The sequence below is a fragment of the Enhydra lutris genome, unplaced genomic scaffold, assembly GCF_002288905.1.
Source record: "Enhydra lutris kenyoni isolate GAN:26980312 unplaced genomic scaffold, ASM228890v2 scaffoldscaffold21, whole genome shotgun sequence".
NCBI classification, from domain to species: domain Eukaryota; kingdom Metazoa; phylum Chordata; class Mammalia; order Carnivora; family Mustelidae; genus Enhydra; species Enhydra lutris.
Window position 1 is genome coordinate 64,643,077 of NW_019154105.1, and position 286,090 is coordinate 64,929,166.

At 51.7% G+C, this 286,090-nt stretch overlaps 3 protein-coding genes across 6 annotated transcripts in view; 1 reads left to right on the plus strand and 2 right to left on the minus strand.

Annotated features, from left to right (window-relative positions):
- Positions 1 to 17,196: 17,196 nt before the first annotated feature.
- Positions 17,197 to 61,792, minus strand: LOC111148880 (chromosome unknown C4orf50 homolog). Its single transcript, XM_022505668.1, has 10 exons — positions 61,506 to 61,792; positions 58,092 to 58,230; positions 54,274 to 54,846; positions 42,599 to 44,188; positions 36,440 to 36,613; positions 31,899 to 31,955; positions 29,493 to 29,675; positions 23,621 to 23,669; positions 21,973 to 22,097; positions 17,197 to 17,337 (listed from the first exon to the last, which is right to left on the minus strand). Exons 1-10 carry the CDS (start codon positions 61,790 to 61,792, stop codon positions 17,197 to 17,199), a joined length of 3,318 nt encoding a protein of 1,105 aa, XP_022361376.1.
- Positions 61,793 to 68,622: 6,830 nt separating this feature from the next.
- On the minus strand, positions 68,623 to 134,531 carry LOC111149100 (janus kinase and microtubule interacting protein 1). Of its 4 annotated transcripts, none has more exons than XM_022506021.1 (20): positions 134,403 to 134,531; positions 128,796 to 129,290; positions 116,155 to 116,343; positions 114,925 to 115,044; positions 111,679 to 111,825; positions 110,639 to 110,779; positions 108,835 to 108,894; positions 99,870 to 99,998; positions 98,548 to 98,676; positions 98,140 to 98,223; positions 95,082 to 95,144; positions 93,335 to 93,433; positions 90,536 to 90,637; positions 89,789 to 89,842; positions 89,113 to 89,178; positions 83,013 to 83,081; positions 81,365 to 81,442; positions 78,154 to 78,357; positions 71,783 to 71,848; positions 68,623 to 68,673 (listed from the first exon to the last, which is right to left on the minus strand). In XM_022506021.1, the coding sequence occupies exons 1-20, from the start codon at positions 134,529 to 134,531 to the stop codon at positions 68,623 to 68,625; spliced, it is 2,475 nt and encodes an 824-aa protein (XP_022361729.1). The 4 variants fall into 4 exon arrangements, with proteins under 4 accessions (XP_022361729.1, XP_022361728.1, XP_022361730.1 ...); XM_022506020.1 differs by having other exon boundaries at positions 116,134 to 116,343; XM_022506022.1 differs by lacking the exon at positions 95,082 to 95,144.
- Positions 134,532 to 264,351: 129,820 nt separating this feature from the next.
- The window catches only part of LOC111149055 (wolframin ER transmembrane glycoprotein), a 22,761-nt gene continuing 1,022 nt past the window's right edge, over positions 264,352 to 286,090 (plus strand). Inside the window, exons 1-7 of the mRNA XM_022505960.1 lie at positions 264,352 to 264,583; positions 273,116 to 273,198; positions 273,776 to 273,920; positions 275,763 to 275,933; positions 277,414 to 277,494; positions 280,030 to 280,175; positions 284,707 to 286,090. The exon at positions 284,707 to 286,090 is cut by the window's right edge and continues 1,022 nt beyond it. Of these exons, the coding sequence (XP_022361668.1) occupies positions 264,352 to 264,583; positions 273,116 to 273,198; positions 273,776 to 273,920; positions 275,763 to 275,933; positions 277,414 to 277,494; positions 280,030 to 280,175; positions 284,707 to 286,090 (2,242 nt within the window). The remainder of the gene's footprint in view (positions 264,584 to 273,115; positions 273,199 to 273,775; positions 273,921 to 275,762; positions 275,934 to 277,413; positions 277,495 to 280,029; positions 280,176 to 284,706) is intronic.

Below are 286,090 nucleotides of genomic sequence, written 5' to 3' on the forward strand. Positions count from 1 at the left end.
ACGTTCACTCACATGGTTCTCCTTGGGGCAGCCTGTGGTGTAGGGAGCATTGGGCGCATCTTAGACATGGGGCCAAGGAAAATAAGGATGCTTGCTCAAGGTCACTCAGGGATAGAACCCACGATGACCTGACCCCAGACCTAAACCTTCCCCAATTGACCACTGGACGACCCCCCCTTACCTCACAACTCCTTGGGTATGGATGTCCCAAGTCTTCTCCAAACTAAAGGCTCCATTTCCTTTCTTGGCCCTTTTTAGGTCTTCAGTCCCAAGAACTTTTTGCTTGTCAGTGTTTATGTTGAAAGAGTGTTTTCAGCTGAATTGTGCACAGAGTGCTTCGCATCTGCCAGGCCCTGGGGAAAGGGCTGGCTCTCGGGGAATCCCACTCTCAGCTGGCTAAGAAAAGTACAAATGGAGGTGGCAGCTGGCTTGAAATCACAGGGGCGAGGGGTGGGTGACAAAAGGAATGAAAAGGCCTCCCTTGGTGCGCACACTGCACCCAGGAGCCGTAATAATCAATGCTGGACAAATCAACAGATTCTACAGCATGAATCTGGTTTGCTCAGATGGACAGCAGGGTGGTCTGCGAGCAGACCAGGGACCTGGGTATCAGACAGCACCCACCACTCCATCACATGCCAAGTGACTTCCCTGCTCCAAGTCTAAATGTCAACAGCTGTGAAAGGGAGACAATGACGATTTCCTGGCAACATTACAGAAATTAAGTGCGGCAACATGACCTACAAAACGGAAGGGAGCCTATGGAACGGGAGAAGATTTTTGCAGATGACGTATCTGATAAAGGGTTAGTATCCAAAATCTATAAAGAACTTATAAAATTCAGCACCCTAAAAACAAATAATCCAGTTAAAAAATGGGCAGAAGACATTGAACAGACATTTTTCCAAAGAAGACATCCAGATGGTCAACAGACATATGAAAATATGCTGAGCATCACTCGGCAAGAGGGAAATACAAGTCAAGTCCACAATGAAAGGTCACCTCAGAATGACTAAAATGTCGAATGGCTAACATGTACCACACAAGAAACAGCAGGTGTTGGTGAGAATATGGAGAAAGGGGAACCCTCTTGCCCTGCTGGTGGGAATCCAAGCTGGTGTATCCACTCTGGAAAACAGTGTGGAGGTTCCTCAAAAAGTTAAAAATAGAAGTACCCTATGACCCAGCAATTGTACTACTAGATATTTACCCAAAGTGTACATATACCATGATGTTTATAGCAGCATTATCAACAATAACCAAATTATGGAAGCAACCCGAGTCCATCAGCTGGGGAATGGATAAAGAAGATGTGGTACATATATACAATGGACTATTATTATTCAGCCATCAACAAGAATGGAATCTTGCCATTTGCAGTAATGTGGAGAGAACTAGAGAGCATAAAGCTAAGTGAAATCAGTTACTCAGAGAAGGACAAATACCACAGGATCTCACTCGTATGTGGAATTTAAGGGGAAAAAAAAAAAAAAAACAAGCAAAGGGGGAGAAAAAGAGAGAGAGAGGCAAACCAAGGAACAGATTCTGAACTCTAGAGAACACACTGATGTTACCAGAGGCAGGGCAGCGGGGGGGGGGGGGGGGGGGGGGGGGGCGATAGGGGAAATAGGTGATGGGGATGAAGGAGCACACCTGTCGTCAGGAGCACCAGCCCATGTACAGACATGCTGAATCACTAAATTCTACACCCTAGACTAATATTACACTAACTAGAATTTAAGTAAAGACCTGGAAGGAAAAACTAAAGAACGATATGCAGCCCCATGTGTGAGAAGGCCCTGGAAGACACCAGCATGGGTGCAGCAGCACAGAGAACATGCTCAGAGTGGGGGCGTGTGCTGGACACCTGTGTGGACCCTTAGGAACACAGGTCTCATGGGCTGCATCCTAGGCACAGGCATCCTTCATCTCTAGAAGAGTACTGGGCACACAGCAGGTGTGAGGAGATGTCATTGCATAAATGAATAAAGTAAGTAGCTGAGGTGTCCTAACTAATTTTACCAAGAATAAGAACACCATCAAATGCTTAGAACTTGCTATAGGCCAGGCCTGTTCTAAGCACATTCAGCTCACTGCTCCCAGGAGCAGGTGAGATAGGTACTCTGCTCATCTCTGCTTTATTTGAGGAAATGAAGGCCCAGGGGACTTAAGTGAACTTGTCCACAGCTGGCAAATGGCTTTGACTTGCTCCAGAACCCATTACTTTAACCAGCAGGCCCTCCTGCCTCTACAAAATTGTACAACAGGGACAGATGGTTGAATGGGACCACTGCTAAATAGCACTGTACCCAGTATGATCGCAAGTGGTAGAAAGTCCGACTGAAGAAGGATAAACGTCAAAATGTTGAAAGCAAACATTTCTTAAAGGTGGGATTCCATGGGCATTATTTATTTTTTTGTATTTTCCAAATGTACTCAAATAAATATATATCAATTTTTATAAGCAGGAAAGATGGTTATTTAAAATATATTTCTTAGGACACTGGGATGGTTCTGTTGGTTAGGCATCTGACTCTTGATTTTGGCTCAGGTCACCATCTCAGGGTCGTGAGATCGAGCCCCACGTTGGGATATGCACTGAGCATGGAGCCTGCTCTCTCTCTCCCTCTCCCTCTTGTCCCCCCAAAAATAATAAAATAAGGTGAGATAAAATAAGACAAAATATGTTTCGTAATATCTGCTCTGCTGGCCAGAGGTAAGCTCCAGATTTATTTTAAAGGCTATGATATTATCTGGGTTTTTCAGGCCGAGTCTGGAAGGCTTCTAGTCTGACCCAGAACAGATGCTCAATAATGCTTAGCATCTTTCTCCACAGCAGAGAAGCTATTCTGTGCTCGCCTTACCCACGAGTCCCCCATGGTAGGCTTCTTCTTAAAGTGGACACATCCTCCCTAAAAACATTCTGAACACAGCCTAACAACAGCTCAATAATTTTGTTTCTTTACATTTGCTCTGAAGATAAGTTTCCCCCGGGGTTCTCATTTCTGGGTTCCCCCAGTTAAATTTTTTGAATTTTACTGGGCTTGCCCCTTTGGGTTGCTGTCCAAGCACCAGCAGGTGGGTCTGGAAGAACATGGAGGCCCATGGCGTCCTTTCCAGATCTCTAGTGGGGAGTCAGAGTAAAGCGGACCACACCTCTCACCTGTGCTGTGTGGTCTTCGGTTTCTGGCTCTGCACAGTCAGTGAATATTGCTGGGAAACTCAACGAGGAGCACGCGCAGGGGCACTTTACAAACTGTAAAGTCCCATCCAGAAACTAGAGGCAGGAAATACTTTCGAGGATCTCAGGCATGCAACTGCTAAGACGCCTACTATTTGTCTGAATGTTTGTGGCCTCCCTAATGCCCAATGTGGTGGTATTCGGAGGCAGGACCTCCATGAGGTGCTTGGGTCATGATGGGGGAGCCCCAGGATGGGATTCATACCCTAGAAAAGGACGGCACAGAGCCCCCTCACCCCTTCCACTGTGGGCAGACAGAGCCAGACGTCAGCAACCACCCGCGCAAAGCCCAACCGTGTTGGCACCCTGAGCTCAGACTTCCAGAATGGGGAGAAGTGCACCCCTGCTTTCATAAGCCCCCGATCCATGGGCTTCTGTTACAGTAGCCCCGGTGGGTTGAGACAACACAGGGGTTGGAAAAATGGGCAGGAAATTGAGAACCCAGCCTTAATTATTTTCAAGTCAGGAAAGTACATTCTATTAGGAATTACTTCCTTAAATCATATACTCATCTGAAGTTCATTTTATTTCTCCAATAGCAACTTCCTTTTAAGAGAAGGTCAGCTCCCTCTAGCTGGCTGGATGTGAGGATGGGTTCTAGGATGGTGCGGTCAGATGGTGGGGGTCAAAGCTCCCTGCCCCCCAACCCCGGCAGCCCTGGAAGCTGTCTCTTCAGGAGACCCCTCAAACAACCCCAGAACTCCCCTACTATCCCTCCTGCAGGAACCTCTGGCTCCTGTGTCCCTTGCTGATGGGACAGCCTTGGACAGGAAATCACAAAGCCCCTGCTGGAGTCACCACATGCCTCTGGCTTCTAGGTCCCTCGTCTGCCCCTGGACAATCACAGTGGGCAGCCTCTATGTTCCTGGGTCCTCAGACTGTCCAGGGCTGCCCCAGTTGTCCCCACAGCCCATGGTGGGGCCTCCACCCTCCTAAGGCATGCGGGGGTGGAGGATGAAGAGATGAGCAGGGTGGGTTCGCGCCCTTGAAGAGCACACGGCCTGGCAGGGAAACAGACTGGTGATACGCAGCAGAGCAAGGTGGCTGGGCCAAGGCTCTTCAGCACAGTGGGAAGCAGAGGCTGGGGACCCAAGTGCATGGGGGAGCAGGGTCTTCCCTAGTTCACTTACTTTTTATGAAAACCTACTTTCCCAGGAGGGAAACTGAGACACCTGCTCAAGGCCCCACGGCTGGTAAATGGTGTGGCTGGAATTCACACTCAGGCACATCTGGCCCCATCACTTGTTCTCAGATTTAGAAAATAAATCTTGATAAAAGATGGGTGACTCCATCACCCGAGTCTGTTCAAGGAGGTGCTCGGGGCTGAGAATTTTGAAGCCCTTGTGGTGAAGCAGCAGGATCTTCCTAGGTCATTGAAGTCCCCAGCCCCCACTGTGTAAGGGAGCCAAAGCAGAGAGCAGAAGGTTCCCTTAGTAAGCCATGTCCTGATGGGACAGCCTGGCCATGGTATGACATCCTAATCTTCCTTCCAATGCCATTTGTGATTCAGCTGGTCACACGGATTCCCCAGGGGCTGAGCCAGCTGCTGGTCCCCAGGTCCCAGCTAAGGCCAAACCCTGAAGACGCACATCACTTTCTCCACGTCCTCTTCCCCAGCATTTGAGGAGCCTCCAGACAGAGTTCCGGGGAAGGGAAAACCCCACAGTGCATTCACACATGTGCTTCACGGCTACAAGTGGCGAGCCTCTGAACACTCAGTGACTCACAGAGTGGCTTGATAAGCAAGGCCAGTCCCAGAGTGTTCCGGGGTAGCCTGCCCAAGGAGGCCCAGCCCAGCTTTGCCCAGGCCTCCTGAATCCTTATCCTTACCAGCCTCTTCCTGCTCCAATGAGAGATACAAGCAGGAGTCTGGAGAGAGGGAAGAAAGAAGATTCTGGAATTTATTCTTCTTCCCATCAAAAGGTTGGGCAGATGCAGGGCAGGCTCCTCTACCCAGTTCTCACCAACTCCTGGAGTAGCAGCAACCTCTCCTTGCTCTGCAGCCCTTGGGTGGTCATGGCCTCCTGCTCTTGCCCTCCTCTGTCCCCTCACCTAGCACCCCAGCAGCAAATACACCCCTTCAATCACCCACTCAGGGATATCACCTCTTTCCTGCCAGAACCGGGGGTGAGATGAAGAAGCTGAACCATGTAACCTCCAAGACTTGGCCTTCTTTTCCTGTCAACCCAAAACAGCCAAACAGTTTTGGGGTCAAGCCCCCTTTAGGTGTGTGGAGATGAGGGGAGGAACTCAATGCCCATCACCTTCCACTCCCAGGAATGTGTGAGTGCAACCAGGGAAGATACATGGATGGAACAAGCAGTTCTCTGGAGCAAAAGACTTGGGGAGCCATGTGACTGCAGAGAAGCAGGGCAGATGGGTCTATGGAGGCCAGGCCCCCTGGCACCCCAGCCCTGGAGCCCTCTCACGTGACAACTACTGGCTCCTGCTGCAAAGCAGGTTCTTCCTGTGTCCTCTGAGGTTCTGGTCACTCCCACTGAAGCCCTTGCATGCAGCAGTGTCCAGACTCTAACTTAATAGTTTTCTGGTTCCAGGGGCTGGGAAACACCCTGGGGAATGTCAGCTGGACCTGTCCCTCTGGGAGCCAAATAGTGTCAGGACTGGTCTATGGGCATCCCAACTTTAAAAACCCAAACTTGGAGAGTCTGGAAGTGTCAGCTGTCAGCCAGGCCAGCAAGGACCCACACCCCAGAAGCTGACCTTCACCATCTGCTAGTCTCTGCACAAGAGAGCCAGGTTGCCATTAAATTACTTCTTCCAGGCTCCCTCACCTCTGTGCACCCATGGGACCTTAACACTTCTATTATCCTGGTCACCCATCTCTCCTCCAGGTGTGTGACCTCCCAGTGGTTCACCTTTCTCACCTCAGTGAGCATTCAGAACAGGCAGTCAGTAGAAGTCGGGAAGTAAGTGAATGAATGAGTGAGTGAGGAGGTGAGTGAGTGAGTGAATGAGTGAATGGGTGTGTAAATGAGTGAGTGAGTAAATGAGTGAGTGAGTGAATGAGAATAAGTGAGTTAATGAATGTCTGACTGAGTAAGTGAAAGAAGGAGTGAAGTAATGAATGTGCGAGTAAGTGCGTGAGTGAATGAGGGAGAAAGTGAGTTAAAGAATGAGTGAATGAATGAATGAATGAATGAATGAGTGGATGAATGAGTGAATGAATGAATGAATGAATGAGTGTGTGAGTGGATGAATGAATGAGTGAGTGGATAAGTGAGTGAATGAGTGAATGAATGAGTGACTGAGTGAGTGACTGAGTGGATGAATGTATGAGTGAGTAAGTGGGTGAGTGAGTGAATGAATGAATAAGTGAATGAATGAATGAGTGAGTAGATGAATGAGTGAATGAATAAGTGAGTGAGTGGATGAATGAGTGAATGGGTGAGTGAATGAATGAATGAGTGAGTGAGTGAATGAATGAGAGAATGAATGAGCGAATGAGTGGGTGCTCCTCCAGCATGCAAACCTTGGAGGCAGATAAAAAGCCAATAAACAGAATAGCTAGATAGCGGGTGAGGGAATTTCTTCATTGTAGAAAGGCCCCAGCTCACACCTAAAGAATGATGTAACCTGTCAATTTGTACCCAGTAATGAATCCGTGAATCTGGGTCCTGGGCAGGAGCAGATGCCAACATCACAAAAGAAGAGTCAGCCAGACTCACATCTCCTGAGGGAAGGGCATGACACTACCCTGCAGAGTCCAGGAGAAACCCCAGCTGATCCTGGGTTGTACCAAAGCTCTAGGTCCAATGGTGATTCATGGACACACAAAAGACAGAGCAACGTGGACAACAGCACCGTGGGGATACAACCAGTAAGAGCCTGCATGGGACACTGTAGGGCAAGCCATCTGCTTCCACCAACAGAATATTCCAAGACAAGAAAGATGAGTAGAGTCAACAAAACATGCCTCAAGTACCCACTGATGGATGGATGGACAAACAAAATACACCCATATCGTAGATTGTGATTCAGCCTCAAACAGGAAGGGTGCTCAGCCAAATGCTACCACAGGGATGAAGCTTGCGGATACAGTCACAGAAGCAAAAACGCTGTATGATTCCATTCAGATGAGGTCCCTGGAGTAGCCAGATTCATGGACAGAAAGCAGATGGTGGATGCCAGGGGCTGGATTGAGGGGGCATAGGGAGTGAGTGTTTACCGGGGGGACAGCGCTTCAGTTCGGGATGATGAGAAAGTTCTGGAGATGGAGTGGGGATGGTTGGACAACAGCATGAATGTTTATTGGCTAAGATGCTAAATTACCACAAAGAGAGACATACTGGTCAACCAGAGCGTAAAGACCTTATTTAGATCCTACAAAACAAACTACCAAAAAAGAGTAGCTATTAATTCATAAGACAACTAGAAACTTGAAGACTGGATGTTTGATGAAGTCAAGGGATTGGTTTTTTGAGGTATGATAGCTTTTTAAAATATTTACAACTTCAGTGATAAACTGTCTGGTCTTACTTCAAAAGAACATGTATGGGGAGAGTGGGCGACGTATAGACAAAATGAGATTGTTCCTGAATGAACCAGGGCTGAAGCTGAGTGACAGCTACATGGGGGCTCCTTTTAAGATCCTGTCTACTTTTGTAAGTGTTTGCGTTTTCTCATAAAAAAACATTTCCCAAAATGATGCCAATGAATTTCTCTCTGCAGATGAGGACCTTCTTCACAAAATACAAATGTCCCTGAAACTATCAGCTGTTCACCACATAGTGTGAGAGAGTTACAGCAGAGGACTGCCCTAGTCACAGTACAGTAGAGCCCCCTGCCCTGAGGGAATGACCGCTCTGATGAGAGGGGAGGGTGAAGGAAGCAGGGAAGGCAAACAGGAACGGGAAACTGAGGCTCCGAGAGGTCCCATCTCCTGGGATCCCACACCACGTGAGCACAGATCTAGAACAAGCATCCAGTCCGTCCCATTCCAAGTCACTGTCCGTGGCTCCGCAAACCAACACTTGCAGAGTAATCGTCATGACACCCAGAAATACCAACATGAAGCCAAGAAAAGATGTCCCTGTATCTAGACGGGCAAGTGTAGGGTCCTTATGAGAACGACACAGATAAGGTATCTGTGCTAAAAAAAAAAATAAAATAAAATAACAATGACATACCACTAGGAAAAAAAAATCACCAAGGCAGACTATGTGTAACAAATAATCAGCCCTTCTAAAGGAAAAGTTCCAAGACGAAGAACAGGTGGGAGGTTCCCCTGCCCCACTATTCTCCCCACCTCTGCCCCCTCCACCCGCCTTCCCTGTAACTCTCTCGTGCTGCTCCTCCTACTCCAGGCCCTTGTAACCTTGGGCCCTTTATTCCTTCTGCCGCTAAGGGCAGAGTGTCTGGGTGTGGGAGGCGTGGGCTTGGGGAGGGGACACTGGTGAGACTCCAGCTCCTCCTCCTGCTCTTCTCTGAGTCCTTTCCTTCCTATCCCTCCCACCCCTGAAGCAAAAATGAACACAAAACTAATACCTTCTCCTCCAACAGAATTTGCCCTACGGATCACCAGATGGAGTGAAATACACGCTTGGGAGCGCCATCCAGAGAAAATTGAGCAACTGGGTCATGCATTCATTCAACAAACACGGAGCGCCTAGTGTGTACCAGTCACAGTTCTAGGTGCTAGGTATATGTCTGCGGGACAACCAGGGTTAAGTTAGTTCTCAGAAGTATTCTGCATATCTGGGGATCCATGCACACGTGCACACAAATGTAAACACATGCAGGAGTGAAAAGGAGGGGAGAGAAAGGGAATAGAAGTTTAGCTTTTCAGCTTTCTTTGCTCTCCTGAATTCCTGCAGAAAGCCACAGGAAGTCAGCGAACTCACATCTCAGAACCCTGGCAAAGCTGGCGATGGCCGGGGCCACCGGATTACCCTCCAACAGCCAGAGGCAGAGGGGGACACAGGCCGGCTGACACCTGTCCAGGGCGCAGCAGGGCCTGGGGTCCCGTCTTCCAGGCTGTTCAACCAGGTGACCCCACCCCTGCTGCCAGGAGGCCCCAGACCCGGAACATCAGGATGGGCAGCCCTTCCCACCTCACCTCCCATCCTGGAGGAGACCGTGGGGAAAATATTCCGAGCCTCCTGGAAGATCAAGCCCTCAAGACAAAACCGCCTGGCCCCTCTGTGGAGTGGAATCAGTTACTCCCTTCTAGATGTCTCAGATCAGATCCATCTGGAAAAGCTAGAAGGAAAGCCAAGTGTTGTCAGGAGGTGGAATGGGGAGGAGGGACACTGTCAGAGGGGACAAAAAAGGAGCAGGACCCTGGAGCAGAGTGCTCTTGTCCATAAGGATGACCCTCCCCACCCCTCGGTCCACTTGGGGTACGTGGATTTTCTCTGGTGAGTTTTGGATTTCCTCGAAATATTTTATGTTAATGTAAAGATCTTCAAAGAACAGCAAAGGAGAGTGGCAGGGGGACACAAAGCCACCGCTGTCCTCTGCGATGGACACTCTGCATATGCGGTCACTTCCCGCCCTGACTGCTGTCCTGCACTGGACAAGTCCCGCTGGGAGGGTGTGGGAGGTCAGGTTGACCTGACCAATTCCTCCTCCTGAGCATCAGCTTGTGACTCGAGAATTTTTCCTCGCGCTCTCCATGTTCAGTCTGTTTCCAAGACTGATTTTGACTATTATGAGCAGAGCAACATTCAGAGGCGCTGCACTCTCTTCACCCTCCTGCGTCCACAGAAGACCAGACCCGGGGGCCAGGAAGGAATCCCAAGAATTCCAAGGAGAACATGGGGACAGGTGGGGCTGGCCTGAAACCGGCCCCAGGCCCAGACCCAGCCTGGTTGGTAGAACCCTAGTCAGCCGACAGCCCTGAGTGCATGAGGATAGATGGTTGGGGTGGCTGGCTTTGGAGTGGTTTATCACGCAGTCATATCGAAGCTACAGCCAATTAACACAGAGAGGTTAAGCGACTCACCTAGGGCCACACAGGTATTAAGCAGCATCCTTAAGAGTAGGGTCCTGGTCCAGTGCTCCTCTTCTCCCCTCAGCTTGGGACTGGAGTGGAGTAGCAGTAATTTCCTGGCACAGGACCAAGGATGGGAAGGAATGGGGGCTTCGGTGGGCCACAAAATCCTAATTATGCCTGTGGGCAGAGACCACCATCTGGTCTCAGGCCTCCCAGCTCCTAAGCCAGACCCAAAGGTGCATGGGGGCAGAACACAGCCCCCTAGCGCTTCACAAGCTGGAGGGCTGCCCCGGGTAGGCATCATGTGTCCTTCAGCACCCATTGGCCTCTGCTTGCTGACTTGGTGCCTCAGGCCTGGGTCAGGAACACATGGCACAGAGGCCCCATTGACCCTTTGTGAGAATCACAAAAAGACAACCCTCCCAGGGGGTCGCAGCCTGCAGGCCTCCGTGTGAACTTGTAAAGGGAACCTGCCCCTCCAGGCAGGCACAGCCTTTTGGCAAGGAGAGGAGGGCTTGATGTTATCCCCTTTTGCCCCTGGGCCAGATGCTTTGCTCAGTATACAACCTGAACAACCAGACACAGCATCCCTGGTAGAGTGGGGATGGTGGCTGGCTGGCTGGTTCCTGCTACCTGACAGTGAACTCCATTCCCCACCCCCCCACCCCAGTAGGTATTCTCTGACCCAGCTCTGCCTACCTCGAATCCAGGAGAGCACCAAGACAACAGACCCACAGTAATGGCCTCTACCCAATAGTGAATCATGGTTAACAACGGGGAGTTGGTTACTTAAGGCTGTTGGGATGTAACCCATCGGCTTCTGTCTGTCAGCTTCCCCTTGTGTGTGTGGTAGAGGAGATTGATTTTTGGGTCTGGTCCAGTGTGATGCAAACCACAAGACACCCCATTCCTGGGGTTGGGGATAAGGGAAGCAGCTGGAGTCAGTGTGAGTCCAGCTCACTCCTCCACACACCACTTTCCCCACCCCACCCACCCAGCCTCGCACCTGCGTCCCAGCCCCACAGACAGAGCTGCTAGTCCTGGAGCTGAGCCCCCAAGGGCTTGGGAGCCCAGGGGAGTACTTAGCTGAGATTTATAGCTGAGGGAGAGTAGCTGTGTGTGTGTGTGTGTGTGTGTGTGTGTGTGTGTGTGTGTGTAGGGGAGAGGGAGGAGGGGAAGGAAGAGACTAGGAGGAGGAGGGGAGGTGGGGTCCGCTCCTGGCAGGAAATCCACCACGGAGGCCCCTGAGCTGAGCACAGTATTGGGGAGGCTGTATGCCACAAGCAGATAGACTTGGGACAGAGCCAAGGCTTCTCCACGGGTCTCATCCTTAAAGGGCAAGTAATACTGCTCAGCCCAAGGAGCCATGAGAAGCCCACGAAGCCCAGTGTGGGCCCCTGGCAAACGGAGAGGCGAACTGCAGCTTCAAACCGACATGCCTTCCCCCTCCCACGGATGTGGAATTGGTGGAGTTGGTTAGCCGGGACACGAGTCACCATTTGTCCTGTTCACGGTATACAAACCCTCAGGACGACTTCCCTCAGAGCTTAGAGCTGGAAGAAACGTTCTTCAGACCTGTTTCCTTTCATTGGAAAGTCAGCACCAAGGAACCCATGCTTTTCCCCTTTTTACCTTGACGACCGGGAAGCTCAGGACTGGCTTTTCCATACACTTGTCACAGGCGCCTGTGGCCTCAGTGCCCAGTGTGGTTATTCTCTCTGACTCCCTCTTCAACTATTATTTGGCTCTAAGTCTTCACTCTTCTGCAATACAGATTCTTTTTATTGTATCTCTGTCTTTAATTTTAGGTCTCTCGAGCTCCTTCCTGGAAGCGGATGGGAACATACATGCATGCACGGGGGCAGGGGGCTGTGGATCACAGGGTACAGACAGGAGCACCTGCGTGCCAGGTGCAAGGAAAACTGATTTCAGGGTCAGAGCCCTACAGACTGGGACTCACATCCTGGCTCTAGCAATTTGGGCCTCTGGGAGCCTCAGTTTTCTCAGCCACAAAGTGGGCGTAAAACCCCTCCTCCCTCTCAGGCTGGACAGTGATGAAGTTCAGAGACACAGCGTCGGCCTGGAGTCGCAGAGGCTGCTCTATGTTCTGTTTGACTACTGGCAACAGGAAGGTTGATGCTCTCCCCTGACTTTCGCAGGTGAAGAATTTAACAGCAGAAATAATCAGTTTACCCATCGAGGGGCTCTGCGCTTTATGCCTCACTAAATTGTCTCCTTTATGTGTTCCCATTTTACAGATAAGAACGCTGAGGCCCAGAGGGGCTAAACTTGCCCAAGGTCATACAGAGAGCAAAGAGCAGACTGCCGGAGCCGTCCCCAATCTGCCATGTAGCTGTTCCCAAGGACAGCTGGCAGACACAGTGGACCAGAGGGTAAAGGCTGGGAGGCAGGACCCCTGGGTGTCTCGGAGACCCTGGGGCTGCAGCAGGGGGGGCAAGCTAGAGGGGTCCTGGCTTGGATCCCTGAGGGGCTACAGGCCAGCTCCTGAGGTTGGGCTGCCTCCCCCAGGCTTGGGTTCAGGGAGGAACGAGCAGTGTGACTCTATTCCAGGCTCTCTTGCTACCTGCCCTCCTCCATCAGCTTCCCCTCCCGGGCACCAGCTGAGCCACGTCTGCAGGCGGCCCTTTCTCCTGCTGCCTCCCCATCACCCCGCCCAAAGGGACTCTGTTTTCAAAGATCATGCACACAGAAATAAAACAGTGGCCGCATTTCCGCAGCCCCCACAGTGTTCCAGGGCCTGTTTCCAGCGGTCCTGGTAAATGAACCACTTGCCTCTCAGACCCTCCCTGGGAGGCAGGCATCCCCATTGAACAGGTCAGAAAACTTTGGCTCAGAGAGGTGAGCTGGGGCAGGGCATGCACCGGGCTCCTGGGCTTCCTGTCTACCAGCATTAGGAGGAGGGAAAGACGGACACGTAGGGGCTGGGAGCAACATGGGCTGGGCGCTCATCACAGACCCCAGACCCCTGGCGAGACTCCAGCCAGGTGATCTGATGTTAGGTGATATTACTTCCTTTTTACAGGAGGAAACCAAGCCTTCAGGGGCTGGGAGCGGTGGAGCTGGGCGGTGAATGCAGTGTCTTCAGCAGAAGCCGTCTCTGGAATCTTGGGCCCCAGCCGGGGTCTTTTGCCCTGGGAGCTGGGGGTGTGAGCCACCAAGTGCGGTGCCCAGCACAGAGCATAGCTCTGAAGCCTTAGATCCCTTCTTGCTGGGCCCACCTGAGCCTCCACCTCTGCCCTTGGGACTATATCCCCCTTCGAGGCTCAGCCCAAATGCCACCTTCTTCTCTGCTCCTCCTCAGCCTCCGACTCCCCAGAGCCCTGTCGCCATCTGTCCCTGGCAGCCCCATCCCTCCCCCTCACCAAGGGCACTCACACCACCCATCACATCCCGCCCAGGCTGTGAGATGGAAATCTGGACCATCCCTCACTGGGGTTGGAAGCAAACACCTGCTTATGGACCCCCATCTCCCCACTTCGGAGTTCCCCAGTGAGGGCAGTGTCCCCCTCTGTCTAGTTCACCATCTCCAACCACAACGGGCACACCAAAGGGGCTCAGAGGTAGAAAGAACACAGAGTGAGCGAAGGGCTGTGGGCAACCAGGACCCTCCCCACCACCCACCCCTCCCACCAGTGCAAGTGGGACCTCTGGGTCAAGTGGGGAGCGGGGCTGACCAGGGCTCTCAAAACGACCACAGCTTCTCTGCTTCGAGGCATCAATTCCTCCTCCGGGAATTTACCTTCAGAGAGACTCACACACGTGCAAAGAGGTGCATGTATGCGCATTTTCACGACCATACCAGTTTTAATAGCAAATGATCAGAAACAAGGCAAATGTCCACCAAGAGGACTGGTAGGAACCGCGCGATGGGAAACAACACAACCATTTAAAACAATGAATGAGAGATGTATGTTGTGATTCAGAATGATCACCAAGACATACGAAATGGCACCTACGTCTCTGCCTGAGGGCTCCTGCTGACAGTCTGTCAGCATCTCTGGAAGGGTTCCTAAAACACTGGGAGATGTTTGCCTCCGTAGATGGGAACTGGGGACAAGGAAGAAATCTGCACTGTGCACACTTCCGCCCCTTCCAAATTTTTAAGGACAACAATGTCTTACTCATACTAACATGCCTAAGTAAACGAGACAGTCATGGTAGGATTGCAAAAAGGCAGCACCTTCTTTCTGGCACCTTCCATCCCAGGATTAGAGAAAGGCAAGTATGTCCATTCCATTTCCTACCCCTGAGCCCACCCCAGGCCTTGGCACATGTGGCTGCCCGGGTCTGCAATCCCTCCTCCTTGGCGGACCCCTGTTCATCCCCCAGGACCCATTGCAATTGCTACCTCCTCTAGGGACTCCTCACTGAGCCTTTGCTGGTCAGCCACAGCTCTGTGCCCCACGACACTGTGTTCTCCCTACTGCACCCTTCACCCGGCCTGTGCCATGCAGTCTCGGGCAATCTGCATGTCTGTCCACTGGGGGCCTGGAGGATGGGAACCTGGAATGCGACCCCTGTGACCCAGCTCCCAGCCCTTCACCTGCCTCAGCAGCTGCCCAGGGAAGTTATCTGTTGAGCAGAACCTCTGCGACTCGAGTAAAATGCCTCCCAAGAGAGAAGGGCAATGAATCAGGCAGCAGGCAGACACACTGCACTTAACATTTTCTGCTGCTTGGCTACAGGCCGGGCCAACCTTCTCATCTGATTTACTTAAAAGCCCAGGTGGGGCCCTTTCACAGTAGTGGGGGCGGGGAGGAGGGGATGTGCATTACCTCGCCTGGGTCGGGGCTTCCGCGCTGCAGAGCCTGGCCAGACAATCCCATAGAAGGCCACTGTTGTCGTTCACTGACAGCCCGTCTGACAAATTGTTTTCTTCGGCAGCAGCCGGTGCCGGCCCTTCTGGCTGCTCTCCAGAGGCATCAGGTCCCTCACGGTGGCATTCTGGTGTGGGGGGTTGAGAGTGGCTGACACCAGCTCCAGGCACACCCAGTTCCTGCCCGATCCTGCTCAGCCTCCCGAGCAGGTCAAGTCTCCATGCCCAGGGGCATCAGACCAGACTGCGGAGGTGTCCCTGTCCCAGGGCTGGGGTCTGTGGCTGAGGCCAAGAAAATGCCTGAATCATCCATCTGCCATTGCAAAAGTGCCCCCAGGGGATCACAGCACGAAGCCCTGACCCAGCTTGAGGGGACCCGAAGTGCCAGCCCCAGGCAGGAACTCTTCACTGGGTGAGTAAGTGGTTTCTGGCTTCGGAAAATGATTTATGATGGAATCACCATGTTAGGCTGCAAAGATCACCCTGGCTTCCAGTCCTGGAAGTCACCCCCAGCCGCCTCTCTGCTGAGGCCCTGAATATGAGTCGAAGTGAGGGGGTGGGCAGGGAGCATTCCAGTGACAGGACACAACACACCTGACCCTGGAGACGGTTCACCCCTGGAGAGGGCAGCTTAGCAGGGCGGTGGAGCCGGCTGGGCCCCAGCTTCACCGGTTGGATCCTCTCCTCATCACATTCCTGATGCTCAAAGCTGATGGCATTGTCCCCAGATAAAGGTGGGAAAGGCACCATCGGAGGAGGTCTCACACCGTTAGTGACCACTGGAGATCCCCGGGGTGGTGGTGGTGGTTGACCCAGCAGGATGACAACAGTGTTTTCCCACATTGGGGTTCCTCGAGCGCTGGTGTTGGGGCCGCAGGGCTGCCCGGAGGTCCTGGAGGACAGAGATGGACTGAATCTTCTTTGTTTCTGCTTCCCAGTGTCCCCAAGGACCCTTGCAGGGCCGTTCCCACTGAATGCTCACTGAACAAATGGTTGGGTAGGTCTGCTGGCAAATCAGTCCAAGGGCAGGGGTATGGCTGTGATCACCTATTTCCAACCCATTGGGCTAATCAAGAGGGTAGCAGCTCAGCATGCTGACAATGGCTTGATCGCCCTGGTTTTCATACGTATCAATGGCTTCCCCAGTTTCCCTCCAAATAAATCATTTGTTTCTGTCCCTGTGGTGTGGTTACGTATAAAAGATGTTGACATTACAGGAAGCCAGCTGAAGGGTATGTGGGAACTCTGTACTTTTCAATGTAAAAGTTAAACTACATTAAAATACAATCCTCATGCTTTGACTGCTACCCCGGGCGTCTTAGGTCTCCTTCCTCATCCCTCAGTGACCACAGCTTCCGGAAGGGAACAGCACTGGGAAGATAACCCTGACCTTTTAGACATCGACAAGTGTCTGTTGAATGATTGGGCTTATTAGAAAGTTCTGGTTGGTTTTTATGTTCTAAAATGTCAAATATATAATTACTTAAGTCAAGAGTTTCTGTTAGTAGACAAAAATCTTTTAAAACAATGGGGGTAGGGCATGAGGGCTGTTCTCTATGGCTGGCAATGTTAGGAGCTATGGGACCAGTCCGGGGCTTCCCAACCCCGGCACTATTGACACTGGGTGGGACAATCTCTGTTGTAGGATACTGTCTTGTGTATCGTGGGACTTGTGACACCATCCCTGGCCTCTGTCCACTAGAAACCAGGAGCACCTCTCCATTAGGACAACAAAAAATGTCTCTGGACGTTGCCAAATTTTTCCCTCTTTGGGGAAAATCATGCCCAGTGGAGAACCATCGGACCCATCATTCAATAGGTTTGGGTACAGTAAATATTCTCTTTTGTTGCCTTGACATTAGCCCAAGCCAGAGCCCTCAGAATGTGCGAGCACAGTCCAGTATTTCTCCAAGCTCTGACAACCAACAGACCCCCCGAGCCAAAGGCAAAACCACTTGCCACTGAATGAGGGTTTTGATTGCTACCAATTTCTTAAAGCAGTGTCTGAAGGTTCGGCTTCAAATATTTATGGAGTCTATGAAAAGGCCCCAGAGCGTGAGTAGTTCTATTAAATTTATAACTCCAGAGGTGATTTATGGACCTGGGAATTGCTGCAAATGCTTTGCCGAAGCTCTTTGTGGAAAGCCAGGATCCTCGCAGGACTCAGGAGCTCAGAGGGTGGTGGGAGTCCATCATTTTGGGGGACAAGACAGGACGGTCCACCTTCTTCCTGCAGGCACTGTGAGGGGAGCGCTGGCTCGGCAGGGTCTGCAGCCAGGCACACTCCAGGAGCAGGCGTCCACCCTGAGGGCAGGGGCAGCTGGAGGCAAGAGCAGAATGAAATGGTCTCTACGTGTTCATAAAAGCCCCCGATCCCACATTCATCCAGGGAAGAGAGGGCAATGATAGGAACATTATAGGTCACTTTCTGTGCCTCCCACTAGGGCTCCTCCTGCATCTCTCACTTCTTTCCATGACAGTTCAACGAGGCACACCACATCTTCATGGTGCCACGGGGGAGGAGCCCAGGGCTGGGGGGCGGCTCCCACTATGTCATCCAGCAGGCGTCTGCCAAGACAATCGCTTATGGCTGTCCCCATAGAGCAGGTGTCTGTTCTACGGTTTCTGGTTCGCAGGATCGAGAGAGGGTGACCATCCCATCAGAAGGAAATTAGCATCAACGAGATGCCGACCTCATCTACGTAGCTTTGGCATGACTGGCTCAATGCCCAAACCCAAGCCACCCGACCTCAAAACCTCATACTTCCTGGAGCTCCCCCAGCAGCTTCTCAGCCCTTCATGCCCAGCATCATCTTTATCACATGCCATCCTTGCAAATGACAGGAAGGAAGGACCCCCGTGCTCAGCAGTACAAGTCCTACTTCCATCCTTGCTCAGTCCTCCAGCAGACAGACTCGTGGGTCTGTGCCTCACTGGTCAGACAGGCAGAATGGAGCAAACTTCTCCAGTGACCCCAAGGCGGGGAGCAGTGACCAGTGGGCCATGGTGCATGCTCAGCGCCCTCTCAGCATCACCCACGGAAGCTGGCTGAGAGAAAGGCAAAGCAAGAAAGGAGAGGGGGTGAGGGTCACTGAGCACCGCTCTGTGGGCCCTGCCTGAACCAGCCCTTCCCCCACAGCGCTCCCCACCTGGAGGGGCAAGCAGAGAGACTTCCAGGCAGGTCCTCTGTAGAGACAGACCCGGAAGAGCAGCCCACACGGCTGCCAGGGGAGCTTCCCCCAGGAGACAGGCACCCACTGCACACTGAGAAGTAGGAAGCCTTCCTGGAGGAGGTGGTATCTGAGCCAGACTTTGAGGGAAGGAGCAGGATTCTGAAGTGTTAAAAACCGAGGGTCATTCCATGTGGAGTAATGCACACATGGAATGCAAACAGAGACTTAAGGAATCTGGACTTGTCATCATAATAAGAATAGTTTAGACCTTATGAAAACGCAGATTTTGTAGGAAAGGGGCATATAATATTTCATACGGCTCAATCTACAATGGTGAACATTTACCAAGCTCCCGCGATGAGCCAGGTATCATGCTGAGCAACATATATGTATTGATTCATTCAGTCTTGAACCCAGAGAAGTAACTAATATTATTATCCCATTACACAGATGAAGAAACAGAGGCCCAGAGAGGTTAAGTGACTTGCTAGGGCCACACAGTCAATAGGAGACAAAAATCAGTACTGGAGCCCAAGCCACAGGGTGTCTCCCAAGCCCACACTGTTCACAGCCCACACTGTTCACCACTACAGTCTGCTGCTAAACACAGGATGGCTGAAGGGTCTTCAGTGGCCAAGTGACAGGATCACGGTGATGTGACATAGGGACAAATATTTCTTCAATCGCCAAAGGTTTACCAGCCTTCTCGGGATATTTTTGTGTAATTTTAGGTTCCTCGCTGCTTTTTTTTTCTTGGATTTGAGCTCAACCATAAAATAATAGAATCTTGACATGTGATAAATTTAGTTAGTGTCCTTCAAAAATGACCTCATTTTGCTGACAGGTCACTGATCCCCCAGTTTAATTACCTAACAAATGCATTTCCCCCCACAGGAAGCTCTTACCCGGAGCCAGCCCATATCCACGGCTTGCAATCTGCTTCTCTGCAAGGCAGAGGGCTCCGTTCCTCGATGTCCTTTACAACTGAGCAGAACCACGCCTGAACTGGGGGTGTGGGAGGTGACAATGTAGTGCTGGGGGTGAGGGCGAGGGGCCTGTGTGACCCTCCAGAGAAAGAGCCACCCAGCCCCTTTCTCCAATTATTCATGAAGGCTCACCATGGTCAGGTGCTGGGTAAAGCATGGGAACAGAAATGTCACCATCGACATTCTGTCAACTCAAAGCAAAGGCATAAAAATGTCCTGTGGGCTTGAAATTCTGTCCAACCAAGGAAGGGTTTTCATCCAGTGGCATCCCAAGTGTGTGGTGATGACTTTGAAGAAAGTCAAAGAACAATGGAGACTCCTGGAACCATGCGAGTGTTGAGGCATGATTTTCGCCCATTCATTCACCCCATTTCTGCTCTGACTACTTCCTTAAGAGGACCGCTGTCGGTCTCCGGCCAGCACCACCTAGAGCACACCTTGGAGGGGTTTCTCCTCACACTGAACTCCAGACTGGGCTGCACTGGGGGCAGGAGGGACTGCTCCCATCTTCCCAGGGAAGACCCCACTCGATCTGGTCCCACCAGCTCCAGAACCAGCTGCCTGGATAGGACCTCAGATCTGCCACTTGCTAACTGTGTGTCCTGGGGTGAGCTGTTTACCCCCTCTGCTCCTCACCTTTTCTCAAAGGTAAAGGGGGCTAATGCGGATTCCTATTTTGTATGCCCCTTATGAGGACTGGCAAAGCCAGTGCATTCATAGTACATAGTAAGCAAGCATTAAAGAGACAAGAGTGGGGGTTTTCTTTCCCATCGTTGTTCTCATCCACATCATCACTGGGTTCTCCTAGACTCCTCTCTATGCCTTACTTTGTGCTGCAGCCACATTTAATGGCTCACAGTTCCCCCAACCTCTCTATCTTGGTGGGCACTGTTCCCTTTGTCTAGAATGTCTCCCACCTGCTTGGGACAAGCCAGGCCAAAGATCAAAAGTCAGAGTAATTTTCCGAGAAAAAGACCAGAGCTGGAAGAAAGTTTTCATCCTAGGTAATAAACCTGTAGATGAGGAATTTAAAATGAAAGTCACCAGTCAGAAAAAAGAAAAAAGAAAGAAAAGGTTTAAGAAGAAGGTCAGTAACAGTAGCTAGCATTTATTGAATGCTCTTCTTACACCCAGCAGAACAGCGAGCAGAACAGTGTGCACGATTTCGCTGAACTGTCTCAACAATTCCGAGAGAAATACTGTCTCCAGGTTTTATTTTTATTTTTTTAAAGGTTTTATTTATTGGGATGCCTGGGTGGCACAGTCAGTTAAGCATCTGCTTTCGGCTCAGGTCATGATCCCAGGGTCTTGGGATTGAGTCCGGCATTGAGCTCCTTGCTCAGTTGGGAGCCTGCTTCTCCCTCTGTCTGCCTCTATCTCTCTCTGACAAATAAATAAATAAAATCTTTTTTTAAAAAAAGGTTTTACTTACTTGAGAGAGAGAAAGCACAAGTTTGGGGAAGGGGCAGAGGGAGAGTGAGAAGCAGACTCCCCACTGAGCAGAGAGCGGGGCTCCATCCCAGGACCCTGAGATCAAGACCTGAGTCAAAGGCAGATGCTTCACTGACTGAACCACCCAGGTGTCCTTCTCTCCAGGTTTTAGACAAAAAAATTAATAATATCATGGAGGCAGGAGAAAAGCCATAGGAAGGGCCGGTAGAAGGAAACCAATAATAGGCTGAGATAAAATGCTAAGAATAAGATTGGTTGCCTCCTGAGTCATGGCTGGTGTTTTTTTCTTTCCTTTTGAGCATCTCTCTTGTTCAGACACATATTCCGCTCTGCTTCCCTGATTTTGTGCTCATACTAGCAGTAGGCGTATTACCCTCATGTTACAGACGAGGAGGCGGCAACACAGACTCGTTAAGTAATCCGCCCACCATCACACCAAACAACAGCTGGGATTTGAACTCAGGCCTGTCAGACTCCACACCTCACAACTAAAATACGTTTTCTCTGGGAAGAGAGGGCTCCTCTGGCTAGAACTGGTTAAGACATTTTGGACTGAAATTCCAGTAAGTACTGGAAAAGCAGGATGGACTATAACTCAGCATCTATTTAAACCATTCAAGAGCTACCAAGATGGTCAGGACCTGGGGGACTAAAATGGAAAACAAGGAGACAAGCCAGGAGTAGGGGGCATAGCCGTGGAGGCTGTATTTCCCTCCAGGTGAGGGCAGAGCTGGTAGCTGAGAGGCAGAAGGCTAAGTGGAGCTTTTGAGAGCCTCATGGGACTGACAAGGGCCAAGGATGAAAGATGCTGATAAACACTACAGGCTTCTGGTCGGGACCCCCAAAAGGCTATGCTCAAGGAGTAAGAGTGAACAGGAAGGAAAGCAGACCTCGCAAATTCTGAAACTCATCTCTGAACCAGTTGTGACATGAGGAATGGTCTCTGTCCTGGCATCACACCTGTCACAAACAAAAGGAAATCTTTTCTGGAGGAAGACAGTATCAAGCAGAACCTCAAATGATGTCTTTAATTTTTCATACATGATGTCCAGCACTCGATGAAAAATAACCAGGCACAGAACACAGGAGTTGACCAAACCCACAAATTAAAAAAGAAACAATAGACAGAGACTGGGAGGGGAGACCAAGGGGTCTCTCTCTGTGGAGCTGCGCATTTTCCAGCTTTCAACCACATGATGGCTTTTTGGGTATTACTCCATGATAGTTCATTGATCTGTATACTTACAAGTTGAGTCCTTTTCCATATGTGTGTTATATTTTTAATAAAAAAGCTGATCTAAGAAATTGGATGACTGATGTGCTCTCACCTTCAGAGAATGCAGTCGAGCTGTCTGTGCTGGCCACTCAGCCTTGGGAACAGGCCAGGACTCTGAATGCAGAGGTCTTTGGATGAGGACACTGTCCATTTTGGGATTCAGGTGGTATTTCTGAGCTAGAAGAGAGTATTCTCAATTAAGCCTCAATCCAGAAATCTATTCTAAAAGTCAACAAGTCCCTGAGCCTTGGAATAACCTTTCCCAGTCTCTGTCATTCCCAGGTCCCCAAATCCCATGGCAGAGGCCCTCTCGCGTTTCCTCAAACCCTCACATGCTTCATCAATACCCCTCTGATGGTCCCACCATGGTCATGGGTATCCTAGAAAATTGACTGCCTGTCTCAGCTTTCCCTCCCAGCTGTCAGCTCATCCAACACAGGGACCACCACCTCTGCAAGCCGACCCACCTTTGTGAACCCTGCAACACCTAGTGGGGGTCTGGTACATGGCAGCCTTCCAGAAATGCTGAATGCACAGGTAACCCAATCAATCTATCAAATCTCCTTCTTTTAAAGGTGAGGAAGCTGAGCCCAGAAAAGGAAGGACACTGGTGTAAAATAGTGGCAGATACAGGACCAAATGGAATTTATGTCCTTCCAGCTGTGAAAAGAGATGTCCACTCAGACTGCAAGGATAGGAAGGGAAGGTACAGGAGGACAGGCCCAGCCTGACCAGACAAAGACAGAGAAAAGATCTCTCTTTTTGGATCAGGCCCTAGACAGTCCTGAGAAAGGCCCTATCATCCTTCTTTAGAAGATAAGACTCTGGGGCTCAGAGAGCTTAATTAACTCATCCAAGATTACACAGCTGTAAGTACAGTAAGGGAATTGCTAGGTGAGCAGCTGCCTAAAGTCAACACCATCCAGACTTTCTCCTAGTTTCTATTGAGCCCCTGATATGAACATAAACTTAAATCCTTTGACGGCCTCCCTTCCCCCACACTGAGAGCACACTGCACTTAACCAGGGAAATTCTGCCTTCCCCAGGTAGCATCTTAATTTCCCTTTTCATAATAAAAATAACAGAACACAAGCAATCACCCTGTTACCATCTTTCTAAGTAACCACCATTAGAATTTATCTGCTAATGTAAGTTGCCAATCATCCACTCATAAGCCTGTAAGATGTGCTTATCCAGCTTTATCCATGTAACCATCCCAAACATTCCACTCCCTACCTTTTAAAAATATGGAGAATATCATCATTTCTATGGTATCACACGGTGCTTAGTGGCATGATTTTAGTGATCAATATTTTGCAGAGTCTACGGGCTAATTAACAATGCTGGAGAACCCCTCCCCTGACCACCACCAGTTTTTCATTATTAGAAACGCGCCGGCATGAATACACCTGTCCACTGAGCTTTTCCACACAGAGAATTATTCACTTAGGATGAATTTCCAGGAGTGAAACTACAGGGCTGAGGAACTGGGCCACTTCTGCAGAGGTGGTATTTTTCCTCCTGTGTTCCGCTTATATCATGAAGTGAGAACGCAGGGCCAAGTGGGGAAGGAGAGGGGGGAGAAAGCGGGCTCCCATTCTTCAGGGTCCATACTGGACCCTGGCCCACCTGTCAGATCGTCCTGCTGACTTGGACCGTGTCAGAGCACACAGATATTCCTAACTGAATATCGCACTGACCTCTTACAGCAGCTGCCTTCTCGGGCTCAACATCCGGTTGGTGGCTGGACTGGAAGAAAAGACATCTCAGCAGTTATTCTGAACGGCTCAGGAGAAAAAGCCTCACGCAGGTGGCCGTGACTGGAATGAAGCAGGCCACTCACCCCTCCCTGCAGAAAACACATTGTCTGGCCAGATCCACCCGTCCCTCCTCTCCCTGTGACCCACAAAGGAGGAGGATTCGCGCTAAAGGAATACAGGTGCAGGAAAACGATTGCATTTCCTATACCCGAATTAATTCTCCAAACAGAGACTGTGATTAATGTGTTTTAGAAACTGCTGTTGAAAATGGAAAAATGGAGGGCAGCTGGATGGCAGAGTTTCCAAGAAAAATGCTCTTTCTCCAAGAGGTCCCGCCAACACCTTGCACAAACTGATTGCTGAGCTACCCCTTGGGATCCCAGGCTCAGGCGCCCAGAAATTCAGGTCAGGCTTGAACCTGAGTCCCTGCACCACCCCATCGACTGAGTGGTGACCCTCCTGGATCCCATGACCACACGGGGCTGATAAGAGGTGAGGTGGCAATAGCAGCTTGCCTGGTTGGCCTGGCAACCCGACTGGTTCAACAAGATCAGTGCTGGCCTTCAAGGTGGGTCAGATTTCAGACCAGCAGCCCAGAGCGTGCCTCCTTCTGGCTGTTTCTGGTGAACCAGGGGCCCTGCATGCTGTGTCATTGGGATACCTTCTTTCCCCCAATACTGTGTCCACCAAGCAGTCACATAGGCTGGGCCCCGGCCTGAGGACCCCAGCGCTTGCTCTCTCTCTCCCTCTCTTTCTTTGGTGACCTTCTATGTGAGTGTCACGACCTCATTCTAATGTCCCCTGCTTTATGAAGGCTTCCCTGACTCCAGCTGGCAGAGTTCAGCCACTGGCCCCTCCATGTGCTGTGCTGTGACAACTGGGCCATTTGTCCCCTCTAAGGGGGATTGATGAGTCCAGCGACTAATGCCCAAGGGCAGAGACTATGGCTGGACCATAACCCACACCACACTTACTGGAGTCTTCTGTACTGTGCACGCTCGCTGTCTCCTCTTAGCGCTTGGCACTTACACCCCTGGAAACACTGTGTCTTCCAGCACCTTCACTGTTCACACCTCTGTGCCCTCCTGCATGCAGGTCTCCAGGCCTCAAGTGCTTTCACTCTGTCCTTCCAACTATCCCAAACCCTCTATATCCTTCCAAGCCTGACGTGTGTGTCTCCTCCTCCAGGAAGCCTCTTCTCCATCAAGTGTCTCTCCTCTGCTCACTGCCAGTGCTCCAAATGTATGCTTCTCCTTGCTCCCAGTTTTAGAGTGTGTCTCGTTTGATGTAAACTCCTTCAACATGAGAATGAGGTTTCCTTGACCTTCATATCCAGAGCAGCCTCAGACCTGTCCCACTGGCTTCCAGGTGGCACTGTATTCAGCATGTGATCAGGGTTCTAAAGACCCTCCCCTGCTCCCCACTCCTCGTGTTTCCCACCAGCCCGGGGAGGCTGAGAGCCAGGCACTCTCAGGCTGAATCCTGGTTCTGCCTCTTACCAAGCCCATGGTCTTGGCCAAGTTAGTGGAACTCCAGAGCCTTGCTGTGTCCATCTGTAGAATGGACACACTACTATGCCCTGTGTGGGGTTTTGTCAGAATACAGTGAGAATGGATGGCTACTGAATCTTCCACTCACCCGCCCCACTCAGGGTACAAAGATTCACCCTACATGCTCCATTCCCCCTGCCTCTCTCTCCATGAAAACTTTTGGGGGAATGTTCTAAACTTCATAAAAAGCAAAAGCTAAAGAGAAAATAATTGCCTGGATCCTTGGAGGCCCAGGCCTGGGGTCATTGATTTAATGAATTAGGGGAGTTTAGGACTCCAAGTCTCACTGCTTCTTTTTAAGGCGACATCCATTTCTGAAGGCCCATATATAGAGCTCGTTGACAATACCCAGAGGAAAGCAAGCTTCTTCCAGAAGATGGAGGGAAGAGGAATGAGCAGGACAAGAGGAAGGGAAACGAGCAGCTCCCTTGCGCCGGTGACCTCCATCTTCCTGAGGCTGCAGTCCAGATGACGCCCCCCACCCCCCGACTAGCCCCTGTCCACGCCTGCACTTTCAGCTCCGAATTCCAGGCTCCAAAACTGCGAGAGCCCCCACCTATCAGATTCTGTTATAGCTGCCCGAGTTGACTGCGACTTACACACAGCCCCGAGGAAAAGGCACAGGTGCTCAGAGGGCCAAGGCTTCCCATCCATCACCGCCCCACCAGGGTGAAGAAATCAACTCGACAGGTGGTACATACTGACCTGAGGGACCTGCTGCAGGTGTGAGCCCCTCCTCCAAGAGCAGGAGAGTAGACAGACATAGCAATGAACCCCAGCCTGCTGGCCCCACGTGTGACCCTGCCCAGCTCTTTGACTGCCTTGGGCCTTGGTTCCTCACTGATAAAGCAGGCTTTGAGAGGATGAAGTGAGCTAATCCATAGAACATGCTAGTGCCAGGGAGGACTGAGTCTCGGCTCTCATCACCATGCCCAGTGAATAAAGCAGCCCAACCTCCCTTGGACATCTGGGGTCAGGGTGGGTCTCCTTCCCCGGGCAGGGGCCAGACAACCTGAGTCTCCAGGGTCCAGCCCCTCCCAGGGATGTTTCCACAAGGCCACCCCTGGCACATCAGACAGCCCCGCTGCCCAGCCTCAGTGCTCCCTCTGCTCTGGTAAATCCCCCTGAGCCCACCCATGACTCCCCAGCCAGCTGGGCAGGGCTCCCAGGCTGCAAGGCAGGGTCCACAACCAACATCGGGAATTCCACCTGTGTTCTCTGAAATGAGAGTTGGTGTCTGCAAAGCCCACCTCCTGCCCAGCTGCCCAGCAGGAGGAACGGCTACCACCCCCTCAAGGGCCTCGGTGCCCCCCCCGACACAAGGCTCTGCTCAGCTGCCTGGCCCTCAGTTCTCACGGCCCAAGTCACCGGCTGTTGAACTAAATGAGCTGCCACGTGCACAGCCTGCGTGGCACCCACAGCTCAGCCCAGCCCACGTGCCTGTAGCATCTGCCGTCCAGAAGCACAGGGACCTTGCTCCGACACCAACGCTGGCTCCGCGCTCACTCAGAAATGAAGTGCAGGTGACCTCCCACCCACTCCAGTCTCCCACTCCTGCTCCCCTCAGCGCCCAGCACCCACAGCCAGCCTGGAGCACCACCCTTGGGTTCTTAGACACGTCACTGCCTAGAGGCTGCACCCTGGGGGTTGGCCATCCAGCAACACGAGGGACTAATTCCTTGAGGACATGGGATGAGCCCAACCCCAAGCTGTGGCCCAGACCCCCAATAGCGCTTCTGCACCCACTACCCTGCCCTTCCCACAGGCTCGTCACTGCAGTGGTTGGGCCCAGAAGCCCCCTGCTGGGGTCAAATGCCAGCTCAGCTCAGCCAAGCTGCTTCACACCGAGAAGCCCAAGCTAGAAAACTACCCAGAGATGTGTGTCTTTGAGCCAGACTTAGAACCTCTGAGCCTCAGTTTTCCTAACTGGGGAAGGGACAATGAGCCTCCTTCCCTGCAGGAGGACCTCCTGAGTGAGCTCCATAAAGCACGGGGGAAAGTGCCCACGCACCGTAAGGGGTACACGTAAGCGTTCCCCCACCAAGGCCATACAGCTAGGCAGTGGTGGAGCTCCCTGACTCCAGGGCGTGCCCTCTTGACAGCTGCCCACACAAGGACCAGGTTCCTACCCAGTGGGATCCCCTGCATGGGGTGTTTAACAGATTATCTGTCTTCAGGTCAACTCTGGCACATAGGCTGTACTGTTCCCATTTTACAGAAGGCAAAACTGAGGCTCAGAGCATGTAATGGTCTGCCTGCTTCACCATTTCTGCCCAGCACTTGGCACCAGGCCTGAGGCATGGCAGCGGGTGCTAGGTATCTGTGGATTTTGTGGTCTGCACACGAAACAGTGAGGCACCCCACTACCCCACCCAATCATGAAAATGAGGTGTGTTCTTGGAGAGCGGAATTGTAAAGTAACGCAAAATGAATCAGGGCAGATTCAAAGCCACCTCAGAACAGTAGAATCTTCTAACTAGCCATGGCTTTCAACAGGTCTCGGGGAGACACCCTGGCCCAGCGGGAGGCATGTCCAGGCCCTAGGAGCACATCCTTACAGGAAATGAATGACACAGGCTGATGGTACCATTAATTCTCCTTGTTCTCATCCCAGTCTCCAGAAGGAGATTCTGATTGTAAACATTTAATAACTAACAAATGAACAGAGGAATGAATGAATGAAATTCCAGACAACTCCACCATTTCAGGGAAGAAATACATGCTGACATTTTTTTTCATCCATCCATCCATCCAGTACATCAGCCTGCATATGGTTCTAGTTCTCACAGGAAACTGATAAATTAGTGGTCAGGTTTATACATCAGTCTCTATGAATTTGGTCATTGTAAGTCAGCCTATCCGATCCCAGAGAACATTTCAGTTCTAAGTTTCAAAGCAGCCCTTGGAGGGTGGGGCTCCCACCACTATGAGGTCCCTCAGCACATAGCCAGCTGGCCCTCGCATATGACACCTACTACATCCCACACCCTGGAACTCTGCTTTTCCTCCTGCTTTGGTCAACACAGAGACTGTGCCAAGCATCTCAACAAGCCGCTGACTTCTTTCCTCAGCCCTATGCTGGCTCTGAAGAGACTTGAGCATCTGTGCAAAGAGATGAGCACTGGACTGGGAGTCTGGGACTCTGGACTCAAATTCTGGCTCTGAACCAAGTCACCATGTGGCCCTGAGTCTCCAGGACTTTACTTCCTGGGCTGTACGGTGGCTGGCTGGGACGAGGGGGCCTCTGACGGCTGCGGGGCGAACGGAAGGGACAGAGAAGGTGGGACTTGCAGAGCTGGGCTGGGAAGGGCCAAGAAGTGGAGGAACAGAGTTGGTTAAGTTGCCTAGGGGGAGCGTGGAAATCAGGGCCGACTATGTCTACAGCAGGAGCTGCGTTTGTTGGGGGTGTTGCTCGCTGGCCCCCAGGAATGAGGTTGTGTGCCTGCCTGTATATGAGGGGGATGGGGGACAGCCTCAGCTGAGCACCCACTGTACCAGGCACAGAGACCCCAGGTGCTGCTGTTCAGGGCCAGACCTGGGTGAGAACTGGCATCAATGACCATCCACACTGCCTGGGGGCAGCATGACCTTGAGCGAGCCTTCCAACCTTTCTGAACCTCAATTTCCTCTTCAGATGGCGATTAGGAAAGGAGATCCTCATTCAGTTAGCTCCTGATTTCATTCATGTAACAAGTATTCCCTGAGCAGCTTCTCTGGGCCAGACACTACGGAGCCAGAGATGGTTATGAAGTTGCTGACGAAGAGCTGGCAAAGCTCCTACAACAGCAGAGGAAACTCCCTCTGACGTGCCACGGAGGGAAGAGGATGTGGCAACCTCTGTGTTCAGCGGGACCCAGGGAAGGCTCCCTGGACAAGGTCACGCTTGAGCTGTGTCTTGAAGGCTGCGGGACAGACCAGAATCCTGCCGGGGTAAGTGGTGAGTGCTAAGGCCCTGGGGCACACATGAAAGCACCACCTGGTGGAAGAAACAGCCCAGTGCATGCAGGACCCTGAACTGACGCTGTTTGTGTGTCTGTCCCCCCGCCAGGGGCTGTGAGGCCTTTAAGGGTAAGGACACCCAGATCAGCCTCCTGCACCCACTGGGAGCACGGGTGCCATCACGGAGCAGGAGTCTTGGGTGCGTTCTGGGTGGGGTCAGTGGGCAGAGGGAAGGAGGAACAGTTCAGCTCAGGCAGGTGGGCAGGAAGCTCATGGCCCCACAGCTCCCACCAGAAGAGGGACAGCGGTGTCTGTGGAACTACCTCTGGGAGCCCCGAAGCCGGGAAGGTGGCTGCATACTCGGCCAGTGCCACGTCGTCCACCATGCTCTGTGCCATCTCAGAAAGCAGCTGGTCCTCCAGCCCGTGTCTGCGCAGCTCCCGAAGCAGGTGTGTGATCAGGCAGTTCCTCTCCCGGCACTTCTGGACCAGGGAAGCCAGCTTGGCCTGGGAGGGTGGGAGTGGAGACGTAGCCAGGTAGGTCCACCAATGCAGGACACCATCCGGGTCTGAGCCGCTGGGCTGGGCTGGGCTTGGGGCATCACATTCCTGCTCTGCATTCCCCAGCACAGCCTGGGCTCAACCCCCTCCCTGCAATTCCTCCTGTGCCCACAAGCCAGAACCTGCTTTGAAAAAAGTCACCACACTGCTGCGCCCCCTGGGGCTCCCCACTGCTCTCTGGATATGGAGTTCAGGATCAGGGGGTCAAGAGTGTGGACTCTGCCACTAACTGACCAGCTGTGACCAAGCTTCTCTCTAGACCTTGACTTGCTCATCTGTACGATGGGCATCATTTAGGGCACCAGGATAGAAGCGGCTGGTGTCCCTCTCTGCCTGGCTCCCTGCTCCTTCTATCCCAACAGTTGATATTATACTTGTGGGTCTGTCTCCTACGTAGCTTGGGAGCTCCTCGAGGTCAGGGGTCACACTGCCCTGGATCCCTGGGCCATCACTGGGGACAGCATGGCCCTTGGGAAGGATTTATTACATGGATGGTATGAGTGAGTGACCCTCCCACCATGAAATGACCTCCCACATCTGTGCATGTCTGGAGGGGGTGACAGCCTCTTGTCATTCAAGGCTGGCCCCAGGTGAGTCTCTGTCCCTTCTGGTGTGCGCTCTGCTCCATCAGAAGAGGAGGTGATGATGCTTTCCTGCCAGGACTTCCTGCCCTGAGGCTTGGGCACATCCCCCAGGCAGCGGTCTTTAGGCACCCCATACTGGCAAGAAGGCAGGGCAGGAGGGGGCCTGACTTGGAGGCTGGGGTTCTCAGCACCCTTGGGTGGGGCTCCCCAGGTCCCCTGGATCACACCACCCCAAAACATCAGGGTCTCATGCATTTGGCCTGCATCAGCTGAACATAGTAACTGCAGCTCCCCCTACAAGGCCTTGTTCGTGGTGACAGTGACTTTACTGGGCTCTTTTGGGAGGGACCATGTGGCTGAGGGGAGCCTTTGGCATCAGACAGAACTGCATGGGAGGGACCATGTGGCTGAGGGGAGCCTTTGGCATCAGACAGAACTGCATGCAAATCATGGCTCTGCTACCAAGTAGCTCTGTGTGACTATGGGCAGGTCACTTCCCTTGTGAGCCTCAGTTTTCCCCATCTGTAAAGTGGGCTCATGTGCCCCTTTCCTATCATGTTGCTCATAGACCTTAAAATAAACTGTGTGGAGTCCCTGGCATATGGCAGCCTTTGTAGTTTACAAGGGATTATGGTCTTTTTTTAAGTAAAAGGTATAAGGAAATGATTAAAAAAAAAAAAAGAGGGCGGAGCGTGGAAGCTTCACATTTTCATAGGGCGTTAGGGTTGGCGTTTCCACTGCTGACATCCACAGGGTGTCAGAACAAGCTTTGAGTGGGAATGACCGTCACGCCACATCACAACCATAGACCCGAGCCTCTGACAGATGTGGGAGCGCTGGGAGGGAGAAGGGCTTGAAGGATGGCGTGGCTCACATTTCTGCGTTAACATCTAAGGAAACCAAGGACCCAGCATGGGTGGGGCTGGTGAGTCAGTGGGGGCCCGGACCCCCTCTGTACCCGACCCAGAGACTGGACAGAAAAGGGCAGGCCCTCCAGGTCCACTTCCCAAATTCGGGTGCCATATCGAAGGTTTCCAGCAAATGACACATCCGAATGGCAAAGAACATTTGGGCCATGAGGGCTACTTCTGGGAATCTGTCCTAAAGACATGTCTGGCTCTGTGGGGAAAACCCTTCTAAAAAAATGTGTGCATCACGATATTTATATACAAGAATGCAAAAGCGGGTGGGAGAGGGGAGGACGGACAGACGGACCTGACCATGGAGCAAGGGCTCCGGCAGCTTTATGAACTGCAGATCTGGTGTTTCGTTCTCCAGCACGAACAGCTGATTCAGGGCTTGGGGCAGACAAGGACAGCCCTCCTGGATTATTCTCCGGCAGCAAAAGCAGGACACAGACACCACAGATGTGGTGGGATCTCAGACACATGTAAAGTGTACCGGAAGAAAATACACGAAAACTCTAGACTTGAATGGGAATTTGGGGGTGATATTTCTCTTCTTTCCAGTGTGTGTATGTGCTTTTTTTAAAATAATAAAGATGGACTGAAGATCTAGAATGGGGAAAATATGAGCTCTGTTTGTTTAGAAGAGACATTTCATACTGATCTCACAGACATAGTACCTTTAAAGGAGCCACAGCAAAATTGGCCTCGTGTTGCTTTTTCTGAAGCTCATCAAGCTGAAAGAGAACCAACATGTGTGAGAAGGCTGTGCCCCACCCCACCACCGTTTACACCGCCAGCATCTCCCCAGGTGAGCTGGGCTCAGAGAGGTTGACTCTAGTCCCCTCTTTTCCCACATGGGCTTGTCAGTGAGGCACAGGGACCTTTCCCATCCCCGGCTCTGCAAGACCAGAGGAGGAAGGATGCTCTGAGCTCTGCCAGACGGTGGCTGTGGGACCACCTCTGTTGCCTCTTCATTTAGGCAGGAAGCGTTCCCAGATATCCCCTGCAGAAATGCCAGAGTTTTCTTGTACCGTGTTTTTAAACCTCCTGGTATCCGAGCCCAACACCCTGGGTCCCAATCCTGGCTCAGCCCCTCGCTAGAACTGTGACCTTGTACAAATCACTTCTCTATCTGCCTCGGTCTTCTCATCTGTAAAGTGGGGGTAATATTAGCACCTACCCAATGAGTGAGGATTATAGCAAGGACGCTGTGAATCGTTTCCTGTAAAGTGCTTAGAACGCCCACTTAATGCTCACGGAATGTGAACCGTTATTACTGTCTGGCGTGCGCATGTCAGTGAAGCAGCTCTGGACCTTCCAGCCGGGCCCCGCGCCCCGCTGAATGCCAGCGAGTCATCCCCACGGATGCTCGGTGGAGCACAACTGCCCTGCCAAGTCCTGTCTGAATTGCTGACCCACCAAATCCTAAGAGAGAATAAGACAGCTGGTCTCGAAGTCCTTCTCCTTCCGCCTCTTGTTCCCTTCGTAGTCAGAACAAGAAAGCGACACAAATAAAAATCCTTCCTCCTCTTGCCAACCTCTTCTGATCTCTCACGCAGGTCTCAACCCTGCCTATTCACGACCAGAATGCCGACATATGTATACATACATATGAAATGACACTATTCAAATGTTTTATGTCTCAGTTTTGTCACTGAATTTACAGTCCAGGTGTTATTTCTATGCCAACACATACAAACTGATCACGTCCACTTAAAATCTGGCACATTATTTCAGCGTGAGGCTGAAAGGTGACCTATTGAACCCATGTTTTATGAAAGTGTATATTGTTTCTTTGCTTTCCAAACAAGGCTCCATGAACATTCCTATACGGCTCTTTTGGCGTACCTTTTGGAATGTATTCAAAGTGCAAAATGCCAGCTCCAAACAGACAGTTTTCTAGTCAAAAGGCACTCAGTAACATTGGCAGGCTTGCAGTCAACCTCCCGCCTGCGTCGTTTTAGGCAACAGCGTGAATGTTGCTGCGCCCTGTGTGCTGGGGCGTTTGCAATGAAAAAGTGAATGAGAAGAAAATGAAAAAGACAACAGATGTGAGGAAATATTTGCCAGCCACGTATCTAATACGGGACTCGTATCTAGAACATATACAGACTCTTCATCTCAACAACAAAGAAATAAACCATCCAGTTGCAAAATGGACAAAAGAACTGAATGGTCGTTTGTCCAGTGGAAGATAGATGCATGACCAGGAAGCCCGTGAAAAGATGCTCAACACCATCGGCCACTGGAGAAAGGCAAAGCAAAGCACACAGAGCTAGCACCTCATGCCTGCTGAGATGGCCAATACCACACAGAAGGGCGTGAAGGTCCCTGCACTCGTGGAGAATCTGGGGCATCTGTCCATGCTGATGGGCCTGGAGAACAGAGCTATCGAAGACTGACCTCAAGGTTGAAGTGCCCCATTGTCCTATGACAAGAATTTCATCAGAGAATGGAAAGCTAGCAAAAAAGAACCCAATGGCCAGGGTCTAGGGGGAGTGCCTGGGTGGCCCTGTGAGTTAAGTGTCTGACTCTTGATTTTGGCTCAGGTCCTGATCTCAGATCTCAGGGACTGAGCCCCGTGTCAGGCTCTGTGCTCAACAAAGAGTCTGATTCTCCCTTTCCTTCTCCCTATGCCTCACCCCTCCTCCTGCTTGTGCTCTCTCTCTCTTTCAAAAACAAAACAAAACAGGAAAACAGCTAAAATAAAATAAAAATTAGAAAGACCCAAATGGAGGGGCTTCTGGGTGGATCAGTCGGTTAAGCGTCTGCCTTTGGCTCAGGTCATGAACTCGGGGTCCTGGGATCAAGCCCCACATCATGTTCCCTGCTTGGGGGGAGTCGGCTTCTCCCTTTCCCTCTGCTGCTACCCGCCGCCCCCCGCCCCCGCTTGCGCTTTCTCTCTCTCACTCCCTTTCTCAAATAAATAAATACAATCTTTAAAAAAATAGAACCAAATGGAAATTCTAGGACTGTAAAACACAATACCTAAAATTAAGAACAAAAATAATGAGTTTATGAGTAAATCTGACTTCCTGAAGAGTATTCACTGGAAGATGGGTTAGAAAAAAACACCCAAACTGAAGAGCAGAAAGAAAAAAACATTGAAAACTATGAAAAACAGACTACAAAAGATACTAGATATGGTAAAAAGTTCCTGCATATGCAAATGGACGTATATGCTTCACAGATCAGTGACAGGAGAAAAAAGTCCTACTAGCTTCCTTGCTACACAAGGAGGGAACAGCAGGGAACATTCCCTGTTCACTGCCTGGGCTTTGGAAGTGGTATCAGCACTGGGAAGGCTTTCTGTAATATGGATTAAGAACCATCTCGACCCCACTCTGGGCCAGTAATCCCAGTTCTCTGAGCTCTTGCATATAAACAGGAATATATATATATTAATGGTAATAACCACAGATCCAACAACAGGTGAATGAAAGTCACTTCCACCCAATAGATCACTGCACAGGCAAAAAAAAAAAAAAAAAATACTGGGCCCAAGGTTTAGGAGGCAACAGACATGAAACTCTAAGTATAGTGTATCTGATTATACAAAGAACGCATGGGAAAGGAGCCAGAGATGACGTCACAATGTTGATGGTGTGTTTTTCATCCATCAGCTTGTCAAAAACATGGAAGTGATAACATTCTGGGTAACAAGTGTGGGTGAACACATACACTCATTTATTCCTGGCAGAAGCATAAATGAGCACTGACTTTGGAGGGTTACTTGCCCTTCTGTATCAAAGTTAATTGCATACCTCTCCTTTGACCCAGTAATTACTTTGCTAGAATTTTACCCTTCGAATATGTAGCAGAAACATATCCCAAGTCAAGAGATAGAGAAACGTTCACTAAGCTTTGTTTGTAAAGCAAAGAAACAGAAACAATGTGGATTTCCATAAACAAAGAATTGATTAAGTTATGGTTTGGCCTTACGAAAAAATAATAATGGATTTTTTTTAAATGAGGTCCTTTGTATATGTTAATATGGAAATAGCACCAAGATTTTCTATTAAATAAGGAAACCAACAGGGTGCCTGGGTGGCTCACTCAGGCATCTGCTTTTGGCTCAGGTCATGATCTCAGGGTCCTGAGATGGGGCTCCATGTCATGCTCCCTGCTCAGCAGAGAGCCTGCTTCTCCCTCTCTTCCCCACTCATGCTCTCTTATTATCTCTTTCTCTCTCTTTCTGTCAAATAAACAAACAAATAAAATCTTTTTAAACTTTTTTAAAAAAAATTTAAATGAAAAAATCAAGACGCGGATTATTTTTTGTGGTATAATTTCATGTATGTCTACACATTCACACATTCACCGAGTGTGAATACATAGGGTTGAAAAAAAATGCTGGTGCTCAGAAGGGGTTGGGGTCAAAGTGAGGAAGGACTTTTTTTGTTGTTGTTTTGCATTTAAAAAAAAATGAGATAATTATAGATCTACATGCAGTCATAAGAAATAAGACAAAGAAATCCCTTGTATCCTTTGCCCTGTTTCCCCTAAGGGGAACATTTTATAAAATTATAATATATTACAACCTTATAGTGTCAATTATATTGGAACAATCTACCAACCCTACTCAGATTTCTCAGTTCTGCTTGTCCTGTGTGTGTGTGTGTGTGTGTGTGTGTGTGTGCTTAGTTCTGAGTAATTTTATCAACCATGAAAGTTTCTATCTCCATCATCACAGATAAGGTAATGAACCTTTCACATCGTCAAGGATCTCTCTGCCCTTATAAAATCACTCTCACTTCACTACTACAGAGGAAGGGCTTTTATTATGTAAGATGTGAAAACCAGTTAGACTTTCTAGAAAAACCCATGTATATTAGTTTCAGATGGAGCAGACGTTAGCTTGTGGAGGGATTACAGGTCTCACTTCCTTCCCATACTGGTCTTTACTTTGGAAATCTCACAAATAATACCAAACTGCTGGGAATGGAGAGATCTGGCCTGATTCAAGTCCTCAAAACTTCCCAGAGGGATGCCCGGGTCAGCTGAGGTCACGATCTTAGGGACCTGAGATCGAGCCCCACATCCCACTCCCTCCTCAGCGAGGAGTCTGCTTCTCCCTCTCACTCCCGCCGCTCATGCTCACTCACTCTCTCAAATAAATTTTAAAAATCTTAAAAGACAAAACAAAACAAAACACAACTTCCTAGAGTGTGGGCCCATTTCATTTACAGGCGGGAAAGGAAGCAGGGCTCCAGCCTACCTCGCCCTGGAGCTGGTCCCGGAGGCGGGCGGCTTCCCCAAGTGCCTCCTGCAGCTGGCGGTGGGCAGACGTCTGGTCTCTGAGTTGGCACTGTAGGGTCAGCACCCGGTGCTGGAGCTGCCCCACGCAAACCCTCAGGTCCTCTGTCGGGGGGTCTGCCTCTGGGTCCCGCAGCTGTGGAAATCACCCATCTGATGGAAATGCTTAGCTTAGCTTCTAAGTAATTTGCCTTAGCAAATAAAAGGACCTGTTTTCCTTCTTAATTTTTTTTTTTCTGGCTTGCATTTTTTTCTCAAGTCAAAAATTTTAGAAAATAAAGGAACAGAAGTCACCCCAAGCCCTATTAGCCAGAATAATCATTGTTATTATCCACATATTTTTTCCCAGTCTTTTTGCTATGCCTGTATGCATGAGCACATGTGAGCGTGTGGCCCATCCCGGGTTTTTTTTTTTGCGGGGAGGCGGGTGTTGGGGAGGGTCTGGGGAATCACAGAATAACATTCTAGAATGTGATTTTCAGATATATATATATATATATATATATATATATATATATATATATTCCGATATATATATATCTTTTGCACATCTTTTCAAAAATATGCAAAATGGCAGGGCGTTCCAGAATCTGTCTCCATCGATTTCGGTCACCACTCTACTAAAAAAAGGTATAATGAATGGAATTTAAGGTTCAAATCCAATTACGAGATGCTTATTACATTAAAGCATCCTCCACTTATATAAAGCAGAGGATAGTACATTTTCCCCCAAATGCTTTTTCTTAAATCAGTACAAAATGGTCTCTCACTCTTTTGGGGGTCAGACACGAGCGGGTTTCATACGATGTCATGGTGAATTTCCAGGAAGGCAGAAAGATGTGAAGGAGAGGTGGTGTAGTATTCGGCAGGGGTGTTGAATAGTAGCAATGCCCCTATCCCCAGTGGTTCTGGGTTCTAAAGTCTTATTTTTTAATAATGTCCATACACACAGACACACAGGCAAGCACATATAAACACATACAGACACACACATAGATTTTCTCTATATAACAATGAACAGACCATCTACATCTTTGGCATTCTGCTTTTCTTCCTCAATGCCATGTCAGGAGCATTTTTCCGTATTATGCAATAATGTTGAAAACATCATGGTGAGCATACGTTCTGTGGCATGCTGAATGCTCAGGGCATTCTAAATTTGGCTGCTGTAATTGGGGCGATCACAAACACCCTTACACGTAACAACTGGATGGACCTCTGAGTCCTTCCCTGAGATCATCAGAGGGGGATTTTCTGGACCCAGGGCCTGGGCATCATTAAGGAACCAGTTCACATGCTACAGTGGCTGGTGAAGGTGCGGATCTACTAAACACCAGGCTCATTTTTGCAGGAGCCCAGAGCTCAGAGGCTTCTCACACTCCCTTCCTTGGGCATGGCAGTGCACCCTTCATCGAAAGCGGTCACCCTGGGAATCTGATGACCTGCAAAGTTCATCTCTTCCTTGTGCTCTCAGCCTGGGGGTGAGCAGGGAGGAGGGGCCTGAGCCACTCTGCTGGGAGAGGACAGAGAGGCCAGTGCAAGGGCAGAATCAATGTGCCTCGCAGTTGATGAGGCCTCCCCCTCGTTAGGAAAGAAATCTGAGAGCAGAATGTGGTTTTCTTCTAATTAATAGAAATTCACAGAGCGTGGGCCTAAGATGCACAGGCTGGGCCCTGTCAGGAACAGATGGGTGCTCCCGATGGTTTCATGAAATCCAGCTCTAAGACTTGCAAAACAACTTGGCCTTTCTGGGAAGTTTGGTGCCTTTGCTGTGTCCCCTCCCTGATGACTGGGACAAGGGGTTCATCCCAGGGACCCTTAGATCACGTTCTACTGGCTCTCCCAGTATGTTCTAAAGAGAATGGACGTGTGGGGTAGGGGCCAGCCCTGCCTGCCACATGGGATGGCACCACTCAGCAGTCTTGTGAATGGCTCATGACCCACTTGCTCCCAAACGGGCATGATCGGCATGGGCTCCAGCCACACGCTGTCCTGAGGGTTATGGTGCCCTCGGGGAGCTCTGGTGGGGAGACCAATACAGAAATAGGCCAATCAGCACTACACGGTGAGGGGAAGCTGGGAGGCACTAAGCCAGAGACACCCACTGCCATCCAGCACTGGGGGATGGAAATATGACCACTGCTCTCTGGGCTGGTCAAGGGGCATGTGAAGCCGTAGTACCTGTTGATTCCCATGGTAGAGGTGTTCCCACCAGGACCAATGACACGCTGTGAAAGGGCCATCACACCTCCACACAGAGCCCATCTGCGGCCCTGGGAGACACTGCCCCCCCACCAAAGGAGACCCCAAGGATGAGTGGCAGTTCCCAGGAGAAGACTGGGGAGTAGGAGGGGCCAAGCAAGGATGCCGGAGGGTGGGGGGTGGGACGCAAACAGCTAAGGCTCCCTAGGCCTGGATTAGAATTCACCAGAAGGAGTTGGGATTTCACACCAAGTACAAGAGGAAGAGACAGAAGGATTTTAAGCAAAATAGCAACATGATCAAGTCTGTGACTTGGGATGATGAAATGGGGACACTTTCTTGTCCCTGCCTCCTGTACATCAACAAACCTCATTTCCTTCAATTCTGGTTTTTGTCTGGAATCCTCCCTTCTTTTAGTTCCAAATTCCTCAACTCTGGCATCATCTCTTGGCATCATTTCTTGACTGCAAAGTTGTCTTGACTGTTTCCCTGCATCCCCCTGGCCCTTTTCCTCCCAGCAGACAGTGATCTTTTTACAAATGAATTGAACAACATTTTTCTCCCGCTTAAAAGCCCCTAGTGGCTTCCCATTGCATTTAGAAAGTGTCGTAACTGGGGTCTGCAGGCCATCTGAGCTCTGCCCCATCTCACACCACTGTTGCCCACGTGATCCTGCTGCACTGCCTACTTTCTCTTTCTATTAACCAGGTTCATTCCTACCTTGGGTCCTGGTCACTTGCTTCTCCCTCAACATGAAAAACTCTTCATCTGCCACCCCTTTCCCACCTTGAAATGCTCAACTTTATATTCCTCTCCTCAGGGTCCAGTTTCTACCAGGTCTGACCAGCTGATTGGACAACTACAAAATCTGGGTAAAGGCACAGAACAGTTCTTTGCAAGCACTGAGTGGCAGTCAATGCAGGCTATAATCCTTGAGGAAAAGGATGCACAACAAGGCGAGCTCCATATTCTCCCTGGCTTTCTCACTGCAGCATTTTCCAAACTGTAGGTCAGAAGTGGGAGCCCTAGCTGAGAGGGGTGGTCCTGTTCAATGGGGGACTCAGAGGCTGGAGTTCAGAGGTGCTCTGATAGATGGGTCTGTGGAGCAAAGGAAAAGAAAGGAGAGAGCCAGGCACTTTCTGCCAGTGATGAATTCTCTTGCATGTCTTTTTTAGGAAACAAGAGTCAACTTCTCAAATAATATATAATAACCCAAAATTCTCCAAATATGATAAAAGACTTGACTCTACAACTTGAAGAAGCTCAGAAAAATCCAAACAGGATAAATACAAATAAAATCACACCAGGCCCATCACAGTCAAATTGTCAAAACCCCAAAATAAGAAGGAAATCTTAAAAGCAGTCAGAGATAAAGTAACACACTTAATTCAGTAAAACAAAACCAAACACAAAAACCATGACAAAACAACCCATTTTTGAACAGAAACCATGGGAGCCGGAGGCAATGTAATGAGATCTTCAAAGTCCCCGAAGCAGGGGAAATCTCTGCCTACCTAAAATTCTGAATCCAGCAAGGGGGAAAAAAATCTCTTAAAAGTGGAAGTTGATGTAAATGTAGAAGATTATCACTTGTCTGGAATAATAATAATAACAATGTCTTATGCAATATCATCAATGGGCATAATACATATGACAAAAATGAGGAAAAGAAGAAAGAGTAAATGGAGATAAACTACTAAAAATTTTGCAGTATTTATTACTAATTATTAATTTATTTGGGATTTCTGTATTACATGGTAAAAGAACTAATTTAGGGTACATTTAAATAATTAATAGATATATTCTGAAATCTCTAGGGTAAACACTGAAGGAGTGATACTAAATTATAAAGTGGAATGAGCTAATGGAGAAGAAAAAGGAATAAGAGAAAGTACTTATATTAGTACCAAAGACAAAGGGAAGAAAGGAGAAATAGAACAGAGCAGAACAAAGAAAACACATGGTAAGAGGGGAGCAAACACCCAATGCTCGCATCACAGGTATGAAATGTATGTGGACCAAACGCCCTAACCAAAACGCAGAGGTTGCAAAACTGAGCCAAGCAAAAACAAACCAACCACATGCTGTTTCCAAAAAAAAAAAAACACACTTTAAATAGAAAGATGCCCACAGGTTGAACGCAAAAGGGTGGGTGGTCTAAAAGAAGTTGGATTCCATGAAAACACTAAGGGAAAGAAACTGGTGTGACTACTTCCATATGAGACCGAGTGCAATTTGGGCAAGGAGCGTGGGAGGTAATGAGGGACATTTCATCATGATCAAAGAGTCAAGTCAGCAGGAGAACATAATTGCAAGTCTGTATGTATCTCATAAATAATTTCCAGATATACAAATCAAAACTAACATACCAGATGAAGAAATACACAAATGCACACTCAGAGATTGCAAACATATCTGGGTAAAAAACAAAGCAAATAGCCCGTCAGTAAAGATACAGAAGATCTGATCAGCAGAATTAACCAGCGTGGCCCCATCACAATACACAACAACGGCGGATCATTCAGTACTTTACAAAGAGTCCTGGGTTATTTGCCACAATAGAATTTAATCTGGTCAATAGAACAAATCTCAAATTAAAAAAAAAATAAAAATAATATAGCTATGTTTTCTGACAACAGTGAAATAAAATTACAAGGTTGGGAACAAAAATGTAACTAAAAAATTCAGCAGGTGCTTGGAAATTCAGGAACTCTATTCTAAATCATCCGTGGGTAAAGAGAGACGTCACAAATGGAAACTGCAAAGTACTTTGAAGTGAACGGACATAAAAGCACAACATATCAAAATGTGTGGGACGTAGCTGAAACAGTGCTCAGAGAGACACGCAGAGATAGAAGTGCATAGATCACAAAAGAAGAAGAGCTGAAAATCAATGATCTGAGCTTTCAACACAAGAAGCAAGGGGGAGAAAAAGGAACATCCAACTAAATCAAAGGGAAGTGAAAGAAAGGGAAGAATGAAGGTAAAACAGAATTCAGGGAAATAAAATACATATGATGAAGAAAATTGACAAAACCCGAAGGAATCCTCTGATTCCTTCTGATTGATAAAATTGCCATGGTGGGGGGAGGGGAATGGGAAGAAAGTGGAAAAAGAGCGGGAGAGAGAGAGGGAGGGAGAGAATGAATGAGTGGCTACAAAGGGGTCAATACTGAACGTCTTATAGACAGGCAAGACCACGGTGAGGCTATCATGAGCATCTCCTCCTGGGATTCCTGAACAGCGCGCACCCTCCACATATGTGGATAATGACTCAAGGAAGCCCGTGTCTTGGCCAAATCATAGATGTGGTAAGTGCAGAGCTGGGTTTAACCTCCGATCAAGTCCTAAAGTCCCTGCTCTTTCCATCATCCCTTTCAAGACCCAACGTGGAGCATGATGGGGTCGTTGGCCAACCAAGGGCGGTAATCATATTGAAATACATGAATGTATCAAGTCAACACACTGTGCAACTTAAGCTTCTACAATGTTGTATGTCAGTTAAATCTTTTAAAAAGGGAGAGAGAGAGGGACCCACTGTGCAGAATTAGGACTTGGACTGCTTGATAAACTCTTGGATCTGAAAACATGAGCTCTGATCTTGAAATGTCAACACCACCGCCTCCAGTGTCCCACCTGATGCCCATGGGAAGAGCCTAAGCAGAGGGGCCGGCTCAGTCTCAGACTGTGTGCAGCAGGGGACCACCCACATGGCAGTCCCAGCCCTACTCCTCCTGCCACATGATTGCCCATTACTTCACTTCCCTGTGCCCTCATTCTCCCATCTGCTAAGTGGGGGTGATGAGGTGGGTACCTCCTCCAAGGGCTGCCTGGGGAACCTCACCTGAGGACAGGGGGTGGTCAGCCCCCTAGACAGCTAGCAAGATGCTAAGGAAGCAGTTGTGAGAAATCAGTCTACCTGGGGGCCATTGTCCAGGGCCGTCAGAGCTTGCGCTGGGTTCGCACAACACCATGGTCTTTCCTTCTCCTCTTCCAAATGTGCTTCTTTTACTCCTGCTCCATGGATGTGTCCTTGTGGGACACTGGACACCTCGGCACTTCCCCAGACCAAGGATGGAGCGGCAGAATTGGCACTGTATCTGGAATTCTCCATGCCTAAGGAAGGCCCCATACACCTGCCAGCTGCACCCGATTTCTCCTCCATGGGTGGCCCATGGGCTCCTGCGGTCAGTTGCCCTGAGAGCTGAGTCACCTGCACCCCCTTTTCCACAGCGGTCCCCTTGTCCCCCCACATCTTACTTTCCCCCCACGGACCCTCATCTGCTCTCACTACGTGCCGCACTGCTGTGCTCTCCCCCAAGGCGACTTCCGTCTCCAGGACACGGATTCTGTGTAGAAGGTGAGCATTCTCCCCGCTGAAAGCCCGGACCGTGTCTTCTATTCCCAGCACTATGCTCTTCATCAGCTCTTTGTAACCAACCCCGAGCTCTGAGATCAGTGCCTTGAGCTCCTGGTTTCCCAGAGTGACGCGCTCCATCACACCTTTGGATTTTCTGAGGCTCTCCCACACGGCTTTCTGCAGCTGGGCCGTGTGCCTTTTCAGCTTCTCGTTCTCCTCTTCAAGCTCAGAAATTTTGCAGTAACTTTTCCCATTGCAGTCCTCAAGGTCAGAAATGACCTGCCAACATTGGTCCAGTTCCCCCTTTAAGTGCGAGATGTCCCCTAACAGCATGCTGTTTTCCCGTTCAAGTGTGGCGATCTTTGTCCCATTTCTGTCCATCTCTTTTTCCAGAACACTCACTTTTCTACGGAATCTCTCTCGGTCACCCCAAAGCTCAGCATTGTCATGTAAAACCTGGCTTCTCTCTCTTTTCAGTCCAGCAATGAGCTGCTGGAACCTTCTCTTCTGCCTTTCAAGGGCTCTTGGAGGCCAGTTCCAACCTCGCTCAGAGGGCCATTCTGGGCCCAGCCTCACATCATCCAAATCAGGCACCATCTCAGGAAGAACCGCGCTGGTTCCCAAGGCCTCAGTCTCCTCTGGTCTAACCTTTTCACTAGCCTCCCCGGGTTTGACTTCCCTGGCCAAACAAACATCCAAGCCCTGGTTTCCCAAAGCCCGCTGGGAGGAAGGCTTCCCCTGGCAGCTGGGCCATTTCCAAGCAGAGTTTGTGCTCTCTCCCACCAGCATGGAGGCCTGTGGCCACCGCCCGTCTCCTCCAAGCTCCAGGATGGAGAGTTGCTGGAAACAAGCCTCCATCTCCTTTTCAAATTTGTCTAGTCTGAGCTCAGAACTGCCAGGTCCTTCGCTTAGAGCCCATGAGTTACTGGTGTGTTCGGTCCCCTTGGGTGGAAAGACTGGGTCTCCCAATCTGGGAGACAGTCCTTCCTCTGCCACTGAGAAGAGGGTACCCTGGCCTGCACATTCCATGGGGCCAGGTTCCTCTGGGATGTCCTTGTAGCCCAGACTGGACACTTCTAGAGGCGCTGCCTCCTCCTCCTTCTCTTCTTGCCCTTCGTATCCAGGGCTTTCCTCTCGCAGACACAGAGCCTTTCCAGACGGCACAAGAGTTTCCTCCTTGCCCTGCCCTGCAAGGACCTGAGTACCTGCTGGAGATGGCTTCTGGGCACCCCGGACCCTGGCTGTGGGGTGCTCTTCCTCCACATCTGATAAAGGCCCTCCCTCCCTCCCCCTCCTGTCCCAAGCCCTCCTCGCCCCCTCCTCCTCTGTTCTCCACTCTGGTCCTCCTCCCTCCTTCCAAGTGTCTTTCAGATCTCTGGGCCCTTTCCTGGGAAACCAGTGACTTGAAGTCTGTGGGGACTCCTGGCAAAGGGAGGCTTCAGGGCTCTTTGCCCGGTGATGATTCCAATATGGCTGTCCAATGGCCCCGGGAGCAGGCAATGACCAAGCATCCAGCACCTGTTGCATTTGGGAGTCTTGTGGAGAAGCCTCCTGGAGCAGCAGTGGCGGCAGCAGGGAAGAGGGGTCCCTGGCTGGCCCCCAGGGAGGGAGTGGGGGCGTCTGCACCAGGAGAAAGGACCCCTGGGCCTGGGTGGCTGCTAGTCTTCGCTCTGAAATCCAGGCCAGCTCCACAGGGAGGAGTGAGCCGTCCCTGCACTGCCCGGGGGGGCAGCCACAGATGAGAAGGAGAGTCTGTTCATCCAAGCTGGGCTCAGCTGGAGTTGGCTAGGAATGGGAAGAGAAGAGAAGGTATGAAGCAGCCTCTTCCTCCATTTAGCCCCCCACCCACTTCTCTGACCTCATCTCCTGATGTTTTTGGTGCCCCTTCACCCAGCCATATCAGCCTCCCTTACTTGCCGAGCCCGATACCCGTGCCCCAGGGCCTTTGCACCTGCTCTTCCCTCTGCCCAGAATATCGTTTCCTGGATCCCTTCGTGGCTCGCTCTCGATCCATTCACATCTCTGCTCACATGTTACTTTCTCTAGCAGCCGCCTGGCCATTTTACCACACTGTGTGCGTTCCCCTTTACTGTGCCCCCACCCTCTCACAGCTTGCTATTTATCGACGCACACACTGTCTACCCCCTTAATCGCTATATGTCCAACATGGTAGCCACAGGCCACCAGCCATGGTTTAAGAGCTGGGAAGCTGGGGGTTCATGGCTCTCCTACTGGACCACACAGGCATAATGCATTTCCATTGTCATGGAAGGCTTTCGTGGATGGCTGTGTAGACCACCTGCTCCAAGGGCCAGGTCCCTGGGCCTAGACCGGTGCCAGGCCCACAAGATGCATTTCACAGATATTTTAAACTATATTTTTATATACACTTCTTCAACGTATGTATCCATTCCGAGTCTTCAAACCTCCCTCTCAGTTATTTCCAGAACGTTCTTCCAAACCCTTCTTTAGCCCCTTCTCCCACCTCCCACACGCAGTTGGTACCCCAGGCACGCAGGAAGCCTCTGGCCTCACCAGTCCACAGTCAGATCCTGTGACGTCTTCCAGGGTCTCATCCGTGGTCTCCAAAACAGAGGGGCCTGGTCCAACCCTGAGGCAACCCCAGGAGCAGAGGCCTTCAGAGGGCGGGCCTAGAAGGCAAGAGGATCCCGGGAGTTAAGGAGACCCTCTTAGGAGTTTTTTCACAACTGCCACTAGTGACTGAACCTCCTGCTCTAGACATGACCTGCCACTTGCCACTGACTCCAGGCCCCTGAGCCCCAGAGGTGGCCTGATGATCACCAGCACCAGCATCAGAGTTGGGGAACGACCGTCTGGTGATGTGTCATGGACTGGGTGTGGAAGCCGCCTTTGCTGACTAGGACGTTCACACAGGTGACAGATCCCACGACACCTCCCTCAACCCGGGCACCCTCATGGTCCCACAGGGTCGTAATCCCCTGCCTCCAGCCCTGGCCACACGCCTGGCATGCAGATGAAGGAGCTCGTCCCCGGCTTCGCCGCCAGACAGGCCCTGCCTCCTTCTCCTCCCAGGACAAGTTTGACCATTTGACTTGCCAGTTCTGCTCCCTGGAAATAGGCTAGAGGGGGAACGGCAGCTGTATGGGTCAGCAGCACTGGGGGCTATAAATTCCCCCTCATCTCTAGCCACGTTTGGCCTTGGAAGACTGTAAGCAAACCACAGACTCCCCCAGTGGGACATCGTGGTTTTGGGGCTCCCTCAGTACCTGGCTTTTGCAACAGGGAATCCAGAAGCCACGCCCGAGACCGTGATCAGAGGCATTGGTTCCCATTAAGGACAAGTTAGGGACAAGGGGCTCCTCAGCCCCAGTAGCTCCCAGACCTCGCACCTGTCTCACCCCTGAGTTGGCAAGGGGTGGGGCAGGGATAGGATAGTCATCCCATAGCCTTCTGCAAAGACCCCTCCTCCTGAGACACCAGCTGTCCCACACTGGCCAGCACCTCCTGAGGCTGAAGGAGTGAGCCTGAATGTCTAGTTGAGTCCAAGTCAGGGACCTTGTCATGGACATGGCCGACTCTAATCCCCCCTTCTCCAGCTGTGTGACATCAAGCAAGCAACACTACCTCTCTGGGCCTCAGCTCCCTGTCTGTAGAGTGGGGCAGTCACCCCCACCACACACACATTGGCAGGTCCTAGATGAAGGTCAGCCCGTCAGCAGATGTCTGTGCAGGCGCCCCCCACACACACCTGTGGAACCTCCCAGTCCAGGGCCACCGGCAGAGCAGACGGTGGCTTGCGGCCCTTGTCTTCTACCGGCATCCTGTGTTTCCTCCCTGGGCAGGGATGGGGGTTCATCCCGAATCCAGCTGAGAGTGTCCTTGAGGAAGACACAGGAGGAGAGCCATGAGTGTCCTCACAGCAGAAGGCTTCTCCCCAGGCCCATCCCAGCCCTAGGGACTCCAGGATGTTCTCCAGGTGGACCTGTCCCTCCACTGTCAACAAGTCCCCAGTGCCGCACCCGGTATCTCCAAGTGGCACCCCCTCCCCTTGGCCTCTCCCAAAAGGTGAGCCAGGTGTGCAGAGAGGAACTTCCCTGAGTCGGGTCTCTCCCTGTGGAGAGTTAAAGATGGTTCGGCTCTGACCCACCATCCACGAGGACTCCTCTAGCTTCCCACAGCCCCCTGCTACTTCTAGCCAGATTCTAGTGGGTGCTGTTCGCTTCCTCCATTGCTCCCCCCACTAGACCATGAGTCCTTCAGGCCTTCAACGTGGCTTCACCTGGTCTGCACCCTCGCCTTACAGTAGGTGCTTAATAAATGTTTGGTAGTTAGATGGATCGGCAGAACCGGCAGAAGACCTGCTCTTATTCAGCAAGCACTTATTAGGCTCCAACTGTGTGTTAGGTGCTATTCTAGGTAAGGGATAAACAGAAATGTATATGTAACACCCGTCCCCTTCTCACCTGTCCCCCAGGTCCTCACCTGCTCTCGGCAGAGCCCTGCATCGATTCCAGCTAGACCTCTCCTGCCCCCCCAGTCCTGCTCACAGTGCCAGGGAGGCCCCCCCACAGCATGCACTCTCCCACCTACACGGCCTCCCCTAGCTCCCCCTAGTGTGGGAGGAGTTCAGTGCTGCCGTGGGCACTGGAGGCCTTCTAAGGGATGCTCCTCACTTGGGTTTCTGCTCATGGTGGCCTCCCTGCCCCCCCAACCATGGTTCTGGCCTGCTTCTGCACCTCCGCATATGCTGTTCCTCCTGCCAGGCTGGCACATCTTCCTCGGAAGGAGGTGGGTTGCCTGCGCCCTGCTCTCTGCCCCTCCCTTCCACACCCCACTTAGCATCAGAGCAATCCCACTGAAATAGAAACAGGATCAGGGGGTTCTCATGTTTCCAACCTTCAATGCTTCCCACTGCCCCATCCTCATTCTGCTCCTTAAAGGGACCCTGTGCCCCCTGCATCATAGCCATGCGCTCCTAGTGCCCGCTGCCTGCCTCTCTTTCCGCCCCTCTGCCCAGCTAACCTGCTTCCCTCTGAGCTCACCTTGAAGGTCAAATCCTCAACAAGGCCTTCCCTGGTCCTCCCCCAAATGAACCCCACCCCTTCCCTCAAGGATCTCCCCTAATGCTCTGAATTTGGGACCTTCCCGTCATCTGTGTCACGTCTGTCATCCACAGACCAGGAATCTCAACTCTGGTCGCACCTTAGAATCACCCAGAAGCTTTTAACAGTCGCAAAGCAGGACCTCAGCCCAAAGCAGCTGAAGCCAGAGGGGCCTGGGCACCAGCATTCTGCTGGGGGCGTCAGGCCCACTGACCCACTGCCGGACACCACTCTCGCCAGTCGATCCACCTGCTTCCCACGTGATCAGAATGAAGCCCTTCGGCTGGCAGCTCACGGGCACCACTGAGAAGAGGTGAAGGGGACATCGGGGAGGGAGAAGGCAGAAGAAAAAGGGAGTGAGACAAAGGAGTGAGAAGAAAAGGAAGGAACCGGCTAGAGAATGGGAGAGACAGAAACTCCACGTGGGAACCGGCAGGAGAAAGACAGTAAGGAGGAGAAAGGAGTGGGCCAAGGACAGCTGGGAGGGCGGCTTCGAATGCCAGCACCGCTGCACCATTCAGTTCTGTTCGGATTTCCTTCCCATACCCCAGCTCGGTTCCACAAATACTTCCTGAGCTCAGCTATAAGGGACAGGCCCTGGGCTGGAGCTGGGGACGCCACCGTGGATAAAACTCACAGAACCCTGCCTCAGGAGGTGACTTGACGGGGAGGAAGGGGCATCCTAGAATACGATGCTACCCACCCCTCCTTCATGTCACAAGTGACAAAATGATGGCTCAGAGAGGAGAATGACTTGTCTGAGAACACACGGCACACAGGCGGGAGAACAGAACCAGAGCTCAGGTCTTGAACTGGATCCGGGCTTTCTCTCCCCCGCTCCCTGCCCCTCTCTACTCAGTCCAGTAAACCCTTCCTGCCTTCCTTTACTCACAGGAGCAGTGACCCCCCAATTTCACAGGAATTTAGCTTTCATGTGCAATTATTTTGAAAGATAACCAAAAAGAAGGACATGAAGAATATGGAGTGATCCAGACACAAACACGATCCATGTGTTAGAATATATCCTTCTGGGCTTTCTTCTATGTAGAGACATTTAAATTCTTCCAAAAGTCTGTTTCTACAGAAAGTCCATTTTTGCTCTGTGCATTTCTCATTTGATGACCTCGGAGGATCATGTCCCACAAGATCTTCTATAATGTGCTGCTTTGTAGCCACCGAACACCCTCTGACAGAAGGAACACCTTCACTTACCAAGGCAGTTCCTTCTTATTGGACATTTAGGTTGTTTCCAACGTTCACCAACTATAAACAGCGCTGAGGTGCTTTCAATATCTGATAATTATTCAGAATAGAATGCAATCTCGAGCTTTCGAGTATTTCTATTAATTTTGTAACTAAGGAACTTGATATCTTTGCCTAAGACCACTAACCATCCGTATTTCCCTTTACATTACTTGTATCATCGTGGCTTTGCTACAGCTTGTTTTTCTGACATTACGGACCTGTGTTTGAAAGCCCTTGAGAACCAAATGTGCAATAGACACTTCCCCACAGATGCAAACTGTGCAAGGACGGGGCCGCCTGGGATGCGCAGAACAAGGAAACCATTCTCATAACCACCACCAGGGGTCACTCTGCCTGCACTGCCAGGACAGAGAGGCTCGAAGAGGAGCGTCAGCATTCCCAATGCTACTGTCACCAGGAGCAGGATCTCTGATCTGGGACAGCATGACACTGACATTTCTAAGTGTGTGACTTTCCATCTCCCTGCACAAGCCTCCGCAACCCCCGGGCTGTCCCCTGCTACAGATCAAGTCTCCAGTGTCTGCACCTGTGTCTGTCTCCCCTATAAGCTTTCAAAGAGCAGGGTCAGCTTTCCAGCCCCGGTGCCGGCACAGTGCCTGGGACATGGCCGGTACTCAGGATGCACTCACTAAAAAGCAGACACATTTGCAGGCAGGCCTTTCTTGTCTTGCAAACCACAGTCCTTTTAAATTTCCTTTCACCCACGCTCTGAGCAGAAACCCCCTCCCCAAACACCTCCCCAGGTCAGGGTTTGTCCTTGCTATGGTCTGTTCCTTCAGGGACCTGGGTCCCAAGTGATGTGTTCTGGAAGTGTGAGATCCCAGGCAACTCATGTGTCTCCTCTGGACTGTGGGGTCAGGCAAGTGTGAGATCCCAGGCAACTCATGTGTCTCCTCTGGACTGTGGGGTCAGGTACAAGGACGCAGATACTATCTGGCTACCTCCCAGAGCTGATGAGATCCTGTTTGGAGAAGTGTTTGTAAACATAAAGCGAGTAAAACCTCTTCCCATGAAGACTAGCACCAGCCTAATGCATACCTCCTTGCCCAGAGCACATCAAACGTAACCAGTGGGCTGCCGGGGGCGGGGGGGGGGGGTGCTCCCTGATGATCTGTAATGGTTTTCTATCTGATACACATTTCCCTGGGGCTAGACACTGCTCCAGGTTTCCCAGTTTCTATGCCTCCCTCTAGCACTGCCACTGTGAAGCAGTCCCTTTGCTGGAAGTTTCCATTTGCCATAGGCAGTGGAGCGAATATCTTCCCAGGTCACTTACCCCCTGAGCCACTAGTTCACCAAGACCCTCCCAGTTGTGACCAAAACCTGGGGTTCAAGGCTATCTTAAACAAGGAGGAAAACACTTGCCAGGCCCCACACAGTGAGAATGAGGACTTCCAGCGGTGGGTCATGCCACTACAAGGACACAAGGAAGGAACGAACTGGGAAGATTGGGAAAGTCTTAGAGGAAGCAGCATTCCCATTGAATGGAGAGAGAGCAGCAGAGTTTACTGAGCAGCCGAGAGGAGCAGGTTGAAGCTTCTAGACACAGGGAAGGCTGCAAGACCGAAGAGCCTGGATTCATCAGGGTCCTGAGGAAGCTCAGTGTGGCCAAGGCAGGGTGGTGGGAAGGAGCAGGCCATGAGCGTGAAGGAGGAGGCCAGCCTAGAGCACCAGGGGCCTTGAATGCCACAGGGAGGGGGTTGAACTTGATCGCAGAGTGACAGCGGCCAGGAGGATTACAAAAGGAGATCACCAGGGGTCACCACAGCTATCTAGAGAAAGGCACTGAACCCCTGCTTATAGCTCTTGACCTCTCTGTGTCCCTTCGGAAATGTACCGTGGGCTTTAGGAAATCACACACCCGTGCAATGTTCTCAGAACTCTGCCTACAGTTTCATAAGTGTTCAATTCTACACCAAGACCCTTAAGGGCACCAGCAGTTTTGTTATCAATAGGCTCTATCATTTAAATTTTTTTTTTAGATTTTATTTATTTATTTGACAGTGAGAGAAAGATAGAGCGAGCAAAAGCAGGGGAACCACAGAGGGAGAAGGAGAAGTAGGCTCCCCTCTGAGCAGAGAGCCGGATGCAGGGCTCTATCTCAGGATCCTGGGACCATGACCTGAGCTGAAGGCAGACACCCAGTGACTGAGCCACCCAGGTGCCCCTCTCACATTTAAATTTTAAATCTCAGTTACACTTCCCTTCGAGCTGCTAACTGGCTGGAACTTTGCATCTTCCAGTGGCCCTCTTGGGAGGACTTCTTGCTCTCAAGATGGCCCTTCTGACTCCAAAATGCCCCAAGTCCAGCTGTCACTGACCTCTGAGAGTAAGACAGAGCCTGGCAGACTGTCATACCCCATCACCCTGGGTCCAGCCCCCATTCTAAATGCCAGGACCCCCAGCAGCAACCCATGGACTGTCAGGCCCCTTCCTCAGCCCCACGCTCTGCACTCAGATGGTTTTGTCATCCTGTGCAGACAGGGGACTGTCTTGGGCACTCTCCAGTCCCTGGACCCAGCCAAAGCCCAAGCCAAGGAGAGGCAGCAAGGGGGCACCTGTGAGAACCTAAATTACTAAGCCACGAGCCAGGATGAGCTGGAGGGGCAGAGTGTGGAGTTCACAAACCCTGGGAGCCTGGGGGGACAACTTCCACCTCACCACTTCGTATCTCTGTGATCCTGGGCAGGTCACAAGCCTCTCTGTACCTTCACGTCCTCCTCTGTAAAATGAGGATAACACACTGCCTCCCTCCAAAGATTGTGGATGGACTAAACGAGTGGCAGATACAGAGCCCAGAAAACAGCATCTGGTACAAAGATGCTCTCTTGAGTGTCGGGGACCATCGACATCTCCCCACGCAAAGCTGGTAAGGGAGCACATGTCCCTACCATCAAGGAACTGGAACCCACAGTTTTACCACCTCACAGGTCTTCATAACTGTTCATCCACAGGGACACTTGTCACGGGTTGAATGGTGTCCCCCAGAATTCCCAAGTTAAAGTCTTAACCTCTAGAATCTCAGAATGTGACCTGATTTGGAAATGGGGTCTTTATGGATTCAATTAGTTACGATGAGGCCCATTTGTGTGACCAGTGTCCTTATGAAAAGGGGACACTGGGCACAGAGATAGACGTGCAGACAGGGAAGACGCTGGGAAGACACAGAGAGAGGACGGCATCCACCAGCCCAGGAGAGGGGCTGGAACAGACCCTCCCTCACAGCCTCAGAGAGAACCAACCCTCCAGACACCTTGACTTTGGACTTCAGGTTCTAGCACTGCTGTTCAAACTACTCGGTTCCTGGTCCTCCATCACGGCAGCCCCAATAAATGACAATTTCCATCTATACACCATTTATTTTCCGGAATTACAATAAGGTACCAATATGAAATGGACACTGGTCTCCTTTTATCTGATGGGTGGAATGGAGGAAGAGTGAACAGATCACACAGGAGAGAGACAACAAGAGCATAAAGTAATAATTTTTTTTAAATGGCCACAGGGAAACTCATTATTAAAATGATCTACGCAGAGAGACACCATAGAACATTTAAAATTCTAGTTAATTTGAAATAGATTTATCTTATCCAAAAAAAATTTGATTTTTGTTGTTGTTGTTGTTAGTTTGTTTAATGAGTAGTCTTCTTTCGGTAAGGTTGTTTACTGATTTTTTTCCTTAAACGTAAATCGACCTGGTAGAGATAAGCACAATCTTGATCTCTTGGGAGTGATCTCTTGGGAGGGGGCTGAGTTAACTCTCTCTTCTCAGGGAGGCAGGCTGGTGCAGGAGAAACAAAGTACTTTGAACCCCCATCAAATCTGGATCAAGTTCTAGTTCTGCTCCCTACTAGCTGTGTGACAACAGATCGATGCACTACCTCTCTGGGCTTCCATTTCCTTATATGTGGGGTGGGATACCAATAGGGCCCAATTAAAGAAATAATGCCTTCGAGAACTCCCAGGACGGTGCTGAGCACAGGGCAGGAATATCTTAAACATAAGTTTTTACTCTTCTGTCAGTCAAATGAATAAATAAATGTCCAGTCTGCCCTTCTTTGTGGATCTTAAGAAACTTGCCCAAAGTCACACAGCTAGTAAATAAGAGAACCAGAAGAGCACCCAACCCTGTGCGTTTTTCTGCTGCTAGCCCTGGGGACCTTTTGTGTACTGGTGTAGGACCAGGGCTACTACAACCCATCCTACCCAGACCCTGCCCTCAAGGAGCTCACAGTCTAATACAGGAGAAATGAAGATTCACGTATAGCACTGCAGGCAAGGAACCATCCCCACCTTTGGAGCTGTGTGGGAGACAGAAGAGGGTCATCACCTCTGGAAGGAAGGGAAGGATCAGGAAAGCTTTCCAGGCAGTTACATAATAGTGCACACCCAAAGCGGCTCATCCGGCTCAGGGCCTGGCACACAGCAGGGACTCATTAACTGCTGGATGGATGGAGAGACAGAAGGGAGCACATGATGAAGGGTAAAGGGTAGCTGACTGGCTCCCTGCAGAGCGGCTGCATGGAGAGATGGATGGGCAGGTGGTAGGGTGAATGAGATGGTGGAAGGTGGGAAGACAAGCGGATGGACACAAGTGGGTGGTCCGTGGGTGGACAGGTGGTTGGGTGGACGAGAAGGTAGACAGATGGCTGGAGGGGTGAGTGCGTTGGAGGATGGGTAGATGAGGTGTATGACTGACTAGCTCTGCCCTTAGGTGGGTAGGTAACTGATGGAACCAGGATGGATGGATAAGGTTGCTGGGGTTGGATGAGTGGATGGAGAGGAAGACTGGAAATGAAGGAGCTGGTGACTTAACACGTGGCTGTAGAATAAAGTTAGAGAAAAATCAAAAAATCACGCATGCCCCGGGTTGCGGCCACTTACCGGGCTGCAGTGGCCAGCAGCGGCGTCGCTGCGTGCGCTCTCCCCTGGGGCCTGGGCCCCCAGGGCCTCTCGCAGGCTCTGGTTTTGCTGCGCGAGGTCCTCCACCTGGCCCTGCAGGCCGATCTCCGACAGCTTGAGCTCATAGATGTAACAGCGCAGATCCTCCAGCTGCATGCGGAGCCGGCGCTCGGTGGCACGCTGCTCCCGAATCCGGCGCGCCGCCTCTTCCTGCTCGCGCTCCCTGCGCTCCGCCCGCGCCTGCAGAGCGCGCAGCTCCGCGGCTTTGCCGGGGTCATCCCGGGGGCCGGCCGGGCCGAGTCTGCCGGGGCTGCCTGGGGCCGGGACATCCAGCTCGGCCAGCAAGAGGCCAGACGCGCGACACAGGCGCCGCACATCCCGCTCCAGCCGCTGCACCTGCTCCCGCAGGCCGCGCTCCTGCTCGCGCACCAGGCCCAGCTGGAGCCGCTGGGTCCGCCGGCAGCGCTCCAGAGCCGCCGCCTGCCGCCCTAGCGCCTCGTCCTTGCGCCGCAGCCGCTCCCGCAGCCGCCGAGCTGCACGCTCCTTTTCCAGAACCTACAAGTTGGCGGTGGATGAGGGCGTCAGGAAGCCAGCCCAGGGGACACACTGTTTTTATTTTAAACTTCCATATTTTTGTGCATGGGGGTTTTTTTCGTGCATTAATTTCGCATTAAAATATTGCATCAAATATTTATTTCATTACTGAGATTTTACAGGGGAGGAGTATCTCCCTTACCTTACCCTCCTAGGAGCCCCCCACATCCGGAGTTCCCTGGGCTCTTGCAAGGAAATTGTGTGCTGGGCTGCCTGGGCATCAGCTGGGGCACACGGAGAAGGCTGCCCCCGTGGTTTCAGTACTGAACACATCCACACCACTTTGTAAAGAGCTGCCGCCTAGACCTGCCTGAGTTTCCCCACGTCCACCCAGGACCTCCCAGATCTCTCCATTTCCCTAACCCTAAACGGTTAATGCCTGGCCCTGCAAAGGTCAGCAGCCCTGGTTTCTGGCTGGTGAGATACAGCACACAGCTGTTCCTTATTGTGCATAGCCCCAAGCACCGGGCACTATTACTGTCCCCTCGGGGTGCTCAGAAGCAGCTAGCACAATCCCACTGTGCTACAAGTCACCATGGCTGGAATTTGAACTTCTGTGTATCTGACTCAAGGCTTTTTCCTCAAAGTCTGGACAATATATCTCTCTGTTCTTGGACCCAGCCCTCTCCCGGCTCTGGAGCTGTGAGCTGGACTGGAGTGACCCGGCCACGGTGAAAATGGGAGTCCTTGCCCATTTCTATGCAGGTGGTGCCGTGTCCTTTTTAAGCTCTGTCTCAGCCCCGAGTGCCTGCTGACCGCCGGCCACTGCTGTGGCCCAGGAGAGCTTGCAGAAGACACAGCACAGAGTGCAGTGGAAGAGGTAAGCCCAGGGATGGCCCGGCAGGCTCTGACAGCTGTTCTTGGGGGCCATGGGACAGATGAAGCTGGAGTCCCAATTCCCTGGCGGGAAAACTGCTCCCAGTTATCCTAGAATCAGCTCCATCACCCGACGGGTCTGCCTTTATTGGCTTTCAGAAGGTTGACAGGTCACTACAGAAACAAGGTCACTTTGCATATGCAAATGATTTCCTGGGACCACGACAACAAGAGGGCAAAACTGCCATTTGGCAAATATCTGGTACACAAAGCAGAAAAATCTCATCCGTGCGCTCCTGCAAAACTTTCTCTGAAATGCAGATACCATGGAGGAGCTGTAGCTGGGCCAAGCGGTCTCGAAGGGATGCTGAACAGGCACCCTGCCCCTCAGACCTTGTGCCCCTCATCTGGAACTGGGGTTGCCTGACAGGTCTTCCCAGGATAGTATTCATCACATGACACAGTAATAAGGACATGGATGCAGAAGAGACCACAATGTCGCACAGACCTGCGGGTCCCGGGGTGCCCCCGAGTCCCTCAACAGCACTGTCCCTGTTCGCACCCTCCTCCTCTGTCTCCCTGCCACACTGGGAGCACCCTGTGCCTCTGGGGCTGTGGCTGAGACCCCCTGGAAATCCTACATGGATTTAGGGCATGGCCCAACACATCTTTATTGAGGTATTTTCCACGGGGAGATGACATTCTTCACAGTGGGGTCTCTTACGACGCCACGACATTGCACTGGACGGCTCCTCTCAGGACACCAGTGAGGGCATGCTGGGGGAGCAGAGGACAAGTAACTATAATTTTCTGTACCCAGAGTTCAATGCAGAGGGGGAAATGCCATCCGCATGTCTCCCTGGCATCTGGAAGACGAATTTCAGTTTCAGTGAGTTCCTCATCTCTCCACCCTCCATGTCTGATTCCATTCACGCCCAAATCAGGGCTTCTCTGGCTGTTTGGACTGCCCCCACTCTGGGAAACACACTTTCAGCCCATGTCCCGTGACATGCACACGTGTGCCACAGAAACAGAAATTTCACAGAACAGCATTCCTTATACGCTAATGCCCTTTCTTATTTCCTAGTTGATCTCGTTTTTAAAATGCTCGTTGCAACAGGGAACTGGTCTGATGACCCACAAGCAGGCTTCCACCTGCAGCTGGACGGTCACTGCTGGGCTCTCCGGGATCGGGGGGTGGCGGCGGGGAGGCTTTGAGAGCCGCACACATCCGTCCTGGGAGCCTGTCATTTCTGCCTTTGCAGTGTTTCCCAAGTGTCCCCTACCTCCAGCCTTCATCACCCCTGGAATCTTGCAATAAAGGCTACTATTTATGAAAGCAGCTGGTGTTATTCACTTCAACTATTGTGTTTTACATGTACTAACTCACTCAGCCCACACAATAGCCCCAGACAGTTGGGACTATATCATTCCCATTTCACAGAGGAGGAAACTAAGACCCAGAGAGGTTAAATCACTCGCCGCAGGTCACACAGCCAGGGAGTGGCAGAGTCATGGTTTGGCACCAGTCACTGCTTGTCCAAAACACTAACTTGTCCCCGTGCCTCCATCTCTCTCTCTCTCCCATGCAATTAGAATAATTGCCCCAAAACCCTATCCTGAGCCTCTCCTGTCAAAGTCCCCTAAAGCCTGCTCCTCTTGCAATTAATATTTGGTCCACACCATGGCCCTTGCAACTTGGCCCTTCTGGATCCCTCCACTCTTGCCAGCGCCCTCTCTGTGCCCAGACCCTATGCTCTGGCTCCAGTATGTTCTCCCACGCTCCTGTGCCCTTGCACAGGCTGTCACCCACACCTCACACGCCCTTCCCACGAGGGCCAACTCAGTTGGCTCAGTTCTCTGTAGCTCCCCTCTACCCTCGACTCCATGCACACACCATGTGCCTGCACCTTTCCCCTGACACCTGGCATCCAATTTGGGAGGTCCTTGTCTCCTATCCATGTCCCCACCTGCATGCCAGCTCCCGAGAGCAGGGACCCTACATTAGTCATCAGCTTGCCCCTAGGCCAGAGCTGGCTTCCCTGGGACATGGAAATAAACTTCTGTGAGCACACGGCCCCTACAGGTCAACCAATGCTCTCACCAACCCACTCCCCCTGGCGGATCCCAGCCGGGACCCTGGGGAGGCAGACAAGGTGGGATGTGGATCCCATTGTACAGGTGGGGCAGCTGAGGCCCAGAGAGGCCCTGGGAACTTGCCCCTGCCTGCATTGTTGGAATGAGGTCCCCTCTAAACCCCCTGGCTAGGCTCTCACAGCATCCCACCCCACCCACCCCCACCCCAACGGCAGCCGCTGCCTCCTCTGAGCACATGGGGCCACCCTGCAGGGTCAAGAAACAAGTTCTGGAAAGAAGAGGGGACACGGTACCTGGCTGGCCACCTCCCGCCGCAGGGCTTGCAGCGTCTCCTGGGCTCGCACAGTGGCGCTCCTTTCCTGTGTCACACGGGCACCCAGCAGCTCCACCGTCCGGAGAAGGTGTCTTTCGGAGAGCTCCAGCTCCTGGATCCTGCAGCATTGAGGCAAGAAGATGCTTAATCAGGAGGCAGTAAACATGGCCCAATATTCTCACCAACACTGAGGCCAACCATCTTTTTTTTTTTCTGGTCATTGGCCAATTTGAAATTCTGACAAAATCACATTTCGTGAAACATTCATACACATGTAAGATGATCTAGACTACGTCAGAAGTATCTACGGAATAGTAATGCACCCTGCCTCAGGAATCTTAAGACTCTTCTTCCTAAGCCAGTAATCCCGAGTTCAGGCGATACCAACAAAGAACAGAGCCAGGGACCCGTGGCCTGAGAGCTTTGTTTGTGTTGTTTCAATCAACCCTCACATTACCAGCCTGCAGGTGAGTTCCCCTACCGCTCCTTCACACGCCAGAAAACTCGGGATCCGAGAGGCCAGGCAACTCGCCCGAGGTCACACAGCATCCTAGAGGCCAGACTGACTCCCAAACTCCTACTTCTAACCCTACGCTCTACTGCCCGTGTGTTGCTTTAAGCCACCGAGTTTCAGTATTGTATTTTCGAAGCCCTTGGGCACCGATATGCTCAGAATAGGAAATGGACGATGGAGTACCATTTTTCAGATTAAGGACCAGTTAAATATTTCTACTCAGTGCTGCATAGAACAAGGAAGCAGGGAGACCTCCCCAAGGCAGGAGAAGAAATGGTGTGGCTGCCGTTACACCCTGGGCAGGCCGCCTGGGTTCAAGTCCCAGTCCCCCGCCATGTGACTGGACATGTGGGTGACCATGGAGAGGTCACTGGACTGTCCTACGCCTTCATTTCCCCACCTGTAAGTTGAGGATAATACTATCACCCAATCTGGGGTATTGCTTTAAGGATTAAATACGTGAATATGTAAACACCATAAAATACATCACTAGTTTTTGATGCCGTGTTCCAAGATTCATTGTTTATGCACCACACCCAGTGCTCCACGCAATACATGCCCTCCTTAATACCCACCACCAGGCTCACTCATCCCCCCACCCCTTGTCTCTAAAACATGTGAACAAACATGTAAACTGTGCCTGGAACCGAGTGAACACTCAAGGAGGGCAGAGATACTGATAGTCTTGCGGCATTTACAGCATGTATGTTGGAGAGGAATACGCATGATTGACAAGGTAGTTAAGACAGGACTGGGTTTTCTTTCTCAAATTTCTAACTACTTTCTTTGTTCTTTTTATCACAAATACTTAAAGAATTTTCTTTCCTTATTTCAGCGGGGGAGGAGCATAGGGAGAGAGAAATTCAAGCAGACCCTGTGCTTAGCATAGAGCCCCGTGTGGGGCTCGATCTCACAACCCCGAGATCACAACCCGAGCTGACACCGAGAGTCAGGTGCTTAACTGACTGAGCCACCCAGGAACCCCATAATAAATAGTTTAGAATTTTAACTCTTTCATCAGAATGAAGCCCAGTGTACACTACCAACCTTTACTGTACCCTGGCAAGATGATACCCACGGTCAAATTAACCCACTGTGCATTCAGATCCTGGCTTCCGCTCTTAGTGACCCTGGATAATGTAGTCTGTCCTCCCTGCCCCAGCTCCACTCATGCAGGATGGGGTGGCCCACCTTCTGAGAACAGAGGACACAGCCCACATTTCCCCACAGGTAGGTCCAAGATGACCCCTCCCAAGTGGCCTCACCCCGGGCCCCAGTCCCAGAGGCCCCCTCCCCTCCATCACCTTCTCTCCCACCACTCTCCTTGAATGGAGGGGTCTCCTTTGGTAGGGGTTTCCCATCATTTTCCCTGGGCCTGACGACTTTCTGGTTTTCACTGCTATCTTTCTGGAGAAAGATTTGAATCCACAACCATGTGGGGTTACACCGCAGCTCTTTCTGGGGCTGGGAGGGCCCTACCTTCCCTGGGTCTCAACCCCAGGGCTGACGTGTGTCCCCTCAAATTCATATGCTGAAATCTTGCCCTCCAGCCCCTCAGAACATGACTGTATTTGGAGACAGAGACTTTACAAAGGTAGCAGAGTTGCCATGATGTCATCTGGGTGGACCCTGATCCAATCCGACTAGAGTCCTTACAAGAAGAGGGGATTAGAACATGGACACGCATAGAGGGATGGACACGTGAGGACACAGGGAGAAGGCGACCATCTACACACCAAGGAGAGAGGCCTCAGAAGGAACCTGCCTGCTCCGTGAACTTGTGACTTCTAGCCTCCAGGACTGTGAGACAGTACAGTTCCGTGAAGTCTCCCAGTCTGTGGTTCTCCGTTAGAGCAGCCTCAGCAAACTAACATAACTCAGCATGTAATTCTGGGGTGGGCCGGTGCAGGCGGCAGAATGATTGAGTGATCAATGAATGAATGAAGGAATGGAGGGATGGCTGGACAACCTCATCAAGTAACAAAACTACTTTCTTGCTATGTGAATTCCTACCTGTAAAAAGTCTTACGAAGAGGAAAAAAGATAAAAAGCACATGTAAATATACATTTAACAGCTTGCCTTTATTAAAATGAAGGAAAATACAAGAAAATGGTGAAGTCCCAGATAAATCCAAGATGCTTGGCTGCTGGGATCATGGTAAGCCTGTCAGGGTGGATCCCAGGTGTGACCATCCTGCATCTCCGTGTGGGATTTCCCCCGACATGCACACAGGACCCCACCTCACTCTGCCAGGCTCTGTACCGGATAACGGTCAGGAAACAGCACAGGCTAAGAGGAGGACCTGGGCTCGCATCCCAACTTCTGGACCCTGTCACTTCCACCAGGAGAACAGAACCGAGGCCAGGAAAGTCAACAGTGAGAAACAAGCGCAGAGAGTCTGTCATAAAGATGACGGAATTGCTAAAAGGCCAGACATAGAGGACTGGCGACCCAGAGATGAGCCCCTGCCAGGTGCCCCTTTGCCCCTGCAGATTCTGGGCTTAGGAGCTGATACTGGGTCTAGGAGCCAGCCACCAAGCAGGGGAGGACCAGAGAGGATACCCAAAGCATGGCTGGGACACTGAGGACTGTCACTCCGAGCAGGAGAGGGCAAAGTACCCTGGCCTCTCCCTTCCTCCTCCACTCCTCCCTCCCATTGGCTGGGCCCCCATGGAAGCCAGAGTGCGGAAGGCTGGGACATGGTGCAGGCTCAGTCCCTGACGTGCAGAGCAGAGGACGGAACAGAGGAGGAAACAGAGGGGAGGCTGCCCCAGGCATCACATCCTCAGCTGCAGACACAAGTCAACATACCATCTAACCCCATTAAGATGCCCAGGAGTCGATCGTTCAATACACCAAGATCCAAACGTCTTATTTACCTGCTCCTTAGCTCGGACTCAGACATCATGTACTGGTCCACAGCGGCCAACAGCTTCTCCTCAGAGGATTCCAGCTGCTTCCTGAGTGTGCCTGGGTCCACATCGGGGCTTCCAGCAGCTTCGTCCGCAGGACAGCCCCGCTCTTCACCACTGTCCTCCGCATCCTGAAATACCCAGCATGTGTCGATCTTCACATCCACATTCATTACATCAAAACCATCGCTGCTGGGTGCCCTGACCACATAGCTGAAACTCTTCTCCGTCCGTCCTGTAGCTGTGGGCTCCATCCCGGACAAAGGTCACGGGTCACGGCTTCGTAACAGTGAGTAGATTTGCAGCACTGACTTTCTGGAGATTTCCAGATGCCTGCAGGGCCTTCAGATTGCGCAGAATACCCTTTGAGGAGGGCAAGAACAGGTGAATTATTCACGAGTGGGCCTTGGGTTTCACTCACACGCATCATACGATATGAATGAAGTCCTCTCGGTTTACAAGCTGGCAGGCCGGAACGCACCCAAAGCAAGAAAACATCACAGAAAAGTCACTTGGAATTAAGTGTTTAACCATGGGGCGCCTGGGTGGCTCAGTGGGTTAAAGCCTCTGCCTTCGGCTCAGATCATGATCCCAGGGTCCTGGGATCTGGCTCCACATCAGGCTCTCTGCTCAGCGGGGAGCCCGCTTCCCCCTCTCTCTCTGCCTATTTGTGATCTATCTCTCAAATAAATAAATAAAATCTTAAAAAAATAAATGTTTAACCATGCGCACAGAGAGGTAAACTGAAATTTCCAGGCAGGACCATCAGAAATACAAACTCTCAGTGGTGCAGCTCAAGTCCGACCCTCAAGCTCTATGCCTCCTCTCTGAGGACAGGAAACATTGATCAGGGACCTAGAGCTAGTGCTGCACTTCGCGTGTCACCTGAGATCTTGGTCACGTCACCCTAGCTGGTCCGACTGTGCCGCTAACCCTAGGAGGTGGGCATTATCATACCCATTCTGTAGATGGTGAAACAGAGGCTCCAGAAAGTGGAGGGCCTTGTCCAGGCCTCATCTAGGAGAAATGCTAGAGTCAGGATTCAAACCCGGGTCTGAATCCAAAACTTGGGAGGTGAGAAATGAACACGCCACGAGCCCGGCAGGAACAAACATGTCCTGCAGGAGGGAGCTGGGGGCTGGAGGCACTTGGGATGGTGGATCACAACTGGAAGAGGTGGGCACAGGATTCTACCAGGCAGAGGCAGCCTGGGTGTCCCAGCCCCATGGCAGCATCAGGACAGATGAAGGGAGTGGCCAGCCCTGTGGATGCTCAGAGGGGAAATGAGGAAGGACAGAAGGTGGCTTGGGGCCATGTCCATGTGGGCCTTGAGCTCAAGGGCAAAGACTTTGCCGCCTCTCTGGAGGGAGTGGGGGGGTTGGTGTATGGGAGTGTTTAGAGGCTGGGAGGGCCTGCTCAGATGTTGCTTTGAGGATGGAGGTCTCTGGGACATGCAGGAGGTGACAAGAGACTTTTTCCAGCTTTCTGACCCAGGGATTTCTCTCTGAAGGGCCTGGGGACCATCTCTTTGGAAGGCAAACATTCAAGGAAATTAGAACCCCATCTCCCAGGTCCTGTGGGAGGCGAGGGGCTGGACTCCAAGGGTGCCTGCCTCCATACCCTACAGCCACCCTGGCATAAAGATGAGAAAATTTCATTCTCCTTTGTATAAAAAAAAAAAGATGAAAATTGAGAAGAAGATTAAACCTTAAGAGATGCTGTTAACTCTAGGGAACAAACTGAGGGTTGCTGGGGGATGGGGTAACCGGGTGTCGGGCATCAAGGGTGGCACGTGATGTGGTGAGCACTGGGTGAGTATGTGATGCAACTGATGAGTCACTGAACTCTGTCTCTGAAAACAAAAGCAAAAACAAACCAACTCAACAAACACAGAGGGCCACCCCGATGGCAAGGTGGATTTAGGGTGACCAGTGGGTAAAAGATGGCACTGTCAAGTCCTCTTATTGGAGAACTGATCGCTATTATCCTGAGGACACGTGCAGGATGGATTGTAGTGGCTTGGCTAGTAAAGGGGTGAGATTTCTTTCTGTCTTTGCAAATCTCTGAGCAAAGCTCTTGGAATGTGCATCACACTATATTTGCTGTTCCTTTAAGAATAAACGTGCTTTCTTTCTTGTCTACCTCCATGGAGAGGTTTTCTGGGTTGGGAGGAGATTTTGTTTTTAAGTGTACTTCCCCATCAGTGACCAGTGTTCTAGGGTGACCCACAGGGCTTGTGACAGACACAGACTGGCCCAAGGTGATGGGTTGGGGTGTCAGCTGAGAGGGGATATAGTTAGGCATCTGGACCACACTGTCTGGGGCTGAATCTCATCTCCAGTCTCAGATGGGATCCTGGGAAAATTACTTAATTGCTGGGCATAGTCGGGGGGGGGGGGCATAGTATGGGATCTGCAGAAGCCCCGCAAGAGCTCTTAGACAACCTCAGGGAGGAGCACCCCAAACTGGTAGACCTCTAGCAGGTTCTGGCTGAATGTGAGAAAACAGGCAAAAACAAACATGTCATTGTACTGGGACCATCGGGCAAGATTCCACGGGTCACAAACTGGCTATGGAAAGTGCTGGAAAAGCAAGAGACCCAGACTGGGAGACTTTCAGCCTACAGGCTGGAAGGACAGGGAAGAAAGGGGGAAGGTGTGGTCAGTGGGAGGAAAGCTAATGAATTTGCTCAGATACATGTTGAGCTCACGCTAAAGCACTGTGTTCATCTCTCCAAGGCTACCAGGGAACCATAACAAGGTGCCCCATGCACCTATGGGCTCCCCCCCATAGGGCCGCAAACTGTGCTGGGAGCAGTCAGGAAATCCCATGCCTTTTGGATGAGCTAACACCAGAAGCATCAGTGTAGCACACACGCCCCACCTTTTGCATTTCACAGAAGTCCCACTCACGACATGCCAGAGAGGGCAATTATATCCGTGAGCATCGGGTGCCAAGATGAAGGAGGGCCAGCAGCCATGTCCTTGTGCCATATGTGGACCCACTCGTCCCGGCTTGACAGGGACTTACCCCACTTTCAAACTAGAAGTCCCACATCCCAAATGAGGATGGCCTGTCAGCCTGGCTGGTCTCCTGGCCCACAGCACTACCAGAACGGTATGGGGGGAGGGACACAGGGGTGAGCACTGGACTTCCCTGCCTAGCTATGCACGGGTTGCCACTCGTCACAGAGGAGGCGGGAATGAGGGGGATGGGCTGCACCACATACCAGGAACTTGACAAGACTCTCCCTACAGCCTCCCCAGCAGATCTGTGAGGAGGGTGGTGGGAAAGTGTGTACAAGACACTGACCCAGGGTTTGCCTGACCTTGTAGTTCTTCTGTCCCAGGAACCACACCCATGGGGGACTTTGTGCTACGAGACAGCCATGAGAGGTGTACACCACCCTCCCGCCCCAGGAATGGAGGGCTGTGAAGTAGTCCTGGTACAGGTCTGCTGGGCCACCAGAGCTCTGAGGTCCCATGACTACAATGCCTCTTGGAACTGTCCTGTCCCTGACAGGAACTTTGGAAGCAGTGCCCAGGACAGTCACAAGAAACACTGACTCCTATTGGGGACTTGTGGTTTCAAAGCCAGGGCCGCCCTCATACCTGCTTGTGTGTCTCACTCCCTTGCACCTGCGCTGTCTCAGAGAATGGGTCCTGGTCCCCCAGGGACTGGATGGTCTCCTTTGTGGACGAGTCCCATTGAGGGAGCCATGGATACTGCCTGTCACATGTTCTGCCAGGATCCGGGAGTCCTATGGGTCTTCCCAGTTATGCCTCACGGAGACAAGAGGCAAGGCACTGCATGGGAACCATCACCCCCATCCCCATCTTCTGAGAAAAAGTTATGACTCAGAGCAGCAAGTACTTTGCCTGCGTCTGCTGTGGGAAAAGGGCCAGGCTGGGAGTGGACCCAGATGGGTCTGACTTCAAAGCCAACAGCATTCCTGTCCTGTTGTCTGAGGAGGAGAGCTGAGCAGACAGAAAGATGGGGACGGGAGGGCATGAGGACCACACTCCTGGACACTCTTGCAACAGGAAGGAGACAGACACTCGGTGCCACAGAAAATCTTCCGAGACCCGTGTGCAGCTCCTGGACTTCTATCTACTAAGTTAGCAAAGCAAGGGCTCTTGGTGCTGCCTGGAGCCCAGCGGAAGCAGACGGGTGTTCCTTTGCACTCACTGCCTGGGTCCACACTCCCTTTGTTACCCAGGATGCACAGTTATCTGTCTTCAAGCAAAGACATCGGTTCATTCATATTTGGATACCAAATACTGGTAAGTCGTGGGGGCTGGTGTGGCAGGTGCTTTGGGTTTAGATTTCAACAGAGAATGGTCACTTCTCAGCTGTCCTGGTGTGTGTTTGCTTAGAGCCCCTCCCCCCCAACTCTTTGATTTGGTTTGGACATTCTGCCCCATCTGGTGGGGGCACATCTTCTGTGCCCACTGCCACCTCCTTCTCCATCCTTGGTTTGCCCTTCTGAGAACTTCCAGCATCTCTGCTGGGCTCCCATCTCAGCGGGGCTCCTCAGCGGCCTCAATCTCAGTCACTCGGTTTTCTCCAAAGGTTCTTCTTCCTAGAAATCCCGGGGTTGCTCTCGCAGCCGGTCCTTGGGATCAGCCCGTCCCTGCTGGTTCTCCTAGGGCGCTTGTCCTCTCCTTCGCACCTTCTATTTCCCTTCACCCCTCCTAATTTCACATGTCTCCTTCCAGAAGTTTAGGAGAGAACAGCAGCGTGAGCAAGGGTTTCTCTGGGAGATGCTCGCCCACCTAACCCACCCGCCCTAAAATAACAGCAGCAGCAACACCCCCAAGCCACTTCCCTTCCCAGGGGCTCGCTCTGGGGCCAACTCTCGCCAGCTCCTGCCTGTCCTCCCTGCTGCCCCACTCCGTCTCTTAGGAGGTTCCATTCCGAGGCCAGGCTCCTGAGATCAGGGAAGGCTCCCTCCTTCACGACGGTGAGATCGTGGCCCTGGTGTCAGAGGGAGGCTTGTTCCCCACGGATGCTCCATGCTACACTCCATCTTCTAGCATTTTCCCTCGACAGTGCCTTGCAAACTACAACCTAGATGAAAGGCCACCTGAGAACGGTGTGGTCTGTGTCCACCTTCTCATTCCTCATTCCATGTGGCCCCAGGGACAGTCATGCTCTGGGACTGTCACCGTGTCACACCCACAAAGGTGATGGAGCCTGTGGCTTCTTTCTTGGAAATCTGAGGTCCTCGGATCTGCCCTCCACAGTGGGTGACTCTCTAGTCCCTCCTCAGAGTCCTGCTTGTTCTCTCTCTCTCTCTCTCTCTACCTCCCTCCCTGGTCATCATCTAATGGATCTGAAGGGATTTGCTGACCAGGGTTTGAACTTGGGTTCGAATCACATGGACATTTGCAAGTCACTCTGGCTGACAGATTCCAGGGTACACAGAGCACAGTTCATGGAGACATATGTACATAGGTCTATGTCCAGCTGGACATGCCCCCGTGACTGGGGGGCGGGGGGCATGCAGAGCAGGGACAAGGACTCCGGCCCAGCCCCTGACAGTGCAGTGGCCCTTCAGTGACTCAGTTTCTAGTAATTGCACTTAGTTTCCTGGTATTCAGGTCTCTGCCCCTCAGGCTTGGAACGTGCCAGAGTGGGGACTCGGATGAGGCCCCGAGCTTGACAAAAATCCCCATCGTCTTCAGGGCTCCTGCAGCTCGGCCCAGCCGGGACCCAGCCATGGATCCAAAAGGCCTCCTCATCGAGTACTCGTGGATTCTGTGTTCAGTCTCTGGCTTGAAGTAGCTTGTTTTGCTGTTGAATTTTGCTTTGAGTGGGGCTGGGGTTGCCGTGGGGACTCAACATATTCCATAAGCAATTTTTCTATCCTGTAAGATTAAAAAATAATTTGCAGTGTTGTAAGAATTGAGGGTTAAAAAAGGTTGGGGAAGCCCCTGGCTTACCTGCCCCATCGGCCCCCACTGCTGGCCCAATCTCTCCAGCTGAGCCCACTGAGAGACTTTCCCTGACAATGTAGGGTAAGAGGAAACAGGACTCAGATGGCCTGTCCTCCAGTACCTGACCCACCCCCCTCACGGTTACCCTCACTCCCCATCTGATTAGACCCGGGACCCTCCCTTCACTCACTACACAAACACTGCCTGAATGTCCACCACGTGCCAAGCACTGACCTAGGCCATGGGACCCAGAAGATACAAGGCAAAACCCTGTGCTCAGAGGCCAGGCTCAGGGCTCCCATGAGAATATCAGTCAGGAAAGGAACCAGCAGCAGACCTCAGCCTGGGGATCAGGCAGCTAGTGGGCACTGTGGGCCTCCCGAGAGCTCAGAGGGCTCCCAGCCTGGGCTAGATTCAGAGGCAGAACTATAGATCCAGCGGACCTGGAAGAACCCCACCACCCCACCCCTTAGCCCTATCCCCAAGGAGGGCACTCAGAGCAAAGAGAATGGGGGAGGACATGGGTGCCCAAGCAGGAACTTGGGTGAGAGCTGGGTCCTGGGGCCAGGCAGGGCAGAGAAGGACCAACTGCTCTGATGGCTTCTGTCCCAAGTCCCTGAGCAACAGAACCAGGCACAGGGCTAGAGGGCAGGGAGCTGGGGGGCTTGCCACACAGGCTTCCTGGGTATTTTATATTCAGGTCATGGACTTGCCCATCAGTCCACTGCTCCTGAAGACCCCTGACCCCAGAAACCTGCAATGGTCTGGTCCACAGGCAAGAGAGAACAACAGAAATTAAGCCAGAATAGAAAGAAACTTTGGAAAAACCACAACCCCCAGCCCTTTTGGAAGATGAACTACAACAGGGCAGCAACCAGGTCCCCACTGTCCCTTCTTCACAACAAGCTTTCCCAACCTCCCTGGAGAGGTGGGACTCTCCAGCGACCCCTGGTGGCCCCCCTCCCTCATCTCGCCCCAGGGTACTGGGTCCCTGAGGAATCTGCCACAGACCACCTTCCCCAGAGCCTTGTCACTCAGGGAATGTCATGGTCAGAAGTGGGAGAAATTCTCCTTTCCGGAAAATCATCATGTTTATCTGTGAAACTGAAGGGATACCAACCCGAGTTCTTTGCTCACTGAAGTCATCAAGGCCACAGAATGAATGCTAGTGAGAAAAACAAAAAAAGGAACAAAAACTATAAAATAAGACCAAAAGAAAATGAGGGGGGGGGGAAGAAAAGAGAAGAAAAAGATGTAAGATACATAGTATGGGATTCAGTGACACATTTCATAAGAACTACCACCCTGGGGTCGGGTTCAGAAGGAGGCCAGGGAAGTGAGCAGGCCTGGACAGTGACATCATCAGGAAACCCAACCTCCAGAGTCCTCCAGCACTCCCAACTGCTCTCCCCAGACACCCAGCTGACTCAGACAGACCCAGATACTTTCAGTGTTGAGACGTGGCTTTCCTGCAGACGGTGGCAGGACACGTTACAAGTGGAGGAAGGATGCTCCCATGATCACAGCTGGTGGCTCCCACCGAAAGGCCGGGCCTGGCCTGCACCCAAGGACCCAGTGGGCTCCCTCTAGGCCACAGGACCCCCAGACCCATCTGCCCATGAACAGAAGCACACCCCCCGCCCCAACACCATCCCTGCCAGGGCCCGCTCTCCAAAGAGACCATTATTTAAAATCTTTGGTGCCAGGGCACCTGGGTGGCTCAGAGGGTTGAGTCTCTCTGCCTTCGGCTTGGGTCATGATCTCGGGGTCCTGGGATCGAGTCCCGCATCGGGCTCTCTGCTTGGCAGGGAGCCTGCTTCCCCCTCTCTCTCTGCCTGCCTCTCTGCCTACTTGTGATCTCTCTCTCTGTCTGTCAAATAAATAAATAAAATCTTTAAAAAAAAATCTTTGGTGGCATTCAATTCATCTGCTTTAAAAAGAAAAAATTAGTAGGGGGAAAAGTGGCCTTAAAGGAAGGAAAAAGTACACAGATCCAGTTTGAAAGTAGATTTCTCTTTCTGGAAATGAATCCATGACTCGCTTTGCTCCAAAAGGATTGCTGCTCATTGGGTGGAACCTGTCGGAGCGCCATCCAGGGTTTTGAAAGTGGTTCTCCCTCCCACCATGACATAACTCCCTTAAATTATTTATCAAAAAAAATTAAAATCTAAACAGACAGCCACCAACTTTTACACAAGTTTTGGAATCACTGGAGGTTGGAGCTGGACAGGGCCTGTGTGGAGTCACCCAGCTGTCATTTTCCACATGGGGAAACTGAGGCCCTGGGAAGGGGAAGGACTTCCCGGTGAGGTGTGGCAGGGAAGGGTTCCTGGCCGCCGACATGAGCCACGGACAATGGGGCTGCAGCCATTTTCCACTAGCAGCCCCAGGGAAATGTGTGTGGGTGCTTCTCATCCTACCGGCCCAACCAGGAGTCTGCATGCTGTTTGCTCCCCTCGGCAACTCCTTTATGACGAAAGGACACAGACCAACATGCAAACACTTGCTTTGACAAGACCAGAGGACAGAAGGGGGCTTTGCACATCGCCCAGGACCCACCTGCCTCATTTTATGTGTGTGACCAGACAACAGTGGCATGCTTAAAGTCTCTTTGCTGTCCTTTCCTGCTCTGTGACTCATGTTGCTCACCGGAGTCCTAAAGCCCAGCTTGGGTGCTGAGACACACCCCCATGCTCATGCAGTCCTCACAACCACCCACAAGATGAGGAGAGATTTGAGCCCCCAGGCCAGGGCAAAGGGAGAAATCCTCCAGGGTTCCAGGGCTGGCCTGGGGCAGAGCTCAGACATACCTGCCTGCGAAGCCAGGTTATCCCCAGAGATTCTTGGATGGAATTAGACTTGACATTCCCTTGGGACCTCAAAACAGCCCCAGAAGATTGCGGGGTGGGCATCTGGCCGACAGAGACACTAGGCATCTGCTTAAACCAGAATCCCACAGGGGTACCCAGGACTCTAGCACAAGACCCGCCTGAATCCCTGCGCTGAGCCAGCCAGCCATGACCCTCTGCTGCCCCCTACAGGACAGCACCGGCCGTGCAGGCTGGAGGCACTGAGGGTCTCTGTGAAGAGGAGGTACGGGGTACAGGAAGGTGACTCCTGCATCCTCTCAGGAAAGAAAGGGGAGAAGCTTCTGAACTGTCTTAGCATCATCTGAAGAGCTGTCCCGTCTGTTTGGGCTCACGGTGTCTCACTGCTCCAGGACGGGGAGGGGCTGTTTTCCCATCTGTACATATCTGCCCTGAAATTGGCCCTGGGGGGACTTCCATGACCTTGACCCCACTTCAGGGGGTAGGTGGGCTTCCTCTCTCCTAAGACCTGCCTCAGGCAATGGAAACCTGCCAATGCTTTCCCTCCCTCTTCCTCCCCGGGGTGACTGCATATCGGACTTCCAGGTTCAGACCAGGGTCCCTTCCTCGGGCACACTGTCCTTGATGACCCCCGGGGGGGGGGGGGAGCTAGAGCCTTCATGGGGCTCACACACTTGCGCTTACCTCTGTAACAAAGAACGTGCTTTACTGGTCTACGACTCATCTATGACTCATCAGGCAAACAAGTGCGGTGCCCTATTCCATGGGGAGAACTGTCTTGGAAACAGCAACGCTTACAAGCTGGTCCCTGAGCTCAAGGACGGATGGTCACTGGGTGGATGCACAGGAGGTGGGAAGGGCAGGACAGAGATGCCACACATGTGGCTCTGAGTGGCCCTCGTCTGTCTGCCTGGACCAACGGAATATGCCAGAAGGGCTGAGCAGTGGCTGTGGCACCCAGGAGACCAGCTACCTCTTCCCAGCTGCGGGTTCAGGGTCCAGTGTCCCCTCCCACAAAATGATGCTAACGCAGAGAGACACACGGGGCCTGGTGTCAACATGGGGATAGGTCAGCCTTGCTTCCCGCCGGGAGGGGAGAAACTCCCGAGAACACACCGCTGGCACACAGAAGTCCTCTAAGATGAAGGGGTCCGTGGGATGTAACCAAGCCTAGCTTGCCACTCTAGAGAGGATCACACCGTCCCTGAAAGGTCTTTTGTGGGGGGGGGGGGGCATCTCACCCCGGCTCTGCCCAAACACAAAGTTGGTCCCAAACTGCACTTTTCTTCCCTAGAAAAGCATTTGAAGGAGCTACTTATTTCGTGGATGTGACCATCTTGGGGGGACCAGGGCAGAGAAGGGAGCAAGAGGTGAATCCATTCTTGCATTAGAAAGCTGGCAGAGCGGAAGGACAAAGCCCCAGGGTGACCTGTCCCAGCAAGAAGCGGGGGAGGGGCGGGGAGGGCGCCCCACCTACCTTTTCCTCCAACTCCTTCAGATGTCTCTTCTGGGTCTCCAGCTTAGCCTCCAGTTCTCGGATTCTCTGAAACACACGACCTCGTGCATCAGAAAAGGTAAAATTTCTGGGTTCAAAATTTTCTCTTTACTCTTCACCGTGGTGCGTGTGGCACACCATCAGAGAAGTGGGCAAATACAGGTGGGCAGCGTGCCTGGCGTGCAGGCCCGCATCCCCAAGCCCGAGTCCAGATGGAGGGCCCCCAGCAGGAGGCTCCTTGACCCTCGCCCTCCACCATGGAAGGTCGATTTCACCAGTTCTTGAAGCACACGGAAACGGAATCACACGGTGTGGACTCTTAGCACAGGATCTCTTTAAAACAGAAGCCTCCCATCTTGACCGGGACATGGAGGTGCCTGGGGCAGGCTAATAGAGATCATGGATTCGAGGTAGCATCAGACAATGTGCTTATGCAAGGCTGACAAGCTGGGGCAGGGCCAGCGAGGACCAGCCGTGGCCATCTCTCCCACATGCGCCCCAGCCCCTTAGAAGCCCGCTCGGCACAAGTGTGAAGATGGCCAACCATCCTGATCTGCTCAGGACAGTCCTGGTTTTGCCACTGAACGTCTGGGGTCCCCAGCAACCCCTCAGCCCCAGGAACCCAGAATGACTGGTCACCCTGTCTGCTGCTGCACCCACTGAATGCCCCTTGGGGGCACACACCCTAGCTCCAGAATTTACAAGCCCATTCCTTCCAGTTCCACGTGGCATCCCACCCAGGATGTCCCACAAGCACAAACTTTTCCAGAGAGTCACCCTTCAAGTGCTGGGACCAGCCACCCCTGACCACTGCCCAGCTGGCGGCCTCCCTGCCACACCTGAATGTAGGTGGAGAGTTCCCTCCTGCAGTGTCCTTGGGCTGCAGGGCCGGTGACCCAGGCCAGGCCTTATAAACACTTGGCCTCCAGGGACTCTTAACCAGGCCTGGAGAAGCCATCCATGCATTCTGTAGGGCTATGGTTCTCGAATCCAGGTCAGGGTCACCTGGAGGGCTTACAAATCACTGGAGGCTCCCAGCAGTTTCTGACTTGGTTTCAGGGGGTCGAGCCTGAGCACCTGCACTCCAGCGAGTTCCTGAGTGATGCAGATGCTGCTTGTCTGCGGACCCACTTTGAGAATTACCTCTGTGGACACATTCACCCATTTAACAAATACAGGTCAATGTGCCTGGGGTCCTAAGGAGTTTGCAGACAGAAGCATTCATTATTCATGTACCCAGATGGCCCACTGGATGAATGCAAATGTCACAGAGAAAATCCAGCAGAAACAGGGACGGGGGTGGGGTGCTATTCTACGTGGGTGCTCCAGGCAGGGGACTCTGGAGCCCAGAGAGGAGAAAGGTGGGGCACTGAGACTTGGGCTGGGAGAGCCAGCAGAGGAAGAGCCCAGCCCAGCACCCACAGTGTGCCAGACTCAGGAGGGGGCAGGGAATTCCAAGCAGAGGGAACAGGATACACAGGGACATGGGAGCAGGGGGATGGGGGCAGAGCTCAGAGGGTCTGGAACGTCCCAATGAGGAGCTTACAGATTTGGGGTATCGTGGGGAGCCTGTGAAGGGTTTTAAGCAGGGAAATGATGAGAGTTTGATTTTGGAAAGATCACACTGCCAGAAACAGGGAACAGACTGGCATGGAAGACACCAGAAAATTATTTATCCTCAGATATAAGGCCTCAGGCAAGGGATTCGACCTCTCTGGGCCTTGGTTTCCTGATCAATAATTAAAGGTCATTGTGTCGCCCATGTCTGAGGGTCTACCAGCTGAATCTGTGCAAAGGGCTCAGAGCAGAGTTGGCATAGAGTACGCACTCCATAAAAGATTAGGAAACCTGTATGTTTCTGATTCTCTTCCACCCAAAGGAAGGGGTGTATACTTTGGTGTGGCCATGACTGTCCCCAAGGATCCCCTTGCAAAGTGAGGAGGTAGAGAGCACCCAACAATGAGCACAGAACTCAGCTGGGGGGACGCCTGGGTGGCTCAGTCAGTTAAAGCAACTGCTTTCAGCTCAAGTCATGATCCCAGGGTCCTGGGATCGAGTTTTGCATCGGGCTCCTTTGCTCAGCGGGGAGCCTGCTACTATCTCTGCCTGCTTCTCTCTGCTTGTGTTCACTCTCTCTGATTCTCTCTCTGACAAATAAAATCTTAAAAAAAAAAACCACAAAAACTCAGCTTGGCCCTAACCTGGTCTTTCACCCCAAGCTTAGGTGTTGCGGAATCACATAATTTCTAATATCTGAACCCCTCTTCTGTGACCCCATAACCCGAGGTGAAATGGGGGCTCCTGAGACTGGGGGAAGGGCCTTGTATATTACAGGGTCAAGTGTAGGGAGGGTGAAGCTTTACAGCTTTCCAAGAACTTGCAAAAATCCCCCAGGAACAACTTCCAGGCTTTGAGGAAGAGGTCCCTGCCCTCACAGAGCTTACCCTCCAGTGGGGAGGGGGCAGCTAATTCCACAGGGCTGGGGTTGGGGGGGGGGGTCCCCAGGCTATGTCTGAATGGAAGGGGAGGACAGAAGGGACCTGTCCTTTTGTCCCTGGCAAGGGGCCCAGCAAGTGCCAGGCTGGGTCAGGGTGGGGAGGGGACACCGTAATGAGAACATGACCTCACATGGCCTTGGATTCTAGTCCAAAGATGAAGGGACGACTGGGGGCGGGGAGCAGAGTTCAAGTAGGGAATGGTTCCTTCCCATTCTTCAGGGGTTGGGGGCAGGATCCCCTGCCCAGAAGAGCTCACCACGGGACTCCAGCCACCCCCGTCCCATCTCCCTGTTTATCATCACCAGGTGTGCCTGCACAAGGCTGAGACTTTGTCTTGTTCTCCCTTAAACACGGCTTGGCGCCCTACACCTGCCCAGTCACCAGATGGCGAATGAATGACTGGCAGGGATTATTGTGACAACATGACAGAGTACAGAGTGAAGGTCGTGCAGGGTGGGAAAGGTCAAGTGCAGCAGATAGGAACTAACACATGTCCAGGGCTTAGTTTTTGGCAGATGCTCTTCCCAGTACTTTAATTCAATTCTCCACTGACTCTGCTATGACTGTCCCCATTCTACAGGTCTGGAAACTGAGACTCGGGTTACACTATAAGTCAGGGCGTTTTTGAATCCAGACTTGTCTGACCTGAAAGCCTGTGCTCCCAATGCCACCCCATAGCTTTCCGTACATAGGCCGTGAGTTCCACTGGCCACAGTTGGGGGGGCGGGGAGGCCACTGCTACCTGCGTGGCTGGCTCTTACCCAGCTCCTGTGGCCTCTGGTTTTTAAAAATCCTATATTCAGCAGCTGCTGCTTTTGAAAGTTACAGCTTATAGACATTGCATACCTTTTGTCAAGCTCAGTAAACCGTTCCTATCCCAGGACCTTTGGACTTGCTGCTCTCTGCGCAGAGCACAGGGGCTCATCTCCACATCATTTCCCATCTGTCCTCATAGCCTTTCTGATATCCTTGGTGTTTATTTGTGCTGTGAGTTTCCTCACTGGATATAAGAGCATGTTCTCCACGAAAGCAGGGACTTGGCTCCCTGCCCCAGCCCCAGAGGCCAGTCCTGTGCCTGGCACATAAGTACTCTACTGGTACACAGCCACTGAAGGCAAGCAGGAAGCCACAAAACCTCACTTTTGCCGACACCCTGGGGTCTCAGGGCTTGTTGGAAGGAAACCGTCCCCTCTGCTTGGGCATCACACCAGGATGACCAAGTCCAGGAAATTCTGTTACAAGGAACAGGTGTGCTCTCAAGTCTGAGCATCTTTTACAAAGGCACCAAGATGCCGGCTGGGGCCCACATGCCGGCTACTGTCACACATATGGCACTTGGCAGGGACAGGGAGCAAGGAGCAGCGAGCGCCATGGTGTCTCAGATACCCCTGTGCCTGCCACGCCGGGAGAGTCTGGCCAAGCATCTCCCCCTCAAGTCCAAGTCTGGAGGAAGAGCTCTCCAAACTTCCCAGAAGCACAGACGAAGAAGCTGAGGCCCAAGAGGCCTTGCCATTGATTCAGTCAATGAGATGAGCCCTGCCCTCTGAATTCTATGGTCCAATGCCACGGGGTGGGGGGGGGGGGGGGGGGGGGTTCACCTGGCCTAAGTCAGGGTGACAGGGTGAGGGGAGGAGCGCAACAAGAAATGAGAGCTCACGCTCTTCCAGAACCAAAAAAGGAATGAGACCCTGCTATGGACTGAATGGCACCCCAGCCCCAAATTCCTAGGTTGTAGCTGTAACCTCCAGTGTGAATGAATCTGGACGTGTGGCCTCCAGGAGACATTAAGGTTAAGTAAGGTCATAGGGTGGGTCCCTGATCTGGTAGGGTTGGTGGCCTTATAAGAAAAAAAATATCTCTCCCTCCAACCCACCCCCCTCTTTCTGCACTGTTTGTCCCCCTCTGGTCATTTGAGGGCACAGGGAGTAGGAGGCCATCTGTGAGCCAGGAAGAGCCCAGAGGCCTCACTGGCCACCAGATCAGCCAGCCCCTTGCTCCTGGCCCTCCGGCCTCCAGAGCTGGGACCCACAGGAGTCTGTGACATTTGTCACGGTACCCAGAGTGGACAGAGACAGGCCCTTACTCCCTTCTGGAACTCACAGCCATGGATCTTGATTTACGATCCCCCCACACTGTGTAACTTTTATCTGCAGAATACAATTCCAAAGTGTGGCCTGAGAGTCAACATTTCTAACAGCTCCCAGGGAGGCTGCTGCTGCAGCTGGTGGTCCCTCCTCCCCCTCCCTCGCTGCCTCCCTTTCCCTCCACACTCTGAGCTCCAGTGCCCCGCCCAGCAGGGCCTACCGTTGCTCTGACCACTGTCACTGCAAATTTTTGGTCTCCATCCTCAGCGGCCAGCCCTGCGCCAGCAACGTCACCATCCACCTGGGCCACAGGGATTCCAAGTCCTCCCTTGTCCCTTCTGCCCCTCTTCGCTGGGTGCCTGCCTTTCTTCCTCCCTCAGGACAAGAGGAGGCCCAGTGTGCCAGGACAAAGCCACAGCTTCACCATGGTGGCCTTCTTCCCCGCCCCCACCCCCACGCCCTCCCCCTCTGCTCGGAAGTCTGGGCCTCTGCTTCACCGGCAGGTCTGCAACCCAGGCCTCACTCATCGCTTGCGCACGTCAGACCTTCCCAATCAAAGGACTGATGCCTTTCCCTTCTCCTCCCTCCATCTCCAACCTCTCCTTGCCCTTTGTCCCTCTCTGTGCCCACCTGATCAGGAATCTCCCTACTAATGAAACCTCTCTCTCCCTATACACAGGGTGTGAGTGTGTGTGTGTGTGTGAGTGTGTGTGTGAGTGTGCGCATGCCTGTGCACTCCAGCCGCATGCGCATGGCTTCAGAGCTGGGGTGCTAGGGAGCAGACGACCTGATGACACCAGTGCGGTAGGCAGCATGGGGATGGAGGCGACTGCCAGGTCGGGGTCACAAGGGGCCTCCTGCGTGTCCTCTCGACCAAACCAAGTCTTGTATGAAGATACCTCCCAGGCTGACCATTCCCCCTTCCCCTTTGCCACATCTTTCCACTTCTGGCTGGGCTACCCACGCATCCTCCACAGATCCACGGGGACCTGTGCTGTCTTCGGACGTGAACCTCCCCTGCCCCTTCCTGATGGTGGCAAGCTCGCTCTGCCCTCTGTGATGTTGCCTCCCCTGCTCACTCGTGTCCTTTCTCCCTGGTGGGACTCCCTACACACTGTGCGACCTTCAGGCACGTGATTTAACCTTCCTGAGCCCCAGCGCCCTCATCAGGAGAATGGATGTCATCGTCCCCACTCCGCAGGGGGACCACCATCAAAGGTCCCCACCAGTGAGCACCCAGCAAATGTTGGAGTAGATGCTGGGGCCTCTTTGCCCCTGTTACCTCCCTGCAGTCCTTGCAGCCAGGCTCCCCCTGGGCTTGGTAGCACGTGACCGTCACACAGGACTCCAAGCCTTGGAAGACATTTAGGGTTTCAGAGTCCAGTCCTCAAATTAGGCATCATCACAAAATACAGCCCAAAAAAAAAAAAAAAAAAAGTGCACACCGTTCAGCCACGCCTCCTGGTTTTAAAAAGAACCTGACCTTCAAATTGAGTCCACCTGCCTGCCGGGAGGGAGAGCCCCAGGGGACGACTGGCTGGGGTTTGCATGAGGATCCAGCAGGGGGTGCCCTCCCCTTGCAATGCATATCCGAACACTGCTCCCCTTCACTGACAACGCACGACCCGAGAATTCCTGCCTTGCTTCCCGAGGAGACTCGCTTGGCGGCCAGCGGGCCATCAGCCATGCCTGAAACACCAGGTTCCCGTCCGAGGGGCCAGAGGCTGGGAAGAGGGCAAGAGGCACCTGGTGCCAGCCACCTGCCCCTCACCTGCTGGGCCTGCTGCAGCAGCTCCATGCGCTCCCGCAGGACCTGGCTGTCGGACTCGCGGCTCTGTCTCAGGATCTGCCGGCGCACCTTCTCCACGGCGGCCTGCAGGTCCTCCCGCTGGCCCTCGCTCAGCGCCTCGCTGGCCCTCCGCCCCGGCTCCTGCTGCAGCGCGTTGTACAGCGTGGCCTCCAGCTCCTGGATTTTCTGAGTGGCCCAAATCACACAGACAGTGGAAGATCACAGACGAGGGACAGGAGGGGCCGGGGCATTGCAGCCGAGGGAGGCAGCGTGGGCGGTCTCAGGCGGGGAGGGGAGCGTGCTGGGGTCGGGGGGCTTCACAGTGCAACCAGCCAGACAGACAGGCGGGGGGTGGGAGGGGGAGAGCGAGGGAGCCCCTTTCAGCCCCGTGCACACCTTTTTGAGAACCTGTCTTAGTCTATTCAATCAAGAACAGCCCTCCTCCTTCCAGGAGAGGACAAGGGCTGTAAGAAGAGATAACCACAACCGCTCCTTAAAACGTGTGATTCAGAGAGAGGCTTGGTTCAACCAGTTTCCATTTTGTTCTTAGCGCCCCATGTACTGCCCCTCCAAACCTCCCCTTTTCTCCTGGGTGTCGGGGGGGGACATGTCTCAAATTGCACACATGTGGTTTTCAGCCAGCTAGTTTGGAATGCGATTTTAACCTAAAGCAAAGAGTGACAATGCTCTAATCAGGCCTGCCTTGCTACAAAAAAGAGACGCCCTGTGTTAGCAAAGCGGATGAGATTAGTGGCCAATTGGAGGCTCCTTGTGAAAGGCAAGAGTTTTAATCATTAGAGGAAGTTATTTCTTTTCCACTTGACCCCCAAGACACTTAAATATAGTTACCTCATGGGGATATCTAGGGACAAAAGAGAGGATTATCTCCTTTTCTGCTTCCCCAAATCCCCACCCACATTGTCCTCAAAAGCAAACCCCATCCTGGGCCAGGCTGACCACTGCTCTGGTCACCGTCACTGCAAATTCTTGGTCTCCACCCTCCCCAGCCTGTCCCACACCTGCAACTACCCCAACACAGGGCTTCCAACCAAGGGATCTAAGGAACTGCTCCTTGTCTTCCCAACACTGACTAGACCAATCTTCAGGTTGGATGGAAACTGCCAAGAAGAGGGAAGACGTGGCTGGAAGCAGGGGTGTGGAGGGGATGTTTTCCAAGGACAAGCCTCTGCAGGCATCTGGCCCCTGCTCTCCCAGCTGCTCCCGTCAGTGTCCAGTGTTGGTGTGATTGTGCTCACTCCTGGGGGAGTGGGGGGGGGAATGCTGAACCCATCAGGCCAGAGCCAATCTTAACCACCAGGTGTCCCCCATGGGAAACCCCAAGGCAAAGTCTGTCCATAGGCACGGCCCAGGGCCCTCACGTGGGCTCCACGTGGAACCAGAGCTTGCCTGTGCCTGTGTCTGCTGGCTCACCCCCTCCCCATGCAGCAGCTGAGCTCCTAGGGGACCACAAGTCACCAGCCTCCAGCTGGGACCCCACCACCTAATTCCAGCAGCTCCACTGTGGACATGCCTCGTCTCACCCAGCGCAATGACAAAGGAACGCAGGCCCATATGTGGCGCCTGCCGCCCTCCCTCCTTCCCAGGCACGAGGCTCCCTCCTGGAGCTTGTTACTTCCCTCACGTTCAAGTCCATACAGTGCGGCATCAGAACGCAACCCCATTGTGAACCTGAACCCCCCCAAGGCTTTGGAACGGTCTTTGGGAAAGAACGTAATTTCTACGGGGTGGCAGGATCGGCTCACCCAGGGGCCTCCTCTGCAGGACCAGGACTCAGAGGGACTCTGGGGCCTTCCTGCAGACAGTACCTAGACAGCAAAGGGTGGACACCGAGCTTTTCCAAAATGTGATGAAAATCACCAGTCCTGCCAGAGGTCCCTTGAAAAGTCAGCCTGTGATTCTGTGAACTTGCCAAAGTGCTTGCTTATGTTCCTCTCCGAGCCCAGGCCCAACCTTCAACCTTCAACACATTAAGGACCCAAGAAGCCCTAAGAGTTTTCTAGACTTGTTCCGTTGGCTTCAGTGCTCATAAATCTCCTGAAATCAGAGCTTTCTGGGAAATGCTAGGGAGCCAGTGTCCTATGATGTGGGAAACGCATTCTTGAAAGCACCAGGGAGAGGGGAGGCAGAGTCAAGACAAAACCAGCAAGGGAATGGTTAAGTGTGAGCTTCTCTCCCAGAGAAGGAGGAGATATTTCTATTTTAAATTGCCCTCCGCACCGTGATAACATTGTATGTCCAGAAATAAGTGCTAGGAGGGAAAATTGTCCCATCCCAGTGAGGCTCAATCTCATATGGGACCTACGACCTCTCTGGCCCCCCATCCTCTCCATTCAGGCCTCAGAGCCCAGACACCAAGGGCCAAGGGTCTCAGGGAGGTGGGCCAGCCCCTCCTACCCTGGCTACTGTCACTCCGTCCTCCTGGCCATGCTCATGGAAATGAGGGCCTGAAAGTCATTTTCCAGTTGTGGACTATGCATTTCTTAAGTACACACTATTTCATAAGATGATCTTAACTGCAAATGACCAGGGCAAATACTCGCTCAAGACTTTGGGTACCACACTGCTGCTTCTTGCAAGAAGGGACACTGAACTCTCCATTCTCTGTGCCGTGAGGTTCCCTGGTGGGTCCGTATAATCTCCCCATCTCACTTGCTGCCAGAAGAGGCCTCAAAACCCCAGGACACGTGAACCTGGATGGGATCACATTCTAAGCTAACCATCAGGAAGCCTGGGACAAATTCTGTGGCCCAAACGCAACAGGGCGACAAGTAATTTTGCTTTGCTGATCCCCGCCCGCTACTCTCCTGGCTTTACCTCTGTGTTCCTTGGTGACTGCCCCTTGTTCCTGTTCACAGGAAAACTGGCTTTGGGGTTTTACATATAAGTAAGTATTCAAGTAGAACAAACACATAAGAAAGACAGTTGCTTCACGCTCATTTCAAATGATTCCTAGAATTGAAAGCACGCCTGAAGAAACCACCCAGCTAAGTGACTATTTTGGAGAAAAGGGACAATGCTGCTGTACAGTCATTCCCGTCAGAACACAGGGCATTTTGACAGCGCCCACGTGGCCCTGGTGGGGCCCCTAAACATGGTGTCAGCCCCAAAGGAAAACACAGCTTCTGAGGGCGAGTCTAACAAGCCAAAGCAACCAACCCACTTCCGGTCCTACCAGGTACGCCTGGTCGAGGGCTTCCTTCCTGTAGTCCAGCTCCTCCTCCAGGTAGCCCTTCTGCCTGCTGAACAGGTCCTAAAAAACAGGAGGCCCCCCACGATTGAGATCAGCACAAGAACCCACCCTGGTGAGGCTTTTCAGAGGCCCCCTACTCACCACTGCTAGAGAGCGACCCTCCCCCCAAGCTGGGGACCCACCAGGGCTCAGATGAGAAGGGAGGTGATGGTCTGCCCTGCTCGCCCCTCTGCATAAATCTGCAGGAGCCTCACAGGCCCAGGAGCCGTGATCCAGCCTGTCCTGCCTCCTCCTGGCTTCCCCTCCCTGTGGGGGTCTGAAAGCACCAAAGCCATTCTCCTCCAACCCAGTGCCCATGCAGGAATCCTTCTCAGTTCTTCTCATGTCCTGGTGGCCCATGAAGACCATCCCAACAGTTCTCAGATGTGGCTCTTCATCCCCCACCCCTATGACAGCATCTCCCACCTCGTGACTAGTCTCACTGCTCTCTGCCTCCTCCCCATGCCCAGGTCACTCTTTTGGTCCCTGCAAGCATGGTCTCTCCAGAATGCAAATCTCTACTACTGATTCTGCAAATCTCTACTACTGAACCTGGAAGGTTCCAAGGTTAGAGCTCCTCTCCTGCAGGTGCTTGACTTCACAGATGAAGAAACAGGACCAGAGAAGCCCAGTGCCTTGGCCTAGATGTGTCCTGGTGGCCGAGGACAGACTAGACTCCAAGCCAGGGCCCTCTCACACCACACGTGCTCCTAGGCTGTAAGCAATTCCTTCTACCTTCGGGTTCCACCTCTCATTCCTACTTGCAAAACTTGAATTGGTCTTTGAAGGTTCAAGACCCATTTCATCTGGGCAGCCCTCTCGAACATCCCCAAGGCTGGACACAACGGACCCTTATATGCCATTATCCCCTGGTGAATAACCACCACCACCACCTCTCACCAGGGACCCCACCAAGCACTGTGCAACACTGGCTGTGCGCCTCACGTCTCTCTTCCCTACAGCCCAGCGAGGTGGACCTTGGAATCCCTCACTTAGCCATGAGGAAATGAAGACCAGTGCATCTTTCCCAAACTCTCAGGGCCGTTAGGGAGGCCAGCAAGGATGGGAGGCCCCGCTGCGTGTCTTCAGAGCCACTGGGCCAAGGACTTCAGCATCGCCCACGTGTGGCTTCTAATGTCCCCAGGCTGCCCCATGGCTCTTGGCTCATCCTCATTGCGAGCTAGCTCCTCAAGGCAGGGACCCCGCATGTTCCTCACTGAACTGCAAATTCCTCACTGGACTGCTAATCCCGGCAAGGCACCTGGGATAACAGAGGCTCTGAAAATAGGTATTAAGTGAACTACTGAGTGAGTGAAAGAGTAAGCGAATGGATGACAATTACCTGACACAGCCATTAGGGCAAAGGCAAAATTTAGAAATGCACGCAAATCAGTGCTCACCAAAATACATGTGAGGAGCGCCTGTGCGCCACCCCCCCCCCACACACACACACTTGTGTACCCTCTCTCTCTCAAATAAATAAAATCTTAAAAAAAAAAAAAAAAAAAAAGAATACATGGAGGCCTTCCTGGAAAGGAAGCTGTGGGCACCATTTCCACCCTCCTGCCTCCCACAGTGCTGAGTCTTTTACCTTTTCCCTCTCCAGGTCCAGCATCTTCTGGGTCAGGGCCGCCTCAGTTCCCTCTATTTGCTTCAGCCACTGGAAAACAGCAGGGACAAAGGGTCAGCAAATGAGAACCCGTGTGAGTCAGGGATCTTCCACCAAAAACGAGTGTGCAGGGGGCTTCCTCCTCAACGAGGCTCCTGGCCTCCACGGCCCGTCCCAGGGCAGCCCTCAAAACAGAATTTCATTGTCTGTACAGATGTTCAGCTTTGACAGATGTTGGCTCAGGGATCGACTAGGTCATGGATATCTGTGCGTGTGCGTGTGTGTGCGCGCGCGCTTGTGCATGGGTGTAGGTAAGTGTTTCTGATCAAGCCTGCATGTTCAGGAAGGACTTGGCATTTGAGCTGCGGGGGCCTGACTTGGTGCACAGTGGGCCCGTGTGCGTCTGGGGGCTCTGCGGCTGGGTGGCTGAGTGCTACTGGGGTCTCCTGCTGAGTGCTGCAAGGGTGGCTTCATGCTGGGGACCTCCTCCAGACTTTCATGCCCATCATTTGGCAGACACAGCCTCACACGTTTTATAGGTGGAGACATGGATACCTAGTTAAGTCTCCTGTCCAAGGTCATACAGGTGGGCAATGGTGATCTCTAACCCAGCCTGCAAAACCTCACCCCTGCAGCAGCACCCCTGAGTGGTTAGGTGCTGAGTTCCAGGGCAAGAGGGTGCTGAAGTGAGCTGGCGAGCACCTGCTAAGGGCAGGTCACAGGGACAGTCTGTCTCTTCTTGGGTCTGGGCTGGTGGTGAACGGGAGGTGGGCAGCTGTTTCTCAGGATGGAGGTATGCATGTGTGTCTTTATAGGAATCCAACTAAGAGATGGGGTGGTGGGGAGACCTGCGGGGGATTCAGTGGGGGTGTCTGAGGGCAGGGGCTGTTCATATTTGACACTGTGTATCAATGTGTGCATTCAACACAATAGAGAGCCTCCTTGCCTCCAGCTTAGGGACCACGCCCCTTTCCTGGCTTCCTAGCCTTGCTCAGCGGCCACAGCCACACGAGGTTCAGCTGGCTCCTGGCTTTCCTTCTCCTCTCCCACTGAGGCTCCCCCTCCTCTTGGAGCCCTGCCCTTGGCTTCCACCCCCCACCCCCACTCGGGGGATTCTTCCAGTCTCTGTGCTCCCTCTGCTCTCGCAGTATCCCCCTGCAGCCAAGGCCGCCCCACCCATCTCCCTCTGAGGCCTCCCTAGCCTCCCTGGTCCTTCTGCTCGGGACGAGCCCCATTTCCCCCAAACCAGGAAGTGGGGAGCCGCCTTGATTTCTCCTTCCCCTCCCCTGTCCATACATTGGTTCCACCTCCTCCTGTTTCCAACACCCACCCACCTGCCGCACACCACAGCCACCACCCCTCCAGGCTCCTGTCTGGACCCAAAGCCCTTTCTCCTTTCAAGCCCATACATCCTCTCAAAAACCCACTTCTGCTTAAAGCCTTCAGGGACATCCCATCACTCCTGACAAAGGCTGGCCCCCAAGCCCAGCCTGCTCTCCCTGCCTGGAACATCACCACCTCTTCCACCCCTGGCCTCTGCCTCAGGCCTTCACTGAGCTAACACCAACTCAGCCTTCTGGCCAAATTAGCTGTCGCCTCCTCCAGGAAGCCCGCCCCGCTTCCTAAGTCCATGGGGTCAGGTGCCCTCCAGGATTCCTACATCATCCTAGAATGGCTTCCATGGCACTCACCTGACAGATTGCTGTTGTCTGTTTCCCTCCCACAGAAGCCCAAAGGCAGGGACCATATCGGACGTGTTCTGATATACCTCCTTACCCATCACAGGCCCAGAGTGAAGCATGTGCCCAACAAACATGGTTGAACGAGTACAGACGTGAGAGCATGGAGGTCTGGGAGGGGGAGTGCTGGCTCCATGGAGGGAACAAGACTAGATGAAGCTGTAATCACACAGGCTTCCCCCAACATCAGAGTGAGCTTAGCCCCCAGAGTGGACCCCCAGAGCCAGTGGCAGAAGCCAAAATTAGAGCATTTCGTTAGACGTTATTGAAAGGATGTGTGATGTCTCAAAAATAGATAAGCATATTTTTGGTTGGAAATGAAAAACATTTCATTTTTAATATCCTAATGCAGGCAGTCCCAAAATGAATCAAATTTCAATGGAAAAAACAATCAAAATCCAGTTTTGAATCATTACAACAAGCCGCTCTTAGAATAGGTTTTATAGAATATGGTATCCAGTCTCTTCTTACTGTTAAAAAAAATTTGACGTGTATATTACACATAGAAAGAAAAAACTTGAAAAGTACTTCTCAGCAATTGAAGGAGGAAAATGAGGGCAGAAAACACTGGCCACGAGCATCCTGGGTATGAGAGGTCATGAATCTCCCACTGAACAGAATCCATCAGATAGCCACTAGGCCACACTTGGGAGAGCGGATACCTAAATACACGTGGATCTGTACCACCCCCGAGAAAGAAGGGGTATGGGGACACCTGCCCTCCCCCAAACCTGCATGGGAGAAGTGAATCAGTGTACAGGGGTTTGGGCAGGAGGACATTCTGTAGGAAGCCAGGTCTCCGCCTACAGGTACAGGCCCCCTGAGCCCGAGCTGGGGGGAGGGCAGGAGCCCTCTCTCCTCTAACACCCAACTCTCCCTTCAAGAGGGTCCCAAGACCTTGACCCCAGGCCAACTATTGGAAAGCTTGACTGCGGCCACAGGTCTAAGCTGAATCCGCTAAGGTACTGTTACCAGTGAGAAAATGAAATTAAAAAAAAAAAAAAAAAAACTTTCATCTGTCTGATTGGTTTTGACTGTTTCTCAAATTGGTTTTGAACTTAAAGGAGCTTCATCAAGAAGAGATGTGACTTGGGGCTCCTGAGTGGCTCAGTCGGTTAGGTGTCGGACTCCTGATTTCGGCTCAGGTCCTAATCTTGAGGTTGTGGGATGGAGTCCCAAGTGGGGCTCTATGCTGGGGGTGGAGCCCGCTTGGGATTCTCTCTCTCCCTCCCCCTCTGTCCTTCCCATCCCCTCTCTCTCCCTCTCTAAAAATAAATAAATAAAATTTTTAAAAAAATGAAAAAGAAGAGGTATGACTCTGATCACCTGTAAACCTTCAGACATCCTACGTTCAAGCTTCTCTGCTGGGCACATGCTACTTGCAGAGGGCATGGGGTGGGGACAAGACATGGCACCTGACCTTGGACTCTGCTAACCTTCAAGAAGGGGCAGGGCTTCTCCAGTCAAGGAAAGGAGCGTGACAACCCCCTAGAGCAAGATGCCCCGGCAAGGTCATGCAGGAACACCACATGACAGTCCTCAATAGACTTGCACCTCACTTATATGCTTCTACAAAAGCAGCATTGTGCCTCCAAAGAGAAAACTGAAGTTGCCCTCAGCTTGGTCAGATGCTAACACTGAGTGGCAATTTCTAAGACCACATGCATTCGGGTGCCAGCTCGTGAACTCCAGGGTGACCAACTCATGCATGCTTGCTCAGCACTATCTCCGTTCCAGCACTGACATCCCCACGTCCCAGGAACCCCCCCAGTCCCAGGCAAACTGGGCAGTCTGTCTCCCCAGGGGGCCTGTCAGGGCTCTCAGCTGGTCCCGAAGACCCACCTTTCCTCTTGGGGCCACTCCCAACACCAACACGCCCTCTGGGGGAACAGATAGCACCTCCCAAATGTATGAGATCTTTAGCCACAGATCTGTGGCAGGGCTAGGATCTCTAAGACCCAATCTAAGAACAGGGGAAAATACTGTTCTGAGTCCAGTCCCCAAGGACCATCCCAGATGGGGAGGTGGGCCTCTCACCTGTACCCCGTGGGCTAGTGAAAGGTGTGGGGGCACAGGGTCAAAGCAGAGGGTTGCTACAGGCCAGGAAGGGGTCTGAAGGGGGAGCATCGCTAATCTCTCACGGCTGCTGAGAGGAAAAGGCACCCTACAGATCTGAGGTGGGGGGCCCAAGGCTGCAGATCTGGACCCCCACGATTTGCCAGGCTGTGGGGAGGAGTATGTCAGGGAGAAGAGAGCAGCTTGAAAGGGGCTATTCTCAGCAAGGCTGTGAAATCCCTACAAGGTGTGGCCTTCCAAGAGACTCTGGGGGTTGGAGAGAGGGAGCACCCCAGGCCTGCTGCCCAGCCCCCTCCCTAACCAGCCACCCAAGTCATGGAGGGTTCCTGCTTTTGGTTCACAGTCAACCATCACTGGCCAAACCCCTTTGCCCTAAGTGCTCAGTAGCGATGTTTCTGTTTAAAAATGCCATGTCCTAGAGTCCCAATACCAACCCTACCAGGTTTGCAGGTCCCTGGTTCCATGGCTCAGAGTGACCCAGAGGCCGATCTGCAGAACCCCCAGGTGGTGGTGGGGGGGGTCCACCCAGGAGGGGTCTCCCAGTCTCCCAGGGGATGAGGAAGGAACTTCGTAGCCTGACCTCACCAATCCTCCAGGAAGCACTTGCCATGAAACTGAGTCTTGAATGTTTACTAAACACTTTATGTAACACTGCACAGAGCTCTGCATAGGACGTTAGGATACAGTGGTGGGAGGGATGTTTACTGAGTGAATACGGTGTGCCTAACCCTGTATGGTCACCTGCAGCTAAGGGGCCCAGCAGCCAGCCAGGCATTAGTCAGCATCACCCCCTGCCCACCTGGGGACATAGGCTCAGCCAGGTGAAGGGACTTGGGAAGTGACTTGCCTCCTGTGTGACCTCAGGCAAGGCTTTGCCTAAGTCTGTTACCAATACTTCATGCCCTTCACATGGCTAGGGAGGAAGGACAAGAGCCCAGGGCAGAAAACTGTTTCTATTTTCAATGCCCCTCCAAAAATTCTGGGAAGAATCTTAATTAAGATCACTAAGACCTCCTTGTCATTAAAATGGTATTTTTAAGTTAAAGCTCTCTGGATGGGACTGCATAAAAGAAACGTGTACCTTAAATATCCTAAACACATGTAAAAGGTAAACAAACCAGGAACGTATTTTTAACAAATACAGCAAAAAGTTGTTATCTTAATATGCAAAGCACAGGGAGAAGTCAGTAAGAAACACAGTACTTATGACAAACACGTATTGAATAACCGATGAAAGAATGAATGAACGAATAACAAACCCAGTGGAAACAACAGAAATGTTACACTTCACAAAGAAGGAAGGAAATAGATAATACACAGTAACAACCCAGAATCACCACCACTCATCAATGCAAACAGAAACATTAACATCATGAGATTTTAGCCCCTGGAACTGGCAGGGTTCTCTGGCGGGGACATGCCCGTTGAACGTGGAACAAGCAATGTGGTCACACGCAAGTGGAGGGGGAATTGGGACCCCTTTTCTAGAAACCATTTTGACAATATTAAATTTCTGAAAACCCCCCCTACCAGTTAGCCCCGTGATTCCACCCCTAGAGTGTCTCCCGTGGAAGTGCTTTAAAAGATTCGTAGGAATCTACGGGTGAAAATATTCACCGCTGCATAACGATAAATGGGGGACGGAGATAATGGAAAGGCAAAATCCAGCTGCTGAGGCATAATTCGCTTCCGGTTTAACCGCAGGGTCGAAGGCGGCAGGCTGGAAGCCTAAGAAGCAGGGTTAAAAAACTGGAAGTCAAGGGATGCCTGGGTGGCTCAGTTGGTTAAGCAGCTGCCTTCGGCTCAGGTCATGATCTCAGCGTCCTGAGATCGAGTCCCGCATCGGGCTCCTTGCTCAGCGGGGAGCCTGCTTCTCCTCTGCCTCTGCCTGCCATTCTGTCTGCCTGTGCTCGCTCTCTCTCCCTCTCTTTCTGACAAATAAATAAAATCTTTAAAAAAAAAACAAAAACTGGAAGTCAAGTACAAGTTTGACTAAGCTTAAAAAACCGGGATGGCAAAAACCCGATAGGAAAGCCACCCTGGTGTTGCAGATGCTTCCTCGACGGGGTTTTCCTTTGCTTCTGTGCTAAGCTCTCTAGGGGAAGCGGGGTGACTTCAGGCCGGAAAGGAACAGCATGCGCGTGCACATGCAGACGCGGACGCGGGAGCGCATGCCCCAGGGCCACACGAGACAGCAGCACGCAGGTTCTTGTGTGGCGCGGGGGAGCTTGGACACGTGCACGGACAGAAGCGCCGCGGGGCTCTACCTTTTCACACAGGGCAAGCACAGTTCCAGCTTGGATTATTGCAACCTGTTCTTCGTTTCTCAAATTCTAAAACACAAAAACGGGGGGAGGGCATTTTACACTGGACCCCACATCCCCGTGCAGACAGCGCTGACCGGCTTGGATGCCCCTCCAAGAGGGGACCCTGGGGCTTGGCCCCTACTCTCTAAAGGGGCCGGCGTTCAAACGCAGCCGCATCGTGTCATCTCTGGGGCCAAGGCTTCTGGAGTTAGGGCCTGTTTGGGCCAATCTTTTAAGGGGCAAAAACACCGCGCTCTGCTTTTGGAAATCTCGAGGGATCCCGCTCTCCCTCTGGGTGATCCTCTGTGCGCGCCCTCATTCCTCGCAGGAGCGAGGGATGAGCTCAATCCAGAAGCTAAGTCCGGAAGCCCCTACCCCCTTCCCCCAGTGACACCGCGACCCCCCTGTGACAGCGTGATCCACTCCTCACAGCACGATCCCCCCGTGGCAGCGCGATCCCCCCGTGGCAGCGCGGCCCGCCCACCCTCGCGGGGGCACGGCCAGACAGAAGCCTCACACTGCACGTGTCAGATCTCTCCAGTTAGGAAGAAACCGAACCGAAAGGAAAGGAAAGGCACACACAGCACACCCAGGTGGAGACAAGAGCGCGCGAGCAGAAGCCGACCGGCATAGTTACCCCATTATCGCCAAGGATATCTAGCTTCTTCATAAGTTCAGAAACATTCACATCCTGGAAAAGATTTCCAACGTTCATTTTGCGGGAGCCGCCCAGCCCGTGCACCCCGGTCTCTAGCGCAGCGGCCTCGGCCTCGTCCGGGTCCCTCTCTGGGCGCGCGCCGCGGGGCCCAGCGCTCCCGGCGGCTCCTTCGGGGTCCAGGGAGAGAAGGCAGGGCCTGCCACTCGTCCGCGGAGCTTTCCAGAAAGGCTGGAGGAGTGGCGAGGGTCAGCAGGACCCCAGCCTGCAACGTGGCCTCCCGCCCGCTCACTCACTGCGGCAGCCCGCGGGGCTCAGCGCCGCTCTGACGCCACACGCACGACACGTCACGTCACGTCACGTCACATCACGTCACATCGCGTCACGTCCCATCCCGGGGCGGCTGCTGACATGCAGACCTCACTCCCGGGAGGGTGCGGCTCGGAGAGCTCGCAACCCCGAGCTGGGGGGTGGCCAAGCCGGGGTACGCCCTCAAAGCTGTGTCCCACGGCTCTGCTCTTTTGACATGGGTGCAAATGCAGTGACATTTGGTGACCCTCTGAGAAACAAACTCCGACTTTCAACATATGGTGGGGGGGACCGGGCCCTCTGGTTCAACTCGATTCATAGCCAGCACAAAGGCACAGTCCCCGCGTACGGCCGGGCCTGGCCTTCCAGCGGGCCCCTGGCCATCTCGGTTTAGCGGAGGCACCCCCCCAAGCACGCTACCTTAACTCCTTCCTGGTGACAGAACAGCTGGAGGGCGCTGCTGTTGTTCTCGGGGAAGGTGCTGATTTGGAGGTTAAATGCTGGCGACCTCCGCTCTCTTTCCTGGAGAAAAGATTCGGTTTAAAAACAGAACTTTATTGGATTGTCTACCACTTGCCATTTTCCCACGTAACGCCGCAAAAAACCAAGGCATTCCAGTTGGCAAAGGCGTTATAAAAGGCGCCCATTCAGACGACCGTCTCTGGGTCCACGAAGGCGCGCGCCGTGGTCCCGCCTCCGCCACGCACTGGATCGGCTGCGCAAACGAGTCTACTTCTTACCTACTCAGCTAGGAAGAAACGGTTAACAAGGTGTCATGTGTTCACTTGCCGTGAGCTGGAAACCCGGGAAGCCACAGATCATCATTCAGTACTTGGTAAGGACGAGTGTGGGAAATTTCAACAGACAACATAGCCACCAGCCATGGAGTGTCCCCTGTGCCTTGGGGCACGTCGCTCTCCCATTGAATTCTCACAACCCCAGGAGGCAAGCATTATGGCTTTCATTTCACAGACCGGAGGCTGGGGCAGGATAGGGGGCGAGTCGGGTCCTGCGCTACTGAGTGGAGAGACCAGGACACAAACCTCTGATTCACTTTTTTTTTTTTTTTTTTTTTCCCAATATAATCTCCTGACTTCGTTCACAATTTTTTTGAAACACACCAGTGAGCCTTCTATCCCTGCCTTAGATTGATAATCAAATCTCCATAACTAAAGAAGGAAAAGCAAGCATTTTCCCAGGAGAGGTGCTTATTAATCAGACGTAAATTGACATGTTTTTAAAAAGGACAGGAGAAGCCTGATTAATTACAGGGATATATTATGTAGCTCTGCCTTTAAAACTTGAGCAACAGAGAGGCTGGCTTTATGGGAAGGCAAGCAGAGAAGACCTTTCTAAATTATCCCTTCAAATCAAACTGCTTTTATTTTCTCAAAATCACAGTAAGATAAGTAAACATGCTTGGACCATTCCTGTAGCATCTAGTGACAGTGTCCATGGGTCCCTTTAATCATTCAACTAAGAAATGTAACCAAATGAGCACTAGCTTGGAGAGTGAGACCTCTGCAGATGCTCTTGGATAAGGTGAATGGAGAGGGGAAGGGAAGGGAGCCATTCATTCAACTGACTTCCCCAAAGCCCAGCCAACCTGGCTAACCTGGTTTGAAGCAGTTCAGGGGGGAAAGTTTATTTCTCTTATTAGCCAAGAAGACCAAAATTCACAGTGGTTCCATTGTGTGGATGTTTTCTTATCTACAATACTTAAATGGAGTCCCCATAGAAAAGGGGACAGAAAGCTCCTATTTTATACGAACGAAAGTCAGAAAATTGGTTTCTAATGGCTCCGAAGGATGGTGGAGACACTTAAAGAAAATTCTAGTACACTGAGAAATGCTCATGGAAATCCTCTGAAAAGGACATGGACAAAGCCCTGGGAAAGGTTTCCTCGCTGGCCGAACTGTGAACAGTGACCTCGCATGGCTTCCTGCTCCTGCTGTGTGAGTGGAAGACCCTGTTCCCGTTCAAGCAAAAGTTGGGTTGCACAGCAACGCTTGGTTTGGAGGCATTGGGGCCACACAGTCCATGCCAACACTACAAAGGACAAGATGGTAAATTCTGGTGCAAACAACTTTAACAGAAGCCAGGAGGAGGAAACAAAACAGGAGGGACACCAGTGTCGCAAGGGTGCTGGCTTTTCCCGGGGGGGGGGGGGACCGTGCATGCAAAGGCTTCAGTGGAGGGAGAGCAGAGCCACTCAGGTGCTCAGACAAACAGGTGCTCAGACAAATGAATCACAAACTTAGGTGATGTTTAAAATGTGGATGGCTTTTAAATGGCAACAAACAGAAAAAGGAGTATGAAGTAACGGGATTGCAATACAGTGCTAGGCACCCAAGGCCAGGTTTCAGTGGGAAGTAGTATAACCCATCACTACTCTCACACTGGACCCAGCTCTGTATTGGGGATGTTACTGAAGGTTTGGAACGTGACCACTCCCCGTGAACAGCATTCGGTCTCCCTTTGTGCTAACAGTAGCTCTGAGTTGCAGGTTGAGTTACAAACAATTAAGATTTTGGTCCAGAGCAACCCTGTGTGACACCCAGGGCTGCATTTGCTGGACAGGGACTGGGACAACCCCATGGTTTTTCTCAAACTCCTCTGCAAATGCCTCCCTTCCCCCTGCTTACTTACTTACCTGTGTTTACCTTGGCACCTAGAAAATGGGCCAAACTAGCAGTAAACACACTACAGAGTCAGTCGTGGGCCAGGTCAGGCCCTGCTCTTTCAAAAGGAGAGGTTCCCTGCATGCAAGGTCATCTTAAAAAGGTGTGTTATTAATTGCAACAGGTGCTTCTATCCGGGTTTGCAGAACGCATACCAGGTGACTATGCATGCAGGAAAGAAGTAGTTATGGAAATGAAACACAAATAAAAAAGGCAAAATATTGCAAAAACAAATTATTTTATTAAGTGCAAAACAAGCCGTAGGCAATAAATAGATTAGCTCTGGTACATGTCCAAAGACTTCGGTGAGCATTCTCTCCAGAACATATTAAGGCAGTGAAATTATTCTGAACATACAGATTTAAAAAAAAAAAAGAAGAAGAAAGAAAGAAAGAAAAAGGAAAAGAAAAGGAAACAACTCTACCACGTCCCTTTAAACATGCTGGAGGACATCTGGGAGCTTTTACATGAATTTCAGTTTGGGCTCAAAGAGAAGGTCTGTTCCGTTTGAGAGCGCACAACAGATAGAGTCTCTTACTTCGAGCTCCAGCACTCGGAACTCTAGTAGCTCGTTCTGGTCCTTCGCGTCTTGCATTTCGTTCTTCAGCTGACTCTCTTCCATTTCCAGCCTGTAAATCTAGAGCAGACGCACCTGCAGGTTAGCGGGTGGAAGGACCCGCCGTCTCCACGGGAGCCGTGGTGATGGGAGGGGTGGGGTGCCTCCTCCGTCCCTGCGGTCCTGGGCTTGGCCCAGAAGAGGGGTTCCTTATAGACTTGCTGAATAAATGAATGATGGGGAAACTGAGGCATGGAGCCACTAACTAAGTCCCTTTCTGAGGTCAAATGTGAGGGAGGCAGGAGGGCATCATGGGTGCTTCTGATCCCAAAGTCTGTGTGTATTCTTTTCACTGTGTCCCCCACCCACCCACCCCCGATGCAGTCAAGGTAATCTCCCCCACCCCCACTCCCACCCAGACAGAGTGGGACAAACCACAGCAGGAAGGCACACACTGTCACCTGGCCGGAGGACTCAGAAAGCAGCTCTCCTGAAGGCACAAGTCTTTGGGGAAGATGGGTTGCCTGGTCTGACACCCATCAGGATGGAAAGCATCCTAATGGCTCCGTGCCTCATTTTCTGTCCAAGGAGCATGAGGCTGCCCATCCACATTGGCCACAACCAGGATTGACTGACAGAAGGCACACCTCCCTCTCAAGGGCTTCTGTGAGCCCCAGCCACCTTTGCCTCTCCCTCCTCCTGCCTGGAGAACTGGAAGGGGTTCTCCACGGATGGGGTGCTGCACCCCAGGGGACATTTGGAAACAGTGTGTTTTCTCTGTGGCTCCTTGAATTTAGTGAGCAGGACCAGGGACATGGAATCTCTCCCAATACACAGGCTTGACCAGCAGAGTGACAGGTCCTGTCCCAGTGCTCCAAATGTGACGGAGAAACAGAAGACAGTGAGCAGCCACTCAGCTGGTAAGTGACACAGCGGGGGCTGAACTAAGCCCCCTCCCAAGAGGGCAAGGCTGGGTTCCTCTCAGGCAGGCGTTCTAGGATGTTCAAAGACTAAGCCAAACCAAGGTCTGTCTGGTTCCGCTGGTATGGAAAGTCTGGACAGAAAGTACAACTGGTGGTTTCAGGGGGCTGAGGGGTGGGAGAGAGGAAGGGACTACAAATGGCACAAGGGACCTTTATGGAAGACTAAAGTTGTTCTAAAACTACATTGTGGTGATGGCTGCACAACCCAGTAAATTTACTAAAACAAAACACCCCAAATTGTGCACAAATAAGAAAAAAATAAGGTCTTGTCCCAAAGCATTAAATCTACCTCCCAGGCTGAGAGATCTAGAAATTTCCATAACCACAGAAGGAAGGCAACAAGCTTAGTTTTGCCAGCACCATGGCCTCCAGTCCACCAACTGGACTACGATGGCCCGAAGGCCTGTTCGATTGGCACCTTTGGTCCCCCGTGGTGGGAGGGGAAGGGCTCTGGAACCCCAAAGCATTAACAGAGTAGGATAGAAGGAGGACGGTCAACCCTCACTGTGTCTGCAGGGTGGTCTAAACCAGCTCTGCGGGCCTCATTCCAGAGGACAGCACTAGCACCAAGGGCTGGGAAGCCCCAGGAATTGGGCTCTGACTCAAGGTAAGGGACAGGTCCCTCCTCCTTGAGCCCGTCAAGAGGACGCCCTGCTGCGAGGGTGTCTCCGTGGGCCTCTGAGGGCCCTGACTGTCTGGCTCGGTGACCATCTGAGGGGGTGGTGTGCGGATTCATGCCCACATACCTTCTCCAGCAAGTCTTGGTTTGTTCTGATGAGCAGCTGCTTCTCTTCCACCCACTTGGAATCCTAAGAAAAAGCACTAAGTATGTTCACATTCCTTGAAGCAAACAGACAGTTAAAGAGCAAAGGTGGTGTTGGTGACCAAAAGGAAATAGAAAACTCTCCATGGAAAGGTCAGAGACAGGGACAGCTGCTGGAAAGATTCCATGGTCCCTCTAAACCGTTACGCCTGAAGGAGAGAGCTGGCAGCTTTGTGGGACGTCCCTTCCCCATATCTCACGCTCCCTGAAAGCCTGCGGAGTTTGCACTGTGAGTGTCCTTGACTGGAAAGCAGCTGCAGAGGTACCCAACTGGCCTTGCAGACCTGCTCATGCTTGCTCACCAAGCTCATGGGCTGACATCCAGGCTCCACCCTGAGGGTCAGCCCCACACCCACGGACCTGGCTTTGTCACAGGGACGTTGTTTCTGTGCGTTCCAGTCCCACTGCCTATGATGCCTTAACCACATTTCTTTGCCTGGCTAGGTCCCACCCATGGAGGTCCCATGAGCACAGGGCACCAGGCCTCTGTTTCCACCATGGCACCCCCACCCCCAGCGCCTAGCACAGGGCCTGGCATACAGCTGGTGCTCAATAAATAGGGGAGGATGGATACACGGATAAAGGAATAGATAGAAGAACTTCCTTCTTCCCTTCTCTCAGCTCTGGTGGCCTCCTGGGCTTCCTTTACCAATTTCTAATTTATCACGCAGTATTGTCTCTGGGTTGACATGTATAGGCCCCACGAGGCTGTGAGTCTCCATGAGCATAGAGCTGTGTTCCACTCATCTTTTGGTCTAGAGAAGACTGCCTGCAGCCGTCCCCCCATCTGCATGCCCACGACCCTTGGCAACAACTCTGCAGCTTCTCCCAACAGGACGTGATGGATACTTCTCCAACCCTGAAGCTGGGTGTGCTGTGGTGTGGGTTGGCTCCTGGGATATTTGCAAATGGGACTCGAGCAGAGGCTTGGAGCATACTTGTGCACTGAGGTCTGCCCTTTCTCCCTGTCCCCAGACCACTCAGCAAAGGAGAATGAGAGACTAGGAGGAGAGATCTGGCCAAAGGCAGGTGCCTGTGCCCAGACAGGAGAGAGGCCATTTTAGGCCATGTCACCCCAGCTGATGCCTCAACAACGCAGCCTCCAAAATGACCCCAGGGGAGACCAGCGGAAGAGCCACACGGCTGGGCCTAGCACAAACGGCTCACCCAGAGGGCTGTGGGCAAATAAAAGTTTTGTTGTTTTAAACAACTAAGTTTGGAGGTGGTTTGTTACGCAGCGATAGCCAACTGACACCTTATCCCTATACACCAAGCACAAACTTGGTAGAGGGTGAGGGCTCTGGTGGCTGCTCCCTCAACAAATGGCCATTTGTTCTGTCCCAAACTGGTCCTTCCACTTAGAAGAACCAGCCCACAAACATAGGGTCAAGCGCCTTGGGTGGGGATGGAACTTAGTCGAAGTCGATGGTCAGGTGACACGTGAGCTCAGCCAGCAGGAGGGGCCGAGGTCAGTGTCAGAGAGAACAGGAGCTTGAGAGCAGCCTTCTGTCCCACCTGGACTCTTCCTGCTGCTTCCCTCTCCCCACTTCTGCTTCCCCAGCATGTGAAGCACTATCACTACTCAGTTTGAAGATGAGGAAAAGAGACAGCGTGGCTTGCATGGGTCACGTAACACTCAGGCAAGCCATCTCCTGGGTGTGTGCACTTCACCCCTCCCCCACCTCCGTGGAACATTCTGGACCATGGTTACGGAAGCAGGACCCCAGGGTTGGCCACTCGCCGAGCCCCGTCCAGGCCTGGAACAGTGCTGCCGTGAGCATCAGTGTGTGTGTCCCGAGTTCTGCTTCCTGAGTCTGCCTTAATCTGCACCCTGGTCACCACCTGGGCCCTCGTCCTAACTGGACACGAGGCAGCATTCATTCTCAGCCCCCTGTTCTGAAACCTGTATACCACCTTCTCCTGCCCTCTGCAGAGGGGGGCACGCGGTGGGTAGGGTGGGTCCAAGGTGGCAGCGCCGCGGGGTCCCTGAGTAAACCCATGGGGCGGGCGGTCCCCTGCCTCCAGAAGGGACAGGGGATGTACTGAGCAGTAAGTAAACCTCCCTGCGCTGAGCCGCTGAGAATTCCCGGCTATCTCTCACCACCAAGCCAATGGCTGACCTGCACCAACCCCAGTGAGGGCTGCCTTTGGGTGTTGCCCTCTGAGAGGCTGGCACTCCACCCAGAGCCCCCTCCACAGTCTCCTCCAACCCAGGGTCCAGGTCTGTGGGCTTTGCCTCCCTACTGTGTCCTGCTGTCAGCCTGGCCTTGTCATGCTCAGAGAACGTGTGCATGGGGGAGACTCGACGCTGAGAAACTCAAGGGATGGGATTTCCGGTGAACAGAGTCACAAGCAGCGTGGAACCCTGAGGCGCGGGCTGAGGGCCTGGGTCATTTTCACGACTAAACCCTGATGAATGACAGCAGTTTTCCTTCAGAGTCAAGTCAAAGAGGATTCTGGCCACACTCTGCCTTCTGAATTGTCTCCTACTTTTGCGCACTTGGCCAATGATGACAAAGCCAAGTTAGAACCTCATAACAGGTTTTGGTTTGTTTTTTTTTGTTTTCGTTTGGTTTGGGGTTTTTTTTTTTTTAGATTTTATTTATTTATTTGACAGACGGAGATCACAAGTAGGCAGAGAGGCAGGCAGAAAGAGAGGAGGAAGCAGGCTCCCTGCTGAGCAGAGAGCCTGATGCGGGGCTCGATCCCAGGACCCTGAGATCGTGACCTGAGCCAAAGGCAGAGACTTTAACCCACTGAGCCACCCAGGCACCCCGGGTTTTTTTTTTAAAACTCTGCAATTAGGAATCTCAGCTAGGCTATTCTTGCTTGGGTTTGGCCTGGGTGGTTTTTTTTTCTCTAATGTCTCTGGAGCAAACAACTCAGACCCATGGTTTGGGGGGGAGAGCTTGGCACCAAGGCCACAACGACAGACATGAGGGGACAGACATGCGAAGAACCCCACGATTATTCCTGCTCACCTGTCCCTTCTCAACCAGTAACTTCTCCAAGTCTTCGATTTTGGCCTGACACCTCAGCAAGTCAGCTTGGAGCTGTTCCCGAGTCTGGAATGAGAAGGATCCAAAAGTGAGCAGGTCACCATGGATGGGTGACAGAGGAGCAGCAAGGACGGTGCTGTAATCCAGGCCTTGGAAGCACATCCAGGCACGGGTTCGAAGCTGGCCCACCCAGCAGCACATAACAATTTGTAAAAGAGTGGGAAGGTCTTGAGACCTTTGAAGATGGCAAGATAGCCCCTGGGGGTCTGCCAAGGTTTGGTGAGGTGCCCCCCAGCCCTTCTTCTTATCCCCTCCGAGCATCACAGGCAAGGTTTAGAGACCCTGGAGGTCCGCCCAGCCCCTTGTGGCCTGCGGGCCTGCGACACTTACCCGGGCCTCTCTCTCTGCATCCAGCGTCCCCCCGACCTGCTCCTGAAGCAGGGCGTAGGCCCGCTGCAGGGCCTGGTACTCCCTGGTCAGCTGGCAGAACCTCAGATCAGCCTCCTCCCTGGTCGTCGTCTTAGCGTCATGGAGAAGAAAGACAGAAGGAAGCAAGTGATTTGCTGTGGGTCCCACTGCCAGGGTCCCCTGGGAACAGAAGCACACATCCAGCCCTCACAGCCACTGCTGGCAATGACTTAAGGAACCAGTCACTGCCAGGATGTCACTGGGGGCCTGGAGTGACAGGCTGTGGGAGGAGACACCATCCCAATCATCAGCACCCTTCCTGGGAACTCACGGAAGCCTGGGGATCCATGAGTCACACGCAAGGGAGAAAGGGCAAGAGCTCCCCAGAGCCAAGAACCTCCCAGCAGCGCTTCTCACTCTGGCAATTTCTCGGAAGGAGACATCCCCCCTAGGAAGGCACAATACTGGCCGGGCATGGGCGCATCACTGGTAGTCCAGAAAATTGGGAAGCACCCATTATGGGGTCCCATCACATTAAATCCCTGTGTGCATGGGTGTGAGACGTCCCACGTGCTCACGGGAGATGGGGATGTAGAACACGGTGTTTGATGCCCAAAGCTGCCTGTTACGTCCTGGTGGTCACATGTGTCTGGTACGACCACATTTTAGTCGGGTTTCCTAAGAGAATTCAGCGGGGGGTGTGCGGGTGGGCAAGGACCACGCCTCCCTTCCCACCTTTGTGAGCCCAGCTCATTTGGTGCCGCAGTCATGAACCCAGGTGTGAGTGGAGATAGGGAAACGTCAGGGTGGTGACTCGCGGGGAGAGGGCTTCCAGTGGTTTCTACTGCCCTCTGACCTCACCCGCTGCATGTAGTTTCTCTCCTGTGTGGCCTCATCTTCTTAATGAAAAAGCAGTTCATGCTGTTTCCACTAGGTGGTGTGCCTGTGTGTGTGCGTGCATGTGTGTGTGTTCATGTGTGCCTGCACGTGTCTGTGTGTGTGTGCATGTGCTCCGGGGACCAGAGACAGTCCATCACACGACAGGTTTAATTGCAAAGACAACAGCAAGGCCCCACAGATTTCCTCTGTGAGATCAGCACTGGGGAAAGGAAGGGACCATCACATGCTGCCAGCACCCCCCCGTGTCATCATCAGAGCCCCATGCAGTGGGGGGGCCCCTGCCCTCGGGGCTATGGGCTGTGATGACACAGGCCCTCCAGACTTAGATCTTTGTGGGGAGCAGCAGGGGCGGCTGTCAGGGGCCAGAGGCAGCCCCCCAGCACCTCAGAGGTGGGGTCGCTTACATCGTCCAAGTCTTCCTCTGGTGTGGCCGGGGCCCTGTCTGTCCTGTCTGTGTTGCAGGATGTTTCTGACAATGTTTCTGAGTCCACAGACTCCTCATCAAATCCAAAAAACGTCTCCACAACATGCTTCTGTAAATGTAAGACAAGGGGCAAGGACATCAGTGATGGACCCAGAACAGCTAAGTGCCCCTCCCCCGCATCCCAACCCATCGCCCCCAGGCACAGCAGTGACCACACACACGTCTGGACCCCAAAGGCATCCCAAGAGGCAGCCAGTGGGGTTCCTGATGGACTGGGTGGGAAAGGAGGTGACGGAAGGTGGTGGAAGGGGGAGGGGACCGCAGCAGAGCACGCTGACCTGACCCTGGCTCCTTCTGCAGTCACTTAGCACCTCTGAGCACCAGCATCCTTCTCCATCAGACAGACGCAGAACCCCCCACGTCACTCAAGAGCAAGGTCATGCATGCGCAGTATCTGGTGTGCTGACCCTCGGTGGGCAGCATGTGTGTCCTATTAAGAAGGGACCCTCATGCACCAATCAGTCAGAGCCAGAGCCAGTCTGAACACTCCATGCCCTGGCTTCCTGGTTTGCCTACCCAGCACTTCTCCCACCCCAGGTACCATGATATATGGGGTTCCATTCAGCCTTCACACATACATTCCTGCATTCATTCAGCAAACGCCCGACTGAGCACCTTCTTTAAAAAAATTTTTTTTAATTTATTTATTTGACAGACAGAGATCACAAGTAGGCAGAGAAGCAGACAGAGAGAGAGGAGGAAACAGGCTCCCCGCTGAGCAGATAGCCCGATACGGGGCTCGATCCCAGGACCCTGGGATCATGACCCAAGCTGAAGGCAGAGGCTTTAACCCACTGAGCCACCCAGGTGCCCCCCGACTGAGCACCTTCTATGGGTCAGGCATTGGATGGGGCCCAGGGCAACACAACATGATTAAGACCACACATGCTCTCCACCACAAGGGGCTTCAGTCCCTTGGGGGCGGCAGACACGAACCGACAATCACCAGATCAACTCCCCGTGTTTTAGGAGCATTGGCTTTCTTCCCTTCCAAAATAGCCCCTGAGAAAGATTTTTATTTGTGTTTACAATCGACGAATGCTTTTCATGAGCATGAGGACAGAACTGTAACTAAATCCAGAGTCAAGCCCCAGGCTCCCCCTGGTTCATCCAGAACCTGGCTCCTCCCAGCCCCCTCCCCACTCCTCAACCCACAGAAAGATCAGGGCTCACCCTGCACCTTGAGGGCACCCCCCCACTCTGCTTGTTGAAACTGGTATATGTCTGCGCTCTTGGGTGCCCACATGTAAGAGAAATGTGTCTGCAACCATGATTAAAAACGTAATTAAGAAATAATCCAGCCATCAGGAAGGGAGAGGGAGACAGAGGGACTGCTCTGTCCTCTTGCACAGCTAGAGTTTCTGGAGAGGTTTTGCTAGAGACACCCACAAGGACAGCGGTTTGCTCATGAGGGGTGGAGATCTGGGGTCCTGTATTCCCCACGGTGGCCCAGAGCCGGGCATATTCAGTAAACACTGGTTCTCAAATGCGTAATCATGAACGAGGCTTTGTTCATGAACTCGAAGCTGAACGAAGGCAGCCCACAAAGAGTTTTCGGCTTGCACATGACAGCCCTTCCCCTTGTTCACACAGCCAGCACCAGCTGGGCAAACATCTGGTCCCGCACCCCCGGTAAGTTTATCAGGTAGAACCATGGCGACCTATTAGGTTCCATTAGTATCAAATGATTTCTTGTCTCCAAGTAGAGGCTGGGGACAGTCACATGTACCCCAATCTCCTCCTCAGAGGAGAAACCTCCCTTGGATTCAGGTATGGAAAACTCTCCAGATGTTTTCCAGAGAGCAGTGAGTGGCCATGGTGTCCTAATGGTGACGACGGCAACTTCAGGAGTGACAGGTCCGCGACGCTCAGAGCTCTTCTGCACACACGGAGCTCACCTCCCAGAGCTCCAGACTCCTCACTTTTCTGGGCAGCCATTCACCCAACCTCATTTCTTGTAAACACTGCTAATTGCGAGGTGTCTGGGGACAGGACTGCATTTGCTGCGCTATCGGCCGGCAGCCAGCCGTGACGCACACGGACGGGGCTCCAGGAACCCTCTTGCCACGCTGTCTCCAAACCGTCAGGATAAGACACCCCCTGTGAGCTTCCTGGACCATCCAGGTGGCTAATGACTCAGTGTTCAGGACAGTCCGCTTCTAGAAACCTCAGGGATGGTTCACTGGGTCTTCCCTCCCCAAGCCGTAACACAGGCACTCACGACAGATGCTGCAGACGTGCATTAAAGGAGAGCTGCCTTTGCTGACAGCCCATCCCCAGACCCAAGTGGAGCTCCCTGAAGTCCAGTGTGGCCCCAGAGACCAAGGCTCCAGGGAAGTGTGCTGCAGGGCAGAAGGCGGGACACAGCTCTGACAGGGCATCTAGCACAAAAGGACACTCCCGTTCTGTCCCTCACCTAACGGGACCTGAATCCACAGACCCCCGGGCTCAAACAACTCCTCCAGTGGCAGCGAGCAGCTTAAGAAACCCCCCAACCTTGTACAACATGTGGGTTGGGTTAATTTGTTTCCTCGAAGGGTTAATGTTTTCTAAGGGATAGTATTATCTGGGAAGCCAAGATACACCACAGAGATGTAGGCCTTTGTGAATAAAAGCAAGAGAGAAAAAGACATTTTCATGCTTAAAGTGAAAATCTGGGGCTGTCTTCTTCGACCCCATTGCAACCTCTGCCTGATGCCACATTTTCAAAATCCACGTGAAATAGGAAGGACAGAATCACCTAGAAAACACTCGAATGCTCGGCTCTTTCGGAAAGAGTCAAGCCCTGGGGCACCTGTCAGGTTTCCTGAGTTGTCCACTTTTCTCAGATTCCCTGGGCATTTATTTCCCAGGAAAAGCCTCGGCTCCTGGCCACACACATCTGGGGGCTTGCGCCTCCAGATTTCCGTCTTCTTTACCCCCCAGAGTCCTGCCTTGCCCACTCCTTTTTATAAACCAGCCCAAATTTTTGAAAGGCAGCTGGGGCAAAATTGAAAAACAAACATGTCTGCTCCATTTACCCTGTGAACGTACAGAGGTGCTCCTTCTCAGCAGATGGAAAGGCACCGAGGGGAAGACAGGTGCTTCCAAAATAAACCACCCTGCATGGACCACAGCTCCCAAGCCCCCTCACTTCCACCTCCCCATGTCCCTTCCAACAGCTGCTAGCTTGGGTAGAGGCTCCCTGACATGTCCTTTCCCAGAACCTCCAACAGTCGCCTAGAGCTAGTCGCTTACCTTCGTGCTTGTAGGTCATCTCCTGGCAGCCGGAGAAGTACAAGCACACCAGGGTACAGAGACAGAGAAAGAAGGAGAAGTACAGCACAAAGAGGATGTACTCCATCACCGAGCGTGGAAGCAGAGCCCGCTAGTGCATGTGTGCCCGGTGGGCTCAGAGCAGCCTCTCTGGCACCTGCTACCGGGCGTCTCTCCAGTGCTAGGGGGAAGCACCGCTTCTCCCCCAGAACATTCTCCCCGCCCCCGGAGCTCTGGGATCAGCCTCCGAGGGCCATGCTGCCAGCTCGAGATCTGGGGCCTGAGAGCAGCCGGTTTCCAGGGCCCCGGATGGCACTGTCATCATCACCCAGGACAGCTTCCCCACTGGGTCATTCCCTGGGGGCTGCCCTCCTGGTGCTGCCCTTCCACAGGCCTCAGCCCCCTGGGTGATCATAAGGCCCCCGGGAAGAGCACTAGCAACGGTGACTCAGACAGAGTTTTCTTCCGGACCAGAGTCAAAACCCAGGGGGCACATCCCGCCACCGCGTGCACTTGGGCAAGTTCTCTGCTCGTCCCCCAGGCACCCCACATGCACCCCGGACTAGCTGGACTCAGGGGCTTCTCAGCACTCTGTCCTTCAGCTATTTGTACAGACTGACCAAACTGGGATCCCCACCTGGGGCACCCACGGGAGCCTACATTTCTTGGAGAAGCTTTTCTCAGCAAAAGAGCCAAAGTCAAATCCCATGCGTCGGAGAAAAGTGATAGATAATCCTATTAAAAAGGAAAACTGCTGTACTTGGAAAGATAGTATGAAAAGCAGTATGAAAAGGCAAAGGACAATCACAAAAAGAAAAGTGTAGACAATCAGGTTCATATGTATATTTCAATTGTAATGATGCTAGACACTGCTCCTTTCAAAATATCCATGATATGAGCTATGTAACCACATCTTAGCGTCCACTAAGCCTTTCATTCATGTTTCCAAATGAGCTGCCCCCAACACATCCCACCCAGGCAGAATTGGGACTGGTTCAGGGATGAGCCCGTAACCAGACTGAGCCAAGGAGCACAGCCCTGGGACTCTTGCTGGAGCCACCGAAGAGAGATGTCCTCCCACCTCTGAAGTTGCTAGGCAGGTATAACACCGGCTTACAGCTTACAGCTGCTGAAGCTGATTCAGGCACCACATGGGGGAGCCCACCTGAGAAAGAGGCCAGCCCAGGGGAAAACAGAGTAGAAAGGGGGAGAGAGACAGGCTCCAGGCAATATTGGGTAAGCATCTGGATCCAGCTGTGCCTGAAACCAGCTACCTCTAGGCTTCTTAGCTACATAAATTCCTTTCCTTTCTTAAATGACTTTGACATTTTTGACACACACAATAGAAAGAACCTTGGCTAATGGGGGAAGGGGAGAGAAGCCTAGAAACCATGCTATCCGCAAGCTGTTGAGTTTGCGGAGTCTGGCTGGGGACAGAGCTGTGGGAAACGGCAGCCCAGGAACAAAGCTGAGTGTTAACAACCCTACAGGGAAAACAGGATTCCTCTGCTACTTAGAAATGGAAAGTGTGGCCCATGACGACAAGTGCCCAGGAGCCCCAGCCACGGAAGTGGTGCATCCGGGCTTCTGTTCCAACGCAGCTCCCACCACGGAGCAGCAGGCTTCACCTAGAGGGACACAAGGTCAAGTCTGGACAGGCCCCAAGTGTCTGATGAGAATGTATGCAGGGGGACAGTGAGTGATCCTCCAGCTGAGATCCGCCAGAAGGTCTCAGCTCAGGCCTCAGTTGCTTCCTGGTGACACCAGCCCCAGGGGCCATTCAGGGGCAAAGGGCCCACCGTACTGACACTTAGGCTCAGAGAAGGGCGGTTCTGCCCGTGGCGCTCTGATGTTTCTCAGCTATCTTCCAGTCTCCTGCAAAGGATGGCTACCATCCAAAGGGCATGGAGAGTTCACCTCACTGTGACCTGAGATGGTCTCTCTTTTAAGGTGACACAAGTGAGAACCAGGGACATGAAGAGCAGGGCCTGGTTACCTGAAGTCAATGCATCCGCCAAAGGAAAGCTACTGATGTAAGGGGAAGGGAGAAGGAAAAATAATAATTTATGGATCCCTGACCCAGGTGCTCTGATTGGTCTCCCGAATGGGATGATCACAGCTCCCCAAGGTCAATGCCACACGGCCAGGAGCCGGATCGGTCTTCCATGTGGTTGCCAGGCTACAGCGTCTCCGCCTCTCCCCAGATCCCATCCCTGCTCTAACCAGGGCGCGTGAGTCAACCATGCTGACCTTAGCCGTGCTTGCGTGCTTGGCTCTCTACCAAGACATGAATCCATGATGCTGGGCAGCAAGATTTCAGACAGCAAGCTCACCGTCCCCTCCCAGGCAGGATTTCTGTCAGGTTCATCTATGCTCCCAGCCCTCCTGCAGAGAGCCTGGCCTCCCCACATGGGGCCTGGGGAACCCTTTGCTCAGAGTTCACCTGCTACTTCCTGTAAGTGGCTGAACTAGCAGTGTCCTGGGGCAGAGACGCCCGCACCCGTCCTGTCCCCAGGAGCACGGTGAGACGGGGTCAGCGACCCTCTGAGTGTGAAGGTCCCCCTGGGGACATCACATCAGGGCATCACAGCTCTACCATCACCACTGGAGTGTGGGTGTGGAGGTAAATGCGGAGTCCAGGTTCTTCCAGAAAATTCTGGTACAAAAATTTTGACCAAGCAAAGGCTCAGGCCAAGTGTGGTAAAGCCCGCTTTACAAACAGACAGAGTTGATGGAGGTGTTTGAGGGGAAATAGTAACTCCTGAATCCCAGCAGCCTGTGGGAGGGAAGACAGAGAAGCTGTCCAGGCCTGAGAGAGAGCCCTGGGGAGCTCAGGTCCCGATCTGGTCCTGGACGATGCCAGGAGAAAGTAGGAACATGTTGGGGAAACTGCTCTCCCCTGAATCTGGAGAAAAAGAAAAAAGGCTTGTGGATCATAGAAACAATAAGTGGAAATGACTGTGAACTAGCTCAGGAAAATTCCCATGGAGGCTCCCAAACTCCGCCTTCTAGGGGCAGTGATCTATTTCAGTTAGTGACCTAACATCCCCATCCTTAGAGATGACCCAGGGCTGTGCAAACGCACTTGGCCAGTCAAAGCAATGTGTTTATTCAATTAACAGCTATCCGGGGACACCTACTCTGGGCCGAGACAGTGAGGGGGGCACAGCAGGTGGGACACAGCTCTGGCCCCCCTCAACTGTGTCCATGCAAGCCTTGCAAACCCCAAGTCCATTCTAGGCCTTTGTAGAGTTCTCTTCCCACAAACACATTCAGAAATTGGGAAAAGGAGAAACAGAATCCTTACTTACTCCACGAATTCTGATATAGGCTTGAAAAACCAAGTCGGGACTCAATAGTGGGGCTCCCAAAAACCCTACTTAGGAGCTTCATGAGGGGTAAAATGCCACAGCACATCTCGTTCCTCCTCAAACTGGAGGCCTTTAGACTGCTGTTTTTGCAACTTGCCCACAGTGACCATGGCATTCACACACGTTACCAGCAGCTGGGCAAAATGCTGCGTCTCTTCCAGAGAGCATGGCGGGGGGGGGGTCCCACGTGCTCCCCCAAAGCCTTCACACCCTGTGATCCGTAGCCCACCTTCTGGAAATCTACCCCTGGGTGACCATCCAGACCCTGGACACAGCCTCCTGGACCAAGGGAGGCCACTGTGGTGGTATCTGCAGAAGCAGAACGTCCAGTCACTTCATGGAACGGGCAGCACACAGGGATGACAGACCTGGCCCATAAAGCTGTCTACACAGGCATTAACACACTCACTCGCTGCAACAGCCCTTAGAGCCACAAGGGGCTGAAAGCTAATGACGGGCCCAACCCAGAACAGCAAACAAATTTATGGCCCATCTACTCGATGAATTATGTAGTCATAAAAACCTGTATTTATGATGACGGGGTCCTAACACGGGTGCATGCATTGTGGTACAATATTAAGGACAAAAAGCAAAACAAAACAAAACAAAACAAAACAACAACAACAAAAATCCCAGAAAGCAAAGTGGATTCTGCAGTTACAACTACGTTATTAAGAAAAAGAAGGGACACGAGGGCTCGGGGGGTGGGTGTGTTCTGGGGTTTTGCCTTAAAATGCCCTTCGTCCTCCTTGACTTGGTGGTGCAAGCTTGGCTTTTGGAGCCCAGACTTGAGCTTGAACCCGTGCCTTGCCAATTCACTTTGAGCTATTTCTATGCTATATACCCATGTGCTTCCCGTAACCGTCAAATGGGAAATACAGAGCCAAGCTCAGGGGGTTGCTGTGACAATGAACTGAGCTGGAGCGTACGTCACCCCTCAGTCAAATGACCAAGTTCAAGCTCAGCCTGCAGATAGATTTTACTGGGGCCACGGAGTGTTCTATAAACAATTATGCCAACATTTAAAATCCTTCGATTTTATATAACATGAGGTGCTTTGGGGTGAATTGGGTCCCCCCTCCAAGAAAGACCTGTTGAAGCCCTACCCTTAGTACTCCATTAATACGAGGCGGGCAGGGTGCAGGGTGGGCCCCTGATCCCAGACAACTGGTGTCCTTATAAGAAGACAACCATGGGATGCACAGGGATGACGGGTTCTGACCACAAGAGCAGAGGCTGGGGTCAGACAGCTGCAAGACCAGGAGTGCTGAAGAGGGAAGCTAAAAGAGCCGAGGAAGGATTCCCCTGCAGGTTTCAGAGGTGGCACCACCCTGCCCACACCTTGACTTTGTACCTTCAGATCCCAAAACTAGAAGACGACACGGTTGTATTGTTCTCCATCTCCCGGGTTGGGGTATTTTGTACAACTGCCCCACAAAACTAACATGGAAGGGTCCCCACTTCTCTCAAACCCCTGCGATATGTGACACCACCTGGTTCTAGGGGCTCAGTTCGCCACAGGCCCCAGCGCTCCCTACTGCCACCCTCACAGGAAAGCTTTGCATGGAGGGTTGTGGGATAGCACATCGGCACTGCTGTTTCCTTTACACAAGTTTTTCCAGGACCACATCTCGATCAGAAGATAAACCGGGAGGGGCGTCCAGTTCAATAGAAAGGAGAACAGATCCACATTTTGGTGGCAGTGAAAAAATGTTCAAAGGTTTAAATGCAAACTGAGTTGTTTTTTTTTTTTTTTTTTTTTTTTACACCTGCCTCGATTTGCTCTTTTCATTCCAGCCTGTTCCCTGTGGCGTCTGAATGTTCCCAGGCCAGCTGTGTTCTCTCTGCCAGGATGTTTGGGCGCTATCTCTATAAGACCACATTTTCCAAAGAGAACACAGTTCTGCGTTATTCCAACAAAATCCCACAGCTCCTGACTTTGTCAGAACAGGATATAAAACATTACAAACCAAGCCTGAGTGCCCTTTAAATCCTTCAAAAGGTCTAAGTATTTATGCTTTTAATTTGGAGAGAGCCGCCCCAGAGGCCCATGTAGAGAATCCTTTGGTAAGTTTTCCATGAATAAATTACAAGTGCTGGCCCATGGCCATAACCAATGTCGCTTCGAGAGACACCATAACGGCTTTCTCCCCCTCAGACACGCAGAGACAAAGCAATCCCCTATGGATTGCTCGCATTTTCCCAATCCTGTCCCAGGCAGGGCTGCAAAACAGGACACCTGTGCCACTGCGGGCTTACCTTGGGGGGCTTCAGACTTTTCCCACGATGTCTTTTGGAGCGCAAGAGCCGTTCCCTCTCCTAGAAGGAGACACACATGTTGGCATTTGCAGCCAGCTCATGTCACACCAGCCAACCCACTGGCCCTCACCCTGCACCTGCCTGTCCACCTCAGGCGTGGGTCAGTCCAAGTTCTGCACCCCCGCATGATGACCACTTCCCTGAACACAAGCTACAGAACCACCCCACTTACTCGGGTCCCTAACAAGACTGGGACTCTCTTGAGAAAAATCCCCAAGTTTGCCAATCCTGAAAGCCCCAGCCTGTGTGCTTTGGGGGCTGGAAGCTGTAAAGCACTGGGCAGTGTGGACTAGTGAGGTCTGCAGCCCAGAATGAAGTAGCATGTGGTTGCAAGCTCAGACTGAGCTGGGACCAAATCCTCAGGGGGCTCCTCTAGACCAGGTGATGCACTTCATTCCTCTGACCTGAGGTTCTTCCTTTGCTCTGCGAGGCTAGAACCTACCATGCAGAGGGGAGCCTGTGGCTGCCTGGCAGCCGCCATCAGTAAGCATGGCGTTCTCATAGTACTACAAGGTGCGGCAGCCTTCTATCCCAGGCAAAACCAGGACATCTCTCCCTCCAAACCAAGCCCCACTTTTCCCCTGGGCTGCCAGGAATCCCAGAGACAAATCTGTTGTTTGGTTCCAACCCCTATGGTCTACCTATTTGTACCTCCCCATCTCAGTGGATGTGACGGTCTGTATTCCTTCTAGTCTCATTGGTTTATTATTCCTCTTTCAAATCTATCCTCATTTTATTGAAAGTGTGTTTTTATCTTATGCTGTATCAAGTCTTTGTGTAATGAAGAAAGATGACAGGCTAGATGGATGGAAGGAAGGAAGAAGAGATGGAAGAAAGGAGGGGAGGATAGGAAGGTAGGATGGATGGACAGATGGATGGATGGAAGGAAGAAGGGATGGCAGGAGGAGGAAAAGATGGGAGTATGGATGGTTGAGAAGGATGGAGGGATGGGAGGGAGAATGGATTAGTGGGTGTAAGGAAGGAGGGAAGGTGTTAAAAGAGAGGAAGATAAACCAGCAATGTGACCTTGACAATTACGGTCAAAGCTTTTTCTAGAATTTTGATCACTGGTTTGTCTATACTTTGAAGACCCATGAATGGAACCCCCACATTCCCTCTTGGGCAATAACAACACACGTTGCTCCTAAGATCCAACAGAAGCTTACTACAAATTGAAGAATGAATCTTCCAACCTCTACAGAATTCTACAAATTACTACAAATTCTCCCTTATGGTGCCTAAGCTCCTTTCACAGACAGCTGGGGGTAACACTCCACCTACTAAGACATACTCATCTCCCTTGAATCTTACACACACACAGAGTCCTAGCAAGCCCTTCAAATTCTAGCCTGATTAAAAGGTGCAGGCTTTCAAGTTCATGGTCTGTGACAACGGAGCTAAAAAAAAAAAAAAGAAGAAGAAGAAAAAAAAAACAAGACTTGTCAGGGACAAATTGTGCCCACTCTGTAGAGGCTGGAAGATTCATTCTCCAAACTGATGCTGCCTCTTAACGACAGCAAATCAGGGAGAAGTTTGGGAAAAAGAGTAGCCATGGAAACTGTGCCCAGCTTGCACAAAGTTCTAGGCTACTTCCGGGGGGAATAAAGCAGGGAGGGGCGGGGGCGGGGGGTGGGCTCATTGAGGCCCCGCCCACGTTAGTCACCCCGCCCTGAATCTCCTCTCCAATCCTGGCACAGTGTCACTTGGCGCACACCGAGGGCCCCCCCGCGGAGCGCGGACGTACCAGTGAGAGGTCGTCGATGACGTGTTGCTGCTCCAACACCTGCAGCCGCAGGAACTCGATCTCCTGCTCGTCCCTGGTCAGGCTGAGGTCGTTCAAGGAAGTGTGTCGCTTCAGAGACGCCTGGGCGGACAGCTTTTCTTTCTGCAGCCAGAGAGAGAGAGCAGAGGGTGCTCCGTGGACAGCTTTGCCAGCTGGGGGATACGTGGTGTGAGCTCGGGGATATGGGACGCAAGGGGGGATGACGGCCAGCGGGTCCCCAGGCTGGAGGAAGCGATGGATACAGAGCAGAAGCCAACCTGGGCACAGGTGAGAGAAAGGGCTGGCCAGGCACAGGGGTGGGAGGTGGTTGCCCAAAGGGAGCCCTGGAAGCTAGACAAGGACGTTGGTGAGGCAAGCACGCCACCTGTCATCACACACCCTGGCACCTGGACCTCGCACCCCACGGAGCCTCAGTCTTGTTGCTGTAATAGGGGTGACTGACCCTAACTTGGACAATGAGCCTCAGGCTCTTCCACAGACCCTCAAAGGCAAGACACAGCCCTGATCACAAAAACGAACCCCTCTCCTTGGAATGAATGCAAATCCCTTATGCAAAGAAAGGGCTTGGAGCAGAAGTGGCCATGGCTTTCCCCCAGTAAGTGTGCTCAAGAGCCAGGTGGGCTGGGAGGCCTTTCTTTGACACCACTGAATCCTCCAGAAAACCCCCAATGCTGGTATTGCCACCCCACTTTCTGGATGAAGGCGATCAGTTGCAGGGGCAATAAGGGGGTGCCTCCAAGGCCCCGGTGGCAGCAGAGCACAGGCTCAGCCCCAGCTGCCAGGCGCTGCCTGGCGTCTTCCCTCTGGGCACAGAGCCCACAGCACAGCAGGTCCCAGAGAAGCTGGAGCAGTGGGGATGGGCGTGGACTGAGACCCCTCACAAGCTTATGGGGGGAGGCAGGGGCTGCAGGGAGAACATGGACTGTGAGGGTCAGGGGCTAGAGACTCCCAGATGGAGACCAGAACTTGGGGCTGGCGGTCCCAGGTGGCCAATGGCTCACCATTTCCACGTTCTCCCTTGTGAGGTTCTTGATTTTTTCCTCCATTCTCTGTATGCTCTGCAGCAAATCATCATTCTTCTTGTTCATTCGCTTGTTCTTCTCCACTAGGGGCTTCAGCTGGACCTCGGTCTCCCGGGAGCGTTTCAGCTATGGACAGAAAGACGCAGAAGGCCGCTGGCTTTAAGACACATCAAAGTGCTGAGGTCACACCACGGAGGCTAGTAGAGATCCAGGCTGGGCCTTCCTTGGGACCGGAGCTGCCACCCTTAGGACCACATATCTTGGATGGCACAAAACCCTAGAAGACCCCACAGACACCTGGCTTCCAAACACAGTATCCAACCTGAGGCTCGGAGGGCTCTGGGTGAGTCAGGAGAAGGAGGCTACAGCCCAACACGGGGAGGCCCACAGATCTGCACTGGGGCCCCCTGTCCACTAGTCCCCAGAGGTCAGGATCACACACAGGGCAGTCCAGTGACTTAGCTGCTCCTGGCCAGCATTGCTTCCTAAGTACAGACCCAGCAGAGAGCTCTGGCCTTCTTCAGATGAGAGGGAAGGCCTGGGCCCCCCTCATTGCCAGACTCCGTGCTGGAGATACAAAGATTCGTAGGGTGGGATCAGTCCTGGAGGTGCTCCCTGAATCCCGACAACCAGAAGGGTGTCTTTCCAGTCTTTTTTGTCCAACGGGCATGGCGGGAGCCCCTCTTGGGGCTGGGGCTGGGTCAAAGGGATGACACAACAGGGTGGCCTTCCAGTGAATGGAAGAGGAGGGCAAAGACAGTAAAGGAGGTATGAACACTGTGAGACGAGGGCAGACAGATGTTCCGGGAGGGGAAACTGCACACCCAGATGTTCCAAGCAGACAAGAACACAGCTTGCTCAGTGCAGGGGGAACAGAGAAAGTGGGGTGATGCGCGAAGGAAGGGCGGGCATGGTGAGGCATGGTTTAGGGAGCTGGAGAGCTCTGTCATTTAGTTTCTACCCCTGGCCCTCAAGGGCTTCAAAGCAGGAGCACTCTATGGTCAGGTCTGCCTTCTAGAACACACTGTGGTAAGCCTTGCCAGGCTTATTCAACCCTCCCCCCAACCCAAGGAGGGGGCCCCATCTTCATCTCACAGACAGAGAACCTGACCTCAAGGAGCTGGGGTGCTATACTCCTGACCATACAGAACGTGCTGGCTGGTACCAAGAGTCAAGCACAGGCACTTACCCCAGATCCCAGATTTGGGGGACCAGGCTATAAGAAAGATTAAACAGTTGGGGGGCATCCACTCAAATATAAAACGGACTTTGACCCATAGGTTCTACTTCTGGAAATCTACCCCATGCAAAGGAACCTGAACAACCTTGCAATCCCGATGGGCAGGGCTGTAATCCATAAAGCAAGTTGCAGAACAATAATACTGAGGGGAAATATCCCATTTGTAACCGCAAAACAACAGCAGAAAGTCCTGTGGTGGATGTCGATATGTTTACGTGAGCATGAAAACCACATAAGAACCACCTCAGAGAGCTAAGAGTCCTTATTTCGTGATTTTAAGATCAAGGGACTGACTAGCTGGCCAGTTTCTGCTTTACACACTTCAGGGTGCTCCGAATGTTTCAAGGAAGCTCCATCTGTTTCTAATCTTCTTAGTAAACTGTTCTGCAGTGTGCAAAGTTCATGAATGTTTAACTGGAAAGCATACATCTAATACTAGACGTACGGTCTGATTAAACCCATTTTAAAAATATGCCTTTAGTGGTGCCTGAGTGGCTCAGTGGGTTACGTCTCTGCCTTCGGCTCAGGTCATGATCTCAGGATCTTGGGATCGAGCCCCACATCGGGCTCTCTGCTTAGCAGGGAGCCTGCTTCCCTCTTTCTCTCTGCCTACTTGTGATCTCTGTCAAATAAATAAATAAAATCTTTTAAAAATATGCCTTTAAAAATACTTGAAGTAAATGAATTAATCTTGATCCTGTTAAAATTGTGAAAAGGTTGAGCTGTCTGGGTGGCTCAGTTGGTTAAGTGTCTGTCTGCCTTTGGCTCAGACCATGATCTCGGGGTCCTAGGATCAAGCCCCATTGGGGCTCCTTGCTCAGGAGAGAGCCTGCTTCTCCCTCTGCCTGCTGCTCCCCCTGCTTGTGCTCTCTCTCTCTCTCTCTGAAAAATAAATAAATAAAATATTTAAAAATTAAAAAATTTTTTTTATATTTGATTTTTTAGAAATTGCAAAAAGGTGACATTTCTTAACACTGTTCATCTCCCGTGTTTTTCAAATAGGATGACTTACTTTCATAATAAAATTTAGAATCAAGAGGAATATGATGAGGCATCCAGAGGTTTATGTACCAACTCCCATTACATAAAAATTCATTAGCTGTTTATCCAGCAAACTTAACACATATTCAAGAAATCGCTCTTCTTACTAGATTTTTTTAACCTGAAGTCCCCGTTCATTATTTTTAAAATTAGAAATCCATGAACTTTTATGCAAAAGAAAGTAAACAGAGATGCAAAGACTAAAAATGATCTATAATCACACCACCTAAAACAACATCCGACGTCCAGCATGATGACAATGTATCTTTGTTCTATAACCTGCTTGTCGTTTAATTTACTGCGAGCCCATTTCCATGGCCAATAAATAGGATCTCTATCGCCATTCCTAAGGACTCAGTGCACCACAAAAATGGTGCATAATTACGTGGCCCAGTACTTGAGTATTGAACAACTGGATGTTTGTTTCATTTTGGGTCGGTCTCACATAAACAGTGCAGTGAACACTCTCTCCACACCCCTCACATCTCCCACTGACTATTTGCTTGGGATAAATTCCTGTAGAAACAGGGGTGCCTGGGTGGCTCAGTCGTTGGGCATCTGTCTTCGGCTCAGGTCATGATCCCAGGGTCCCGGGATCAAGCCCTGCACCAAGCTCCCTGCTCAGAGGGCGTCTGCTTCTCCCTTTCCCACCACCCCACTTGTGTTCCCTCTCTCACTCTGTCTGTCAAATAAATAAAAAAAATCTTTTAGAAATTCCTGTAGAAACAAAGGGCAAGTTGCAGCTTTCTTTACTGGGTGTGTGTTCGATTTTTTAATCCGAGATTAATGAGAAAGTAAAGAAAACTGAAAGAAAGTAAAGAAAACCAGGAGACGTCTACACTGTGTTCAAGGCGAGTTTTGTGGCCACAGGGTGGTTTCCTCGCGCCCTACAAGGCAGCAATCTGCGTCTCGAGGCAGCATCTGCATCTCGTAAGGCTGATTACCAGTTCGTTCCTTTCGTCTGCCAGGAGGGTATTTCTGTCCTCCAGCTTCCGTATCACCGAGTTCAGCTCAGCAATTTTTAGCTGGAATCGCCGCACGTCTCGCTCGTCCATATGTTGATCCTAAAAAAATTGTCAAGATACAAATGTACCTTGAGGAAGCTTACAGGACTCTAAGCGTTCCCAGAAAACCCACGGGATGTGACAGAGAGTTCCTTGTCGGGAGGCCCAATGTCAGGCGGGGCTCCCTGAAGTCGAGCCACACAGATGGGCACCCCAGGCTCCACCAGGGACTCACAGGAAGACTTCACCTCCGATGACAAGACTGCAAGTTCCTCCAATGGCTCCCAAACAGCCAAATGTGGTCTCTGGGCACCTTCATGTCTGAGCCCCTGTCCACGGTGCCTCTCTTACAAAGACCCATCATGGATGCGCTAGGACATTCCTCAAGACCCACTGGGCCAATCTTGCTGACCACTGAGATGCCGGAACCTCACATGGGATCTGCACAGAGCATGCATGACAGACATTCAACCATGTGGTGATTGAATGAATGAGTGAATGAATGAGTGAGTGAATGAGTGGGTGGATGGATGAGTGAGTGAGTGAGTGAGTGAATAAGTGAGTGATTGAGTGAGTGAAGGAGTGAGTGAGTGAATGAATGAGTGAGTGAATGAGTGAATGAATGTGTGAATGACTGAGGGAATGTGTGCGGGAATGACTGAGGGAATGAGTGCGGGAATGAATGAGTGAATGAATGAATGAATGAATGAGTGAATGAGTGCATGCACACTGCTTCAGCCTCCTCTGGTGCATGTTAAGCACCAAGCTATTGCCCTCAAAGCCCTTTCTGCTGGCTAAGCCCCTACCCATCTTGCAGAACTCCGACTTCAACACTGGGCCCCCTCCTGTACTCCTATGGCACATGTGGCACTGATGTCTTCATTTCCTTCCTGTCCACTGAGCTCAAGACGGCTGGAGGCATGAGCGGCTGGATGCTCACCTCTATATCCCCAGGCCTGGGCCTGGCACATGATGAATGTCAGCCCATTTAGGGAGGGAGGGAGGGCAGGACAGATGGACAGATGTAAGGGAGGGAGGGCGAAGGGAGACAAGCAGGCAAGGTGACCAGAAGAATGACCCACAGAAAGGAGGACAGGTGGTGGTCAGCTATGCGGCCCCACTGCTCGCACCTGCTGCTATCCTCCTCACCTGGACGCCCATGAGCTCTGCCATGTCCCCTATCCCAGGTGGGAGCTCTCTCTTCGGGCTACTGTGGTACCGTTCCGCCTCTTTGACCTGAACCAACTGCTCATCCAAAGCCTCCTTTTGAAGAAGCAGCTTCTGAGTCTGACCCGTCTGAACCCCAAGTTCCTTCTCCAAGGCCAGAATTACACGGTCCTTCCCTCTGATCTCGTCCATCTGCCAAAGAGAAAGAACAAGCCATCATTCTATGGGCCCGTGACCAGGGAAATCTCTCCCTCTTTGGCCTGAGGCCCAGGAAACAGTTAAGCGGGACCACCAACCTGGGTCAGCCGAACGCAGAAAACTCAGGACACAGAGAGACCACAGCCCATGGCCCAGGCCTGCTCCCCTAAGCACAGAGAAGCAAGGAAGTTATGGGTTCGGTGACCTATATGGCCAACTAGACGCTTACCAGTGAAAGATATTTATGTTTATATCTCTCTCGCCTTCATGAAAGAAAATAAAATCCTGATTCTGCCCCCCCAGGCCCCTCCCTCCCCAAGCCTCTCTTGTCTGGTTCTCAGGCCCACCCCTCCACCAAAATAACTCCTGCTAAGCTCTTCAATGCTCCCCTGGCCCCCAAAGCCACAGGACAAATTTCTGTCCTCCATCCTCCTCACCAGCATTGGGCCCATGAACTTCTCCCACCCCTCTAGCCCTCTGCCATGAGAGCTTGGTTTCTATCTTCACAGACTTACCTTGTCTGGCCGCCATCGGTGTCTGGGATTTCCAAGGACTGGCCCTCTCCTCAGTCTGTACCTCTTTCCCAGGCAGCTCTGTCCTCACTTATGACCTTAACTCCCCCATCTGCTGCTGACACCCCGGCGTATTCCCCAGGCCCTGACTTCTTGTGGGGCGCCAGATTCATAGACCCAAATTGATGTGTCTCTTGGGGTCTCTCTAGGATCTCAGCCTCTCACATGCCAACATCCTAGTGAGCCCCAGTTCACCCAGCCTGCTCTTATCCCACATTCCCCAGAGGACACCAAGCAGAAAGAAGCTTACAGAAGAGAAAGTTTAGGCCCCGAGCCATACACTTGCACTGATTCCCTACACAAAACCAACAGCTGGGAAACTGCCCCAGTAAGAGTGCTGTACTGGGATGTCATTCCTCCACACCACCACCCCATGTCCTTCCTAGAACCTGAGAATGTGACATCATTTGGAAAAGTGTTGTTGCAAATATAATCAGTTAGGAGAAGGTCACTCTGGAGCAGGGTGGGTCATTATGACTGTCTTTAGAGGAGAAGAAGAGGCACATGGACACCCAGGGAGAAGGCCGGGTAGAGACAGAGGGCAGAAGCTGCAGGGATGGGCCCAGGAGCCCGGGAATGTCACGGGCCACCTGCAGCCCCAGCAGCTGGAAGCAATGTAACACCCTAGTATTCTGATCACACAACTTACAAGTTACAGCCAGTTCAGATCAACAACTTGGCACACTGGAAAAAGCCCGGTGTCCGGGACAAGAAGTTACGGCCCAGTCACTAAGCTCCCACTGGCAGACTATGTGACCTCAGCCAAAAAACATAACCTCTCTGCACCTCAGCTCCTGCACATAGAGAAGGGGACGTAGGAACATCCACCTAAAAGGGGAGAAGAGACAAGCAGGCTGGTGGGGAACTGGGCCATTGGGCGGCCCTGACCCCACCACTTCCTGGCCCCATTGCCTGGGTCATGTTCCCTGATTTCCTCCTGCACCTCAGTGTTCTCATCTGTGAAATGGGGATGAGAACAGCACAGAACTACTAGGGATGTTTTGAAAATTAAACATGCTAGCACAGGGAAAGCGCCTGGCACTCAACAGGCATCCAGTAGAAGCTAGCTCTGATGAGAGTTAGCCGATGGCACATAGTAGGTCTCCACAAATGGTAGCACCTGTCCTTCCTAGACTTTGTCTCCCTTAGGTATTAGGATATTGAGGAAATAAATGAATACTGTAGATGTTTGAATGGTGGTCACTAAAAAGACATGCCCACAACCTTACTTCAGACTCCCGTGACTGGGACCTCATTTGGGAAGAGGGTCTTTGCAGACATAATTAGGTTAAAGATAGTAAAATGAGGAAATCATCCTGGATGAACTGGGTAGGTCCTGAATTCACCAATGAGCATCCTTGTATGAAGAAGAGAGGCCAGACTCGAGAAAAGAAGCTACAGGGAGGAGGCCAGGTGAGGACAGAGGAGAGAGGGTTGGAGTGCCAGGAGCCCCAGGAGCTGGGAGAGGCAGGAAGGAGTCTCCCCTGGAGCTCCCAGAGCAGCACAGCCCTACCCACCCCTTGCTTTCTGTCTTCTGGCCTCCAGACTTTGCAGGAATTCGCTTCTATAGGTTTAAGCCATGAAGTTTGTGGCCATGTGTTGAGAAAACCACAGGAGAAGAACACAAATGCCCTTGAACCCAGATGCAGACCGCCAGGGCAGACAATGCTGGTTAAGAGCCCCCACCCCCGGGGAACAGGCAAGGCGAGCTCACACACACACACACAGTGTGTGACCTCCTGACACACAGATGGGACCACCTGTGGGACCCAGCTTCAGCCTCTGTCAAGTGGGGACACGGAGACCTTTCTAGAACCTACCTTGTCCACTTGTGGAAATTTAGATTTTCATGCAGAGCCTGGGATATTATAAGCTGTGATCCGTGTTGTCTGCCCCCACTGATCTATGTTAGCTCCCGGTGAACATAAGTCTATCTTATTTAGACAGCAGACCATTAAACACTGATCAAACATGATTGAGATTATAGAAGGGACAAATTGTACTCTCAAAATACTGGGAGGTTTTCAAGCAAAGTTCTACAGTTCTGGAAAACTCTCTGAGTCACCTTTCTTTGAGAGAACAAAGTGTCCTCCACTCCCCGGCCCCACGTGCCCATCTCCGGGCTCCAGCCCAGGGCCTGCCAGGTGCAGCTTCTGTAACAGCAGCAGAACGTGCCCACGGCTCCCCCTGGTGGCGACCCACCAGGAGCTCCCCTCTGCAGGGAGAAGCACCTCCCGGCTAGAGAGAAAAATCCTTAAGGATGCAGAAGACCTTTTGCCACCACTGATGCCAGTCCAGAAGCAGTAAGAAGTATGTGGAAGGAGCTCATTCATGTCAACCACTCCCCTGCTTTCATGAATGCGACAAATACTGAGCCGGGTGCCGTGAATTGGTACTGGGAAATTCTGTGACCAAAACAGAGCAGAGTCCCTGCCCTCAGAGCTTCGATTCTAGAGGGGGAGGAGCCAATAAACATAATAAGCAAATCAACACTGCATAGATCAGAAAGTGATTGGTGCTAACAGAAAAAAATGCAGTGTGGGAACCAATGGTGGGGGGTTGCAAGTTCACACGTAGGGCCCCTACAGCATCCAGGCCACGCACTTCTTTTTTTAAAAAAATATTTTATTTCTTTACTTGAGAGAGAAAGGGAATACACAAGCAGGGGAAGCAACAGGCAGAGGGAGAGGGAGAGGCAGGCTCCCCACTAAGCAGAGAGCTGGACGTGCGGCTCTATTCCAGGACCCTGGGATCCTGACCTGAACCAAAGGCAGCCGCTTAGCTGCCTGAGCCATCCAGGTGCCCCTGAGCCACACACTTCTTGCTTTGCGTTGGAGCCCAGAAATGGAGCCCCCACCATGCATTACACTAGCTGCTCGCACACAAAGCAACAGCATGTCAAGCAGGACACCTCTGGAATCCCAAACTCTGCACCTAGAAAAGTGCCAATTCTCCCCCACTTACTTCAGGACGTGAGCAGGGGGCTTATACCCATCACCTCAGGAAAGGTTCTTAAAAAACAGTCCCCACCATCAGAGATGATGTCCAGGAACAAATGGGCAATGCAGAAGGGCTTCTGGAGTCAACATCCACTGGGCTGTTCTATTTCCCCAGCCAGAGTCCTGAGGGCCCCGAGGGTAGGAGACTTGCCAAGCTCACTCAGCCAATAACAGGCTCTTCATTTTTCAACTTCACATCCAGCCCCCAGGCTGAGTTCTTAGCCACCCTAAGCCTCCAGGACCCTGACGAGGCCACCAATTGCTGCTGTTGGGATTCCCTGACCTGCAGTCCCCCAAGTGTGAAGCCATTCCTTCTCCCAGCTCCTGGTCTCAGTACAGGGCTTTAGGAGAGGGGTGGGGCTGAAGCCATTCCAGTTTCTAGGGCAGGCCCTGATTGGCTCACACCACCCACATGTCCCGCCCCCTGAGAGTAACTAGCTTGGGGACAGATTCGTGACCCAATCAGAGCCAAACAGCCTGGAGACAACACAGCTAGGCCCTCCTGCTCTTCCTTATTAGGGGCCAGAAAGGCCACTTTCTCTGGGCTGTGTAAGGACCGGGGTCTGGCACAGCGCAATGTGAGAGCCCAGAGGCAGAGAATGTTGCAGCAGGAGGCTGAGCAGAGCCTCACAAACCTGGATCCTGGGGGGCATGAGTGCCTCGGGAGATGTGACCGGAGTTCATCCCAATCATTCAGTGGCAAAGGCTGACCGATGACGGTTCAAGCTGGTTCCAGGTGGAATTTCTGTCACTTGCAACTAAAAGAGTTGCAAGTGACACAGAGTTCAGGAAAGCACACCACCTGGGCGAAGACTGTTCCTTCCTTCTCATATGCCCGCATGAGCTCAATACTACGTGCGTTGCCGACGAGACACGCTCTCTCATGGTCTTCAGAGGACCCTCACAGTACACGGCATCCCCCCATCTTACAGCCAGCTGGGGCCCAGAGCGCTGCACATGCCCAGGCTCTCAGCAGCAGCAGAGTCGTGATGCAAACACAGGTCTGCCTCTGCAGGGCCCATGTGGTCCCATCGGTCCCACATCCACCAGGACATTTGTCCCCGCAAAAGCTTCATTTGGCCAGCTCCCAATGTGCCCATCAATGTGCGAGTAACTGTGTTAGCCTCGCTCTGTCCCAAAGTTCAGGGAACAAAGAATAAATGAAGATGTGGTGATGATGTAAGGGACGATGAGGTCACACCAGATTAAGGTGGCCCCTGGGTCCACTCTTGATGTCCCTGCAAGAAGGGGACCAGACACAGACACAAAGGGAGGAGAAGACTACATGGCAGCAGAGACTGGAATGGCATGGCCACAGCCAAGGAACGCCGTGGTTTCCCAGCCACTACCAGAAGTTGGAAGGAGCAAGAAAGGACCCTTCTCAGGAAGCTGCAGGGGGAGCACGGTCCTGCTGACCCCTTGATTTCAGACTTCCAGGATCTACCACCATGAAAGAATACATTCTGGTTTTAAGCTACTGAAGTTGCCATCATTTGTTTCAGCAGCCCTGGAAGACTAACAGAGGGCCTAACTGGAATTTATTAGGGGCTGCTGTGCACTTCAGTAAAAGGACATTTCCCGGTCCCCACTGCAACTAGGTGAAGCTGAGTAAATAGGTGCTGGCCAAAGAGCAGGAAGATGGCATGTATGGAACTTTACAGAAGACCACGCCCTTCTTTACCGGCCCTCCTATTGGCAACCTGGGATGATGATGCGAGGGCTGGCACTCAGCAGGTATGAGGGGCCATGAGAACCTGAGCCACTTCCCAAAGCCCATTCTGAGGGCAAAGCTGGGAGGTACCTGTGTCCCTCACGACCCTGTGGAGCCCTGTGGCAGCCCCCTTCAGACCTCATACATGAGAGAACTAAACTTCCAAATTTTAAGCCCTAGTGGACTGGGGTGGTCGTCCGTTACTGTTCATTGGCAATGAGGCCAAAGCCTAACAGGTCTAGGAGATGAGTCCAGAAACTGGTGTTGCTGCCCCATGTGGACCATAACTGCCTTTTCTTATTTGCCTTTCTTAAGAGGTATGTTAAATATGTAAGCAGGGGCCCAAAGGCCTTCCCTCATTTCTAATCCGACCCAGCTGACAAAGAAATGAAACTCAGGCCAACTTCTGAACACGTTGCCATGAGCAATAGGCCTGCCTGAGGAGTGACATTTTCCAAACTGCGAGATAACAGTGAAACGGACACTTGTTCTTGTCCCTTGATTCTTCAAGTGGCCACTTTAAGGGAAAACCACACACACACACACACCAAGAACACCTGAATTGAGGATATGCCTGTTTAGTGCTAAAACGGAAAAATCCTTCGGTGCATTTTAAATTAAGCTCCAGCAGTCCCTTAAGCAAATATTTGTTCCTTCCCCCATTTTATTTACTTTAAATATAAATTGCTCCTGCAAGAGAGGAGCACAGTTCATGGGTCTCCTGTTACAGGAATGATAAGCTGGAGTTCACTTTATTCTCATCACCCTGGGGCAGGTATGGGATTACTCCCGTATTGTAGATGAGGCTCAAAGATGGTAAGCGACTCGATGGGGTTCACCCAGTGACAAGACTAGATTCCACCCAGAGCAGACCTTCTCCAAAGGCTCCCTTTCCCTTGATGTGACAATGCCCCCCCCAAAAACACACACACACACAAACACGCGCGCGCGCGCACACACACACAAAGAGAAAAGGAGCTGGAGATTACTTCTGAGAACTCAGTATCAGTATGTGCTTAGATCTTCTATAAATTAGATTATTGGGGTGACTGGGTGGCTCCATCGTTAAGAGTCTGCCTTCGGCTCAGGTCATGCATGATCCCAGGGTCCTAGGATTGAGCCCCATATCAAGCTCCCTGTTCAGTGGGAAGCCTGCTTCTCCCTCTCCCACTCTCCTTGCTTATGTTCCCTCTCTCATTCTGTCTCTCTGTCAAATAAATAAATAAATAATCTTTAAAACAATAAAAAAATTTTTTTAAATCAGTGTATCTCCACTTGCCATTCTCAGAGCCGGATTGGTAACATGCAACCTGACACTCTTCCACCAACTGGGTGACTGATCTAGAGCCAGTCCGCTGGACAGGGACCCTGGGTCATTTTGCCTCCAGTCCCTAAGTCTCTTACAGGGTCTCCCTCAGAGCCCCTCCCCCAGCCTCTACTTGTATACTCCCCATACTGGGATACTCACTATCTCCCCAGGAAGCAGACAGCTCTACTCTTTGGAGTCTTCAGAATCTCACAATCTTTTGGGTATTGAGTGTGGGGAATGAATGACCATGTCCTCCAATGACAAAAAAAAAAAAAAAAAAAAGGCTCATGACCCTAGAAAATGTTCTAAGTGCCTGTCATCCAAGGTCCCTGCCCCTTGCCTTCCTAGCCACCTGCACCCTAGAGCTTGTCACAGGCACAGTGGGATCAGGGCCTGGCCAGGACCAGGCACACAGAGGAACTTGGTGCTGTCAGTGAGTGAGTGACGAGCCAGGGCCCAGGGACTCTCTGCTTGTGATGTCACTTTCCCTAGACCAGTTTCCTGTTCCACAAAATGAGACAGCAGGTAAAAACCACTCTCAGCAAACAAGTCTGGGTACAGAAACCTGACAGGGAGAACAGGCCAAGTCCCTGTATCCTAGCAACTGCAGCCACTGCTCAGCCATCCATCCTCCCCACCCCCACAGCCACCGTCCAGGCCCGACTCCCTCTGGGCTCCATGGGATGCTTCAGGGGGTGCACAGAGGACATTTGGTGAAGTGTCTACCCTTGAGAGTCCATTGGGAGAAAAGATAGGCTGCAAGCAAATGTCTTCCATCATTATTCTGCCAGCCAAGCCCTGTGTGCTCACTACGATGAGGTCTGCTAGAGGACGTCCCCCAGGGCATGAAATTCCCCTCCTGCAATGTGACCTTGACCAAGGTCATCCAGAGGCAGTGTACACTATACAGCTACATGTCTGGGAAACAGAATCATGCACTCCCAATTCGGGGATAGGGGCATGGGAGCAGGCAAGGGGTCTCAGTCTTGCTGTGACGTTTCTGTTCATGAACTGTGTGATGGGTGCTTAAGAGTTCATTATCTCATCTATCCTTTTTGCCAGAAATATTTCATAATTTTTTTTTTTTTAGAGAGTGAGAAAAGCAGGAGAGGTGGAGAGAGAATCTCAAGCAGACGCCATACCCAGGATGGAGCCCAACGTGGGGCTTGATCTCACTAACCTGAGATCACAACCAGACCTGAAATCAAGAGTTGGACACGAAACTGACTGAGCCATCCGGGAGCCCCAGAAACATTGCATAATTTTAAAACTTTTGTTGAAGGCAAGAACATCAATTCTCCTGTCCTTGACAATGGCAGTTTCCACTGTATTTTCATTTACTATTTTATAGGGAATCCAAGTATCAAACATTACCATGGCTATTTTAAAGTTATAGGAAAAATGATCACACCGTACTCCTTCTTTCATCCAGGGTTTCCCCCTCTGCACGGAACGGTCTCCCATCACCTGACAAACTCCTATTCACCCTTCAAAACCCAGCTCACTTCCTCTGTGAAATGACTCACGCACCAGAGTCACCCCTTGTTCTTCCTTGCTGCCTTTTGCACTGGCATGGTACTAGCACCGAACTAATCTCCCCACACTGTAATAACCTGTTCATACTCCGTCGCCTGGTGGTCTGTCGGCTATCTGCTATCTAGGCCCACATCTTATTTTTCTCTGCCTCTCTGGTGCTGAAGCTAATATTGGAACTCAGACAAATAAACATTCAATGGAAGGAATAACAACTCTACTTGCACTAGGGCCATCCTGAAAGAGTGGGGTGCTGTTTATACCCTAATAGTCCCCTCCTTCTTACTGCCATTGCGCTCACTTTCATGTCTTTATGTACACGTGTGTCTTCATTGCCCTGGGGTCTCCCCATGGGAGTGGAAGTCCCGGGCAGCATAAATTGTTGTTTTAAGGAACTGCCAAGTCATTTTCCAAAGTGGTCATAGCATTTGATGATTCCAACAGAAGCATCTGAGTATTCCCAGTGTTCCACATCCTCCCTAGTCTCTGTTATTGTCTGGTTTTATTTTATTTGTTTGTTTGTTTTTAATTACAGCCATTCTAGTGGGTATGAATAGCATCTAGTTATGACTTGTGTTTCCCTGATGATCCATGAGCTTGGGCACCTTTTCATTTAAGTACATCTTCTCTTTTTAATGCACCCTTAAAAAACTTTGCCCATTTTAATTATTTTTTTTTATTGCTTCAAAGTTTTTTTACAATTCAGATAAAAGTTGTCTGTGATACATGTCTGGAAAATACCTTCTCCCAATCTGTGCTGTGCCTTGTCTCTCTTCCACTGATGCCTTTGGATGAACAGAATGTGTTTCTTAAATGTTCGGTGTACAATGTTCTCTGAATAGTGCATTTAGTGCATTTAGTGTCTTGTCTGAGAAATATTTACCTAACCCAAGAGCATGAAAATATTGCTCAGCGTTATCCTAACAGCCTCTCTGGTTTGCTTTCTAACATCTCAGGCTATGGTCCACCTTGAATTAACCTTTATGGATAGCATGATGTAAGGATCGCTTTTCCTGTTTTAGGTTGTTTTTCTTATAGATGTCCAACTACTCTAACATGGTTTATTGAAAGGCCATCCCTTCCTTACTGGACTGAGGTGTCATCTATTTTCTAAAGCAGGCAGCCACCTGTGCATACATCTGTTTTGGGACTCTTCTATTTCCCGTAATTTATCCACATATCATTCAGCCTGTCTTGATAATAATCTTGATTATATGGTAGTATGAGTTTTCTTGATTTTGTTTGTCTTCAAGATTGTGAATCCAGGTCCTTTAAATTTTTAAATCAAATTTAGAATCCACTTGCCAATGCTACCAAAAAAAAAAAAAAAAAAGTCTGCTGGAGTTACGATAGGGATTGCCCTGAATCTATGGATCAATTGTGGAGGAACCGATATTGATACCATGAAAATGGCTTCTCCTTTTATTAATTAATAAAGGTCTCCTTTATTTTTTCTCAGTAGTGTTTTCTAGTTTTCAGGGTAGAAACCTTACACAACTTTCATTAGACTGTGCTTCTAAGTCTTGGCGCTCTACTATAAATGGTCTTTTTTAAAGTTCTATTTTCTCATTATTCATTGCTAGTTTATAGAAACACAACTTATTTTTTGCATATTTACTTTCTATTTAGAGACTTTGATAAATTCATTTACTTATTCCGATGATTTGTAGAATCTCTTGGATTTTCTATGTCGTAATCATAGCATCCGCAAATAAATCCCTTCTCTTTTTTTTTTTTTTCAATCTTTGGAACTTTTATTTCTTTTTAATGGCCTTTGTATTTGAGATCCTAGCTGGTGCAATGTTGAACAGAAGTGGTGGCAGTGGACATCTTGTTCTGTCCTTGAATTCAGTGAGAAATGTGCAATATTTTACCACTATATACGTTGGTAGTAAATTTTATTTATAGAACCCTTTACCAGATTCAGGAAATTCTATTCTATTCATAATTTGCTGAGAGCTTATACTGTGAAGTTGAATTTTATGAAATGCTTTTTCTGTACCTTTATTCTATTACTAGTTGAATTATACTCATTGATCTTTTAATATTAAACCAATCTTTGTATTCCTAGAATAAACCCAACTTGGCCATGGCTTATTAGACCTTCTATATATTGCTGGATTTTATTTGTTAATATTTTATTTAGAACTCTTGTGTCTATGTTTATAAAGGATAATTTACATTTTTTTTCTTTTCTTGTAGTATCATTGGTTTGGGGATCAGAGTTATGCCAGCTTCATAAAATGAATTAAAATATGTTCCTAATTCTCTTTTCTGTAAGAGTCTGTGTGTAATTAGTTTTATTTCTTCCTTAAATACTTAGAAGAATTTACCTGTGAAGCCTCTTGGCTTCGGTTTTTCATTGTGGGAAAGCTATTAATTACAGATTGAATTTCTTAAATAGCCATAGGACTACTCACATTTTCTATTTCTTATAGTGTCAGTTTGGTTAAGTTGTACTTGTTCAAGGAATCTACCCACTTTATCCAAATTTCTACTTGGATATGCTGTTCATAAAGTACTCATATTGTCTCTTTAATTTCTGTAGGGGCTGTGGTAGTGCCCCTCTTACAGTCTGTATCCTGGGGACTTGTCCCTTTGTCCCTTCATCAGCGTTTCTCAGGGCTTATCTGCTGACCTATTTCAATTAACGTTTGATGTGTTGATTTTCTTCACTGATTTACTTCAGTGATTCCTGCTCTTGAAGGCCCTTCATTCTGCTTTCTCAGAAATTAATTTGCTGCTCTTTTTCTTTCTTCTCAAGATAGAAACTTAAATGTTTGAATTTCACTGTTTCTTCCTTTTTGTCTAAAAGCTGTTTTACTCAAAAGAGCACCATTTTGAAAGAAAGTGTGTATGTCCCCTTGAAAAGAATTGTATCTGATGCTGCTGAAATACTATATTCTGTCAGTGTAGCTCTGGTCAGTTCACTGTACTGTTTAAATCTTACATATCTTTGTTCATCTATTACCTATGTGTTCTATCACTTGCTGAGACAGAGTGCTATTCTCCAACTATAAGTGTGGATTTGTTTCTCCTTTTAGTTTTGATGTTTTTCTTTTGCATGTTTTGAAATTTTGTTATTAAGTGCCATTAAGAATTGACCTCTTTATTATTAAGAATTATCCCTACTTTTCTTTAGTTTTACTCCTTGCCTGAAGACCTTGGGCATGAATACAGTCAGACCAGCTTTCTTTGGCTTAGCATTTGGATGTTGTACCTATCTCCATCCTCACAACTTTCAGTCTGACCATGTTCTCTTAATCACGATGTGCCTCTTGCAAATATCACAATTGTTGCTGTGGTTGACTCTAGTCTGAGAAGTGTAGCTCACTTGCCTTTTCAACCTTCTGCAGTGCACAGGTGCAAAGTCCACCAGTCATTCTGAGGGTCTGTCCTCGTGGTCTGTTGCAACCCGTCCATCTGGGCAGCTTGTTTCCTAAGTATGGTATGGCTCTGGGAGATTTCAGTCCGCCATTCTGCTTGGCCTCGCTAGCCTCTTGCATCACCCCAGAACTCAGTGAATATTCTAGAGTGCAAACTCACCCATGTGTAGGATCCTCTAGTTTCCTATCTTTCATGCTGACTCTGAGAGATGGCCAAAAAATCCTACTCACCTCTCTCAGCCCTGGTGGAGTCTCCTTACTGGGGGAAGCCCAATCCCCGGCCCACACCCAGGATGAGCAAATGCCCCCCAGGAAAGAAAGTAGCTGGGAACTGTCAGCTCACCTGGGCAGGCTCTCTCTCATCCCTTTGGAATTTTAGCTCTTCTAGACCTCAGAACTTCCACCGTCCTCCAGTCTTTAAAAATACAATTGTTTGCAATTTATGGTTTTCCCCAGTTGTTGCAACAGAATGGCTGGCCTTATCCCTATATATTCATTTTACCTAAAGGTATAAATGTGCTCTGGCTTATTAACTAAATGAATAAATAAATGCCCAGCTCTTCAGTAAGCTTCCACAGCTCTTTCCTCCAATAACACTGCCCCTTATCTATTAACCTCATTTTGCAGGTGAGAAACTTGTGCTTCTGGGCTGTTTCATGAAGAACCAAGGATCCCACACCTAGCAAGGAGAGTTCTAACTGCCCAAAACCTCTCTACCACCACTAGGACGGACAGGGGCTTTGCTGGAATCCCAGTGCCTGGAACCATGTCTGTTGCACAGCATGTCCTGGAAACTCCGCATTTACTTCACTCTATGGGAAGGGAAGGATGCATGCAAGTGGGGGGAGGAAAGAATGCATGAAGGAAAGGATGCACGTGGGCAGGCAGGAAAGGGTGCATGCACGCCCGCTGTGGAGGGGTGCGGGCAGCACGTACCAGCCTGCGGATGTCACGCTCGCATTCCCGTTTAATGCGGTGAACCTCGTCCTGGTGCGCCTGATAGGCAGCGCGCAGGTCCGCCGCCTTGGTCTTGTCCGCCTGCATACAGTTGCTGAGCGCCTCCTCCGCCTGCTTGCGCGCGGCCTTGAGCTCCAGGATTTCCTGCTGCAGCCTCAGGCGCTCGCCGTCAAAGGTCCTGCGCGCCTCCTCTCGCGCCTCGGCCAGCAACGCGGTCTTGACCTTGTCGGCTGCGCCGTCCCGCAGCACATTCAGTGTGGCCTGCAGCCGCTGCAGCTCGCCCTCCTTGATCTTGGCCGTGCGCGCCGCTTCCTGCTCGTGCTGCCGTATGAGCACCTCGCGCAGCGCCTGCAGCTCCTTGGTCTTCTCCTCATGCAGCTTGGCCCTGAGCTCCGAGATGTAGGCCGTGTGCCGCCGCTGCTCCTGCTCGCGCTCCAGCTTGGCCTCCTGCAGCCGCTCGCGCAGTTTGCCCACCTGCGGCCCGAGCCACGGGAGAGGGGGTCAGCATCAGACCCAGCCACCACCTCCCCGTGCCACCTTGTGCACAAGGGCCCCTGTGACCCTCCCCGGCCCCCACACCCCAATTCCCCTCCTGCCACCCTCAGGGCCCTGATCCTCATAGGCCCCACCTATTTTCCTTCCTACTCTATTTCCTGGTATTTTCTTGAGAATTTTCTAGAAGTGGAAAAACGTCTGAAGATGCTGGAGAGGACATACAGGCCTTTGACATCTCTTCCAGTTTGGAGATTCACAAGGGAGGACAATTTATCCATCACAAAACACAGGCAGAAATCTCTCACTAGGAACAAATTTTACTCCAGAAATAAATTTCCAGGCCCTATGCAACGGACTGACTCAGGAAGACTGGAGAAGACAGAGGCAGAGAGTCACAAGCAGGGAGCAACGACCCTCACTGAGCTGCCCCCTCCATAGGCTGGGGGCTCCATGGTTCCTCCACTTTAACTCCTAGGAGCCTCGGGAAGAGGTAACTGTTTTGCTGGAGGGCAGCAACAGCTCAGAGAGGACACACCAGGGTACAGAACCAAGCTCACCCCCAGGCACCTGGCCCCAGAGCCTGGCTCCCCAGATGTCAGGCTGCCAACCCTGCCTAAGTGAATTTATCTAATCAGCAAAATTTAAGACAGTACTTGTAAAATGTGCCAAGGGAATATTTTCTTAAAACACCCTAAAGTGCTTTATTCGACCTTTTCAAGGATCACATAAAACACACTCGGCAGGAACCCTGGCCAATCCATTAGCTTTCTAAATCACGCCAGTCTCCGAAAAACAGAAACCAGTCATATCTCAGAGGATAAGCTGCTTCCGTGGGAGGCAGCCAGTCTCCCCAGACCACTGGTTACGGCATACCAACATGGGGAAGTTAATTTCGGGTGAGGAGTTTGACCATGTGTCTGAGTATTGATCAACCCTTACTTTCAACAGCAGAGAAAGCTGCAAAACTAGGCCAGATAAAAACACGAGATCAGCATCTCCTTGTACTGAATACTCTCGACTACAGAAATAAAATGGGGGACCCATCAGGTCTGGGTCTACCTCTCCCAGGGCTGGAACTGGGAGTCTTTCCTAATGGGTTGAATCACAAGGAGCCAGAACTTTAAATACTTAACATGACTGTCCCAGCAAGGGACTAAATGCTTTCAACATTGTCCTTTTTGGGAAGCCCACTGTCCTGATTTCCCTGCCTATTGCCAACAAGGACCTGAGTCAGAAGGAAGGGACTTGCTGCACTGATGTGGGATACTAAGTCTCAAGACAGCGTCACATATCAACTTGGCAGGGCCATGGGATCAGGTCATTTGACCAAACACCAATGCAGATGTTGCCGTGAAGGTTTTTTTTTTTTTTTTTAAAGACGTGATTCACATTTAGTCCTTGAGTAAAAGAGCTGACCCTTCATCATGTGGGTGGGCCACACCCAATCAGTTGATGGCCTCAAGAGAAAAGGCCAAGCTCCCGGGAGGAGAAAGGAATTCAGACTGCTTCAGACTCATGAGTGCAGCATCATCTCTTCATGAACTCTCCAGCTGCCTGCTCTGCAAAGCTCAGACTTGTCAGCCTCCATAATCATGTGAGCCAACTTCTTAAAAAAAATCTGTCTCCCTCACCTCCCCACCCATACACACACACACACACACACACACACACACACACACACACACACACACACCCTTTCTCCTGGTTCCATGCCTCTCTGAACAACCCTGACTATATACTCTGAAGCAGGATATCATGGGCACATGAGGAAAGCCAAAAGTGGGTGAGTGGATAAAGGGAAGTTTGCTCACAGGTAGATAAGGAGGAAGGAATGTGGAAGAGAGCTGAGGTGTATGCAGGGCTGCCTGGGAGAGGGCAGGCCTGCTGAGACAGGCCAGGCCACCCCGGGTGTGTAGGGCAAGGACACCGACAGAAGGCTGGGTCAAGCAAGAAAACCCCTCTGGGTCCCACCGGTTCTGCCCTGAGGAACCAAGGCCCAAGCCCAGGGGTAACAAGTCTCTTGAACAAGCCCAGGTTAGCCCATTGTGTGCAGAGCATCTGCTCCTTACACCATCGAGCTTAGCAAGTCTAAAAAGTGGCTGGCACTTTACCTGCCAGATGCTTCCGAGCTATCCCCCAAGTTCAGAGGCACAGCAGGAAAGAAGGGCCCGTGCCCACTGCTTCTCCGTGCCTGGCCCCAGATGAGGCAAGAGCAAATTGACTGGAAGGGACCGAACCCGGGTGATGGGGAAGGCAGCTGCCTCGGGGGAAGCCTGGGAGTCAGCGCCACCTGCCATCCAGCGGGAACAGGGAAGTCAGCCTCCCCCTTTCCCCTGCCACCCCGCTCCTCCTGGTGTCTGTCAGTGCTGGCTCCCCATTTCCAGACCTGGCCGCTTCTCCCACTCCCTGCCATCACTCTAGTCCTGCCACCAGACCGTGGCAGACACCTCCCAACCAGTAAGTCCCCAACTCTGCCCCTGCCCACCCCAGACCTGGGCCTCGGCATGTCCGGGACTCATGGGTGTTGCTGGACACTTGGGAACATGAAAGCACTGTTCCCTGGCTCACTAGCCAGCAAAAGCCTTGGGATCCGGCTGCCAAAGTCCTCTGTGAAGTCTTCCGGGGCTCTCTTGCCCCTACGCCGTGTCCGAACACTTCCTATGCAACAGGGAGCGACGGCACAGGGGCTTGCTGAATGAATGAATCAATAGATAAGTTAGCGTTTTCCCTTGTCCTACGGTGTTCAACAGGGATCCTCTGGGAAAACGACCACACTTGAACTGTGGCATCAACAATAATTTTATGGGATCATATGAAAATATCATTTAGGGGTGCCTGGTCGCTCAGTCATTAAGCATCTGCCTTCGGCTCAGGTCATGATCTGGTGTCCTGGGATCCAGCCCCACATCAGGCTCCCTGCTCAGTGGGAAGCCTGCTTCTCCCTCTCCCACTCCCCCTGCTTGTGTTCCCTCTCTTACTGTGTCTCTCTCTGTCAAATAAATAAATAAAATCTTAAAAAGAAGAAGAAGAAGAAGAAAATATCATTTAAATGCAACTGTAAAGTTTCTATTTATGTTTTTCCTACCAGCCCATAAGCACATTGCTGAATTCTGGAACAGAAGCTCCCCCAGCAGCAACCTGGGGAAAGCCATCCCAAGGAGCCATGGGTGTGGCTGGGCTGAGAAATCAGGCAGCTGGGGCGTGTCCAACAGGGAGGCAGCCCGGTGACCCGGGGACACCTTCCCCACAGGCCTGGCTCCCAACCCAGTGCCACCACATACACCTGTGCTGAGACCCGCTGTCACGGGTGGAGGTGTGTCCCCCAAATTCCCAATGGAGGTCCCAACCTGCAGAACCTCAGAATGTGACTGTATTTGGAGATAAAATCTGAAAAGATGTAATTAAGTCAAATGAAGTCATCTGTGTGGGCCCTGGTCCAATACAACTGGTGTCCTTAAAAGAAGAAGTCAGGACACAGACACATGGGGACAGCCATGTGAGGACATAGGGAGAGGACATAGGGAGTACATCCCTCCTCCATACCCAGGAGGGAGGTACCCCAGGAGAAACCAGCCTGCTCACACCTTCATCCACCACTTCCAACCTCCAGAATAACTTCCTTGTTGTTTAAGCCAAAGTCGGTGGTGGTTTGTGATGGTGGCCCCAGTGAGCTAGCTGAGCTGGGCAAGTCCCCTCTCCTCTCTGACCCTCAGTCTGCTCACCTATCAACTGGAGAGCACCGTCAAAGGCACCTAGAGTGACCTGCATAGCAGACACATAATAAATGTCAGCCAAGTGCCACACGGCTGTGTGTGACAGGCGGCACGCATGTGTGACTGTCCCATTCTTCAAATGACTCAGGGAGGCAGGCACATCAGAGGACTCCACGTAACAAAGGGGAAAACTGAGGCATGGGGTGGTCACATGGCTTGCCCCGAGACCTCAAGGTGAGTTAGATGGTGGGGGTGGGAGGACCCTTGGCAGAATGACCTTGGCTGTGTGGTTTCCCAAGGGCCACAGCTGCTGTTGCTACTTCGGCATAGGGCCAGTCCCAAGGGATCCCAGCAGATGAATCCCTCCTGAGATGCACAAAGTGTGGACAAGCTGGTGCCTTGGGCAGCTAAGCTGGCTTGGAGTCCTGGGTGTCCTGATATGGGATGGGACACATCTGTTCCCAAGCTCCAGGAGCCCAGCCTTCATCCCCCCAGGTCCTGGGCTCTGCCTCTGCTCTCCATGGTGCTGTTCTGAGCAGGGGACTGAGTCAGGCCCAAGGCCCCATCCCCCGTCCCCACCTGGAAGCTGGACCACGTCTGGACCCCTGCTGTTGCCCAGTCCCGAGCACGTCAACTAGATGGGACACCTACGACCATCCCCCAGCAGTCCCTCGAGGGCTCCCAGTGCTGCGGACCCAGCTGGAGGGCATGCCACCTTCATGGCTGGGTATAACCTCCCCCACCCTACCCAGAATAGGCCAGACCCTCCCACTCAGGCTGCCCAGGAGCAAGTTCCACGCCCCCCCTTCTCTTTGCCCATGGACACCACAGAACACCGGCCAGCTTGGACTTCAAACCACCCAAGTGACAAGTGTATTTAATCTGTGACCTCGGATCTCTAGGACTTTGCCCTGGCTGGTTATTATTCCTCCACTGTGCCAGGCTGCCCGTCATCGATACACTTGAACTGAATGCCTACCGCCTGCTGGCCACCAACCTGGCTCTGTACCAACCAGCCCCAAAGCTCGTTCTCACCCCACGAGAGCTCAACGGCCCCATCCCAGACCCAGACTCTGCCAGAAGCTCTCTGGTACCCTCCCCTCCTAACTCCCCCTCCTTCACCAACAGGTCCATCAGGGGGCCCCATTATGACCCCATCTTGCAGGGGAGAGGAGTTACAGCACAGACAGTGATGTATCTGGTCCGAGGTCACAGCGAGACGGGAGGTGGCCAGGACTGGAACCCACGTGGTACCACCATTGATGTTGTACCCATTCTCCCAAGGGGCAAGCTGAGGCTCAGAGGTCAAGTGCCCACCCCCAGCCAGGGAACTTGCAGCCCCTCCCCCGTGGAGCCAGGGGGCCCACACCCCTCCCACCTTGCTCTTTTCCTGCTGGAACTCAATCTGAATGCTTGTCAGCTTGGCCCGCAGCTCCTCGTTGGCCATTTGCACGGCATCAGCCTCCATGTCGGGCCTCTCGCCCTTGTTCCGGCTCTTCTTAGACATGCTTCCTGTCTGGTTGAGACTCTGAAAGCCCAAGGTTCACACCCACCAGCCGGCAGGCGCTGCTGCAAACTCCACAGTGCTAAGCAGTCGTGCAGGGCTCAGCTCGTCCTCCGTGTAAACCACCATCACTTGGGACCCTGGGGAGGGGGAAGGCCAGGTTAGCAGAGAGAAAGAGGGAGGGAGGTGGCGTCCTGGTCTGAGCACTGAAGTCCAAGGGCAGCCAGCATTGCCTGCGGCCTCCCTGCCTGGCCAGGCCCGAGCTGCTGCCCAGCTGATGGGGGCGTTGTGATGAGCTAAGGGCCCCACCAGCCCTCACATTCCTCCCAGGGGAACCAAGGCCTAGACCTTCAGTTTGGTAGGACTGTCCTCCCAGCCCACATGGTGGCAAAGCCCAAGCCCTTAAGAGTGACGGCCAGTACCACTGCGTCCCAGGTGAGACCCCCAGCTCACCTTCCGTTAATCTGCACAACTGCCCAGAGAGGTCAGTGACCATGCCCAGTGTCACAGGGGAGGAACTGGGACACACACAGGCTGAGGGCTAGCAAGAGTCACACAGCCAAGATGGGGCAACAGCATTAAGCCGGTCAAGCTCCACAGGCAGACTGGACGTGGTGAGTCTGAACCCAGACTCCCAGCCCCGAGCCTTGAGCTAGCTGGACCCCATGCTGTCCTGCCAGCACATCCTGGTCCCCGGGCCCCTCGCTCTGCCTTCTTGCTCTTTTCCATATGACAAAGCACGTTACACAAGGACAGGAGCTCCAAGCGAGCAGAGTCTGGGTCGGTTTTATTCTTGCTGCAACCTCTGTGCCTAGACTCAGAGCTCAGCATTCAGGACGCCCTCCAGAAGCATTTGTTGAATGAATGAATGAATGAATGAATGAATGAAGCATCTATTATGTGTCAAGGCCTGTGATCGGAGCTGGGGCGTGTATAGTCCTCGCAGCACCAGGAGAGATAGGAACAGTTATTAGGCCCATCTTAGAGAGGAGCAAAAATCCTGGCACAGAGAGGTTCAGTAAGTTACCTAAGGCTACAGAGCGATTCAGTGGGATTAGATCGCCTTGGGCGAGAATGCATTGAGAAGAGAACATTCCAGCACGGAGGAATGCCAGGCTTTGGCTGTGGAACAGAAGACATGAAATCAGCAAGGAAGACCAGACAAGAACAACATAGAAGGAGAACAAGGAGGACCAGGGAGGCTCAGGGAAGAAGGGGTTCTAGAAGGTGGTCAAGATGAGGATGAGGTTAGGAAACTGGCCACCGGACTCAGGAACACGGGGTCAGTGGCCTCAGGCGGAGCTGCTTTGTGCAGTGGGAGGCGGGAGGCAGGCAGACAGACAGGGAGCTGGGGCGGGGTCTCACGGGTGCCTGCACTTCCAGCAAGCGGCAGCCGCTCCGTGTCTGGGAGCTGAGGTCCAGCGTTTCCGGGGAGCCTGGAATGTCTGTGCAAACCAGCCGATCGGGAAGGCAGAGATGCAAGCCCAAGAGACCCCTCTCGGACAGGAGGGCACCTCTCCACATGCCACTTAGGAGCATGTAGGGGCAATCGGCAGCCCACCAATCCAGAAAGGTACACTGTGACCGCAGATACGTATGAACTCCATTTGCTCTGATACGGTTTATAAGCGTAGTGCACAGTGCATCCCTCGCCGCCCTCCCTGGCTGCTTTTACCAGCTCCGCAGCTCTCCAAAGGCATCTGGCCCTGAAGAGGGAGCAGGGAGCACGCGCGGGTCCAGCTCTCGGAACAGGGAAGACTTCCCTCCCCTTGACCCCAACCTGTGGCCCAACAACACGCCCCCCAAGAACGCAGGTAAGGACTCACCAGCGATACGGCCTCTCCATAAGCTCAGGTGTTCTTCCCAGCCACCCATAGCTCACCCAAAGGGACGGTTAAGTAAATGACACCCCAAGTTGTGACACATGGCCACACGGAGGAAGGCGAATGTCACAGAGTCAAAGAACCGAGACAGTCTGTGATCTCAGTTTTCAGAAATACTTATTCACTGTTTCCGTTTGGTCCCAAATATTTCTTGAGCCCCTGCTGGGCACCAGGTCCCGGGGACACAGCGGGAAGCACCAGACAGCCAGGCCTCTCAGATGTTAGCAGTGACTGCCCGAGGGAGAGGTGCTATTTACCTTCTTCTTTATACTCTTCCTGAAAAATCAGATTTTCTATTTCTATTCCTGATTTACAGGGGGAAAAAAATGATGCCATTTTCTCAAAGGAACGCAAGCAAGGTTCCGAAAACCATCTGGGACTAGCTGGGAGGGAGACAAGGAAGAAGCTGAGGGAAAAGCCCGTGGACCCTGTCCCCAGTGCCGCGACAGCCTGGTCTGGAGGCTGACTGACACTCCAGGCACAGCTGGACGCAGCTCCAGTTCCGCCTGGGTCTCTTGGGGCTGCCTGCAAGGGAGAGGTCAGCTGAGAAGAGAGGACACAGGCCACACCCCCCGGGACACAGCTGACCATTCTGTAGGGCAGCCTTGTCTCCCAGCAAAGGGCTGTCCTTCACCAGAAGTGTGTCCTCGTGGCTCACGCTTTGTTGACTGGATGGTCCAGGGAAAGTCACAGAACTTCTCTATGACTCAGTTTTCCCATCTGTCTAATGGGACCGATGGCACTGACCTCACAGGGATGTGTGCGAATGGCTGGGATCATATCCGTGCTCAGCAAGGCACTCAGCCCAGTGAAGACGCTTGCCAAACACAACAAAACTGCATTTCTTAGGAGGAGCAAGGCCAGCCTCCCAGTAACCTCCGTGAAGGTCAGGATAGCAGGTGCTAAGCCTAGGTGCCCTTGTAAGAGGCCACGTCAAGCTGTGGCCCATCTGGTGTCACACTGTCCCAGCTTCTCAGCGGCCTTAGTACAACCTGAAGGCCCATTTCCTTGCCCAGCAGTCCCTCCCAGGGTCCCTAAAGATGCCAGGGAGGAAGGGGTAGCAGAGGATGGGCCTCAGAGAAATCACGTGCCCGCCGAGGTGGCACAGCACGCTAGGTGCAGGCTGTGAAATGTGTCCACTCCTAGTGAGGCCCTGGGACAGCAAGCCCAGGGGAAAGGGGGAAAGGAGACCCAGCCCGTGGGGAGACAGCATGCCAGGAGCGTTTGGGGGACCATGAGAACAGTGGTTGGCCAGTCCCAGACTCCAGTTGCTCTCAGCCCCGCTGGGCAGCTGGACCCCAAGGTCCCCCAGTCTCCCAGCCTGGCTTTTGAGGCCCCAAGAGCAGAAGGGCCAAAAGGCAAAGACAGACGGCAGCAGGATAGGCCAGATACCCAAAAGAGGGGCCATGCCTGGGGATGGACAGCCCAGTTCTTGCCTCGGCCACAGTAGCCCCTGAAAAGGCACGTTTACCCTATCACCTGAGCAGTGACTCGGCACGCATTCTGCCCCTGACCAATGAGAAAATGGAGATTGGCCTCTACAGCCACACAGGAGGGACTCTCCTGTTCTGAAGCCATGGAAGTCTCAGGCTGCCTTTGGGGAAAGCCTCCTGGTGAAGGCGCGCAGGTCCTCCAGGATCTGACTCACACCGACATCCCATCCCGGCCCTGCTGCCTGTCCCCTGCCCCAATGCTCCGTGCTCAGCAAGCTCCCAGGCAGGCCACCCTGCAGGCCATAGTCCTCCCGCCCCCTTTCATGGCCACCTCCTATCTTGCCTCCTCCAGGAAGCCTCCCATAATGAGCCCACGGCCAGGTACCTCCTCTGAGGGAGGGGCCAGCCCATCCCTTGCTTAGGACCCTCCCATGCCAGGGGCCAACACAGCCCAAGACCCCAGCCCCTCCCCACAAAAAGGGCCACACGCTCCCACCAAGTCAGGACTCTAGCCACTGTCGAAGACTCACAGCTGCCCACCCAACCGCCGCCGGGCCCACTTCGTACCACTTCCTCCTCCAGGTCAAGTTGTTCCTTCTGAGCCCAACAAGCCCCCGAGAGCCCCGGTGTGGCGGGCAGGGTGGTGCCATTCAGGCTCCACAGGCACGATGCACCCATATAGCCCACACATGCACACCACGCTCTGAATGTCCACGTCCCCTCAGTTCCTGTGTTGGGACCGTAAGGTCCAATGTGATGGAATGTGGAGGGGGACCTGCAGTGGGTGGGGGTGGTAGATTGGGTCACGTGGTGTCCTCAGGAATGGGATGAGGGCCCTCAGAGAAGAAGATGCCGAGAAATGATCTGCGCTTTGCGAGGCTGGGGCAGCAAGAAGGTGCCTTGCACACGCCAGGAAGCAGCTGTCCCCAGGCTTGCACCCACACCCTGACTCCCAGCCTCCACAGTCAGTGGGAGATAAAGGTCTGTGGCTTCAGGCGGGCAGTCTGCAGAAACCCGTGACAGTGGCCTGAGCTAAGACACACACACACACTACACACACCACACCCACACACGCTTACATCCACCAGCCCAGCAGCTCTGACCAGGATGGGAAAACCCCAGATCGGCAGGAGACCATCTCTGCTGTGAAGCCTGCATGGAGTGTCCAGTGACGGTAGGCCCAGCTGCCTCAGGACTGCCACATTGATACAGGGAGGCACACGGCGGCAGGCGGGGAGCCAGGGGACCGCATGGGACCACCATCCCCATTCTCCCTTGGGGGGTGCCTGGCTCAGAGGGCTCTGGCCCCAGCATGGGCAGGCGAGCCCCTCCGTCCCATCCACTAGCTGCCCACTTCAGCCAACCTCGTCCCAGCTGAGCCGGAGAGTGTTCCGGGGGGAGGCAGGGCTGAAGCTGTTCTCCCGATTTAGAGATGAAGAAATTACGCCTCTGAGACACGTACACGCCAGAATGCCACACAGCTGGGTTTGCTGTGAAGCTGGTTGTTTCTGGAAGGAAGGAAAGGGGGTATGTGGAGGACACAAAGGGGCACAGGCTGTGCCCTGAGAGTGGCAGGTCAGAGACCAGGCTCTGGCCGGCAGGGGAATCAGTGGCCAGCCTCAGTGGCCAGGGCCATGTCAGTGCGGTGCCCTCACCGGCACATCGGTGAGGACCAAACGGGACAGAGGATATGACAATACTTGGAAGGCCACGGAGTGTTCCAGAAACAGGCTCTTGGCTATGAGATGAACAAATCACGCACACATGAAGACCCGATCAGCTGCGGGATGCAGGACTCACAGCACCTGAGATGCCGAGACTCCAAGGCCCCATCTGTCACCTCCTGCCCTCCCAGGCTCCATGGAATCCCCTCCTTGGTCCCTTCTCCACAGTCTTCCCCTTGACAGGAAGCTCCCCCACCCCAACCATGAGGACACCTGCTCCCCCAGGGCAGCCCCGAGGTCCTGGAAATGACCTCCTGTTTCAAGCCTAAAAGAAACAAAAGGACCCCTTGTAACCTCTGCCCGGGGCCCCTTCCAGCACTCAGAAGCTACCAGGAGTCCGAGCTCCCTTCCCCACAGAGGGGCCTTTCAGCGATTTGGAGATTTAGTCATACTCCTAGAAACTTCTCTTCTCCAGGTAACGTGGGATAAGAAGGATGAATGTTTCTGGAGCACAGACTTATACCAGACACTACAACCAGCCCCACAGAGGACAATCTCAAGCAAGCCTCTCGTGACTATGATGCAAATCCTATCATTACCCCCATCTAGTGGATGGAAACGTTGAGGCCCTTACAGTATGTGACCAGAGGGTCACATGGTCAGAAAGAGCCTGGTAGATGTGGATTTAAATCCTAAGAAGGTCCCTCTGATCTGGGGTAAGTCACCTGAGTTCTCTGGACCTCGGTTTCTTCATCTGGGAAGTGGAGATCTTTCCTCCTCCTGGGCGGCAGGTGTTTGCCGTGGAGGTGGGGCACTGTGGCGGTGCGCACAGCGGTGAGCTCAGGACATGCTGGGAGGAGGGAGTGAAGGGGAGCCTTCACTGACACCATGTCCCGAGCGTGGCCTGGGAGTCCATCCCATAATGGGAGATTGGCTGGTGGTGCCCGTGCATCTTCAAATGGGGACAGAAGAATGGCCACCTGCCACCGCTCACCCCCACAGGCGCCACCCAAGCCCCACAGTGCTATCTGCTGGGTCCCTCTAGAGCCCTCCCCGGTCCCTTCAGCCCACCACCTGCAGCCCCGTGGACCTCAAAAATCTCTAACAGTCTCCCTGCCCCTCACCTCCCAGCCACTGCTGCCGCCCAGGGCGCCTTTGGAAGTGGAAGTCCCCACATCCCATCCCCGCATAGAAAATTAACTAAACATTACCAGTGATAATGGCAATAGTAACAACCAAGGTTCCCAGGCCCTAGTGACTAAGGCAGAGAGCACCAACAGGCCCTTGCAGAGGGATGCCTGGCTGGTAAGACCCACCACCAACCCCCCACTGCCTCGCCTACTTATTTGCTCACCCTGGCCCCGTGGAGTCTCAGCTCCTCCGCTTATAAACCACCTGGTTGACTGATTCTCCAATACCAAGCAAAGTGCCAGACCAGAGCAGGTGCCCAAAACCTCAGGACCCCTCCTTGGACGTCCACACCCATCCCCATGGTTCAGTTACAAAGTTCAGGCAGAAGGATATAAGAGATCTTTCAAGCGACACAGGTCTCCTGAGTCCTTGGTAAAAACCACCCCCATTCCAAGAAGTCAAGTATAACCACATAGGGATGAACATGTGTGTGGGCAGAGACAGAGGCACCCGATGGTGGGCTCAGATCACTTGCTAGCTGCCCCCCTCCCTGCCAGCAGGGCTCCCTCCGTGTTTAAACATGGTTGCAGCATAAAGACAGGACATTGAGCATCAAGGACCTTGGGTCTTGCTCTGGGGTAAGCAGAACTGTGAGCAGAGGAGCTTGGCTGGCTGAATGCATCTGGCACGAGTTTATTGCCTGTGTCCTAGCCACAGGCACCTCATGTGGCACGGTGCCATGATACCAAGCAAAACACTCCCTGCCCTGCTCCAACAATGCTCATGGCCTCTCCTGCCCAAAGCCCCCTCCTTACAGACCTCTGCCTCTCTGTTCCTTTCAATATCTCCATACACAGATCAGGAGGAACCTACCTCTGCATCCTAAATAGAGCCACAGAATGGTGCAATGAGACTCTTCCATGGGCTGCCATGCCTCCGTCTCGAGTCAGACACCATTTCCTTTTACTGGCAGCCTCACCAGCCACTGTCACTTGTCATCCCCACCCCAGTCACAGAATAAGCATGGTCATGTCTGAAGCTCAGGGCCAGGTGGAGGGCTGCAGCTGACAGCAACAGCTGGATGCTGTGAGGACACTGCCTTCAGCAGGAATCTTTGGATGACCTTGGTCACCTGGCTCTAGCATGTCCATCTTGATTTGTCCCAAAGGAGTAAACTGCAGCCAAGTTCAGGGAAGGGAGGCCTCTCAAAACACCAGACCTCTGTGTATAGATTCTTAGTCTCTTCGGTTAGGTTTATTCCTAGGTATCTTATAGTTTTGGGTGCAATTGTAAATGGGATTGACTCCTTAATTTCTCTTTCTTCTGTCTTGTTGTTGGTGTAGAGAAATGCAACTGATTTCTGTGCATTGATTTTATATCCTGACACTTTACTGAATTCCTGTACAAGTTCTAGCAGTTTTGGAGTGGAGTCTTTTGGGTTTTCCATATATAGTATCATATCATCTGCAAAGAGTGATAGTTTGACTTCTTCTTTGCCGATTTGGATGCCTTTAATTTCCTTTTGTTGTCTGATTGCTGAGGCTAGGACTTCTAGTACTATGTTGAATAGCAGTGGTGATAACGGACATCCCTGCCGTGTTCCTGACCTTAGCGGAAAAGCTTTCAGTTTTTCTCCATTGAGAATGATATTTGCGGTGGGTTTTTCATAGATGGCTTTGATAATATTGAGGTATGTGCCCTCTATCCCTACACTTTGAAGAGTTTTGATCAGGAAGGGATGCTGTACTTTGTCAAATGCTTTTTCAGCATCTATGGAGAGTATCATATATGGTTCTTGTTCTTTCTTTTATTAATGTGTTGTAGCACATTGATTGATTTGCGGATGTTGAACCAACCTTGCAACCCTGGAATAAATCCCACTTGGTCGTGGTGAATAATCCTTTTAATGTACTGTTGAATCCTATTGGCTAGTATTTTGGCGAGAATTTTTGCATCTGTGTTCATCAAGGATATTGGTCTGTAGTTCTCTTTTTTGATGGGATCCTTGTCTGGTTTTGGGATCAAGGTGATGCTGGCCTCATAAAATGAGTTTGGAAGTTTTCCTTCCATTTCTATTCTATAAAGTACTCATGAAAGAAATTGAGGAAGACACAAAGAAATGGAAAAATGTTCCATGCTCCTGGATTGGAAGAATAAATATTGTGAAAATGTCTATGCTACCTAAAGCAGTCTACACATTTAATGCAATTCTTATCAAAGTACCACCCATTTTTTTCAAAGAAATGGAACAAATAATCCTAAAATTTATATGGAACCAAAAAAGACCTCGAATAGCCAAAGGAATATTGGAAAAGAAAGCCAAAGTTGGTGGCATCACAATTCCGGACTTCAAGCTCTATTACAAAGCTGTCATCATCAAGACAGCATGGTACTGGCACAAAAACAGACACATAGATCAATGGAACAGAATAGAGAGCCCAGAAATAGACCCTCAACTCTTTGGTCAACTAACCTTCGACAAAGCAGAAAAGAATGTCCAATGGAAAAAAGACAGCCTCTTCAATAAATGGTGTTGGGAAAATTGGACAGCCACATGCAGAAAAATGAAATTGGATCATTTCCTTACACCACACACGAAAATAGACTCAAAATGGATAAAGGACCTCAATGTGAGAAAGGAATCCATCCAAATCATTGAGGAGAACACAGGCAGCAACCTCTTCGACCTCAGCCGCAGCAACATCTTCCTAGGAACATCGCCAAAGACAAGGGAAGCAAGGGCAAAAATGAACTATTGGGATTTTATCAAGATCAAAAGCTTTTGCACAGCAAAGGAAACAGTTAACAAAACCAAAAGACAACTGACAGAATGGGAGAAGATATTTGCAAATGACATATCAGATAAAGGGCTAGTGTCCAAAATCTGTAAAGAACTTAGCAAACTCAACACCCAAAGAACAAATAATCTAATCAAGAAATGGGCAGAGGACATGAACAGACATTTCTGCAAAGAAGACATCCAGATGGCCAACAGACACATGAAAAAGTGCTCCATATCACTCGGCATCAGGGAAATACAAATCAAAACCACAATGAGATATCACCTCACACCAGTCAGAATGGCTAAAATGAACAAGTCAGGAAATGACAGATGCTGGCGAGGATGCGGAGAAAGGGGAACCCTCCTACACTGTTGGTGGGAATGCAAGCTGGTGCAACCACTCTGGAAAACAGCATGGAGGTTCCTCAAAATGTTGAAAATAGAACTACCCTATGACCCAGCAATTGCACTGCTGGGTATTTACCCTAAAGCTACAAACGTAGTGATCCGAAGGGGCACGTGCACCCGAATGTTTATAGCAGCAATGTCTACAATAGCCAAACTATGGAAAGAACCTAGATGTCCATCAACAGACGAATGGATAAAGAAGATGTGGTATATATACACAATGGAATACTATGCAGCCATCAAAAGAAATGAAATCTTGCCATTTGCGACGACGTGGATGGAACTAGAGGGTATCATGCATAGCAAAATAAGTCAATCGGAGAAAGACAACTATCATATGATCTCCCTGATATGAGGGAGAGGAGATGCAACATGGTGGGTTAAGGGGGTAGGAGAAGAGTAAATGAAACAAGATGGGATTGGGAGGGAGACAAACCATAAGTGACTCTTAATCTCACAAAACAAACTGAGGGTTGATGGGGGGAGGGGGGTTTGGAGAGGGGGGTGGGGTTATGGACATTGGGGAGGGTATGTGCTATGGTGAGTGCTGTGAAGTGTGTAAACCTGGCGATTCACAGACCTGTACCCCTGGGGATAAAAATATATTATATGTTTATAAAAAATAAAATTTAATTAAAAAAAAAAAACACCAGACCTCACAGCCAACAATATATAGAACTTGGGTCTGAACTCAGGATGCCAAACCACCCCCCCCCACCAAGTAAAACAGAGTAACCTCCAATCAGAGCAACACTGTGCAGTCACCTAAGCTGCGGCTGCTTTAGCAAAGTCTTGCCCTGTGCAAAGGGGGTGGGAACATACACAGGAGGAAGGAACAGAGCAGGGAAGAATTGGAAGAACAGGGGAGGAGAGGGTGGAGGGAAAGAGGAAAGTAGGGAGGGAGAATGTAGAAAGAACTGAATCCAACTTCCAGTTTCTGGTCTGGCATGCAAAGAGCTTGGAAATCATCACTCCCATCCACACCACAAGGAAAAAGCTGAAGAAACTGAAAATCAGTAACTTTTCTTATATCCATCTGAGAACTGAGATCACAAGGCAAAATTTGGAGAGGCAGACAGATGGAGAGTGAGAATAACAACCCTACCAGAGCAGAAACCTCCGTGGGAATCAGTTCAGGTTCCTTTCACCAAATACCTCCTGTCCAGATTTCAACAACAACAGAATTAAAAGGCATACAAAACCCAGTTTGAAGAGACAGAGCGAACATCAGAACCAGGCAAAGATATGGCAGTGATGTTGGAATGATGAGACCAGGACTTTAAAAGAACTATGATTATCATGCTAAGGGCTCTAATGGAAAAAACAGACAATATGCAAGAATAGATAGCTAAAGTAAGCTGACATCGATGTTATAAGAAAGGACTGAAAAGAAATGCTTAAAAAAAATAAAAATAAAAATAAATAAAAATAAAAAAATAAAAACCTATAATAGAAACAAAGAACATCTCTGAGGAACTCATTAGTTGACTGGACCCGGCTGGGGAAAGAATCAGTGAGTCTGAAGATAGGGCCATAAAACCATTCCAAACCAAAGAGCAAGGAAAACTATGACTGAAACAGAACAGAGTATCTCAGAACGGTAGGATGATTACAAAAGTGGTAAAAAATGTGTAATGGGAATACCAGAAATAGAAGAAAGAGAGAAAGGAACAAGAAATATTTGCACCAGTAATGTCAGACACCAAACCAAAGATCCATGAAGCTCACAGAACACCAAATAGGATAAATACCAAAAAATTGACACTTAGGCATATCATATTCAAACTTAGAAAAATCAAATTTAAAAGTCTTGAATGATTACAGGGGTTGGGAAACACCTTACCTATAAAGGAACAAAGGTAAGAATTATATCAGACCTCTCCTCAGAAACCATGCAAGCAAAAAGAGAATGGAATGAAATCAAATGTTAAGAGAAAATCTCACCAACCTAAAATTCTACACCTTGCGAAATTACCTTTCAAAAGGGAAGTAGTAAAGACTTTCTCCAACAAACAAAATTTGAAGAAATTTGTCACATAGGTCTTCCTGGCAAAAAGAAAAAGTTATAAGAAGTTCCAAGAGAAGAAAGTGATGTGGGTCAGAAATACAGATCTAAAAACAAAAAAATTAAAATTAAAAAAATTGTTAAAAAAAGAAATACAGATCCACACAGGAAAATGAAGAGAGCTAGACAAGGAATAAAAGAAGGAAAAATAAAAACTTTCATTTTTCTTATACTCAATTGATCTAACAGATAACAGGGTTCAAAATAATGAGAGCAATGGCATATTAAGCGATGACAGCTTTTGGATGAGTGATATGAATGACAGCAGTGTGACGAGGGATGGGAGGGAGGAAACAGGAAGACTTTGCTAAAGGTGCTTACACTACACATGAAGTCACATGGTGTGCTGCACATGTCTGCTGCAAATTCTAAGGCCACTTTTTTTTTCATTTAAATTCAATTAGCCAACACAGAGTACAACATTAGTTTCAGATGTTGTGTTCAATAATTTATTAGTTCCATATAATACCCAGTACTACCATCTTAAAAAGCTAAAAAAGAAATAGAGGCACACCTTAGAGATATTGCAGGTCTGGTTCCAGACCACAGCAATGAAGTCAACTTCTCAAAAAAGGAAGTCAAATGACTCCCTTTGGTTTTCCTGTATGAAAGTTATGTTCACACTATACTGTAATGTGTTGTATGTGCAATAGCATGATGTCTAAAAAAATGCACATACCTTAATTTAAAAAGACTTTCCACAAGTCATAATCACTGATCATGAACAAATGTAGTAATAATGAAAAAGTTTGGAATATTGTGAGAATTACATAAGTGTGACACAGAGACATGAAGTGGGCAAATGCTGTTGGGAAAATGGTGCCGACAGATTAGCTTGAGGAAGGGTTGCCACAAACCTTCCATTTGGGGGAAAAAAAATGCAGTATCTAAAAAGCAGAATAAAGCACAGCTCAAAAGAGCGAGGTGGGCTTGGACAACCGATATGCTGGAGAAGCAGAGAAAATGGGGATGCAGAGATGGCCAGTTAAAACCACAGAAGGCAGGAAAAGGGTGGAAAACAAAAGTAGGAGAATAGAAAAGTAACAGATATGGTAGATATGACTCCAGCTGTATCAATAATCACTGATCAGTGGTCTAGCCACACCAATGAGAAGACAGGGGCCATCAGAGCAGGTGGGAAAACAAGACACAGCTATGCGTCGTCTACAAGACGGCACTGAACTTCGAGACCCATGCGGCCGCCACAGAGCCAGCCGACCTCTGCATGTTCATGGTCAGCTAAAGGGAATGAAGCTCAAATTAACTCCCAGCCCTCATGGGTCTCTCGGGGCTGACGGTCTCCCACCTACAACCAAGACAGCACACCCCACCCCTTTTGAGTTGAAGAAAGATCTTTGTGATAAATTCAGTAAGATAAAAACTGCATTATACAAACGATACTCAGGAAGCACATTAGGAAGTAATGGGGCCTGAAAGAACACAAAAAACCATAAGGATAAATCTAAATTAAAATCACCAGCAGAGATACAGTCCTTGCCAATAAGAACAGGGACGTGAACTGAGCATGAATTCTCTGCCTGTGCCCCTGGATGTTTCGTGAGCAGACCTCGGCCCCACTTCCCCACCATTGCCAGCCTGTCCCGATGTAACGGGAACGTAACTCTGTGCACAACTTCTCTGAACGCTTCGAAGACTCATCGACATAAAGGGTTCACCTCCATATGAACCATATGAGCCTCCCATACGTAATCCATATTATTTATACCCTCAGAGGGATGGAAGGACAGCAAGAAGGAGATGGGCCCAAGGTTAACCCAACTCCTTAAAAACATAAAAGTCACCAAAGCATGTAATCTTTCCCAACATGTTATAATTGGACTCCCTTTACCCCCTGAGCTCTGCTCCTTCCACAGGCTCTTTTCCAGCCATGACATTTAAGCCCAGTAGTTGTGCGGAGGGGAGGTAGTCAGTGTTTTATGGAGTTCCGGCAGAGCTGCAGGTCCTGGGAATGTAATTTCCATCAAGGCTCCATTTTCCAGGGCCAGAGAACCCATTCTGGAAATGGGTTCCCTGAATGCTCAGCAAACCCCCCACCTGCTTCCCTCTACTTTCCAGATTCCCTTGCGGTGGGTGGGGGTCCCATGACCAGCCCTGGCCAGTGGTGTGCAAGCAGCAGTGACTTGTGTCACTACAGGGCTGAGGCACGGAAGAGCCCCAGTGACTCCTCTTCCCTCTCTCCCTGGCTGCAGGGACCTTAGAAGCCACATGTTGAGATGATGGTGTGACCAGACGGGAATGCACGTGTGACCCAGAACTGATCTTTTGGGGCTCTTTTGTTATGTAGCACTGCCTCATCAAACCTAGCTGATACTCTCTTCCTGGAATGGCCTTACCACTTTCCCACCTATCCGTCTTCTTCAATATTCAGTGTGGGGATTACCTCCTCGGATGACTGGCACTGATACCACTTCCCACCCTCAGGCCAGACGGGGTGTCCTCTGCACACCACAGCATGCTGAGCTTCCCTTCCTCACAGCCCTGATCATGCTGTGTTGGCACATGTGCCCACCCCACCAGACCAGGCACTCTGGCTTGGTGAGTGCCAAACTTGTCCCTCTACCTTTGGAGAGCTGGGCTGGGTAGGCACCCAAGTAAAGGCAGTGGGTACATGCCTGTGAGATGGATGACCACGTGCACACACAAGAAACACCTCAATGCCCTCTTCGATGCACACAGACACTAATGGACACCGCACAGGGCTAGAGAGTTGACCAGATCTAGATTCTGCCCCATCCTCTCCACCAGCTCTTCAAGTCCAGCAGGGCAGGGGTGAGGTGTCCACGAGTGGTTGCAGTCCAAAACAGAAGAGGAGGGATAGCCCACAGTTGATGCCCAGAGGCCAGGGAGTTGCCTTCTAGGAAGGAGGCGACAGATGAGCTGGCCCATCTGGGCTGGTAGGACCCAGGCAAGGACAGAAGCAGACATTCCAACTGTTTGGAGGCTGGAGGGGGCAGGGGCAGGGCTGCTTAGTCTCCCTGAGAATCACTCCTCCTCCCCCATTCTTAAGCTATGGGATGTCACCAGAGCTGACCCGGCCCACTCCAGGGATGGACACTTCTCAGCAGGCCCAGTCTGGCCCTTCCTGAATCAAAATGCCTTCGTGTACATAGCACTTTGCAGTGTGACCTGACCTAGCCCGCACATATCATTGCAACATCACCGCAGCCCACCTGGGGAGGTCCTTATGGCCCCACAGAGGTGTTGAGAGCCATGGCCAGCCTGCACTTGAACCTAAACCCTTGAAAGCCTGTCCACTGGCTCCTCCCGAACCATGGCCCAGGAGCACTTAAAACTCTCAAGGAAGTTCTTACACGCATTTTCAAATCATCACCCAACACTGTGGCGGAATCTGGGGTCATGGAAACTGAGAAACAGTAGAAATGGGAACAACCTCACAGCAAAAGAACAGCTCCTTCAGCATGTACAGAAGAGCTCAGACTCCCGGCAGGCATCTATAAACCCGTATTTTGGTTTGTTTAACCCAAATAACGAGAAGAATATGTAACCACTTTTGGAAATTCTATTTCAGCATCCCAAAGATAACACCTTCTTCCAGAAACAGGAATGAGGGATGCAGCACAGGGACCCATTAGAAATGCTAAGTGTTGACAAGGGTCATCCCTTTAACGCTATCAAGCTCCTGAGAGGGAGGGCTCATTTCCCATGCCTTGTACGAGAAACAACAGAGGCACACAGAGCCCAAGCCCCTGCCTGCACTCACACAGCCGGATGCAGTCCTGCCATCACCCCGGCTCAGTGACCCCCCTAGTTATCCTTTTCCTCCCTGCTTCTCTTACTTTTGAGGGTGATTAGTACTCGTCAAGAGCCAAGCCAAGGTAATGAATTTAGATTTCCAAGGAACAGCTGACTCAGGAAGAGGCCAGCAAGTCAGGTCCTCCTGCCCCTCCACTCCAGCCAGCTGACCGTAACCCTCTGACCGCACCCAGAAGGCTCCGGCAGAGGGCAGGCGGGGATTGAACAAGTGATGGGAGAGGCAGAAGCTCATCTTCCACCAGTCATTTAAACAGAGTTTGGGGGGTGCCCGGGTGGCTCAGTTGGCTAAGCATCTGCATTTGGCTCAGGTCATGATCCTGGGGTCCTAGGATCAGGCCCTGCATCAGGCTCCCTGCTCAGCAGGGAGTCTGCCTCTCCCTCTCCCACTCCTCCTGCTTGTGTTCCCTCTCTTGCTGTCTCTCTCTGTCACGTAAATAAATAAAATCTTTAAAAAACTAAAAATAAAAAAATTAACAGAGTTTCATGCTGAATCTCAACAACAAGCTCACAGAATTCAATCAACTACTCCCATTTTACAAGTGAAGAAAACTGAGGCTCAAGGAGGTGACATGAGGAGCCAAGAGTCCACCTGGCCTGTCCAACTCTGTAGGCTGCCTGGGACAGCCCTCCTCCGCTCCATGATTCAGATTCCCAATGGGTGCCCCCACTGCTTCTCCTCCCACCCCCACCCCCATTTTCAGGCTAAGGGGCCGCCCGCTGTTTGCTTCGGGCACTTCCTACTTCCTGCCCCGGAAGACAGCCACGTGCCACCCTGCCTCCTCCATGACCCTGGACACGTGCTTGCCAGGCCCTGTGCTCCTGGTGCCTCCTAGCCGGGGCTCACCCAGGTCGCGGCTTACCCAGGTGGGCTGCACGGAAGAGGCTGGGAGAAAGCAGGCTATCCGACCGGGGCTGGATCAGATTCAGGCTGCACTTCCTGCATGCATTCCACATGACCCAGCTCCTGAAGTCGCCACACACCTGGAGACAGTACATGTGGCCAGTGTGGAAGGAACCCTGGAACCAGGGAAATGGGAGGAGCTCAAAGATGTGAGCTGGTGGCACTTCTCGGCCTGTCCATACTCTCTCATTCCCCTGACAAAATGACCCCAAAGGGGGACCAAATGTGCCTCCTGAACTGCAGAGGCTAGAAAGCCAGAAACCACATTTCCAGACTCCCTTGGAGCTAGTGTTCTGCATGTGCCTGTAGATCCATCATTCATTCAATTCGTGCTTTCATTCATTCATTCACTCATTCACACAAGATTCAACCGTAGCATAAATAGGGACCCAAGTGGTGCAGCAAGGTGCCCATTTGTTGGTGTGAGCCTGGCAGATGGGGAGTGCCCTGGTGTGTATGGTGTCTCGCCATCATCCTTGCTTACAGCTGTGGCTGGAGTCAGCCTGGACGCAATGGCTTCTGACCCCCCAGATCCCCGGAGGGCAACTCTGGGGTGTTACTCTGGGGTGTCACTCTGGGGCCAAACCTGAGTCCCAGCCAAGACCCTGCTCCTCCACCTTCTGACCATCCCTGCTTCTCTGTATTACATCCCTCTATTTAAAGTAGCCCAACAGACGAATGAAGATGGAGACTGGGTTGTCCCAGGAACCTGAGTTAAAATTAAAAAGAGAGAGGGGCACCTGGGTGGCTCAGTGGGTTAAGCCTCTGCCTTCGGCTCAGGTCATGGTCTCAGGGTCTTGGGATCGAGCCCCACATTGGGCTCTCTGCTCAGCAGGGAGCCTGCTTCCCCCTCTCTCTCTCTGCCTGCCTCTCTGCCTGCTTGTGATCTCTCTCTCTCTCTCTCTCTCTCTCTGTCAAATAAATAAATAAAATCTTTAAAAAAATTAAAAAATTAAATTATATTAAATTAAAAAGAGAGGGGCACCTGGGTGGCTCAGTCAGTTAAGCGTCTGCCTTCGGCTCAGGTCATGATCTTGGGGTCCTGAGATTGAGCCCCACATTGGCTCCCTGCTCAGTGGGGAGTCTGCTTCTCCCTCTCCCTCTACCCTTCCTCTGCGCTCTCTCTCTCTCTCTCTCTCAAATCGATAAATAAATAATTTTTTTTAAATTAAAGAGGGACACACAAAACAACTTTAAATAACAAAGCAGAAGACCTGATACTTTGTTCTTGCTCACTACAAATAGACCCTATCCACACTTATGCTCAACTGACAGAACAGAACTTCACCTTCTAGAACCTCAGAACGGAAGCAGAATAGAGTGTTCTAGAGTGCCAGACTGAGTTAGAATGAAGACCCTACCCCCTTGTTGGCTGTGTGTCTCTGGGCAGGTTACTTATTCTCTCTGAGCTTATTTCCTCACCTGGAAAAATGAGGAAAATGATAATACCTACCTCGTGAGGTTGAGCTGTTGTGAATACAGCATGAGTTGCATTAAGTTGTTAATTAATAATTTAATTAATATTAATGAGTATAATGATTAATTATTGTGTTCATTGAAAAATTTGGAGAAGACAGATAAAGATGAGATTAAAAATCACTTATAATATTAATGAGTATAATGATTAATTATTGTGTTCATTGAAAAATTTGGAGAAGACAGATAAAGATGAGATTAAAAATCACTTATTTCCCCATCCCTCTGGGAATATCAGGGACAACTGATTGTTAACCATTAACCATTTCAATAATGCTAATATTAACAATACGGATTAACACACACCTGCATGTACAGACACACACATGTAAACACAAACAACAGCAATGGCCAGCTCTACTGACCTCTGGACTTGTCTGAAGCCTGGGCACACTGCCCCCCAACGTTAACTTGCTTTGGGTAGGGGGGGTTCCACATGGGCTTCAAGACAAGATTTCGTTTGTTAAAAGGGTTTCCACCCCAGCTAAAAATATATTTGAAAATCAGTATCAGAAGGCAGGTACTGAAAAATGTTCCCGATATATGTTATGGGTTAAAAATTCATATATTGAAGTCTTAATCCCATAATCTCACAATGTGGCCTTCTTTGGAGATAAGGTCTTTATACACAGTCAGGTTAAAGTGAGGTCATTAGGGTGACCCTAATCCAAAATAACTGATGTCCTTGTAAAAAGGAAAAATCTGGAAACAGATACCATGTGAAAATGAAGACAGAGATTAGGGTGATGTATCTAACAAGCCAAAACACAAAATACTGGAGAACCAAATCCAGCAACATATAAAAAGAACCATACACCACGGCTAGGTGGGATTGATCCCAGGAGGCAAAGCTGGTTTAACCCAAACCTAATCCATGTAAAATACCATAATAATAAGATGAAGGACAAAGCATCAGGATCATCTCAATAGATGTGAAAAGTCAGGGGATGAAGTCTATCATCTTATCAAGATAAAAACACTCAACAAACTAGGAACAGAAGGAAACTTCCTCACCCAATAAAGGGCATCTACAGAATGCCCACAGCCAATAACTTACTCAGTGGTGAAAGCCTGAAAGCTTTCCTTCTATGAACAAGACCTGGTGAGGATATCTATTCTCACCACTTCTATTCAATATTGAACTACAAGTTTATCCAGAGAAATTAGGCAAGAAAAAAAAGATAAAGGCATCCAGATGAGAAAGGAAGAAGTCAAACTAGCTCTATTTGCAAATGATAGGATTTTGTGTATAGAAAATCTTAGGGAATCTATAAAAAAGAGAAAAAGGAAAACACACAACTAGTAGAGCTAATAGATGAATTCCGCAAGGTGGCAGGATACAGGATTAGGATACAAAAATTAGTTGTATTTCTACAGTGTGCAATCAACGATCAAAAACACAATTAAGAAAACGCCCAGATATTGTCCAGATGACACTGATCTGGGGTGTGACATAGACATTGGTATATTTCCAAAGCAGCCAAGGGGATTCCAACAGGCAGCCTGGGTACCAAGGTCAAGAATATCTGCTCTAAAAAGTCAGCAGAAGCAGAAGGTTCTTCAGCATCTTCTCCCACTTTACTCTGCCTGAAAGACACAGGCTGTCCCAGGCTGTGCTTCCTTCCAGATACAACTCTGCAATTCACTTAGGGAAGCCAGCCAAGCTGAACTCATCCTCAACTATGACACACCTTCACTTTGAAGACTTAGCAAAAAAAGATGTGCACTAACTGCTGTTCCTCATTTGTTTGGCAGTAGAGTTTATGTTTATTTTTTTATTATGTTCAGCTGTGTTTAAGCATCACCCTACATAGAAGGCTTAAAAGGACACATAAGGCATTATCTCAAAAACACAACTTCAGAAAAATTAGATTGAAGTTACAAAAGTAGGAATTAGAAAGCCCTGGTTCAAGTTTTAGCTTTGGACTTCTCTTAACTGTCTCAACACCCAGTGAGAGGGGAATTATTACGGTCCCCATTTCAAAGGCCAAGAAACTAAAATCTGAGGCTCAGAGAGGTTAAGTGACTTGAGCAAGGTCACACAGCTCACTCCATTAACTCAGATGCCCCCTGTGCTCATGAAAGCCCAATGAGCATAAAGGAAACGAGCTTCAATTGCTAGGTACCCTTCTCCCTGGAGCCAACTTTAATTAGCAAGTTCAGTCAATGAAGACAACCCGGGGCACTGTAATGCCCAGGTCAGATGCCACCATGTCTGACAGGTAGGAAATTATATCACGCTGGGCATGCTGTAGGCATTGTCTCCTACCTACCTCCCTCCTCTACCTCCCACCTCCCTGATGACCAGCTGGGGACATGGCCCCAGGTCACAGAGCCAGTATGTAATGAAGCAGAACGGGAACACAGGTCTGGGTGTTGGTCTGAAAGGGCTAACTGTTAATCCTCAGTCACTTAAGGGGCCTTCAGTCATTCAAGGGGGCTCCCAAGAAGTTGTCCGTTTTAAAAAGCACACCGCAGTAGGTAACTGGCTGTCCACAGAGAATATGTTCGGGCAGCACCTGGTGAATGAAGAGCCGAGGAAAGCTGGTACATGGAAGGACTGCCTGCTCTGAGTCCCAGGCTCTGCTGTTCCCGTCATCCATGGGGGTCTCCTAGGGTACCCCATCATGTCAGTCCTCCACCTAGATAGCTTCAGGTGGTCCCCCCAGCTTGGGGTCCAGTCCAAGCCCACCAGCCAGGCCAACAGTGTTCTATCTACCTGCACTGGCTTCCTCCAAAGCCCCCTCACGCCACCACCTACTCAGCCCTCCGAATGCTCACTCCCCCTACTCCCGGGTATGGGCTCTGTCCCTATGCATCCCTCTACCAGAGGGCCAGAGCGCCCCATGGATACTCTCCTCCTCTGCTCACAAGCCTCTCCCGGAAACTTCTGTAATCTGCGTCAGGGCACCCACGACTCCCATGCTCCCCTCTGACCTGGCCACCCCATGCTGGCATCACCTTGCAACTTGTTCCATCCCATCACTCATTCATTTCACCCAATCATTCATGCATTCAAGGATGCGTCTTGCCTCTGCTTTTTTTTCCAAGGATGCTGTTCTCCGCCCTGGGAACACTGAGCAGGCAGAAGTTCCCACCCGCCCAGAGCTCACCTCTAAACAGTCACTCCTTCGGAGCAAGGATATCTAGTCAACTCCATGCTCCTGGATTGACCCCAGAGCCTCGTACTGAGTAGCTGCTTTCCTTGCAGGTCAGCTTTCTGGAAAAGCTGTGGGTTGGGTTGGGTTAGTTGGGTTAGTATGCTACTAAGTAAACCCAAGGGGGTCCCAAGTTGAAGACCAGCGAGCGTGCAATGATTTGATGGCTGTGGTGCATTTATTATCTATTTTAGACCAAGAGCAGGAAACTGCCTTTCCTGGTGACAGACTCCATGCAGACATTGACCGCCTGTCCCAAGTACCGGCTCGCACCCAGCAGATTTTCCCTGAACAGAGGAGTGCTGCCGTTTTGCATTTGTTTCTTCCTAAGCAAATGAGGATTTCAAGCCTCAGCTTCTGCACTCCAGGAAATGCATGTGAACATCCCCCTTCCCCACGGCTCTTTGCAATAAGCCAGACACCGCTCGGACTCCAAATGCTTACTATGGGCTCAGACTCCACGAAGGGCAAGTCTACCTTTTCATAATGGCAGAGCCCATTTCTTCCCTTCTTCCGCCTTGTTCCATTCCCCAGCATTTCCTGGGGGACACTGGAGCTGAGAGACTGAGCTCACAGCTTGACCCCCAGGAGCTGTAGCACATGCCGACATGCATTTCTCATTTATTCTCTGTGCGTGCATAGCTGCTCTCCTACGCCGACCCACGCGGCCGTATCACAGACTCCAAATAAAAAACCCAGGATGCTGGGACTTTACCTGCAGAGCTCCCAGAGCTTCCATCCCCAGGCAGGGAGGAGGCACTGTGTCCCAGATCAGCTCTGGGTGGATGATCATACTTGGCCCTCGAGTCTTACCAATGAAGAGCAACTCTCACATGTTACAGACGGGGAGACAGTGTTTCCGTGAGATCAGGTGTCACAGCCCAAGGCCACCATGGTAAGAAGTTGGGAGTCCAGAACCCGACACCAGACCCGACTCTAAATCACAGCGTGTCCCACATGTGCCCAAGACAGAATGGAGATCTGTTTCATCTATCTTCCAAAGACCAGGCAAAAAAAAAAAAAAAAAAAAAAAGTTACCTAATTTAAATCCAATATTTATATCTGCTCACCAGGTCCAAGTCCTATTATTCTACCTGTGGGGTCGTTTTTCTCCCAATCAGGCTGTAAACTCTGGGAGAATGAGGCCACAGCCCACACTTCTCGTCTCCCCACCAGCACAGAGCAGGCCCTCATCCACCACCAGGCTAGAGAAGACGAAGCCAAACCCTTCTTACCTGGGCTCAGAAGCTAGCCCCAGGACCTTAGCAGCTAGGATGCCCAGCAGAGCCCCAGCTGAGTCTCTCCGCCTGCACCTGGCCCTCCCCACAGAATTCCATTCCCCTCACTCCCTGCCAGGGCCTCCAGCCTGCCCTCCTCTGCACCTCTGCTCCTTCCCTCTCCCTGCCTACCTGCAGCACCGCCCTTCTTCCCAAGTCTCTACCTGGCCTAAACCCCAAATCCTCCAAGGCCAATGTCACATTCATTCTTTCCACAAACATGCTCAACGTTTGTGTGCACCTGCTGTATGCCTAGCTGTGGGAGGAAAGGGAAGGAGACAGGTCTTGCCCCTGCACCCCTGCTTCCCTCCAGCAAAGAAATTCTAGCAAGTCAGAGAGACTGAGGAATGGGCAGCTGCTGGTGCAGGCCCTGGGCTCTGAGGTCTGTACGTTTTAGCTCGGGGGCCTTCATAAGGCTTTGAAATAGATGCTGTCATTCTCCCCATCCCGCCTCAATTTCAGAGAAGGAAATGAGGGAACACCCCCCCACAAAACTAAGTGACCCACCCAAGATCATGGACTGGGGGGTGGCACCCACACCTCAGAGTTCCATCCACCCGAACCCTGCCTATTGTGCTGTGAACTTCAAGGTCAGTGTCTACAGCTCATCCACATCTGCGTCCCCAGGGCCCTACAGAGGGCCCTGACCCAGCAGGGACACAGCCCTGCCCTCCTCTTCTGCCTCCAGGAATAGACACATGCTTCTGCTCCCAGCATTGACATAGCGTTCCCGCCCGAGCGGCCTCCCAATCTTGATGAAAAGCCCGAGGAGCCAGCAGCGCCTGCATCAGCGTCTGTCTGGCTTCCTCCCCCAAACCCAACAGCCTCCATCTGGGCCCCAGAAAACTGCCTCCATGCTGCTGGTAGGAAGCAAAATCTTGAAAATCACCTTTGCAAGTACGGGCCTCTAAAACCCGCTTTCTAGACCAGGACAGAGAACAGGCAGGACACGTCTACGCCTGGGCCTTAGGTCCCTCCTCCCCAGCAAGACCCTCACGGGGTCTCCAGACCAAAGTCTCCGTTCTGTCCCGAAGGGGGTCAGCCCTTAGGGACCTCGATCGAGGGGACGTCCATCCTTAACATGGGATCCTAAACAAGATGCCTGACTCCCAGTGTTATCCTGAGAAGTCAGAGAGAGATGACAGAAGTAAGAACAGTTTGCCCACATTTGGTGGGCCCAGGATACCCGCTCACCAAGCATTAGCACGGGTCAGTAGGATTACTTTACTTGGTAACCACTGTGGTTCACACCACTGGGCCCGATGCCCTGTAACCACTGACGGAGAGAGGGAGGGGGAGAGGGAGGGAGGAAAGGGCCACGAATCACCTAGGAATACAACAACCTAGCCAACAGACGTCCCTAAGTGGGAGCCCGAAAGCCGAAGGTGTTTGACGCCTGGCCACAGCGCCTCTCAGTGGCGGAACTTGTGAACTGCAGCCCGGATCCAGGTTCGGCGGGCGGGCGGGGGGGGGGGGGGGGGGGGAGGGGAGGGCACCACCGCCCACCTGCTGAGGAACCAAGGCAAGACCTGGTCCTCACAATCCTGGCAGTCTCTAAAAGAGAAAATGGGACATTTGAAGCTGATGCCTGGGGAGTGCGTGGATGACTCACTCCTAAACGTAAGCTCTGGTTCTCTGATCTTGAAACTTAGAAGAGCCCCTCCTTCAGAACGTCCTCACAGAAGCGGGCATTCCTTAGCAATCCCTTAGTTATATTTCCTCTAATACATACTGAGATAAATATTATTATTATTATTATTTTATATAATACATAATATAATATATTATGATTTATCAATATATTATGATTTATTATAATAAACACAATAAAATGAAACTGAGATAAATATAATAATTATATATAATATTTTTGACATATAATATATTATGATTTATTAATATATTATTATTTATTATAATAAATGTAATAAAATGAAACTGAGATAAATACAATAAAAGGAAATGTGTCTGAGGGCAATCTGCCTTCTGTCGCGAGCCACACCCGTGCACGGCCCCCACGGCCACCTCCCTTGACAACCGAGCTGCCAGGCTTTTTCTTTACAATTACCGACTTTTAAAAAATGTATATACACATTCAGCTTTATTCTAAGCAATAACATCCCCCAAAAAACCAGGTTTCAGGTTATATTTTTATATATTTATATATTTTTCAGATTATATTTTTAGTTATATTTCCTCTAATGCACACCAAGATAAATACAATACAATAAAATGCGTCTGTCCACGTGCCACCTAAGACCTTCTCCTGTACCCACATATCCACACAGCCCATGGAGAAATGACCCCTCCCTGGGGCCCCTTCCAGATCAGGGAGTCTGGATTCCTTGCCTGACCAGAGTCTAGCCTGGTGCCTGCATACAGCAGGGGCTTACTGTCTGTTGAGAAACAGTGATGATTCAAGGCTCAGTCTTCCATCTCTCACTGCCCAGGACCCACTGCCCCTGGCGGGAGGCAGCCAGCTTCCATTGTGTTGGGCTGATAAATACCGGGCTTGGACAGGGCTCTGGATGCAGAGGGGGAGGCAGAGCGAACAGGACACCAGGCGGATGCAGAAGAGAAGCAGAGGGATGAATTCACAGAGACTATATTCTGGGGAGCCGCAGCTTAGCCCACTAAGTTATTTTAATAACTTGGTCGCTTTCACATCAAACTTTTTGCAAGAGAAGCCTTCTGAGATGTCGCATCTGCTTTCCCAGAAGGGATTTACCACAAAGCGTGTAAAGAAAGACTGGTCGCCTTCCAAGTCCCAGTTTCAAGACAAGCTAAATAATTGAAGGGGAAGCCTTCTGTGCCCTTAGCAATTAAGCAAGGAATTTGTCAGATGGCTATGGTCCTTTAAAAAGATAGGGAATGAGTGAAGGTGCATTTCAGCCTAGAAAGAGGCACAACTGAAGATGGAGCCACGAAGAAATTTAGGGAGACTTTCAAGAGCCTTGCAATGCTGGGCCCACCTCTGCAGCCCACAGCCATCCTCCTTGCAGTATACCCCACCCCAATCCCCCATGCCCAGCCATGACCTTCTGACATCACCCCAAACACACTGCCACACCTGTGCATGTGGCAGCTCATCAGCCAGGACAGCCTTTCCTTTCCACCTGGAAAACTCCTATTCATCCCTTAAAACCCAAGGGATGATGGCCAAATTCCACCATCACCTCCCATGAGGAGAGCACATGGGGGTGGAGATGGGGGGGTAGGGTATTAGAAAAGGCTGAAACCAAGTTCTAAAGAGCTCTCCTTCCTAGTCGAGTGTGTAAAGGAGGTTATATTTCGTGCCCGAGCAGCGGGATGTCAGTGAGATGATGTGAACGGAGAAATGCGTCCAGACCTGAGCAGTGGGAAGATGCTTCCAGCGGCAGTGTGGGAATCAGGTGGAGATCAAATTCATGACACGAGGTCTGTTTTCCAGTGTCAAGTCATATATGCTTGGCTACGCATATCCAGAGCTTCTGTCCCCAGAGAGCTGCTGCACCCAGGTTGTGAACGCAGGTGTCGTGCACATCAAACAGTTCTCCCCCTCCCCTCCCAATGCAATTCTCCGCCTACCCTCCCCCTGCCGTGCAATAGCAGCACTCACCATCCCCACGGCCACTCCCTAGCTGTGCTAGGGGCACAACTCTGCCCACCAGTGCTGGTCATTTACTCCTTACAATAGCCCTAAAAAGTAGGTGCTATTATTGTCCCATTTCAGGGATGAGAAAATGGTGTGACAAGGCAAGGCACTTGCTCAAAAATGCCCACCTAGTAAGTGGGATGTGAACCCAGGCAGTCAGGCTCTGGGGCCAGATACAGTGGTTGGGAGAACCACAGTGAACGCTAACCTTGCCCTTAAAAACTCAACCCAAGGATGCCTGTCCAATTTACCCTAAAGAAACCAAGGAGGAGGGAGGCAACTATTTAGCTGCTGGGATATTCATGGGTATGTTGTTTACAATAGGAAGATATAAAACCAGCTACCTATTTGATAAATACCCAACAACTAAGTATATTCTAGAACATTCGTACAACGGGATACTACAAAGTCATTAACACCGAAGCTCTATTTGTTACATTCTCGTTTGAAGTCCTCCTGCCCTGGGACTTCCTTGTGTGCTCGTGAAAATGAGAATTCCTGAGTCTCACCCTAGAGTCAATGAGTGGCAAAGCCTGGAAGGAGGGCCTGGCAGTCAGAAGGTAAATTTCTTGCCCATGACTGTTTCTGCATGGAAGAGTACGAGAATGGCTGCTGGGGAGGCACATTTATTGCCACGGAGGGGAGGGAGCTCCATGAGTTTTGTTCACTGCGGGGTCCTCAGTGCCTAGAACAGTGCCTGGCACATAGTAGGTGCTCAAGAAATCGTCTGTGACTGAATGAACCCATCAATCAGCAAACTTCTGAAATGAGTCTGTTTAGCGTGTCTGCATTTCTGAGCCGTCCATGTGCTTTGGGGGAGCTGTGATGGTGAGCGTCTCTTCATCCCCCTGTGCCCACGCAAAGCCAGCCCTAGGATGTTGTCTGCTAGCAAGTTCACAAGGAAGCAGTACACACTTATGCCCCTTTTAACATTTCTGAAATTAACAATGTGTCTTACAGCCTAACTCTGTCAGTGTTGCTCTTTGTCCCTTTCTTTAGCGGCACAAAAATAACCACGCATCTCTCAATGGATGGCGTCTTAGATTTAATAAAAGACAGTAACTAATGGAGTCCATGATTCTGATTTAAAAAATTAAAATCAGATGCCGACACAGCTAACAGATTGCTGTGCGCTCCTTTTCTTACGATTTGCAAAAATTAGTCCAATGCCATCTGTCCTAAACTTTTGGCTTCCGCCCCCAGTAGTTCTGGCCCTCCAGTTCTCGGCTCCTGAGAGGTAAATTCAAGATCGAATGCCAATGGCAGATGCACCTGTCTTCACCTGGGTGCTCCTGGCAGCATCGGCTGGAGGGTCTTACGACAACATTTTCCTTGGTAACACAGGATATAGGTTATTCTGCTGGCCTTGGGGGTTTAATCAGGCACATGGTCTGTCCCCAACAGCTGTCAGCTGGTCCTGCTGGGACTTCCTGGCCCTCAGAGAACATGGACCTACCTTCCTGCTGACCCTCGGCAGGCCCCCATTTCCTGTAACCAATCCCATGGCTAGTAAGAGAGTTGAGTGCCCGGCACAAGTCATTCTCTCCAGCAAAAGGGGATCTGGGGATGGGAATCTAGCCCATTACCCAGGGTGCTCTGAGAACTGCGTGAGATTCATTTGAAAATTCCCCAAAAAGCAGCAAGTTCTGTACAAGGTAACTAGTGACATTTACGAAGCAACAATGTATAGACACAGAAATCTTCAGACTTTCAGCTAGAACTTCAGCACAGGCTTTCCATCACAACACTTACCTTTTGGACTAAAACCCACCCCTGTCCTAACCTTTCCATGAGCCAGTGGCACAGGCTGTCACAGCAGTGAAGAGACAGGATTTCAAGCCAGAATCCATGGTCACTGTCCCCGCACCCCCACTGTGCTACCTTGGACACACCACCCAAGCTCTCTGAGCCTCAGCCTCCTTGTGTGTATGCCAGATCTCACTGGGTATGTCTTCACATTCGCTGTGCAGGAGACCCCGCTCTCTGCACAGGAGCAGGTCAGAGCCTTGTGTGGTGGGGAGGGGAGCTATTCCCAGTGAAATCTTCAACAGTGCTGGGCTGGCTCAGCCTGGTTCCACAGATCATTTTATTCCCCCCAGGCAACAAAGCGAACCAAGCTTGTACAACTCCAGAAGAGTTCTCCGGGCACACTCCCCAGGCTAGCCATAGAGAACAGTGCAACGAGGTGGGGCCCCAGCTGTAGGCTGGCTCCATGAACCTTGGCCAGGCCACTCCTGCCCTCTCTGTCTCTTTCCCCTGCCTGGAAAGCAAGGACAGTAAGAACGGGCTACCTCACAGGGACGCTCGCAGGACTTCAGATAGACAGTGTCCCATGCACAGTGTGTGCTCTGGGCATCCCAGTGGCCCCCTGCACATTCCAGCTTCCCACCTGTGCTCACAAGTTCAAGCACAAAGCACCTGAAGGCCAAGAACCTTCCAGTGTAGGGACAGCATTTGGGGGGGGGGAGTGGTATCTGCCTGCCCACCTGTCCCCAGGACCAAATGGAAAGTAGGAGTGAGAACATTCTAGAAAGCCTGGGGTGGAGGAGCGATCACCCCCACAAGGTCTTCCAGGCCCCTTGCTCCCAGACAGTAGCGGTCATCCTCTGACCAGAAGTCCATCTTTTCAGCTTGAAATGAAATCTGGTTTGAAAACTTAAGGCTGGAAGTGTGTGCCTCTCTCCATAGGGAAAAGAACAACAAAGCTGCTCAACAGATCAATGAGACAGAAGAGAAAGTCCAAAACCAGATCTAAGGGTGGACAGAACTTTAACACACATCAACGGGGACAGACACCAGCTGGTCCACAACCACTGGGTGAAGGACTAGCTGTCTGGGAGCCACGAGAACTGGATATCCACTTAGATTCCTGCAGCAAAAAAACTTACAGGTGGATTGCTAACTAAAATAAACACAAAGAAACCACAAAACAATCTCCAAAACACAAATGGCAAAGGAGGCAGAAAGTCTAAGCAGCTACAGAAGGCTCAGATGTTGAAGTTCTGCGGAGGGAAAACATCATGGCAAGAACATCAGACCACAGGCAGGGAGAAAGTATTTGTCCCATCTCACAGATCATGGGCTAATATCCTTAATGGACTAAACAGCTTTACAAGTTAAAGTTGTTTTAAGCAACACGCCAATAGAAAAATTGTTATGAATAATGAGAATGTAATTCCCCAAGGAAGAGAAAGCACGGGGCCAGGGCTCCCAGGAGAAGACACTCCGCCTCGTCGGTAACCAACGGAATGAGGACCAGAAGGAGAATTCTCACTTATCCCATTAGCAGAGATGTTCCATATTCATTGTTGGCAAGATTCTGGGAATCTGCTATTCTCATTCACTCTCAGTGGGTACAAATTGGCACAACTTTTTCTGGAGTGCTGTTTGACAATTTCTGTGAAAAATTTAAATATGGATTGCTTTTGCTCCTTAGCTTCACTTTTAGAATCTACCCTAAGGAAATGATCAGACAAGGGCGTGGTCCGGAATGAAAGGAAGAGCACAAAACTGATTAAATCAAGCATGGGATGCCCAAACTGTGGAGGCCGTGGGAAGATCCTGGCGACACCTGCTGCATGGGAAAAGCCAGTGACAAGCAGTGAGATCCTCTTTCTCAGGGAAAAACCCACAAGGATACAGACTCCTGTTGACATCACAGCCCTCACGAACAGGGTGAACCAAGAAAGCTATTTCCATGTGGAGGCAGGGGGAAGAGGCTTGGAATTCTTGGAAAGAGAAGGTGGCCTGCTCCTACCAAGGGCAGGAGAGACGGGAGAGGGTGGGTTTGGGACCAAGAAAACAGGGGAAGAAAAGAAGATGAGGAGAGGTATAAGTCACACATTTGTTCTGAAACACACTGATGGGATCTTCAGGGTCTCCTAAAGCAATGGATAGTGGTTAGATGCTAAAAAGAAACAAACAAACAAAAATACAATTGCTTTCTTTCCTACATACCAGCAGTAAGCAATCCATGCATAAAACTGGAAGGTGAGTCCATTTATAATCAAATTAAAAGAAGCCGATAAAAATTGCACAGAATGTTCAGGAGAGAAAAATGGTATTTCTTTATTAAGGACACAGAAGAAAACTGAATGGAGGGGTGCCTGGGTGGCTCAGTCAGGTAAGCACAGAGCTGGCTAAATAAAGCATGGTGTGCCCAAATCCAGGGTCATGATCCCAGGGTCCTGGAATCAAGCCCCACATGGGGCTCCCTGCTCAGCAAGGAGCCTGTTTCTCCCTCTCCCTCTGCCTGCTGCTCCCCCTGCTTGTGCTCTCTCTCCCTCTCTCTTTCTCTCTCTCTCTGTCAAATAAATAAAATCTTTTTTTAAAGGTTTTATTTATTTATTTATTTATTTGTTGGAGAGAGCACAAGCAGGCAAAGTGGCAGGCAGAGGCAGAGAGAGAAGCAGGCTCCCCACTGAGCAAGGAGCCCGATGCAGGACTCGATCCCAGGACCCTGGGATCATGACCTGAGCCAAAGGCAGCGGCTGAACCGAATGAGCCACCCAGGCATCCCAAATAAAAATTTTTTTAAAAAACTGAACCGAGCCCAAATTCCCAAATCAACACCTCTTCTTCTCCCTGGCTGTGGACCCCCCCTCCTTCCCACCTTTCCCCAAACTTCCCCACTCTGTCCTCTCTCCAGGAGTGCCTCACTATCAGCTTATCAGTCCCATTAAAACAAAACAGAGCCCTCCTGACCCAATCTCTGTGTCCACTTCCCCCAAACCTCTGCCTCTCTCTGCTTCTTCACAGTCATTCGAGGCTGTCTCCATCTGTTGTCTGCATGGCCTCCTTGCCTCCCTGCTGTACGGCTTCAGCTCCTGCAGCTGTGTTGGCCTCCACTCACCTCCCCTGGCCTCCACTTATCCACTCTGACCTCCACTTACCTACTCTGGCCTCTACTCACCTCCCTTGACCTCCATGTTGCCAGATTAAGCCCGCCTTCTGTAATCTAATTTATTTACCATTAAGTTGACTTGGACCCCACTGAGTCCAGCCTTCCTGCCCAGACACTCTCTTCCCTGATGATTATTGTCATAGTCCGTCCATGACGTGATGACCCTAGTTGCTCAGGGTCCCTGAACCCATGTGTAGGTATCATGCTGGAGCATCACAGCCCCATTGTCTTAGTCAGTCCAACCCTCTGAGGGGACCCTGATACTGCTGTCACCTTACAAACAAGGAACCCAAGGTACTAAGGGGTCAAGGAACATAACCTCCCCAGGCTTGTCCAACCCTGTCCCATTCTCTTCCCATGATCAATGCTACCGCATGGAGGGTGGAAGGGCTCTATGGAAATGGAAGTCATCACAGACAAGGGAAGCCCCTACTGGAGGCAGATGCAGCCTCCCCAAGGCTAGGAGTCATCAGGGCATTGTACTCTTTCCAAAGACTGGACACAGCTCTGTTATTTCTGAATGCACAAAGTCAAGGGCTTTCAGCAACAGAACACAAAGTTTCCATTAAAAAGTTCCCTCTGGCTCCTTAGTGGAGTAGCTTTGAGGGGTACAAGTGGAAGCAGAGAGGCTTGTGAGGGTGTTGGCATGCCAGCCAGGCTAGAGGATGCAGCCCCAGACTGGCTGGGTTGGTGATGCAAGGTCCTGGGAAGGAAGAGCGTGGGCTCTGGTAAGACAGCAGCATCATTGCCATCAAACACTGCTGAGGTCCGCCATCATGGATAACCCCCAACACCCCGAGACCTCACATCCTGGCTTCCTTGGGCACTGCTCCCAGTCACGCTGGCCTCCTGCTGCCCCTCAACCCACTAAGCATGCTCCCACCACAGGTCCTTTGCACTTACTACTTTTATCTCTGAACCATCCTTCCCCCAAATGCCCACATGATTTCCTCCCTCACTCCCTTCAGGCCTCTCCAGGCCTCCCCTCACATAGCTCTAGATCTCAGCACACCTTCCATGTCTGTCTTTGTGGTGCCGCTCCCCACTCCCGCCCCTGCAGATGAGCTCTAGGAAGGCAGGGGCGTGGTCTGTTGTGCTCAGTGCCTAGCATGGCTCATGGCACATAGTAGGTCCCCAGGTCATGATTAGCACCTACTGGGTCCGACTCGTTCACATCCTACATGCCCAGGGAGCATCTGCTCTCAATGCCCCATGTGTGAGTGGGGGGTGGGTCCCTCCCAGCCTCCGTGAAGACATCAGTCCAGTGGGGAAGATCACTAGAGAGAGAGAGGACATCAGAGTTCTGACAGGGAATCCCACAGTCCTGTGGGGGCCCAAGCTTCAGGGAAGGTCCGGAGAAAGTGGCCCTGAGCTACCTGAGAGTCAGCACTCATGAGAGCCAGCCAGGATGGGGATCAGGACATGGGTGGGGGAGGGGCTTCAATCAGAGCACAGGGTTAAGGCCCATAGGAGTAAAGAAGGCGGTTCCTTGGAGGAACTCTGTCTATTTCTCTGGATTTCTCCAGTCATTCAGTGGGAGGACACTCACTGACCGCCCCCCCCACTTCCCCTGTGTACGGCCCCACAGGTACTGGGAAGCTAGTGTCCATACCAGCACATGCCACCCTCAAGTGGCTGGAGCAGACATTAGTCAAACATACCTACGACAGGGCAGATGGTGGACCCCAGACAGGGGCTCTGAAAGAAAGGAAACTGGCCCATGAGAAGGTCAAACTGTCCCAGACACAGAGGTCCCCAGACTTTTTTTTTAAGATTTACTTATTTGTTTTAGAGAAAGAGAGTACATGTCAGGGGGAGGAGCAGAAAGAGAAAGAATCCTTAAGCAGGCTCTCCCTGCTGAGCACAGAGATATGGGGCTGGGCCCCAGGACACTGAGCTGAAATCAACAGTCTGCTGCTCAACCAACTGAGGCAGCCAAACGCCCCTCCCCAAAGACTTTGAGCAAGAAGGGATGCCAAGGGGACTTCTGAAGAAGAAAGGGCTGACCCAATGAAAAGGAATGGAACATTCCAGGTAGGAGAGCTGGTGTACCAGGGGGAAGCAAGGTGCCCAGGTGGTCAGGGGACGGTCAAGAAGAATCACTGGGAAGACTTGGAGATGCACGGGACACAGGCGCCCAAGGGACAGACAAGAAGCCGTACCCCAGGGCCTACATCTGGTGGCCGAGGGAGCTGTGAAGGGCCAGCTCTCGGTTCAAGAAACATCAAGAGAATTTATTCTTCGTGCCACTGCCTGGCTCCCCGCAGGCCACCAAACCAGAACTCTCAAAGGGGCACCTAGGCACCCAAGGTACAGAGAACAGCTCTGAAGCAGCAGGTCTCAACCTGGGCTGCATGAGAGAATCATCTGGAAACTGAGAATTCCCAATGCAGAGGCTCTCCTCAGTCCCACCGACTCAGGATTCCAATGTGCAGTCCAGGTCTTGGTGATTTCTAAGTCAATTCCAGCATACAGCCAAAGCAGAAGGCTCTGGGTCAGGGCCCTGTGGGCTCCACTGTGATGCCATGTTGCTGGCAGGCCACTGAGTAACAAGACCAGAGTCCCGTGAGCTTAGGTCCACAGTGATCTGGCCACTGAGGACAGGAGTGGTGGCAGCTTAGGGCAGCAGTTCTCAACCTTAATGTGCCTGACAACAACTCTACAGGTGCCTCGAATTTCCCTAAAATGGCCCCTCCCCAGCAATGTGGGTCAAAAGGGCTGGGGGCCCTGAACGTGCATTTCCAACAGGTGCCCGGGTGACAGAATGCTCAGTGCCAGGATCACCCTTGGGTAACCCTGGTTGAGTGTTCAAAAGCTAGTCTATAAGGCTTTGAGTCCTCCTCTAGCAGGTACTGGGTGGCCCTGTGACTCAGGTGTCTCACCTGCAAAATGGGCCATGGTGGTTCAAAACCATAGGTTGTTGTGAGGGAACAAAAGATGTGGAAAGCTAAAGTGGTAAGAGAAAAGAATGCCTACTACATGCCTGGAATTTCCAGGTTCAGTGCTGTTGCCACTCTCACCACCATCCCTGTGTCCACAGTCATCGCCACCACCACCACCACCACCATCACCTTCACCATCATCACCACCACTATCTCCATCATTGCCACGATCACGACCATCACTGTTGGCACCATTGCCACCACCATCATCACCATCCTAATCACCACCATCACCACTACCTCCATCACCAACATGACCATCACCATCACAATCAACACCACCATCACCACCATCATCACCATCACCACTACCATTGCCACCATCATCACCACCATCACCAACACCATCACCACCATCATCACTATCACTATCACCATCACCACCACTACTACTACCTTCACCAATACCATCATATCATCATACCATCACCACCAGCACCATCACTAGATATTCACAATACAGTTCCAGCAGCAAAGAATGCCTGTTTAGGTGCAAAGGCAGATAAGAAATGGAGAGAGAAGGTCAGGGAGCTGGCTGTCACATAACTTGCTTCAATTTGCTTCAGCATTTGTTCAGACCCTAATGCCAATGGCATAAGTACAAAATAGTGACCAGTGTGGGAAGATGGAAGAGGAATCTTCACGTGTCCTGGATACCTGTGATTCAACCTCAAAAATCACCTAGGCCAGGTGTGCCCTGAAGGCTTGACTATGCACCTCCCATCTCCAAACTCCACCACCCTCCCCAGGGCCTGGCACAGAATCAGGGGAGCCAAAAAAGCCACCTTCCCACTCCATTTATGCCTCCACTCCACGGGGAAAGTGCTGGATTTGAAACTGGTGAAGTGCATATTTTTGCAAAGCTATACAGACATGTAATAGCTAAGCATTATTGATATTTACATTAATAACATCTAACACAAAAGCAGAACTTCTCTCACTTCTCCACAGTTTCCCCAATGATACTGACCATTCTCCCAGAAGGCAGGCCACAGGGCACCATGTGGTAATTCCCAGCCCTGCTCACACCCTGGGATGTAAGCCTTTGAAACCACGGTCCCGTGCTCTAAAGTCTACAATCCTACCATCAGACCAGTGGGCCCCTCCAGCCTGAAATGGGTGGTGAGCCCGGGACAGCTACTCAGAGCGAGGGACCTTTTCTCGACACTGCCTGAGCATGCTGGCTGAGAATCTCGCCACGCAGTTCTCCATGCCCTCTCAAATTCCCACTTCCTCAACCTGGCCATGACCCGGTCGTTGGCATCTGTCAGATGAGCTGCAGATAACATTAATAGATCCCAGCTGCAGAAAACATTGCCTCCAGTGAAGAAGGAGTCAGGATCACAGAAGATAAAAAGAACCAGGCCAGGCTCATGTCTGAATCCTGAGCTGCTCCAGCCCTGGCCTGGGCCTCTTCCTATCACCACCAAGACCCCCCAGCAAATCAGGCTGTACTAAGCCATGGGGAGAAGAAAGAACCCAGCCCTGGCCCAGCCCTTGGAGAGCTCATGGCCACCCCATCAGCCCAACTCACATAGGGTATTAGTGTCAGGAAAGAATCAACCAGGGCATGGGAGCCCCAGGGAGAGAGTGTCCACATTCCCTAAAGTGACATTCTGTCACCAGACACCCAGGGCCCTGGCACTCTCTTCCCCTGGGTCCAGGAGGAGCATTCGGAATGAGAAAGTTCCTCCTACCTGCAAGGCTCTGCGCACAAGGCTTCCTCACTCAGGATACCTCCTGTGCCCATTTGTTCCCTCCACTAACACTGACTGTGCATCTCCTGCGCTCCCAGCTCAAGTACAGACCGTGAAACAGTAACAGCTGGCCTTGTGTTACCCAAGACCTGGCAGGGAAGGCGGCTTGGATTTGGATGACTACAAAGGATGAGGTCAGCATAGAGAGCCTGAGGGACTTCCTGGAGGAGATGACCCCCAAGCTGCATCTTCAAGGAGAAGTCGGAAGTTGGCTAACCAGGTTAACAAAGGATAAAAATGATAAGACGTCAAACCTTACTGGATGACCGTGCATGTTTGTATGTGCTCTAGAGGGTTCCACATACCACTGGCTACCCCCACAGGGAATGGAGAAAATGAGGGTCTCCTATTTCCCATATTCTCTTCTCTGTTTGAGTAATTACAACAACAAATACTGACTCGGCCATTTTAGAAGGCAATAAAATTTTGAGAAAAACTTAAAAGAAGGTAGGAATGAAAATTTGAAGGAAAATTAATCCCAAAGCAAAGATTCTAAAAATCTAACGGTTTCCCTATAGAGAGGGGAATACATTTTGTCAAAAGGCTCTGCCACGATTTCAAAACTGGACCCCAAGGGGCCGCTCAGAATTGAACTCTGGGGCAAGCAGTTCTCCCTGCATCAAATGGACAGAGACAAGGATGGGGCAGGGAGCACGGGGCCAACAGGTGGACCCCAAGATCCTCAAGTCACCTCCCCAGTCAGCAGCACTTTTTTCAAAAGTTTTATTTTTGGACAGTTGCAAAACTATAGAAAAAGTCCTAGAATAGTACAATGAATGCTTTACACCATCATCTAGACTCAACTGATTTTTCACATTTTTACATATCTGCTTTATCTACCGATAAAGAAGAACACGTTTCTATTTTTGTCAACAATTTGAAAGTAAACTGCAGACGTCACAGCATCTCACCCTAAATGCTGTGGCTTTTATCTCTTTAGACCAAGGATGTTATGAAATCACAACACCATTAGCAAACCCAGGAAATTTTACGATTGATACGTTTCATATTCAAATGTCAGTTGTCACAATAACGTCTCTGTAGCAAAATGACGATTTTTCTTGACCCAAGCCTCAGAGCACTTGTTACAAGAAACTATTTACAGGACGCAGCCATGTCTCTTGTCAGAGAAACCCTGGACCACCAGCAAACTTCTCCAAATTAATCAGGTAGAAAAGTAAAATATAATGATAAATCAGGAAATAAGCATCATCAGGTAAAGAAGCATCTTTGACATGAGGGCAGAGCATCTGGGAGGGACTCTGGGCCCAGAAAGAGAGGATTACAAATCTTCAGCTCATGCCAGCCCTGGTCCTTGGCTCCTGGTCTAAGAAAACACAAGCCACACGCCCTCAAGCCTGACTGAGGAGTTCCCTCTATCCTTGGGAGCTGGCAGTGTGGACCAGTCAGGCCATGATGCAGAAAAGCAGGGGCACCTAGGCTCACATCCCTCAACCTACTGAGTCACTCTGGAGAAGCCACACAGCTGCTGTGGGCCTCAGTTTCCCCTCCCTGAGGGCCCTTGTAGCAGTTACAGTGGGTGCCCGAGCCTACCCACAGGCTCACTTGAGAAAGGGCTCCTGGGAATGGGAACGTAAAGCCCTAGCCCTTTCTGGCCCAAATCCTTGTCTCCATTCTGACCCCTTGGCACTCCCAACTGGACCAGGACACCCATCTCCCTGCTGAGAACTGGTTTCTTCTGCCTCCCTCCACAATGTGCTCCCCACTGGCCACCCCTTCACCCTTTCCCACCCCATGAGGTTCCCCCACCCACCCCCTCACCCATGGTCACCTTGAGCCATGCAGAGTTCTCATTCAGGGTCCCTTGATCCTGGGCCTGAATGGGGCCCTTCCTCATCTGTTCCCCACTTCCCCTTACCACCGATCCACTCCAACTCTCCTCGCCCATCCAACCAACCATCAGAGAGCAACAACCGTGGCAGGCAGATGAATTCTCTAGGGGACCACTGAGGCCATGGAGGTTTGGAGAGGTTGAAGAACTTGCCCAAGGCCACTCAGCTCAGGAGTGGCAGAAGCAGGGCACAAATGAGTGAGCTCCCTTCCTTCTACATAAAAAGCAAAACATTTTATTCGTGCTACCTCTGGACAAGGCTGGAAAGAACACTGACAGTGGTTGGAAGGGCGGCGGGAATACAAGTGAGTGCCGTTTTCTTGTTCTTTTTGCAAGACGTTCATCACTTTCATAGTTTTATGCTCAGAGTGGGAAACTATTAATGACTAGAAATCAGCAGATATCAGTGATGAAGAGTCCCACAAGCATTTCACATTGCAGATACGTCACGTACAGATGATAAAGATAAAACTGGTGGTCCGATTTCAGCTGAGGACTCAGCCGATGGGGCTGCCACCGGGTGGGATTTCCCACACGGCTCAGTCCAGGCAGATGCACACCACCCTACACTGCACCTGCCCACCCCTGCCCTGTGTCAGCCAACCCTTGGCTGTCTCTGAACCTGGAAAAGACTTTGGGTTCAGGGCTCAGACGTCTTGTCTCCAATTAAAGCAAGAGATGCTCCACAACTCCCTTTAGAGAGGTTAAAAGGATAAGCATGTATTTACTTAATGCTCATTTTGAATCCCGCCAAGATCCCTGTCTTCTTCATCCATGTAAGAGATAGTAATACTGACATCCACGGGGTCACAACCGACATTCCTAACAGTGGTGAGGTACCCTGCTCCACAAACAATAAACAGCATCCTTACCATTTCTTGAGAACCTATTAAGCGCCAGATACTTTCCCAAGCACTAAAGATACAGAGATGAACAAGGCAGTTCTGCCTTCAGGTGAATGGAGGTCTAGTGGAAGGAAGGAATGAATATAAATCCCTAAAGGGCTTGAACTTGACCTTAAGCACACCAGGGAGCCATGGAGAGGTTTCTGCCGGGGGACACCTGTGCATTTCAGACCAGTTGCTCAGGGTCCACACAGAGGGCTTTCTGGAGGGTGCCCCCTGGGGTTAGAGACAGTGCTGAAGCTGTATCCTCATCTGGTGAGGGGAGAAGAGGCCAGAGACAAGCCACAGATAAGAACATTTTAGGAGGTAAAACAACACAGGACTTAGAGCCCAAGTACAGGGGGCAGGGAAGAATTCCTAAAGCTTGAGTTAAGCTGCACTGTACATTTTGATCTATTTTTTAATCTCTCCAAACATTCACCAAGTTCCTTATCACTCCTAGCTGCTAGGCTGTTTTACTGCAGGAACAAAGAGAAGCACTGTGCCTCGTCACCCTGACCCACTCAACGGGGCAGTGGGGCTAAGGAAATTAAGGGCTGCAAGAGAATACCTCCGCATTTACAAATGGGGAAACAGAGGTTCTCAGAGTTGGACTGATGGGCCTAAGCTTCCACTGAACATGCAAGACCAAGAATTTGAACACAGATCTGTCAGGTCCCAGGGTTTGCTTTGTGATATCCCCTACAGGCCCAATCTCTTAGCGGCATCCACAGCCCCAGGGCCCAAAGGAGTTAGAGTCTTTCAAAATGGTGGGCAAGGCACAGTCTTTGCTGTCATGAATGGAGACCCCCGCCTGGACACTCACTAGCACCCTGAAGCCACAAAGGGATCTTGGAAAGGGAGAGGGTGTCAGTAATTAGACACCAGGCTCCCTAAAGGGAAAAATATTTAGCAAACAATGATGTAGAGAAGTAGTGAGCTCCAGACTTGGAAGGGACGTGTTAAGAGGCCATCTGGGGCCATTTCCCCATTGTACAGATGGGACGGAAGCTAAGGGAAGGTGTCTAATCCAAATACACGCAGGACAGCAGCACTGGAACCCCGACTCTTCCTACCCTGGTGTTGTACTCAGCTTAGTGAAGGTTTATACACCACAGCATCGCCTGCTCCAGGAAGCCCTCCATGATCGCCAAGATTCCTGCCCTGAAGGCCCAGGACTCCCCAGAAAGCCTGTCAGTCAGATCCAGTGTGGAGTCCTGGCTCCCTCCCTTACTGCCTATAGGACCTATACCAAGTCATGTCACCTGAGCCGAGGCTGTCCTGCCTCCTGAGGCTGTGGCACAGATTGAGTGAATTAGGGCAACCCCTTTCCCAGACTGACCCACGGACCGACCCAGGACACCATAATGGCTGCATCCCTCCAACATCAAGGCCACCACCCCTTCGGCGTCCTGGGAAGCACCTGACTCCGATCGTGCCTCCAAGCTTCTTGCACTGGAGGCCGGCCCTCTCCTCCCACCCCTGCCAGGCCTCCCCTTGCCACGCAAGTCGGCTAGGCCCTGGGTGCCGAAGCCACACCCACACAGCCTACATGCACTTCCGGGCACGCCCACTTCCCCGGCAGTCACGCTGATCCCTCCCCTTCCGTTTTCTGACCCCGCCTCCTTCCAGGGCTGCAGGCACTACCGCCGAAGATCCTAGTAGATCCTCACGTTCAGAACGCACCGTGGTGTTGAAAAGCAGGCCGGGTTGCCAAATTGGTACAGAAATTTGCGCATAAATGTCCGGGAAGAAAAAAGACCAGAGGGTGCTTCTCAAACATGTTTGGCTTTTTTCATGCAATGGAATCTTGCAGCGGAGGGTGGGCTCCACATAGAGCTACTGCTTCTGGGAGGACAGGCTGCCCTCCCTGAACCTGCCGGCAACGCCCTGCTGTGTGTGGGTGAGGGCAAGTTCTCGTCCTGAGGCCCCACGACTCCCTTACTCTGACCGCTACACGGCCTCACCACCCCCGCCACCTCTGAGGGCCTGGTTTCCTCCCAGCTCCTGCATGGTGCTTGAGAGGAAAATAAAGCACCCGAGTGGGGCAGGAGGAGGCGGGGGTGGGGGCACTCGGAAGAGGCAACAGCTCAGAGGCCGACTGCCTGCACCAGGACAGGAAGCCCAGCCCAGCGTGGTGCCCCCATCCTCCACAGCCTGCTCCTTGGCATCCCAGAGACCCTTCCAGGTGCCATCAATGGAACAATGTTGCAAAGCCACAAACCCACAGGAAACCAGGCCTCTCTCGCCCTCAGACACAGGCATCTCCTCTGCGGACGGTGACCCTGCCCCTTCTGCCAGGCAGAGAACAAAGGCAATGAAGGGGCCCAAGGGCAGCCCCAAGTCAGGCTCCTGCCACCAGACCCAAAAGCAGCAGTCAAAGCAAGAGCTGCCATTTCTAAGAGCCGGCTCTATGCTGGGCGATCTCGCTCCACCCTCAAAACCTGTAAAACACCGTGTCATCCCCACTTGACAGATAAGGAACACCTTTGGAAGAAGTGAAGTCACTTGTGCGATGTTCACAGCATGTCAGGGGCAGAGTCAGGACTCGAACCCGGGTCTGTCTGACTCTAAGGCCACTTCCCAGCTGCCCAAGGAACTGTGTCAGTTTGTTTTCTATCCTGGGGACTTAGCGTGCCAGGCACACTCCTGGAAGGCACCCATGCATGTTTTTAGGGAGGAACAGCCAGACTCACGGTGCCATCGCCCTCCCAGAACAAAGCATATTGAGAGCAAATTCATTAGCCTCAACTATTCATTAGCCTCAACACTTCCATCAAGCTATGGTTTCAAAATATCCCAGTTCATGAAGAGCTTCCAATATCAACAAAAAACCCAACTGCTTCAATTTCCCACCAAACACTCCCACAAACACAAACAATTTCTGATAAAATGTCTACTCACATTCAAAATGCACATTGCAAAATCCCCATCAAATAGAGGGTTGAGAGCTGTTATCAACATTCACAAGAACATGAGGAAACTTCTTCCAGAACATTCTGTGCCGGTGGAGTTTTTGTTAGTCCTTCGCTGTAAAATCTTACAGATGCTGAAAGGGACGGAAAATCTGAGGTGGGGACAAGCCACGGGAACTGATACCTGAGCTGCAAGAGAAGTAAAGCATCCTGGCAGCACCCACGTCCTCTCCCATCAGACACAATGCAATATAACTCAAACAACATGCACCAAGTAATAATAACCACAGTCCCCACACATACCACTGTTCCTTGGCACTACAAACTGTTCCAAACTAGTAATAATTATCTATTACTCCACATTCCTAAGACATGGGTATTATTAGAGTCATCATTTTAGGGTCCCAGCAGGAAGAGCTAAGTAACTTGGCCAAGGGGACCTGGCTAGCAAATAGGGAGGCAAGGATGAGCAGGCAGTCTGGCTCCAGTGTCCATGTCCTTACCTGCTGTGCTATGTAACTCCCAGCAACAGGTGTTACAGGAGGACCTGAGTGTAGAGCCCCAAGCGTGGCCCAGACACTGCCTTGTCCAAAGGGAGGTCAAATAAGTACATTTCTTGAGCACCGAGCTAAGTCCCCGCTGTTGTGCACACCTGGGGGGAGAAGGGTGCCAGCCCCTGGGCAGCCACCAGGCATCACATGCTTTACACACATAATCCCAGTGCTCACAAGGTCCTGGAGAGATACGTGTGATTCTCATCTTATGGAGACAAAATGTCAGCTTAAAGTGAGTAATGGATTTGCTCAAGTCCCTACCTTTGCTCTTTCAACTGCTACTTGCCGGCTCTTGGCAAACTCTCTGGTCCTCTTTAATGATGTACAAAGTCCCCTGAAGGAGTCCCATAAAAGGCCCCAGGTGTCAGATTGTTTCTGTCCTGCCTCTGCTGAAATGAGTCACCAGGCTGACAAGTAATCACACTACCAGGAACAGGCAGGGGCAGCCGGTGACTCTCAAGCAAACTTCATTTGTGGTTTCCACATCCTTTCTACACCAGCCACTCAACATGGTGTGCAATGCCTGGGGCACTCTTCGACAGACACCAACCAAGCACCTGCTGTGTGCACAAAGCTGGTGGGGCACACAGAGCCTATGTCCTCGCTCCTCTCAAGAAGGTGACTCTAGAAATGACGGGGATAGGGTGGGGCTGAATCAGGTAGGGAGAGACCAGGTCCTCCAAGAGGGACATAATTGCAGAGCTGGGTTGCTTGGCCTGAGATGTCCTTACTGCCAGGATACTCCCTGCCAGGATAGTACCAAATGAGCCAGGAACGAAGATGGTCAACAATGACCTTATCAGGTGTAGACATTTGTTGGCCCCAGGCTGGGCACGGAAGCCTCAAATATGACTCCCTCGTGGGTCCTGAGCTGCAGCCGGTGAGCAAGAAAGACAATGAAAGAGGACAGCCCCACAATGTGGTCAGGGCTGTGACAGAAAGATGTGCAGGGCCCGGCAGAGGTGGGGGGCAGGGAGGGGGCAGGGAAGCACCCAAGGAGATGAGCCTGAAGCCATCTGGAGAGGAGGTAGCAGAAAGGCACTGCTAGGAAGAGGGCACAGAAGCCCAGAGTCAGGAGGAAGAAAGGGGGTCTGGGAAGTTCAAGAAGGCACAGGGTTCATCAGGGAGGGGTCAGTGTCACCGACAGAATGTTTGTGCCCCCACCCAAATTCCTATGTTGAAACCCAAATCCCTGGTGTGATGGTATTTAGAGATTAGGTCTTTGGGGGAGTGATTAGAGTGAGATGAGGTCATAAAGGTAGGGGCCTCAAGGTGGGGTCAGTGCCCTCATAAGACACAAGGGAGCTTGTTTTCTCCCTCTTCTGCACCCTCATGAACACACAGTAAGAAGGCAGGAAGAGAGCTCACATCAAAATTGACTGGCAGCCTGACCTTGGACTTCCCAGCCTCCAGAACAATGAGAAATACACTTCCAGTGCCCCCTCTCCCTGTCTATGGTGTTTTGGGGATGGCAGCCTGGGTGAGGACAGTCGGTAAAAGCAAGAGCATCAGGAGAGGCCACAGATGTGATGACAAGGATTGTATGCTTCATCCTGGGCCCGGGGGAACCCGTTACACAGAGGAGAGACAAAGCCAGGAGTAATTTCAGGAAAAGATCACCCTTTCTTGGTATGACTGCTGTTTTCCCCAAACACCCAATAATTCAAGAGCCGTTATGCAGAAGGAATGGGCAGTCGGGACCTGCAGCCCTCCTGGGAGGGCATGGGATCTGTCCAGAGACTCAAGGTGAGGCAAGGGCTGGCCCTCATGGGCTTCCTCCCATGCAGCTTAGCTCTGTCAGTGATGGTCCTGGAGGCTCTGCCTTCCCAAGTCCCAGGACTGTGCAACATGGGACACTTGGGAATTTGAGATCCTTCAATGAACCACACATGGTACTGAGGGGTGGGTGACAACAACATAGGCACAGGTGCCTATGAGAGGATGGTGGCCAGTGTCTAAAACAAAGCAGAACCATTAGCACATCAGGGGGCTGGGAGGTGACACTGAGGGCCTAGACTGCATACCCCATTCCATGGAGCCTTGGTGCTCCCTGAAGATGCTTGCAGGCCAGGGGTCTACAGCAACAAATGTTTGATTCTATCTTTTCAGGTGCAGTCACTTTAAACTACAAAGACAGCATATAAGTTCAAATGAGCTACACACCAAATGTTAACCCTTTGCAGACCCCACTGCATGGACCTGAGCTGCCAGGTGAATACCCAGCCTCTCCCATCACCCCCCAGTACAGAGCATCCTGAGATCGCAAGCCAAGTGACCAATCAAACCCTTACCAATTCCAAGTGTGGTATGTAAGGATTCTCAAAACACAGACTATTTCCACAACCACAACAAAATCCTGGCAAGACAGAGGATGCCACTGTTAAGACCACAACTACCACCCTCAATTTTTCATTTCAGAAGTTATATTCATCAAAGTGACCTCACCATTCTCATGTACTGACCTTACAGTAAGCCTTATAAGTTTAAGGTCAGAAAAAGACATGCAATAATAAACCATCATTTCCCTGTTTTGTATATCCGGGTATATTATGGTAGAGCTGTTAAAGAAGAATTTTTTTCATTTTACAATGGACAAACAAATCCAGAGAGAGGTAAGGCTATTGCATTGTTTGGTGATTACCTATGATCATCATCCTTGCTTAGTGCACTTCAAGAGAGCAGAGAAAGTGCCCAGCACCGAGCAGGCACTCCCACCCTGGGGAAGAAGGACCACTGCAAGGCATTACAGCAGCAGGTGGGCAGGACATGAATCTGAGCCTGGGACTCCTGGCTCAGGCTGGTGTTCACACTCTGCCACTTTCCCTCTTTCTTAGAAATGAGATTAGAGCCCACATCCATCACAAAGAGGGAGAGAGCACAGAAAAGCAAGGCCAGTCCATCTTTCTTCCACAGAAAACCACTAGAAGCCAAGCCCCTTCACCTTGAGCACCAGCTTGAAATGCGTGCACACTGGACAGAGAGCTGCCTTCTAGGAACCGCCCTTAGGAAGCAAGGGTCTCCACATTCAGCTACAGATTCAGTGGGATGGCAGGGGTGATTTCTGCCTACTGAAGGGAACCAGCCAGTTGTCAACCATCTCAGTGATGATCCAATAGACAGACTGTATAAGTACAGAATAAGTGGGGACGAGCCCTGCCTGCCCTGGTTCTCAGACTGGAGGGAGTATCAGGACTTTCCAGAGAACTTGTTAAAAGCCGGGCTACCAGGGCCCAACCCAGTGTTTCTGATCCAATAGCTTAGGCTGGATCCTAAGAAGGTGCATTTCTAAAATGCCCCCAGGGAGTGCTGATGCTTCTGGTCCGGGACCCCACTTGAAGAACCATTGCTCTGATCAGTTGCTCTCCTCATTGTGGCTCGCTGAGGCAGATGTTCATGGAAGGTAGGAAGGGCAGGATGCAAACTTAGGAGATGGGATGGGGGTCAGGAGGGCAGAGGAACCGGCATTCCAGGAAGTGGGGCAGCATGAGCAATGCAAGGAAGCTGGAAACAGCGGGAGGGGAAGTCAGTAGCTCAGTTTGGCCAGGAAGTTAAAGGTGAGAGTGGGAGTGATGGAGGGTGAAATGGGAAGGACAAGTGGAAGTCTTGGATGTTGGGCTGACAAAAGGGAGTTGAACATCAGCTACAGGCCAGGCAGTGTTTGCTGGTATTGCCTACTAATGTCATTGCTTTGTGGTCAGAAGCCATACTTTGGATTATTTCTGTCCTTTTTAATGTATTGAGGTTGTCTCATGGCTGAGCATATGGTCTGCCCTAGAGAACAATCCACATACACTGGAGAATACATATTCTGATGTTGTTGGTAAGTCTAGTTGGTTTACAGGGTTGCCCAAGTTTTCTATTTCCTTGTTGATCTTCTACCTAGTTGTTCTATCTGTTATTGAAAGTGGAGTACATAAGTATCCAACTATGTATTATTAAATTATCTATCTCTCCCTTCATTTTGGTCAGTTTTTGTTTCATGGATTTTGATGCTCTGTTGTTAGGTGCATATGTGTTCATGATTGTTTATATCTTCCTGAAAGATTGACCCATTTATCATTATAAAATATCTCTCTTTATCTCTATTTCTTAAGTCTATCTTATATAATACCAGTATAGCCACTCCAGTCTTCTTGTGACTTTGCTCTTTGCATGATGTATCTTTTTCCATCCTTTTACTTTCAAACTATTTTACCTTTGAATCCAAAGAAATCCCAAATTCATAACTTGTCGACACCTGAGGTTGGGGGCACCTGGCACCCCACCCCCATCTTCTGGCAGGAGCACCCCAAGTTTCCAATATCTATCCAGCAATAAGACTCACTTGTGTCTCTTGTAGACAGCATATAGTTATACCATTTTTAATATGTTCTGATAATCTTTGCCTTTTGACTGGATTGTTTAACCCATTCACATTTAACATTACTATTTGTATAGTTGAATTCATGTCTGCCATTTTACTGATTGTTTTCTACATGCCTCATGTCTTTTTGGTTCCTCTGCTCCTCCTTTACCACACTCTTTTGGATTAAGTGAATCAGACACTGGGTTTGGCATGAAAAGTAGAGCAAGAACTTCAAAAGACTAATTATTTTTAATCCACTTAGCAAAATTACCCCTCTGACTATTTTTAGTTTCTTTAATGGCTTCTTTTCTTTTCTCTTTCCTTTCCTTCCTTTCCTTTTCCTTCCTTCCTTCCTTCCTCCCTTCCTTCCTTCCTTCTTGCAAGCAGGAGGGGGAGGGACAGAGGGAGAGAGAGAATCTTAAGTAGGCTCCATGTCCAGCATGGAGCCCAATGCAGAGCTCAAACTCATGACCCTGAGATCATGATCTGAGCTGAAAACAAGAGCTGAACACTTAACTGACTAAGCCAACCAGGTGCCCCTGGCTGGTTTTCAAATCAACCATGATTTTTTCTCTCTGGTTCCAGCAAACGGGAGCACATCAATGATTTGTCCGATAGTCGTGGGACACCATCTAAAGAAATGTCTACTACCAGCTTTCTGAGTTGGAGGATTTGAAGCTACAATTTGACCTGCCCACCAAGAGGAATGGAGCCACTCACAATGATCTGGGAATCAACTTCATGATATGGAGCAACTCTAAGTGTAGTGACAGATCAGCGCTTCATACTGAAGTGGGAAGGGGTGGTTGGAATCACAACAAAGTCCATGGCATGGGTATTTTCAAATGCCATAGTATTGCTCTTGCAGACCTGGCACAGATGCTAATGAGTCTCTGCTGAACAGATGTCCCTTGTGTACCTGTCCCAATGGATAGTCAAGACCCCATCCCAAACTGATCAGCCTACATTCCTGCCTGAGTGACTTATGTCCCCAACCTCCCAGTCACTTGACATCTTAGTTTCTCTATTAAGCTCTCAGGTTCATCAACAAACATGAAGGGAAGCTACAACTCAGGTGCTTGTGAACTGTGAAATCCCAAATTCATAATTTGTCAACATCTGAGGTTGGGGGCTCCTGGCACCCCACCACATCTTCTAGCACCCCCAATTTCCAATATCCTACCCAGCAATAGGACTTGCTTGTGTCTCTGGTCCAAAGTGGCTTGCATTTGGGTTTAGTCACCCCTGTAGAAGACTCAAGGGATCTACAGTGCCCAGGCTGTCATCAACGGGACTCATCCTGGGTGATTCCAGGGAGAGATAAATGTCAATAAAGAACCCACTTGCCTGAAGGTTTAAACAGATTAGGCACAATCTGTAGGCATCCAAGCCCTTGTTCACAATAAGGTATCTGGGAGGCAAAAAGGACCCCAGACTTGTTTCAGGAACCCAATTACTGCCCGGCTCAATGAGCTCATTCGCCTTGCTGCCCCAGCCCTGGAAGCTGTTCCACCAACTTCCCAAGAGAAGTCATGTCTTCCAAAGTGCCACTTTGGGAGAAAGGGAAAAAGCAGGACAATTTAACAAGAACTACAACCTTCAGTAAACAGGAGATGTTTGGACTCTGAAGAACAGCCTGCTAGTCTATCTATTGTCCTGGACTGAAGGTGAGATGGTGATTTGGGGGAAGGAGACTTTATGAAGAAGCTAAGAAGTTCCACCATGTCCTCTCTGGGCTAACATGGCCACTGGGGTGTTTCTGTCTGTGTACTGGGGTATCTAAGGTTCGCAGGGTAGTCACAAGGGGTGGCTGCTGCAGAGAGCAGAGTGAGGCTAGTTAAGGACAGAACAGACCCAACACAAGCAACGGAGACAACCCAGCCACCTCCCAGCTGGGGCCCCGCCCAGCACTGCCATTATCAGGGTTATCGGGATCTGTGGGACTAAAGGCCCGAAATCTACTGACCACCTACTGTGCAGCCCACCCTGCACCAGGCTCTGGGAAGCCTCCTGGGAATCAGAGGGCATCTCAAGCCTCCCAGAACCTTCTGGAGACTTCTTTCTAGTGGAAAAGTCAGAAAAGTCACTGACAGCTGCAATAGTGCATCCAGGGCAGTGGCAGAGGGATGCTTAGGGCAGCAGAAGCCCTGGCGACATGCCTGACCTGGCCTGGGGAAGGCGGGGGGATGGGGGGGACAACAGGGAAGGTTTTCTCGAGGAAATAAGGCTAATGGTGGATCCTAAGTGGAAGAGGTTCGCTGCGTGGATGAGGACAGGAAAAGCAAATCAGCAAATCCGTCCGAGGGAACACCATGTGCAGAAGCCTGGCTCCGTTGGGAGCAGTGGGCAGATGGTGCAGCTGGACACATGCCCCACGGAAGGTGTGGGAAGAGAGGGAGGCAGGAGCAGGCCACACCATGCTAGCAAAGTTGGGATGAGCAGAAGCAGCCCCTTTGGTCCATTCTTCTGCTTCCAGGCTATTCCTGTCTTAATCCAGCCCCAGTGACTTCATCCACTCAATCCGAACTTGCAGAGTAATCAAACCGTTCTCTCCTGAAGGCCCAGGAAGAATGGAGGAACTGACATCCCAGCTGGGCTATGGAGCGAGCAGGATGTTACAGTTGAGAGGTGGGGAGCCCTTTCAGGCAGAGGTAGCTCGAAAAGGAGGATCCGGAAGAAAGAGCAGTGCTCAGCAGCTAGGTATGGTCCACTGAGATAAATAATGGCAATGGAGTTGGGAGCAGACCATCGGGGCTTTGAAAGCCCAGCTAAGGTCTGCACACTTCTCATATGTAATCAGCAACTGTCCGAATGGCCGGAGCAAGCCCACCACTGCCATTTCTACCTGTGCAACCTCAGGTAATTCCCTCATTCTGCAATACTGAGGTGGTGTGGGCCCAATGAGGGCCGGAAAGAAAGATGCTCCCGCCCCCATAACCTATCCTGGGGCTCCTTTTGCTTCTTTGTGAGCACACCGCACTCTCAACCTCCCACCCCAGCAGGCAGGACCATGCTGGGCACCCGCAGGCAGGTGTGCGTGTGGAAAACAAGGAGGACAATGTGAGATGGCCCCTGCAAAACTGAAACAAAGCCCTCCCCCGGCATCTATGTGAAGCACAAGCACCTTATGATGGGCCTGGGCGGCAGGGGTCACCCCGACAGAAGAACTCCAGAGCTCCCAGGGGTGAAGTGACTTGTCCCCTTAGTGGTTCCTGGCTGGATCGGGGATGAAACGTAGGTTCCCTCCCAGGCCTGGTAGGAAGTAGCGGAGCTAGGGTGCAGAGCCTAAGAACTGTGTGCAAAAAGAGGATGGTTGTGCCACACCCTGAGGCAACGGCCCTCAGCTAATCAGAGCTTGTCGTCTTGCCCTCGACCAGTCAGAGCTGGCCATCATCTGCTCTTGTCCAATCAGAGCTGGCTAATCAGTTGCTCTCAACCAATCAGAGCTGGCCTTGGGGAAGCTGCTGGGATGGGTCTCCAGCATTCAGTAGCCATGGGAAATGCACGTGAGTTTGCAAATTCTTCAGAGAACAGCAGCAAAATCCTTGGCAGGTGTGATGTCCACGGGCAGCTCCTTCCTTAGATTCTTCAGGGAGCAATCACAGCCTTAGGGACTGACTGGGTTTGTGTTTTCTTTAGATGGTGTGGGTCTCTCCTTCCCCAGAATGAAAGCTGATGTGGGCAGGGACCTTGCCCTACCTGCTCTTCATAGAGTCCTCATTCCTTCCAGGGACACACAGGAAGCCCTCAAATATGCAATGTCATTGCCTGTCATCAGACGGGCTTCTTGTTTCAGAGGAGGAAACTGAAGCACAACAAAATTGAATTAACTTGCCCAGGCCATGTACTTAACAGAAGGCACAGCCACAGCCCCTGCAGCCCAGCCCCTGCCCTCAAGGAGATGAGAGTCTAGGGCAGCACTGCCCAAAAGAAATACAATGGGAACCCCACCTGCAATTTTTGATTTTTTAATTTTCTAGTCGCCACATTAAAAAAAAAAGAAACAAGTGAAATGAATTCATTTGGCCCAAAAGATCCAAATTTTAATGTGTAATCACTGTCACAGTTTTTCCTGAGATCTTTTTCTCTCTCCTGTTGATACAAAGTCTTAGAAATCCAGTGTGTATTTTTCACTCACCAGCCCAGATCAATTCAGAGGAGCCATGTTTCAGGGCTCAATGGTGCTGAGCGGCAGTGAGTGGACAGGGGCTCAGCGGCGAGTGGACGGAAGCTTGGCGGCCAGTCAACAAGAGCTCAGCTCCTGGAGCCTCCTGCCTACCACCGGGCAAGCAAGCGTATATATCACTCAGCACATGGAGACTCATTCATAATCACTAGGACCACATCTCCAACTACCACCAGCAGCAGCGCTGGTTACAAACACCTACAGAATACTAACACGGCTCTGGGCAGTCTGCCCAGGTTACTTCTGAACTTGCACCAACCCCATGAGCTAGGGACCCTGGATGGTCTCCACGTGGACTGGAAAAGGAAGAGAGGCTCAGAAAGCTTAGGAGATGTGCTCTAGGTCTGGAGCTAACAAGGTGCACTCAGGAAGTTATGTTGCATCTGACTCAAGCAACACCAGCAATTATTTATTGAGCACCTGCTGTGTACCAATAGCCTGTGTTGAAAGATGAGCACAAATATACCAGGCAAGGTTCCTGCCCTCCTGGTGCTTTTGCCCTAGCTTACAGGGGTGGGAGAATGATAACAGACAAGGAAAACTCCCTTCGGATGGTGATGATTTCAGAAGAAAACAGACTGCAGTAGGGGAGAATAACAGCAGAGGGGAGGTGGGCAACTACCTGGGATAGACAGGAAAGACCTCTGCGAGGCGAGGAAATTTAAGCCGAGACGTGAAGGATGAGAAGACCATAGTTCTGGTGAGGGCAGGGAAGAGCATGACAGACAGCAAGCAGCAAATACAAACCTCAGAGTGGGAAGCATCCAGCATGTTCCGGGAAACAGTAGAAAAGCAGCCGGGCTCCCATGCCAGCAGCTTCTCTGGAGCAATGGGGTGGGCCCCCCTGCCATTCCTCCTGTCTCAGGGCACTCCCACATCCCGGGCTTGGAAAATGAGAAGACAACAAACCATTCTCCAGATGTCAAGGACGAGTCAAGGCTGGAAGCTCCCAGCGCAGTGCCCGGCATGGGGTCCACACCCAGGAGCATCTGCTGAGTGGCTGAATGATACCTTGGCAGTGAGAGGAGAGACTGGTCGTGCCAGAAGGGAACCTGGGCAGCAGGGGCCCCAAAAAGAACATTTTTAACACTTCAAGCCTTGCTTCAAACACTATGCACTCCAGCCAAAAAGTGGAAACCACCCAAACACCCATCAAGAGATGAATGGATAATAAAACATGGTCTAGCCACGCCACGAAATATTACTCACCTATAAGGTGCTACAGCACTGACACCCACTACAACTGGGTGACCCTCGAGGACCTAATGCTGAGTGAAAGGAGCTGGTTGCAAGAGGCCACATGTAATGGGATTCCATTGATACGAAATGTCCAGAATGGGCAAATCCTTAGAGATGCAAAGCAGACCACTGGCTGCCAGAGGCTGAGGGAGGGGGAAATGCGGAGGAGCTGCTTAATGGGGACAGGTCTTTCATTGCAGGCAAAGAGTGTGTTTTGTAACTAGATATTTGTTGGGAAAAACGTTTGGAATTAAATGTTTGGCCTTGGTCATTCAACTTTGCAAAGGCACTAAATGCCACCGAATGGTACGCTTTGAAATGGTTCATCTTAGGTTGTGCCGATTTCACCTTAATTTTTTAAAAAGCAGGGGTGGAAGGGAGAGGCGGAGAACTATTTCAGCAGAAGAGTCAGGCTGGCCGCCGTTGCACACATCCCTGTGTCTCCACAATCAGATAGGAGTGATGGGCCTCCAGAAGCAACCGCACAGAACAGGAGATGAGAGGGGACAAAGGCTCCAAGGTTAGGGGAAGTGGACAGCTACCTCACCAGATCACTCCTTGCCTCCACTCCCCATAGCTCGGGGTCCTCACAGGCTGCCCATCCTGCAAAGGAAGCAGGACACCGTTCAGTGGTGTGTCGCACCCCTCCAGCCCTGAGGAAGGGACCAGGGGCCAGGCCAGGGCTCCCAAATCAAAACGCAGCCAAGCTGGTGGCACTGGGGCCAGAAGGCCAAGCCGCCACGTCCCTTGACCTGGCACACACAAGGGCATTACTGCCACATGGGCAGCCCTTGGCAGTCTCGGGATGGTCGCATACAGAACCTCCTTTCATTCCCTGGTGCGGCCCTGCAGCCAAGTCTGGGCCCTGGGGTAGGAAGAACAGCAGGAGGCCGCATCCACCCAGCATCTGGGTCCTCTGAGGTCTAGGCGGGGGCTGCGGGACACGTGATGGGTCCTGGGGATGCTTCCAGTACCTTGGAAAGGATAAAGGGGACACCACGGGCCTCACAGAGAGGACAGACCTGACACCCCATTAAGGTGTGGTTGCTCAAGGGAACAGCATCGTACCCACCATCCGCCACGCGAGGCTGGGCCTTCACCTCTGCTCTTTATTTCGTCGCCTTCCACCTGATCTGCGGAGAGAGGGACTGGGGCTGTCCCCATTTCACAAAGGAGGCGGGCTTGTCCACCATCAGCTGGCAAGTGGCAGAGCCAGCATTCGAACACAAAGCTGCCATCAAAAGCCTCCTGCGCTAAATTATGATGCCACTGACATTTGCTTTTTCCCCTACAAAATTCCTACAAGGCAGCATGGGGTCACGGGTTAAGAGCGGGGACTGCCAGTCTGGGACGATGGGAACATTCTGGACTTAGATGGGGACAGTTACTCAGCAATGTGAACATACGTAACTGCCACTGAGCAGTGCACTTAAATATGGTTACCGTGATAACCATTATTAAATATTATATATAGATGTAACACAAAGATGTTTTAAGAAATGATCAGGTACCAGGTCATTAAGAAACTGTCAACCGGGGCACCTGGGTGCTCAGTTGGTTAAGCAGCCGACTCTTGATTTGGGCTCAGAGCTTGATCTCAGGGTCCTAGGATAGAGCCCTGCATCAGCTCCACACTCAGCGGGGGTCAGCGTGAGAGCCTCTCTCCCTCTCCCTCTCTTGCCCTCTGCCCCTCCCCCACCCCGCTCACACAAGCGCTCTCTCTTGGTCTCTCTAAAATAAATAAATCTTTTCTTTAAAAAAGAAACTGTCAGTAAATTTTTAAAAATAGATATCATACAGAACATATTCTCTAAACATGGCAAAATTCAATTAGAAGCTAATTAAAGGGGCACCTGGGTGGCTCAGTGGGTTAAGCCTCTGCCTTCAGCTGAGGTCATGATCTCGGGGTCTTGGGATCAAGCCCTGCATCAGGCTCTCTGCTCAGCAGGGAGCTTGCTTCCCCCTCTCTCTCTCTCTGCCTGACTCTCCGCCTACTTGTGATCTCTGTCAAATAAATAAATAAAATCTTTAAAAAAAAGAAGCTAATTAAAAATATATAAATCCCCCCAAAAAAATAATAATGTGGACTGCTTGGGTGCAGTCCCTGCTCCCCACTTACGAGCTCTGTGACCCCCGCAGGGGGATTCAGAGGCTGTCTGTACCCATCTGTAAAGTGACAAACACAAGGCACCTCCCTCTGGGCTTGTGTCCGGAACTGAATGAACCCAAATGGGGACAGCACAGACTGGGTGGGGGGAAAACTCCCAGCTACAAAGGGCCAGGTAGTGTTTCTGGCTTTACAGGTGATGGCCACAGCGGTGAAACTTTGCCAACACAGCAGGAAAGCAGCCACAGCAACAGGTGCGACAATGGGCGTGGCTGGGTGCCAATAAAACTTTATTTACAGAAGCGGGCAGCAGGCTAATAGGGTTGCCACTTGCTGACCTCTGGCACATACCCTGGCCCTTGGTAGGTGCTTAACAAACATTAACTGCTACAATTAAGAAAAATAGCATTTAACTCGATTCATTTCTAGAGATGAATGAGAGGTAAAATACTTCCTGTTGCCCTTGCAAAAATAAACAGTAATACCGAAGAGGAGAGCAGAGCCTCCATGCCCTCTGGGTCTCCTCTCTGCAAGCTCTTCCCCTCCCACCTACTACAGGAGGGGCTCCTCACATCGTGAGGCTCCCAGCGCCCCCCCCCTCCCGCCTTGTTCCTGCCCCTCCCTGCTGGCCCAAGGTTCCTGGGCTGTCTACCTGGCCTTGCAAAGGCCAGAGCAAAGAAAACATTTTCTGACAGTGTTCTGGGCTAGAAGGACAATGACAAGCAAGGTCTCACTGCTGACCAGCCCTGGAGTACATTTCCTGAGCTTCGGATTGCAGCAGCACTAATGGCTTCTACTGGCTTCAAGGTAACCGATTTCGATCAAAAGCACTGAGAAGCCTCCTCTGATTGATTCCTCACATGGGCCCTGTAGGAAGGTCGACTTTCCATTACAGGGATCAGCGTGTTCCACAGAGCAACACCTAAGTTCTGGAGCATAGGCGCTACCCCCTCCCCTCCGCTGCCCCACCCTGGCGAGTTCTGCCTCTGCCTCCCTCCACCTCCACCTCCAAGCTCAGTCCCTGCTTGTCAGGTGCCCACATAAGCCTTTCCCTAGAGGGGTGCTGTGCAGCTTCAGTGAGAGAGAATTCCCAGAAGGAGTGGGAGTTTAAGCAACGATAGCTCTATTCCTCATGTGAGCATCCCAGGAAAAGGACCCGGGCATTGAACTTGCCCAAGGAGGTCGGAGCTGGTCCTCAGTGCAGCCCCTCCAACCCAGCCCAGTTCCAGCCCTGTTTCTTCACAGCTCAGCTCACCTAGCTGGTGCTGATGGTTTGTTCCTTTAAGGGGGTAAGAGTCTTCCTAGGAACTGGGTGGAAATCACTGTCACCACTGAGCCGGAAAGAAGCCCAGATGACAGAAGCATCAAAGGAGATGCTCAAGGCGGGTGGGTGGCCTTCGCTAGTGCACGCTGAGCTCAGGACTCCTGCCCGCAGCCCTCAGCACCTTCTCCCACAAGCATGCACAATTCCTAGGAGCCAGCACACACCCGCTCCCTCCATCTCTCACTCCCATTTATGGAATGTGTAGCTTATTGGCTTGAGGTTGTTAGCTAGGGAGGGACACTGAGGGCCTCTGCTCTGGGTGGTTGCTCTGGGACAAAACCAAAGGACTGACTTTTGAACCACACACACCCCCATTATCATGACCGCTTATTCAGTGGTGCCTGTGCCCAGAGACGACACTCGGATACCCACACCAGCCATGCCAGAGAGACCACTGTCCCCATTCTTCAGGAAATGGAGGCTCAGAAAGGTTAATCCTATGGCCCAAGATCACACAGCCTTAAGGGACAGGACAAAGGTGAATCGACTTCAGAAGACTGGCAAATTGGCCTAAACACCCCAAGGAGACCAAGCAAGGAGACCCAGAACACGGTGCAGTCATCAGCAATCTTTCTGCGGGAGGCACCCCATTTGGATTACAAAGCCCAGGAGGGAGGCACTGCCTTAGCCCCAGCCGGGAGAGGGGCAGGGCCCCAGTGGGCACCAGGCAGTCTGGCCCCAGAGCCTGCAGAGAGGCAGGGTCTCATTCTCATGCCTTGCTCAGCAATTGTTCCTTCTGCCACCCCTCTCCCAGCCCCAACCAGCCCTCTACACCAAAAGGCCTCCATCCTGGCTCCTCACCGTGAAACCTCTGGCCAGGCCAAGCAGAGACCGTCAAGCTCTGTCCCTCCCTATGCACGTCCCTCTTATAGTGCTGGCATGATTGATGTGGGCGTGACTGCCTCCCCAGGAAGGTGGAACCCCCCACCCGTCCAAGCGGGGCTCCCCCTCAGACCTCACTGTGACCCCACTCTCCAGTGGCCAAGGTCTGCTTAGGGAAAAACCACACACCCACAAAACTATACATGGATAAATGTTCTAAAAGAGCACAGACGAGAAAACCCACAATCTATCCGGCAAAGTCAGGAAACACCACCAAGACATCACAGGAGACCTGGGCCTTGACATATGAATAGGAGTTCTCCAGGCAGACGAAAGAGGGCACATCTCCCAGGAAAACCAAAAACCAAAACTGAAACCAAACAAAACCACAGTATGTGGGAGAAGCCTAAGTGAGAAGACAGGCCTGGCAAACACAGAGGAAGCAGAGGCTGAGACGTGGGGCAAGGGAGAGAGGTGGGCCAGGGAAGCCAGAATGCGAAGAATGTGTGAGGTCACAGAAGCAGCTAAGGATGATTTGCGAAGGACAATGGCAATGATCGCATTTGTTAGGCCCGCACCCTGGCCCTTCGAGGGACTTCTCACTGGGACAAGTCTCAAGGTGGGAGTTACCCCCATGCTCTGGAGAGATGCTTGGCATTACAGACCACATGCAGTCTTGCCCTCTCGTGGTGGGCAAGCATCGGAGAGGGGTCCTGACCACCCCATGCCATCCCCAAACCTCCTTATCCATCTGGGCTCATGGAAGTGCCACCCACCTGCCCAAGGTCTGGAGGAGAAGCCAGCATCTCCAAAGACCCACTGCTGATCACTCAGTTACCGGGAAGGGCCCCTCTCAGGTGGGATACGTACTGAGACCCAAGCCCTGTGTGAAGGGCCGAGGCTTCCCCTGGGCTTCAAAATCTCCTAATCTGGCCTGGGAGGCCAAGACCATCAGAAAGGACAACAGTGAGTCCCACTCTGCCATACAAGAAAGCTCAGGCAAGGCAAGGGGTTCTCCCTGGCCTTCATGGAGAAGGAGCTGGCCAGTTGAAGGAAGGGCGTTCCCAAAGAGGGAACAGCACAAGCAAAGGCCAAGGACGTGTGCCTGTGAGTGTGCGTGGAAAGGGTGGGGGTGGGGGAGGACCAGCAGTTAGATACAGTATCTCTACAGTCTAAAGAGCCGGGCAGAGGCTGGCAGAGAGCCCAGGCCGGCCAAGCCATCAGGAGAAAGGCAGACTACGGTGTGTGGGGAGGGGTGGTGGTGTGTTGGGGGGTGGGGGCGGATGCTTCTAGGGCTATGCTAAAGACTCCAGCCTGGCAAGCGTCCTCCATCAGGGATGACGAGGCCCGATCGTCAAGAGCTCGCAGCAGGGAAGGTGGAGTGATGGAGTGAGGGGGCAGGAAGCTGGGGACGAGGGCATGGGCACTAAGGCAGGACGTCCAGGCAAGGTGCCCGGCCCCCCGGAGCCAATTCTTGTGCGCCATCTCCAGAGGCTGCGTGCGCCCAGGGCGCGCCGGCGGGGCAGCAGGGTGGGTACCAGCCTTTCTTCCCAGCGCTTCAGCCTCCTCCCGGAGCCCACGTGGGCGGAGCAGCGCGGGGGTGTGCGTGGCAGCGGCCGCTGCGGCGGGTGCTGTGCGTGGGGCGGGGGTGCAGGCAGGGCGGCCTCGCCCTCCCGGCCCCCTGCCGCCCCGGAGCGGCCGGAGCTCCAACCTCTGAGCCACCTCTGCCGGGACCTGGGGGTACCCTGACTTACTCAGTGGGTAGGACTCCGAGGGAACCGGCCGGCCACGCCCCCCGCGCCACTCCCTGGAGGCAGCGAGTGGGTTCCCCCTCCCCCTTCTTGGCTCGGGGGCGGAATGGGGAGAGGAGTGGAAATAGGGGTGGCGTAAGGGAGAGAGGGGGGCTGGGGGCAGTACGGGGAGGGGGCCTATGAGGGAGGCGACGCAGAGTCCTCTTGCTGGGAGACGCTGCAGGGGGATTTGGAGGGGAATGGGGGATGGGAACCGAAGGGTGGGGGACCACGGAGGTGAGACGAGAGAGCGGCAGGGGATCTGGAGGGGCGCGAAGGCTGGAAGAGGGGGAGGTGGGCGATGGGGCGGGGCGGCACCGGTCACCGCGTCCCCTGCCGCGGGGTCCGCCCATCGGTCGCTGGGTCCGCGGGCGCCCTTCGGCCAGGGCGCGCCTCCCGCCACCCCCCGCGGGCGCACCTGTACCCACCTGCTCGGCGCTCAGGCCCGAGCCGGGCAGCAGCGGCGGACGTAGCGAGCGCAGCCGCGCGCCGCATCCTCCGGCCGCCCCCTCCCCGCCCCGAGCTTACGCTGCCGCCGCCCCCGCCTTAAAAAGGACAAAACGGAATAGAAAAAGGTTGCGTGCAAAAAAAAAAAGAAAGGAAGAAAGAAAGAAAAATCGTAATAAGCAACCGAGGAATACGGACAGATGCGCGCGCGCGGCTCTGCGGGGCGGGGGTCGAGGTGCGGCGGCGCCGGTGACCGCGCTCGGGGCAGCCGGCAGCGCGTGCCGCACGCTCCCGGCTGCAGCTCCTGCTACCGCCCGGCGCCCGGCTCACGGCGAAGCCCCGCCCCTCCCCCGGGTCTCCCCTCCGATTGGCCCGTCCTCCTGCCAGTCAGGGGGAAGGCGCGGCGCTCGCCCCGCCCCCGCCCGGGGCCGAGGCCGGGAGCGGTTAGGCGGCCGTCAGAGGAGGTGTGGGGAGGCCTGAGCGTGCGCACTTGGCCGCGCGGCCAGCGCCGGGGAAGGGCTGGGGTCCCGCGGCTGAGCGCCCCGTATCACGCGGGGTCGTGGCGCCCGCTGGGTCGGAGCTGCCTTGGACCAGGAGGAGTTTGCCGGCTCCATTAGGAGCTAAAGTCCCCAGGAGGCTCATCCCTGCCCTCACCTGGGACTGTGGCCATCCTAGGCCATTGGTGGTCAGGGAAGACACAACTGCCGAGAGACCTGTATTCTCCCCTTTGTGCCGACTGCAATCTCAGGGTCACAGGTTAAAGGAAATGTTGAAAGTGACACAGCCAGCAAGTGGCGGAGCCAGGAGTCTTACCACTAGGCAAAATAATAAAAATATAATAATAAAATAAAATAAATTTTAAAAAAATAATAAAATCCTGTCACCAAAAAATAGTGGAATGAATGATATGATATCTAGCAGAGGCTTGAAGGAAGGGTAGAATTTAGCGAGGCAAAGATCCGTTCTTTCAGTTCCGTTCCACAAATATCGATTGGGCACCTACTATGTACCAAGGACCCCTTAAGATCTAGGGATACTGCAGTGAATGGCAAGAAGGCTCGGCGCTTTCCTGGATTTTATATTCCAGCAAAGGAAGGGAAAAGCATTAACATAAGCATCTTGACTGGAGGAAAACGTGGCATATTTGAGAATCTAAAGAAGAGGGGTTATCTCTGGGCTACAGAGAGGTGAGGAGAAGAATGGTGAGGATGGGGTGGGCAGCGGGATCAGAGGCCAGGATGTGTAAGATCTCTCTAGGCTGTGGGAAAGACTTTGGAGTTGATCCTGAGACTATCTCACCGGGGAAGGTGGTCTGTGGGACCACTGTCGGGTGTGCGTATTTGAAACGTCCTGGTCTACTTCTTCTGCCTCTGGACCACCCAAGAGGCAAATACCATCACTTTCTCCTCACTAGGGATCAGGAGGCCCTGGGGCCCAGAACACATAGCAAGCGGCAATGGGGGAACCAAGAGTCGGACTGTCTCCAAAGCAGCCCTCCAGGTATCATGGGACCCATGGTCTGTGAGCCCAGGCTAAAGCTGCCATCCCCTTGACAGGCCATCCACGTTTGAGGGTCTTGGGGAAGGGGTTCCTGTCGCTTTCCAGAGCAGTAGTTACTGCCCACTAACCCCCCTCTGATTGGGCCAGGCTGTCTGGGGCTAGAGTAGGGGGTGGGGGGGATCCTAGCTTGGCCACTGACTAGCTGGTGACCTTAGGCAAGTTATTGAGCCTTTGCTTTTCTGTTTCCTTATCTGTAAAATGGAACTTAGAATAGTAACAATCTCATGGGTTTGAGTGGGGATTAAATTAGTTAGTATATATGGATCTGTGTTACTTTCTGAAGGCTGCCATCAAACACTACCACAGACCAGGAGGTTTAAAACAACAGAAAGTTACACTCTCTCGTTTTTTCTTTTAAGATTTTTTTAAAACATATTTTATTTATTTATTTGACAGACAGAGATCACAAGTAGGCAGAGAGGCAGGCAGACAGAGAGAGGAGGAAACAGGCTTCCCACTGAGCAGAGAGCCCAATGTGGGGCTTGATCCCACATTGGACCCTAGGATTATGACCTGAGCCCAAGGCAGAGGCTTTAACACACTGAGCCACCCAGGCGCCCCTAAAGATTTTTTTTTATTTATTTGAGAGAGAGCATGAGAGGGGAGAAGGTCAGAGGGAGAAGCAGACACCCTGCAGAGCTGGGAGCCTGATGCGGGGGCTTGATTCCAGGACTCTAGGATTATGACCTGAGCAGAAGGCAGCAGCTTAACCAACTGAGCCACCCAGGCGCCCTGAGAGTTGCGCTCTCTTGATACTGTAGGGCAGAAGTCCCAAGTCCAGTGATTGGCAGGGGCTTGTTCCCTCTAGAAGCTCTAAGGGGAAAGTTTTTCCTGCCTCTCTCAGCTTCTTGGGGCTCCAGGTGCTCCTGGCGTGTGGCCACGTCACTCAGATCTCTGCCTCTGTCTTGACCGAGGCCCTCTCTTCTGTCTGTGCCTTCTCTCTGGTTTATTTATTTACTTTAATTTTTTCTTTATTTATCTTTGAGGGAGTGCAACCACGTGAGTGGGGAGGGAAGGACAAAGAGAGAGGAAGAAAGAATCCTAAGCAGGGTCCACACCCAGCATGGAGCCCAACGTGGAGCTCGATCTCATGACCCTGGGATCTCGACCTGAGCGGAAATCAAGAGCCAGACACCTAACTGACTGAGCCACACACCTAACTGACTGAGCCACCCAGGCACCGTAGGTCTCTTCTTTTTTTTTTTTTTTTAAGATTTTATTTATTTATTTGACAGACAGAGATCACAAGTAGGCAGAGAGGTAGGCAGAGAGAGGGGGCGGGAAGCAGGCTCCCCGCTGAGCAGAGAGCCCGGTGCGGAACTCGATCCCAGGACCCTAAGATCATGACCCAAGGTGAAGGCAGTGTCTTAACCCACTGAGCCACGCAGGCACCCCTAGGCCTCTTCTTTTATAAAGACTCTGGTCTGCGGGTGTGGGATCCACTGAGCTAATCCAGTATTATCTCACTTCAAGATCCTTAACTTAACCACATGTACAAAGATGCTTTGGCCAAATAAGACCACATTTACAGGTTCCAGGATGTTATTGTAAATGATACCATTATTTAACTACAATTATGATCATTCTTAAGGAGGGGGGAAAGGTACAAGGAGATCACATCCTGTGGAACCTGGCTTGATCCGAGGGCCTGGCCTTCACTGAAGAAGTCAGCCCTGAGTATTCACTGGCTGGATGAAGAGGAAGAGAGAACATTCCAGGGAGGGCAAGCAGTAGCACGAATGCCCTGAGTATGGGCTTAACCTTCTAGTGGGAAGGGAGCCATCAAGAGTTCTTGAGGAAAGGCATGAGGGACAGGATTAAAGGAGGCATGGTCCCGTGTAGAAGGGCAGGCAGACCTCACTAGTCCCATTGGTCCTTCCCCAGACATAAGCAGGCATCCACTGGGCACTGGTGCTTTCCCCAGGTCCCAGGGAAGTGGCCGGAAACAGCTTGTCTCTGCCCAGTGGCTCATGGGTCAGTGGGAGAGACCACAGTGGATCATTATGATGGGGTAGTCCAGGCAATAGGAGTGTAGGGGGAGGAACTCCGAGGACCACTTCAGGGACTCAGGAGAGGATTTCTGGAGAAGACACTTGCCCTAAGGTTAGACAAGGGGGGAGGATGCAGGCCTTCCAGGCAGAGGGAAGAGCAGGTGCGGAGAGACCATGGAGGTATTGGAGACGGAGACATGGATTTCAGGCCTGCTGCCCCATAGGGAGCACACAAGGCTAAGAGACTGGCAAGGACTGTGAAAGCCCCACTGGGACTTTGGGTCATTAAGGAATTTGAAACAGGTCACCAGAGCTGGTTGGCAGACTCCAGGATTTGCACGGAGGCTGGGTAGGAAGGTAGAGGTAAGAGACTATTGAGTTTGGTAGAGATGAAGGAGGGAGGTTGAAGGTCAGAACCAGGGCAGTTTGAGCTATGACCTCCAGAAGGACAGATCAGGACCCTCCAAGTAGCACCCCCACCACCCCCGTCTAGGTGGTTGGAACTGATCCAACTTGTAAGACTGGTCTTCTGGATGGTAGGCCGTGCTGGGGGAAGGGTAGTAATAAGAGCAAGCTGGTCAAGCATCCTCTGACAGATACATTCTGGGAGCATTAACCTGTTTAATCTACACAACTGCCCTAGTACAGAGAGGTTAGGTAACTTGTCCGAGAGCTCACAGTCAGTAGACCCAGAATGCAGAGCACTGGCAGCCTGGGTCTAAGGATAAAGAAACCATCACCTTGTTAGTAACGACTCACATTTACTGAGCACCTACTGTGTGCAAGGCACTGTCTGAGCTCCATATGAATTAATTCATTTTAATTCCTCCTTATCCTTAGACACTGAGAAATGTACAGGTTCAACGACTCAACTACAGTCCCCAGCTAGGAAGTGGCTGAGTCGGGACTGGCACCCGTCCCCTGGGCTCCCCCAGTGGCAGATGCCCCGCATCTCCCAAGTAGCAGAAAACCATCCTGCTGCTGGGGAGATGCACGGGAAAGCTCCAGGCATCCCCCTGAGACTGAGGGGTACAGAAGAACCAGTACTGGGCGAGGGGTGGGGAACAAGCACCAGGCTCTGTTGTAGGCTCAGCCACAAATTAGCTGTGTGCCTGGGACAAGTCCCCTCAGTGCTCTGAGCCATGGTCTCCTCCCTGTCCAGTAGAAATAGTGCCACTCCCCACACCTGCCAGACTCTCTGGGATGGGAGTCCCGGTTCCACCATTTGCTCCCACTGTCACCATCTGAGTGATGGGAAGAACAGAACCAGGATCACAGTCGTGGCCCACCTAAGGCAGCTGGGCCATTCATGTGCTCAGTGGGGGAACACTGTGGGAATTAGGGGATTCGTAGCAGAAAGCTTACCTCCCTCCATCACTGCAAGTGCTGTTATTCTCGTGCTCTGGAGGAGACAACAGAGACTCAGACAAAAAGATCTGGAAACTCCAGCCAGGTCTTCCACCCCAAGCCCGCACTGCCATCAGTCCACTTTCAGATCCTAAAGGATGATGATGGGAATTAGGCTGCATTAAACAGCTGCATGATTCCATTTATAGAATTTGAAATCAAAATGGCAGAATTCTAGAAAGAGAGGACTGATTCGTGCTACCAGGAGTTGGGGAGGGGGAGGGCAGTGGCTGTGGCTGTAAAAGGGTAGCAGGAACGGTCCTCGTGTGCAACGGGTCTGTGTCCTGCCTGGGGCGGCGCACATAGCAAGGAGTCTGCAAATGTGATAAGATTGCATGGAACTAAGTGCATGCACGTGCAGGAGTTCAGGGAAAGCCGTGGAAATCCGAATAAGGTGGGGGGACCTTACCCATGTTAGTTGCCTGGTCTGTGACATTGTATGATATGTTTGCAAGGTGTTACCTTTGGGGGAAATCCGGTGAAAGGTATACTGGCTCCTAGTTATTACTTCCAATTGCATGTGAGTGTCCAGTTGTCTCAGTACAAAAGGTTCCCAAAGACAGGGATGGCCATGAAAGGAGCTAGCTGCCCCAGGCTCCTGCACGGGACAGGACTGATCCCTGGGGCAGGGGCATGGGCACTGAGAGCCTGTAGATTTCCCCCAGAAACAAAGGGGAGCAGCCACGAGGGGTGAGAGGCAGACAGAGTACCCAGGTTCCCATCACTGTCCTTGCAGGGGAGTCCAGTCTCCTGGGACGCAGGGTCCCCATGCCAGGACACTCTTTCTTCTCCACTCCACCCTGCAATGAAAACAGCTTTCTGTGGGCTATTTCTGGTTCTATGAATAATACATGCCTATTGTAAAAAAAAAAAAAAATTCAGACAGTATAGGCAGATATAAAGAAGGTGACCTTGAATCTTGCCACACCACGGTGACCCCCACGAGCACTGGGGTGACCAGAGGTCTGGGGCTCTGCTCATTCACATGAATGGGCGTAATCGCAACATGGTATTTTTACTGTGGATGCTTCCCCCTCCCCATTCCCATATCACATCCCCCATCAGGTAGCCTGTGATAACAAACTCACTTTTTTCACATTTTTCTCTCTAGACATATGTGAGTATATACTATAACACACACCCATACAGGGCTTCAGGGGCTTTCATTTCATTTTGAAATGAATCCATCATAAGCACATTTATGTGCTTCTTACTCTTCACACCCACCAACACCTGCTGGAATCCCCGCCAGCATCCAGAGGCAACTGGCCTCGTTCCTTGAAAGGCTGATGACACCCCACGATGTGGGCATCCCCTTCACCCTCGCCCGCTGACAACCAGTAGCAGTAAATATCCTGGCCAGTATCAGTATTTTTATTTCCACAGATGAATTCCCAGGGGGCATTGCTGGTTTGAAGGCATAAACTTTTATCTGAATCGATGCCGACAGATTACCTTCCCAGCACTCTGTGACACGTCACCCTTCTGCCCCAATGCAGGAGTTTCCCATCAATGAGCCAAAGCCCTGGCCCCGGGGGCATTGCTGCCCTGCTGGGTGCAAAGTGATGTGTCCTCATGATTTTAGTATGTGTCTCCCTGCCTGCTGGGAAAGTGGGGAGAACTGGAATATGCAAGTGACTTTAGAGGGGCTCTTTTCAAAATTGTCTTGGACAATTTTGGACCCTTGGTCCATTTGTAGTTGAGGCTTTTTCTTTTGTCCATTTGTTGTGGGGGAGGGGGTGTCCAGTTTTTTTTTTAATTTATTGAAGCATAATTGACATACAATGTCCTATTAGTGTCGGGTGTATAGTATCAGGTGTATTACATAGAGACTGCGCAATTATGTACATTAGTCGGTGTCTGCCACGATGAGTGGTCTCCATGCAACAGTATCACGAAATTTCTGACTATGTTCTCTGTCCTGTACTTTGCATCCTTGCAGCTCATTGATTTCATAACTGGAAGCTTGCACCTCTTTCTCCTCTTCACCTGTCTCTCTGCCCCACTCCCTCTCCTCTGGAAACTGAATGCATACAACCATGTTTCTCCTTAGGATCTTTCTTCGTATTTATGAGTCTGCTTTCTTTTGTCCATTTTTAAGTGTTCTCAGCAGAGCAGACACTCCTCTCTTGGTTCTCGGGGCTCAGGTACTTTTTCCAAATCTCGCATTCACCTCTTGAATTTGCTCATGACCTTGTGGTGTAGTCAGATATGTTGATACAGCCGTCACTTTCTTTTTCCTTTTAATATAGCTTCTGAGTTACGTTCTTGGTTAGATGGTCTCCATGGCATCTGGACAGTGCATGTAGCCTAGATTTTCCTACAAGTGCAGGAAAACTCAGGCGGCTGCTATGCCTGTTTATTCCCCCTACAAAAAATTAAAATGTGATCTGGCTAGCAAATGTGACCTTAGAAAACACGTTTAAATAGAGAAATTTCCAATTATTAAAAAATATTTTGGGGAGAAGGTATTTTAAGAATGCCAAGTAATATATATAACATATGTATTTTCCAAAGTTCAGGAAGGGGGTTTCCAAAAGTGTCAGTTGCATTTCCATACTACTTCAAAAAAATAAATAAATAAATAAATAAGGCACACACAAAAACAGTGAAATTATACCTACAGTAAAAAAAATGTTAGGGGCCCTTTTTGAGGACAGGGCCTGGACAGAGGACAGGATTCCATCTGTATTTGTCACAAAGGAACTTGCCATCAGATTCATTACTTCAAGATTTCCCTGTGTGTGTTTATCTTTTTTCTAATTCCCTATGCATGATATCAGATTATATATATATGTGTGTATATATATATATACACACACACACATATATATATATATGTATATATATATATATTATCCCACATTTTCCTTTTTACTTCACACTGTGTTTTTAAAAAATTCATCCATTTTAATACATGTGGCTGGCTGAACTGGGAATAGACATTCTAGCAATTAGAAAAAAAATTTAAACCTTGAGACCACAGACATTTGCATCTGTATTTCAGATGCACGTAGAGGAAAGGCTTCTCCATTCTCCATCAGGGTTTCTCAACAGCAGAATGATAATCCTTTGTAGAGAGGGCTGTCCCTGGCCTCCATGGCTAGATCCCACTAGCACCCTCCTCCTAGACATGACAACAAGATGCCCCCAGAGAGTGCCAAATGTCCCCCAAGAAGGCAAAATCACCCCTGGTTGAGAACCCGTGTTCTAGAGTTTACACCATAGGACGGGAAGTGGTAGAGCACGGGGAGGGAATGTCCCCGATTTTACAAGGCACTACCAGATAGTTGCCCAAAATGTTTCTGCCAATTTAGTATCCAACCAACGGTCTGCAAGAAACCCAGATCCTCTGCATCTTTACCAACCTACAGTCTTAGCTGGATTTTAGGTTATTGCCAGCCCTGGGAGAGCAAATTGGTGTCTCAGAGCAATTGAATTGTGAATTTCTCTGACAGAGGCTCTTTGTCTATTTTTGGCTTTTCATACTTTCTCTCCATGAACACGCCTTTTCATGTGCCCTGCCTACTTGGCTGGTGGCGGGGGGTTGTCTTTCTCTTGTTGCTTTTCAGGGCTTCTTTATATTTTCAGGATACTAATGTTTTGTTGGGCATATGTTTTTGCACGTACCTTCTGGATAAGAGCTTGCCATTTTCTATTATTGTTTCCTTGGGGTGAATAGAAATATTAATTTTAACATCATCTGCATTTTTAATATGTTCCTTTATTTCTTTTAAAGATTTTATTTATCAGAGAGAGAGAGAGTGCGCGCGCAAGGGAAGGGAAGCAGCAGGCAGAGGAGAAGCAAGCTCCCTGCCGAATGAGGAGCCCAATGTGGGACTCGATCCCAGGACCCTGGGATCATGACCTGAGCCGAAGGCAGATGCTTTAGCCCACTGAGCCACCCAGATATCCCTAATATGTTCCTTTGTGATTTGGGCTTTTTTGTGTTTTAAGAAATTCTACCTTATCTAGAGTCCTCAAAAATATTTTCTCACATTCCCTGCTAAGTGTTTTCAAGTTTTACTTTTCAGAGTTGAGCTTGATGCACAGTGAGAGCAAGATGTCCTGTTTCATTTTGTGCCCTCCTGGGAATAGCCAGTTGTCTGAGCGTTGCTTATTTGAAACCCCGTCCGTTCTCCCAGGGAGCAGACAGGGAGTATGGGCTGTGACATATATCAGGTGTCCAGGCGTTCACAGTCTGCTTGTTCTGTTCCTTTGTCTATTTGTCTGTCTCTGTGTCAATGTCACGCTGTCATGACTATGTCAGCATATAGTGAGTCTTGATATTTGCTCAAGAAAGCCCTCATTCCTCTTCTCTGGGAGCATTGGAGCTATTGCCAACCCTTTGTTCTTTCATGTACCTTTTGGAGTTAGGTGAATTTTGCAAAGAACCTTATTGGGATTTTGATCAGAACTGCATTAAATCTATCACACAATTTGGAGAGATATGACATCGTCTATCCAGTCCTCCCACTGATGAATCCCTCTATTCACAAAAGTCCTATTAAACACCTTTCAGTAAGAGTTAAGATTTTCTGTATAAAGGTCTTGCCTATCTGTCAGCAGATGTAGTTCTCATTTTATTTTATTACCATAAATGGTATCTTTAGCAAAACTATAACTGTTCTTTATATGACGGGTGGAAGATTCTGTATGCGTTCATTAAATAAAGTGAATTAGAGGGCTCCTGGGTGGCTCAGTGGGTTGAATGTCTGCCCTTGGCTCAGTTCATGATCCCAGGGTCCTGGGATTGAGCCCCATGTTGGACTCCCTGCTGAGCGGGGAGTCTGCTTCTGCTTCTCCCTCTCCCTCTGCCTCTCCCCCTGTTGTGCGTGTGCGTGTGTGCTCTCTTTCTCAAATAAATAAATATACTCTTTTTAAAATATTTAAATAAATAGACAAAGCTAATTAGTTGTGTTGTTCAAGTCTTTATTCTTACCAGCTTTTTTTTTTTACAATTTGGCCTATAAATTATTAAGAGGTATGTTGACACCTCACATTCATTAGGATGACTGCTATCCAAAAAAAATAACAAGTGTCGGCGAGGGTGTGGAGAAATTGGAACACTTGTGCGCTGTTGGCACGAATCTAAAATGGTGAGGCCACTGTGGAAAATGGTGCGGGGATTCCCCCAAAAATGAAACTGAGGATCACCGTAAGGAGGCAGCGATTACACCTGAGTCCACACCTGAAGGAACAGAGAGCCATACCCATGTCCACGGCAGCATCAGCCACGGCAGCCACGGGGTCTGAGCAGTCCACGTGTCCATCAATAGAGGACTGGATAAATTGTATATGATACACACACACACACACACACACACACACACACAGGCATATTACTCACTCTTAACAAGGAAGGACATGCAGACACGTGTCACCTCATGCTGAGTGGGATAAGCCACTTCTGAGAGGACACGTATGGTTCCACTTCCCTGAGGGAGTTCCTAGAGCGGCTGGATTCACAGAGACAGAAGGTAGGATGGTGGGAGGGTGCCAAGGGCTGGGGAGAGGGGAAGATGGAGAGTTAGCCTCTCATGAGGACAGAAAGCTCTGGGGACGCGTGGTGGTGACAGCGTGAATGTGTTCAGTGTCACTGAACTGTATGTTTTACACAGTTAAGTCAGGAAACTTTATGTTACGCATATTTTCTTACAACAAACAAAACGTTGGAAGGAGGCGTGTGGAGACGCCCCACCGAGATGTGGATTTTTCAGCCCCTTCTTCTGGTGCCCTGTGTTCACTTCATAGGAAACATATGCATTCTAGAATTGTGGGCTCTCCCTGGTGGATTTATTACCTGGTAGCAATCTTCTTTATGCTAACTATTTTTTTTAAAGATTTATTTATTCATTTTAGCCAGAAAGAGTGGGAGGGACTCCGCACTGAGGCTGGAGCCCAACACGGGGCTGGGTCTCATGACCCTGAGATCACTACCTGAGCCTGAGCCAAAACTGAGTCAGAGATCCAGCTGACTGTGCCCTCCAGGTACCCCCCCACCCACATGATGATTTAATCTAAATGTCATTTTGTTCAATACATCTGTTACTTAGTGTGCTCTCGTCCATCCCTTCACTTTCAACCCCAGGCAAAGAGCGTACGGTTGGGTTTTGTACTGTTGCCCATAGGACACTCTGACCCAGCCCCTCGGGCTTGCTTGTCTACTACCTGTGACTACCGGTATCTTTGGAGCTATTTCTACCCATCTGATCTCGTATTTTTACTTGTCTTCCTCTTCTTTGATTTTCTTTTTTTCTCTATTTTTGTTCTTCTTTAGGATTGTTTGAACTTTTGCTCTTATTCCATTTTCCCGTTTGAAAGTTACATAGTTTGTTTCCTTATTTTCAGTGCTTAACCTAGAAATTTACCATATTTATTTTTTTAATGATTGATTCATTGATCTAAGAGAGAGCACAAGTGCAGGAGGGACAGAGGGAGAGGGAGAGAGAATTCCAAGCAGACTCTCCACTAAGTATGGAACCCGATATGGGACTCAATCTCAAGGCCCTGAGATCATGACCTTTGCCAAGATCAAGAGTTGGGTATTCAGCTGCACCACAGGCTCTCTTGCCATATTTATTTTATAAAGCTTTAATTAATATCTCAGCCTTTGCCTCGAGGGATAAATGGTTTGACTTCCATCACTGCTCTCCCAGGTTACAAGGTATCTGTTCAGTATTATAGTTCTAGCTTCTGGTCTTTTTAACCCTGTAAAGTAAACATCACCTGTTTAATAGACACAACACGTATCATTCGGTTTTAAATACTTGGTTTCCAATCAATCCCTTGATTTCTTCTTTGACTGATGCATTAATCAGAAACGTGTAGCTTAATTTCCTAATATTCGGGGGATTTTCTGAACATCTTATTGTTACTAAATTATAATTGAACATTTCCATCATCAAAGAACGTGGTTTCTGTATGGTTTGGGTTGTTTTCAATTTGAGATGTACTTTATTGTCTGGCACATGGCCTATCTTGGTGAATTTTCCATCCAGACGAGAAAATATGCAATTTCTGCTACTACTGGGGAGAGGATTCCATAATGTCAACAAGATCAAGGTCTTTGATGGAGCATTCCAGCTCTCCTTATATACCTACTGATTTTTATCTTCTTTGTCTACCAATTACTGAGAGAGTGAGTGATGTCAAAAAAATCTACAGCTATGATTAAAATTTGTCTGTTTCTCCTTTTGTTTCTGTCAGTTTTGATTCGTATCCTCTGAAGCTTTATTAATACAGATATACACGTTTAAGATTATCATGCCTTCTTCACGAATTGGCCCTTTGCCTCTGTGATACATCTCTGGCAATATTCCTTGTAGTAAGTTCTGTTATTTCTATCAATAATTATAATTATTGTTAATTAATTGTTAATAAATAAATTAAAATAATTTATAATACTAACTTTAATAAGTATATGTATGATAATGTATTATATAATATATTATAATAATTGATAATTTTAATAAATTAAATTAATAATGCATGGATTAAATAAATTAAAGATCGATATTAATGAATAATTATTAATTAACAGTTAATTGTTGTAAATCATTAATGATTAATTATTATTATTTTGTCTATCAGACAAAATAGTCATATAGCTCTGGGAGACCCCTTATGTCTTCCTTCCCCTTATGTCTTTCCCACATTTCTCCTGTCAGCCTCTCTTCTCTCATATTTAAAGAGAGTTTCTTGTAGCCAGCTCCTCACAGGGTCCCTCTGTGTATGCAGGCTGGTAGCCTCCATCTCTTTCACGGGATGGCATTTCCCTTCACTGTGACGGTAACTGTTCACAGGGTTGGGCTGAAGTCTGGCACCTTAGTACTTGGTTTTCATTTTCCTTACCAGTTCTTTATTTGTGTTTCTTTTTTCCCTTTCTTATTTAGAATTAAGTCTTTTTAGCATCCCATTTTATAACTTCTATTAACTTAACAGCTATACCACTATTTGATTTTTTTACTGGTTGTTCTAGAATTTATAATGTGCATCTTTTCTTATTGAGGGTTTTATTTGTCAGAGGGAGAGGGAGCACAAGCAGCGGGAGTGGCAGGCAGAGGGAGAAGCATGCTCCCCACTGAGCAAGGAGCTGGATGCAGGGCTCGGTCCCAGGACCCTGGGATCATGACCTGAGCCGAAGGCAGACGCTTCACTGCTGGAACCACCCAGGCACTCCTATAATGTCCATCTTTATCATGGTCTCACTCGAATAACATAGACCCCTCACAGAGCCTGTCCTTTGTGCCATTTTACTTCTATATTTCTTACAAATTCAAAAGTGCAGTATAATCACTCTTGCTTAAAACTGCCAATTGTGTTTTTGTAACGACTTTATTGAGGTAAAAATCAGTCTAGAATAAACTGTGTAGACACATAATGCAGAGCAGTTTTGACACACACATACACCTGTGGAACTATCAGCACCATCAAGATAATGAACACAACCATCCCCCTGAAAATTTCCCAGAACCCTTGGACCCCTTCCACTTCCCCCACACCCAGCCCTCGTCCCTGGCATCCTTCCGGACTTGTGTCACCAGGCACTAAAGCTGTTGTAAACACTTGTATAGAAACCTTTGTGTGAGGGACACCTGGATGGCTCAGTCATTAAGCATCTGCTTTGGGCTTAGGTCATGATCCTAGGGTCCTGGGATCAAGCCTGGAATCAGCTCCCTGCTCAGCGGGAGGCCTGCTTCTCCCTCTCCCGCTCCCCCTGCTTGTGTTTCCTCTCACTGTGTGTCTCTCTGTCAAATAAATGAATAAAATCTTTAAAAAGAGAGAGAGAGCTAGAGAAGCCTTTGCGTGGACGTATGCCCTCATTTCTTTGGGACACATACCTAGGAATGTAAGGTTCCAATCATGTGGAAATGTATGTTGAACTTTTTAAGAACGGACACACTGCTTTCGAAAATGGTCCCACAATTCTACACCCCCACCAGCAGTGTGTGGAGCTCCAGTCCCTCCACAGAAGTTGTGTCGTCACCACAACCTGTTGTACTCTGTCTTTTTAGGTTTACACATTCTCACCAGTGTGGAGTAACCCTCATTGGACTTTTCATTTTTTATTATGGGCTCATAGATGGTACAAAGTGATAGGCCTGAATTGAAGCTGCTGTCCTCCAGAGAGCATTTAATTTGCTTCTTTTTTCAAGTTTTTTATTTAAATTCAAATTAATTAACATGTACTGTATTAATCAGTTTCAGAGGTAGAATGTAGTGATTCATCAGATTGCATTTGCTTCTTCTGGGCTCCAGGGGGCGCTACGAACCTGTAGCTATTTTAATTTCCTTTGCCGGGTGAGTTTTTCCTTGGAGGCCAGTGCAGACATGCATGGGAGCAGTCTTCTGGCTACACATTCACGGGAGAGACTGTTTATTTATATCATCTTCTGTTTTTCTGCCAGATGCTGGCGATATGGGGAGATCTGTTCGTTAGTCCATGGCACCGGCCAGAGTTCCTCAAACTTGAAGCCGATGTCATAGGTGGTTGTACCCAGTGGAGGCCAGACTTCTGGGTTCATCCTCTGGTTTGGGCTGATTATTCCTCTTTTTGCGGGGAGGCTTGTGATCCTTGGGTATTTCCCCCGATTTTCCTGTGAGTTCAGTGTATTGGAAGTAATCCCCCACCTCAATATTTCCATCTGACAAGGTATTGCTGTAGAGAGCTTCCTATCTAGGCATGCTATTGGGATCCCAAAGTCTCCTTGTGTGATTTTTATTGTTCGCTTTATTAATTTAGGTCTTTAATTCATCTAGAGTTTACTTTTGTATTTGGTACTAGATCGGAGTCTATTCCCTTTTCAGATGGCTAGCCAGTTATCAGCAGTATCGATTAATAGCAAACCTATATGCATGCACTCTACAGCATTTCATAGAATCCTCAAACATCCCTGTGAGGCTATTAATATTACCTCTATTCTGTAAAGGAAGAAACTGAGGGACAGAGAGCTTTCCCCGAGTTATTGGTCGAAGCCCTGGGTTGGTTAAAAAGAAAACATGGAAATGGAGTTCGGAGCTTTGCGGAGTAGGAAAAAAACCAAATTGTGTGGTTACACAATTGCTCATTACCCTTGACAGATACAGAAGACCTCAGAAAAAACAACTGACCTATTTACCGCGTGTCTCCGTTGTACTGTAGGAGCACTGACTTTGATCCCACAACTGTGCCTAATAATAAGCACTGTTATTGTCCCCGCTAAACCGACGAAGAGATTGAGGCCCAGAAAGATGAAGTAAGCCGCCCAGCAGAGGGTCGCCCCTCTGCTGAGGGGTAGGCTGATGAACCCAGACCGACTGACTCTAGAGGCTGTGCCATCCCAAAGGCAACCTCAAAATTACCCAGACAGTGTGTGAAGCCCCTAATGGCCTTCCGGTCACCTGCCACAGACCGGAAGGGAAAACGCGATCATGGAAGTGTTGCCATTGGAAGGACAGGTGGAACTTGGCGCTATTTTTATATGCTTAGAATTTATCTTTGAAATTATATTTTGAATTTAAAAAAGTTTAATGCATGGGGAGGCACCAATGGGTTAACAGGTGGTTGGCTCTGAAGCACTGAATTCGGGAAGGGGGCTGCTCTGAGTTTTCTAATTTCGCCATAGTGATAATGCGTTATGTATTCTGGTGTGATCTGGAAATATTAAAAGACATAATTGGAAGATGAGCCGTCGCTGATTGGCTCTTCCCGGTCAACTGGGCGCATTTATATAACTGCGGTGCGGGGGAGTGACTGGCTCTGCCAGAGCGGGGGCCGGGGGAAAGGCTCGCCCGGCCCTCCGCCCCTCCCCCCGCCGCTTCTGGCCCCACCCAGTCCCCGGCTGCCCGGAAAGCCCGGAGCTCCGGCCACGCTGCGCGGCTGGAACTCTGGCCCCCGCGCCCGCCCAGGCCCCCGGCGGCGCTACGCGGTTCCCAGAGGACAGAGCCCACGCTCTCGGGACCCGAAGCGGCGGGGCGGAGCGGAGGGGCGCCGAGCGGGCGCACCGGGGGCACTGGACCGGAGCTGCGGGCGCTGGGCGGCGGCCCGGGCGGGAGGGCGACATGCAGCGGGACGGCGGCCAGGCTGCGGGTCAGTGGCTGAACTTGCGCCCCTCTGCGTCGCGCGCGCCCCGCTGCCCGGGAGTGCGGAGGTCGTCCCCGGGACAGGGTGGGCGCGCTCCGGTGCAGCTAGCCCCATGGCTCGGGTGCCCACGCCGGGCGGGCCCAGGCCCTAGAACGTGACCCCGCCTGCGCCCCGCCGGGTCCCCTCCCCGCGCGTCCCTGGGCACAGGTGTCCGTCCGGACTTCCCGCCGCCTAGCTGCGGCGCTGTCCGCGGCCTCCAGTGCCAAAGTGGGTGCGGCCCGGGCTCCAGAGCTGGCCTGCTATCCGGGCGGTCGCGCAAGGTCCCGGGCGCTGCTTGGGGCACACTGGCGCGCGCAATCAGTGGATGACTTTGGTGTTGAGAACAGTTGCGTCGTGGGGCCCTCCCCCGGCCGTGCTCCAGCTCTGGCTCAGCGAACCTGTGTTCACCTGTCCCACGTAATGCCCTCAGCGACCTGGGGGCCGGCACTGTCACATCTCCACAGTGAGAAACCCAAGGCTTTCAGTAACCTGATCTCGGCCCTTCGGGTCATTAGGGCATAACTAGGAATGGAACCCAGTTCTGTGGGTGCCAGAGAGTCTCGAGGAGCGCGCAGATGTTAGAAATGATGCTGGAAAGGTTCAGGTCTTTGTCCAGAGCCTTCCCTTTTGCAGAAAATCCCGTTTCCTAACCCCATAGGACAATTAAGTGAAAATGGTTTAATATGCTCCTGGCTAATGTGTTTCCGGCACTGGAGGGCAAGTGGCATTGGAGCCTAAAGTTGAACCCAGAAGGTATTCTCACGTTCTAAAGCAGAATTTTACTTAGAATAAGAGCAGTTCTTGGCTATTGCCTGCTTCCTGGGTGCCAGGCCCTGTAACAACCACCTCAGTCTTCGGTGGCCCCTTCCCATCTTACAGACAGGGAAACTGAGGCACTAAGCAATGCCGTGGCCGGTAGGTGGCAGAGCTGGACATTCTAACTGATTTATGGATGTGACCACTGTACTGTGCAGCCAGGGGGAGCCAGGCAAACCCTATCTCTGGATTGGAGATTGTTAGAACATCATCGAGCATTCTTGGCTTCCGTTTACTCATAATCAAAAAGAGAGCAATCACCATGGCTTTTGTCTGGGGAACTAAGACTCATTAACCAAGAGCTCTGTGTACTCTGTGATGTCCACTGCTGTTTCTGCAGCCTCTGCCTGGGGCCTGGCACTCTGTCTGTCCCTGGTACTTAGGTCTGTCCCCCAGATGAATAAATCATGGTAGGGTTGACTCCCAAATGGGCTCTTCTGTTGCCCCCTGTGCTGGATCTTTGGAAAGAGGCCGAGGCAGGGGAGTTTTGGGACTGGGCCCAGCGGGGTGATGGTGTCTGAAGTAGGCTGTACTGAATGGGAGAGGATTTCTGCTTGTTGGCAAGGTGACTAGGGAGGTGGAAAGGGTAGGCAGCCCCAAATGGGGAGTCCCATCTATCCTTACCCTGCTGTGGACATTCAGAAAGGTCACTGACTTCCCTGAACTTCCTTGTCCACCCATGGATGTCACCATGGTGATGAGCCATGCTCAAGATTAAACAGCATAATACACGCGCAGGGTCTATTGGCCATCCATGTTGACTCTACCTTTCAGTGTCCTTTATATCAGTTGGAGGAATGTGGGGCTGGAGGAGCATGAAGGTCCAGCCTCCTGGAGCCTCAAATGGCAGACCAGGGCACTTGGACTTCATGCTGAAGTCAAGGGAGAGTCATAGAGGGATGTGAGCAGAGGGGGAGGTGGTGGGACTGTCATCTCTGGGCTCAAAGGAAGGTATCTCTGGGAGGAAGGTGAGTCTTACACTGTTGGCAGGTATAAGATGGGTCCAGCTCCATAGAAGGGATTGTGCCAGCCACGGTCTATCTGGTCTACCTGGATGACACATGCCCTTTGACCCAGCAATCCCGTTCCTAGAGAACCCACCACATGAAGGTGATGCCATGTGTGCAAAGACCAGGGACAACCTGGATTTTCTACCGGGGGCTGCTAAATGCACCATGGCCTGTCCACGCTGCAAATATGATGTAGCCTTCCCAAAAAATGTGGCGGCTCTAAATGGCCAGCAGAAGGAGCTCCAAAGCATAGTTTGCATAGAAGCAAATTAAGTTCAGTGCAACTAGTTTGCCATTGTGCAGGAGGATGAAGTGTGTGTAAATTTGCAGACTAGCTCCAGAAGGGCTTGTGATGTGCCCCCTAATAGTGCCCCCTAACAAGGAGGGACCTGAGTGCTTCAGGATGGGAGAGGGGCGAGCTAGCTCTAGCTTTTACCATTACCCCATGGGTACCCCCTTTGAATTCTACACCATACCCATGAGTTATGACTTAAAAATACCATCTAAAACAAAAACAAAACAAAAAAGAACAGTGAATGGATTACAAGGCCTTGACCATGTGGCTACAGAAATGGGGACAGGCCAGGAAAGTTCTAGAACTCTGGGTTTGGTCATCACCATTTGCCACATTTCCTCTTCCTTGGAAGCTGAGAGGGAAGTCAGTGATTCCTTCCTGCCTTTCCTCTCTTGGATGAGTTGGTACCTGGAACAGTTTGGCAGGGGGCATTTCCTGCATCATATCTTGTTAAATAAGACAAGATACTAAAGGGGTCACACTTGAGGACATACCTTGAGAGCTGTAACATTCCCCTCAGCACGGGGAGCCACAACCGGGACAGGTGGGGGAGAACAGACTACTGGGCTGGCAGCCAGGAGACCCAGGTTCCAAGCCATCCCTACCTGGGTTTTTCTGGATGATCACTCTGCTTCCCAGTACCTCGGTTTCCCCATCTCCACACGGGCCTGCATGTGTGCAGAGGCTGGAGAAAGCACAGTCGCGCACTTGTGCACCTACTAGACCCGAGCTACACAGCATCCCGTCCCTACCTCCCTCCAGTCTGTAAAATGGGATCAGAGGATAACTTGGCCACAGTCTACGTTCCTGAGGGATAGATTTCTGCTAATGCATCGGTTTAAAATGCCCCCCAAATGAAAGACTACTAAGGGCCCTGTGCGTATTTTACAAGTTTTAGTCTAATCCTCACCCCCCAGAACATCAGCTCCAGGAGAACCGGATTTCTGCCTGTTGTGTGCGCTCATGTCTGCATGCCCAGCACACAGTAGGCATCCTGTTGATCAGTACCTGTTGTGGGATAGACCTCTCCACACCTCCATGAGGCAGGCATGAATTCTGCCTCAACATGTGCAGCAGGAACTGCAGTCCTTATGGGTGAAGCGTGTTGCTAATGATGTGAAGCTCATCCCTGGGAGCTGGAGTCTGAACACAGAGGGTCTGGCTCCAGAGTCCATGCTTTTAACAATGGTTAAATGGTTAAAATGTTAAATTGCAACAGATGGTGGATTTGGGATATTTGGTTTTATAAACGATTTATAAACGATTTTTTTACATTTAACCATTTTTCTTTTTTTTTAAGATTTTTTAAAAATGTGAGTGAGAAGAGAAAGCATGAGAGAGAGAGAGAGAGATCACAAGCAGGAGGAGGGGTAGAGGGAGAAGCAGGCTAACCGCTGAGCAGGGAGATGCTGGGCTTGATCCCAGGACCCTGGGGTGATGACCTGAGCTGAAGGCTGAAGCTTAACCAACTGAGCCACCCAGGCACCCCCATTTAACCATTTAAATGCTTAAATGGCTTACCAGGCTATGACCCCTCACTGGAGCCTGCCTTGTTTCTGTGTGTGTAGCTGCTGTTTGTGCCCCAGAAAAGTGACTGCCAACTTTGGTTTCCAGAGTTGGCTGTCACTTGTGAGCATCTGAAAATGCACGTGTCGCATTATAGAGTGCCTGTGCCAGACGGACCCAGGGGGTGGCGGTGATTTCGATACCTCCGATCTTACGGGGCCATTTCTTCCTGTTTCAGCTCCTGCAAAACCCCTTCTACCACCTCCAGATGAGACAGGTGGCCTGCCCCCAGGATGCTCTGTGATCCGCACCCACTGCCGGGATCCCTCGTCTCTGCCCATGCAGTGTGTTGTGCTGGCCAACCGGGGTAACCCAAAGGAACAGGACACAGGGGAGCCAAAGGCAAGTGCTATACCCAGGCCAGGCACGGAGGGTTCATGTGCTGGGCCAGCATTGTTACGACCTTCATGCTTAACATCTCCCGTGTTCTAAGCTCTGGGCTGGGAACTCCTGTCTCTGAATGCTCTCAACGCTTGGAGGTTGGTATTTTTACCTCTTCTTTTCAGTGAGGATGGAATTAAGGCACAAAGAAGTCAAGGAACTTGCCCAGAGTCACACAGTAAATGGCATGGCAGGATTTAAGCTCTGAGTGTCTGGCTCCTGAGCCTAACCACTGCAGGAAACTCAGCGTCACTGGTGAACATTTTGGGGTGAGCCGTTCCCACGTGGAGATAGCCCGATCCAGGCTGAAGTCTAAGTAGTGGTCGCCCACCAAAGGGTCGGCTCCATAAAAGGTGCACAATGATTTCTTTTTCTTTTCCCCTTATTATTGTAATAGTTCAAGTAAGAGATGACCAGGTCTGCTTAGAAACACAAAAATAAAACAGCCCTCTGTATGCATTAGTATGAGTCGCAGCTTCACATAACAGAACACTCCCCTAAGTCATAGTGATTTAGACAACATCAAAAGTTGTTTCTTTTTCATTTAAATGACATATAGAGGAAGGTGGTTTGGGGCACTGTGGAGGCATCACCACCAGCAAAAGCCCAGACTCTGTCCATCTCACTGTTCTACTCTCCTTAGCATGCTGCTTCATAGTCCAAGGTGGCTGCTTGAACACCAGCCCTCATGTCTGCCTCCAGCCAGCAAGGGGGAGAAAGAGGCAAAAAAGATGCCTTCCTCTTATGAAGGTGTGCCAGAATTTGCATACCATACTTTACTTTGCCCTTATTGGCCAGAACTTAGTTACATGGCCCCACCTGGCTGCAAGGAAGGCTGAGAAACATTGATTCCAGGTGACCATGTACCCAGCTAAAAATCAGGGCTCAATTCCTAATTAAAAAGGGTAGAATGGATACTGGGGAGATGAGTGGCCATGTCTGCCAGAGCCACAGAGAGATATGTGAGGAGCCTAACTCAGGTTTGGCTCCCCTCAAGCCAAAGTTAAATTCCAATCATGGAGGCACTTTCTTGTGTATATCTTCCTCATGTGACCATCACAAGCCAGCCCCACTTTCTGGGTGGAGGTGCACTCAGAAAGGTCTACGGACTTTCTGGAGGCAACAGGCACAGAAGGCAGTAGAACAGGATTAGAACACAGGAGGGCTGACTTCAATCACAGTACCAGACACTTCATAGGCTTCCTGGGCCCTGGCACCTGTCCTAGCCTATAGAACCCTTACAACCAGCAAGGGGATAACTGGCATCTCCATGCACTGAGGAGGACACCAGGACCCAGAGAAGTTAGGTAATGTCCTCGAGGTTCCACAGCCAGTCCGTGGAGACATTGGGACTCACATCTGAACTGTTTTACTCCTGGACCACCACCCTCCATTCCAACACAGAATCATCAATTATCTCTGAGGCTTCTAGTCTACAAAGCTGGTTAAAGCTGAGATGAGCAATTAGGCTAGGGGGTGTCACTGGTGTCTAATAGCCTTCCATTTAAAAAAAAAAAAAAAGAAAGAAAGCACTGCTTTTGCAGTGTTGGTTTATTTCAGAAACAAATGAACTAGAATTCTGATTTAAAAGGACCATGCTGTCTAAAGGCAGGGACCCAGGTTTTAACAGTTTAACCTTTCTCATGGTGTCTAGAACCATGCAATGCAGGTACCATCTTGCAATAATCACACTCACTGCTCAGAAGCAGCGGTAGGCTGGGGTGGGGGGTAGGGCTGCCAGCCCTTTAGCTAAACACCTACTGTCCTCTTGCAAATAGCCAGTCCACAAAATTTGCTGGGGAGTTGACTATAAAATGCACAGAAGTCGAGAGTCTTTTCTTAAGCATTTCTGAGCTTTGGTCTGGTTCCCAAAGGAAGGACATGAAAAGTTGCATAAACTAAACTATTTTTCTCTTTGATGCTCAGTCTCCTTGTAGAATCCTGTTCATGAGCATGTCCTTGAGGTCTTCCCTCCCAGGCAAGGAGAAGACACACGTGCAGAGTCCCTGCTAGGTGCCTGGTCCTGTTCTAGCCCTTTACAAACACTAGTTCAGGGCCCCTGTGCTGCCTTTTGCATCATAGGTAGGAGCTGCAGGGATAAGGAAAGCTCTCAGACTGAAGGTGGGTCAGAGCTGGGGTAGGGGGAGAGGGGGCAGGAGCCAGGTCTGTCACTCTGGCCCCTTGTACCTCCCACTCCACCCTGCTGACTCCCAGAGGAGCTTTTCTTTGTAAAAGAAAATTCTATCTATTAAACCAAATATCCAAAATTCACCATCTGTTGCAATTTAAATATGAAAGTTCTGTGCTGGTCAAGAATCCCCTCAGAAGGGATTCCCCCCTTCGGTCTCTGCTCTGCTGAAAGTGGGCTTTCTGCTCCACTTTCCACCACCCTGTTTTTTTTTCACTCTTGTCTTGCTCACCGTGTTCTGTGATGCCTTCTTCTTTTTAATGGATGTCCTCAAGTGCGTGGGAAAATTCTTCATGCAATAGCAGCCTGTGCTAATGACTAGCTCACTGCGTACGTGCCTCTATTTAGGGCCAAGTCAATTAAGGGCAAATTCTGTGTGAGAAATGGAGGAGGAACAAAAGGCTGCAGAGAGACATATCCCAAGTGCCTCTGTCTCCATGACTATAGTTTGTGGGCAAACTAAGAAAACACTCTGGAAAGATTATCTTGTAATAAAGAAGCTGAAACAAAGGGCCAAGGATGGCCATGAAATGATTAACAAGCACCCTTATTTTGATTTTTGATTTATAGAACAAGGAGATAGAGAAGTACAATAAAACACATGGGAATATTTCCTCTAATCAGAAACAAACGACTCCCCCTCTGTGCTACAGCAGAGGAGCAGAGCAGGGAGGGAGAAGGGGTAGCTCTGGCTGTGAGGCAGGGCAGAGGTGACCTGGCCCACATCCCACTTGGCCCCAGGCAGCTTTGGGGTCTCCCTAGGACATACTGCTTTAACAGAAACCATGGCATGCTCCCGGCTCTCAGCTTGGCACAGCCCCTCAGCGGCCAATCACACCATCTTCCTGAGTGTCTTCCCGCGGCATGGGATGACGATAATCTTTGCTTTCACTGGGGAATGTGAGATTCACATTCAGGAACACACATGTTGGGAAGTCCTTGGTGGACTCCACTGTAATGGGGGTGGTTTCCAGAAGTGTTCATTATGGGAAATCAGAGGTGACCTCAGCCCCTGGGAGCTGTCCAGGGTCCTGAACAAATTGTCTTTCACTTTCAGACTCCAGGGATCAGCATAGACCCCGCTATCGGAAGGGAGCCAGGGAGAGTGTCATTATTGTGCACCTACTGTATGCCTGGCAGCTTGCTAGGTGCTCTGAAGCACCATCTCATTACACACGTTTGCTACCCTGGCTCTATGCCTCTTCCTGGCCTGAGCTCGGCCCTCCTGCTCCTTAAGCCCCTTGATGCTAACTGCTTCCCAGGCTGAGATGGGCATGTCGGGGGGAAGCATTGAACAGAAATGCTGGAACAGTTGAAACAGAGGCTTACAAGGACACATTCTCAGTTCTCTCTACGATTCTGGGCACATGTGTGTGTTTGGTTTGGGAAACTTGGAATCCAAGCCCTGAGAGCAAGGACACCCCGTCTGTCGCTCTGTAATCCCTATCTCTTGTAACAAATGTACAAGTCAGCCTCCGTGGCTGGGCTGTTTGCTGCTGGAGGGCAAGACCTGGGTCCTCTTCAGCCATCTAGACTCTGAGCAGGCACAGAGCCCTGAGGATAGCAAGGGCTCAGTCACTGCCCATGGATCCAACACACACAATGAATGGAAGGGTAAGTCTCCAACTTGGGTCTCTCTCCCAAGATTGGCTTCAATCTTAACAGCCTGCACCGAATGAGCACTTCCTGGGTGCCTGGTCCTGTTTTAAGAACTATACATATATTAGGACATTTAGTCTTTACCACAGCCCACAGGTAAAGGCTATCCTAATCTCCATTTTACAAGTGGGGAAACTGAGGCACAGAGATGTTCCTTACTTGCCCAGGGTCAGACAGCAGGTAAGTGGCAGAGCTGAGATGTGAACTGGGCTGGGCTTCAGTCAAGCTCTGCTGTTAACCTTTGGCCCCTGCCCATCACCCCCCCCACCCCAGTGCTGAGGTTTGCCCCCCCCCCACCCTACCGCTGGGAAATTAGTTACCTAAACCTTGGGTTGCTTTTTGATCTCACCTGATGAACATTCCACAGCTTGGATGAGAAGGGACATCGTCCAGACTCCTGCACCTGCTGGGAACTGGGGCAGAGATTCGCATCTCTATGCCTTGGTCCCCTTGTGTTCAGGGGCTTATCTCTACTCTGCGGAGTTGCTAGGAAGTGAGAGGACACAGGGACTGAGAGGAGACTTTAGTGTCCTGCCATTATTGTTGTAAGTTGTGATGGGAATCTGCTAAATGGTCTCGAGATTTTCCTCTCTGCTATTTCTGTTTCAGAAAAGGAAAGGCGGCTGGCCCAAAGGCAAGAAAAGGAAACCCGCAAGGGATATTTCTGTTCCCCGTGCTCCTGTGACAGGGTAAGGATGGGGCAGCCTGCCTGACAGGGTGCTAAGACAGTGGCCATGTGTGGAGGGCCTGGCCATGACCATCTTAGCCTTGATCTGTTTTCCACTGGGGGGCCTCACACCACAGGGAAGGGATGTGGGTTGTTAGTTCTTTAAGCTGTAATAACATTCTGATGCTCAAAAGGAGAGGACAGAAGAGCTACGTGTCACAGACCAGAAGATGGTGTGTTTGGGGCCAGCAGGTCTGGTTTCCCTTCCAGGCTTACCGATATGGGTGCTCTGGGCTCAAGGTGCCCTTCCCAGTGCCCGGAAACCTTGTCCCTTGTCATCCTGGCATCTTGGGCTGCAGAAAACAGGTCCCATGACAGTCACTCCCCACTGATTTGCAGGTCACCCTGCTGTTCTGGAAGTTTCTGCTCTTTTCCCTTTATCCCCATGTTTCTCAGAGTGAAAGCCTTCTTTTCCATCTCCTGTAACCCTGTGGACAGGTGGCATTATGTCTGTCCATTCCACAGAGGGAGAAACTGAGGCTCAGACTTGAGCCTCTTGGCATGCCTCGTGCCCTTTCCTTGGGGAGCCTTCTCTGGCTCCTCTGTCTTGCATGAGTCTCTGGATAAACCAGCCATTCGAGTATTTCTCCTTCTTGAATTGACCTCCATTCACTGGTTATATTGAAAACATGGGCAAAGCCATTATTTATTTTTATGACAACCAGGAATTGGAAATCTCTCCCCTAGGCCCGCTGCCCCTCCCCACCCCCTGCAGCCGGTCGCTCAGAGCCCCTGTTTGTTCCACTCCCGGCACAGGTACGTGATCTTCCTAAATGAGCAGAGGAGTCAGCTAAGGGCCAAGCATCCGGATCTGCCTTTTACAGACATCACAAAGATGTTGGCGGCTCAGTGGGCTCAACTGTCTCAAGAGAAAAAGCAAGTAAGTCCTTTTCTGCATAGAACAAGGAGGAAGCGGCCCCCTCTGCCAACAGCCTCTATCTGGGGCTGTTCTCCCAGCCCATCTCTTTACACTGGAGCCATAGGGAACCTTCTGGAAACCAGGCATAAGGTGCCTCTCAGCCCACTCCTTAAAAGCAATTGCTGGTTCTCCCGGGTTTTGGCTCCCCCCATTTAGCAAACTGGGTTGAGCAGAATGACTAAGCCATGAAACATGGGTGAGTTGTCCAATAAGTTTAGGAAATTCTGCACTAAGTCACGTGAGATAGGTTTTTCCCTCTGCAGAATGTTTTGGGAGCACTTGATATGATTCTGTTCACTTAGAAAGTATTTCAGCAGAGGCCCATGCTCTCGTGGAGGGAGGCATGGAGGGAGAGACAGAGAAAAGCACTTCAGGGCCATGAAAGTCTCCGAGACTTAGCTCTAGGGTGAGACATTTCTCAAACTAATTATACATGGAACCCCTTTTCCAGTGAGCACCTGTAGCCTCCCATGGAAGTATGTTCTGGGGGTCACAGAGGAGGAAACACCAACCTGTGGGGTACAGCCAAAGCCCTTTTAGCAGGACGTATGTGTCCGCTGTCAATTTCTGAAATCCCTTTTCTATACTTGTCAGCCACACTGGTCAAGCCATGCCTGCCCCAATGACACCTCCTCTGAGAAGCCCTCCCAAATCCCTCTAAGAAGGTCGGACCCCAAAGCCTATTCTTCTCCCAGAACAGCCTCTTGCCTTCAGAGTGTCATTTCTCTGAGTCAAATGCAATGATCCTGAGATGAACTTCTTTAAACCACTTCAGTCTCAACTTGTCTTGGCCACAGAAAACCTGTAGTTCAAGTTAACTATTACAGAGAAGTCCTTATTTGGGGTGGGGGTGTCCATATCAACCCTCGTCTTACAACCCAACTTTACAACCACTTGGAAAATAGATCCAGTGGCCAGACACTGGACAACCCCGGCCATCCTGGACAGGGCAGACCCCTGACTGTGGCCAAGAGCTAGAGAATGGGTCTCAGAGGAGGGGAGAGAAGGCGGGACTCCACTGAGCATCTCTGATTCTGGCTCTGGTTTATGACTCAGAGAAGCCACTCCTTCCAGGGGTGCAGGAGAGGTCAAGAGGGTTGAGCCAATGGAAACATCAGGACTGGGGAGGAATTGTCCCCACCACACACATTCTAACACATCAAACCAATCAAAACAAAACTATTGCCGTTACACTTGGGTGCAGATTGTTAGGGTAGGTCCCCACCTTTTACAGTGACTTAAACCCCTAACATTCCAGTCTGAGCGGCTGATTTGTTATGCAAATTAGCAGAGTAACAGCAAAGCCTAGAGCATGTCTGGTGGGACAGCCAGAGTCAGAGTCTCTGATCCAAGGTTTTAGGGGGTCTCTGAACTATTTTCATGATTTCAGAAATCCTTCACCCTCTCCCTGCACCAGCTGCCAAGCTTGGAACTCCTCCAAAGCCTAGTTTTAAAAACTCTGCCTTACACCATTGTCAGCTGTCCCCTTGGTGGGACCTGAGTCCCTGCAAGAACGGGGCCAGGGCTGTGTGCCACCTGACAGGTGGAAAGAGGACCTAGAAGCCTGAGGAAAGAGGCCATCTGGAGAACTGTCTGCTCCCCACTTTAGAAGGACCAGCTAGCATATCAATGCTTCAAAATAATTTTAACTTAATAACATGATTATTTATTTAAATTACCAAGTGCCTAAAGTAAATAACCACTGTGAGTATTCATTACCAGACAAGTGTTCTTAGGGGAAACTTTTGTCCCTCACATTGCTCACACTGTCCCCCTGTGTCCCTGGGTTGCACCAGCCTGGTGTGGCTGGAGATCAGTCAAAATCCCTGCCTTCAGGGTCTCACAGTCAAGGGGGTCAGGACCCCTGAGGTGGTGGCATCCAATCTAGGGTGAGGGTTGCCCAGGACACAGGTCTGTACCAGAGACTGGTGAGTTCCAGGAGGTTCCTGGTGTGGTAGCGCCCAGCCCAGCCTGGGGGCGTCAGAAAAAGATTCTCGAGAAGGTAAATAAATGCTCTATGATGGATCTTGTAGGATAAGTATGATTTGGCCAGAGGAGGAAAGGTGCGATGGGTGTTTCTGATGGAGGGAAAACAGTAGCCAAAGGGGGTAGCTTGGGGCTGGCTCTGATTTGTCTCTTTATCACCAGTACCCAGCCCAGCACACTGCACAGGGTAAAGCACTGATTTTTTTTTTTTCTGGATGAGTGATGATTGAATGGAAGTGGCATGCCCATCAAGAGGGACCTGATAGTGCCACCCTCCTCCGCAGTCACCAGATCACACATGGCAGAATGGCAAAAGCCTGGAATGGGGGGAGGGGCAGATTCCAGTTGATTGGAAGAAAACCTTCTGTAGGTCCAAACAAACATTCCTCAGACAAGGAATGAACTGACTGGTAGGTAGTGAGGGCCCCACCCCAGGGATGTGCAAGCAGAAGCTGGGTAGTAGCTTCCTGGGACCTTTCTAGAGAACTCAAAGCAAATTGGAGGAGGACCCCCCTCTGCCTCCCGCCACTCTCCCAGATGAGGAGAGTCTGAGAATCACCACCGTGCTCCTTCTTCAGAGGTATGTTTATGAGGCAGATGAAGACAAGCAACGCTACATACATGAGCTGCAGGCCTACCAGAGCTCCCAGGCGTGCAGAGCCTTCCTGCGGAGACAAGCGGCACAAGAGGCGCAAGCACTGTTGGGTGAGTGGGGCCTGGCCAGGCCAGGGGGGCGGGGCTGGAGCTAGCGCTCCCTGACCCTGAGGGGGACGCTTGACAGCAGGAGGTGTGTTTGGAAAGCCTGGGAGTTAGCCTTAGCCTCACCAGTGTTCACACCAGTCACCTCCTATTTAAAAGCTGCACCCTTGTATCTTTTGGGTATGAACCCTTTGTCCTATAGAGGGACTGTGATGGTCCCTGGCCAGAAAGACACCTGCTCTGTCTTTCTTCCCGTCCTCCATTCACCCACCACCCTGCCCCACCAATGCTTCCTGGCATCACCACCCACAAAAAAAATAAATAAATAAAAAATAAAACCACTCATGCCAAAATCCTTGCCTTGGGATCCAGCTCTGGGGGTACCAGCTGAAGGAATAGAGGGGAGCTCCATTTATTGAAAGTCTACTCACCATGCTTTCACCACAGAGGACACTTCCTATTCTTTGTCTCTTCCCGCTCACTGTCAGTCTTCATAAGCCCCGGGTGGCACCAGTCTCCTCCTGGCGGTGTGTGCCCACTAGGCAGAGTCCTCACCAGCAGGGGTCTAGGAGCTCAGATCCAGGGAAGTGGGCTTTTCATTGACCGTCCCTGGGGAGTGTTGTTCCCTGTGCTCTCCGTGCTGGGGGCTGGGCAGCATCCCCAGGGCTCCCCCACCCGCAGAGCCCATCTGTCCCCGGCACTGCTACTTCTTGCTCCCACCTGAGCTCTCTCCTCAGTGGTTAGGGAGTGGGCTTTCCAGACTAAGTGCCTGGTTCAAATCCCAGCTCTGCCTCGTCATGGTTCTGTGACTTAGCTCTCTGTGCCTCAGTGTCCTCATATGAAAACTGGGCCATAATGGGTCCCTCTGGGCAGGACTTGGTGCAGAGCAGAGGACTAAATCATAGGGAGCATGGTGCTTGGTACCAGCACATGGCAAGAGTTCAGCGAGCATTCACGCTGGGTATCCCCCACTTTTTGCTCAGCAGCAAAGCCTCCCCACCCCAGCTTCATCCAGAGCGGGGATTAGCAAACCCCTATAATGGTTAGACTGTAAATATTTTACATTTTGTGGGCCATGTGGTCTCTGTCACCCCCGCTCAACTCTGTGGTTGAAGCAGGAAAGCAGCCATAAATGGGACGTGTGGTGTGCCGATAAAACTTTATTTACAAAAACAAGCAAAAAATCAAGTTAGTCCATAGGCCTCTCCACTCTGGTGCATTGTATATACTGGGTTTCTACCTCACACTTGTTTTTAATCAAGCCCCTGCAGATAAAAAACCATCAATCTGCAAAACACTGATCTAGCCCGTAACTGTTAGCAGACAACCCCCTGAGCTCAGTGGGACCTCTGGTCCTCATCGTGAATATCCCAGCTAAGAAAACTGGACCCTGGGACATTTGGCCAAGGTCCACTGAGGGCAGCTGTCATTTCCTGCTGGTGTTTTCCTCCCTAAAGATGCCGCTTGTCAGACTTAGCAGAGAACACCTCGTCCTACTTACTTCTAACAGAGCTTTGTTTTTAAAAAAACAAGTTGTATTACTGCCTGATGCAAAACATGGCAATTGTTTAAAGCTTACCCTATAAAAATCTATTAATTACAACAAAGAATTTTTTCAACATCACCTAGAATCTGCCATGCTAATCAGAAGAAGGAACTCTTCATTTTCTCCTGGTTTCTGGCTCATCGTTCGTACAGGTCAGCGTCGTGGGTTTTAGGGGCACTCAGAACTCGGTGGGAACTGAGCGGCTGAAGCCAAACACTGGTTCTCCAGAAGGAGCCTGGAGTCACTTCTTAGCCTCGGAGAAGCACTCCCAACCCTCAAGGTGATCACCCCCTCCCCCAGATGCTTTCTAACTGATGCCACCTGTCTTCCATCAGGACCAGGTACACCAGGAAACAGATTGGAGAGGGAGGACCTTCCATTCTCACCACTTAATGTAAGTATTTGTTTTCAGGGGTGGAGGGTGGGTAATGGTTTTGAAACTTCATCTCACTGGGCATGGGAGACTGAAAAATGTTCATCCTCCAGAGATCTAGGTCCCAGTCCCTGGGACCCACGAATATTACCTTACAGGCAAAGTGGTGGCTCTTTGGGGATGTGATGAAATAAGGGCATCAGATAGCCACAGGGGGCCTTATAAGAGGGAGACAGAAGAAAAGTTCACATGACCACAGCAGATGAGGTACAAGAGATGTGGCCATGGGCCTAGGGATGCCATCAGCCACTGGAAGATGCTAGAAGGGGCCAGAAGGGGCCAGGAACAGGTTCTCCCCTAGACCCTCTGGATGAAGCTTGGTCCTGCCAACACCTTCATTCCCTGCCCCCCAGGCTGCCTGTGGACTTCTGGTCTCCAGGACTGTGGCGGGATGAGTTCTATCCCTCAACATCAGCAGACGTGGTGACAGATGACAGCAGCTGCAGGAGACTGATCTATCTGGGTGCCGGATTTTCTGTGTTGCTGGAGTGTGGCTCCTGTGTCCGTCTCTCACAAAGGCTTTTACTTTTGTGTTCCTGGGGCACGTAGGCTCTGAGCCCAGCTCTGCGGAGGCAGCAAAGTGTGCCGGTCCCTTGTTTCCTGGCCTGGGGAGCCTGGCAAGCACAAGATAGATCATTCCAGGAATTGGCTGTGGTGGAGACAGGCCGGTGCTGGAGCCCCTGAGGCTGTCTGGCTGTGTTACTCACTGGGCAGACGATGCTGACTCCCTCTAATGAGGAGTCATAAGAATACATGGAAAATTCCAGAAGGCATGCTGGGTAGGAGAGGAACAGATGGAAATGAAGCTGAGGTTGCTCTAGGCAGAGGAGACAGGATGGGCAGAGAACCAGGGTAGGGAGGCCATATCGGGTGTCTAGGGCAGAGAGGGCCGTTGAGGCTGCCTGGAGCAGACAGTGAGCACATGGGGATGAGGACGGGGTGGCCGTGCCTAGAGTCACCAGACCGTATAAGCTGCAATGCAATTGGTAGGTGTTCCCCTTTGAGCTTTAACTGACAAAGAAGTACCTATTTCTCTAACAAATGAGGAATAACCGAAAATGAATTTTAAAGGGCAGCTAGATATGTTGACAATGAAATTTTCTGGAAGGTGACACAGGAAACTCTCACCCAGGGGGAGTGAAAATGAGTTGGGGGTACTTTTACTTTACACCTTTTTTTTTTTTCTTTTATTACTTTAAGCATGCATTCATCATAACTTTAAAAGTTGTTTTAAGGGACGCCTGGGTGGCTCAGTTGGTTAAGCCTCTGCCTTCAGCTCAGGTCATGATCCCAGGATCCTGGGATCGAGTCCCATGTGGGGCTCCTTGCTCAGCAGGGAGCCTGCTTCTCTCTCTGCCTCTCCCTGCTTGTGCTTTCTCTCTCTCTCTCTCTGACAAATAAATAAATACATACAATCTTTTTTAAAAAATTGTTTTAAGTACACCTTTTATCATGACGATAAAACGATCTGAGGGCTTAGAGTGCTAAAGTCTTCCTAAATCTGTCATCTGCCTGAAAGGTTGGCCCCTTGGGGCCCAGGCCAGACTGCAGAGGCAGAAGCCTCTCACCTCTCCTCTGCCCTGTGCAACCAGCTGCTCCCCCACCAACCCAGGCCCCCCTACACAGAGCCTGCACCGGGCCCCACCGACTACATGTCAGGCGGGCCATGACCATGGCGTCTATCTCCCCTTCCAGTCTCCTCTGCCTTCCACATGCCCAACTGTCCTGGAGGGCTGCCAGGTGCTAGTCCAGAGCCTCACCCTTTCTTCCTCACCCACCCCGTGACCTCAGACAAGCCCCTGCTGTCCTCACAACATGCCGCTCAGAGCACGACTGTGAACGGATCCGAGCCAGCGGCTCTGTGCCTGGTCCACAACATGTACCCAGTGACCTCTGGTTGAATTGAAAGTCGAAAACGTGAATTGATTCTAGTAGATGAAGACCTCACACTTCTATCGAGGGCCATGTGACTAGTACACTGCACCAGAGGTTTACAGGATAGTGGCTCCTGGCTATTTTTTTCTTCAACATTTTTTTCTTGAGCACCAAGCAGTTTGTTTTGGCTTGACAGGCCTTCCGAAGCTTGGCTTCAGGTCAGAAGGGGATTGGTGGTGGGGATCATCTGAATGAGGGTGTGGTCCCTTCCCTAATCATTCCCAGGGTCATCCTGCATTGTCATGATTAAGTGTACGAAAAGGATATATTTCTGTAAGCAAAGGTAAGAGCGCAGATCAGATCGTTGTATTGGGATGTATGTGAGCTGAGTTTGGACATTGACTGATAGCTCAGCACCAGCCCCGGGCTTGGGGGTGGGGGAACTCTTTCTCAGACTTGCTGCACCGCAGACCCCTCTCCCATCTGTCAAGTTCCCTCCTGGCTTGGGGCTTTCCAGCAGCCCTTCCCCATCTCTCCCTCTCTGCAGCTCCCAGGGCCCACCTCCCTCACTGCCCTCTCCTAGCAGGGTCCTTCCGCTCATTTATCGAGAGGTAGGGTGAAGTCTCGCAGACGGTGTGCAAGAAATCACACAACTCTTCCAGACCGGGGACACATGTCTGGGCTGAATGAGCTAATCTCTGATAAGGGGCAGAAGTCCTGGGAATTGGTGAGCAGCAGGATGTCCTGAGCCTCGTAGCTCCTGGCTGGCCCAGGGTTGGGAGAACATACGAAGTCTTTGTCAGAAAGCATCTCATACGAAAACTTAGGCTTCTGGGAAGAGTTGGGTCCTGCTCACAGGTCCCAGCCCACCTCTGTGCCCCTAAGGTATCCACTGTACCCAGATCCTTTTTAGTGCGTCTTCTAGAAATACCCTTGGATACATGCAAGCACCTATGGGTTCATGCATAGATATTTTGATAAAAGGACACATCTCTGTTATTCAATCATAGAGCTCATTTTGGTTTAGGATTTCAAAGTAAACTCTTTGCAAGTAAGCAGAACTCAGAGCTGGTCCTCGCTTTCTCAAACAACACCACCGGTAATCAGAACTCCCTGCTTTTCCCTCCTGGCCCTGTTGCTTGTTCTTTGTTCCTTGCACTTCCTAGAACTCAGTGACAGAGGTCTTGGGATAGTTTGAAATTCTCAGGAGTGCTGGAGAGGCCTCAAACCGGCAAGCGGTTTCCCAGGGGGGAAGGAGTGAGTGGGACAAGCAGGACACAGCTCAGCCAGCGTGAAGTGCGTAAGCCCCTCTGAGCCAAGTTTATGTTCAGAGGTGGTGGGAATGCTGTGCTTCCGCCCACCTCTGAAACATCTCTGTCCACAGGGGGATGAAGGCAATGACCTATACTGTAGGACTTGCAGGCAGTTCTTCAGCTCCCTGCATAACAAGAAGGAACACCTGCTGGGAAAACAGCACCTGCAGAACCTCGCAGGTAAGCCGCCCACCCCCTGCTTTTCGCTTGCGTTTTAAGACCGGATCTACTCCAACGCTATATCGAGTGTGCATTTGGGAGGGCGTGGGTCTTCCAGAGAACAGCCTACGGAGTCGCCTCTTCATTTGTTTTATTCATTTTTGGGGGTGTAGTTGACACACGATGTGACAGTAATTTCAGGCGTGCCACATAGTGATTCAACAAGTGTCAAAGTTGTGCTCTGCCCCCACCACCCCACCCAGGCGGAGGTGGGACTACCACCTGTCACCGTGCAACACTGTTACAGCGTCATTGACTCTATTCTCTGGGCTGTGCCTGTTATTCCAAAGGTCTTTCTCATCCCATACCTGGAAGCCGGTACCTCCCCCTCCCCTTCGCCTGTTTCCCGCAGCCCCGTCCCCTTGACAACCATCAGTGTGCCCTCTGTATTTATAGGTTTCATTCTGCTTTTTGCTTGTTTGTTCATTTGGGCTCTTTTTTTTTTAGATTCCACATATGAGTGAAATCGTGTGGGATTTGTCTTTCTCTGGCTGACTTATTTTGCTTAGCATAATAGCCTCCAGGTCCATCCATGTTGTCATAAATGCCGCAAGTATGTGAACACCACACCTTCCTTATGCCTTCTCCCACGGGCGGACTCTCGACTGCTTCCATGTCTCAGCTCTTGGAAATAATTCTGTGACACACAGACGAGTGCGTACATCCTTTTGAAGGAGTGTTTTCATTTTCCTTGGGATAAATACCCAGCAGTGGAATTACTGGGTCATATGGTCATTCTATTTTTAATTTTTTGAGGACCCTCCATACTGTTTCCCAGCGTGGCTGCACCAGTTTGCATTCCTACCCTCCGTGCATGAGGGCCCGTTTTCCTCCGCACCCTCACCAACACCTGTTGTTTCTTGTGTGGTTGGTTTTAGCTATTCTGACAGGTGGGGCGTGGGTGCTCCTTATAGTCTGGATTTGCATTTCCCTGGTGCTCCGTGTCTGCTCAGGTGTCTGTTAGCTATCTGTAGGTCTTCTTTGGTTTTTCTGGTGTTGAGCTGCATAAGGTCTTTACCTATTTGGGATATTAACCCCTTACCGGAGAGGTCATTGGCAAATATCTTCTCCCATTCCCTAGGTTGTCTTTGCTTTATTGATGGTTTCCTTTGCTGTGTGATTGGCCTTTTCACCGACCTCAGGGCCTGGATTTCATGTTCTCCCTGCCTGCAGCCTCTGTGGCCAAGTCCCTGCAGGCTCTCTCCCACCCTTCACTCCTTGACCCGGATCTTGCTCAGGGTCACCTCCTAGAAGACTACCCCTGCTGGCTGTGTGCAGGGCTGTGTACCTCCCACCCCTCCTGTCCTCCCCTGCCTTCTCTCCCTCCATCCTTCCATCTTCTAGCAGCCTCTTGCCCTCAATGTTGTTTGCTGTCTCCCTCCTGGATATAAGCCCCTTGTGTTTGGGGATGTTTCCCTTTCATCCACACGGTACCTCCCAGGTCTAGAACCTAGCCTGGCACTCACGGTGGGCTCTGCGTGCATTTTTGTTTAGTGGATGCATGAATGCATGAGTCAAAGTGTCCAACATACAACCCTTGAGGCTTCCTCCTTCCCAGGCTCTGAGCCACGTGCTGGGGACACAGACAGAATGACACAGAGCTCCGTCCCAAGGAAACTGAAATGTGCGGGTTCATACAACAGTGCTCCATTAAGGTGTCTTGCTTTCAAGTGAAATGAGTCCCACAACACAGAGGGGCCCTGCGTGGATTATACCACTTAGCATCGCAGGTGTGCCCTGGGGCTGGCAAAGATCCCCCAAGAACGAGAACAGCTCTGTCAAGTGCTGTAGGAAAGGGTGACCTTTGTTTCTTTTTTTTTTCACTATTCCTTCGTGGGGTTAGAACTAGATCGGACCTAAGCCCCTACTTGGCACCATGCTTGCTGTGTGGCTGTGGACCAGTTACTGAATCTCTCTGTGCTTCCACTGCCTCCTCTGTAAAGGAAGGATGAAATCGCCCACCGCTTAGTGCTCTTCTGAGGACCAACATCAGTGACTGGCGCGGGCCTGGCGAGACCGAGATGATGCCCCCCTCCACGATGTCTTCCCGATCACAGACTTGGGAGGGGGCTTCCCTGGGCCTCCTGAGGCTCCACCCAGAGCCAAGGCTGTGTGCAGACCATCCCATTATTGTTCCCACCACCCCACGACATACACACGCACATGCATTGGTCTGCGCTCTGGGTGGGAAGGGGGGTGGATCAGGACTCCTCTCTGGCCCCGAGCAGATAGTGAACACTGGACAAGGGTGTGCACAGATGGCCCGCAGGCCCACGTGAAGGCTGGGCTGTGAAAGGAAATAAGCCGTTTTCACTCATGTCTTGTTGAAGGTGAGTAATGGCAACGAGGATAAAAACGCGTCTCACTTCCTGCTGTTGAGCATAACCCCAGCGAGCGGACGCCTGGAGTGAGGCTTTGTGAATTACCCGCTGGAGAGGGTTAAGGCTCATTTCACAATCTATAAAATCCTGAGCTGAGGGACCGTGAGGTTGTCGCTGCGTGTGGCTGTGATCGGTGTGACTCTCCGACGGCCTCTGCAATTATTTAAAAGGAACCAGACGTGGGCAAACCTCACTCCGTCCAAAGTGCCCACAAATTTTACCTTAATGGCCGGGCTCTGGAGAGCTTTTCCATTTCTGCTTGTATGCTGGGGAGCAGGGCTTTGGGCAGCACCGTCTCCGAGTCTCTGAGGCTTGGGTCCTACGGGAAGAGGGAGGCCAGGCTTCACCCAGCTTTGTTAAGCTGGAGCCCCCCAAGGGGTGGTGAGCCCTGAGATCACCTGGCCACATGTCCCCACCCCGAAAGAACCTGAGCTGTCCTGTCCCCAGTCTCTGCTTCTGCTCCCAGGGGCAAAGCCTCAGAGCTCTGTCTTTAGATGGCCTTGTGGAGACAGAGTTCACATACCTTCACCTTCACCCACTCAAAGTGGTTCTTAGAATATTCAGATACAGTCAGCCATGACTACAATTACGGTTAGCAAGTCTTCATCGCCCCAAAAAGAAGCTCCATGCCCGTTAGCAGCCACCCCCCGCCCCAAGCAAGCACTGAGGCGCCTTCTGTCCCCGTAGCTGGGCACAGCTTTTGACATTTGATGTCTTCTTTGCATGGAGCATCCATCAAGCTTCTCCGCCCCAATCACATCTTTGGGGGGCAGCGCCGTAGCCACAAAGGACCTGAGTGTGAATCCCTGCTCTGCCCCTTACTCCCTTCCTTGCCCTGAGCAAACCTCCACCTATGGCTTTTGTTTCCACAAATGCAGAATGGGAACAGTTACCAAGGACCTCATGGGGCTGATGTAAGGGCTGGAGGGTCTTGGGGCAGCCTCCCACCCACGCCAACACACACTGGGTGCCCGTGGCACTACGGGGCGCTTGGCCGAGTGTGTCATCAGCGCCCTGCCTCCCACCGCCCCTGCCCCGTGACGTCTGTGTGCCCACCCCACCCCTCCGCTGGCTGCCTTGTCCCCAGTCCACGCATCAGTCTCACACCTGTTCATCCTTCCCGAGACCCTCAGAAAGGCAAGATGGGTGAGGATATGGGGGAATCATAGCCCCAGTTCATTGCTAGGGGGAAACAGCCTCGTGGTTCCTCAGCAGGTTAACTCTCAAGTCACCAAATAACCCAGGAGAGCCACCCCTGGGTGTGAACCCCCATCCAACTGAAAACGTATGTTCACACGACCTCGGGAACGTGTATAACAGCGTTATTCATGAGAGCCCCAAAGTGGGAGAGACCCAAACGTCCATCACCAGATGAATGGATACACAAAACGTGGGCCTGTGCCATGGAGCAGTGTTCAGCCCTGCAAAGGAATGACGGACTGGTGCACGGCACAGTGTGGTGGACCTTGGAAACACGGTTAACCAAACAAAACCAGTCACAGAGGACCACCTAGTGTCTGGTCCCAGGGGTATGAAAGGTCCAGAATAGGGAAATTTACAGAGACAGGAAGCAGATTAGCGGTTGTCTGGGGCTCGGGGAGGCGGGAGCATGTGGGTGGGGGTGATGGGCGGCTAAAGGCACCAGGTTTCCTTCTGGGGTGATGAACAGGCTCTAAACTTGACCGTTATGATGACTGCACAGCTCTGAATATACTACAAATCACTGAATTCAGCACTTCAAATGGACAAATCGTGTGGCACCTGCATTAGAGCTCAGCCAAAGACCCCTCCCCCAGGAGGCCCCCCTGTTGCCACCCATCTGGCCCCGGGCCTGGAGCATTCTGCTTATCTGTCTGTTTCCCTGGGGACAGGGACTGGGGTGGGGACGGAGCAGGGTCTGGCTTGCTCAAGTCTGGACACAGGGCCAGACCCAGAGATGCTGCTCATTTTTGCTCGTGGGGCTGACCTTCACCCTGGGATTTCTCTGCTTTTTAGGGAAATTCGAAAAAGATTCCACAGAGTACTTAAAGCATCTGGAACCGCCAGAGCAAAAAGAAGGTCAGAATTTACACAAAGGGGACTTGGAGGAGGAAGCCGTGTGCCCTGATCCACTTCTGCTGGGAGGCCTGATTCCAGGGAAGCCTTTTGCCTCATTTGACTTGTGTTTCTTGCAAGAGTTTATCTTTAAACTTCTGAAAAGTAAGCAGTCTAGTTCAGCACTTTCCTGGTAACTTTGTGATCCTGGGTTTTACGATCCTAGTCAGAATAACCTGCAAGAAGAAATTATGATATTAAGTGGAACAGAAAACAAAATACCATCTACGAGAATAAACAATAAGTAAAAATCCTAATCAGATGGGAAATCGCCAAGAATATCCATGCAGCCAAGCACAGGTCTAAGAACTTTAGACAAATTACCTTTTAATTCTCATACAAGTACTGTGTGGTTCGTAATAGTATCCCTTTCTTTTTTGAAAAAAAGGAAAGCAGGAGGCACCTGGCTGGCTCAGTTGGAAGAGCATGTGCCTCTTGATCTCACGGTCATGAGTTCGAGCCCCACGTTGGGTATAGAGATTCCAAAAAAAAAAAAGTTAAAATGAGGAAAGCACAGCACAGAGAGGTTAAGTAACTTGCCTATGGTTGCACAGCTGGTCGATGGCTGAGCTGAATGTAAACCCAGGCCACAGGATTCCCCGACCTGTGTTCTTCACAACTTCCCCACAGTCTCAACTATGTGAAATTACACACATGTAAATCCATGTGATTATTAGTGGTGTTTATCTCTAGCGGGCAAGAGGAGGAAATTATGTTTCTCTTTATTCCTTTCTGGGTCTGCACATTTTCCCCCAGTGGACAGAGATGTCCTTCCTGTTATCAGAGAAAGAGAGAACACTGTTAGAAAGGATTTGGGGGATGAGCTGCCCATAGTGGGGCCTCAGCTGTTGCCTACAGGGGGAGGGGGAGTTCAGTTCAAAGAGAAGGGGAGGTGTTTGATGGAAAAGAACAGAAAAAGATGGCCTCCTTGTACCTTTCCTCCCAGTCAAGGAATTTGAGCTCAGAGAGCTGAGGAGGACTCTGGAAAGAGCCCGAGTAGAGCAGGACGCCCTGCAGAGACAGCTCGCCGAGTTCCAGGTGAGGCCCCCCCGGGGGAAGGGAGCACCCGCATTCTGGCCCCATGGCCCCCTGCTCAGCCCAGGGCCCTGAGGTGTCAATAAGGCAGGGGATGGAGACCCCATAGTCTGCTTAAAACCCCGTGTCACAAACCCTGGTGTCTCTCCCCTCTGCCCCGTCCAGCTGCGAGTCTCAGTGTTACGTATCCTTATAAAATGTGGTGTTCTGTCTGGTGTTGGTGCCCAGAGATCGTGCCACAAGCCTTCCGCTGCTGCATGCTTATTCCACATGGCGATCTGTGTTCACTGTGTTGCCAAGTGGCGTTTGGCCCATTTCTTCCCACTGGGGCTGTCGTCCCCATTTCCCTTGAGGCGGCCCCCCCGTCTGTCCCCAGCCCCTCCCAACTATAGCTGAGGACATGATGAGTGTCCCTGTGAGTGTCCTGTTATGGGATCCGTGGTCTGGGCTACACGCCCCGAGATGGGTGTCTCGGGGACGGCTGGCAGGTGCTTTTCCTTGGGCAAGTATGCATAAATGTAGGCATCGCCGGGTGGCATCTATTTTAATGAAAGCAACGAGAAGAAAACGAGGTGAAACCGTGCAGAAAGTCACAGTTTTTAAATGTGTTATTTTATTCTGATTATAAAATTAACATATTCATGGAAGAAAATTCTGAAATTTGGAAGAGCGTGTGAAGACAATTTAAACCCAATCTTTAGAGAAGCCTCGTTAGCATCTCAGTGTGGCGGTCTCTGGGCTGCTTTCTATGCACATCTGAATCTGTTGATTCATGTAGAGAAAGGAATCTATGTCATCTATATGTTATCCTGGATCCCTGTGTGTAAGTAAGTAAGTAAGTAAGTCTCTCTGTAAGTAACTAAGTATGGAGGGAGGCGGGGAAGGAGGTAGAGAGAGAGAGAGAGACAGACTGACGGAAAAGACCGAAATGCAAAACCATAGTTTTGACTCCCATGTCTTCCATTTTTTTCCATGGTAAGCATTTGCACGTCTCCTTCTATGTTCTTTGACGAATTGCCTCTCGTGGCCATATCATGTCTCATCAGATGGATGAACCATAACTGAGTCCCCATTTCCCAGTCACTGAGCTCATGGGTTACACCCAGGTATTCTATACATGACACCGTGCTGAACATTCTGTCTAGCTCTGCTCACCCTCAGTGGCTCCCCTGGTGGGGGGACACCTACAAGAGCCATGTGCAGGCACTAGGGGATCGAGCTGGGCTCTGGACCTCAGGAGCTGTGTGCTTGGTCTTTCATGCGTCCGCCAGGCAGGGGGTGGGGGGGCGGATGCTGTCACAGTGGGTTTGCCCCCGGGGTAGTCAGGGGCCATGAAATGCCTGACTGCATGAGGAATTCCCCGACAGGTGCCTGGTGCCCAGTGATTGCCCTGCGGGGGCTGTTCCTCATGCTCCCTCCAGCTGGGTCATCAGCCCCGACTTCCGTGCTCCCCAGAGTTCCACTGCAATTCCTGTTTCCTTCGAGTGTGGCTCATCGTCTTTCCTGCAGCTTGTTAAAGAATCCCGAAGAACAGTGAATGTTAAAAAAATAATAATAGTAACAGGGCGCCTGGTGGCTCAGTCGTTTAAGCATCTGCCTTCCACTCAGGTCACGATCCCAGGGTCCTGGGATCGAGTCCTACATCTGGCTCCCTGCTCAGCAGGGAGTCTGCTTCTCCCTCTCCCTCTACACCTCCCCCCTGCTTGTGCTCGCTCACGCTCTCTCTCACTCTCAAATAAATAAATAACATGTATTATAAAAAAAAATAATAGTAACGACAGGAAAGAAAACACCTAGCTATCCAAAGCCACCACAATGTGACCCAGCAGCCAAGGCAGCAGGGAAGGGGTGTGACATGGTGAGAGAGGAGGCCTGCCCCCTTGTGTCCATGACCTTGCGAGCCAGGTGGGTCACCTAGATCCCAGTCCACATCTTCAGGGAAAAACCACTGTGCCCCATGCTGGCGAGGCCCTGGCATACAGATGCCCTTTCTCCATGGGTGGGAGCCCACTTCCTGCGCACGCCTCACCCTGAGGCTGCCCCTCATCTTTCCTGGCTCAGGCCTGATTTCTGCTGTGGGGCCATGTGTCTAAGGGAGCCTGGAAACAGCAAACTCAGAAGTCCAGCCCCATTGTGCTTCTGGGCCCCCCTCTCTGGCTGTGGGGCCAGGTTGAGCATTGACCCTAGGAACTGTACTTCCCCAGCAGGTAGAATGAGCTACTGTGAGGCAGAACGGGCCTGGAGGGAGGGCGGTAGAAGGATTTTAATGGGTGGGGGCTGTGTTTGTGGCTGGCTAGGGTGGGGAGATCCAGGACATTTGAGAATTGAGTGTATGCCTTTGCAGAGAGCGGCTGCAAGACCTTCCCTGTTTAACTGTCGACTTAGGAGTTTACTTATTTACTTACCTATTTATTCATGTACTTGTTTCGTACTTTATTTCCTTATTTATTTACTTGCTCATTTATGGACTTTTAATTTACTTATATATGTATCTATTTCCCCTTTCTCTGACATGCTTTCCCATTCACTTACAGGCATGTTTATGTCCTTCGTTATTCACTTTGTTGTCTGCTTGCTGCTTCTCTTGCTCACGCTTCCACACGCTCACGCATTCATGCCCTGGCGTGTTTTGCTCCTGCCGAGGGCTGAACCCCTAGGTGCCCCTTTCAGAGCCAGCAGCAGAGGCTGGAGGTGGAGCTGGCGGGCCTGAAGACCTATGGGGTCATCCTGGAGAAGGAGTTTGAGAACCTGAACACGGTGCTGATGCTGTCCCACTTTGGCCTGCAAGTGATGGACGCGGGTGAGCCCCCGCCTCAGGCAGCCCCTCCCCACTCCCCATGCCCCACACAGTCCTCTAGGTCCTCACTGGCCCCCAAAACCAAGGCCATGGGGGATTCCTGACCACTCACATGTTCACACCTGCATTCCCTCATTTCTTCACGCAGCATGCTTTCCCACATGGGGAGCGCACCCGGTCTCTGCGCTGGGTGCCGGGTGAGGGGGTGGAAAGGTGCTGATGATCCCCAATCCAGGCCCTGGGCTGAGCACCTCGGGGAGGAAGAGACAAAAGCCCCAGCCTTGAGCACTAGTCAGGAAGACAGACCGTGGTTTACTAGGCTGCTGGCGAGCGGTGTCCCGGAGGGGCCTGCCCTCCATGGACAGAGGGCATGGGCTCAGGAGGGAGATGATTCCTTATCCATGGGATGAGGGCTTCTAGAAGGGCCTGGTAGAGGAAGAGGCATTTCCATCTGGGCTCAAGAAGCCAATCACAAACCCCTTAGGCAGAAAAGGGGTCACAGGCACACTGGGCAGGAGGCCTTGTGTTTACAGAGAGGGGGAGGCTTGGGAATGCAGGGTGAGAGCAGGATGTAGCAAGGAGAGGGTTGTATCCTCAGGCAAAACTTATGGAGTACTTTTCTCTCTAAAGAAAAAATTCATGAATACCATTCCACTGTGAAATACTTAAGTACAACTATTTGTAGGAAATCTAACACATGAACACTCCCCTTCACTCTTTCCAGATCCCCATCAAATCCTTTCTGGGCCCCAGAGGCTGTGACTGTCGGCATCTTCGTGCCTCTCCTTCCTTCCAAGTATCTCACTATATATCCATGAATGGGGTAATATTAAAAATTAACAATAGGAACTCTTGGGGACACCGGCTGGCCATGACCATGTTGCAGGGTCCCTGGGCTCCTGCTTGATTGGTGGTGGGGTCTTAGCAGTTAGGGGACCCTTGGACAGTGGCTGTTTACCAACCAATCTGGCAGTTTTCAGAATTTTCAGACCCAGTTTGGCATTACGGGGCAGCCGCCCACACTGTGTAGACAAGAGACAGAGTCACCTAGCCACAGCTTGTCCATCTTCCACTAATGGGACAGCCATGTGCACATCACCATCAGGGTGCTGATCTGTATGTGTCTTCGAGACCTCTCCTGTCTGTACGTGACTGTACAATGATCCCTCGCCATCACCGTGATGCATGGAGTCCAGAAGACACCACATCTGGGAACAGGGGGAGCACTCCTGCTCTCTTCAGTAGCAAAGCCTCAGCCCAAGGGCTCTGGCACTGACAGATGGGGAATAGGTCTTGCTGCTTCAGAAACTTGGAGACCCTCCCCTCCCCTCCCCTCCCCTCCCCTCCCCAGCCCTTTACCCTGATTGAGATCACCTGCCCTGGGATGACTACCACGTGAATTCTTATACTCACGTAGGATAGGTGAGATTAAGGACAGGTGACCAGGCTCAAGGGCTCCTACTGAAGAAAAGGATCACACAGACATGGGTCTGCATCGGGCATGGGTGGCAGATAGGAGACACATTCTTTACCGGTCATGAAGCCCAGTGTTCCTAAACCACCGGCCCTAGCACCTTCTCTGCTCAGGCCACTCTCGCTCGGCTCCCAGCCTCTCCCGCTCCAGACCACACACTCAATTCTTTCCTAAGACATCTAAGTCCATCCCACCTGCCAAGCCCTGGGCCCGGTGCCAGGAATCCTGAAATTAGCAGAGATGTTTTATGACCTCTCTGAGCTGGCAGGCTCAGAGGTGCGGCACACGGGAAATAAACCCAGCCATCTCGGCATGAGCTTGAGTCCCACACCTTCCTCCAGGGGTGAGCTGGGGAGCAGGGGTCTCCTCCTTCAAGACCCTATGTGTGTTCTCTGCCCCAGGCCCAGCGCATAGTAGGCCTCCAGGAGTGTTTGAGGTAAGGTCAGGTGAATGGAGAGAAGGTGTGCTTTGTGTATCTGCAACAGCCCTTGGGCTCTATCCCTTTGTTGTGGCAGCAAACTGTTCTGAACGCGCCTTCCAACTCTGCAGCTTGAAACAGTGCCTCACCCCTGCACCAGCAGCCTGGACCTCTCCCGCAGCTCAGAGGCCAGCTTCCACAGAGGCACCTCTCTCCTCAGAGAAAAGACCAAAGATCCTGTGACTTACGTACGGGACAGTCAGAATGGCTCTACTGACAGGAGAAAATAAGTTATGTGTGTAGGTTTGTGCAACAGACTCAATCTTTCTTTTGTGCCCAGGGTTCAGCAGTGTCTGCACTGTAAGTGTTCCTCCTGGGGGGCTAAGAGCTGAGCGGCTTTGACTTGGGAAGATTTTGGTCGAGCACTTGTCTTTCCACGTGTGAGCTCCACAGGGACTACAGGCGTACTCGTGCTCTCAGAGCACATGCGTTTCCCCCCCCTCCCCCCACCAGGAGCACACTTTGGTTTCCTCTGTTATAAAGACAATAGGTGCCTCCCCCATCATCCTCAAAGGATGGGGTGAAGATCAAGTCAGATGATCAGCTTGTCTGAGTTTGGGTTCCCCAGGGGACAGACCCCGAGATCAGGATTTTTAGGCAAATGGATTACTGGGGAGAGGAGTCCAAGCTGGGGAGTAGGGAAGGGGAGAGAGCCATGAAAGGGCGAGCTGTCTGACCAAGAAGCCATCGAGGGCAGCTGCAGGCTAAGCCCTGGGGAACTCTACAGGACCCAAGAGCATCCCACCTGCTGGCCAGGGAGCTGGGGTACTTAGCCACCACTCCCTCTACTCTCTGCTGGAGGGTGGCTTCCAGAGGGTTAATCCCCTGTCCTTCCCAGCCTGCTGTGCAGGTGGCAAAGGGGGTATGGGAGATCAGAGTGCCTTGGGCTGGGAAACATACGCCACAGGTGCAAGGCTGGCCAGGGTGCCCCCTGGGGTGGCAAGAACAGGGCTTGTGGGTGGGGCATCAACAGTGTCTGTTATGGGACTCTTGTAATGCTTTCTAGCCTACTAATGGATTTGCAGCCAGAAGATGGGGGTGAAGGGTCATGGTGAGCTCCCCATACACAGGGTGTAGACAGCAGGGACTGGGTCTGACCACCTAGAGCAGAGACCTGACCACAGTGGCCTCGCTGCATAACAAAAAAAGTCCAGCTGTGAGCAGCAGGGTCTGGGAGAACAGCTACCAAGAGGGAAGCAGCCACTGGCATGTGGCTCTTGTGTGTACTTCCATTGCCCCCAAGGGAGGACCCCCAGGCTCCAGCATTGCTTCTGCACTCCAGGCAGAATGGCGGCAAGGAAGAAGGACAAGAAGCAGGTGACAGCTGGTAGGCCTCACTTTTAAAGAGCTTCCAGAGAGCCCTACTTTTTAGAAAGAGTTTCCAGAAAGCAACTCCCACTTCCATCTCAGGGACCAAGATGGCAGCCTTTGAGCAAGAGGGCCGCAAGGGAGGCTGGGAAGTGTAGTTCCCAGAGCAAAGCTGGGGTGGGTTAGGGAGAAGGGAGCAGAACAGAATTGGAAAGGCCAATGTGAGAAGGGCTGTATGCAGTGTGGCTGGAGTCCTTGCAAAGGAGCCTGGTGTCATTCTCCACTCAGCAGACATGGGTGGTCACAGATGGTGTGTCTCTGGCGTGTTTATTGCTGGACTCAACGTCAGGGTGATAAGCCTTCACTGGTTTTGTTTGCAGCGTGCTCTGTACACATCATTTCCTTTCTTCTGTACACAACGTCCAATATGAGTGCAAGGAAGGTCTCATAGAGCTATTTACGCATGGAAAGAGAGAAGCCCCATAACTTGTCTGAGATGCCATCAGTGGGCAGGCCAGGTATGGTTTCCCTCGTGACCATGTCCTGTGGGAATCCAGCTCTTGGCTCTGACCTTGGGGTCTGCAGTGTTGTCAAAACCTTGGCATAGGGACATCTTTCTCTTTCCAAACCAGCTCGGCCTCTCCCTCCCTGTGGTTACCTCACCCCTGTTCACCCTGAACCCCCACTTGCAAATAGCCCATGGTCATTGGCTTTTCTACTTCTTTCCCTCAGATCAAGAGCTCCCCCAGACAGAGGCTGGCCCCAGATACACACTCAGCAAAACTCACTGAATAAGAACACTGAAATTATCCAAACGAGACCCTGAAGAGGATTGCCAGATTTAGCATATAAAAACACAGGACACTAGTTAAATTTGAATGCAGATAAACAACAAATAACTTTTTGTGTAAGTATATCCCACAATATTTGGGACATGCTGCTACTGAAAATTGATTATTTATCTAAAATTCAGATGTAGCCAGATGTCCTGAATTTTATCTGGCAAACCTAGTGCGAGTGACTCGCCGACCAGGCAGCTCCAGCAGCTCAGCCCTTCATTCATTCCATCACTGGGAAGACGGACACACTCCTCCCGGGACACACAGCAGATTGGTGGTGGTCCCTGAGCTCTCCCCGGCTGCCAGGGTCTGAGACTCCTACTTTCTCACAGAACAGCCAAGAGAAGCAGGGACTGGCAGGTCCCAAGTGAGAAGGGGAAGACCCAGGGGTCCAGGAGGTGAGGGCGGGGCTCCTCAGGTGGCAGGTGGAAGGATTTACCTGTGGATGCTGGGCAGGCTCGGTTCTGGCTTCAGCTCTACCTCTGAAAGCCTGTGGGACCTGGAGCACATCTTCACATCCTACAAGGGAGCTAGAGTAGCTCGGCTTAAAACCTGACATTTGAATGCCAAAAACATACCCACACACAAATGTTCTCTACGTAGCAACCATGCGGCTCTGCGCAGGGCACTTGCTCCCTGAGCCTCAGTGTTCTGACCTGTAAGACAGGGCAGAGTTATTATAAAAGTAAAAGGAACTGGGTTTTAGAAAGTGCCCAGCACAGTGCCTGCCCATTGCTGGAGGGACCCCAGACATGGTTGGTCCTATTGTTACTGACGATAACTCCGCCAGGACCCATCTGGGACACACGGGGACAAGGATACCTTTACCAACCACCTGACAGGTTCTACGCAGGTGCCCAGGCCCTTGCTGGTCTCAGGCTTATCCCTACATCCGAACCTCTTGGCTGAAGCAATTCCATTCACCATGCACCTGCACCACCTCGTCCTCCCACCCCTGAAATGCAATCCCCCTGCAGGTCTGGTTCTGGGCCGAGGTCTCCACGGGACCACTTAGAGGTGATGGGGCTTTGATTTCAGGAATGGGGGCCACATTTGGACAGTGTGCCCAGTGTGCTCCCCCTGAGCCTTGGCCAGCAGAGCTGAAACTAAGAATCTGGGCAAGACTTGTGTCTGAGGAGGCACAGAAAGACATGCAATTTACATGTGACCTAGCACACACAAATAGATCTACAACTCACCCCAATGCAAAACAATAGTTGCCCTGCTTCAGAGGTGCACTCTGACCCTCTGTCTTCTTTTCAGTTTCACGGTTTCAAAGTGCTGGTCACAGACCACCAAACTGACTTCAGGACTTCCTAATCGGTCACTGTCCACAGTTTACAATCTTTCTCAGTCCTTCTCACCCCGGCACCCTGAGGCTTGGTTATCAGCTCGTATGGCTGGGTAGGTGGGAGTTCCAGGCCTGAACTCTGTCCTCTGTGCTGGAAGCAAGAAACCAGGGCTGAGCATCTGGCTCTGCCTCCCCGCGGGGATGCCCTGGGGTGAGACACAAATGCCCCTGAGGGCTCGGAGGAAGCTGCTCCTAATCTTGCTGCGGAAGAGTATTGAATGGGTCCACAGACCAGGGCTTGGTGTGGGGTAAGCTCAGTCAGTATTGGCCGTGATGATAACCAGGGCCAGCGTCACGGGTGTGCAACCTCTGGAATCACACAGAGGTCTGCCTGAGTCCATGCTCAGCTGTTATCTTCTTGAAAATCTTAGTTTCTCTTTGAACTTGTATCTTGTAAGTGACGTCTGCTGGAACAACGGAGGACATCTGTGAGTAGAGGGAAGATGCCAAGCGATTATGCCCACATGGTGGGCGGCACGTGCCCTAAGCAGTTGGCTTGGCCATCAGGCGACAGGCACTGGTGGTGACGGTGGCAGAGTGGGTGACCCCGGGAGAGGGAAGGGTTCCCTGTGGCACTGGTGCCTGGACCACAGTGGGAGACGAGCTGGCCCTTCCCTGCCTGGAAGCTGTCCTTGCAGCACCTGCAGAAATATTAACTCTCAGGCCTGAGCACCGAGACCAGATCTGCCAGGCATAGGCAGTAAACCTTGTCAGTAAGTTATTGCAGAATACAGGTGTGCCCTGGACATTGCAATAAAGCGAGCCACTTAGTAGAATTCTTCAATGAGTTTAGAATCAAAAAAACTATTACAACATTGCTGAGCAAATATCCAAAGGCTTAGAATTGGAAATAATGTAAAGATTGTCATATTTGGTAGAAAAGAACACTATTTCCACATAAAGTTTGACGAACCAATTATTAAAGAGGATGACAATTTAGGGGTGCCTGTGGCTCAGTCAGTTGGGCATCTGACTCTTGATTTTGGCACAAGTCATGATCTCAGGGTCATGAGATCAAGTCCCATGTCGGGCTTCACACTCAGTAGGGAGTCTGCTTGAGATTCTCTCTCTCTCCTCCCTCTCCCCTCTCTCTCTTTCAAATAAACCTTTTTTTTTCATTATTTTTAAAGATTTTATTTATTTATTTGACAGAGATCACAAGTAGGCAGAGAGGCAGGCAGAGAGAGAGAGAGGGAAGCAGGCTCCCCGCTGAGCAGGGAACCCGATGCGGGGCTCGATCCCAGGACCCCGGGATCATGACCTGAGCCGAAGACAGAGGCTTTAACCCACTGAGCCACACAGGCGCCCCTCAAATAAACCTTTTTTTTAAAAGAGGAAGACAATTTTTTAAAGCTTTCCCTTGTAATTCAAGACGGAGTGATAGAAAGCATAAGCAAGAGAATGAACCATATACAAATCAGGAGCCAAGGTGGTTTCTTGTTAAAACCTCCTCCAGTTCCAGGGAATGTCAGACATTAGACATTAAAATACCATGTATAAATTTGCATGTAAAACTCAGTTCAGATTTACATGAAACTGACTCACTGAAAAGAGTTGCATCTTTTTAGAAAAATGTTCTGCAGCAATCGTCAGCTCTAAAATTTGTGTTTCAAATCAATAATTGATCTGAAATTTGTCCCAATGTTATCGCAGCCTGAAGAAAAAACTCAGCAGCCCCAATAATGGTTGCAATCAGTAGAAACTCCCTCAAAAAGAAAAATTATTGGAAATGATTCACCATCTTGAATTGCCAAGAGCAACAGATGTCACTTCCCATTATGCTGGTTGAAAACAAGTTGCTCTAAGTATACATTTCGATGAAATGTATGAATTTGCAGTAAAGCAAATCTGGAAAATCTTATCATCAAGCTCTCCCATTAATAAGGTATTACTATTTGTTGTATTTTGTAATTTATGACTCCAAAAATATTGGTTTCACAATTTGCAAGCTTATGTTGTTACCTGCGTGTCCCTGTTGTTGCTGCCATAGTGTATAAGTAATAAAATATTTTAAAGGGAAAATATTTGTATTTAATACCTTCAACTGCACCTTTCCCCTGCTTTTAAGTTAAGTCAAAAGGGGCCCCACATTTTTATTTTCCACTGAGCCCCACCAATTACGTAGCCAAGTGAGGGTAATGCAGGTGAGAAGAAACAGCAGCGTCGACACCAACTGGGAACCCGACAGATGCAGAATCTCGAACTCACCCCAGACTTGGGGGGACAGACTCTGCATTTTCATGGTATTCAAGGTGAAGTGTAGGCATGTGAGAGTCTAAGACCCACCACCCTAGATAAAGTGATTGGGGGAGAACTTGTCCAGGTTCCTGGTCCCTTTGCATCCTCGGTGTTGCTATTAAAAGTATGTCCACTAGAGGTCACCAGAGCCAAGAATTAATGAGCAGCTTTTCCAAGGGAAGAGTGCTGTGGGGAATGGGGTTGGGAGGTCTTTTATCCATTTCAAGTTTATCTTTGTGTACTGTGTAAGAGAATGGTCGAGTTTCATTCTTCTACATATAGCTGTTCAGTTTTCCCAGCACCATTTATTGAAGAGATTGTCTTTTCTCCACTGTATATTTTTTCCTGTTTTATCGAAGATTATTTGGCCATAGAGTTGAGGGTCCATATCCGGGCTCTCTACTCTGTTCCACTGGTCTATGTGTCTGTTTTTATGCCAGTACCATGCTGTCTTGGTGATCACAGCTTTGTAGTAAAGCTTGAAATCAGGTAACATGATGCCCCCAGTTTTATTTTTGTTTTTCAACATTTCCTTAGCAATTCGGGGTTTCTTCTGATTCCATACAAATTTTAGGATTATTTGCTCCAGCTCTTTGAAAAATACCGGTGGAATTTTGATCGGAATGGCATTAAAAGTATAGATGGCTCTAGGCTGTATAGACATTTTAACAATGTTTATTCTTCCGATCCAAGAGCATGGAATGGTCTTCCATCTTTTTGTGTCTTCTTCAATTTCTTTCATGAGTGTTCTGTAGTTCCTCGGGTACGGATCCTTTACCTCTTTGGTTAGGTTTATTCCCAGGTATCTTATGGTTCTTGGTGCTATAGTAAATGGAATCAATTCTCTAATTTCCCTTTCTGTATTTTCATTGTTAGTGTATAGGAAAGCCACTGATTTCTGTACATTGACTTTGTATCCTGCCACATTACTGAATTGCTGTATGAGTTCTAGTAGTTTGGGGGTGGAGTCTTTTGGGTTTTCCATATAAAGCATCATGTCATCTGTGAAGAGAGAGAATTTGACTTCTTCATTGCCAATTTGGATACCTTTTATTTCTCTTTGTTGTCTGATTGCTGTTGCTAGGACTTCTAATACTATGTTGAACAAGAGTGGTGAGAGTGGGCATCCTTGTCGCGTTCCTGATCTCAACGGGAAGGCCGCAAGCTTTTTCCCATTGAGGATGATATTTGCTGTGGATCTTTCATAGATAGATTTTATGAAGTTCAAGAATGTTCCCTCTATCCCTATACTTTGAAGCATTTTAATCAGGAACAGATGCTGGATTTTGTCAAATGCTTTTTCTGCATCTTTGGAGAACAGTGTGGCGATTCCTCAAGAAATTAAAAATAGAGCTTCCCTATGACCCTGCAATTGCACTACTGGGTATTTATGCCAAAGATACAGATGTAGTGAAAAGAAGGGCCATCTGTACCCCAATGTTTATAGCAGCAATGGCCACGGTCGCCAAACTGTGGAAAGAACCAAGATGCCCTTCAACGGACGAATGGATAAGGAAGATGTGGTCCATATACACTATGGAGTATTATGCCTCCATCAGAAAGGATGAATAACCAACTTTTGTAGCAACATGGACGGGACTGGAAGAGATTATGCTGAGTGAAATAAGTCAAGCAGAGAGTCAATTATCATATGGTTTCACTTATTTGTGGAGCATAACAAATAACACGGAGGTCATGGGGAGATAGAGAGGAGAAGAGAGTTGAGGGAAATTGGAAGGGGAGGTGAACCATGAGAGACTATGGACTCTGAAAAACAACCTGAGGGTCTTGAAGGGGAGGGGGGGTGGGATGTTGGGGGAACAAGGTGGTGGGTATAGGAGAGGGCACAGATTGCATGGAGCACTGGGTATGGTGCAAAACAATGAATACTGTTACACTGAAAAGAAATTTAAAAAAAAATTTTTTTTTAAATAGAATGGGGCTGGGAGTTACCATCTCCCCAAAACCGAATTTCTGCCTACCTCCTCAAAGGCATGTTTAATCAGAAATATGCATCTGCAAAGGGCACAGATTGCTGGTTTTCCCAGTGGAAACCCCAGGCAGAGGCCAGCCTGCTGGACTGGGGGAGCCAGGAACCAGTGCCTGAGGAAGCTGCCTCTCCTCTCTCGGCCTGCGTGCCTCCATCCGTGAAGTGTGGGCAGTTGGACCATGAGATTTCCAGGACCCCCCTCACTTCCCATTGCAGCTTTCTGTCCTGGGCCCCCAACTTTGCTAAAGAAATAGAAACAAGCTCTAGTCTTGTCTGCACAGGTAAGATGTCCTCTTCCTGGCCTTCAGGGTCTTAGGAGACCAGGGGCTGTGCCTTGGAATTCAGGGTGTCTGGCAGGTCTGGACCTTTAAGGAACCTGGCATTCTGGAGGTCATGGAACATTCATCTCCATGCCACGTGGAGTGGGTTCTGAGGACGGGTGGAGAGGCATAAGATGGCAGAGGAACAGAGCTGTACCAAATCAGCCATCACACAGATGCGGAAACCAAGGTCTAGGGAAAGATGTGACTATCTCCCAGGTTCCTAGAGCCCAGAGTCCATGGGGAAGCTGCAACTAGAGCCTAAGGGTCCAGGGGCTGAAGGCAGCAAGGCACTTGCCCAAGGCTTCTTTCCGCGGGAACTGGATGGATTCTCATTGCCTGGATCTCTGAGGGGGAAATATTACATGGGGGGTGGATGTCCTCACGGGGAACTGCTGCCCAGAGAGGAGCTCAGAACCTTGGCCAGCAAAGCAGGACGGGGCTGCAGGGGCTGCCCACGATCCTAGTGTTGTCAGGGTTTCTGTCAAAAAGAGAGCTGAGGTCTCTCTGTTCATAGCTAGGGGCCATCCGGTTCTCCACTTGGCTCCAGAGACATTAACTGGAGATCCTCTAGCCTGGGGGAGGGGCACATGGTAGGCTGTGTCATTGTAGAGCCTGGTCACAGCTTTGACCGTGCCATCCCCCTGCTCAAAAGTCCCTAGTGGCTGCCTATTGCCTGAGTGATGGAGCAGATGATCCCCGCTCCTCAGCTTGACGTCAATGTACTTCAGAGATGGGACACAAACACCTTGCTAATCCCCACGCAGCCCCCCTGCCGATTGGGTCCACAGGCTGGGTTGGTGCATAAGCCCAAGTCAGCCTGCCCACCTGCCTTCATTCACCCCTAGTATAGATCCTTTACCAGTGCTAGGCATTGCTCTAGGCCCCAGGGAGGCAGCAGGGAGCAAACAGACAAGACCACATCCTGGCCAAGCTCAGGTTCAAGGGGAGACAGGCAAACAAGAAATCAACCATAAACTATGGCAGTGAGCAGGGAGGGAAGCAAGGGGGATGGAGTGGCAGGGCTGCAATGTTCCACAAGGTGGTCGGGGAAGGCCTCTCAGTGAGAAGGTGGCACCTGTTCCGAGACCAGGAAGTATGGGGCTGGGAAACAGCATCCAGCAGAGGGAACAGAAGGTGCAAAGACCCCAAGTCAAGAGTGGGCTCAGTGTGTTCTGGGACCAGCATGAGGCCAGGGAGCAAAAGGAAAGGAGCAGAGGATGGGGCCCAAGAGTAACATGGCGCCGGGTGTCTCGGGGGCAATTGGAAGGACTTCGGTTTCTACGCTGAGGAAGGCAGAGACCCTGGAGGGTTTTGTCTGAGGAGTGACAAGACCTGACATCATCCTTTTTCAAATTTCTCAAATTAGGGCATAGCCAAATGTCCTAAATTCAAATCCTGCAGCAGCCATGCATTAGATGTTGGATGTAGTCTGTTCATCTCTCTGAGCCTTGAGCTCCTCTTGCACGGCTCCTGGTATCGAGCAGGCCCTCAGCAGCAATGGCTGCCTTTCCTGCCCCTCTGAATAGAGCTGAGGCAGACACACGTCCTCTGTAGGCGACAGTCAGGCAGAATGTGATGGCGGTGATGATGGTGATGGCGGTAATGGTGGTGGTGATGGTGATGGTGATGATGGTGGTGATAGTGGTGATGGTGGTGGTGATGATGATGGTGATGGTGGTGGTGATGGTGGTAATGGTGGTGATAGTGGTGATGCTGATGATGGTGGTGATGATGGTGATGGCAGTGGTGATGGTGATGATAATGATGGGGACAGTGATGCTGGGTATGGTGATGATGGTGATGGTGGTGATGGTGATTGTGGTGTTGCTGGTGCTGGTGCTGGTGATTATAGACAGGTTCCTGTATGTTGGGTTAGTGGTTTCCTCAGCACGGAGATACACTGTTCCAGGGACCAGTGAGCACACACGCGAGTAGCCTCAACCATTCACCACAGTCTGCACAAGTACTTTTTTCTGACTGTGCTGTGATGTAACAAAAGTTGGAAAGCCCTACTTAACTTGATGCTGTTCATTTTACCTTCCATTTGTTGCTTAGTACCATCGTCTCCTATTTCTTTCGCCACCACACAGACAGTCTTCCTGCTTGTGCTTTTCCTTCAGCTAAAAAAGACTCTTGAAGAAGTTCTCAGTGGAGAAAATCAGAGCCCCAATTCCAGCAATTTGACTCTTTAGATGACATAGTTTCCCATGCTGACCCCGTGCCATGGAGGACTGTGTGACAGACAGGGAGCCTGGTGGGGCGCCCTGGACGGAAGTTCAGCTCCGACTTTGCATGCCTCGGCGGTGACACCGCGCTGCTCACTTGACGTCCTGGCGCCCCCTGGCTGTGGGACACTACAAATGGCTGCACGTCCTGCATCACGCATCACACCAAGTCTGGCCTGGTTTCTCTGTGACTACTCTGAATGAAAGCCCGAGCCCACCTTATGGAAATAGATGCTAACTTTGAGGCGGGGCCATAAGAGATGTGCTCCTTCTGCTTTGCACACTTGGAAACCCCCTCCCGCACTGCGTAGAAGCCAGCTGCCATGTCAGGTGCCGTGCAGCCCCAGACCACGCCATGCCGGCAGGAAGCCCAAGCAGCCCCATGGAGAGCCAGAGGCCATCTGGAGGACACCCAGCATCCGCTTCATGTGAGTGAAGCCTTCTTGGACCTTCCAGCCCTGCTCACTGCCAGCACCACTGAGCAATGGTCCCCAGCTGATGCTACACAGAGGGGGAAAAACAACAACAACAACAAAAAAACGTTCAGTGGACTCCTACCCACATTCCTGACCCCAGAATGATGAGCAAGTAAAGCAGTTTTTCAAGCTGCTAAGTCTAGGCATGGGTTATGATGTGGTAACAGATGACCGAGCCCCACGAAATATGCCTTCGCCCACCCCAGGGGACCACTTTGGGACAAGCAAGTGTTGGGGACAGGGTGCTAGTCCTCTCCTTAACAGACAATTTCCACCACCGCCCCCCATCTGGTCCTCTCCAGCCTCATGGCCAGCCGGCCCCCCCCACCTCTGCTCTCAGCAGCCCAAACAGCTGCGAGCACCCCCTGTTCTGCCACCCCCCCAGGACTCTGTACCATCCCATCCTGCCTTCTTTGAGGAGGACCCTGTTCTCCCCTTCCTAGAGTAAACCTCCCTTTCTTCTTTAGGTCCCAGCTCCAAAGTTACCCTTTCCCCAGCGGCCTACGGGTACCCTGGGACTCCACGGGCCTTCACACCCGTGTCTGAGGCTTATTTGGAAAAGCATACTGTCTGCTGCCCTTGGCATGATGTGTTCTGGGCCCCCGCATCTCCCCGGGCCCATCTCCGTGCTGACGTCAGGCCAGACCCTCCTCTCCTTTGCTCAGGGACAGAGGGCAGATATACTCTGAGGACAACGGAAGCTCATGGTCCCCGCCTCGGGCAGGACAAAGGCCAGCAGCATTGAGGTTAGCCGCTGATATTGGGTTTCCTCCAGGAAAAATGTTTAATTCAGTGAATTCATGCAACACCTCATGCCCCACACAGTTAACAGTCCTAAAGTGAGCACCAGGATCATCTCGTACCCGGGCTTCTGCTCCATAAAGCAGGTTGCCATCAGAGCCTGACAGCTTCCATTGTATCAAAATTTTAAGAAAAACAATTATCTGTGATCACAGTGAGCTTTCTGGGTAATTTATACTTCCAACGATTGTAGAAAACAGGATCTCTTCACCTTACGTGTCCAAATTGTTCCCACAAACATCAGAAGCGCTTTTCCCCCTCAGTCTTCCCTGTCAGTCTCCCCACAGCATGTATCTGTTACTCTGATCGCTGCCTGCAAAGTCTTGGGGAGGGTTTGAAGCGGGCAATGTTCACCTCTCCTTGACATTTCTTGAGCACTGAAATGCCTGTGTTTTCTTCTACTGTTTCCTGGTGAAGTGAGCAAGCCATCCCCTCTCCTACCAGCTCTGGGTTTTGTCACAATGACAGCTGGGACTAGGGACTGCGAGTACACTTCACTTCAGAAGGGAAGGGAGGGAGGGGCAGGTGCATCCTCCTCTGGCCACAGGAAGCCACAGAGAACAAAGGACACGGGAGCCCACACTCCAGGGGTGTTTGTTTCATGAGGTCCTTAGTGACACAGGTGTACATGTTTTAAACCCACATGGACCCTGCCCCACGGGGGGGTTTGTTGGGTTTCAGATGTGGGATCTGCGGGGGCAAGAGGAATGGCATGCCAGCAGGGATTGGGTACAATACGATCCAAAAGGGGTCATAGCACGACCTCATGTGTGTTCCTTGACCTGTCAGAGCCGCTGTGTCCCTGTCTGTAAACTGGGGTAACACCTGCCTCCCAGGGTCATTGTGTCCATGTAATAAACCGCCAGGTGTAGTAACCATTAAGCATGGCGATGGTTTCTGGGTGCTATGGAAGGAACTAGCATCCACCAGTCCTGCTGAGCCCTCGTGGACCGTTCAAACAACCCATGGGGAGCCGGGGGATGGGAGGGGACCTCTAAGAGGTCCGAGAGTCACCTGAGCCAGACTTACCTAATGACCCCCTCATGCTCAGTTCTGTGATGTAAAATCAGCACCTCCTTTGTGCTCTGGTTTAAGTGATGGATAAACTGTGATCCCTCCACCCCATGGGACGTTATTCAGCTCTGTGTTGGGATGAGCTATCGAGCCATGAAAAGACAGAAACAAGACTCGGATGCGTGTTACTCAGGGAAAGGAGCATGATTCCAGCAACATGACATGCTGGAAAAGGCAAAACTATGGAGGCAGGAAAGGATGGATCATTGCTGGGGCTGGGAGGAAGATGAATAGGCAGATCACCAAGGAGCTTTAGGGCATGAACCCACTCCGTGGGATGCTATAATGGTAGATACGTGTCATTGTACATCTGTCAAACCCCAGAGAAGGTACAGCCCCGACAGTGACCGTAATGAACACTCAGGACTTTGGGTGACTGTGATGTATTGATGTAGGCTTACTGATTGCGACAAACATGCTACTGTGGTGTGGGGTGTCGCCGATAGTGAGGAAGAATGTGCCTGCCTATAGGGCAGGGAACATAAGGGAACTCTCTGCATTCTCCACTCTGTTTTGCTGTGAACCTAAAACTGTTCTAAGAAATAAAGTCTATTAAAAACAAAAACAAAAAAAGATCAGAGGGGAAGGGAGGCAAAAATAAAACAAGATGAAATCAGAGAGGGGAACAAAACAGAAGAGACTCTATAAGAAACAAACTGAGGGATGCTGGAGGGGAGGGGAGTAGAGGGATGGGGTAAACCGGGGGATGGGCATTAAGGGGGCACAGGATATGATGAGCATTGTGTGTTACAGGCAACTGATAAATCACTGACTTCTCCTTCTGAAACTAATAACAGACCGCACGTTAATTAATTGAATTTACATGAAATAAATCAATAAATAAAACAAGCAAACAAAGGACAAAAATTTTCTTTAGGTCTGCACCTCCTTTAGGAAGCCTTCCCTGACTACCTCAGTCAGCTGTCATTTCTCCCAATGTCAGGAATCTGCCAGCACAGGTTCTCCCTGGTTACCCTTGCCTGCTAACAGGTGGGGGTACTCTGGCTTCTGAACCCAGCCGGCCCATTAGCCCCTCCAGGGCAGGGATGGGGTGTTTCTTTTCTCACCAGGTATGGGGCCCAGGGAGGCCTGGGAGGCTGCTCACTGTGGGTGTTCAGTGAACACCTCTACATGCCCCCGTCCCTGGGGGATACGTGTGAGATGGCCTGGCCATCAGATGGGAGACGGCGTGGCGTCAAGCTCACGTTCATGCTCAGCAAACGTTACCACTACAGCCCCTGGGTCCAGGCCTGGTGATACACAGCTCCGTGGCCTGCTGACCAAGCCCCCAAAGGCTCCTGCGTTGACTCAGTGGGGCTGAATGGTGTCCAGAGAGCTGTTAGTGTGTGAGGATGTGGGGGGCACCATCCAATCTGGTCAGGGCCCGAGGAGAACACGCAGGTGCAGGAAGGGCTCTGGGTTTGAGCTGGGACATCCCTCCTCCCTGCCCTCAGACACCAGTGCTCCCCGGGACTTGGGCGGGACTGCACCTGCACCCTGGCTCTCCCAGGTCCCCGGCTTTCAAAGGGCCCGTTGTGGGAATTCTCAGCCTCTACAAGCGTGTGAGCCAATCCCCCGTGTGTATGCAGATCTATACTTGTCAAATCAGTTTTCTCTCTCTGGACAAGGACTAATGACCGATGATTCATGGCTCGTGTCAGCGGGGTGCTGGGATGCGGGGGAGGTCATGGGAAAGCGTGTCTCTTCCTACCAGGCATTTGTCTTTCTTCTGCCTCAAAGATACGTTCCTGTTCTCAATGCTTTTTTTTTTCCCATATGAAACTTCACAATGTACTTGGTGACTCATCACAAGGCCATTAAGTGGCATTAAGTCTCTGCCTTCGGAGATGAGTAAAGCACGACTCAGACTCGTGGGGGGCCTCAGCTGCCTGGCCACAAGGCAACATGTGGATACACAGGTGGAGCTGGAGGCGGGCGTGGGTGAGCAGGGCTGAGAGTGCCCCTAATGGAGCCCCCAGTCCTCATGACACAGAGCCTTGTGACCAGCCCCAAGCCCTCCATCAGGGAGTGGAGGAAAGGAGGGAGGGGAGCTGCTGGCGGGACATGGGAGTGCGTGGGTGGAGGGCCAGAGAGAGCAGAGGGCAGTGGCTTGGGAGCCCAAAGGCTCTGCTCATGACCATGGTGTGAATGTGGGGAGCCCCCAGCTCCTCAGAATTGGAGGGAGGCCACCTGGTTGGCCAGGGCATCAGGAAGATCCACTGAGAGGTGACACACCAATCCTGTCCTAGATGTGGCCAAGGGCAGGTGGGACAGCCTCCAGCAAGGAAGCTGAGAAGGGGTTCTTCTTATAGTGGGAGCATGACTGGCATGCACTCTAGACCTTGCTAAATCCTGAGTGTGGCTCCTCTGCTCCCCATCTCTCCTGGACTGCTCACAGAATCCAGACTTTTGGTGTTGCTGGCCTGGGCAGGACAGGCCCCACAGGTGGCTCCGATGTTGTGCAACCTGGGCTGGAAGCCTCCCGTCTAGAGCAGGGTTCCTCCAACTTCAATACCTACACAAATCATAGGGGGTGTCCCTTTAAGATGTGGATTCTGACTCAGGAGGCATGAGGGGTTCTGCATTCTGAGTACTTGTCCAGGTGAAGGATGCCCAGGGACAGATCCATTGCAAATCACTCAGCTCTACAATCTTGGGTCCCGAATCCCACTGTAGGTTAGAACTTCCCCCCGGGGCACTTTTGAAATGCAGATTCTTGGGCCTCACTCTGGGGAGTGGTGGGGGGTTGCTGATGCGGGCAGTCCTTAAGGTCACACTGTGCCAGCAGTCTGGGCCAGGGGGCTGGCATGTTCCCATGTGTCGTTCTTATCTGACTAACCCACACACCCAGAGCTTAGGTCACTGAGTGCTGCAGATGTCCTGAGGTCCACAGAGTCTCTGGAACATTCAGTCAAGTGTTTTGAGCGCATCTCCCAACTGTCAGTACTGTTTGCTTATTCTGGGGGCCAGAAGTCTGAATTCAGGATCACTGAGCCAAAAAAAATTAAGGAGAATCTGTTTCTTGCCTCTTCGAGTTTCTTGTGGCAGCAGGCTCTCCTTGGCTTAGGGTCCCATCCTTCCAATCTTCAAGGCTGGCATCTCCATATGTCTCCTGGTCCATCTTCATGTTGCCTTGTCTGTGTGTGTCATGGATCCCCCCAGCCCCCACCTCTGTCCTGAAGGACACCTGTGATTGCATCTAGATACCCGCCTCGGAATCCAGGAGAATTGCCCATCTCGTGTGACCACAGGGATATGTAATCCAATCACATCTGCAACCACCTTTTCTCAAATTAGCCAGCATGCACAGGTCCCGGGAAGTAGGCTTAGATCTCTGGGGGTCGTTTTTGGTCTAGTGCATTGACAGTCTGCAAAAGCCCCCAACCCTGCTCTCCTCCAGGAATAACTCACCAATCTCCTTCTTCACTTTTCTTAGTAGGCTTAGTGTACAGCCCAAGGCTTGGAATGGGTGGGACGTCGATAAAGATCTCTTGCGTAAATTGAGAAGGATTAAGCAGCAGTAGGGAAGGAAGTGGGACAGGGGTGTGAATGCAGACTCTGACCGCGGGTAGAAAAAATCTGAGGGCTGAAGTGTAGGAGGCATATTTAGATGCCGCATTCAAGAGTCTGAACACTGTGTTGAGGGCAAGAAAGAGCTGTTGTGAGTTCTTTGCATAGGGCAACTCATTTGTCTGTTCATTCGTTCATTCATTCATCATTCATCCAGAACTCAACAGCAAAGCTCAGGGCTTGTCTCTCTGTGGGTATGAAGACAGGCCTCCTGCCCTACACACGCACACATGTGCACATACACGCGCACACACACACACACGCTAAAGACAGAAAAAAAAATATTTTAAGCAATTGGTTCATGGGATTGTGGGGTCTGGCCAATCCACCTTGCCGGGCAGGACGGCAGACTGGAGACCCAGGGAAGAGCTGATGTTGCAGCTCAAACCTAAAGGCCATCTGCCAGCAAAATTATCCTTTACTGGGGGACCTCAGCCTTACTTTCGCAAGTACTTCAATTGATTAGATGTGGCCCACCCACATTGCAGAGAGTCACCTGTTTGACACAGTTTACTGATTCAAATGTTACTCTCATCTAAAAGGTATCTTCAGAGAAACATCTAGACTGGTTTTTGACCACAGCTGGATACCATGGCTTGGCCACTGTGACATACACAGTAGCCCATCACATAAAATACAGCACATCACAGCCACTGTATTTCTGGTACATTCAGATTTATGATTATTGAATCTTTGTGGATTGTACCTTGCACCATTATGCAATATCTGTCTTTGTTCCTGTGAATGCTTTCTGCCTTGAATTCTTCCTTATGCAAGACTAATTTGCCATTCTTGTCATTTTTTAATCTCAATTTTCAAATGGTGTGCACTTGGGGCCTCTATTTCTCATCATTTGGGGGAGCAGCATTTCTTGTAAGTTGCATTTTACTGGATTTTTATCTTCACCCCAGCCTTAGAGGCTTTTGATGGGAAATTCAGCCCATCCCCATTTTGTATGAAAGCCTATATCTGTGGTTTTATTTATTTCGCCTCCCTTTGTGTTTACTTGGACTGAACTTTGTTATTGCTGTCATTTCCTTCTTTCCTCCTTGCTTAATTTTCCTTCCCTGCTCACTCTCGACACCCTCATCTGCTCCCCAACCCCCGCCTCTTCCAGCTCCTGATAGTCATAATTACACCGATACTCCCCTGTGAATGTATGAAAAGTAAGCAGGAACAGCACTTCCCCACGAGCTTCTTCATTCCCCGCCCCTCCTGCTCGCACCAGAACAAGCCCTTTGCTCCCTTCCTCTCCCTGCCACCAGATGCCAGGATGTCCCTCCAATCTCTCTGTGGCCCCTTGCTCCGGGGTGGCTGACATTGATTCTATGTTTACTCCCAGATGAATACGGGTTTCTCTTACAGTGCGTGGCACAAATTTCAAGAATCTTTACTTAGCAGTTATCATACAAAATCCCAGGGATATTCAGATTAAATCGAGTATTTTGCAAGGGTCACTGTCCACCAGCATTATCTGTTCTCTGTGCTCTATCTTGAGATCTCTACTGTAGTTGAACTGTCTTGGTGAGAGGGGCTCTCCCGTGGACAAAAGGGATCTTCTGTGTCTCTTATCGACTGGGATATTTTCTTTCCTCTTCCCCAGCAGAGGAATTCCATCACAGCAGGGGGAGGGTTCCTTGATCAGATCACAGAGTCTCTGGGTTGTTTCGAGGTTCCCAAAGTGCAGGCACTATGCTGATTCTCCTGCCTACGTCTGGGACTGGTTCTTTCTGGAACTTTGAAAGACATGGTCTCCCCTTCTAGGACTTGAAGCCTTCACAGCAGAGAGCTGCAGCCTGAGACATTTTCCTCTGGAATCTTTCTCCTTTCTTTCACTCCTGTCTGCCCACCAGCTCCTTCTGGTCCTCCCAAGAGGTGGGTGTTCTCCCTCCTGGAACTGCCCGAAACCTCTCATTTTCTCCAGGATTTTCACGCGCTTTTCCTCCACCCTCCAAGGCATTTTCTCTATGTTATCTTCCCGTTGGTTCATTTTCCTCGCCTCGATGTTTCTTCTGAATCCACCGATGACGTTCAAGGCCTTTTGCTCCACAGAGTGTGTTAAGTGTGTCCAGGCTCGACCTGGGCTGCTCAACCTGTCCTTTTCCTCTGCTTACTGTGTCCCCTCAAAGGGGAATGTCTTGGTCTCTCTGTTATTGTTTGTCAGGTCTGTGAGGACAGGGCGATGGTGGTCTCTGGGGCGGTGGTCAACCAGCAAGAGGGTGAATGACAAGTCATTTATGTTCTTGTAGACAATGAAGACAGCGATGGCAAGGCACTCCCATGTCCCTGGAGAAGGCCTGTCTGCTCCCACCCTCCCAGGTGTGAAGAGGGCTGCTGGCCCCAAGGGTGGGCTGCATGAGCTATTCAGGTCGACCCCCATCTTACCAGCTCAAGGGGAGGACAGGTGGTAAAGAAGGAAGGCTGGAAATAAAAGAACGCATCTCATGAGTTTTCAAAGGGTCTAAGGAACCCAATAGATGAATGAGAAAGCAGATGCTTATCAAAATTAAGAAACATGAGGGGTGCCTGGGTGGCTCAATTGGTTAAGTGTCTGCCTTCAGCTCAGGTGATGATCCTGGAGTCCTGGGATCAAGCCCCACCCGAGTCAGGGTCTCTGCTCAGCGGGGAGTCTGCTTCGCCCTCTCTCCCCTCCGCCCAATTCATGCTCTCTCACTCTCTATCCAATAAATAAATAAAATATTTTTTAAAAAAAACAAACTTAAGGAACATGAAAAATCTAGCCTCATTAGTTAGCATGGAAATGGAGATTACAAAGGCAGGGAAGCCATTTTTCATTTACTGGAGTAAGAAAGGGGTTGAAAAATTAGTTCCCCATGCCAGTGTACACCTCTCAGACGTGAAGTGGAAACAATATTGAGAAATCTGTTTTGGTAAAACTGTATCTAGAGACCTGAAAAATCCTATCAGGATCCATGGTTCTATTTCTAGGATTTGGCCCTAATGAAATAGGCAAGCACACACACATGCAGTGGGAACTCAGGGACCTTTGGGAACCCTTTCTTCCATAGGCATAGATCCGAAACCACGGACAGTAATAGTCTTTGAACGATTTTTAAATTTTTTTTATTATTTTTAAAGATTTTATTATTTATTTGATAGTGAGAGAGCACAAATTGGAGGGAGGGCAGGCCAGAAACTAAGATCATGTTCTAGAAGCTTAGCAATGGAATGGCAAAGCCTTCCTCAAGGGGCAAAGAAAGAGACAAAAAAGACGTTTTCTTATCAGTAAAAACGAGCCCCAGGCATTGCCTCAATGCTATACTCATTAGGGGTACAGTGAAAAACTTCAATGTATGAAAGTCCCCCAAAACTGAAGTTGGGGCTGAGCAGGTGCTGCTCCATGCCCACTTCCTTCCTTCCCCTGTGAGCCTCACAGCCTCAGATGAGATGGGGTAACATTGAGGGGCACAGCTGATGAATCAGATGAGGTGACATATGAATCACACAGCTTTGACTGAAGTGCCCAGTGCTGTGTGTTTGGTATATAGAGTCCACCTCCCAAACCAACCGGGATCTGCTCCCCACATGTTGGTAACAGATCTCTGGCAGCCACTCTGAGGCAGCTTCTGCCATGACCGAGGACAGGCATCCCAGGTTGGCTGTGAGGACCAGACACAGAGCAGACACAGCCCAGGGGGGGTCACCGGCCAGGACCTCATCTTCCCAAGGGCCTGACTGAAGGACAGACCTTCCCCCGCATCTCCAAACTACACCTCCTCAGACACAGGGCAGGACTGAAAGAAGAGGGTTTCCAAAACTGCCTGAGCCTTGCGTCATCCCCCCCACCCCCATTAATGTATTTTTTAAGGTGAATCCCATAATTACCTTGTGAAAAGCGTGCGACATTGCATTTGATTGCGTGCATTTAAAGCTGTACTTGGTTACTTGTACGCATTTAAATGGGCCATAGTTTTCCTTCCCCTGCTGCTGTATCAGGGGAGCCCTCTTGCCTCTGGCACGGCAGGGATTAAGGGGTCTAGCGCACAGCAGGCCCTCAATTGTTGGGAACTCAGGGACCTTTGGAAACCCTTTCTTCCATAGGCATTTGTTAGTTAATACTGCAATAGCAGTGATTATGAATCTGAAGTTGGGGGCCCTGCAGCCAGAGTGGTGGCTGAAAGGTGGCCTGAGTCTTGTCCAAGAGTCCAACCACCTGTTAACAGATGGAGAAGCACAGCACCTCCCTCTGCAACTGAACACCTTGCGGGCGGGGCGGGGCGGAGCGGGGTGGGGCGGGGCCAGCACGCGGTGGGCCAGGCCCCGGCCGACTGCCTTGGAAACTTTCGCTGTGGGCGGGTCGGACCCGCCCCGGCGCCCTCGGGCCAGGCTACACCAGGGGGCGGTCGGCGGTAGCCAGGCGAGGCGCCCCGTGATTGGCGGAGGCACGAGATGATTGGCAGGCTTACCGGCCGCACAGCGGACCGAGCCGGCGCCGGGTCTTCCGAGCCGCATCGGGAGTGGAGCGCGGCCTGCGGCCCCGCCCCCGGCCCCGCCCCTCCGCGGAGGGCCGCGCTCCCCAGCTCTCTCAGCTGCTAGCGTCTCTCCCTCGGCACCGCGTCCTAGCTCCCGCCTCTAGGTGTCCGGCTCCTCGCGAACAACTTTGGCACAGGCCGGGAGGCCCGAAGGCGTAGCGGAGTCGCGTGCGGCCCACTCGCGGCCGGGTGAGTACTTCGGAGCGGAGGACGGCCGCGCGGGGGACTGGAAAGGGAGCCGGGAGGCCCCGCCCGCTTCGGGCCTCAGTTTCTCCATCTGTGCGGCTGCCCCTAGGGTCCCCCGCAGAAGGCGAGGGGCTGGGGTCCCGCCCGCACGACGACCCCCGCGGCGACCCCCGCCGGGGCCTGGGTTGGGACTTCCGGGGAGGGGTGAGCCCCCTTGGGAGTCGCGGAGCCCCGCGCGCGACGGGCACCGAGCGGCCAACGGCCGTAGCCCCGGGGGGCCCGCGGATGGCGGGAGGGTGGCCGGAGACGCCCCACCCTGCGTCCCGCAGCGCCAGTCCCGAGGTGCCCCGTCATGGCCCTTCCCCCGCGGCCGTCGGCCGGACTCCGCGGCACCCAGGGCGGCCCTCAGTGCCTGCGGGGGCGCGGGTGGGGCCGCGGGATCGGCGGCGGTCCAGCCCACACCGGGGACCCGGCCCGCCGGGATGGGGGCAGCCCCTGGGTCAAGCTGAAGCCCCCACTACCCACTTAGAATCAGTGCGGGGCCCACTGTCCCCGGGGCTGCTCCTAGGTAAGGGGATGGGCAGGGGCAGGGGCAGTCCCTCTCGGTCCCGGCTTGGCTCCGGTGAACCCGGCCCTTGGCTGGCCCTCCGCACCATGAATTTCCATTGTGACAGATGGAAACTTTCTGAGGAATCTCGCCCGGCCCTTTGGGATGTGATGGAGCCATGTCTGCCCCGCGCAGTTCTTGTAGTTGATGCTGAGAATTCCAAGGAGCTAACAGTTGTACCAGAGTTACAGTCCCCTCCCCCACCCCAGTCTTACAGGAGTGGGAATTAGAGCCCCAGTGGACACATGATGGAGCTGAGGCTCCCTGGGGACGGATGACCTGTCCAGGACCACACAGAGCCTGGGGGAAGCCTTCCCTGCCCAGGGTCTGCATTGAAAGCAAGCCCTGTCCTGCCTCTCCTCACCTTGGACAGTGACCCTGGCATTTGGCCTGTTTGTGAAGGGCTTTCCCTTCTGGTAGGATCTGTCACTTGCAGAGTGCCCTGGGGACCTCTGTGCTGGTCGCCTGTTCTTACTGTGGCCCTAGCAAGGGTGCCATGTCAGCAGAAGCCCAGAGGCCACACTTTCCACTGCCCGGTCCTGGACCCGTGTCTCCAAGGGGATGGGCTTCTCATGGGAGCCCCGTGGTTTCTGACCAGAGATTTAGAGGAAACTTCGCTTATAAAACCACTCCTTTGCTGCACCCCTGCTCCCCCCACACCCCCAAGCAGATGGACCTTTGAGCACAGGGAAGGTTGCTGGGAGACCACATCACACCTTCTCTCCCAGGATGGAAGACTGGTAGGGAGGGGGGCTCCCTGCTCACGCTTTCCCAGCCCCTCCTACACCAGGGCTCAACAGGCCTTGGGGGCTGGTCAAAGAGGGGACTCCAGCTCAGTCCTGGCCCCCCTCCCAGAGATGCCTGAGCCCTAGGACAGAGACCAAACCCTGCTCTGTGATGGCAATGATAAGAATCCTAACAGGGAGGGAACTTTATGCTTTATATGGCTCTTGCCCTCTCCCACGTCCCCACCTCAGAAAGTAGCACTGCTGTGCTGGCCCCAGACACAAACCAAGTCACCCTCTGCTCCCCCACCCCTCACATTCAGTTGGCAATACTCCTGTCTCTCCCAGCCCCAGAGCTGCAGTCAGATGCCTGCCCTGGTCCAGGCCTCCTTACCTTTCCCCAGATGGTTACCCAGCCCCATCCCTGGGCTCCCCATCCTGTCCCCACACAGCCCTGGTGGTTTTTTTTTTTTTTTTTTAATATTTATTTATTTAACAGAGAGACCACAATGAGGCAGAGAGGCAGGCAGAGAGAAGAGGAAGCAGGCTCCCCGCTGAGCAGAGAGCCTGATGTGGGGCTCAATCCCAGGACCCTGAGATCATGACCTGAGCTGAAGGCTCAAGGTTTAACCCACTGAGCCACCCAGGCGCCCCCCCCCCCCCCGTGCTTCTTTAATTGTCACCTCCCTGCTTAGCACTGTCCTTCCTAACTCCTTCTGGCCCCAGGCTCAGCTCTGCCTCCAAAGCCCGGCGTTCCTTCAGGCCCTTGGGACCTGCCCTTTCTGCCCACACAGCCTTTTCTCTCATTCCTGTGTCCCATCCCCAGCGGTCACTTCCCAGCCACCTGCACCTTCCTGGCCACACGGCTGGTCACTCTCCCTCCATTGCATTTTCTCCAGGACAGTCCCCTGTTGGAATGCCCATGCTCCTCCATTCCTCTTTCCTTCTACCCTCACCTGGCTCACACCCGCTTGACTTGAAGGCTGAGTCAAGGCCTCTCTTCCACAGTCCCTCCCCTGCCTTCCTAAGGCTAGCAAGACCCCCTTCCCCCACTGGGTGTTTGCGGTCCCAGATGCTGCTCGTCTTTGTAGTTGTCAGTTTAGGTGTTATCCTTCCCACTGGGTGTGAGCGCTCCAAGGCCAGCTGTATTGCTGCCTGGGGCAGGGAGGCCCAGCACCGTGCCTGGCGAAGGATCAGCCCCCAGTCCGTGTCTGCTGACCCACCGGGGCCTGCCTCAGAGCAGGTGTGTAGTACGGACTCAGCCATTCAGCAGACGCTTGTGGCTGTCCTTGATGAAGGACTAGGGCATTCCCAACTTGCCTCCCACTTTGTTTCTATGAACTTGGCACATCGAGTGGTGTCGGAATGTTCCTTGGTTTGGCCCTTAATACTCTGGGGCAAAAATAGGTATCTGGGAGCCTCCAAGGGCTTTGTGCCCTTGTCTTGAGGAGTAGCCCTCTGCCAGAGGGCTGAGCCAGGCCATGCTGGAGCAGACACTCCAGATGCTGGGTAACCCCCCGGGGCCCTTTCCCTTAGAGTTCAGTCACAGGCAGGTTGTAAAATATATTTTGTTTTCGTTTCAAACACCTTATACGTTTATTATAGAAAATTAGGGAAATACAATTAGAAAAAAGAATAAAATAAAACCACTCATAATTCCTCCACCCAGAGAGAGCCAGTATTTTGTCTTTCATCTTTTTCTGCAGGTAGATGTCGTTTTCATTCTAAAGAGACAGGATAATTCTCATGCTGCTTTAAATCTGGCTTAACAGTATTATACCAACATTTTCCTTGACCATAAATGTTTATTTGTATATGGGGTCATGGCTAACATCTTTGTAGGATAGCACTGTGCCGAGGGGATGTAATGTTCTTAACTCCCCTCTGGACGGTGCCAGAAAGTGTGGCCACGTCAGACACCCTCGCATGTGAAACCTGTGGGCATTCCTGCTTCTTCGCCGGGGCTGGGATTCTAGTGTGGAGGCCCCGGTCAGAAGGTGCTGGAGCAACTTTAAGCCTTCCCGTGGGGGCTTGTTTCAGAGGTGGGGCTGCCCCTCACCCCAGGGAGGGGAGCAGAGTGGGGCCAGATTAGAGCATTTGGAGCAGAAGGCCACACGTGGCCATTCTGCTCCACGTCTCCCTAGAGGCACGGTCCCTGCAGCTCCTCAGCCGAGCTCCTCAGTGTTGGTATTTTGTGTTTTGATGGGATAAAAATATGCCTTGGTACTCACGTGGAAAGAATGCCAGCCACTTTGCTTTTTTGGTCTTACACAATGACGGCTTCCAGGCTACTGCTGGGGCCATCAGCACGCAGTGGGGTTGGCGGCCCCCTAGCAGACAGTTTGGAGGGGTCTTGGAGCTGGGGCCGAGGCAGGTAGATGCTCCCTGTTTGCTTTCGGGGTGCTGGGGTCTGCAGGGTGGGAATTGCTTGAAGTCACACAGTAAGGTCCCCTAAGCTTGCTGCCTCCCCTAGAGCAGGCTGTCCCCGTGTACCTTGCACATGAGATCCGGGATGCGTGCCAGGCCGGGCAGCAGGTGCTCCAGGGTAAGGAGACGCAGCCCCCGCCTGTAGGGCTCACAGCATCCCAGGCAAGAGAACACGAAACAGCAGGAAAGGCGGGACCGCCATGTGGGTCCTTCCACCAGGAGATGGTCTGTGATCCTCCCTGTGACCCAACCCTGGCAGTGAGTTGTCTCATTTGTAAATAATAAGCCCTTTTCTCCCCAAAGGGCTTGAGCAACTCTCAGAGACCCCGAAAATTAATTTTCTTTTACTCTTCCATTCTTACTAAGCAGAGATTTTACTTAAAACAGTTATTTTTACTGCTGTATGATATGCCTAATACTTAACCCACAGGCCACTCAGAACCCGTGGTTCCCTGTGGTTCCTCCCAGAATGTGTTTTTCAACGGACCACGCCCTGGTGTAGCACCCAGGAGGACCAGCTTGGGTGTGCTTGCTTGCTTGGTTGTTTGTTCGTTTTAATGCTTTATGGTTTGCAGATTACTTTCTCTTCTTTCACGCCCTTAATCCCTATGGCACCCCTCCATGGGAGGTGTTTTTCCCATTTTACAGATGAGGAAACTGAGACACAGTGAGTGAAATTTAGTCGCTGCAGGTCCTGGGTAAAACTGGGACTCACTCTCCATGTCACGTGTTAGTAAAATTGTGTCCCGTTGGCCAGGGGTCTGCTGGTAGAGGATGGTTCTACCTGAGATGGGACTCAGCAGAGGCAGCGGGGACACTCCCAGGAAGGAGGCACGTTGGGCCCCAGCACTGGAGGAGGAGGGCTCTCTCTCTGCCAGAGCACGGGCACAGGCCACATAGCAGCTCTGGGAGGGGCAGGGAGAGAAGGGCAGGCGTGGCTGGGGTTGGATTGTGAGAGGCCCCTTTTTCAGAAATGGGCTTTGTGGAGTTGAATTCCAGCTCTGACACCGTGAGCTGTGTGGCCTCGAGCACGTATCCTACCTTTCTGGACCCGCATTTCCTTATCTGTGAAACAGAGTGAGGATTGAAGGCTAAGCCACCCATCTGCCTGTCACACTGGCTAATGGCGGTACCCGGCTCCCAGCACTGTGTGCAGTCCCCCACCCCTGAGAACATGCACGGGAAGCACGGAGAGCAGAGCGCAGCCCAGATACACGTCCGTTCCTGCTGCTGTTCCCGACACAGGTGCGGCGGTGCAAGTTGGCTCTCGGCGAGGCGAGCTGTGCTCTGCTGTTCCGAGGAGATGGCTCTTGATCCTGGGGGCAGCGGGCCGTGGGAGGTGGCTTGGTAGGATGTGGCCCTATGTGGTCTGAAGAACTGACGTGTTGGCTATCTTGGGTCAGGGGGTGGGTGTCCCGCATGACTTGGTTCCATGTGGCTTGTCACCACGGGTGTCCCCGGCCCACTCCTGGCTACGTGCTCGCTCTGGTCTACACGTGCAGCTGAATGGCGAGTTTCATAGACGCCGCCTCTTGTTTGGGTTCCCTGAAGCCTGCAGTTTGGAAACAGCACCGAGCAGTGTGTTGATTTCCAAGCAGATTCACGTGGCTCGGCCGTGCTCTTGTCTTGTCCCTGGGGGATGTTTTAAAATAAGGACTCAGTGTTTCAGATGGAGGAATGTCCAGATTGAAATCTGTGGGGTTGTTTGGCGGACACAGATCCCATCTTCAGGACCCACTGTGGCTGGGGACAGGGCAGGCCTGGTTGTGTAGCCCCTGGAAACAGGCATGTGGCTCATGGGGCCACTGCAGCTCTTCCTGTGACAGTCATCTCCAGAAACATCCAAGGGGCCCCTACTGTGGCAGGCCTGCTGCTTGGCGCTGGGCGTTTGGGGATGCCTGGCCCCCGTGTGCAGCCTGTCCTCTCATCTGGTCTTCACGGGGCCCTCTTGTGAGCTGACTTGTCCCATTTACAGTGGAGGAATCAGAGGGGCATGGCCTGCTCAGGACCACAGAGCTGGGGGGCACGGGGCCAGATCTCCACATGAGCAGCCTCTCCCTGCTCTGTGCTCGCTTTCCTCATCTCAGTGAAGAGGACGGATGTGGCCTTGAGTCTGGGGAGGGTCATAGCATCTTTTTGAAGTCTAAGGAAAAGCCACCCAGGTCCCCCATCCAGTGCACACGTCGTCCCGACAGTTTCAGGGGTCTGTGTCTCCTGAAGCCCATCCAGGGCCCCCAGGTTGGGGATCCTGGGGCTGGAGCACCTCCCAGAGCTTTCAGCTCCATTGTGTCAGTGGTGGTTTCTGCCATTTTGCTAATCAGCACATGAGGTCCCTTTTACTGACTGACTGAGCCCTTTCCCTGTCATGAGAGGGCTGTAGAAGCACCAGGCTCTCTAGTCTGTTCCAGTCCATTCTCTGTTCTTGGGCACCTCACTCTGCCTTTTAGTGCATATTCATGTCTGGTGGCATCCAAGCCTGGTGGGTCTTTCCTGTCTTTCAGGCCTGGCACAGAGGGCTTTGCCATCGGGCACATCTGCCTAAATCCTGGCTTCATGGGTTGTTTGCCTCCCCCCTTCCTGGGCCCACCCCTTCCCTCCTCCCCTGCATCCAATCCTCCTTTCGCTTACCTGCTAACATTTAACTCTTACTCTGTGGTTGGTTCCTTCTGGGAACTCTGAGAGGTCATCCTTCCCCACCTCTCTCCTGGCTTGTGGTGAAGGCGATGACCCCTGGTGGCCCTTGGTTTGCAGCTGCACCTCCTGTCCCATGCTCTGTTTTCACATGACATTCTTCTCTCTATGTCTCTGTGTTTCCCTCCTCTTCTCAGGACACTGGTCATTGGATGGGGGCCCATCCTAATCCAGGATGATCTCATTTCAAGATCCTTAATTACATCTGCAAGTAGGGTCACCTTCACAGATTGGAGGGGGGACATACAAGGTGGAGGCCACACTTCAGCTCCCCAAGCCAGGCACTGTGCTCAGTGCTCCGTGTGGATTATCTCACTGGACCCTCAAACAACTTTGCACCATCCCTGCTGCTCAGGCAAGGACACTGAGATCACAGGGCTTGTGCCTGCTGAGGCAGGGGACTTCAGGCCTGAAGACGTAGGGCCCAAGCTCATGACTGCGATGGGGCCCGTTGAGCCAGAGGCCTTGAGTGGATTTCTTCCCTCAGTTTCCTCATCTGTGAAATGGGCACGGTCTTGGGGCTGCCGTGAGGTTGAGTGAGATCTCATACAGAGCATGAGGCGGCCCTCACCCCATTTCTTTTCTTTCTTTTTTTTTTTTTTAAGATTTTATTTATTTACTTGAGAGAGAGACAATGAGAGAGGGAACACAAGCACACAAGCAGGGGGAGTGGGAGAAGAAGAAGTAGGCTTCCCACCCTGGGATCATGACCTGAGCCAGAGGCAGACACTTCACGACTGAGCCACCCAGGCACTCCCCCCCCCCCCCCCCCGGTCTCTTTTTTGTCCCCCTTCTGCCCCGCCCCCGAGGCCCGAGCAGGCTGGGCCTGGCCACCCTTGTGCGTCTGACCCTTGGTTTTTCTCGCCGGCAGGATGGACCCCGGTGCGCCCCCTGCCAGCCCTTCTGGCCCACAGCCTCCTCCATCACTGCAGCCCCAGGCCCGCTCAAGGCTCAATGCTACTGCCTCGTTGGAGCAGGACAAGAGTGAGGCGCCCCGAGCTCCTGGACCCCAGGTTGGCCCTGGACCAGACGTGGGAGACACAGCTGCCCCAGCTATGGCTCGGGCCATGAGTGCTCGGAGCCGAGAAAGAGCAGACCGAACAGGTAAGGGGCTGGGGCTGGAAGCCAGGTGGGCAGCAAGTCCTGGGCCCAGGTGCCCTGCCTGGTTCCTCCTGTGGGCCGGGTCCCTTGGGCTCCCACCTGCGCAGCGGGCTTTGCTCTTGATGCACGGACTTGGGTGGTAGCAGAATTCACGTTTCCCTATTTTATTTATGATCTGATGGCTCCAGCACTGATTTATGCACACTCCAGGCTGGTTCCACACCAGGCACTGTGGAGTGAGAGGAAGCCTTTCTCCCCCACTACCCCAGCCCTGGTCCCACATGGTGCTCGGGGGAGCCCATGTGGTCTCCTGCCCGTCATGGCCACTCCTCAGGGCCATTTGGCGAGGGAGCTCTTCTTGGTCTGGGGACCCACATGGCCACTCCCCTCAGGGGCCAGCTGCCACCCTGGAATGCACCTAGGCCTGGGTCCCCAGTGCCCTCGGGATCATCCTCCATCCCCAAGCTGGACTGCTAAGGGCTGCCCTGCCCCCTGGCACTCTGGGGCCTCTTCAGGTTTCTGCTCCCCGAGGCCTTCCCCGGAGGCACCTCCCAGGGGCAGAGGTGAGCTGGTGTGAGGACCAGAGTGGGACAGGACAGTTGATCATGGGACCAACTGCCTCGCTGACCCTCAGGCAGGATTGCTAGGGCTTGGTCCATCTTCCATCCACCTCCTGCCCACTGAGCATGGCCCTGAGTGGCCATGGGTGTCACAGGTGAATCCGGTCTGGAGCGGAAAAGTGAGGGCTCAGGGTGATAATGGTTATGGGTCTGGCCTGTGATGGAGATATGCCAGGAGGGAGCTGCACTCAGGACTGGTCCCTGGGCTGGAGCACTGGCCTGGTCTGAGTGTCTTCATGCTCCCGGGGCTCCTGTGGTGGAAGGAGCCCCAAGCCTCTGGCTCTGATGTTTGTGGGAAATGTCACTGGTACTGGCAGTGTTCTTTCTGGTACTTTACCCAAGGCTTTCCAGTATGCTGGATGTCTTACTCTCAATGGAACCAGCCCCACAGTATAGACTGTTCACTCTGATTACAGATAGGATCGTGCAGTCCCACCCTGAGCATCAGGTCCCCATCTCCCAGCACACCAGCACTGGTCCACATTCTCCGGGCCTGCCCCCATGCTTCCCCACCTCCCTTTGCCCCACCCAGAATGTGCCCTCCTCCACCCCCCTCCCCCTGCTGAAATCCTACCCATCCTGAGGGCCCCACTGCCTCCTAAACTTCCTGACCTTGACCTACAGCAGGAAACACTGTGCCATCCTCACCTGACGTGGGTGCCTATGCACCCGTGTGTATACACACGCATGCAGGCGCACGTGCACGCACACACACACACACACACACACACACACACACACACTCAGTTGGAACAGAGATTTCCCGAACACCGTTCTTCCTTACTGTGTGAGAGGATCCGTTCGGTGACTTTTTTGTAAAAGCGATGCTGCTTGTGGACAGTTAAATGGATTTTGTGATTCACTGTGTTGAAACCGACAGCTTATAAAACGCTTTCTGCAGGTGACTCCAGCGCCAGTTCTCCGGGAATGTTTCTCAGCTGGGACTCCCTGGAGCTTGTCTGTCTGACAGACAGCGTGTCTGTCCCCGTGGATTGTTACTGATTGTCAGGGCCGTGAGTGGCCCAGGGAGGGCCAGAGACAGGTCCGTCTTGGCCCAGGCCATTGAGCTACGTGCCTCTGAGGGCGTCAGGAGGCCACACTGAGCCCATTTCTGCAACTGTAAAGTAGGCACAACCATACCAGCCCCGTGGGGTCACATGGGGATCACACCAGTGCCAGGACCATGTGCCTCAGGGAGATGTTCCTCAGGCCCTGGCGTGTATGGGAGCGTGCATGCTTAGCACGGGCCCCTTCGTCCCCTGCAGGCACCCAGCATTGGGGCCCCGAGATAGTGGGTGCCTTGTGCTTCATGTTACCAAGCAGCCTGGCCCCCTGGTTCCTTCACGGAGATCCTCTTCAACCCTCCTAGAAGGGGCACCTACTGTTTTTTGACCCCCACCCACCAAGAACCTCTTTGGTGACTGGTCTTCATATTAGCTCGGGGCCATGCATGTCTGGCTTCTGTGTGCGTGCCCCAGATTCCTTCTCTCCCCCAAGGGAGGCTCATGCTGCACGCTAGTCGTGTGCACGTGTGTGTCGTGTGTGTGTTGGGGGGTGCTTTCTTGACCGCCTCCCCTGCTGCAGGCAGGACGCTGGGCCTTCTCTCCCTTAGTCCCAGGCTGCTGAGAGGAGGCTTTGTTCCGCCAGGTGGTCTGGACGAGTTGAGGAAGGCCAGCCCCCACTGCCACCTGGTCACACCTCCCCTCCCATTTCTCCAGCTCACCCAGGTTTTGTCGTGTTTTCCTTCCCCCAGAGAGGCTGCTGCTTAAGATGCCCACCCCCAGCTTAGCCGTGCCGCCTGTGCAGAAGCCCCCAGCTCTCGATGGGCACCTGCTGTGCACATCTGTGTGTACCATGTGGCTGGCCCTGTCTTCAGGGCTTTCCCTGGGCCACATCTGATCCCCTCACAGTGACCTGGGGGGGGGGTGCGGGGAGCTCTGTTGTTGCCCCACTCAGAGGTGAGGAAACTGAGGCACAGACTTGCTCAAATGCCCAGCTGCTGAGTGATGGGCCCACAGGTGACCTGAGGCCCCTGGGTTAACACCAGACCCGCCCAGCGGAGATGGAGCTGTGATGGAAGCTGGCTTGAGTCTCCCCTGTGCAGTTCACGTCGGGCCAGTGCCTGATTCATTCTAGAAACTCACCCACTCCTTGGGCACTTCTGATCTTTGCATCTCCTTGAAAGATCGCCATGTTCTCTGCTTTGTTTCCAAGGCCTCTGGGCAGACGAGGGGTCCTGACCCTGGGTTCCCAGCCACAGATGCCTGCCTCACTGCTGCAGGGCACAGAAACCAGGGCTGGAAACACACTTGGCTTCAATCTGAGCACGCAGACTCTCCTTGGAGGGTGGTGTCGAGACCACAAGTTTCAGGTGGGAGTCAGGAAACAGCCGAGGGCTTTGTTTGCCTTCTGCCCCCCAAAAGACGGAGAGAAGCAGGCCCTGGCAGTCTTGCCATCTTGGGGTCCCAGACCCACATCCAGGCCGTGCTGCTCTGGGTCCATCGCCGCTCACAGGCAGACACAGCAGGCCCTGCCCTGCTGGCCCTGCAGAACCCAGAGCACATCTGCCCAGGGAGGGGCTTCATGGGCCTGTGTTGGATCCCTCACCTGCGCGCCTGCAAAGGCGTAGCGAGCCTCAGTTAGGTGCCCACAGGTCGCAAAGCATGAGTGTGGAAGGAATGCTTTCCGTGCCAGGCCCCACTTTAGGTTATATCTGGATTAGCGTGTTGCTTCTCCAACATACTCAGACTGGAACACCAGCCGGTGACCGTGAGGTCGAGATTTGAACACACTCAGGGACTCTCTGCTTACCGGGGAGGGGTGCGCAGGTGGTGTGCCCAGTGCTTGGGGCTATCTCTCCAGGGAGCCCAGTGCAGGACTGAAACAGAGACGGCTGGGCTGGAGACCCTGGTGAGGCTCAGCCCTGCCCCCCAGGAGCCCTGGGCCTGGGAGAGCCAGAAGCAAACAACCGTCCTGGAGGGCAGGCACTATGCTGAGGACAGCTAATGTTATGGGGGCCTGGGGAGCACGAGGCGCCCTTTCTGCTGACCTCGGTGGGCGAGGGCGGATCACCAGCAGGACTGCCAGTGCTGTGAGGCCTCCCAGCTGCAGGGCCACAGCCTCCCTCTGGGAGGGATCCCAGGGGAGTACATGAAGAAGGACCTGCACAGTGTGGGGCCGTGCTGGACTCCGGGCTCCAAGACTGATGGCCCCTTGGGAAGGAGTCAGAGTACGGGGTTAGAAGGTCAGCCAGGCGGGCCCTCGAGGGTCACGATAAGGAGAAGGGTGTTTGGGGGAGCGTTGGAGGGTCTAAATGAGAGGGAGACATGCTCTGTGTCACATTAAAGAGGAGGCAACCCCAGCTGCCAGGCAGAGTGGTGGCCAAGGGGCAGGTGGAGATGAGGGCAGAGGAAGCAAGGCTGGCCCCCAGGTCTCTGGCTGGAGCCGCGGGAGAGTGCTGGGGTTCAGAGCTGGACCGTCAGAACCGATGCCAGTGTGGGAGTGTGAGCAGGCACAGAGCGTTGAGGCCCTGCTGTCCTGGGGACAAGTCACAGCGATAAACAGCTCGGGTTCTTGTTCTCTGGTCAAAGTGTCAGCCATTGACAATCCAGAGACTTTTCCACACAGGTTATCTTGTCCTGACCCCAGTACAAGCCCAAGTCCATCTGGTAGCCATGCCCGTGCGGTCACCTTGTCACTATAGGACGCCCTGTCGTGAGCTGCAGAGTGGCAGGGTCAGGTGGTTTCCTGAAACCTTTGGAAAGTTGTCCGTGTGCCCTCATCAGTTACCTTTAACCATCGACTTGTGTTCCAAGCCTCAGGCATCACTTCTTCCAGGAAGCACCACCCCCCATCAGGACTGATGCCTTCCAACACCTCCACTGCCCGCACTGATGAAATGTGACTATGTTCGCCCCGCCCGTGGATGGGCCTTGAGGGCAGCGGTCCTGCTTCCTTCAGCTTGCTGCCCTTAGCACGTGGGCGGTGCTCAGTAAACAACCCTGTCCTGGGCTGTCAGGAGAGTCGACTCCTGGCTGGATCCCCCGGCTAAGCTCGGCCAGCCCTGAGCAGGGGTCGTTCACCGTTTGTTCACTAGAACGAGAGTCAGCATCCCAAAGGCTCATGAGACAGCCCCTTGGTGCAAGGCGACCCCCACTCCCTGTGTGTGGGACACCCCGATGGTGGAGGACAACCCGGCCATCCCGTGTGTGGGACAGCCTCTTGGTGCAAGGCGCCTACAAGGACAGACGATGAACCCTTGGCTGCTTTTCACCCTGCCCTTCCCTGCAGCTGCCAGTGGCGGGCATCCTGGGAGGACCAGGGAGGATGGGCAGGAGTGAGGAAGGAGCAGGCGGTGGCTGCGGGAGGGCAGGAGCACTGCACCATCCTCCTCCTGCAGGTGTCAGGTGGCCCTTCACTTCAGCAGCGGATCTGGCCAGCAGCCATTGGGAGCAAGGGTGCCAGCTTCTGTCCTGCTCCCACCGTGTCTGGGAGAGCTTCGTGCACAGGCTTCCCGCTCGTGGCCCAGGGTCCTGATGCAGTCCAGAATGGGTGTGAGGCTTGCTCACCACCTTCCCCCTTTCTGCAGAGCGGCCGCGGGGGCTAGGGGCTTGAACTTGCAGCACAGTCACCGTGCGGAACATGTCCTTGTGTCCCCACATTGGGATTTGCAGAGACAGGAGCACCACGGACCCTGCCCACCCTCCTTCCCTTGGTGGCCCCCTTCCTCGTCCCTCCATCCTGCACCGCTTATCCAGCCGCAGGGTCCAGTGCAGTGCTGGCAGCTGGACTTGGTTGGGTCAGACCCACCCCACCCCCGGACAGAGTGTCCCTGTGTAGCCCGGTGGGAGCTGTGAAACACCACGTCCCAGTTGCAAAGGAAAACGGCAAAGGACCCCGCCAGGGAGAGGGGACAGCTCCAGAGAAGATCAAGGGTCACATACCAAGTCAGCAGGGCACACGCACGGCTTTCTAATGCGGGGAATCTGTGGAGAAAACAACAAAAAGATGGGGAAGGGCATGGATATGGTTCTCCCACAGGCTCTGGCAGAGGCGTGCAGACCTGCCCAAGGCCAGCAGCTCTAGTTATTGCTGCTTGGTGACAGGAAGCCTTTCAAAAATGAGTTAGAGTCGGGACCCCTCCAGTTGTGAATGACACAGAGACACGATATAAATTGACATAAGCCAAAAAAAAACCAGGTTGAGAGGAATTTCTTAGTTCCGGGATCTGTAGAGTATATAGCGTGCTGGTTTCAGGACTGGATCCAGGGGCTCAGATGCTGTCATCAGCAACCCGAGCTCTGCTTTCCCTCATCTCACGTGGGTTCTCTCACTGGGTAGCCCTCCCGGCCTCCCCACTGGCATCCATCAGCTGAGACCTAGTGGCAGGAGGATGCTGGTTTCCCAGCAGTTCAGTGCAAACCCCACTGGCCTGGCTTGGGTCTGTGTCCAACCCTGAAACCCAAGTACCGTGGTCAGGGAGACGGGGGCACACCCCATCTCCCACCATGCAGCGTGGGTGAGGGACAATGGCACCAGACCTTGATGACCAATATAGGGAACGGTGGGTACCCAAACAGGACATCAAAGTGCTGGGACCAGAAAAAACTAGGAATGCAGGTTGCATGTGCAAGGAATAGTGTGTTTCATGGTCCTTGGTCCACACTGCCTCAGCCAATTCTGGGGGGTTATGACACTGGCCAGTAAGCCCTTGACCTGTGGGAAGGCTCCTGCTTACATGGAAAAAGCCAGAGCCCTCTGACTGGTCTGCAGCACGGGCCCAACATTTGAGTAGTTGTAGAAATACTTCTACCAGTGCCAAGTGGGACCTGGAATCACAAAGAAGGTGTGGCGTATGTTTCAAGGAGGTTCTGTCTACTGGGGAGACTTCTTGAAATTCCAGGCTATGAATAACTTCCATGAAGAATTAATCACGGCCAGCATCTTCAGCCAACAGATGTATGCTTGAATCCTCCCTATTCTGATCAGAACACAGAAAGAACATGGGCTTGAGAGTTCAGTTAGTCAAGAAAAGTTTTGGACTTGTGGGAGGTGCCCGGTGGGCCCTGCGGTGGGAGGTGCAGTGTCAGTGAGCGGCAAAGGCCCTGGGGTCAGCCAAGAGGAGGGAAGTGGGGAGGAAAAAGAAACCCACATTTTGGGAATGCCAACTCTGGCCCAGTCACGTAACACAAAGTGTCTTGTCCTTCATGACCGTCCTGTTGTTTGGATATTAACAACTGGGTTGAAAATGACCCTGGCTAGGTCACATGGCACTTTGAGGCTAACGGCAGAGTCACACGCAGGCTGGATTACCCTCCGTGTGCACACTCCTCCCCGGGAGCCCATGGAAGGGACTGTCTTGCAGTCTGCAGGCTTTGTGCTCTCATGTTCGAGGCCAGAGTGTGCATCCAGGGGCTGGAGGGGGTGTGACAGGGGCCAGAAGGGAGCAGTGGCCTTGGCTCAGGAAGCACCAAGGTCCTGGGCACGCGGGAAGGGTGGGCATGCTGAGGCCACACTGGGCAGGGGCCCCAAGGACCTTGGCAAGGAAGCCCAGTCTGATCTCAGGGAGAGGTGACCTGGTATCTTCCAGCCATCCCACAAGAGGGCTGCAGTGTGTACCTGAGCTGTGAGGTCTTAAGAAGAAGCCTTCTCGCTCTGAGCTGATCCTAGTCCCCCGTGCCTCTCCATCTTTGCACCTGAAGGCTGCGTTGGCCCAAGCCACGCCCCGGCCTCCTCCCAGAGTCCTGTGTCCTGTGGACTCGAGTGCCCGGAACGCAGGGCCTGGTGGCACTGGTGGCTGCAGAGCCAGCTCCAAGCCTGTCAGAGCTGGTTCTGGGAAAGGCGTGGATGAACTCATCAGGAAGGCTGGTCCTTGGGTGATGTCACAGGAGGCCCAGAGACTTCTAGAGAGTGAAAGGCTGTCAGTTCCTACTAGGCACCTACAGTGGAGTCAGTAGCGGTATATCCCACGGGTTGCCTGGAGGTGTCTAGGACCTGCCAAGGTGGGGTGTGGGGCAGGACGGAGGTCCCCGCATATTCGTTGTATAAAGCAAAGACAGACACTGGTAAAAAATAAATAACTATTAAATTTTTTATCATTAGGCTGCCTATTGCTGGTAAGGTTGGAAAGTTGGTGTATTTCCATGATACTTTCGTAACTCAGGATAACTTTTTAGAAAGTAGACTATAGTATGAGCTGTATGATGTTTGGGCCCTTGGGCCTAGTAACACACCTGAAGGACTGACTGGGAGAATGACCCGAAAAGAAAATATATCCACAGAGTGGTTTTGTGGCCCCGTTTTATAAAATCAGTGAGTGTTGGGAATAATGCAAAGGCCCAGCAGAGCAGAGAGGCCCAGCAGCCTGAGCACGTACCTCCGACGGGTTTCTGAACTGTGGGGATGGTGCCTTTCACTGCAGAGTAACGTGGGAAGTTGATCATGATTCACTGTCGTAAATGTAATATATATGCACGTGTGTGCACGCTCCGATCGTGGCCTCCAGAACTCATGTGCGTGTAGATGGCAGTCTTGGAAAACATGGATTTGGTTTGTCTGTTGGGGCACAGGTGTTTATTTAGGTCAGGGGCTTTCACACCGGAGTCCTGGGATCTTTCTAGAGCCCAACTCAAGCAGGTCTGAGCTCGGGGGTGAGGGTGGGACTGGCGTCTATGCCCCCTCATCCTCGTCCTTTCTGCTGCTCTGAGCTGCTCCCCTCCGTAGCAGTTTTGCTGTCCATGTTCTGGGGCTGTCTGCGTCACTGGAAGGCAGTGCGCTGGCATATTCTGTCTGCGTCTGACCTGGATTTTGACAAGCTGCCCTGGGTCTGAGCCCATTGTTGTAGTCCCCTCCACTCCCAGACAGGCAACAGGGACCAGCCTCGTGACATTCTGTGTGCTTTTCTCCTGTGTGAAAGGGCCCGTGAGGGGAGATGTGGAAGTGCCCTTTGAAGAAGTGCTGGAGAAGGCCAAAGCAGGGGATCCCAAGGCACAGACGGAGGTGAGGACCATGTGTCGGTGGGAAGCTCAGTCCACAGGCCCTGCACAGTGGCTCTGGGGGAAGCCGGTGCTGTGTGAATGGGGAGCAGGGATGCCAGGCCCCTGTTTGCTGTGTTCCCATGTTCTCTGTGTCATTTGCCTTCCACCACCCTCTGCAGATCCCGTGTTCTCGCCCATGTCCGGCTCACACCCCATCTTGGCCCCCCTCCTCTGGGATGCCTTCCCTCCTTCCTGTCTGCCCTCAGTGCCCCGGCCCGCCACACCCTGTCTTCTCATCTGTGAAGGGGGGCCCACACACTCCTCACAGTTTTCTGAGGATCATGGGCCCCCGAGGGTCCCACAGGCCCCGCTGGGGGCAGACGCCCCAGGGGCCCCGATCCCACCCCCTGTCTTCCTGGCCTGGGCGAGCTGGGTGGGGGAGGCAGGCTGGCCAGGAGGACAGGGCAGAAGAGGGTCGGGAAGCCCCAGACTGCTGGGGCAGTCTGGGAAACAGGTCAGGATCAGGATGCAGAGCAGGAGCCCTGGTGCAGCACACTGGGGGTGCCGCGGAGTGTGGCTTGACCAGGTTCTTGCTGCAGGTGGGGAAACACTACCTGCAGCTCGCCGGCGACGCAGATGAGGAGCTGAACAACTGCACCGCCGTGGGCTGGCTGATCCTTGCCGCGAAGCAGGGCCGGCGCGAGGCCGTCAAGCTTCTTCGTCGGTGCCTGGCGGACAGGAAAGGTGGGTCCACGGGAGGCTCAGACAGGTGGGTCCGAGGGAGGCTTGGGGCAGGCACAGCCCCTGAGGGACATGCACTGCTTGCTAAATCGGCAGGTGTAAATTCTGTTCCGCTGTGGTTTTGTTCCGAAGACGTTGTTTCCGGAGTATGACATGGGATGTTTAGCTGGCAAAGCCGCTGTCATTCTCTTAGATCTGTGTTGGTCTGTCGGTAGATCCCTTCTGGGTTCTGATTCAGATCAAGGAGTGCATCGTAGAGCCTGTGGACGGTCAGCTTCAGCAGGGTACAATAGGACAATGTGACAGTGGCCCAAGGTCAGGATGGAACTTCTGGGGCTGACTTTGCATCCAGTCTGGGCTGAACGGCTGGGGGACCATAGGCCAGTGAAGACCTGCTCAGGTGCGTTCACTGCCAGGAAGCGAATGGGTGTGGGGGTGGGGGGTGGGGACCGGTGAGACATAGCCTGGCCACACGCGGTCACTTACTCCATTATCCTGCGGCCATGGAGCAGTGTGCTTCTGGAAGTTTCAAACCTCAGAGAAAAATGGAAGCGTGTAGCGTGTGTCATAAAGTATTTTTTTAATGATTTTCTCCAGATGGTGGAAGTGTTTTACAGATATTATATAAAACTTGGAATGTATAGAAAACAAAGATACAAATTACCCATAACCTTGAAACCCAGAGAAATGCTCTATAGTTTCAAGCGTTTTTTTCTGGTTTTGTATCAGAATGTTTTTAAGAGTTATGTGTTATATAGAATCTTCTTTTTTTTGGAAATGGGACTGATGCCGTTGGAAACACAGAATCGAGGCTTTCTGTCCACCAGGATTTCTCACCAGCCCACCCTCCCATTGTGGAGTGGGAGGAAGGGCCTTGCGCCGGCGGGGGCGTGTCAGTGCACCCACAGCAGCAGTTCCCAGAGGCCAGGAGGGAGCCCGGTCAGGACCAGGCCTCAGGACATGTGCTGCAGAGGGCCGTGGGGGACCCTGTGTGCCCCGTACCACCCCCCCCCCACTTTTTCACACCGAGTGCTTCCTGATCTTGAAAGAAATGTGTGCTCAGGTGGAAAATTTGGAAGATGTTTAGAAGGAGAAAAAAATTCTGTACCCCCTCCATCTCATGTCTTACTGCCCTTGGTGGGGGGGGGGGGGCGCTGATGACCCTGACAGTGGGGTTGAAGGGAGAAAGATGGCCGTAGGCCAGCCTGTGAAACCTGTACCCATCTCTCTCCGTGGTGAGTCTCCATCTCCCTGGGAAAGGGCCGGTGGTGCGGGAACCGGATTTCCCAGCCGCCTCAGGAGGGGCAGCACCCAGGCTGATAACCATGGTTACCTGAGTCTGATTCCCATGGTTCCCTGTCGTTCTGCCTGTCTCTGACTTCCCGGCCTAGGGCTGGCCAGGACGCCCCTGTGCCTTGGCTTCCCATCTATAAATGAGGAGAGCCGTGCCTACTCCCGAGGGTGCTGGTGAGGAGGAAATTGGACAGGGAAGTGGGCCAGGAGCACAAGAAGGTCTAGCACATGCCTGCCTGGGGTCGCCGGGGGAAGCCTACCAGGAGCATGGCAAGGTCCCGGCATGTGCTCGCCCACAGGCTCACCCCAGGGAAGGGTCCACTGAAGGACCAGGCTGAGCTCCGATCTGGAGTGTGGGTCCTGGCAGGTTTTTTGGCAAGATGTCGTTTTGGGGCAGATGTCTCTTCCTGCTCTGGTGACCCAAGGAGCCTGCACAGCATCTCGTGTGAGTCCCCTCCCAGGCCCCCGCAGGCAGAGCTGGTCAGCGCTCGGAGCTTCGCCAGCGGCACCCAGGCAGGCGGGACAAAACCAGCAATGCCTCTTGTCTCGTAGGCATCACTTCTGAGAACGAGCAGGAGGTGAAGCAGCTCTCCTCCGAGACGGACCTGGAGCGGGCCGTGCGCAAGGCGGCCCTGGTCATGTACTGGAAGCTCAACCCCAAGAAGAAGAAGCAGGTGGCGGTGTCAGAGCTGCTGGAGAATGTCGGTCAGGTCAATGAGCACGGTACGCGAGCCTTTCGGGCCCCGGGCCTTTCTCAGGGAGCTCGTGGGCTTCTCTGGGGGAGTTCTGCAGGGCTTCCCTTTGGGAGCCCTGCAGAGACTCCAGGAGCTCACTGGGGGCTCCCAGGGACCTTTTTGTGGGTCTAGGCCCAGGGAGGGTCCCTCCTGGGGTATAATTCTGTTCTTGGGGTCTCCTTCCCAAGCCCTGCCCGAGCTCTGGTGCAGTCCACTGGCAGAGCCACAGGTCTTGTCATTCTCAGGGTGTCCTGCTCCTCTTGAAGGGACAGAGCCAGGGGAGAGTAACACAGATGCGGCAGGACCTGGGTCCCTGAGTTCCTGAGGTTCCAGGAGTACTGAGCTGACTGTGGCTCAGACAGCCTCCCTGAGGCAGGCCTCATCACTGACCTCCACAGCCCTCCCTCAGCCTTCTGAGCCACAGCCAGCCCAAAGGACAGATGGGGCAGAAGAATGGGCGTCCCCAACTGGGTGCGGCCTCTCCATCCCCGGGGCCAACCTGACCTTTCCTCCCCATTACTGGAGGAGCACCTGCTTCCATCTGTTCAGGTGTGATTTCTGCCCAGGACTGCGCCCAGCCCTCTCAGGTCCACCAGGGCTGGGGCCCCCGCCAACACAGCAGAGCAGCAGAGAAGGCTGTGGGGTAGACACTGTGCCCTTCTCCTGGAGTTTCCCGGTAGGACCCCTGCCCACTAGAGCCTCCAGGCACTAGCCTGCTATCTGGGCCGGGACTGGGAAGACTACGTGCTGGGGCCAGCCTAGGTATCCATGAGGCCTGGGTCTCGGAGGGCAGCACCCCAGGGAGCCATGCTTGATGTGGTGAGCTCAGGGCCGCCCTTGGAAAGCCCCAGAGCTCCTGCAGTGACACAGAGCAGCCCCCACTTGCTGCCCCCCTAAACCAGGCCACTTCCATGGCCCTCAGTCTCTCTGGGTCACAGCACCACTTCCCTCGTGTTGCCTCACTCCTGCCTGACCTGACCCCGCAAAGGCACGCTTGCTGGAAGACTTGAATGCTCACCGGATTACGGGTGGGGCAGGGGGTAGATGTTGACAAAAGGGCAGAATATTTCAGTCTGGGTTCAGCACTCAGCTATGAACAGACTCGTTGTGGAGCCCCTTCCAGCACGAGGGCTGGGGAGATAGGGAAGGCCTGGCCCCCCGAGAGCTCCGTCTTTCCTAGGGGAAAATCCTGCCAAGGACAATGCCGGCAGAGATGTCTGGGGGAAAGTTGTGCTGATCAAAAACTGGTGTGTCTATTGCCCTGGCTGCATTGGCAGAGGGGACGGCTGTACCCAGTGGGGGCCGAGAGGTGGCTGTGGCTGTCCCCATCAGAGGCTGTGTGGAAGCCCCAGGCCCTGTGGTCCCCAGAGTTGAGGGACGCCCCTTGAGCACACGTACTAGTTTCTAGAATGCTGCAGAGCATGCTGGAACAGCCTGCTTTGATTCTCTCTCTGCTCTGTCCTCTACAGATGGAGGGGCACAGCCAGGCCCGGTCCCCAAGTCCCTACAGAAGCAGAGGCGGGTGCTGGAACGCTTGGTTAGCAGCGAATGTGAGTATGGCCTCCCGTCCTGCACCTGTGACCCCCTTTGACCAAGCCATTACGCCTAGCACCCTGGGCACCATGTCTACTCCTTGCTGCAAAGTCCAGACATGGGGCTGTCAGTGTTCTGGGCAGTGGGATCTGGAGCCTGCCCAGCGGGAGCTCACGGTATGAGGGAAAACAGACACAGGACAGGACAGTAGGACAGTCCTCACAGGACAGAGAGACGGGGGTGGTGTGGGAGTGCATCCATGTGCCTGAGCAGGTCAGCAAGGGTGAGGAGGCAGTCAGCCCCTAAAGGGCAAGGGGAGGGAACCGCACACAAAGGCCCAGTGAGGGGGCACCCAATGGAGTGTGGGGACTCCCAGAGCATAGGCTGTGGGAAGGTGAGGAATGCAGAGTCGGGGTGCACGCAGAACTGGGTGCCTTTGGGGCATCCAATTAGGAGAGGTCCTCAATCCATATGCAGCTGCCCAGCTGCGTGGACAGACTCTTGGTCTTGGTCACCAAGGAGGCAGCAAGAGGGACCTAGGGGTTGCTCCGTGCTGACAGGTGGCCCGGCTCCTCCCCCCTTCTGCCACCCTCCTCATGACCTCAGGCAGGCCTGGTTTTCCTCTCTGAGCCTCAGTTTCCCCTTGTGCGCACTGTGAGGGGCAGATTAGAGGGGCACACACCCCTTCCCACCAGGCTGGTGAGCAGTCAGTCCGTGAAGTGTCGTTGGAGCTCTGGTGATGCCGTGAATCCTGAGTCTGGCTTTCCCGGGGCCTTGGGCACGTCGGGGGCACAGACTGACTTTCTTGCTCTGTTCAGGGGATGTAAAGCGGGGTAGGACACTGACATGGAGAGACACCTGTGGCTGGTGGACGCCAGAGGAATCCAAGGTTCTAGATGGGTTTTAAGTACAGAGGTGCTGGGGGTCCGACTGTGTTTGGGTTGAGAGACGCCTCTGGGCAGAAGTTGAGGAGGGCTGGTGCCTCCTGAGGAGGCTCAGCAACGCCTTCTCTGCCCTAGTCCCCTTACCGTTAACCGCTCAGAACTTCCCTGTGCACATGGTAACTGCTAGAAAGTCCTGGGGTCCAGGGGAAGACTACATGCTCTGGGCTCAGAGGGACGGGTCTGAGGCCCCCCGGAGGTGAGAGCTGGACAGAGACACTGTGGTGGGTGTGAATGGTGCCATCCAGGGGTCCCCGCCCGGCTGTCAGCCAGCCGGGCCAGCCTCTCCTCAAGTGCGGGCTCCCGGACCCTCCCCACCGGGACATTCCCAAAAGCCTGTGAACATGGGCTTATTCCTCTCACCTCAGCAGAAAAGGTATGAGACCCTCTCTGGACCCCTCACAACCATAGCAGCCACCCTGTTTCTTTGTTCCCCTTGCTAACGAAGCTGGACGGGGGCATCTGCAGTTACTGTCCTGGCTCCCCATCCCATCCCCTTGTCATCCCACCAGAATGGCTTTGTCCAAGGCACCGATGACCCATCCTCAGACACTGCTGTGTCCACACTGCAGGCCTTGGTGGTCAGTCTCATGGTGTCAGGCCACCCACGACACCAAATGCACAGCCTAGCCCAGGGTACTGGGCCCTGTCTTCTCTACCGGCTCTCTCACATTAGCTCAAGCCACACGTGTCCACCTGCCACTGCCATCTGTGCAGGCCCTGCCCCAGGCTATCCCATCTCATGGTGGCCTGTGGCCCGGATGCAGCACTGGATGCCTTCCAGCCCCCCATGTTGGCACACAGCCCCTTATCTGCATCCCACCCTCTCCCGGGGTGCCCGCCTCATTCCTGACACGGTTCCCTTTGCTCTTGCTGCTGCTTATTGATTTCTTCTGGCGATCAGCTTTGGTCCCAGTTTCCCCAGCACCCCCGGTGCCCGGAACACAGCCCCTGCACAGGCAGCCCCAGCAACTCGTGGTGAGTGATGGCCCCACAGCTGGCAGCCCACTTATGACGTGATTGCTGTGTTAATTCGCTCACCGTATCTCCCCAGCTGCCCTCTGCCTGGAGGACAGTCTTGACATGGACACGACTGTGGCGAGCAGCCGGCCTCGTCTGGCCTTGTTGAGCATGACCCCACTAGCCCAGGACCCCAGCCTGGGGCACATGCTGGGTTCATGCACAGATCCCAGGCATTGCCAGTGCTAGGGCCAGGTGCCTGGCACGTGGTCGGCCCTCAGTGGCTGCATACTGAGTGGAAGGGTCGGTAAGTGGCGGGGCTGTAGGGCAGCCATCAGTAAGGCTGTGAGAAGCCAGGGCTGAAGGACGGGGCAGGAAGGTGGCTGCCGGTTCTGCTCAGGCAGACCCTGGGCTTGAGAGCTGAGGAGAGGGAAGTTCAGGGGAGGGACAGCTTGTCACCAAGGAGAAGAGGTGAGATGAAGGCCGTCCCACCTCTTCTCCCCGCTGGCTGTCCTTGCCCACCGGTCTGTCCTGGACAGAGAACCGCTTCCTCCCGAGCCTGCTTGGCCTCCCTTTCCACTGGGCCCTAGCCACCTTCTTGCCTGGCATGGCTGTGTGGGGTGACCCCATGCCCCTCTCTGTTTGGCCCAGCTAAGAGCTACATAGCGCTGGACGACTTTGTGGAGATCACCAAGAAGTATGCCAAGGGCATCATTCCTGCCAACCTGTTCCTGCAGGACGATGATGACGATGAGCTGGCGGGCAGGAGCCCCGAGGACCTGCCCCTGCGCCTGAAGGTGAGTGCGCCGGAGGGCTCTGACCACTAGGGCCCCCACCTACTATCCAGAGGGGTAGATGGGACGCCCCATTGTGACATGGAAGCCTTTGGGACCGCACAGCTTGTCGGGGGAGGCGCACTCTGTACGGATGGTCCCTGTGGCCATTCGCTCACCACACCTCCCCGGACTTCCCTCCCTCTGCTTGGAGGACAGGATGTGTTCTCCCAAATGGGGCCTTTTGTGGGCACTCAGGCTCCAAACCCAAGGGCACTGTCGAGGGCGGGCATACTCAGGAGTGACGGGTGAGCCTTCCTGAGTCTTTCTGGGCAAAGCACTCCGGGCGGCAGTGTGCCACGTGCTGGAGTCTGACTTTCACTTAGACTTTGTCATTTTGAAAAATGATCCATTTACAGCACGGAATGGAGGTTGGTTTCTCAAAGATGCCTTCCCCCAGAAGCAAAGTGCTAATGTTGGGAGACCGTGAGGATCCTGCCAGGGTAGCTGTTCACCTAGGTCTGCGGGGGCGAGGAAGGCATGGCGAGCTGTAGGAAGGGAGGCAGCCTGGTCCCGCCGGCGGCCAGCAAGCAGCAGCAGCAGTGAGGAATGAGGGCACACAAGTCTGCAGAGCCAGGGATGGTGGGTCACGGCCCTGCTGTGACAGCACTCACTCTTGGTCCCATGGTTGAGACTAACAGTGCAGGTGGTCACCGTGGGCCACGCCATGCTCTCACGGGTTCCCCAGGTCAGCTCTCCCACCTTGCAGAGCGCACCCTGATTTCCCCAAGCGTGGCTGCCTGACTCAGGCAGGTCTGTCTACACGAGGGGCCCCGAGCAGACAAATCATCACGAGGCCCATGGAGTTAGTCGTCCAAGAGGCCCTTGTTCTGAGCTGAACATGTATGAGCAGGAGTGTGTATGGACCACCATCAGTGATGCAGAAGGGCAGGAGTGGCAGGGACAGGAAGTGTGCCAAAGTCCCCCCAGTGGAGGCAGCTCGGTATAGCCCTTCCTGGGAGCCTGGCTGTGGAGGCTCAGATCGGGCACCCTCCAGGTAGGGAGGCCGACACAGAAACGGTGCACGGAGATGCCACAGCCCAGGGCGGCCGGCATGGTGGCCTCACTTGGGATCCGTGGGCAGAGGGATCCCCCGAGGACAGGGGCTGCGTCCAGGATGAAGTTCTCAGCCAGGCTGAGGGGCCCCAGGAGCTTGACCAAGGGAGCTCACAACTTTATCGCAGGTCCTCTCGGACAGGCCTGGGCTAAGTGTGTTCATAGACGGACGCTGTTAGTTTCCCTAGAATGCGAGAGAAGGTGGGCGAAGTGCTTGCCATGGTTCTTGGCCAAGAGGAGGCCAGCGAGGGTCAAAGGTGAAGGGGTGAGTCTAGGGAACTGCGGGCAGGTTGCGTGGCCGGGCTTGGTTGCTAACAGTGCCTGCTTTCAAGGCAGCCTGGTTGGGATGGTGAATTATGTCACCCTGCTTACAGGTGACAAGCTCAGTGCTGTCAAAACTTCTGAGAGTCCTTTTTGGGAAAGAGATTTAAAGTATTCGAACAAGAAGTACACGGGGCTCTGTTTTCTTTTAGTTTCTGAAGTTGTCAGAGTACTTTGATGCCTTTACAGTTTGTCTTGTCAAAAGGCTTTTGTGAAAAAGAGATGATGGATCCTAGCAGGTGTCTCTAAAACCCAAGGCTGTTCCAGCTTTTCAGAGCAGGAGGGAGGCACACGCTCCGTCTTCCTGCCCCCGCGAAGCGCTAGGTGCCTTTGAGCGGCCGCGACTCCCACGGGCACCTCCAGACTCTAAGCCCCACGCTGCTCCAGACTTTCGTGGCGGATGAAGCCCTCACGAGAGTCAATTTAGTAATATTTAAAAATCTGCAGTTTCACTCTGAATCATCGGGAAGGGCGCGGGTGCACACTGTCGCTCGGGTCTGAGCCGAGTCAGGTTGAGACGGCCTTGCTGCAGCTGCCTGGTCACAGAGGCCGTCCTATCACAGAACAGATCCCTTGCTTGTTTTTTAAAAATTTCTTTCCTGCTCAGGGAACAGCTTGTTTTAATTTGTTGGATTTGGTCTACAGAAAAGATTTTCTGTTTCCCAGTTGGGTGGGGCCCCAGGAGTAGGGCTTGGGTGGAAGCGACCAGGGGCTGAGTTGGGGCCCCGAAAGGAAGGGACTCCCTGGTCCTAGTGGCCCAGGGACTTCGTGTGCAGGCAGAGGCCAGACACCATTGGACACTATATTCGAGAAGCTTCATTGTTTTTTTTATTCAATTAATTAACATATACTGTATTACTAGTTTCAGAGATAAAGTTCAGTTATTCATCAATCTTATGTAACACCCGGTGCTCATCACATCTCCTATCCTCCTTAATGCCCATCCCCTAGGTACCCTATCCCTCCCTCCAGCAACCTTGTTTGTTTCCTAGAGTTAAGAGTCTCCTATGGTTTGTCTCCCTCTCTGATTTCCTCTTATTTTATTTTTCCCTCCTTTCCCCTATGCTCTTTTTTTGTCTGTTTTGTTTCTTAAATTCCATCTATGAGTAAAATCCTGTGATAATGATCTTTCTCTGATTGACTTACTTTGCTTAGCACAATATCCTCTAGTTCCATCCAGATTTCTTTTTTTTTTTTTTTGAGAAGCTTCATTGTCTTTTCAAGTTCCTCTCCACTCTGTTGTGTGGCCTCACATGCTCAAAGAAGAGGTGTGAATGGTTCAGGAGGTGAGGGGAGAACAAATTTCCTTGGTTTTCAGGCTGCTTGTACAGAGGAGGGCAGAAAGCTAAACAGCCCCAGGGGACACTGTGGTCTGTCCTGCCATTGGCTGGGGCTGCCTCATCGAGGATTAGCTGCACACATGCGGGCTCTGGCTCTGTGTCTGTGTCGGGGGGGCCCTCCTGGGGGAAGCCTGGAGGAGTCTGCTCACAGCCGCTCCCACTCCAGAGCAGGAGCACATACCGACACTCGCTAGGGCCCATCCAGGTCCCGTGGGAGGGCGGTGCTGCGCTCAGGGCAGGTCACTGGCACCCCTGAGCTGGGAGGTCGATCATTCACTTCCTTTCTTGTTCTAGAACAAGGGTAAGTGGGCTGTCACAAATGTGTAAGAGGGAACGCAGCTCTTCACACATGTATGTGTGTGTGTATGTGTATAGACAGTGTGCACACACATGTTCCCTAATATCCCAACTCGCATGTGAGCCGGGCGCCCTCCCATCTGTGGAAGGCGCACTATCCCGTTGCTTCCAGGTCCTCCTGAGCTGACAGCCAAGGCTCTTGAACAATGACAGCTGCATCCGGGTGTGATCACTCAGTTGTGCTCCCCCAGGGTCCACCTCGTTGGCCGGGTTCATGCTATAGCCAGGCAGATGAGGCAGAGGCTGTGCTGCCCACCTCACTGGGCGGTGGTGGGCATCCCCCCACCTCCGAGGGGCTCTGGGCAGCAGGCAGGCTTCCCTGCCCCCACACGTGGGTGTCTCGTGAGGTCAGGGGTCCACGCATTTGCCCCTCCAGACACGCCCAGACCCCTGGCCTCCCCCACGCCATACCATCTGAGCGCCAGCACCTCTAGCCCCTCTCTCATTTCCCTGTGCCCTGGCCCGGTGGACGCCTTGGGGAGTTGTGCATAGGTATGGAGTGCATAGGTGTGGGGCAGAATCACCCCCCTGCCTCCTCCCTTGGCTGCCCCCCTGCTCACCAACCTCATGTCCCTCATTCGTCCTTTGCTGTGTGACGTCTGGAGGTCAGCCTGCCCTTCACACTGGGTGCAGACTACAGGAGTGGCCGTGGGGTGGGGGGGAGTGTCCATTCTGAGCAGCACGGGTGTGTGGAATGGGTGGTAGCAGGCAGCTGCTTTTTGGGGTCCCCTGCCACAAACGAGCACGTCTCCTTGGCCCCTTACTGGTGAATCATCTCCATTTGGTTATGACAGGACAGGCGGTCCCAGTTCAGGTTTGCACAGAGCTCTCATTCTGGGCTCCCCGTATCTGCTGCCGCTCCTGGACTGTTCAGAGCCCTTCATGGGTTTGAAAGTATCAGTTTCTCTACCTTTAGAGGACGTGGGTGGGGGGGAGCAAGTCTCGGCCAGGCAGCCTCTGCTGCGGGGGTGGCCCGGTCACAAGCCCCACCCCCACACCGGCAGCCAGGGCTCCGGTCTCCACCAGCAAGGCTGGGTGGGGAGGGCAGAGGGGAACCAGGTGCTTTCCTCTACGTACCTGAGGTCTGGAAGGGGACACTAGTTTGCAGGAGTCTAGAAACCCTGGCAGAAGTTTGGGACGGGAGGGGATCCAAGGGCTGGACTCCAGGGGCCCAGAGGAGAGGAGCCGGGACCTGCAGGACTGGGTGGGATTGAGGGAAGGTCTGTCCGGACCACAGAGCCTGGGAAGATGTGACCGTGTGCAGAGGGTGTTGACATAGGAAGGAGCCGCTGGGACAAAGGGTCCAGGGTGAGCTGTTTGCTCCAAGCAGAGCTCAGGTGGCTGGCAGGGTGTTGAGGATGGCGTTGGGGCTCCTGTGCTGACTTCCTTCTGATTTCCATCTTTGCGTCCACCCCCACCAGGTGGTCAAATACCCCTTGCATGCCGTCATAGAGATCAAAGAGTACCTGATCGACATGGCGTCCCGGGCAGGCGTGCACTGGCTGTCAACCATCGTCCCCACCCACCACATCAACGCCCTCATCTTCTTCTTCATCATTAGCAACCTGACCATCGACTTCTTCGCCCTCTTTATTCCCCTGGTCGTCTTCTACCTGTCCTTCATCTCCATGGTGATATGTACGCTCAAGGTGTTCCAGGACAGCCGGGCCTGGGAGAGCTTCCGCACCCTCACAGGCCTGCTCCTGCGCTTCGAGCCCAACCTGGACGTGGAGCAGGCCGAGGTAAACTTCGGCTGGAACCACCTGGAGCCCTACTTCCACTTCCTGCTGTCCGTCGCCTTCGTCATCTTCTCCTTCCCCCTTGCCAGCAAGGACTACATTCCCTGCTCGGAGCTGGCCGTTGTGTCCATCTTCTTCACGGCCACCAGCTACATGAGCCTGAGCACCTCCGCCGAGCCCTATACCAGGAGGGCCCTGGTGACCGAGGTGGCCGCTGGCCTGCTCTCCCTGCTGCCCACGCTGCCCTTCAATCTGCACCCCCTGAAGCTACTGGGCCAGACCTTCCTCACCGTGCCCCTCGGCCCCCTCGTCGTCCTGAACGTCAGCCTCCCCTGCCTGCTCTACGTCTACTTGCTGTACCTCTTCTTCCGCATGGCACAGCTGAGGAACTTCAAGGGCACCTACTGCTACCTGGTGCCCTACCTGGTCTGCTTCATGTGGTGCGAGCTGAGCGTGGTCATCCTGCTTGAGTCCACCGGCCTGGGGCTGATCCGTGCCTCCATAGGCTACTGCCTCTTCCTGTTCGCCCTCCCGATCCTGGTGGCTGGCCTGGTGCTGGTGGGTGTGGTGCAGTTTGCCCGCTGGTTCCTGGCCCTGGAGCTCACCAAGATCGCCGTCGCTGTGCTGGTGTGCAGCGTGCCCCTGCTGGTCCGCTGGTGGACCAAGGCCAACTTCTCGGTGCTGGGGATGGTCAAGTCCCTGACGCGCAGCTCCATGGTCAAGCTCATCCTGGTGTGGCTCACGGCCATTGTGCTCTTCTGCTGGTTCTATGTGTACCGCTCGGAGGGCATGAAGGTGTACAACTCCACGCTGACCTGGCCACAGTACAGCTTCCTGTGTGGGCCCCGGGCCTGGAAGGAGACCAACATGGCCCGCACGCAGATCCTGTGCAGCCACCTGGAGGGCCACCGGGTCACATGGACGGGCCGCTTCAAGTACGTGCGCGTCACGGAGATCGACAACAGCGCCGAGGCAGCCATCAACATGCTGCCATTCTTCGTGGGTGACTGGCTGCGCTGCCTCTACGGCGAGGCCTACCCGGCCTGCAGTCCCAGCGGTGGCCCTA

Excerpts from the sequence above, each read along its gene's own strand:
- LOC111149100 (XM_022506020.1), bottom strand. The coding sequence starts at position 134,531 with ATGTCTAAGAAGAGCCGGAACAAGGGCGAGAGGCCCGACATGGAGGCT. Across the intron at positions 115,045-116,133 it reads CAGAGCTCATGGGCGTCCAG|GATCAACATATGGACGAGCG; the intron begins GTGAGGAGGATA and ends CAATTTTTTTAG. Across the intron at positions 68,674-71,782 it reads TGAAGGAGTTGGAGGAAAAG|TTTTTGTTCCTTTTTTTGTT; the intron begins GTAGGTGGGGCG and ends CTTATTTTATAG.
- LOC111148880 (XM_022505668.1), bottom strand. The coding sequence starts at position 61,792 with ATGGAGCCCACAGCTACAGGACGGACGGAGAAGAGTTTCAGCTATGTG. Across the intron at positions 58,231-61,505 it reads GAGTCCGAGCTAAGGAGCAG|GATCCAGGAGCTGGAGCTCT; the intron begins GTAAATAAGACG and ends TCAATGCTGCAG. Across the intron at positions 44,189-54,273 it reads CTGCTGGCCACTGCAGCCCG|GCTCTGTGTCTGCGAGAGGA; the intron begins GTAAGTGGCCGC and ends CCGTCTGGAAAG.